Raw genomic sequence first — 288358 nt, 5'->3', positions numbered from 1 at the left:
GATAAAAACATTTCTATTGATTTTGTGATTGTATCTTTATTGTGAATTAATTTGTTCACGGTAACCGTGTAGTGACAATATTGCACTGCTGTTATGCCCTATACAGTACAAAAGAAAGTCCTTGAACCATCAGAAAATCTCTATAACTCCCACCAATCTCTGAACCTTAATATATAGTCATAGGTAATGGCCTATGTAATTTCCTTCAAAACCACCCTTCCCCTCTATTCTTATATATTCAATAATAAAATCTTAAGGAAATTCTACAGTTATATTACACAAATGACAAGAAATAAATCAATTCTATTCACATGTTTTAGGAAGGGTGTGGTGCATTGTTTACTGTTCAGGTCATTCATTTCCTAAATATTTTTCATCATTTGTTTAATCACAAGTTTTCATTCAGACTAGCTCTTATCAATATTTAAAACGTCAATAAATATTTAATTAAAAACAAACAAGCAAAAAACACTAACATCAGAGGATTTAAGAAGTCCTTATAAAGAGTTTTAATCATCACACGTATTGTTAATCATATTCAATAACAGAACTCCATAGTGTGAGACCTTCCTTCTATAATGTTGGCCTAAAAATAATTCCTGAAAAATGTCCTGAAATGCTAGGGTGTTAGATGACCTAAATAGCCTAGAGGAATTATTATAAATGCAGCATAACAACCAGGTCTAAATGTCACAAAAACAAATGCAAAATATATACGATTTATTTATGATATCTCTGCGTCCTTGTAAAATGAATACCAAACAGAGCGGACGTCAAAATACAATATGCGGCACTGTGTTGGTCATATGCTAAGACATATATCCTTCACGGATGTGAATTGCACACCGTCATAACTCTATACAAATTACTTCATGACCTCATGCACTGTCTGTTGCTAGGCAAACTTCAGCACATGGTATTATTTCATACCTATTTCCATTAGGATTCCAAACGGCTACAGCAAAGAGATTGATTTGAGCTATTTCCTATTAGCTGCTTAATACTTATATGATGTTTCAGAAAAGAGAGAGAGTGAAAGTGTGAAATTAGAAAGTGCTTTATTAGGGGGCTTGCGTGTGGCAGAACAAATAGCCGTGCCATGGCATGCATTCGCACGCCAGCTCTCTAAAGCAGGAAACAATGGGAGCAACAAAGCAGTTTCCTTGTAAATCTGGATTTGGGTTGCATCGGCACTGTCGTTTTAACCATTTTCAAAAGATTAAGACTTTGTATTCAGCGAGTATCACTGAATAGAGTAGGCATTAGATAAATAAAAACCTACCCAACAAATCATTACTGACAAAGTCAAAAAATTTACCTAAGCATGCACAATGGTGTACTCACGGCGAGGGATAGGCTAGGTATGTTGTTGGACACAAAGATGGGAGAACATGTTGTATCTTTTGTGCAAAGATGACAGAACACTACTGCTTAGTTGGGCAACTATAGAAACCTTGTAGTGTCTTTTTAGAGGCCTAATGCCACACCAACTGACTCTGCCTTTGATTATTATACTGAGCAAAAAAAGGTTCTGGATGCCAGAATCCTCCGTAACATCACATATAAGTTTGTCCTCTGTCTGAGAAATGGCACACAGGGTATACTCTGAAAATACTGGGTTTTTCTTTTCAACTCATGGTTGGGTAAAACATGCAAAAAAACAGTCGTTGGGTCACAATTGAACCTATGCTGGGTTGTTGTTATTTAACCATGGGTTTAAACAATATAGCATTTTGGGTTGAATCAGCCCAGACAGGATCATTTATGACCCAACGATTGGTGTTGTCTTTATTTAAGCTTACATGTGTTGAAAACGTCCAACATTTTTTTGGGTATGCTTGCCCACAACAGAAAAGTATACTTAATTTTTAGACAAATTAAAGTCAGCCCTATTTACAGTATGCACTTTAAAAATGCTGGGTTATTTTAAAGCCGTTGAGTTAAATGATCCCAAAAAATATTTACATTTGACCCATCAATGGGTTAAACCAACCCAGCATTTTCAGTTGAAACAACCCAGCAAAGGGTTAAATTACAACCCAACCGTAAGGTTCAACCCTTTTTGACCCGACACTGGGTTAGAAATATTTATTGTGTCAATTTATGTTTATTTCAGACTGATCCCACAAGAATTGTATCTATTTTACAATAAAAATTTTAACAATTTTACAATATGACAATTTTTTTATTTACAAAACGTACGCCTAAAGGAAAAAAACAACACTCACCGCTAAACCTAACCAATACTGGTGTGAAAGTATATTGTACTAAAATTTATGAATAAGATTTTATAGAGAATTTATAGGATTTAGCCACCTTGTGAAATAGTAACAAATTCCCATGAGATTGTGTTGTTTTTCTACAATATATATGACTGACTCAATTAAATCAATTCATTCTCCTTGATCTGCTTATTTAGGCTTTTCGGTGAGACACATTTTTGGCTTGTTTTATCAAAAAAAAGTTTTAATTATAGCAAGATCCAACAATACTTTTGTAGAGTACAAGTCTGCATTTGGTAACTACAGTAGACCCCATCTGGTATGAAGGGTAAATCAACAAGGATAGGATCAGCGAAACAAAGAAATGAGAAGTCAGTCCCAGTTTCAAATGCGTGGCTGTTATTGTACTTATTTCCCTACACTTTATAGCCAACAACCTTGACTTTCAGTTTCTAGCTGAGCACAACTTGCCACTGCCGTTATTGAATCATCATCGCATATACAGTAAGAGGGATTAAAGTCTGGAAAAATGACACGCTGGCATCTTCCGACCCCTTCGCTCGGGTGCTGGCAGGGTTAGCAGATTTTCTTAATGCGCATTTACACTCCCGCGCCTCGCTTAAGTGAATGTTCAGCCATACGCGAGGCTCTTTGCAAAATTAGATGGATGTGGAATAGCGAGGCCAGTGGAGAAGATATTTATCCATCATTGGCCGTGTGAAGCTTGAGAAGTGGTAATTAAAGCCGTAATGTTATACTGAGTATCAAATATGCATGAGAGACATGCAAAGGACAAGAACTTTCCACACTTGTGACTTTCTAGATGACACGCCAGCAACGATGGCTCCCAACGTTCCGCCCCTTACATGATCATCATTCCTCATGGGAATTTGGGGGCTCTCTTGATGAATAAATGCATGGGCTGTTGGAGGAGAATGGGTCTCCCACTGTGAGTGACACAGAATGATGCTGAGCCGGGTGTTGTGGGGACCATTCCTGTGACACGTGTTGAGATTACTCTATCCTTACCAAATCATGTGTCTCTTATAATTAATGGAAGGAAAAATTTTAATGCGTGTGTGCAGTGTGGAGACTTTCACGCCTAGCTGCTAACGACCATTTACATTTATTCATTTGGCAGACACTTTTATCCAAAGCGACTTATAAGTAGTATTTTTTCAGGGGCACATTACTGCAGAGCAATCAGGGGTAAGGTGCCTTGCTCAAGGGCCTTTTAGTCATGACCTGCTGGCACTGAGATTAGAACTGGCAACCTTCTGATCACAAGCCCAATGCTCTAACCATTAGGCCACCAGAAACAGGCAATTTCCTGAGCCGATTAAGAGCTGAATTGTGAAGATCAGTTCAAAATGTGAGAAACTGTTTTGCTTTTTGAGTTAATTAGCTATATGATTGTGTAATATAGAATTTGCATAACATAAATTGGCATTATTAAAGTGTGTTTTCCTTAAAAAAGAAAAACAAGATTATGCTGTGTTAATCTAGTTCCTTGTAAAACATTGAATAATGCTAAATATAATGAAATAATTTATGTCACACCAAACAAATGTAATCACTATGAATAATTGAGGAAGCTGCTGAAATACCTTGCAGAGGAGAAGAACTATCTTCATTCCCAAACAATGCTCATTTTGCTCATCTGCTTAATAAACACAATTACACCGTTCGCACGATGTGCTAATTCCAATTACCATCAGCGCAAAATATGCGTAAGAAGATTCCATCAACCCATTCGGTCCCAAATGAAAAGTCACAGATTTATTACATTCCCTTGACTAATGCTAATGATCTTAGAATCCAATAACACAAATAACACAAAAATGATAAACAAAAAACAAATGTATCCTGTGAATTAAAATGTATTTATTATGTAAGATGGTTGCATGAAAGACGGTTTATTTAAACACAATCTCGTGGCTATTCGTAACTTTTTCCAAGGAGACTAATTCATGTGATCTACTTTGTACATATTATTATGACCAGTATTTTGGGGTGGGGTTTCATTCTTGCTTTTTACAATTCAAATCATAGGTATTTATACAAAACCCCTAACTCGCAAAATCCAGGTTGATCAATTATACAATTTATCATACTACATAACACACAAAATTAGTTTATTGTTGTGTGAATGAGGCTGAACGGACCTGTTCCACAAGGTCAAACAGACTCTTCATATGTCAATGATAAATAGCGCCCGTACAGGGTAGTAATGCACCGTCCTCAATGGGCGGTTGGGGGGGGGGGATTAGATTTGAGAAGGAGGGGTGAAGCGGAAAGACAGAGGGGTCTCATGGGTGTAGTTAATCCACAGACGACAAGCAACGAGAGTATAATTACAGGGCAAAAACGTGAGAGGATTCATGTGGCTGTCGCATGAAATGACACATTTTGATGCATTCCATATGGCACCGCCTAGGCAATCTGGAGAGATCAATTAAGACGAAACTGGGAATCCGATTGGTCAGTTCCCTGTGGATTACGGCACTATATGTAGCTGTGCATGAAAGTAACGAGGGCAATTTAATTAATTAAGTGTGACCAAAACACCAAATTGATACCAGATTGATAAACAAGAGCCGCTATTATAATCACCTACAACAAATGAATGCGAGATGTACAAAAATAAAACTTCACACCAATAAAAACTATAACATAGCAACCAGCCCTTGCAAGAATCAGATGTGGCAGTACCATGGTACACTAATGGTATTAGAACAGGGCCGGTTGTAAAAATGGATTTTGGGTACCCCTCACAGCACCCCATCCCCCATTTAGTTTTTTATTACACTGTACAAATGTAACATTTTTAAATCTGTTTCAATTTGAAATTGCACTAAACAAAATATATTTTTTATTATTTTTTGGCAATAATTATCCATTAACACAACCATTCCAACCAAATCCATGAGTTTAGCCTACAGCATAGATTTAAAATGGAAAAATGGGTTTTGATTATAATCAGTCTGCAGCAGAAAAGTGTTTATTCTCTTTATACGTTTAGAGACTGGAACAATGGACTATAAATTCAGTTTTTTTATTGTGCCTGTCTTGGCTGGTGGACAAGTGTATAGGGATATTGTAGGTGTGTTCCACTTCAAAAGAAATGTAGAATGATTTAGGCAAAAGTAGGGGTTAACTTGATCTTATTTCACCCTTTGATTTTACCATCATTTTATATTGTAAAATACAAGATTATGTCGAAACCATGTGTCTTAAATGAAAGTAAACAGTCGGATCTAACACTATACAATATATCCGCTTCATGCCGTGTCCTGATCACACTGTGTATTCTCAGATAACAACTGGCTTCCTAACATTATTCCTTACGCATAGACAAAAAACTGCTGCTCTTTACACTTCAACAGTATGTTTGACAACTAACAGCATCCTTTTATGTAATTATTTAGTGTTTCCATTCAACACGTCCATTAGGTTCTTTAGAAACAGTTTTGATGTCGTCAAGGATTGGTACCAATATTAGAGCCCTGAATGTATGATGGTTTCCTACAATGTTTAAGCTTGAAAGAAGGCAGGAAGATGGGGGTCAGGCAGACTGACACACACATACAAACCTGTTAAAGCCGGAGTTGTACAAAAGACTGTACATGAAAAGAGAAAGACGGACAAGGCTGCAGTGAATATAAATGTGCATAACGTTGTGTTTCCGGTGTGTTTTTACTTAATTATACGAAAGGCATAAGAATATAAACCATTTAAACACCAGAGATTTTTATTCATACAGGGTTTTCCCATGATGCCTAAGAAAGACAAGTTTTGGGCCGGGCTGCGAGTGTCCAGGTGTTGCCGAGCATTTGCTAATGAGCAGCAGCCTGTGCGAAACCTGTTAAAGCAACAAAAGAAGAATGGCACATTCAAAATCCCGTTCATGACAAATCGCATTCACACACTTGTCCACACTGAACAGAAAGTGCCATTGTGTGGGTGGTATGCTTTCCTAACAGGGCTGATCTGGAATCAGCTGACAGCTGGCTCCTATATCATTTAAGAGTGCGGTCGTGTGAAGAAAGGCTGTTTTGAGATCAGATCGCACTGTTGAGCTATTTATGCAGCGAATGCTGGGTTTCTACAGGGAGGCATTTGACAGGTTGTGAAAAGACAACGGGAGATGCTTTTTAGTTTCCAAGGCTAGGTGCACATTATCGTCTGTGCTGTCATAATATTAATCCCACTCTTTCGTATTCGCTGACATGCATTAATATTGATGATGCGTACTGTATGAGAACAACATTGGCTGGTGATGATGTCACCTTTCTGCATGAGGTTCAATATGTAAGTATGCTCAGAGATGAGTTTGACGCTACCGAGCCAAGGAAAAACGTTTTGTTTATTTTTAATAGCAAGAAAATTAAAGTTCTAAGTTCTCTAAAGCAAGAGGGGAATTGAATTAACTTTGAACAGAATAGAAAACTACTTTGATTTTTTTATGAGTTTTAAAATGTATTTAGAGTAGTAAAATAGAGACCTTTTATAAGGGCTGTTCGATGAATGCATTTAAAACCCCCCAATGTTTTTTTTATTAATGTTAAAGCTTTCCAGTGGCACAAAATGTTCCATTTTAAAAGTAAATTCACTACTGAGGCACTTTTAAGTGCCCGCATTACAAATATTTCAATTCGGAAATTTGCTTAAAGGAGAGCAGTGTGTTCGATTTTTTTAATGTTATATTACTGTCAGCGTAATTCGCAGACAAACTAAGCAAGCAGACCAACCAATCAGATTATAGGGTTGAAGTTTTACACCCTTAAAAAGAAAAGTTCTTCACAGCAATGCAATACCATGAAACACATTTTGTGTTGGTTCCCCCAAAAAACATTGTGTCAAAGGTTCTTAAACTATTTCCTACTTACCTAGTCATATAATCTAAAGTAAAACTGAAAGGTTGTTCATGGCACCATACATCCAAAAATGGTTCATGTGTTAAGGGAGAAATTCTATAATTTACAGCACTCACCCTATTTGTTGTCTAAATTTTTTAACATTGTTTTTCACCTATGAAACGCTGAATGTTTTATCAATCCACGATTCCTTCCCTTCTCGAATACATGATTGATAAAGTGGGTTGTGGATTAGGTCACACATTCAGGATTTGATTTGCTATATGTTCCAGGACTAACAAAGAGGTTGATATCTGACTTGCTTAATTACTTTTTTTATTCATGTGTAAATTTGCAATATTCTTTATATATATATATATATATATATATATATATATATATACTTCACACTTTGATATCCACCATAGAGACTGAACAAATATATTAGTACAAATATATTAAAAAATAATTTAAAAACTTTTTACCTTCAGTGGGCCAAAAGAGTCCCTTAAAGTCCAGTTGACTACATCTAAGGTAAGACGTGCTTTCATTTTTCCATGAGTGTGACTTATGATATTAAGTCATGTCTAGACTTTGCCAGGAAATCCAGGCTTTAGCATAATGACCTAATTTAGTGAATGAGAGACGCCACAGCTGATTGGTCAGATTTTGTATGCATTAACCAGGAAAAAATGCAAAGCTACAGCCATATCTATTCATCCTATACAAGGGCTGAAAGGTATGATGCTTTACCATCTGGCATTAAAATGATGTCAACCGGTAGAAATTTTTCTGTACTGTTTAGGCCATGTTCAATACATTTGTGTGACTAGCGGACTGGTTTATATGAAGTAACGTAAATCTTTTTTTACAATGTCCAAGCAAAAGCACATACTACGTGCCCATTTAGTTTCTACAGGTGGGAAAAATCACTATACATTACCTCATGATTCGTCATTTATTCTTGGTTGTTACACCTTTAAATGAAGCAAAACATAACACTGTATGAGGATTTTCCATGTGAAGAGGCCTGCAGCGTGTTACTACACAGAAGGAGAAGTTAAACCTGTGTGATTGCCTTTTTAAACATAATATTATTATGTCCTCTGGAACTGAGACATCTAAATGAAGTGACTTGTGTTAAACACCTACTTAATATTGATATAATACATCTGTACTTCTAACTCATAGATCTGCTGACATCTTGGGGGGGGATGGAACCATGCACACAGTATGAGCTCATCTCCAAAAATAGAAGACTAACATCATCAGCAGTGTCCCGCAGGAGATGTGGAGTAGTGCAGGTGCTCTCTGATGACCCCAATAAAGACGATCTCTCTCTCCTAAGGGCATGTATGCTCATGCATATAAACACAGAGGAGCACACAAACCTAATGACAGTGGGCGGCAAGGAACCTTGATTAAAATCCATTTCAATAATGCATGCTTGCGTTGTAGTACACAGTTTACACAAAATGAAGCCATTTAAATTAGCATTAGTGTTTTCGCTGAATGTGTTTGGAAAGGACTTATCATTGCATCATGACATTTAGAAGACTGAGACTACACTGTCTACACTGAAAGCATTGAAGCTGCAACATGCTTCTAACATTAATAACAGGACGATTAGCTCTAAGCCTGATATATGAGTTTAGCAAAAACGGGTGTAAAAATATTTTGATATAAATGTTAACTTTATAATAAACCCTTACAAAAAATAACCATATTAAATATGAAATAGTAACAGTGAATATAAAATAGTAAAAGTGAAAAGTAATTCCCATGTAAATATTAATAGTAAATATAACCATATTTATTACCATTTATACATTACCATATACAGTATACAGTGCATCCGGAAAGTATGACTACGTGAAAGAAGTTTGTTTGAAATCTTTGCAAATTTATTAAAATAAAAAACAAGAAAAGCACATGTACATAAGTATTCAAAGCCTTTGCTCAACACTTTGTTGAAGCACCTTTGACACCAATTACAGCCTCAAGTCTTTTTGAGAATGATGTCACACCTAATTTTGGGCAGTTTCTCCCATTCGTCTTTGCAAGATCTCTCAATCTCCATCAGGTTGGATGGGGAGTGTTGGTGCACAGCCATTTTCAGATCTCTCCAGAGATGTTCCATCGGGTTCAAGTCTGGGCCGCTCAAAGACATTCACAGAGTTGTCCTGTAGGCACTCCTTTGTTATCTTGGCTGTGTGCTTAGGGTCATTTTCCTGTTGTAAGATCAACCTTCGCCCCAGTCTGAGGTCCAGAGCGCTCTGGAGCAGGTTATCATGGAGGATGTCTCTGTACATTACTGCATTCATCTTTCCCTTGATCCTGACTAGTCTCCCAGTTCCTGCCGTTGAAAAACATCCCCACAGCATGATGCTGCCACCACCATGCTTCACTGTAGGGATGGTATTGGCCAGGTGATGAGCGGTGCCTGGTTTCCTCCAGACAAAGACTACAATCATTGTTTCATCAGACCAGAGGATTTTGTTTCTCATTGTCTGCGAGTCCTTCAGATGCCTTTTGGCAAACTCAAAGCTGGCGATCATGTGCCTTTTACTGAGGAGTGGCTTCCGTCTGGCCACTCTGCCATACAGGCCTGATTGGTGGAGTGCAGCAGAGATGGTTGCAGAGATGGTTGTTCTTCTGGAAGGTTCTCCTCTCTCCACAAAGACATGCTGGAGCTCTGTCACAGTGACCGATTGGGTTCTTGGTCACCTCCCTGACAAAGGCCCTTCTCCACGATCGCTCAGTTTGGCCGGGCGGCCAGCTCTAGGAAGAGCCATGATGCTTCCAAACTTCTTCCATTTACAGATGGACCATTTTCCACAATGTGGAAAAAGTGAGGCGCTGTGAATTCTTTCCGGTTGCACTGCATGTGTGAGTGCGTGTACTTATGGGATATATATATATATATATATACTGTATATATGGTTGATTTTTCAAAAACTTTAAATCTGAATTAAATCAGACTGGCTTTGACTCTACATTTAAAATATAAAAATGAATCATGTAAGTAAATAATTTGGTTTCAAACAAATCAGACATATAGTATTCGGACTGGCTCTGGAGCACATTAACAGTAAAAAGGGCCGTCGATCAACTTAACGCAACTCACTTCCAGCATTAAAAGGTAAACAGTTTGCTTTGGCAGCTTTTCTACATGCCGCCGGCATCTTGTATTGCTAGACAGTGCCTGTTTTGATTAGTTAGCGTATTAGATGTTAGTTGCGGCTATGTAAGGTGGGGCTGAGTGTCACATGGGCTGTAGAGCAATCATTATCTCCTGCTGTAATGATCCAATTACATTGCCCCAGCATCTATTAACGTGGGCTAAATTACAGACCTGACCTTTGTATCAGAAATTAAACTATTCCATTAAAGGCACCACTGCGTAATTCAAAACAGTGAAATCAAAGCCACGTTGCACCACATAGCGATATATTGTCCTCTTTCTCACTGCATTGCACTACTATGCAGAACAGCACAGGAGGCTACGCATGCTTTTTCGGTAGCGTACAGTTACAGTATGCTGAATGCGATGTTACTGTTTGAACAGAAAACATGAATAACCTATACGGGTATGCAATAAAATAGATCATGCAGAATGGAGTACTGAATCCCACAATGCAATGCGCCCAAACTGACCTTTCATTTACAGTGTGAGGAATAAAGATCAATGAACAAGTATGGGGGATATAAGAATTGTGTTAATGATGGGATTAAAATGTTGGTCAAATTTGCTGAACCTTTTAAACATTGTGCCTTTTAAATTAAAATAGGTTTCAAATGGTTGTAAATGTTTTACCGTCTCTAAGCTGGAAAATCGTTGATCCCAATGAAAATTATCTTTATCACTATAGTTTAACTCCGCTATTCTCTTCAAACCTATTTTCAAAGCGTTATACTGTAGATATCGTTCTGTGTGAACAGCCTTAAGGGTGCAAATTCCGTGCAGGTCTTACAATAAGTGATGAAATCAGAGGTGTTAAACAGAAGGGTGCTTAACCAATAATAAGCCACCCTAGAGAAGATATGCGGATCTAAATCACACTTTTCTTCTGACAGCCCGGTTGGTGTAATACTACAACAATGTGTGAAGATGCTTTATTTCACGTTCCATTTCAAACACGGCCATTAATGAGATGGAATATTAACGTTCTGCTGACTAAGCTTTACTTTCAACTTTTCTCCATATCACACACTTACTCTCTTCGCACTGAAAGACCAGAACCAGCAAAGCACCGACATTAAGCTTAAAATTCTGTGTGACAGTCTAGTGCCTGAAGCTGTATACACTGTGCCCTCTGTAATGTTTGCCATTGTAATGTTTGACAATGCCATCCGCTAAAATCCCTGTAGTTCAACTGGTATGCCATTGCACCAGCCGAGCTTATGGATTTGCTTCCCAGGGAGCACATGAAAAAATGCATATAGCCTGAACCCGCTGTAAGACGCTTGGGATAAATGCATATCTGCCAAATGGATACATGTTAATCGTAAACGCAAATGTCCCCACACCGGTGTATATGTGCTTGTTTGGAACCAGCCAATCACTCATACTCTGCATCTACCATTAAATCTGCATGACACCAGCATATCTCAGACCTGCTTATTGGCTCCCATGTGGTTGTGTTTGAATTTTAACAGGCCTGAATACATATCAAATCTAAGATGGTAAAGACATCACTGGATTTTGCATGTATTCATGCAGCCATGAATTGCAAACCATTGTACATACGTATGTATGTATAAGAGCTTGAACTTTTTATAGCACAATGATATCTAATGTAATTCTATGTTATCAATATCAGCAGTATTAAGAATAACAGACGCAAATGAATAAATTGTGGACATACTGTACAGTATAACTACAAAGAAATGGGATGGCATTTTTAGGGAGTCATGTGTCTTGTAACTTTACGGGTTTACTAGATTATTTATTTCTCAGTGTTTAAGAAAATGTCTCCATTTGATCTCCATTTAAACACACTCCTTTCTTGAAAAAAGCAAGACTTTATTAGTATTTTAATAAAATTTTACTTTAATGCCCTGTGGTTTTATTACCCTATGCTGTAATCTAAGAGTTCAAACAGTGAATAATGTCTGAAGATTAATATATACACTGAAATGCCAGTACGAACATCATTGATGTCAGTCCACTTTCTATTTGAATTGTCCTTTTACGCACACAGAGACAAAAATCAATGTTTTCCCTCCAGTGTGGCTTTTGGTTTAATTGAATGGACAGGCGAGCAAGAGTAGATCAAGAGAAATTCACTGCTTGCTTTCTGGCACATCCTGTTACTATTAAATGGCTTTAAATGAAAAGTATTAAAAAGAGGTTTGCCAAAATTGTATTCAGCTTTAGTCTAATACAAAGTCGCCACATAAAGCCTTACTTTAATCCGTTAAAGAACAAGACACAAAGGCCTTGTGGATATTCAGTTGGTAACATTAATGTTGCACATATTACAATTATTATTAACAATAGAATATCCATAAATCAATAACCATGATTTGAAAGAAATTGGTAAGCTTGACTCTACACATCCATAAAAGACAGATGGAGGCATTGCCCAGAATCCAGATAGCACAATCAATTCCTCAGGTGGATGGTGGGCCGGGGATAAGGAGATATAAACAAAATCATTTATGATCATTTGACCGCCCTAGAAATAATGCATCTGTTGCTGCAAATGTGCGCAGCGGCGAGGTAATTCCACCTCACATGCATACTGATGACTCAATTTCCACATCTAGCCATATGTAAAAATCCCATGAAACTAAAACAGAACTGAGACACTTCACAATTCATGTAACGGTCATTACAGCTTGAGAGAACAGTATCAGGTACCAACGTGTTTACAACATTATCCAGATTAGATGTAATTACAATAACAATTAAAATACCATTTATTTTTTCCAATACAAAATTGGTGTTGTATATAAAGTAAACAGTACAGGGAAATTATCCTGAACCAATGTGCCTGTTGTGAAATGGTATCATACTCCGTCACTTTATAGACATACTGTACAACATAAATGCATACACTTATAAATCTTCTAAAAGTCTTCTACATAGCGAAACAACACATGTGTGTTTACATGTAAACAATAAACAAAATGATGGCCCTGTGTGGGGGTACGCATCGAAGGCCTTCATCATACTACAATACGAAATCATTCGATGTGTTATGGTCCTGTCCAATCTCATTTGTTAGAGACCTTATGTGACATCACCGGACAGACAGCTGGTCGATTCAGCGTGAGTTAAATTAGTTCGAAGGCAAGAAAGAAACTTGCGGGAATTAATCAAATTAATAGAATAGAAAAAAGTAAGTGGTAGTTTTGTATTAAAGTCAGTGAAATAAAAATATCTACGGTTACATTTTTTTATCAGACTGTATTGCCTTTGGAGATTCAACTCAATATCCGTAATGCTAGACCAGACCAGTCACAGATATTTAACATTAATTTTATAATAACAACTGTTTGAACAGTACCCAGATCATAAATTTAATTATGTCTGTTTGAACTGTCAAGTATAATATTGGGTTTTAAATATAAGTATAAGCATATGTTGATAGAGACTCTCAAAAGGTCACCTGATGTGTTGCATGTACTGGACTGACGCTCCCAGTGCAAATGATTGCATTCTCCATTACATCAATTCAAATTAAAGTCCATATTAGAGCTTTTATATGTATTTGCGGTGTGACAATAATCTAATCCAGTCACACTTGTTTGCATGTTTCCCCAGGGAAATCTCATTTCAACCAGTCGAGGGCAACACATTTACAAGAATCTTATTGCACATAAAGGGTGTCTATACTTATTATACTCTGAATTTTGTTACATAACAATCTACTCTGCCAGCTATCTGGTCTGACAAAACTCAGCGTTTGTGTTTTGCTTGATGGGAACTATCTTCTCTAGTTATCTGGTATTTCTGTTGCCTAGATTGGTTATGAAACATAAACACACCATATTTGAACACCAATGCAAATTAAATTTACCGGCTGTGTAATAGGACAAACAAGATGTAGAACATGGGTTTGCATTATAACAAAATACATTCTTTCTTTTTTGTGTGAGGGTGAATTTTTATTAATACTTAAAAAAGGAAAGCCGTAATTCCATTACTTAAATTGTATTGTCATTGTATTACGCTTTTTGTACAAAATTATCACCAGTGCAGAACATAAATGAAAAGACCAAACAGCCTTGAAAACATACCACATGATTTGACTCTTGATAGTCTGTACTGCATTAAAAGAAAGCTGAAATACCCACAAGGCCCTGTAAAGAATCATACTGAACATAAAAGCGAGGCCCAATCCAAGTAAAATACAGCTGAGAATGAAGAAGAGTGAACAATTTTGCAGGGTAAAGAAAGTCATTCCTGACACGACTTTCTTAAGCCTTTGTGGGACTGAAAGTAATTTACAGCCGCTTAACTGCACTATTCAATTTAAGGTCGTGCTGGGGAGGAACGGTCATAAGAAGCTCAAATAGAGAAAGAGAGGGAGAATGTGTAAATGCAAAGGCAGGTGAAAGAGAGGAAAACATAACGTTGACTACTTAATCTACTTTTGCATATGTGTGTAATGTGCATTTGTCTCAGAGCGACACGGATATGAGAAGTGAAATGAGATGAAGAGATGGATTTATAGAGAAACCAAGAGAGACGGTGAGAAAGAAAGAGCGACAATGAGAAAGAGAGAGAGACGTTCCTTGTGCCGTCTGCTCTTCTCTCTCCAGGGTAATGTACTGTGATTGAGGGTAAACGTGCGCAGGGTAAACATGATGATGTTCAAAGCCTTCCCTCTCTCTCAATCTGTTCACTGTCTCGCAGTGATATTTTTATTGAACGCCCTCTTTTAGTTCTTATCAAATTTGCTGATTTGCTATACCCGAAGCCTCTATTGTATTCATTTAAAGAAATACTGTACTCTACCTCTCTGAATTCTCAATAGGAATATCTCTCCAAACACAACAAAAAAAATCTATGATAACCGTCGATTACATCAAACTGTGGGTGGAAATATCTACTGCAAATGTTCAACCTCTGAACTCGGCATCGCAGAAGAAATCGATGGTAGCCTAGTTGCTGATAGATACCAGCTGGTGTAGTAAATCGAAATATGGCAAACAACTGCAGCTTTGGTGTTAAATACAGGACCTGTCAAACATGTTTATGCTTCTGAAACCAATAGTCAAACAGATCATTTCCCCGGACATACAAAACAATCTGCGCCAATCCCTCATACTCTGCATCTGCATAAAAAAGTCCAGTAGTTTTCTAAACTTTCGCTAGTAACACTTGGTAACTCAAGTAGATTTATACATATGGATAATTTTGTTGACCATTGTTTTGATTTGTCAGACTGATGGAGAGAATTATGTATTGTCTATAGGATAACAACCCTTTTAAAATCTAGAATGGCTAAAATAAACAACTAAAGATAAAAATAAGTGCACCAGTTCTAAACCAAAATGAGACATAGAAGTACTCCATGACTTTAATGAAGACGAAAGGAGTTCCGGAAAATACAGTGTCAACATCACCCCAGGCCATCTCTCCCTCCAGTGACCTTGGTTTCCACTATCACTATACATCTCTGTCATTCTCCCATATAGAGACACAAAGCCTACAGAGTTACAGCTTTATTGACAAGACAGACAGGGATGTAATTCAAACGTCCTTCAAACAATTACTTTTCATTACCCTTTAGTTTTTTGTGGCTCTTGGTGTAAACGCGTGCGTCGTGATTAATTCTGGATACTCCGAAAATAAACCTTGAAAGATTTTAGAGACCCGTGTAGTCCTATCGGCATAGTGCACAAAGGATTAACAATCCTAGCATTCAAAATCAATGCTTTCAATGGGAAGAATAATACTGGAGCACCTCTAACTTGATCATCAGTTTTGAAAAGAATGTAGTAAAAGTCAAGGCATGCCGTACTTTTGAGTAAAGTTGAGTTGCTTAATAATACCACATTAGAGATCAAATCACTTTTCAATTGGAGAGCTACAGAAACAGACTACGTATATTAAGTTGTTTCACTCCATTTAAATTTTGCAAGCCATTCTCCAGTGTGACCTAATGTATCCGTGTCCAATCAATGAATTAGACTCGGTTGCATATGCGAGCAGTTCAGTGGAGGTTTAACTCTCTCAAACAAAATGGCTGATCTGGGTGCCAGCAGCTTAATTTGGTGCAGTAGCAGGGGGGCTTCGTTTTTTGTCCAGCTATTTTAAGATTAAAGGCAAGCAGGGATGGGAGAGATGGGTAGATTGTTCCGCCTAATGCAATGTTACTGTATTGTGAGGCCAATTTGGTTAAAAAGTGACAACAGGCATTAGAAAGGACTGGAAACTGTGTCCTGAAAATTTTCAAAAAGTCAAAAAACTAATTCTGGCTAAACTATGAATGGTACAGTTTCCGCAACTTGAAAGTAAATATTGAATTACAACAGTAAACTCTACTCAAATACCTCACTTGGCATAAACCACAACATAAAGTATAATTTCATAAACTGAATTGAGTAATATTCTATATAATCAACCAAATCTCTAGCTTACTAGATGATAAAAAATGACAAATTGTTATTGGGTAGTACAACAAAGACTTGCTTTCACAGTACATGGTCAATTTTGTAAATAAGTAAAGCAATGTATGAATGGAATGATGTTTATTTATTAAAGTAAGCCTCAGACCTAGAACACACACAATATTAAAAACACTTCAGGAATTTCAAAGTCGGCATCTGATTCGTTGAATTCTACAGACTTTTCAAGAAAACTGCTTTTCTAACAGTCCACATAAAGAAAACAAAATGGTTGCTGTACATGTTACTCAGACAGCCACTTGGCCAATAAAAAACAGCCACGGATTCTAGACTTTTGCCATCAATTTCAAGGTCTGGCTACTTGAGACTAGTCCTCAACCTAAGCACAAGGTTTACTCTTAACAGCAACTCTTAACAACAAGAATCCTTAAACTAGATCTTTTCTCAACATGCTCAAACACATTAAATATCACTGGATGTAAATTCAATCCATCAAGGTCAAGGTCAAGTTTTTCTCAGTAGAAGAGAAAAGAACATCCGATAGAACCTCATTTACCTTCACACGTTGGGGCATAGCAGTTAAAAAATCTATCAGCCAGCAAATCAGCCCAGAGTCAATATTATGAATATTCTTAAGTCTCTCTGCTAGAATATGCAGCTGAATGCAATTAAAAGCTGAAGAAAAGTCGATAAAAACTAATAGTGCAAAGGTCTTTGGCCTCTCAAGATGTGTTAAAACCATATTTATTATTGCAAATTTATTGCATCCTCAACGCCCCTGGCTGGCCTATAAGCAAACTGGAACAATAATAGGTACAATAATAGATACCTTCCAAAGACGAGGGACCTTAAACAAAAAATATCTGCCAATTGATCTGCACAATTTTTAAGAATGCGACCCCTAATATCATCCAGAGCGTTTCCCCTCTTTTACACCCCGAAAGTGCTTTAAGACCAAAACCTTATCAACATTTACTCAATAGTTTCCTCATGAGCAACATTTTTTTAAAACAGCCAATTCCGGATTAAAATGATGAATATAAAACCGATTATAAAAATCATTCAAATCATGTGAAAGATCAAAATCAGTCATCCCATTAAGGGAGATGTGAAATCTTTTAGAAGATTAATCAATCCATTCACACGTAAAGCACGCTGGGATATAGATATCCTGTGCTTCATGCTTTTTCAATTCAAATGGATCACAAGACAATGGAATTACACTGTGACAAAACGTTTAATAACTGTGTCGAATTGGCTACTTTATATTACATAAATTAAAAAATGTATGACAGAAGGGTTGTTTAAGGTTAGAGAGATGTACTGTGGAAAGAAACTAGACAGCAAGATGAATCTCTACTCTGTGTTTCAGGGGCAGACCCAGGCTTGGAGAAGAGCCAACATGAAAGCCAACGTTAATGAGACAGTTTCATCCCCGTCATCCAGACAGTCGTCCATGCTCAAGGAAATGGGATGCAGTCCTGGAGATCGGAGGATTGGCCACACCCACAAAATCCAAACCTGAATAAGCGGAGCGCAAAGAGACGTAGCCATGGGACCTTCCAGGTTTTCTGCAGCCTGAGACAAAGCTGCGGGTTGACTTCTATAATTGGAATGCCACTGTGGTGAGATATGATTACAAGGGTGCTCCATTAATCAGCCAAAATCACCTCCATCTTGAGAAATGACTGCGGGTTCACTATGCTAAAACACTGCTGGGAGTTGAACATAGAGACGGAAGGTCAGTGTGGTGGCTATGACTTTAGGGAACTGCAGGATGATTTCATTGACTCTGCCAGTATGATTACAACCCATTGTCTTGTGTGTATATGCGTGTGTGCATGCACGGCCTTGATCGAGCATTTACGCTCTTTGAAGCAGGGGGAAGGGGATTCAGACCCACACACTCATGCTCGCATACACACTAGATGAGAGAAGGCTGGCTTTGACGTGCCGCCAGACACAGTCTGGTGGGCTCGACTCAAGCAGGGATGGGCAGCGCTTGTTGCCCAGGGTAACAGGAAGAGAGTGCTACATTAAGGCACAGGTTGGTGAGCATGGTGAAGGGCATGAGCACAAAAGCACCAGAGAGGTTGTGGCAATGCCAGAGAGTGAATGAGAGAAAGACGTTTATCTGTTTAGTCAAAATGGCCCCACCCTAAATATATTTTGGCTCAACTGCACTGCACCATCAGCAAAATGATGGCAAGGAACATTTTGTAATTTTTTTTTAAATACATCAGTTAGGGAATTTAACCTCTCCAGCTCTGGTGCATTTTTAGCTTTTTTAACCTGAATTTAAGTGCCCCGCCCACATACATGATTGATAAAAATTTTCTCATTTTACAGAAAACCCCACAATTTCCGTGCCCCACAATTACATTTGATTATGCAATATTGGAGCCCACCATGAACCTTTGAGTTTAAGAGGTTTTAACATGTTCATGCATGTGAATTTTCAATAACATATTAACATAAATACTGACATGTCAAGCTTTACAATGTCACTCAAACAAATTGCAAAGCCCAATATTAAGTGATACAATTTAACATTCATTATTGTCACTATAATAAAGTTCGTAGACTGGAAGGAAGGAGGCAGGAACCGGCGAACATTCAACAAACTTTAATAAAATAAAACAAACAATAAACACGTAAATGAAAGACCGGCAGCCACCTCACGGTCGACTGCCGGCCCCCAAACATAAACACTAATTAGGGCCCTGTCCTCTCTCATCGACAGTCCGATCGCTCGTCCATTTTATGCTCCACAATCTCCTTCGTGATACAAGACCCGAATCCCGGCTCTCGTCCCGCCTAACTCGCTACAGTCACATTTACTACAAAACAGTTTTAAGAATAATTGAGATTATACGTTTCAATCCAACAACAGCTATTTTACTTGTTTTAGTTTATTTATCATCCCAACCCCTAAAATACATTAACAAGCTAAATCTACGCCCTTCAGGGGTTTCTGCCTCCTCTTCACAAAATGGAATGATTCCTCGTGGGATGCAATGTGACATTTTCAACTGGCAGCACTGCACCAAGCCAAAACCCCAATCTCCAATCTTGGGCTGCATCTGGGCGCTTGCATCGGCCGTACAGACACTTATCATGACCACAGAGCTGGAAGATGACAAGCCCTGCTCAGTCCTCATGATTAAAAATGAATCTTCAGCTTCTTCATTTACAAAAGAGCAGACAGTTGGGGAAAGATAAGTTGCATGCTCATGCAACAACATATTGAGGTAAAAAAGTGAAGCAATCTATCAGTTCAATGTAAAACATTTAAACGATGGGTCTCAATTGATGGACTGTTTTATGTAAAGGGTCACAACGTTCTGTTGGTTTAAGCAAAGCAAGCAGCAGTAGACCACTTTCTAAAGAATTGGACTCAGGGTGGCATTCGAGTGCTGCCATTAGTCAGTGCTGCTTTTTGGCAGTGGAGTGAGTTCATTAACTGTTTTTGTCTGAAGTCTAATTTACTAGGATTGAATGCAGTATAAAAGCTTCATGAATAAATATGTCTTGTGCTTTCACATCATTTATGACTGGTGAAGGCCAGGCATCATTTTCATCTGGAGGAATGATTCATTATTCGGTTCGCTGTAAGATCAAGCATTTATGGACCAATACAATCCTGAAGAACAGGACAAAGAGAAGGCAGTGAAAGAATGACAGCGGCTCGCCTGTGGATCCGGGTCACGGCACCAGATCTCTCTAGAAGGTGCAACTTTGATGCATGAGGTGTTCCTTTGGGACCAGGCAGTCTATGACACCAGCAATGAATTCTGGGCCGTCTCCTGACATCTAAACTTGCTATTGCCCTTTGAACCTCTGGTACCAATTACATCAGCCCCGTTGTCGCTTATCAGAGCAATAGACACCGGGGAGTGTCTCAGCAACAGTCAACCAACTTGATATTAACGCTGCAGGCTGCAATCTCAGGGCAGTGATGTGATGCTGAGCTAATGCTTTGTTTGCACACAGTGTTGTACATGGTGCTTGCTAAACTAAGAAAATGATAGGGACTGGTAACAGGCAAAAATCAAATCAAGCTGGGATTAAAATAGTCTATTGGGAGGGGTGAGATAGCAATCTCATCTGTAGTTTGTGGAGAATGTTTACAGCCAAGGGTTTCAACATTATCATGGGGTGTTGATGTTATTTTTGTTTTTTTATTTTATTTTTCAATAAAGATTAATTTAACCTAACATGTGACCTAGTAGCACATTGAGCTATGGTGCTAATATAATTTTGGGGGAGATTAATAGTTTCAGAATGGGTTTTCAATTCGTAATAAGGGATTTGAATTCAATTAGATTTTTATATTAATTTTATTCCGTTCGGTTTCAATTCTGCTATTCCTTAAATTCAGCAACTTATGCACACGTGGGTGACGCGGGTTTAAATGTTGTATGATGTTCCCAGATCCATTTCTTTCTTCTTTTTCTCATTATTTTCTGTTCTTTCCCAACTATCTCTTGCTCACAAATCCCGGAAAATCGAGTGAAGTGTAAATGCAGCCACCACTGGGTTACACACAGATCAGCAGGAAAGGGATCAAACGTGACCTCTCATGCACCTTTAATGATAAGCTGTGGCAATATCCACCATCCTACCACCTGAGAAGAAACAGAGACGGGAAATGTTTCAATGTGATTTTCACTTGCTGTATGAGAAGTGTAGCTGGAGGATTGCCACAAGACCTGCATATGATCAATGATGTCCGCTGCAGTTGGTCATTTGTATTCAAAAATCTCTCTTCCTACCTGTCCAACACTCATGTATTTTTTATGTTTCCCCAAAAATGGTACACAAAAGAACAAAGAAACATCTTTATCTCCTGCCTGCATATCAGACTATCCTTATGCTGACTACAGCACAACATCTGGGCGGATCAAAATATGGGAAAATAAATTGTTACTAGCTGCCAATCAACGCAGGTGCTTCATTGTAATTCCCTTCTGGTGGACAAGGAAATAATATCCATCACCTCAATGCCCTGAAATACAGCAACAAGTGACTGGTGTCTGGCATGTCTGTGTTGAAAAACATGCACACTACAACAATACATATTATGAGATGAAAGGGAACTGTCATCGACTACAGAAGTAGTGACATTGCAATGAAAAAACAACAGGCTGACCATCACAACATCGATCAAATGAAAAAATATATCAAATTAAATCTTTGTATTAAATAATAATAAGTATATGCTGTTTCTCTTTTAGCTCAGATATGCAAAACTCAAAACAAATTCATTGAGCTTTTCTTGCAGTAAATCTACTCAGTGTATGTTAAGTGACTGAATTGTTTTTTATTTCTCCTGCAGACACACAATCTCAGACAAACGTCTAAGGACAAGATTGCAGAACAAACATCCTAGTTAACTTCTAGGTTGACCACTAAGAAAAGCGATGCAGAGGAAACAGAGAAGAAAGTTACAATCCACCCTAAAGCATCGCTACAATTGGAGAAATGCTTGTGCATCGGTACATGTACTGACAGACTGATTTTCTAATGTATCCTTTCACTGACATTGAATGTTGCCTCCTGGTCTGATATTTTGTGTGTGTTTGATCATTTAAATCCTCTTGCAACTCTTCAAAAGGCGTCCACATCAGGGCAGACAAACTTCATCAAATACGGAGTCATCCCATCTTGTTAGTACAAGGACGATCAATATAAAAGGTTTTCCGCACAGTGCTACTTAAAATCCATCACTGACAGCCTGCCACTTAGAGAGATCTGTTCGTTTTGGTTTTCTAGACATTTTTATATTCAAGGACATAAGTAACATTCACTATGGCTATTTCTTCAAAGATCTATGAATGCAGCGATGGGATTTTTTCTAAAACAGATAAATACCCACTAGACCGGCTTGAAAATCTTGGTTAATGTTAATCATTGTATGTACCATAATGTACAGTACATCATAAACGAACATCTTAAGTAGATCCGAACTGATTTTTTGCAAAATTAAATCCCTTCTACAAACTGACCCAGGTCTCTGATCCCTGCGGGGACATTTAGTTCAAAACAGCAGCAACTTCAAATACAGAGCACGAAAACATTGTGACCCATATACAAACTAGACAAAAGCAAACAAGAGACCCATATATACGCAGCAAGTACATGATGAATGACTGTAGTGTGTAGAGACAGGGCACATTCTAACAACATCCACAACAGGAAGAGAAAACACACAGAAATAAACATCCCCTGACAAAATGACACGCATGAAGAATGGATGGGACACAACAAGGACGAGAGTCTCGCCAGCCAGCTGCCCTTACAAACTTTGAACTGATTTTCTGGAAACTTTATTTGCTTGCCTAGAAACAACTAGGATTTTTCTAGCTTGATTCATCGCTTGTTTGCATTTATTTGACTTGTTTAACACACCATCTGAGCTTCACAGAAAGTGAAGCACGCTGATGCTAACAATAATACAATTAAGTAGAAAGCAGGTGAGTTTATTCCTTTTAATTGTTTTGTATAATCATTTAAATATATCTTTAACAATTATTCTAACTATTTTATACATTTATTGTAATTCATTACTGAATTTTCAAGCTATATATGAAGAGTTTGGTTCCAAATGAGATGACTGTTTTGCTAATCGAGAAAGCGTGTTCAGCTCTATTCAAGAAGGCGTGTTCAGCTCTATTCTGTTCACGCTAATCTTAAGCGTTGCCTTTGTGCTGGCTCGTAAACCGTCAGCGGTAGCGTCCTCCGTCGTGTGCAACCCTCCTCGTGCGAAAGACCTGCGACTCTACCTGCTACCTACCTACTCCAACGAGCAAAGGTCACCGGCAAGGCACTTTTGTATATTCAAGATACCTTTCCTTTTATTTCCTTGTATACTAACATAATGTGTTCCCAGTTTATTCCTATACTCCACCACAGACTGTGCTCTCGCCCAAGACGCAAGGCACGACGCGCACACTCTCACGCGCGTCCCATTCACACCTCCACTTCTTCACCTCTGATCTTTCTGTGGGTCTCTGGAACTGCCGGTCAACTGTGAACACGGTGGACTTCATCCATGCTTTTGCTAGCCAGTCTGACATTCACATTCTTACTGAGACATGGATTTGTCCTGAGGACTCAGGCACACCAGCTGATCTCTCCACAAACTACTCTTTCTCTCACTCTGTCCCGCCAAATTGGAAGAGTAGGAGGTACAGGTTTTCTTATCAACAATAATTCGAAATATGTCCCACTAACTTCATTATGCAACAACTATTCTTTTGAATACCACGCTGTTAATATCACTTCTCCTACTCAGCTCAGTGTTGTTGTAGTTTACCGCCCCCCACAGCCGGAACTCACAGATCAGGAAACCAGCTTGATCTCATCTACGCACGTAACTGCACCACAGATAACGTTAAAGGCACACCTCTTCACATTTCTGACCACTTCGTCATCACTTTCAACATGCTCCTTACTACATGCGCTATACCTACGCCACCACCAGTTTATTTGAGACCTAACCTTCGCTCTTTCTCCCCTAGTACCCTCTCTGCCAAAGTGACATCCTCTCTTCCCTCCAACTTTGCATCTCTAGATGTCGACACTGCCACCGACACCTTATGCTCAACATTTACATCCTGTCTAGATAATCTCTGTCCTCTGTCCTCCAGACTACCAGTCGCTATTCTCCTCTTTTTCTGCAAGTGTCTTTCTATACGACCAAAGTGAGCAATGCACCTAACACTCAAGACATTCAACTGTCTTCTTTGCCCCCCCCCCCCACTTCCTCTTTGACTGCTGATGACTATGCTGTATTTTTCACTGAAAAAAACATCAGCCATCAGCAAGCAATTCTCAGCACCTCAGACCTCGGTACACACTACCCTTACTTCAAACATTGATCTCTCCTCTTTCGCCCCACTGACTGAAACTGAAGTCACCAGACTTCTCTCCAGCCACCCCACCACATGTCCCCTTGACCCGATCCCCTCCCATCTCCTACAGGCCATATCCAGCACACTCTCACCTACAGTCACACACATCGTCAACACCAACACCTTTTCTATCCATATTCAACAGGCCCAGGTCACGCCCCTACTTAAGAAACCCACATTCGACCCCTCTAGTATCAACAGTTACAGACCTCTCCTCCCATTTATTGAAAAACACTTGACAGGGCAGTTTTCAACCAGGTATCTTCCTACCTATCCCAGAATAAACTACTGGATGAAAAGCAGTCCGGCTTCTACACGACATCCTTCGGACCCATCATGGGCACACTGCTTCTCCTATCACTGACGACACCCAGATTTACATCACTTTTCACCCTGACGATACCACAGTAGAAGCTGGCATTACAGCCATCCGAGAAAAGATCTCGGCTTGGATGAAAGACCATCATCTCCTGGTGAACCCTGCCAAGACCGAACTACTCTTGTTTTCTTCACAACGCACCCTGCAACACGATCTCACCATCCACCTTGGCAATACCACAATCACTCCCTCCAAAACAGTCAGGAACCTCAGGAGCATATTTGATGAAGAGCTGTCCTTCAATAATCAAATTGCAAAGACAACACGGTTATGCTGATATACCTTATTCAACATTCGAAAGGTTATACCCTACCTCACAGAGCATGCGGCACAACTCCTTGTCCAGGCCCTGGTGATCTCAAGGTTGGACTACTGCAATGATGTCCTTGCTGTTCTTCCTGAAAAGGCTATCAAACCCCTCCAGATGGTTCAGAATACAGCAGCACACCTCGTCTTCCAACAGCCCAAAAGGGCTCATGTGACATCGCTTTTCATCTCTCTCTTCACTGGCTACTGGTAGATACCGGCATCAGATTCAAGTCAGTAATGCTTTAATTATTTTGGGGCTGTCGCTGGGCAACACGGATTTTCAACTCCCTCCAAAGATTTTCTATGGGGTTGAGATCTGGAGACTGGCTAGGCCACTCCAGGAACTTGAAATGCTTCTTACGAAGCCACTCCTTCGTTGCCCGGGCAGTGTGTTTGGGATCATTGTCATGCTGAAAGACCCAGCCACGTTTCATCTTCAATGCTCTTGTTGACGGAAGGAGGTTTTTACTCGAAATCTTATGATACATGGCCCCATTCATTCTTTCCTTTACAAGGATCAGTCGTCCTGATCCATTTGCAGAGAAAAAAAAGCCCCAAAGCATGATGTTTCCACCCCCATTCTTCACAGCAGGTATGGTGTTCTTTGGATGCTACTCAGCATTCTTTCTCCTCCAAACACAACATGTTGAGTTTTTACCAAAACGTTATATATTGGCTTCATCTGACCATATGTCATTCTCCCAATCCTCTTCTGGATCATCCCAAATGCTCTCTAGCAAACTTCAGATGGGCCCGGACATGTCTGGCACTGCAGGATTTGAGTCCCTGGTGGCGTAATGTGGTACTGATGGTAGCCTTTGTTACTTTGGTCCCAGCTCTCTACAGGTCATTCACCAGGTCCCCCCGTGTGGTTCTGGGATTTGTGCTCACCGTTCTTGTGATAATTTTGACCCCATGGGTGAGATCTTGTGTGGAGCCCCAGATCGAGGGAGATTATCAGTGGTCTTGTATGTCTACCATGTTCTAATAATTGCTCTCACAGTGGATTTCTTCACACCAAGCTGCTTACTTATTGCATATTCAGTCTTTCCAGCCTGGTGCAGGTCTACAATTTTGTTTCTGGTGTCCTTTGACAGCTCTTTGGTCTTGGCCATAGTGGAGTTTGGAGTGTGACTGTTTGAGGTTGTGGACAGGTGTCTTTTATACTGGTAACGAGTCCAAACAGATGCCATTAATTCAGGAAAGGAATGGAGGACAGAGGAGCCTCTTAAAGAAGAAGTTACAGGTCTGTGAGAGCCAAAAATCTAGCTTTTTTGTAGGTGACCAAATACTTATTTTCCACCATAATTTGCAAATAAAATTCTTTAAAAATCAGACAATGTGATTTTCTGGATTTTTTTCTAATTCTGTCTCTCATAGTTGAAGTGTACCTACGATGAAAATTACAAGCCTCTCTCATCTTTTTAAGTGGGAGAAATTGCACAATTGGTGGCTGACTAAATACTTTTTTGCCCCACTGTACATGTTACATTTTTAGTCTTGAATTACACCTTAGCAAATACCAAGCCCTAAACATGAAATTTGCTTAGTGTGTCGTCTACATTTCATCATTCGTGTAATAGTGTCCCCCAGAGAGCAATCAAAATGACCATACAGAGCTGAGAGGAACTTTTAATCAGTTATATTGAACAATGAACGGCAATAATACGTGATATGATTTATTCGGGATATGTTAAAAACGATCTTGAATGACAGACTGCTTCTTTGCTGGGGAAGAAAGACAGAAAGAGAAAGGGTGAAGAATCTTCAAAGTATTCACACAAGAAATTACGTGTAACCCAGACCTCAAAGAGTCAACTAAAAAGAGCATCAAGGCATAAAACACACTGTGTTGGCTAAAATTTAATTAATAGCTGGACTAAAGTGAAATATTTAATGTAATGTACTTTTTTATGTAATGCTTGTCAGTTAGCAATTTCCCTGAGAGTAAAGACATAATTAACCTGATTAATTTCATTATATTTAATTATAAGTACTTTAAGATCATTAAATTGGCAAGGATATAATGTGAGGCTTTAAGATTCAATAATGATATTTTCACATCACCGGGGTAAAGTTAAAGGAATCATACATCATTATGACTGAAAGCTGTAGACAACGTGTTCCTCAATAAAGCTTCACAGCATAAACTGAATGAATATTTTTTTCTATCTCACTGTAATACATTTCCTACCTATAGAAACATAATTCATGTGGAAGTTTAGAGTTCTTCTGTAAATTATGCGAAGAACAACATTCTTGATGATCAGTAACAACATCTTCCATTGAACAATGTAACAAAGAGTCTACCATTAAACAAAGAGCAAAACAAAAATATTTATGAATTTTGAGTCTTAAATGTTTGTTATGTTCTCCTACTAAACCTTCTTCGTAATGACAGTACTTGCTTTAAGTCAAATAGAAAAGTTACACGAAAAGACGTCTCATTCACAGAACAGTTGGGGCATGAATTGGCTAAGCCAACTGATCGGGATCAAACCTGGACCTACAGAGCATGTGTACAGAGATGACGGAACCATCAATAACATTCAACCAACCCATCTCCACTCCTCTGTTCCTAGCTTTACTACTCCCTGAATCTATTTTAACATCCGTGGTGGCATACAATGTTCCTTTAAGATAACTTCTCGCAGCCATACAGTTTGCTTCAGGGCGCCATGACTACCAGATATCCCAGTCAGCCATTTTTTTGCAGCAGCTGCTTCTTATCATAGACTGGTTTGATGACGAAACTCCATAATAAGCTTCTGTGGGGCAAGGTTATTTTTATTTACTAAAATTAAAACTTTGAAAACATTCCTGTTCATTAGATTCAAATAAAATATTGACCTAAGAATTATTTGAAAAACATAAATCAAGGAAAGATTTAAAAGTTGCTTCAAAAATAAACTGAAGTTTAAAGCAGAACATTATAATAATAAACAAAAAATTTAATTTAATTAAAATGAATTTATTACTGTATTTACTTATATAGCAACATTAAAAATAAACCAAACATTATTAAATGACAAAACATATACCAACATTGCTAAATCTTTAACTAAAAGTAACGCAAACTAAAAATCTAAAATTCCATGGTGACTCCCAGTGCTAGCATCAGACTCCTTCTCCCTCATCTCAGAGATATTATAAAACACTCTGCTGTTGAACACTACTAAGAAGAGGATCAAGATTCGATGAAGGTTCAATGCCACAAAAACAGTCTTAAAGCCATCAAATAGACTCATATTTGACCCAGGTTCCATTCTGCCTAGGGTAGAAAACAACAGCAATTGGGTCATTTGGGTTCCATTAAATGTGTTAATGGACAACGCCTCTGAAAAGGGAAACATGACATGACCCTCTGATTGACATTAATGTGTCAAATAGGACTCAAAGCACCTATTAAAGAAGCGAAAAAAGACATAGCCCCAGCAGAAATGGTGGGGGTAGGGGAATGCAAGAGACTCACCTAGTGAGCATTGTATTGATCCAAAACAGTTGAGAGTCAACAGAGGGTTAACCTTTCATTTCATCCTCCATGGACAGGATTAGGAATAAGCCTCCACCAATCTGATGGAAAACACTTTGGCCAATTCGCCTGAAGGGGGTGTTATTAAAGGATGTTCAGATGCAGGGGTAGGGTGAGCCAAACAGGGTTGTCATGTGACATGTTAAAGCTTTCTCTCACCTGCCACGACAATTCCCAAACGTAAAGATGCGAAAATCCAATTAACACTCTATTTTAGCAATGACAGGCATGTTCATACTTTTTCCCGCTTGACTTGGGGCAAAAGGGAAGAGCACACTTAGAACTGGGTGTAAGCTCGGATCCTTGACCTATTTGAATTAACAATTCTTGTAGTATGCGTTTTGAAAGATCATAAGTCACAGAGCAGAATGTATGTGTTGGGGTTATACATCTAGTACACTAGACAGTCGGAAATGACTGTCCAGGCAGCAAGCGATTGATTCTCACTGAGGCCACCAATTATGGAATTTCTGTTAGAGCCTCGGTCAATATACCTACTGTCGGATGACCAATGGGTGCGAAGGCTGAAATTGCAGGACGGATAAAGCTGCTTGCACATGCTGATATAGATCGTAGTGGAGTCAGCTTGGAGAAAGATTGGGAATAATGATTAATAGAGCAAGCAATGCCGGAATGCATTGTGTTAGGGTATTGAATTGACCTAATATCTTGAAATATGCATTTACATTCGGCTGAAAATATAAGGTTGAAAGAGAACATGTGCCAAGAGATGGCTTTCCGTGGCAACAGCTCATCAGTGTTTCTTTTATTGACTCACCCTAAATATGATGTGTATCACTATCTAATTATTGGTGTAAATACAATAAATAACGAGAAACTAAAACCATCACTCTATTCCAGAACAAAGACAGAAGGAGGGATTGATCTGCACTAGTGTGTAAGCATCACATGACCGATGTGCAGATGGCATATGAACATAAAATGAATTTCACTGACTCCAATAAATACAAATTCAGCATTGAAAGAGCACAAACTGTTGTTGCTTAATAAAGACAGCTGACATAATTCTACATTTTTTTAGCTATGCTTGTATGTGCAGAACTGAACAAACTTTCCATCACCGTAACAACAATACAGATATAGATTCAAGGGCTTATTTAGTCTGTCTATTTACAGGAATTCCATTTTTGTTGTGTTTGCAAAGCAGATCGACCTTACTCAAAGGACCAAGAGCTGATCTCCTCCAAATCCCCAAATGGACAATTGATTCATGGAGTAGAAACTTAAAATAGGACATGACATTACTTTGCGCTGCCGTTTCCTTTTCTCTTTCTCCTAATCTTTCTCTGGTTGTCTTGCTCTCTCTCCTTCATCTCTACCTTCCAAATCCTACCAAACTCTTGCTTGTTTCTGCAGGTGATCTCAAGAATCTTGAGCATAACACACCTACTGATAACTGCAAATACGTCTTTATTTGCTAGTCACGTTTGCATTATATTAGCAATCGATTTACTAAAGGAAGTATGCAACTGCAAACAGGCTAAATACAATTTGTTCCAAAAGTTTATGAAGATGTTTGCGCTGGAGCTTAAAATACGCTACTGCGTTATCAGCACATTTAACACCTGGTTAAAATGGATCGCAGATGGTTAGTGAAGATGATTGCAAAAGTGGTGCAACTATATTTCCCTCTAAAGGTCTGTTATGTATTATACATAAAAGTTGCAAATGTGTACAAATCTGTGTTCGATACAGAAGCACACAAAAGTAGTAAACAAATTATAAAAAGCTTGTTTATCCATCAACAACATCAAGTGTTAGATTTGAGAATCTAATGCATCTAAAGAAATTGGTCCAGCAACATATTAAATTATACGAAAGACTGCAGTAGCAGTACACTAAAAAACAGCAGGTTACAAAAATAAAAGGTGTGTATCTTTACTAGGAAATTAAACATCTGTTATGGATCTGATAAGCTGAAATACTGACATGGCTGACTGACAGTCAGTAGCCTCACAAGAGATTCTTACTCAAGTCGGAGGAACATCCATCACTTCGGTAGAGTAACAGCATCAGCTTTTTGGAGGACACCGACAACACTCCACAATCATCTCAACTGCTGGCCTTGGAGGCGCCAGCATATGGCACCTTCAACATGATATGGGAGCAATCTGGGAGAGCCATTGATTCTCCGGAAAAATAATGTTCCTGAACCTAATCTCCCAGTCCTGCTACTGGCAACCTCCTAATGCTTCCCTGTCCAATCAAAGACAAAATCCAAGCGATCGATTCGAAGCACCAACCTGGGAATCATCAGCAGCTTTGAAACTCCACTGAACTCATCTTCTTTCATGCCCCCACACCAGCAGGAAACACCTGACGTGACATATGACACTCACGAGACCTCGCCCCCCAATCATCATGGCTATGTGTTGCACTTGGCAGTAATTTGCCTATCCATCTATGCCACTGTGTCACTGCATAAATCAGTAGCTACAGTAGATCCGCAGCCGATATCAGTAAGCCATCTTTGTTGTCGCCATGGCAATCAGCCTAGAACCTCGACTCTACCGAACATGTGACTCCCTTATTGTGATTAATTGCAAGACATACGTTGCATTTCACTTCCCGGTTCAAAATGTTAGGTCAGACCGAGGTATTTTGACTTCTAGGTCAAATGAAAGGGTGGTTGGAATTGTTCCAGCCGTAACCTTTGCCTACAGTTGTCATAATGCATTTAGTCTGAGGCCACTGAATCTTGAAGTTACTCAAAAAGGTCTTGCCCATTTTTTCTGACGTTAATAGCTGCAAGGTACAGCTTTTGTGATTGGTTTAATGATACAGGAAATAGAGGCTTTTCGGTTTTCTGTCATAAGACAATCTGCCGTATTTGAGGTTCTGAAATTTGATGGGTGTACCACATGGTAAATTGGTAAATTAAGGCCCCTTGTTTTTTTGTGTTTTGAGCTAAAAGCCAGAAATAACATGATTTGTGCCACAGCAAAATTGGGATCCTCTATATGCCTTTCAATCCCTGAAAGCACAGCTCAAATCTTGCTTGTACGGTTGACTGAATCTTTTAATGAATCGTGAGCAACATGGCCTTTTCAATGCATCAATATCCTTAAAAAATCTAAACCACAAGATAAACTACAGCTCCAATTTCACGGAGCATAGCAAAAAAAGGGCTTGAAGTCAAATAATGGCCTGCAGGAACAAAATAAGAGAACAAATATAAGAGCCATTGTTAGACTCACTTCGATAATTACAAACGTTTGTCCTATTTCCACTTTCAAACAGCCTCAGACAAGGTAAAAATAAATGTGCCGTTTTAAGGACAAATCCCAAAGGATAAACATTAGAACACAGAAAATATGTCAGATCCACAAATAGGAACCAGAAGTCACCAGAGGCATCAATTGGTGAGACATGTCTGCTGTCGTGGAGGATGGTGTACATACCAGACGTGAACAAATAAACCACAACACTTGACACATTACAGAGTGGATCATTCACACCTCTCATGAGTAAAAAACTTATACTCCAAAAATTCTCTCCTATTGTATCGACAAAACCAACTACAGCATATTTGCAGTTGAATTTGAGACCTGGAATGAAAGAATGGAGTTAAGAATCATATCAGACTAAACAAAGAGGGAAAATGAGACAAAAGATGTAATGCGTGTGGGTAGCTTAGGACAAATTGCCAAGGTTTTATCAGAGGATCTTGTGTCTGCTCCTGAAAGCCACAGACGATATGAAGCTATATGAAGCATCACATCAGAACCCCTCGCCTGGAGACACATTACACGGTGTCTATATGGCTAAGATGTCGTGCACATTGAATTAATGGAAAACACAAATGACTTTGGATGTCCTTTAGAAACTTGAAAAAAACACTAGAATCATCATGATGGAGGGGTCATAAAAACACAAATTATGCAAAAGTATCCAATCAAAAAATATGGATGCAATGTTCTGGTTACCAGATTTGTGCATGAATTTAGTTTATTTCCAACATAGGGCTTTATCGACTGGGCGCGTGAGCGAAACATTGTTTAAATGTTACTATCCTTCAGGCATCATAGACTGCACAGCGAAATGCTGGAAAACCAGGCCTGATGGGAAGCGGCAGGCAGGAGGATAAGGGAACCCATGAACCGTATGGATTTCGAATAGCTACAAGAACACCAGCAGTGATTAACTAGCATGTGCTGGTGAGAATCCCTTAAAGATGTATTTAGAGCCGCTGGACGCTGCTAATGGAAGAAGCATTACGCAGTGCAGCTTTAGGTGCCCTCGCCACCTTTCCTTATGCAAACATCCTAACCGTGGTTTTAATGTGCCTGTAAGTGTCAGCAGCAATATAAGATTAAATGGATTTAAGATTTCAACAACAATAAAGAAAACAAGAAATTACAATCATTTATCAATGTTTTTAAGGTAAAAATTTATGGCCTTAATTTAAATTCTTGATAAACTTATAACAAAAAAAATGGATAAGAACAGTCTGTTGCAGTTTACAGACTAGGGTTGTCACGATATCAGATTTTTACAACAAGTTGTAGCTTCTACATTGTGGCTTCTAGGGCACAAGTTTAAACGTGTACAAAATAATTTATGAAATAATCATGTGTGTAAAATTAAATCAATAATCATCGTTTTGTATATCACCGTTATTGTCAATACCGTTATATATAGTATTGAGATGTATTACAGACATTATTATTTTTGACAAATATCTTCACAATTTCAATGATGTTTTCTTTAAAAAAAACTATGATAAAAAAACTAAGAAAATGAACACCGGTGTAAGGTGATAAGGATTTCAAAAATATATTGAACATAAACAAACAATAATTTAAGGTTGATGGTAATGAATGATGTCCCGGAACTGAAAATTACTGACATTCTTCCAAATATCTTTCTCTGTGTTCATCGGAACAAAGTAATTTATACAGGTATGAAATTACATAAGGGTCATTAAATGATTACAGAATTTTTATTTTTGGGTGAACTGACCCTTTAAGTGACACGTTCAAACATTTAGAAAGCTTATGAGACGTAACACAAAATAATGTAAAAGACATTAGGCCTACAGCGGGAAGTCTACTTTAAGTCTAAGAAAAAAAAATGATTTCAATAACACTACGAATTAATTTACTCTCAGCACAGAACAAGAACAGTGAAATTAATCCAGTCAATGCTTTGTCTTTTAAAATCCGTTTATATAATCCTGCCAAGAGACTGTCTAGCTTGAAGCATTACAGAAAATAAAGTCTCTCTCCTATGAAACTCAACACAGCTCTCACCCCGATACGGCTGGGACACTTTAGACATTTTGTTTCATGTTATCTGTGGTCTTCTGTGAGCATCTCTCTCGGGAGCACCTTGATACCATTGGCCTACATTCCCCATGACGGAATCAAAGGCATTCTGAGCTCAACTTATGAAGACTGTCTTAAAGGCACAGTAGCATACCTACCTGTGCCACGCAACCAGAGGATCCAAGGACGTTGAGTCGAATGAGGGGAATGAGCAGTGGCGGCTGGTGAAAAATATTCTCGGTGGGGCTGTGCCATACTTTTTTGTTTCCGTAACCATCGCAATAAAATTTAACACAAACTGCAGGACAGCAGTGCTCAGTGAAATAGTCAGTAATTATTTAATGCCAATATTAAAAAGTTGAGGCATTCGTACACAAAAACATAAACATCATGATGCACAAACACAAGCCTTTTATTTGCATTTAAACTGAACTTGTAAACAATTGACTATTTCTACATATAAGTAACATCTTTTGGAAAGGCTGTTGGTGCCATTGGTAGTATATAGGCAACACAATATGCATGCTGTCAGAACAGAGTGGAAAGTGGACAATAACATTAAATTATTATAAAGTTTATAGGAATTCCTACACTGTATAAAGGATGTATAATATAGAAATGGATATCAAGTGGCTGAACTCAAACCTTTGACTGGAAGAATAGCATAAAGTATTTTATGATCAAACTAAATGTAACTAATTGTTAATGTGCTCCAGAACTGCAACAATTAATTGATACAAAACATATATACAGTAATATTAGCAAACACACTATTAACATTTTTTAGAGTACCATATATAACTGAATGATTTTTATGCTAAGGTCAACTATATACAAAGAAACGTGTGTGTGTGTGTGTGTGTGTGTGTGTGAAGCTACGGGAGAAGCCGCGCATATACTGCTTCCCTTTTTCGCTAGCCTGCTGTTTGATTGAGAGGTCAGGTTGATCTGGGCCCAGCTCTTTCACCCGAACTTTCTCCGACAAAGTTCTCCTCTCAAACGGATCTTGGAGGAGAGATTTCACCGAGTTAGGGTTGGGTCTTGGAGGAGTAACGTCCGCGCTCGCCATTGTCGTTTAGTAAAAATGGCGCCCCTAGAGCCCAGTCCTTATTTTATCAGGGCTTGGGGCGATAAAATGATCGCCCTTCTTGGATTCTATTTAAGAACGCTGATTGGCTAAATTTTATGTCATACATTCATATCTTAAATTAGCAATTGGCTTAACTGCTACATAGACCCGCCTCCTTGGGGCGCTTTCTCTATCGCCCCAGAGCTGATGAAGCGGTCAGACAGGCAGAGGAAAGGTTGCAAATATGATTTTGTATCATATTTTACATGTATTACTGGGTGCATTCCATATTTAAAACACACAAATATTGACATACTGATGTTTTTCTCATTATTATTACTATTTTTGTTTTAATTGTTTTAATTTTTTTTTTTTTGTAGCTTAAGGGGGGCGGCGCCCTAGCGCCCTCTATTGGCCGGCCGCCACTGGGAATGAGCTAGTTGGTAGGTGATGTAATTGACTGGAACGAATATGACATCAGAGCAACGGCATCAGAGATTTGCGGAGCCTCTCGAGGTCTTGCATCAGAGTGTGCGGGACCGGCAAATCATACATTACTCTCACAGAACGATGACAAGACCAAAGCGAATCTGCAGGCTTATGCCCCGTAGTCAGGTCATCCTCGGGGAGTCATTGTAATGCAACTGCCGCAGATGTTTTATAAAAGAAATCCAGATGAGCGAGATGACATGGGCAGGAGATAAATGGAAGTGCTGGAGAAGATAATAACACACCACGCGGTTTGGGCTTTACTGACGTTCCTTTTTCCGAGTCCTGACACGGGACTGTTTTTACGCCGCTGTAAAGCAGCAGTAGTTGGATTGATGGTCAAAGAAAATGTTATTCATTGGAAACTCATTGAAAGCCATGACCATTTCCCATTTTGATAACTTGACAGAAGATTATTCTCTTAAAACAGAGTGAGGAAACATATGGCTTGAGGTCTTGAGGGGACATGTGTGTATTATTAACATACGGCCTCTTTTTTTTATGAGGTCCAAAACTATAGGACCACATTCAAAATCTAAGGAGTTTTTATCTAAATAGAAAATGTAAAAACGTGAAACAAAGATAAATATTGCAACCAAAACTGACGATTTGTTAAATGTTTGATTCTTTATACTTATAATGTCTGATAAGTATACAAATGCAGTGCTGGATAAACTTCTCAAAGCAAATAGAATAAGCAATAAATAATTAAATAGCTCAAAGAAACCAACTGAACCAATACTAAAAAACACATGATGTTCAGATCAGATGTTCAGCCCTTTCATTCCCTCTAGACACCATAATTATTATTTATTATTAACACCAATAGCATTATGTACTACAAATAACATGTGAACTCAAATGAACTGAATTCCGCTATTTACGTTTGCATGTTACATAAAGAATATGTGTTATTTATCATAGATAATGTTAAAAAACAATCTTGTCTTGATGGATCACCTTTTTGACAACAGGCGCATGCTTTTGAAATGTTAATAAGGTCCATGCATTCTAAAACTGCCCGTGTATTGAAACACCTGACAGCTGCCTGTTGCAGCTCTGTGTCATCATTCTTGATCATCCGTACTTCTGAATCGCTTACTGCAGCAGGTGTATTCTAGAGAAGGCTAAGCTCAGTCTAAACAGCGCTATATATTTGATACTACAGGCCCACAGCACTATATTACCATCCATTACCATTAGGTTAAATGAATGCATAAAGAACATTTATACTGATATTTTACACACCCCCAAAAGAGCAAGATGCTCTAATGCAGGGGTGTCCAAAGTCGGTCCTGGAGGGCCGGTGTCCTGCAGAGTTTAGCTCTAACTTGTCAACAACCTGTCTTGAAGTTTCTAGTCTGCCTACCGAGACCTTGATTAACTGGTTCAGGTGTGTTTGATTAGGGTTGAAGCTAAACTTTGCAGGACACCGGCCCTCCAGGACCGACTTTGGACAGCCCTGCTCTAATGTTTCCAAAATCCCAGCGCAAGAACAAACTGCCCATTTTGCTTTACAAAGGACGATCCCGCAAAAATGAGACATTACTTTTGCTCCATCAATGTAACACAATGCTCTCAAATGCACACATCTAAATGACAACACGCTCCTTGCAACCAGATTGGGCCTGCCACCACACTGCCAACAGAAACTGTGGCTGGGCAAACATGGCAGAGGTCGTGACAAATTGGTTGGCTGGTTCTTTGCGCCAGATGAAGACTACGGATCACTCGCAAACACTCGGGGAGAAAAAACAGAATGCGGAAAGAGTGACAGGCGGCAGAAGAGGATTTTCCGAGTCATCGCTGCCTTTCTTCAGCGGGCAAATTGGACACAGAGGAAAACTTCGCCATTCCCGGAACGGGCTAATGAGAGATGTGTTGGATGATCTATGACTTGCGTGTCCTTCCTTTTTCTGGCAGCATCTCCAGGATAACAAAAGGTTGACGTTTCCCAGTCGTCCAATCGTGAACCATCATCCAAGTCATTCCCACTGTGACCTGCATGATGTATATTTTTAAATAGGGCTTGGCAAAATATAGATTCATAGTTTTCTTAAATGCAGTTGATTCAATATCGAATGTCAAAAGCCGCGAATTGAAAATTCATTAACGTGAAGCTTTAAGGTTTTTATTACATAATTTGCACCAACCGTCCACAATGCACTACATGAAACAAGGCAAGGACACTGAGTGTTCTAAACAATACCATCAGATTATGGCTGCCAAGCGATTAATCGTATCCAGAATAAAAGTCTGTGTTTACATAATATATGTCTGAGTACTGTGCATATTAATATTGTGTTTTTAAACACATAAACATACATGCATATATTTGAGAAAAATATAAAAGTGTATAGATATTTATTTATAAATAATTTTAATTAATAAAAATGAATTATTTATTTGATGAATAAATAAATTCATCAAAATATTTCCTATATATATATATATATATATATATATATATACTTGTATTTCTTTGTTCTGGTGTTTATAATAACAAAATGAATATGCACAGTGCACACAGGGCCGTCTTTTGGGGGGCCCGTGGCAATGGAAAATATAAAAAATTAAAATAATATTAATTTATAAAATCTAAACCTCATGAATTGATTTTAGTGCTTTAATTTATTCTGAATAAGTATCTGAGCTATGTAAGTTCTTTTTTTCAGGCTGCTTTGCACATGCTTGAGACGGCCCTGAGTAAACAGACATATTATTTGAATACAAACTTTTATTCTCGATGCGATTAATGTAGATTAATCATTTGACAGCCCTAATTTAGAGAATATTTCTAAAATATAGAATAAACATTACAGTTAAACACATATTTTTCCATTTGGTTGTCCTTATATGACTCTACCTGCAATACAATTCACATAGTGACACATACAGCACATACAGAAGCATTGTCGCAATGGGAAAAGGCCTTTACTCGCACGTTCTTCAAAATCACTGGCACCGAAACAACAAATGTTGATCCCACCTCACAAAAGCAAGCACGCTACAATTGTACACGCACATCCGAAACAGCACCTGAGCCATGTAGACACACATCCGTTGCGAAAGCGTTCCAACCCTTTTCCTCCGCCTGGCAGCGGGAATCACCAAAGTGAACTTATCTTGAATATTCAAGCTCTTGGCAGCACATGCCTCTCTGCCATCACATATTACTCGGTATACAGTACTACCACCATGAAAGACATACACCTGCTCTAACATGATCATTAGGGAATAACATAGAGGTCACAATAAACGTGAGAGTGTTAACCCTGTTAGTTCTGTGCTAGCTCGATGGTTGAACTTGTTCCAACCGTTGTGTGTGTTCCAAGAGCTCCAGGCCTGCAACAGGATGTTTGCTGTGCCTTCAGCAAATTCACGCTCTCACCTTTTTTCACACCCTTTCTAGTGATCCACACGTCTGCCATGCTGGCATAAATAAACGTCCTCTCATGAATTCTGCATGCCTGCAGCTAGGATGAAAGCTAATGACATTCATTACACCACACTTAATCTAGCAGGCTGTATGTGTGTATGTGTGTGTAGCAGGAAGATGTAAAACTGAGGTCTCTTGCTACCTTGTTTTATACGACCCCTTGTGTTACTAGTGTGTTCTTAAAATAGACACGCAAATCATTTTTCACTTTTCATTTCTTGCCTTTCTTGTTATCTAAATATCTCCAATTACTCTTGGTGCCACTTGTCTGCTTTGATTTTTTTGTATGTATCATATACATATTAAATACTACGAATGCTACTGTATGCACCACAACAGACTGTTCACCCGTATTCCAGCGCCCTCTCTTAGCGGTGGTTCTTTACCGCCTCTAACTAAAAGGGGGCAAAATCTGCAAAGCATCAAAACTCTGGCGTGGGGCTGTAATGGAAAGCATTGCTTTTAACCATTGCTTTTAAGTCAAATATATGTCATTCTTCACTGATGGTAGCAGGAAGCATCTTGTGAGCTGGGAGATGCGAAGCAAGGCCAGATCGACATGAAAGAAACAAGGGAGGTCCCCTATTATTTTTTCTTTCAGCGTAATTACCCAATAAATGCTCCAGCAAGTTGTAGCTTTGAGGCGTCTTGAAGGTTGGCACGCAACCATATTGGCAGAGACCCACCGAGCTGGAAAAAGATTTCTGTGTGTGGCATCTTACATCACGGCTTCCTTGCCTGCCTTGATCTGCGCGTGGTCTCCCTTGTGTTTTTAAGGCAAATAGTTCATAATAACTTCATTATGCTTTGTTACGGGTCATTATGGGAGATGAATCATTTTACAGCAAAGAAACCCCAGTATGAATTCTACTGCGGTGGAAAACAAATCTTGGACGAGCTTTTCGGGTTTACACAAGAAAAGGTCAGAAACCTGTAGTAATAAGACATGAGCTTTTTAATACCAGTACAAAATTAAATCTTATTTTCTCAAAAGTACGTATAGATGCCAACAAAATTCCGAACAACCATACTGTTTGTATTCTCTTTTGTACATCATTAAGAACATAAGAAAACCTCTGAACTGGAAACATACAGCATTATGAAGACTACCATCTTTTCAACACCGGTGGTTCTGAGTAATTTGCCAAAGAAAGACATAAAAAAATGAGTCACATTTTACATAACGTGTTTATGGCTCTGTTGTAATGGCTCTATGGGGATTTTGTGATTAAGGTGAGTTTCTGAGGGAAATTAGCATACAGTCTGTCTTGGCAGAGATGTTGTGCATTACTGTAAGTCTGATTAGGAGATGTTTAGTGTTACCAGCATATTTAAACCAATAATAATAATGACAAACAAATGTCCCTTTTCTAATGTAGCCATTTGATCTATTTGCCAACGCACCAAGGAATGGTGTATTACTTGGCCTAAATTATACACATTTAAATTGAAACCACACATCACGCCCGAATTTTATGGCATCGCTAGATATGAATTTGTGGAAATGACTCATTTCCCAAACTTTTCTCGATAAATGCCTGTTATATGAAATATCTCTCTAAATGTAATTGTGGGTTACTTTGTTAAACATGAAAAGAAAATGGAATTGTTAATAAAGACATTAGAACATAAAACAAATACAAAGCTACAACAAATGTAGACAGACATCAGGAGTGAGAGCCAGAAGGAAACAGATGCTCTTTCAAGCCTGCTGAGATAATCCACAATGTTATAATCCATTCACTGATTTATGTTTGATAAACTGCCATTGCCACTGATTCATTTTAAATGAATCAAGTTTATCCCATTAAACGAAGGATCCAAAACCTCTGCCATGACAACAATAAGAAGATTGTAAAACCATTTTATATGGTCTAATAACAGATGAACTGAGCCCAGAGACACTGAGTACCCTGCAAAAATGTCTAACCTCAAAACAACCATTATAAAAAACATATCCCGTACACAGAATTTATGATACAATGGATGCCATGCTGATTGTTGAAGGGAAGGGAAAAATCTTCTCCTTCAGCACATTTTCTAGACTCAGTCTACACCAATTCCCAATGACATAAACACACACACACAAGCAGAAATAACAATCAGTGGGTCCCTAGACTCAGCACTGTGAGGAACAGAAAGCCCAAGTCTAATTCTCTCTTAATAGCAGGTTGTGTTAAGAGAAACATGCATCCAAGCAGACGGCAAAAGCGAATAGATTGGATTCTGGCTGCAAGTGGAGGATAAGGGGGAAAACGGGAATTGTCCTGGTTACTGGGCATTGGTTGATTAAATAAGTTACCTTCACTTGCCCCGGCGCTAAACCAAACAGGACAGCGAGCCCTAATTGAAATGAAGATGGGTATTGAAGCTCTTTAAAGATAAACTTAAAAAAACATGTCAATTTCTCACTGACGGATTGGAAGAAAGGCCGTTCTGTGTCTGTACTATACACAGTGCTCTGTGTGTATCAAATGCTCAAGGTCTGTCAGCTTTGAGGTAGAGCCTTCATATTCATATCCAGGCCTGTCTTACAAGGGTGAAAAGCTGATGCAAGACATTTTCCAGATGAGGACCAAGGTGAAGTGTCTGACAATATAAAGGCATTAAAAAGCATAAATTGGATTTGAAAATGTTTGCCTGCCTGTCGTTTTTTCACTCTGCATTTCAAACATGCCTGCTTCAACCACAGCTTCATGAATTCATTAAAACAGAAAGAAATCTATGATGTTTAGCCTCCATTTCCCAGTTGACAGAATTTGAGGGAGAGAAATGGGATCAGACCAGGGCGTCTTCTTAATGTGTCTCCAAGCCGATTCACTGCTACTTTACATTCAGATGGGAGAGAATACCAGTAAATGGCATTGTAGTATATCAACACGCTGTTCTCTATGCTGTCATAAATGCAGTGTTCCCGCTATCTGTTCGAGATGCTGTGGTGTCCTTGGGCACACTTCACTCATACCCTGCTGGAATTTATGATTACTACGCTAAAGTGAGGACAATGTACTAGCATGGACCATTATGGTTTTTCACAGTTGGGTACTGCATTTGAATTGCCCACAATATGTTGAGCAGTGATGATTTTTAAGTAGACCCCTGGTTTAGCAATAAGCACATGGACACTAAAACATTGAATCATGAAATTTTCCTGCTCTTCTCTACATTATTGTATGTGCTGTATTCATACACATCTGAACAGAAAATGCTTCATTATATTATGTTAAATAGTTCGCCTGTGACCAATGTTTTTGAGGGCTCTTAAAAGCAAGAAATAGACTGTGTGACTTACTTTCTTTTTTTGAAAACAAAAGTAGATACTTTGAAGAATGTTGGTAACAAAACTTGGCCTCCAATTGACTTTCATCGTAACCTAACCCTAAACCACTGAGACATTTCTCAACATATCTTCTTTTGTGTTCCACAGAAGAAAGAGTCAAAATGTCCTTTCAAAACCTATTATGTCCGAATTCGCTTCAGGAAATGAAAAAAAAACATTGCACTTTTGAAATGATTGCATACTGTGTTGTCCAAGCTGACAAGCACTGTTTGCAAAACCCAGTGACGAACATAAAGGGTGACTACTACTTATAATACTGATTTATGGCCAAACATCACGAGATATGAGATTTTAGAAGGTCAGCAGCGATATACAGATATTGTTAACAACATGAAAGTTAATAAATGAAGACAGAATTTTTATTTTGGGGTAAAATATGCATTTATTTCCTATAGATGAGTAAAAATCGAATGATCCTAAATCCTGCAATTGTACAAATAGATGAAGATTGCACACTATAGCCTAGGTATTATTTCGTCTATTTCACCCACTCAGAGTCAGTGTTGGCCTCAGTCAAAGACAAGTGCAAGAAAGAAACGCCTATTTGTCATGACAACCTAATTCACAGGCATCTGAGAGGCGCTTCACAAGCCATCAGTGTCAGAATGTGCTGCCTTTAAATGATCTAAGTGACAAATCATCTCCCTCTTTCTCACATCTCTCTCTTGTTTTCTACATCCCCAGTATCTGATTTTGTATCTCTCTTTCTCAGCAAAGACACTTGCACCCCCTTCACCCCAGCAACCACTGAAAATCATCGTTTCTCAAACGCCTTAGTGCCTTACCATTATCTGTGGCATTGTTTGCCTCCTGCTGTTTCCTAAGTAGCATATTTTTCTAAATACTGAAAAGAAATACAAAGTGAAAGTGATTTAAACTAGACTACAGTTGAGTATAATAAGGACACAGATGCAAAAATTGTTTTGTTGATACTTCCAGCAGAAGCTTTTGTTAGACTTTGATAAACATTATGCATCACGAGATGACAAAAAGCGTGCAACTTTTATTTTCTTCATGAAACAGCTCTTATAACCATTCAATTTCATTTAAATGACAAAGAACAGTCATCGACAAAGGGCAGTTTGAAAAGCAGGGATTTCATAAATCCAAAATGTATAATTTCTTACAATATCAGTCTCAAAAGGTACCCAAACTATCAAGGTTATGTAGCCATACGACTGTCCTAAGACACTAAAAACAAAACAGCATTGGCCATTTTACCTTTTAGATGCAAGCCAAAATGAGAAACGGGAGGCAGGGCATCTGCAGATGGAGGTAGGAGGAGAAATGCTTGTGGAGATTGAGGGATGAACTGTGAATGGAAAAGAGGAGAACAGCGAAGTCCTTCAGGGTCCACTGCACCGCTACTGAAAGTGGCCACCAGTTCAAATTAGAAACCATGTGGTGACAAGTGTGAGAAAATCTCATTAACTCTCCATCCGCCCAGAGAACTGATTCATCTGTCTGTACATGGTTCCGTTTGGCAAAGCCAGAATACAGAATATAGCTTCTCCAATGTGCCATTCAACTCTAGTCAATTAATGTGAGCTGTATAGGAAGCTTTTTAAGAACCATTTTGGGTAAAGGCTGGATCAGAAGAACTGGATTTGGTCCAAATACTGTATGTGTGTGAACAAATGTTCATATGCAGGACAACATAATCATGTGGAGCAACATTGATGGCCGTGAAATTCAGGAGACTATCAGGAAATGCGCAGCAGCAATTAGTGCAAATGCGTGTAATTCAGCAACATTCACTGCATGTATGATATCTGTCAAAAAATAAGCTCCTTACTTGTAATCCATTCCATCCCTGCGAACTACAGATGGGATGACACGGATCATACATTATAATGCCCAGGGATATTTGATAGCTGCCAACACTGTGTGCCACACGCGTGGAGGGTAGGGTCACATTTCGAAACACTTCACAGTGTTTGACTTTGTAAAGCAAGGAAAGGAATCTTGCAACGTTACTATATTTAATCTAAAACTATTTAAAACATATTAACTTCTAATTATTATGCCGTTTTATGAATGGGATATGAAAAATGAACACGTCACACCAGGATAATTTACTTGTGCTGCAAAATTGTGGAGAGAAATTACGCCCAACAGTAGACATCATATAAAAACAGACTCTTATACATTACCGATACATTATGCATTTAATCTAAAATCTTGACGTTACAGAATTAACTTCACATTACCAAATTAAAATGATTAAATAATTCTAATTACAATATGTTTTTTTTCTATACAAAATGCACACATTGTAAGTGATATTCTAACAATATTGATAATTTAGGCACAGAATCCTATAACTGTGATTTAGTATCAGTGACTTGTGTGCATATATGGCTAGAGAGGTGTTTTGTGCACCTGTATCGGCTATACTTCTATCTTATCTGACAACCGACGTGACCAAACCCTCTTCGCTTGTTCTTTTGGAGCATCTTGTTCAGCGCGTGTTTTGTTGCATCCCTCAGCATCCTTTCCGCGTGCACACAACCGCCGACACTTTGTCATCAGTCACAACGCAATTTAGCGACGATTTCTGACAGGAAAAACACTCGTGTCCAGAAATAACCAACCGAATGACATTTACACTTCCGAAAGGCACTGCCCTGCATCTTGTTTTAATTGTAGTGCCGGATGAAGGTTCCTCATGTCATGCCTAAGATAAGCATCACTGATTCGGCAACAGTTGAGATAAGAAATGAGACAATAACGTTAAATTCACTTGATTTAAAACGCAGAGTTAAAGATAAAAAATAATACAAGCATTCCGTACCCTTTTTTGAGGTTTACAATCTGTGCCCAAGTAGGTGGCTCCCATTATTTCGCATCGCGCACCTTTCAAACACAAGCAGTGAATTCCACAAAAGCCCTACCTGTCAGCGGTTCCAGGCACCGGAGGAGATCGGTTAAAGAAAGCCGTGGCGCGAATAGGCGGCAACTCCCTCCAGGAGATGTTAGTGTAGTCCGGCCAGAGGTCCGAGAGCGGCTGTCACTCCTCTCCGTCCCTTTCGCGGACCTGTCAGCGCGAGCCACCCGCTCTCAGCGGCCAAACCCAACACCCGCGCCCGTGAATGCGCGCGTAACCACTGCGCGGCGCTGTTGTCGTGTTGTCCTGGAATGACATTGCGAGGTGAACTTGTTGACGTGAGTGGTATGTCATTATTTTATGTTTAAAGTAAATCAGTAATCGGTTACCGCTTAACATTTAATGAATCTTAACAAGGAGAACTGAGGAAAAGTCGCTTTTTTTACGGGTCGCATAGAAGAATTACCTCAGGTGGCAAGACATTTAAACTGTTTGCCAGCACACGTTGTCAGCCACAACACGAATGACATCGCGTCCTTCCGATAACAGGCTAATGTTTCTATACACATGACCACAACATGTTATTTTATGGCGAGACTTGATAGTTTTATAAAAAATAAGATTGAAGTGTGTGAAAAGGGGAAAAGAAGCGTGTAGGGCATCGTTTGGACGCCATGCAACGCAGTATACGTAATCGAACTTTATTTCCGCTCAAATCTTCGTTTGTGTTGGTGGTTTAGTATTTGTAAACATTTTCAGAAACATTTTTATGAACTTGGTTTTGACATTTATTTAATATTTATTTATTTTAAACATATACTTTTGTAACTAGTATCTTATTATCTTTATAAAATCTGTATTCATTCACTAATACATACATCTTTGGCACTTGCAGTAATAGATTAGATCATTATTATACTTGGATTATGATATAATCTCAAAATTTTGGATCGCATAACACCGCCAGGTTGCACTGTGCAGGTGCATGGTGCCGAATTCCTACCAAAACGTGTTGTATGCTAATAGTCTGCAAGGATTGATAGATGTTTCTTTCTTTGCAATTTCTCCTGTTGAATTGTTGTTTCCCCTTCATCTGGTTTGTATTGTAGTATCCTCCCTGGTCCCCGACTGGCAGAGCGTGGAACCAACAACGACAAGGTCATGGGTTATATACAATAGGTAATGCACTGTACGGTATGTTTATGAGTATGATTGTGTGTACAAAATGCACATCTCAATCTGGTACCGCACAAATTAAAATGGATCCCTATAACTCAGCTCAACCTTTGCCATTTCCAGCACTCCACATCATAAGCAAATACACGCACGGATTAACCTGTTATTACCTTCCCCACATAGATGATGAGCTGCCTCAGTACTGAGGGCTGCCTTTGCAGTCTGCATATACCAGTTTCTTCAAGTAATTAGCAACTTCCCACCTTCAGCATGTGTGTGTGTGTGTTACTGCCATGCATGTCTAACATAGGATGTGATCGCCTGGCAACTGTCTTTGTAATCTCCAGCTGCCTCACTCATCCAATCACAAAGCGTTATTTTTATTGGCATACAAAGAGCATGAAGCACTGCAGATTGCATGGTTTACTGCAGATTACATTTTATATATAATATGGGAAGTCAACAGTCTCCCCTAGAATTTACACCATGAATGGTTTAAGACCCTCATCCCCCTAATTAAGTTAACCAAATGATGTCAGCTAACATTTAGCACATTTCTTTAAATGCTGTATATGTGGGTTTCTCGGGAGTCAAACAATGACATTTTTGTAGCACACACCACTTGCCTATTTAATCATTTAAATAAATTGTACAATTTACAAGGTCTTCACATTTGGCAAAACTTAAAAGCTCCACAAGAGGGCGCTGTTGCCTATGAAACGCACCAATCAATCGATCAGCATCTACATTTAAGCATTTAACCTGAACAAATATTTGCAAGTAGAAAACGTATACAGTAGCTCATATAATAAATGTTTTGACAAAATCAGGTGGTCAAAGCAATGCATGAAGCTTTAATTTATACATTTATCACATTACAAAAAATGTTAAAATATTGAATACATGTTAAATAATGTTAAAAAGTTTAAATAAATTCATTATCATACTGAAACATTGCTGACAATCTAAACAGACGGATGTGAATTACATTATAAACATGTCAAAAATGAATAGTCAAACAAATTTATAGGCTGCTATTTACAGATATTACAGTAACTGTAAAACACAAGTCAAACATATCCTAAAGAATCAAAGTACTTGATGTTTAATGTGTGTGGAATATGTAGAATACAAGGAAGCTTTACATTTACGTTGGCCTAAAAACTTTACAGTATTTGCTTATCCTGAAGGTTTGTTACAGTGGGTTCTGTGATGATAACTAGGGTTTTCTAGGTGTTGCTAAAAACAAGTTTTTTTGTTTTAACCCACGCAATGAGTGCTATGGTCTGCAGAAAATGTACTTTTGCTGCCCACACATATACAAATTGTTACTTGCAGTATGATAGTTTTTCTTGTGAAAGAATACTTAAGTCTCCAGTACTCCATTGGTTTTAACGTTTAACTTGTGAATATATGTCTGCAAGTTCATCAGCTTCATCAGAGTTCTTTGACTTTATTTGTTTAGTAACCACATCTGCACTCACGACTGCAGAACACTTTGGCATTTTTTGCAGAAGACTGTTTGACAACAGCGTATTCGGTATCAAGTGAAGGGATAAGAGTGCTCTCTGCTGGCTCTGTTTTGTGTTTTGTGAAGGTGATGGAGGCATAATGGAGAGATTCGTCCTGATTTGGTGCATCCGCTCCAGCAGATGACAGAACGTCTCTGTTGACATAAACAGACTCTCCCTTATTCTCCTGTAAAGCAAATTGATAAGTTTTGATCAATAGTAAAAACGTGTAGCATACATTTCTATTCATTGATTATATATGGTTAACAATTTGTTTAGTAAGTGACTGTCTTGCATTTGAGAGTTTGTTTTTGGTGCCTCTTGTAACTCACATTAGTCGAAATGGCTCTTGTAGTTCCTTCTGGTCTGTTCTGGTGGGGTTTTCTTTTCTGAAACGCTCCTCCTCTTCTAAAAAAAAGTGTGTTTGTGTTAAACTTTTCTCACTTACAAAATGATTTCTAAGATATATCAGTTATAAAGTTCTTGCATTTGTAATACTTATTCGTTCACTTCGACAGTTACACAATTACAATTACACTATAAATTGTTTAAATGTACTTCCAATACATAAAAAACCAAACAAGGTGTTATCTGCAGACAAACAATGCCACAGCTTTTTCTGAACTAACATACATTACTTATTATTAGTCTCGTAATATTGAAGAATATCTGTTTAATATTAAATGTTTTTTATGCTTCTGTCTGACTTACCGTTTACAGATACATATAATGGCACACAGGATCACTATCATTAAAACACCAACAGCAACTTGAATTAGCACAAAGGAAAAGTTGAAACCTGAAGATGTTTAAGAAAATATTGCACAAGTTAATCAGTCAAGCATGTGCTGTTCTTTCAAATTATTCACACATCTACTCATTCTAATCCAATGCAAATGGATTTTGGGAACATTGGCTTCTGTTTTCACAATTAACTTAAAGTCCCAGTGAAATTAAACATTACAATGCCTTTCTTTCATGACATATTGCAGCGTTTATTCTAAATAGTTTACCAATGTGGGTAATTCTCTTTTAAAAAATAAATAAGTGTAAATTAGTTCAGTTGTTGTGGAATTTGTTGATACTCACGTGTCATCTGAGAACAAACCAGATCAATCCGATTACTGGTGTTCCCATACTTGTTGGTACAAACACACTCTAGAGTGTCTGTGAGTGTTGTATGTAGAGTGATGATGCTCCTCATGTGTGTGCTGCTCAATTTTTCCACACTGATGAATGTGTTTGTAGAGTTAGTAACAGGACGTCCGGGTAGATGCCACTCCAATTTAGGAGAAGGATTCCCATGAACCTCACACAAATACACCATTACATCTGCACTGTTACAGGAGGAGGAGGAGGAGAGAGAGATGTTGGGTGCATCTGAAAGACAGAAAATAAAATTGAAGTGCATGTGTTTCACAGGAGAAAATAATTGATGCCACTGAAATATAAAGATTATAAAACTCCATACAACCAATTTCTGTTCCTGCGATGTACTGTAACTGGTAGTAGTACATTAGATTAGTGAATGGAAACAACAGTGTTTCATAAATAAATAATAGTCAACTTTGAACATTGAAAAATAAATACTCTTAATGCATTGAGAGCACCAGCAAAAATGCATTTGCCTATTTCTAATGCCACCTTGCATGCAGGGAAAAAAACAAATTAAATTGTTTGTACTCACAATGAATGTCCAGCAACACTGATGTGTTTTGTGTACCATGTTGGTTTCTGGCTCGACAGTAATAGCGACCCGTGTGTGTCCGATCAGTCACATTAAAGGTTAGATTCTGTCCAGTCTGTAGCTGCTCGAGCTGTCCTCTATTCTCTCTGAACCAGGTGTAGTTCAGCACTGCTGGATTTGCATCACTTCTGCAGGTCAAAGTTACTGAAGTGCCCTCCAGTACATAGTTATGTGGAAACACAGATACTGATGTGTTTTTAGGAGCATCTGAGATGGGTAATTGGACAAAACCACTTGGAAAATCAAAAGAGAAGTAAAGTCCAAAACTCAAGTCTCTCTGTTTTGGAAATACAATTACTGGTCTTTTTTCAGACGTTAAGTCTTTTAAAAAAATGGTAAGACAGTTTTTTCTTTCAAGCACTGCATGATTTGAGGTTTCACACTTGTTTGTGACATGTGGTGTAAGACGTGTGTCCAAGTCCGGAACAAGAATATTTTGAGTGACATCTTGTTAAATTAATCACTAAAATATTCTCTTGTCTTTTAGATTACACTATAAATAGTTGAAGTTAATGTGAGTGAATAAGTAAACTAAACTGCTAATACTCACACTGAGTGTCCAGCAACACTGATGTGTTTTGTGTACCATGTTGATTTCCCGCTCGACAGTAATAGCGACCCGTGTGTGTTTGATCAGTCACATTAAAGGTTAGATTCTGTCCAGTCTGTAGCTGCTCCAGCTGTCCTCTATTCTCTCTGAACCAGGTGTAGTTCAGCACTGCTGGATTTGCATCACTTCTGCAGGTCAAAGTTACTGAAGTGCCCTCCAGTACATAGTTAGGTGGAAACACAGATACTGATGTGTTTTTAGGAGCATCTGAGATGGGTAAATGGACAAAACCACTTGGAAAATCAAAAGAGGAGTAAACTCCAAAACTCAAGTCTCTCTGTTTTGGAAATACAATTACTGGTCATTTTTCAGACGTTAAGTCTTTTTCAATGTTTATGTTCTGGGTAAGACAGTTTTTTCTTTCAAACACTGCATGATTTGAGGTTTCACACTTGTTTGTGACACATGTGATGTAAGACGTGTGTCCAAGTCCAATACAAGAATATTTTGAGTGACATCTTGTTAAATGAATCACTAAAATATTCTCCTGTATTTTAGATTACACTATAAATAGTTGAAGTTAATGTGAGTGAATAAGTAAACTAAACTGCTAATACTCACACTGAATGTCCAGCAACACTGATGTGTTTTGTGTACCATGTTGGTTTTTGGCTCGACAGTAATAGCGACCCGTGTGTGTTCGATCAGTCACATTAAAGGTTAGATTCTGTCCAGTCTGTAGCTGCTTCAGCTGTCCTCCATTCTCTCTGAACCAGGTGTAGTTCAGCACTGCTGGATTTGCATCACTTCTGCAGGTCAAAGTTACTGAAGTGCCCTCCAGTACATAGTTAGGTGGAAACACAGATACTGATGTGTTTTTAGGAGCATCTGAGATGGGTAAATGGACAAAACCACTTGGAAAATCAAAATAGGAGTAAACTCCAAAACTCAAGTCTCTCTGTTTTGGAAAAACAATTACTGGTCTTTTTTCAGAAGTTAAGTCTTTTTCAATGTTTATGTTCTGGGTAAGACAGTTTTTTCTTTCAAACACTGCATGATTTGAGGTTTCACACTTGTTTGTGACACATGTGGAGTAAGACGTGTGTCCAAGTCCAATACAAGAATATTTTGAGTGACATCTTGTTAAATGAATCACTAAAATATTCTCCTGTATTTTAGATTACACTATAAATAGTTGAAGTTAATGTGAGTGAATAAGTAAACTAAACTGCTAATACTCACACTGAATGTCCAGCAACACTGATGTGTTTTGTGTACCATGTTGGTTTTTGGCTCGACAGTAATAGCGACCCGTGTGTGTTCGATCAGTCACATTAAAGGTTAGATTCTGTCCAGTCTGTAGCTGCTTCAGCTGTCCTCCATTCTCTCTGAACCAGGTGTAGTTCAGCACTGCTGGATTTGCATCACTTCTGCAGGTCAAAGTTACTGAAGTGCCCTCCAGTACATAGTTAGGTGGAAACACAGATACTGATGTGTTTTTAGGAGCATCTGAGAGGAAAACAAATCGAAAGCATCATTATGTAATTTATAGTCATATGGTAAACAAGATCAATCTGATTTCCTCTTACACAGAACACGTAACGTGATGTTGCTCTGTGCTGTCGTGTTCCTGTTCTGTAGCTGGTAGGTTATATAGCAGATGAAAGTGACTCCATGTTGAAGATGAGAAGCAGTGAAGTTCAGATCAGAGACGATCTCAGTTTGATTCTGTTGTTTCTGTAGTCTGTTGTTTTCATTTTTGGGGAGTGTGTCAGTGGATCTCCATGTGAGAGTAGGTGGAGAAGAGGAGCAGAGAGAGATAGCAGAGCACCACAGTCTCACCGCGTTCCCCTCTAACACCTCCTGAACCTCCATCTGCCCCATAAACATCTTTACCGTCGGGTTGGAGGGAGAATCTGAAATTTGATTTATTGTATATCACATGTGGGATGCTTTGTAAACAGCATTAAAGGGGTGTGTTGCACAGCTGTTTGTGGCTTTCTCTTCATTAGTCAGTCTACTTAATGCATATATTTTCAAATGTTTTTAAAGCTTTCTACAGTTTACTGTTTTACAATAACTAGGAAAATATTACTCACCAATCACATGTATTGAAACATATTTATCTGAATAGGTCCATTTCAGTGGACCATTTCCTTCAATCCCGAAGTAAAATTTTGCACTGTAATTTGATCTAACGTTATAAAAGTCGGTGGTACAGTTCTTGTCTTTTAAAGTTCCTGTTATTTTTCCTGTTGTTGAGTTGTTACTGATACTGGAGTTATACACTATATGTTCAGACGCATCATGTTTATTTTTATACCATATTCCTACAGCAGTATGAGTTAGAAAAGAGTCATATGTCCTATTAATATTAAATTTGCAGTTTATGGTCACACAGGATCCATTCAAAGCTTCAATATTCTCTGGCAAACTGATGTTCCAATCTCCACACCAAACACCTACAATACAAACAAGAAGCATTACAAAACTATTCAACAATTGTTATTTAAACAATAGGTTCATACTTTTTAAACTTCCCAGTTTTAACAGATGAGCATATTAACACACAATATGTTTTCAGCAAACTTTTACAATAAATTTATATTTGTTAACATTATTTAACTATAAAATTAACTAACAATGATTCTACAGAATCTATTCAATCCATCTTCCCGCTACACTCGTTCTCAATCACTGGACTTTTAACCCCAGGACTACATTTCACATCATGCACTGCACCCCTCTGACATCATTGATCACCCTCATTACACTCCACCTGAACCCCATCCCAAACCCAATGTTTTGTCATGTTGATTGTCCAGTGTTGTTGTATTTTGATATTGTTCTCTGAACTACTCGTGGACTCGCTTTATGCCTAATCGCTGTGGATTATCGATTTTACCTGTTTTAGTCCCGTTGATGTTATTAGTTGGCATTCGTCGTTCCTTCTCAGACGAAGTGTTACACAGGGTGATCAGAAATTCTCACTCAAAAGAGTTTTATTTTGTGATTACAGCCAGCTAGATTATTTTACATTATTCAATTTATTACACAGCTATGTGACACATGAGTATATTAGATTAGATTAGATTCAACTTTATTGTCATTACACATATACAAGTACAGTGTTACGAAATGCAGTTTAGGTCTAACCAGAAGTGCAAATCTCAAGTGCAGCATATAGAGTGACTGATTCTTCAGAGAATTGACTAAACGATTATACATTATGCATAATTATAGATTTGAAATATTTTAGCTGTTTAGCAACTCATTTTGTTAAACCGTAATAATGAATATTGTAAAGAGTTACCATGTTTTCAGAGCTGATTTCGTTGATGTATAAGATGAACAAATTTAAGAACAAACCTTGTAATAACAATGTGATACAAATGATTTCATGGGATGTCTTCATCTCTTCCATAAAATGAGGTCACTCTTTCGGGGAAACCAACCGGCAAATATGCGTTAAGGACTAACAAGTCAACAAAACATGATTAACATGTTTAAAAGTATGTTTAAACTACTTAAACGTAAAGAAAAATACATTTTAACTTACCTCAAATGTATGAAGGTGTGGATCTTTGGATTCTATTCTAAAGCATCCACTGATGCTTTGAAACTACAGTTAGTGAAACTCGCTGTGTGAACACAATATACTGACTGACATGAGCTGTTTTAGTCCACTTCCTGTGACTGCATGAGCCTACTTTCTGCACACAGGAAATGTAATATTATAAATATAAAACATATTACAAAATACATTTCATTAATACTTGAGATTAGGCTACCTGATTTGATAGTGTATAATTTTTTGTACAATTTTAATTTTAACATGCTCATGCAAAAACTGTAAAATTGGCACACACACACAATGCAATAAAATCCAATAAAACTCTGGTAAATTTTTCTTTGACAGAGCTTAATGTGTTGCAATGTCTGTATTCATGTCAAAATGTGCTTCTTTTGTGACACTGTCTGCTGTGGTTTGATGGCTCTGCTGTGGTTTGTTCTGTTGTGGTTACTGTAGGTCTCTCCAGTATCAAAGCTCTTATTTTCATAGCATATTGAACTCTGCTTTTAAAAAAAAACATTCAGTCAACCGTTCTTTAAAGAAACGCCTCTTTCTTTCTTTTTTACCTTTGGTAAATCAGAAACGTCCCTCAGATGTTAAAAGTTCTAAAGGCATCGCAAAGCACCTTGGATTATTATTCATTTATGGAGTGTAATGTTACTACAGAAAAAATAAAAGGTAATTTACTGTAAGCATAGTGATGCTACTTCCCCTTTTTGTTTTGCAGATACTGTTCTAGGTCTCTTGGCAGTGTGAAATAGTGTGAAAAAAGGATGTCTCAACTTCACTAGTATTGTTTTAAAATTGCAGTTCACATTTGATAAAGTCAACTGGTTGCGTGTAGTATAAACAAAACACCAACCCTAACCAAAACAAGAACAATCGCAGTGAATCGAGACAAAACAAAAATGAACAAATTAAACACAGGGTTTTGCACTATACAGAAGTATAAGTGAATGAACAAAACAAGACCCAGAGATACTGATTGTTAACGGAGGAGGAACTACTTAACCTACAGTAGATAAAAACTGCAAATAGAAACTAATATTAAACAATGGAGAGAGATATTAGGAAAAAGAAACGCAATTAAAACCAAACAAGAGACATAATCCTGACCATGTGCTGTATATATAATATTAATAATTGTATCTTATTAAAAGATTCTTATTTGAAAAATCTGCAACTTACAGACGGGTAAATACACTAAAACAAAGACATTTACATTTTGATAACATGCATTTATCAAAAAGAGAACATAGGAGTGGACATACACTGAACAAAATTATAAATGCAATCGCAGATTTTATGGCCTTTTATAGGGTTTCCAGCCTAAGGCACACCTGTGCAGAAATCATGCTGTCTAATCAGCATCTTGATATGCCACACCTGAGAGGTGGATGGATCATCTCTGCAAAGGAGAAGTGCTCACTACCACAGATTTAGACAGATTTGTGAACAATATTTGACAGAAATAGTCCTCTTGTATACATAGATAGATCTTTGAGTTCAGCTCATGGAAAATGGGGGCATTTATCAATTTGTTCAAGTGTAGGTAATTTATAAAACATAATTGATTTATAAGAAAATAATTTAGCAAGTGAATTTAGGACTCTTGTAAAATGTATGAAAATGATCATCCTTTCATTTAGGAAAATGCATTTTGCAGCAGAATGATTAATATTCTGATTTTATGATGTCGGAAAATAATATAATACTAAAAATGTTTTATCAAAGATTATGTTCAAATACAGACTCTCTACACTCTCAACACAGGTTCATTAGAAATGCAGTCAAACACAGGTGCATATATTCTAGCTTCACCTTTTAACATAGGGACATGTGCCTTCAATTTACATGACTAATATTTAATGTAATGATAGCAATGTTCTGATGATTTTCTATGAGAAGTCATAACCAAAGTCTTATGTTTTTTACACAGGTGGATAAACACAATTGTGTGAATCACAAATAATAACCTGATGATCAGGTAATAGTTATGTCCCAATGTTGCCCTCTACCGGAAAGAGACGTCACAGTTCCAGAATGCAATTTTGTGAGTACCGCAATGGAGCATTCACATGGTATGTGGCAGTCGCATTGGTCCAGTTCATTTTCAAAGGGGTTTTTGATCTAGTTTTAGACAAATTTTTCTTTAAGGTAAGCGGCATCCAAAATCCTGCAAATTCCATGGGGACGCCTTGTTGAGGCAGGCGCAGTTTCCGTGCGGCAAGTACCGTGTGAATGGCCAATAAATAAGGGTCATATAGGTCTACATAATGTAATGGACAAATAATAATTGATAACAAAAACAAGTATAAAAAATAAACATTAAGCCATTTTAATCCAGTTATATCAAATATGTGGCCAGGTATGTAACATAATACAATGCTTGTATATTGTTCAATTCTATTTGTATTTCATTCAGTTTTAGTATGCTTATTTATTATGAATCCCCACTACCACAGTCACATGAATTGTTAAACTTGCACTGTTAAACTACAGAAAAAATGTCAAAATCAAAACCCACTTCCTGCTAAAATGTAAAAGTTGCGTGTGAAACTACATGAATGTTGCTTTCTCTGTAATTCTTTATTTATATAAAAATATATGGGCAGAAATAGGGGAAGGTTGGAAACTCCCTCTGACTGTGTGAACAACTCTGGGTACGTTTTTGTAGTAATGTCTGCGTTCATGCAAAATTGTTATTCTTTGCATTTCTCTTGCGCCGCTGTCTGCTTTCTCAGTTTTTGAAATGTTGCTGTTGGGTCATGTTAATAATGTCGGGCTAAACCATAGTTGCCACTGATCTCACTTGACTCTGGTCTGCCGTTTGTAAAGTCATTGGAGGAATAATAGGGAGATTGTGGGTAATTCAGCGTAGTGGCTCCAGAAGGTGACATTGCGCCATTGTTTGCATAAACAGGTGGCACATTCTCCTGTGGAGTGGCATAACAGATAAAAAAACAAAGATTCAATGATATAAGTCTGTGTCAAAGGGTTATATGTTCATTTATCAGCACAGGTGTTAGTTTGTCATATAATGTGTTTTTATTGGAACTCACCCTGTTAGTCAGATTAAATCCGGTAACATCTTCTACTCTTGTTATCGAGGAACCTCCTGACGTTTTTTTTCTGAAAATCGTTTTTCCATAATCAAAAACATAACAGACTTAGGATCCACATTTGATGATCATTAGATTTATACGCCTATCAAATGTGAATGTAAGGCAGATTTCTCATGATGTCTACATTGTCATGCTTACCTACTACAGAGATGTTTAATGACAAACAAGGCCAAACAAATCAAAACTCCTATAACAACCCCAATCATCACAGAGGGACCACTAGCACCTGATAATATAAATAATAAATGTATTAATATTTAAATAGTAATAAAATAACATTCATCATTATCATAAGAGAAGTTCATTTTCTCTATTGGTTCAAACAAAGAGCGTACTTGTAGTCTCCTGAATAGACGCAACAAGTTGAAACTTTGTACTGGCAGTGCCAAGAGTGTTGGTGCTGACACACTGCAGAATGTCGTCGAGTGTGGGGGATTGAAGTAGGGTGACATAGCTCTTCAAGTTTGTTTTGCCCAAACGCTCCTCACGGATAAATATGTTAGTAGAGTTAGTGATGGGACGTCCAGATAGAAACCACTCCACTTTAGAAGAGGGATTCCCATAAACCTCACACAAACATACAGTTTGTTGTGTTTTGTCACACTTGAAGGAAGATACCTCAGAGGCAACTGAAAGTGTTCAAATAAGAAAAACAGAATGTTGTCGTGTAATGCTGCTGGTGACGATGATGATAGAAAGAAGCTTAAAGACAAATTTCAATGATTTATCTCCGAAGACAAATAAAACATCTAATTGAACCGTTTACACAAATTCACAATTATTTTATTATTGACTTACCCATCATGCCATTCCAAACACGTTTGGTGTTACTTAATTTGTTTACCTACCTGTCTGGATTCAGAAGACTTGAAATATAGCGCAGGCCATGTGAACCACCATTTTGACAAAAATAGGTTTTGGGCAGGTTTTTTTTGGGCAATCCTTGTTTACTAAAACTGTCATTATGTTTAATGGTAAGAGCTGCCTAATGATTCTGCAAAATATTTCTATGTTAATCTAATACAGGTTTGGATTGACTTGAGGGTGAGACCGAATGTAAAAATATTTTAAAGAAATGGTTGCGCCATTTGTCTGAAATGAAAATGTAACAGGATTTACTCACACTGAATATCCAGCATAACTGACGTGTTTTGTTGGCCATGCTTGTTTTGAGCTACACAGTAGTACCATCCACTGTGTCCGCGATTTGTTACGCTGAGAGTGAGATTATATCCAGTCTGAAACTGTTGAAGCTGTCCTCTAGTTTCTCTGTACCAGGTGTAATTTACTAGTGCTGGATTTGCATTAGCGCTGCAGATCACAGAGACAGGATTGCCTTCCAACACAGTACTGGATGAAGATATGGTTGTGTCTTTAGGGGAAACTAATGAAAAACAAATAAGACAAAAGGATGATATATACTATGATTTAACAAAAGAATAGAATAGAATAGAATAGAATAGAATAGAATAGAATAGAATAGAATAGAATAGAATAGAATAGAATAGAATAGAATAGAATAGAATAGAACAACAAGATTTTCACCCACGTTTCTGTGTTTATCTATTAGCTGGTGGTTTTCTGACTGTTGCACAGTTTTAGGTTAGTTTAGATACTAGAAGTGACAGGATTCTGATAGAACACGATAAAATGTGGTGTAAGACTTGTAAATTGCATTGTGAAGGCAGATCTGAATAGAGTTTAAATAAATGTGGAAGTCAGTCATGTCACAGGACGAGTGAGAAGTTTGAATAGTTTGAGTGATAGAAATTTTTTCTATGAGTGACATGTAATAGAAAAAACAGACCTGCTATTGTACTTACACTGAATATCAAGTAAAACTGACGTGTTTTGTTCCCCATGTTTGTTTTGAGCTACACAGTAGTACCATCCATAGTGTGTGCGATTAGTTATGCTGAAAGTGAGATTATTTCCAGTCTGAAACTGATAAAACTGTCCGCTAATCTCTCTGTACCAGGTGTAGTTGACCAGTGCTGGATTTGCACTGGTGTTGCAGATCAGAGTCGCTGGATTGCCCTCTAAGACAGTTGTGGACGGAATCACTGAAGTTAATGTGTTTTTAGGGGGATCTGAGAACAAATGGTAAAAAATTGATTTAGGAAGGACTTGCTGATATTTTTTCAAAATACACAGTAGTGTCATGACAATTATATTAAATTGAATAATTAGACCAAACTAAAACAATTCTACTTTTATCTTGCACAGAAAAAATAACAGCATATACGTTTGTAATGACTTGAGGGTAAAACACAATGTTTGCTTTGGGTAGAACTATTCTCTTTAAAAACAACATTGGAGACTTCATGCCATTTATCTGAAATGAACATGTAAGAGGACTTCCTTTACACTCACACTGAATATCTAGAAAAACAGATGAATTTTGTTGGCCATGCTTGTTTTGAGCTACACAGTAGTACCACCCAGCGTGTGTGGTATTGGTTACACTAATGGTTAGATTATCTCCAGTCTGTAGCTGCTCCAGCTGTCCTTCAAACTCTTTGTACCAGGTGTGGTTGACCAGTGCTGGATTTGCATCACAACTGCATATCAGAGTCACTGGATTGCCCTCTAACACAGCACTGGATGGAATTGCTGATATTGATGTGTATTTAGGGGGATCTGAGAGAAAAAAACATTAAATGTTTGACCTAGGAAAGACTAGCTGAAGCAATAGACTCTATGCACGCGGGGTGGTGACGTGCATCTGCTAAAATCTCAGCCAGTGCAACTTCCACTCTCATAGGGCTGAAGTGATAAGGATATATTCAGTAAAAAATACTTGTTTTATATCATATTTGTGAATGTAGCTTGAAACAGATGCCTGAAGCCTTTCCCCTCTTTGGTGTTTGGATCATTTGACTCACGTCGTTGAACGTAATTCTATGTGCATCTTGGGTGAACATTGGACGCTACCCGCGCCGGATGTAACTGAATGGACTGCGACAAAACGGGGAAGCGATGGTGCGTAGAGTCTATTGGCAATGTGCTGTGATACAGTATATAGAGGGCTGCATTTGTACTCACACTGAATATCCAGTACAACTGATGAGTTTTGTTGGCCATGCTTGTTTTGAGCTATACAATAGTAATGGCCACTTTGTGTGGAGTTAGCAGAACTGAACGTGAGATTATATCCAGTCTGAAGCTGTTGAATCTGTCCTCCATTGTCTTTGTACCAGGTGTAGTTGACCAATGTTGGGTTTGCATTGGTGTTGCAGATCAGAGTCACTGGATTACCCTCTAACACAGTACTGGATGGAATCACTGATGCAGATGTGTTTTTAGGGGCAACTATTAAAAAAGACAAGGATTTGTATTAAGTTGGTAGAGAACACAAATACATTTTACTTTATACGAATTAAATAATTTGCCGAAGGAGATTACGAAATGGACTCTGTAGAGCAGTCTGTCCGTTTAGGCCGGGCTACTGTAGAAACAACATTGTGAAATTTACGTGGTGTATGTAGATAAAAATAGCTAATTTTAAGGAAATAAGCGTTTTTATTCTTTGGAATGAGTTCATCCAATCATGTTCAGGATAAAGATGTTGGGTGGTTTTGGTGGCATGTGGGGAGTGTGCTAAGAGGTACTGTAGAGCTGCTTTTGTACTCACACTGAATATCCAGTAAAACTGATGTATTTTGTTCCCCATGCTTGTTTCGAGCTATACAATAGTAATTCCCCCTTTGTGTGGAGTTAGTTATGCTGAAGGTGAGATTATATCCCGTCTGAAGCACTTGAAATTGTCCACTATTCTCTATGTACCAGATGTAATCTACCAGTGCTGGGTTTGCATTAGCGTTGCATATCAGAGTGACTGGATTGCCTTCTAACACAGTACTGAATGGAATCGCTGATATTGATGTGTTCTTGGGAGGATCTGGGAAGAAACAATAAAAAATGTATCTAACTGCCCCAATAAATAAAGTTAATTCATTCCACAGTGCATACTGGGAAATGTAGTGCAAATAAACTAGACCAGTAACACTCACACTGAATGTCCAGCAACACTGATGTGTTTTGTGTACCATGTTGGTTTCTGGCTCGACAGTAATAGCGACCCGTGTGTGTTCGATCAGTCACATTAAAGGTTAGATTCTGTCCAGTCTGTAGCTGCTCCAGCTGTCCTCTATTCTCTCTGAACCAGGTGTAGTTCAGCACTGCTGGATTTGCATCACTTCTGCAGGTCAAAGTTACTGAAGTGCCCTCCAGTACATAGTTAGGTGGAAACACAGATACTGATGTGTTTTTAGGAGCATCTGAGAGGAAAACAAATCGAAAGCATCATTATGTAATTTATAGTCATATGGTAAACAAGATCAATCTGATTTCCTCTTACACAGAACACGTAACGTGATGTTGCTCTGTGCTGTCGTGTTCCTGTTCTGTAGCTGGTAGGTTATATAGCAGATGAAAGTGACTCCATGTTGAAGATGAGAAGCAGTGAAGTTCAGATCAGAGACGATCTCAGTTTGATTCTGTTGTTCCTGTAGTCTGTTGTTTTCATTTTTGGGGAGTGTGTCAGTGGATCTCCATGTGAGAGTAGGTGGAGAAGAGGAGCAGAGAGTGATAGCAGAGCACCGCAGTCTCACCGCGTTCCCCTCTAACACCTCCTGAACCTCCATCTGCCCCATAAACATCTTTACCGTCGGGTTGGAGGGAGAATCTGATTGCACACAGATTTATTATATATAGGTAAAATGTAATTGCCCATTACTAGTTTACAATTTGGAATTTTAAATAATTTACACTCACTGATCACATCTATTGAAACAAATTGTTGTCCGAACACATATTTCAGTGGATTTTGACCTTCAATCCTAAAGTTATATGTGCCTCTGTGATTTGAAGTAGAATTAAAAAAGATTGTGGTACAGTCTTTGTATCCTAATTGTCCAGTTATATTCCCTTTAAATAGAGAGAGAGTAGGCCTGCTGGAGTTAAACACCAAAGTTTTTATGCCATTCAGAGTTTTATACCAAACTCCTCCAGCGGTGTTAGTGAGATAAATGTCAAATAATTCTGGAATATCAAATCTGCAGTTTATGGACACACATGATCCATTTAGAGCTTCAATCTTGTTTGGCAGACTGATGTTCCAAGTTCTACACCAAACACCTACAATACGTGCATGATGAGTGATAAAAAACAACATGTAGAGTGAGGTTCAGACACCAAAATAACAAACATTTATGTTTATTATCTAGGCAACACATAAAACACACATTTAGTTTTTTCTGAATTGTCTTGCAGCAATTAAAACAACACTTTTGTCACACCATATATTTTATATAGGAAATATATTTTTAGGAGGAAAATTAAGACAAACAAACCTTGTGGCAAGAAAATGAAAAGAATGATTTTCAATGTTTTGTCCATAGCTTTGCGTTGTTTAAAATAAGATGATTCCTTTGATAAAACATGAACACTCCTGTAAATATGCATAAATGACTTGAAGAAAACTAAATATTAAACCACAGAATTCCTTTATTGAAAGACACTGGTCAAAAGTGTGATGTCACTGAAATGTTTCTCATGATCTTCAAATCGTTTGGATCTGAAGTTTAAAATGAGTTTTCTAGCAATACATATAAATGTTCCAACAAATGAATCTGATTCGTTTGAAAGCTAACATTTTATTAAGCATATTGTTTTTAAAATAGATCAATTAGACCGGATAATAAAGAAAAGCAGACAGTAAGATGTATTTTTGAACAGCAACCCAGGGTGATATGATCACCAGTAAGTGCTAGTCTTACCTATAAAGGCAGCCTTGTGTCTTCTGTGCCAGTTTAGATAATGACTTTCATTGCTTTTTTGTATCAGGTTTTTCTTTTGCTGTTGGGATCTGGACCCCTGCCAGTCTTTTCCTTTATTGTTTTTGTTGTATTTTTATGTATATTTTTAATGTCATTGTGGTTTTTAGTAGTTGTTTTTTAAAACTACCTTAATTTTTAAATGAGTTATTTACCATAAACTTTTGACCAGTTATGGTGTATAATGAGCAAGCAAATATTTGATAACATAAATGTGATTTTACAAAATGGAAACAAATTTAAGGTTAACCAGTACTTTACTAAAAGTAACATCTAAAGATAAAGAAAGAGTTAAAGATCATCTTACCAGAAATCAGTTCAATATCTTTCCTGAAAGCTAATTTTAAGATGGATTGATCCTTTAGGGGTCTGCACTGAAGCACCTGCCAATGATAAAATGAGATTAAGTCAAACTGAGCTCTGTAAAGCGAACCATGCACACAAAATACCGACTGACCTTACATGTACCAGTCCAGTGCTTCCTGTGTTAGCATGAGTATTCCATTCTTTACACGAACAGAGGAAAGTTATGCAAAATTCTGTTTAAAGATTTTAAAGTCAAATTGACCAGAGCCTGCAGTTTTTTATCAACTACATGCCTTTAACAGGACATTACACTCCAATGCAAAATACTTAAGAGCTTGTACATTCTCTTTGACTTTATAATGTTATATTCGTAATTAAGACAGTACCTCACAGATGTGAGTATACCCCTCACATTTGAGTAAAAATTGTATTATATCTCTTCATTACACTTTGCTACAATGTTAAGTAGTGAGTGTACAGCTTTTATAATAGTGTACATTTGCTGTCCCCTCAAACTACCTCAACACTTAACTCAAGACTTAATTAATGTCTTAACCGTTGGCAACTGAAGGGAGTAGTATAACCCTAAGTGAAAATGTCCAAATTGGGCCCAAAGTATCAGTATTTTGTGTGGCTCCATTATTTTCCTGCATTGCCTTGACCCTTTTGGGCATAGAGTTTACCAGAGCTTCACATGTTGCCACTAGAGTCCTCTTCCACTCCTCCATGGCGACATCATGGAGCTGGTGGATGTTAAAGACCTTGCGCTCCTCCACCTTCCGTTTGAGGATGCCCCACAGATGCACAATAGGGTTTTAGTTCATTACTTTTACCCTTAGCTTCTTTAGCAAGACAGTGGTCGTTTTGGATGTGTGTTTGGGGTAGTTATCATGTTGGAATACTGCCCTGCGGCCCAGCCTCCAAAGGGGACTCCAATTTGATGCAGTGTGTGGCGTATGGTCTGAGCATTGACAGGCTGAACCCCCATCCCTTCAACCTCTGCAGCAATGCTGGCCCCACTCATACGTCAGTGGTTTATAGAAGTGCTGTTCTACCGTATTTGAAATGATACTTTTTATAAGTTTACATGTTATCATTACAACATAAAATAACGGTTCATTAATATGGGGTCATTCATACCCCTTCCGTTCCAAAACAGACAATAAAAAATGTCCTTATATCCCTACAATGGTTCTTGAATCAAGAGCGTGGTAATTCCACATTTAAACTCTTATCCTATCTTAAATGTAAGGAGGCCATTTTGCAGGTTGCTTTCCACAAACTAGTAAGCACTGTGGGCTTTATAACCATGATGCTATTGAAACATTCCTGTTGTTGTTTTAGCATCCTTTCAGTTCTGATATAACATCATTAGCTTAACAAAATGGTGTGACTGGAGCAGAGCTACAACATCTGTTTGCTCAGTCAATGCCAGTTAAAGGCGTGTTTGGGAGGAGCAGAAACAACACACTTTCAATAGCTTGGACTGTATTTTTAATATCAAATGAATAGTAGATGGTTAAAATATCACTCGTTTCATTTAAGACCTCTGCGTTTATTTTAAAGATGAGAATTATGTGTCTAAACAAGCCTAATAAATAAACGAAACTATGCTACTGTGTATTATTTTATGTAGTCACTCTTTGCATAGAATTTGCAAAGAATTTCTTTTTTTAGGTATCCCTGGGAAAATTTTCCAACAGGCTTGAAGGAGTTCCCTACTATCTTGACTTCTTATTGGTGTCTTTAGTATTATTTGTTCCACTTTTTTTAATAAAAATGTCAAGTAATTATGAGTGCTATTTATATTTTAACAATTCTTAACATATTAAATGGATCAAAAGGTTTTTAGGATCTTGAGAAAAATGGTACCCACACATTAGACCTGTAGTGTGTCTAATTTGTATTTAAATATATTGACAAAGTTGCTTGTTTCAGACAAATATTTTTTTGTACACGAAAAAAGGTAGTCCTAAAAGAAGCCATATAATTTAGCTCTTTCACAGTCTAGAACAGTGCGTGTGAGTTCAGTTGAGTGGAGTGACATCAGTCTTTCCTCCCCTTCTGAACATTATGGTACTATTCTGAGCAATACAATGTAATGAACCCAAATGGGATAGTTCTCACAACATTTTAAATTCTGTCACTCTTTATTTATGCTGATGTCGTTCAAAACCCTTATGATCTTTCTTGTTCTGAAATAATTGCATAACTTGGTTGGGTGGATTTAATACAATGACAAACACATCAAGTTATTGAAATACAACAGCTGTAGAAGGATATGATAACTGAAAAAAAACTAAAAGAATGAGACTCGTGACAAGTGTGCACACCGCACAGAGAAAACAGAAAAAATCCATAATCCGTCAAAATCAGGGATTCGGGTTTACACCTGGGTTGTGAAAAAAATGGATAACACTCATGAAACATCGACCCTTTTGGAAAAAACATTATAATCTAACCTGTAAATTCCCCATTAACGTTATCTTCATTATGGCACATTTAGAAAATAGTATGATATTTACTAATGTATTCCAAGATTGCACAGATTGAAGTGATTCTGGCCAGGTCAGCAATGTTTTACTTGCGTGCAGGCTTGCGCTTGGCTTTCTTGTTTTGTGACTTCACCTGCATGGCGTGACCAACTGAGGAACAAGCTTGGGATGGGTAGTATTTTCATATGTTGTGTTTTCTGATGTGTGGGAGGACAGTTTGACTCTATCAAAGCTGCTGTTGGACAGTGCTTTGTAGTTTTGTTACTTCAACATACAGTAGTTATTTTGGAATCGGAAAACAGCATATTCAGTGATAATTGATCAATTCCTCGTACTTCTCCAGGCGGATTTAGAGTTTAAGTGGATGTGAAAGAAACGAGGGATTCAGGTTGTGCAGCAGCTCCAGCAGGTGGCAGCAGGATTTTACTGTAAAAAATTCTACCCCATTCTCCTAAACAACACCCTAATGGATAAACAAGAACCGCATTAGTATTGTACTCTTGTACAGTATATGATGTATTCTAAAAATGTGCACAGTGTTTTGTGAGTTTAGGATATATAATGTATTTTTGTTGGAATGCAACTTGCTGGTCAGAATGAGTCCATTATGTCTCTTATAGTTACATTTGTGTTATTTTTAGTTTACTATCATTCCAAAATGTGTAAAAAAATTAATAATCATTAAATTACACTTTTGATGGGTATTTATCTAAAAACTCCAACTAAAAACTAAATGTCAGGTAAAAACAGAACTTTTTACACAAAAGTCCTTTTAGGGGTTTTCTTTTTTATAAACAAGACCTTAAAACAAGTAAGAAACCCTGTTAATACTAGACAATAATAAAAGCAAACAGACTTCCCTCTTGTAATGCAAAGTAACACAAAGAGAAACACTGAAAACAAATCAGGTTTTGTGGGTTCTGCTATATTTATATAGTACTATTTATCCTTTTAATATTATTTAGTATTATTTCATTATAGTTTGGTAGTCAAGTGCAATAACACGTTTTCCGATTGGTTTCTGTATGGACAGCTAGGACAGAGTTTATGAATATACAGAATATTTCCTCCACGTAAACCAGCAAAGATTATGTTGTTTGTATGTCCATAATGTAAATCAGAAATCAAGACGGCAACTCTTCCGTGTGAAATACTGTATGTAACATAACACTTTACTGCTATACGACATCATATACGTTGGTTTTAAAATATTTTACTGTTGAAAATTCCCCTCAGCCTCTCATTTCCAAGAAGTGCTTCCTTGCAAGCACTAAACTTTACGTAACCAAAGTGTTTTTTGACAGAATTCAGTGACAGATATATACAGTGGGTCCCCTAGAAACATTAAATCCATGAATTTAAATGTAGGTGTGCATAACTTTGAAGAATATTTGGATGTTAAAAATCAAATGTACACTTTTAACACATTTGTAGAGCATTTACTTACTATTTATTTGAAAATAATAGGAAACAATATTTTCCAACAATATGATGATTTATATCATAGATGTCTTACCTAAATAATATAAAACATAAAAGCTGATAAAACAATAATTTTGGAAATTACATGTAGATAAATGTGATCATTTTGTTTTTAAAACTAATATATTTGGTAAATAATGACATTTTAGAATTTAAACACTTTTTAAACGTACAGGAACATGCACAGTATTATAGTCTATTATGTGTATTAATGGGATAATTAACCCAAAAGTTAAATTGCTGTCATCATTAACTCACCGTTGTCATTTTAAACCTGTATGACTTTTCTTTCTTGCGTAACAGACAAAAGAAGATACTTTGAATTAAGTTGGTAACTGGACAGCGCACACCCATTCACTATATGGACACAAAATAAATGCAAGTGAATGGGGTGCTGGTTGACAACATTCTTCAAAAAATCATCTTCTGTGTTCTGCGGAAGTCAAAGCAGGTTTGAAATGTCAAGAGAGTAAATTAACTTCACATCCACTTCTCCCCTCAAGACATTTGACCAAAATGTTGGATCACAGCATAGTCTGTGGTAGGTGAGGAGACAAATCTGATCTCTCTGGACCTTGTTTGAGTGTTTGTGAAGTCAATGGTGGAATAATGAAGGGATTCTGGATCATTCAGTGTAGCGTCTCCAGCAGGTGCCAGCACGACTGGATTGCCATAAACATGTTTATCGCTCTCCTGTAGAACAGCCAAATGGATGATCAACAACGCAGATTCAACTTTTTCAGCTTGTAAAAACCAAAAGCATCTGGAAAGTTTGTTTGTATAAGTATGTATACACTGTCTCTGTGTACCTCATCATTTAGAACGAGTCCAGTTTTATCATCTTGTCTAGTCATGCAGAATCTACTGAAATGAAACGAGTAAAAATAGTTTTTCCTGTGCCTGTTCACAATCGTGCGAGAAAACATCTGTACTTGATACCTGTATTTCAGTATGCTCATTTGTTGCCATCACTTACTTGTATATGTGTGTTGCGACCCACAGGAACGCCATAACTAAAGCCCCGACAGCAAATCCAACCAGCAGGAAGCAAAAGTTAAAGCCTGTTAAATAAACAATGAACAGTTGCCTCACTGTATATTATACCAAAACACAGTCATGCCTATCTCATGCAAATACTGTATGTATACAAGTGAACAAATGTTGCCTGATAATGAAAAACTGGCATGCAATTTACATGCAGTCTCCCGAGGACGCATTTGAAACTGTTGACTGGTAGTTCCATGACTGTTTCTGCCGACACATTGCAAAGTGTCTGTTGGTGATGGATGGACAGTGATGATGCTTCTCAAGTATGTGCTGCTCAATCGTTCCTCGCTGATGAATGTGTTTGTGGAGTTCCAGACAGGTTGTCCAGATAGATGCCACTCCACTTTAGGAGAAGGATTCCCATGAGCCTCACATGAACACACTATTACATCCCCAAGAGTAAAACTGGAAGAATTTGAGATTGTGGGAGCATCTAAAACAGAACAGAGGAATATAAGTGCCTGTATATGTCAACTCATTTCTGTTTATTATTGCCTTTTTAGTGCTTTAAACATGTAGTAAGCCATTTGAGTTTGCAATATTCAGGCAAGCAAATAATGGCCAGGAAAAGAAGCATTCCTGAGCAAAACCCTTTTATTTTTTTGTTGGTCATTATACACCATACACACTGAGTACATTACTAAGAATAGAGTAGTTGATAAAAAGACAATATTCATCTTTCCTTTAAATAATTTAAATACTCACACTGAATGTCCAGCAACACTGATGTGTTTTGTGTACCATGTTGGTTTCTGGCTCGACAGTAATAGCGACCCGTGTGTGTTCGATCAGTCACATTAAAGGTTAGATTCTGTCCAGTCTGTAGCTGCTCCAGCTGTCCTCTATTCTCTCTGAACCAGGTGTAGTTCAGCACTGCTGGATTTGCATCACTGCTGCAGGTCAAAGTTACTAAAGTGCCCTCCAGTACATAGTTAGATGGAAACACAGATACTGATGTGTTTTTAGGAGCATCTGAGATGGGAAAATGGACAAAACCACTTGGAAAATCAAAAGAGAAGTAAACTCCAAAACTCAAGTCTCTCTGTTTTGGAAATACAATTACTGGTCATTGTTCAGACGTTAAGTCTTTTTCAATGTTTATGTTCTGGGTAAGACAGTTTTTTCTTTCAAACACTGCATGATTTGACGTTTCACACTTGTTTGTGACACATGTGGTGTAAGACGTGTCTCCAAGTCCAATACAAGAATATTTTGAGTGACATCTTGTTAAATGCATCACTAAAAGATTCTCTTGTATTTTAGATTACACTATAAATAGTTGAAGTTAATGTGAGTGAATAAGTAAACTAAACTGCTAATACTCACACTGAATGTCCAGCAACACTGATGTGTTTTGTGTACCATGTTGGTTTCTGGCTCGACAGTAATAGCGACCCGTGTGTGTTCGATCAGTCACATTAAAGGTTAGATTCTGTCCAGTCTGTAGCTGCTCGAGCTGTCCTCTATTCTCTCTGAACCAGGTGTAGTTCAGCACTGCTGGATTTGCATCACTTCTGCAGGTCAAAGTTACTGAAGTGCCCTCCAGTACATAGTTAGGTGGAAACACAGATACTGATGTGTTTTTAGGAGCATCTGAGATGGGTAAATAGACAAAACCACTTGGAAAATCAAAAGAGAAGTAAACTCCAAAACTCAAGTCTCTCTGTTTTGGAAATACAATTACTGGTCTTTTTTCAGACGTTAAGTCTTTTTCAATGTTTATGTTCTGGGTAAGACAGTTTTTTCTTTCAAACACTGCATGATTTGAGGTTTCACACTTGTTTGTGACACATGTGATGTAAGACGTGTGTCCAAGTCCAATACAAGAATATTTTGAGTGACATCTTGTTAAATGCATCACTAAAAGATTCTCTTGTATTTTAGATTACACTATAAATAGTTGAAGTTAATGTGAGTGAATAAGTAAACTAAACTGCTAATACTCACACTGAATGTCCAGCAACACTGGTGTGTTTTGTGTACCATGTTGGTTTCTGGCTCGACAGTAATAGCGACCCGTGTGTGTTCGATCAGTCACATTAAAGGTTAGATTCTGTCCAGTCTGTAGCTGCTCCAGCTGTCCTCTATTCTCTCTGAACCAGGTGTAGTTCAGCACTGCTGGATTTGCATCACTTCTGCAGGTCAAAGTTACTGAAGTGCCCTCCAGTACATAGTTAGATGGAAACACAGATACTGATGTGTTTTTAGGAGCATCTGAGATGGGTAAATGGACAAAACCACTTGGAAAATCAAAAGAGAAGTAAACTCCAAAACTCAAGTCTCTCTGTTTTGGAAATACAATTACTGGTCATTTTTCAGACGTTAAGTCTTTTTCAATGTTTATGTTCTGGGTAAGACAGTTTTTTCTTTCAAACACTGCATGATTTGAGGTTTCACACTTGTTTGTGACACATGTGATGTAAGACGTGTGTCCAAGTCCAATACAAGAATATTTTGAGTGACATCTTGTTAAATGCATCACTAAAAGATTCTCTTGTATTTTAGATTACACTATAAATAGTTGAAGTTAATGTGAGTGAATAAGTAAACTAAACTGCTAATACTCACACTGAATGTCCAGCAACACTGATGTGTTTTGTGTACCATGTTGGTTTCTGGCTCGACAGTAATAGCGACCCGTGTGTGTTCGATCAGTCACATTAAAGGTTAGATTCTGTCCAGTCTGTAGCTGCTCCAGCTGTCCTCTATTCTCTCTGAACCAGGTGTAGTTCAGCACTGCTGGATTTGCATCACTTCTGCAGGTCAAAGTTACTGAAGTGCCCTCCAGTAAATAGTTAGGTGGAAACACAGATACTGATGTGTTTTTAGGAGCATCTGAGAGGAAAACAAATCGAAAGCATCATTATGTAATTTATAGTCATATGGTAAACAAGATCCATCTCATTTCCTCTTACACAGAACACGTAACGTGATGTTGCTCTGTGCTGTTGTGTTCCTGTTCTGTAGCTGGTAGGTTATATAGCAGATGAAAGTGACTCCATGTTGAAGATGAGAAGCAGTGAAGTTCAGATCAGAGACGATCTCAGTTTGATTCTGTTGTTCCTGTAGTCTGTTGTTTTCATTTTTGGGGAGTGTGTCAGTGGATCTCCATGTGAGAGTAGGTGGAGAAGAGGAGCAGAGAGTGATAGCAGAGCACCGCAGTCTCACCGCGTTCCCCTCTAACACCTCCTGAACCTCCATCTGCCCCATAAACATCTTTACCGTCGGGTTGGAGGGAGAATCTGAAATATGATTTATTTGACTTGTTGTATATCACATGTGGGATGCTTTGTAAACACATTAAATTGATGTGTTGCAGCCACAGTAAGATAATCAAGATATTGATCAGAGAAACACACATTGTATAGGTACAATGTTGAAATTGTGTTTTATTTATTTATACTGTATATTTAATTTTTTGCACTGTTTTACAATTTCTCTAGAATAATATTACTCACCAATCACACGTATTGAAACATATTTTTTTGTATAGGTATATTTCAGTGTACCATTTCCCTCAATCCTGAAGTAAAATGTGCCTTTGTGATCTGAAGTAACATCATAAAAGACGGTGGTACAGTCTTTGTGTACTAATTTTCCAGTTATTTTCCCTTTAATCCTGCTGTTAGATTTGCTGGAATCAAATACATCCGTCCCGTCTTTACGCCACTTTCCCACAGCACTATCAGTAAGATCTTTATTATATTTGTCTTCTATATCAAATCTGCAGTTTATGGTCACACAGAATCCATTCAGAGCGTCAATACGGTCTGAAAAACTGACGCTCCAATCTCCACACCAAACACCTTTAAAACAATGTGAAGTAGCACACTTTATTTGGTGGCTATACGAACACACACTCTTTGTTGACTAGGTTTTTAATTAAGATATTGGACAGTTGAAAGCCTGAGCAGGACTTTCAGTGAATGTTACTGAATAGACAGTATGACATATTGATAAAGTATAAATTTGTAAAACATCGTACTTTAAAACTGATGGAGCATAATGACAAATTAGCATGTGAAAGGTTAGTGCTTGTTTTGAAATCAAATTCTTCCAAACAATACAATTTAACCAATGCCCACATTCCTATAAATAGAGAGCTCCAATTCTATCTATAGTCTAAACTTTATGTCATTTGTGTTTGAAATGTATTTAGTTTTACACAACAGGCTAAAACACTTTGATGGTTCACAACAAACAATATTGATGACAAGATAAAATCTCAACCTTGTAAGATAAAGACACAAAATAAGATTTCCTCAGCTACACCCATCTTGATATTTAATGAAGGCTGAACCTGGAACGGAGAACACACATACATAAAAAATTACAAACGCATGAAAACTTAAATTCATATTTTTGGTTTCTTCATAATACTGTATCAATAAAAATTCAAATTGGTAGCATGAAGCCAGTTCATTTTTAATCGTGTCCATCAGTTAACATATATTTACACAATTGTATAGACTTGTCTTTAGTTGTTATTGTCTTTATGATACAGGAACTAATTACTGTACTTCCTTTTACAATTTTTTAAAATATCATTACTCTGCTAACAAAGTATTTTACAGTATTTTTACTAGAATGAAAGTAAATGGACAGTCCCTAACACTGTGTTCTTCGTTTCTCAAAGGAAAGTCATATGAGTTTAGACATCATTTTTAAAAGCTTTCATGTAGCTCAACTGATAAAGTATGGTGTTAACAATGCCAAAACCATGGATTCGACCCCCAGGGACAGCACATAGAAAGACAATACAAATGCCTATTAATGCACTGTAAGTCGCTTAGGATAAGTCGCATGCCATGTATTAAAACAATTTACACAAAAAGATTAATTATTATAAAGTAAATTGCTGCTAAATTCCTGATAATATTAATAAAGCAATCTTAAATTCATAATAAATCTAATTGTCGCTTATAGATGTAGAACAACTTAACAGAGTAAATTAGCAAGAGCAGTTGTTTAACAGTAAATTAATAAAATGTAACCGTTTAAGCAAATTCTTAAAATTGTAATATTTTTTAATACATAAAGTATTGGGATATTCAAATACTTACCAGGGTAGTTTGAAAAAGCTGGATAATTTTTCTGAATATGCAGTGTTTAAACTTTGTTTTGGTCAAGAGTACAATGATCAGCTGTGTGAAGATGACATACAAGCTCATTGAATACGGTCACTGATATCCTTCCTATTTTAATCCGGAAGGGCTGAAACTACCTTTATTCATCAGTATGAATAATAAATGCAAATCATATGCAAACATAGCTGACAAAAAAATACCTTCATGCAAACTGCAAATGTTTGGTCTTTCCATGAAAGCAGAATTTGTTTAAGTTGAGTTCAACAGAATGTAATTCTGCTGCTTTCATAAACTGTAAATCGGAGACAGTTAACTAATGTTAACTAATATATATATATATATATATATATATATATATATATATATATATATATATCAATTGAAATACTTATATTTAGACTACTTTACCTGGAGTACATGAGATACATATATTCCTACATCAGCTATTATTACAGAGAAAATAGTATATTAGTAAATTTATATATAGTTATATATCTATGTATATTACATAATTTAAATGTTACATTTATTTAATAATAAAAAAAATAAAAGGGAACTTTGCTCCAGGAACGTTTCATGTAGTTCGCTGAGTGCACAGGGTGGGTTTTGACCAACGGACCTGAGCAACGACGTATTTTGTCCCCTGTGCTTTGCTTTGTTTTTTCTGTCTGCCTGGACTAACACATCTGTCCCGTTATTTTTATTTTAACCCTTTGTTATCCTGTACGTTTCTGTTATTTACTAACCAAAACAACATAGAAGGGTTTTTATGTAAGTCTCTTCGGTGCGTGCGCGCGCAGAACCGATGGAAAACTAGCGGGCGATGCTAGCATGCTAAAGCTACCTATTCTGTGAAACCCAGGTTTGTCAAATTATCATCTAAATGTTGTTACGTTATTATCTAAAACTTGATAGCTATTTTATTCATTCTTACTTTCATATTTTACGGTGCTTGAATGTTGTACATTGTGTTTATTGCACATTAAGTGTATTTTGGTGTTTGTTTACGATGGTGAAACGTTAATTCATTGGTGAAATGTAATTTCATCTTCATTACACTTACATTTAATCATTTATGATTGTTGTTTTTCATATAAGGTGATGGTCGGATATATTCACGTTTTTTGTTAGATTGATGAGGTGTTTTATTTACAAAATACAAACATTTATTGTAGTGTTGTAAGGCTGCATACACTTGCGACCCCACAGACTTAATTTCACGTTGAGGCAGATCTAACGTTTAATACATATAAACTTGTTATCAAAAAGCTGTATGGATTTTAAATATGTAATGGAATTGATGTTTGTTTATAGTTTTAATTACATGCCACAGTCATTGACATGTGAATGTTTTACACATCCCTGGTGCTGCAGGACTATAAAGATGAGGACGTTCGCAGTTTCACACAAGACAGCCTTTGTGGTGGATCACTGTCCGTACATGGCAGAGTCCAGTCGGCAACTGATCGAGGTTGACATGTTAACCAAAAGCCGTGCACAGGGTGTGATTCCTCTGGCTCCAGTTTCCAAGTCTCTCTGGACATGTGCCATTGAATGCTCTATGGAGTACTGCCGCATACTATATGACGTTTACCCCACCAAGAAACTGGTGAGTTTCTGGAAACCACGGCAGATTGACAATTCACTAAGAATTGAATTATGACGTTATTTTTGTGTTGTCGAAACTTGTGTCAAACAGCTGCACTGTCAAGTCTCAATTGAACAGAAGTGGATATATTTAGAATAATCTTTATACATTGGCAATACATGTTCACCTGCCAGAATGTGTAGTAGGACAGACCCAAATTTATGTTAACTGATGAGCATTTTTTAGGGTTTATTCGGTAGAAGTTGGCACGATTAACTGTCATTGATGGGAAAGAGTCACATGATAAATCTTTAAAAACTTTTACGTGAATCTGGTAAATAGTGATACTACTAATTTTTTCTGTGAACACCTAACACAATCGTGTATTGATAAATGTACAGGTGAACTACATTGTGAGTGATTCCGATGTTCATATCCTTAACAACTGGAAGCAGGAACACCAGAACACACATGAGGTAAAACACATCTGTCACTCTGCACATCCAGTTCGAGTTCCTTGCTTGTACCTGGGTAATCTGAGCATTGGGCAGAAGGGATGAACAAACAGTGAAATTATTGTGTTTTTCCAGCTCATGGCTGCTTTGGCAACTGTTGGTCCGCCGAACCCTCGCCAGGATCCTGAATGCTGTAGTGTCCTGCATGGGTTGGTTGCAGCTGTGGAATCATTGTGTAAGATCACAGAATATCAGCATGAGGCTCGTACATCTTTAATGGATATGGCTGACAGAGTAGCCAATAGGGGGCGTATTGTCTGTCTCACTAATGCCAAAAGGTAAACACCTTAATCTATAAAATGTGCTATTTAGATTTGTAGCAGTCAGTTTTAGTTAACATCTGACACACACTGTCCTTAATTCATCACAGAAAGTTGTAAACGGAGAAATGCAATAAAAATATTGTAGACATCTTCACATAATAAATACACATTTTGCTATAAAAATAAGCCTTGCTTATTTGTTTAAATTTTTACATGAACTGCTGTGTGACATATAATTTATGCAAATTATTTTAACAGAATATTCCTATGTATTTTGCCATTTACAAATAATGAGTTTTTATTAAATATAATCTGTTTAATAGGAATGTCTTTCTATTTTCACTTTTAGTGACACCCATGTCAGAATGCTAGAGGATTGTGTGTTGGAAACCATTCAGGAGCAGAACAAACTGGCAGCAGGATCTGATCGGTCAGTTTACAATGATAGACTTTAACACCGTTAACACGATAAAGAGCAATTTTCATTTCTTTCATACTGATGACCGGCTGTGTGATCTCTGTAGACTGATGCCTATTCAGCAGTGTGAGCTTGTGTTGGTTCACATCTGCCCCCAGGGCGATGACACGCTGGTCTCGGACCGTCAAAAGAAAGAGGTGAAAATCTAAAGTCTATTCTCTGTTTTGCAGCTGACAGTATAGAACGCATTTTGTCCTACTGTTCTCTACTGATCTAGTCTGAGTGTCTTTCTCTCTCCTGTATATTTGGCAGCTGTCATCAGTATTGAGCAGTGAAGTTCACAGCGTGCGTGCTGGAAGGTATCTGGCTTCTAAACTAAATGTGCTGGTTCAGCAGCACTTTGATTTGGCCTCCACTACCATCACCAACATCCCCATGAAGGTCAGTGACTGTCACACACTTCTTTTCTGACTGTCTCTCTCTTTCTTTCTTTTCATCACTTGTTTGCACTATATCAGTTTCTTTCACAGCTGCTGTTTTCATGGTTTATTGTTTGTTTTGCTAGCCTACATTAAATGTCTGTGAGCAGGTCAGTACTTCACAAGAGCAACTATTATTATTCCAGATCAAAACCCCCTCCCCTCCTCATCCAGCTTTTGCTAATCTCTGATTATAAATTGGAGCTTTAAAGAGCTTTATTTTAACTTTGCTGCCGTATTTCTAAAATACTTTCTTAGTGTGTTTGTTTTCATATACTTTTGATAAGACAAAGGTTACAGTCTGCATAGAAACGTAGGAGAGAAACAGCTGAAAAATTGGTTCCCATTGTATTTGTTTTTCAAATGTCAACATGCAAATTTAAATAAGCCTATTTACTTTATCTTACATACATCTACTATATTTGCATGATTCACCAGTGTGCTTTATTTAAAAAAAAAGTGTATAAATATACAGCTTTTTTCAAATTCACATCCATATCTGACTTAAAATTTTCTTAAAACTTGCTTTTAATCAAATATTCCATTACCATCAATAAAATGTGTAACATTATTATAGTAGAATCGACTGTGACTAGCAGTTATTGTTGACTTTAACAGAAATAAAATAGTGTTTATTACAGACACAGCACCTCTTTAAGATACAAAGATCAGTTTGATTAGCACCCAGCTGGATGAATAGTAGACCCTCTAGTGCCCCCTTCAGCTCCCAGAACTCCTCATCTGGTTGCTCTTTTTGCTTCGCCTTCTCCTTCATCTCTTCCGGGGTAATATTTCTTAGCCTGGCTGGGTGTGGCCAGATGTGACGTGTGTTTTACTGTTCTGGTTGCTTGCGATTCATCTTTTTGAAAGCTGCAGGGCCCTGCAGAAACATGCGGTAGCATTAGGGTGTGTGTTTGAGGCCATAATGGTGATCCCAGGGAGAAAACATTCTGCTCCTCTGAGTCCTACAGTCTCTGTTCTCCTCATTCTTCTCCTGTCTCTTCCTGTGTTTAATGTGTAGCCTCTGATCTCCACATATGGGAGACTCAGGTGTCTTTATGAAATGTTAACCCCTGAGGGAACGGTTATGTTGTAACATGAAAGCAGCAGTACATGGCGGTGCATTGTAGTGTAGATTCCTAGCTGCTGATATGTGTGTATGTTTGTGTTTATACATATATATGAGAAGGAGGAGCAGCATGCAAACACTTCAGCGAATTACGACGTTGAGCTGCTGCACCATCGAGATGCTCATATGGAATTTATTAAGAGTGGTGAGTGTTATTGAAGGATTATATAAAATAAAATAAACAACACTGGACTTCTTTAGACTTCTATTGAATGGATAAAAAACAATTTCATCATGACTGAAGGGCCCTTGAGCAAGGCACCTTACCCCTGATTGCTCTGCAGTAATGTGCCACTGTATAAAACTACTTGTAAGTCGCTTTGGATAAAAGCGTCTGCCAAATGAATAAATGTAAATGCATGTACTATGTGAAATATTCAAGTAGTATTGACAATAACTGTGATTATATTAAATAATCTGATATTGTGACAGCTCAAAGTTCACCCTTAACTCTTTCCCCGCCCGTTGATCATTTTCACAACACTTTGAAGGCCCCCAGTCGCATTGTGAGACGTTTAAATATGTAGAAGTGCAAATGAGGACACAAAAGTCAGGCAGTTTTTGCCATTTTTGGTGCCCTTAGAGCCAATGGCCACTGCTTTTCTTATGCAAAATGGCAGCATCAACATTCTGCTAAATCTCATTTGTTTCAGGAAGTAGTAAAATGAGGGTGAGTCAATAATAACACTTCAGTTTTGGGGCAAATGAGTCTTGCAATGGAATAACCCATTGATGTTTATTTGTGTTGTTTCTGTGTGTAGGTGATTTGCACATGGCTGGCAGCACCAGCAGAGACAGCGGCCTGAAAGAAACCGTCACGCTTAAATGGTGCACTCCACGCACCAACAGTGTAGGTGAGTGCTTGGAACTCTGGGAATTGCAGCGCCTGATGTGTCATGTGACGGACATGTTATGATTTTATTTTCTGATCGCAGAGCTGCATTACTGCACAGGGGCCTATCGCATTTCTCCTGTGGATGTCAATAGCCGGCCATCTTCCTGTCTAACTAACTTCCTGTTGAATGGTGTGTATGTGATCAATTTGACATATATATTTCATTTTTTCGTTTTGACATTTTTTCCAGTTACAGGAATGGGAATAAATCTTAATAATACAGTATGAGAATAAATACTGTATTATTGTCTTTTGTTTAACATCTTCCCAGGTCGCTCCGTGCTGCTAGAGCAGCCGCGCAAGTCAGGGTCAAAGGTCATCAGTCACATGTTGAGCAGCCATGGAGGCGAGATTTTTTTGCATGTTTTGAACAGCACACGCTCCACACTGGAGGACCCACCCTCCATCAGTGAAGGCTGTGGGGGGCGAGTGACTGATTACCGCATTACAGTAAGCACTGCATGTATCCTTATCAAAACTGACCTGCGGAACAGCTCACTTTTGGGGGGTTTTCCACTGGGTACAGTCCCTAGTACCTGATACTTTTTTTAGTGCCACCTCTATTGTTCCAAGCATACTGTTCCGATACCAAAATGTGACGTGTTTACACACATATCACTGTTTGGTCAGAGAGAATCATTACCAGCGTCATTGGATTTGCAACACATTAATACGCATTTTAATACGTAATATTGGCATTTCATCATATGCCTAGTTACAGTAATATACAGATTGAGACTCTTAACGCAATGTTAAATGCTACATAGCTTACCCCCTTGTGTGCTGTCGAGCAAACCAAATTATTGTTGTCTACTCTTTCCTGCAAGATTTGCCAAACTCTGGTATTTTTTAGCAGTATTTTCCGCCATCAATATACTCCATTAGTCATGTGTTGTGCTTGTCGTGTTCACAATGATGCTACGAGAGTATAGGCAGTTCAACTATGACAATAAATGTATAATCTTCACCCACTTTGAAGCGGTACTAAACTGCTGTTGAAAAGCAAACTGAACTGAAGGGAAGTGAGCTGTACCAAGCCGAGTCGTACTAAACCTGACGGTACCATACATTGGAAAAGCGCCATTAGTGATTCAAGAAATACATGAAACGGCTCTTTTAATTTATGCAAATAAATAATATAAAACTACATGAAGTACTATTATTAACTGACCAAAGTATTATAAAAGTGAGAATTATACAGTAAATCACAGATTTTAAAGGAAGACTTTGAATTTTGTTGTCAAGTCCACTATTGCACACACACATATATTACACAGTGTAGTTTAATTACATCAGAAGTAACTGTAATAAAATGATCATACTTTAATTTAATTACTTTCCCCTTGAAAAAGTATAGTAATGAATTACTTAGTAACTAGTTACACCCAACACTGTTTGGGACACATTTAGATCTTGCTATGTCTGGCAGCAGAGTAAATCTGCAGTTAATCCTGTTAATATCCGTCTGCAGGATTTTGGTGAATTTATGCGTGAGAATCGCCTAACTCCATTCCCAAATGAAATGGTCGACACATTGGGCAGAACACCAGTTGAAAGAGCCAAATTCCAGCTAGAAAGACACACAAGATACTGGCCGATGATCATTTCCCAGACCACCATCTTCAATATGCAGGCGGTGAGACACCATCTAGATGCTAAATTGACCTGCATTGAAATTTTCTGCAGTAAAATCGTTTTTGAAAGATTTTTCTTTCTGCTTGTTTTTGACTGGTCATGTGTGTTTCAGGTGGTGCCTTTAGCAAACCTCATTGTGAAGGACACTCTTACAGATGAGGATGTGCTGACCTGTCAGAAGACAGTCTATAATCTTGTTGATATGGAAAGGAAAAGTGACCCCCTGCCCATCTCAACTGTGGGCTCCAGAGGAAAAGGTCCCAAACGGTGAGCATGACACAGGCAGGTTAAACGCTGATCTGATTTTCTTTTTTGTGGCTCTTTTCCAGAACCAGAAAAGAACTGTTTCTTTGTCTACACAGGCTCCAACTTCTAAGGAACATTCCATTCTGAAATGGATGTTGCTAATTCCACACTGCTCAAATGAGCAATACAATACATAGAATAAACATATTTAATAAAATAAAGCAGTGAAAGTACACGGTTTGAGTTTTGTGCCCACAAAAGTTTTCTTTTATTTTGTATTTGTTTGCATCATGGGTCTATTATTTCCACTGAGCTCATCAGTATAATAAAACTGCCTACATGATTCCTTTGTTCCTATAATACCTTAAAATGCGGCCTAGGTAGGAAGGCGGGCACGCATGTTGATGTGTCTGTGTTTTAATGAATGCAGCGATGAGCAGTATCGAATCATGTGGAACGAGCTGGAGACACTGGTAAAGACTCACGTGGGCAACAGCGAGCGTCACCAGCGTGTTTTGGACTGCATTATTGCTTGTCGAAGCAAACCTCCTGAAGAGGAAGAGAAGAAGAAAAGAGGGAGGAAAAGGGAGGACAAGGAGGAAAAAGACAAGAATGGCAAGGATTTGGAGGAAAAGAGCTGGACCACTGAGTCCGAGAGGTTAGGCTGCTGAGTTTTTCTTCCAAACAACTCAAATGTCAGGCTGAAGTGTGTTACTCCGAAAAGCACTTTACAAGTACATTTATCAAGCCGCGGTTGCTTTTAGATTCATTAATCCCCCAGACTGTCTCTAAGGTTGTGATGTATGTGCTATTTCTCCTCTAGACTCAAGGGAGTAATGGAGCGTGAGAAGGATGAACAGACTGAATGTGAGATCATCAAAGATTCACCAGACTCTCCTGAGCCCCTGAACAAGAAACCACGTTTGGCCACAGAGGAGCAACAGCCTCCAGAAAAATCTAAAGGTTTTCAGTCATGTTTCATCGATGTTATTTTCATTTATGGTTTTCATTCGTGGATCAAGTTAATTTTGAAATGAGTTACATTTTTTTCATGCAACAACGCTAAACCCGGGTATAAGATGTTTTGTGACAGTCTTCGGATTAAAAAAAGCCTCTTGTGAGAACTTTAATAGGAGCATTGGCAGCGCAAACAAATCGCGTCGCCTACATCATTTTTTTTAGGTTTCAGCTGTTAGAATGCCATTTAAATGTTTCTAGTCAGAAAGATCTTTATCGACATCATCCACCTGATTGAATTTTGCATAGTGGCCAGTCAATATCTGGTATTTTGAGGTACGGTCAGTCTCAGTCAGTCAGATACATCAGTTACAGATTTGTGATTGTGAACGGACCTGTCAACCTGTGTTCCTTCTCTTTCAGGTCCTGTCTCTCTGCTCTCGCTTTGGACCAATAGAATCACCCAAGCCAACTCCAGGAAGCATCAAGAGTTTGCTGGAAGGCTGAATTCGGTGAATAACAAGGCAGAGCTTTATCAACATCTCAAAGAGGAAAATGGGTGAGCTGACTTCATCGTTTGTGTAATATACCCTGTGATCGCATTTTGCGGTAAGAAGTGGTGTTTACTCGCTTTGTTTTTCGCTTTAGGATGGATGCTCACGAGAATGGAAAAGCCACTAGATGATGTGTGGCTCACGCCATGTCTCATTGGGTCTCATCATTGAGTGGTTGATGGGATGTGATGGTGACACACAGCACAGAACAAGATGGTGTTTTATACGGATGTACTTTTATATGCTATTGTTTATATAGAGTCTGAATTAAAAACTGTAAATTGCGTGCTTGTTTTTTTGCATTGGTTCATTTTTGTCTGGAAATACATTTTTGATCATTTAGCAACTGTAAGCTTACCTAACATAAATGGGTTCCCAAGTTTACGTAAAGTCACAAACACAGACCACAGGTTAAATCTGTAAGTAAACAAAACCTTTTATACCCATACTAGTGTTGTGCTAATGCCCTGTACTTCATGGTGGTTGGCCTTAGAAAATAAGAGTAGGAGTAAAATTGGGTTTGGTTCGCATTAACTTCTTAAAGCAAACATTGTTTGAGGCTGTTGGGTAGCAAGTGACTATAGGTTTTGTACACTAGTTTATGATTTTATAGTTTGCGGAGTTATGTCAATAAACGAGGTTCTTGTAGAGGTGAAAATTGCTTGCAAAGTATAAACACAATCTCGGATCAATTGTTATGTGTTTTCTGTATAACCTTATGTGGAGATTGCACCATTAGTAAACAGAGGAACCACTTTGTTGAACGCCAGTCTATTATTGCGGTACTATTGATTTTCTCAAGCATATACATTACGTAAAAGCTTGATATCCCTAAAGGATTTTCTTATTAGATGTGTTTTTGCGCAGCAGTGAAAAGCAAATATCCATGCATCCTAATATTTGTCAGAATCTATGTGCAACTATGCAGTAAATGTGACAGTGATTGTTTCTGTGTTACTTTGATTCTTGGCACAGGATGGTTTTCTCAACAGGGCTCGTATTGCTCAGCCCCCTAAATCTCTGTAGTTTATTCAGCTCGTGCTTCAAGATTGTTCTGCTAGAAAGGATTCATTTTGGGAATTGAGGTGTTTGAACTTCGTCAGGTCTTAACCAGCTGCACACTCTTATTAAGCTGAGACTGCTGTTGTGATATTTTTAGGACAAGCTCTGCTGGTACCTTGTTACAGTTGCTAAGTGAATCTTACAAAGCTAGAATTTCCCTAACAAATGGAAATGACCATTTTTAATTTTTGAAGTCACATTATCAAATGACATCCTTTCGATCAAAGGTCCGCATGCCCCAGGGAGACCTAAAATGATAAATATGTATACGGCATAAGATCCATTGCGTTTCGCTACAGAGCACTCAGCACTGCTGTCCTACTGAAACCTCAAATCTCCATATTTCGTGATTAGTTTTTTGTTGTTGCCATAAATCATTATTATTAGTCACTCTTTGTGTTTTTCAATGGGTTTTGCAAATATATAACCCATAAAATGTATTAAAACATGCTTGGCAACTTTGACAACACAGTATGTAATCATTTTAAAAGCACAGTGTTTTCACAAGTTCCAAGTTGCCGACTGCAACAACTTGAAAAAGACACAACAAAACAAGTTGCACTATTCTAAATTTATTTCATATTTTACACTGCTCGATAAACATCTCAACATAGACATTTTTTATCCCAGGCATGTAACACTTCCCTAGACAAGGAAGTGTTTCAGCAAACATAATTCTTTCAAAATAGACTTGAGTAGAAGTCTCTTGCTTAAAGGAATTTTGGTACTGCATGAAAGGTCGAAACCAGTGATCCTGATAAATAAAACTATATAATGCCATCTGATCTGAACAACTTTCATCTGAGCTGAATGTTATTTTAGTGTGCGTAACAGCAGGTGATATAAACTCACACTGTTATTTACTAATACACACACACCAGTCCTGCACCTTGAACTTGTTACAGTTACACAGATATTAATACTGGCATTCAGTTACAATACACCTTTATAAAGTCTTAATAGCGCTCTGTTAGGTATTAAATGCCATAGGTGGAACTTCAGTCCTTCATGTATCTCACAGGCTCATAGAATGTCAGTGCATGCAGCCTAACAATACTAAAAATAAAGACGTTTACTTCGTTTCAGCTGTTTTAACAGCTTAACAAAGAGAGTGAGAGAGAGTTGTGCAACTTTTTTTCAAACAATGTTAAAAATAGTCTCCTTTGCTACTGATATGTTGTTATAGGCTATTTACACTTTTTTAGTAAGGCATGCTTCTCAACATTCCCCTCTTCATACAAACGACTGAGTTTCTAAGTGCCACCGAGATGCTCTTTTGCATACTGAGTACCAGTTCTGTGCAAGATCTGTGTTGTTCAGAATGTTTCGTTTTTATCAAAGAGACAATTTAAACGACTCACTTTAAAATCAAAACACTGTAAACGAAACCAGATCATTTGTTTACAAAAATATCAAAGCAAGTCAAAAAAGTACCACCCTAAATCTTAACAAGCCCTTTCTTAGATATGCTTCCAAGAGCTTCTTGCTTATTTCCTTAGTAAATGTTAAAACAAATGGAGCCACTCTGCATGTGTGTCTGTCTTTAAAGTGATAGTTCTGTGATAATTTACTCTTGTCATTTCAAACCTTTATGACTTTCTTTTTTCCGCAGAACACAAAAGATGATGTTTTGAAGAAAGTTGGTAACCGAACAACCGCACCGGCCCCAATGAACTTATATTGTATGGACACAAAACGAATGCAAGTGAACGGGTGCCAGTTAACAACATATCTTTTTTTTCCAGCAGAGGGAAGAAAGTCATACAGGTTTAGAATGACAAGGGGGTGAGTAAATGAAATCATCTTTACTTTAAGGGATGCATCCTTATATAGTGAAGCATTAAACAAAAATAATGTCATCAATATTTTAGAACTGCTTCCCTGCGCATACACACAATTACAAATCTCGACATTCATGCAAGAATTTATGGCTGTCCACAACACTTTGGTTCGATTAGAAATAATGTTTCTGCTGTCAAGGTAATTCCATCCCTCAGAAAAATGAACTGCGTGTTATTGTTAGTAAGTGAAAAATGACATCTCTAAATATGCTTTTCAGATAGATCCGCTAAATACAAAACTTAAGACAAAATGATATTCTGCGTCAGACATCATTTGCATTTATTGGCCAAAAAAGCCCCAGCAAAATCAGGACTTGTGCGTAACTACATACTGTACCTGCATAATTCATACAAATGCTTTTTTACATGAGCTGTTCAGCACAAAAAAACGTTTCCTTTGCATTATTTTAAGAAGGTAATAAAAATCGCTACAAGCTGTTTTCATGCAAAAACACCTTTCCTGTTTCTCTCTCGCAGCGTTTCGTTTTTGTATTTGCATATCACATGCACCTGTTCTCCTGGTTAGTTCTATCAAACACAGAAAATCATTCTTCAGCGTTTTAGATTTCAGTAAAATTCCACAGCAGATGTTTTGGCCAATAAAGTGCAAACGAAGGCGAAACTCCACCCCCTTCAAAGCTTTCATCACGACTGTAAGCCATAAAATATCAGCTGCATAATTCATCATCCTCGACGACCTTTCACCATCTCCCTGTATTCTCTACTGCTTGCATAATCACATTGAGAGTGAGGTTTATCTGGAGATTCATAAACATTCTTGAAAGAAAGACATCATAATGCTGTATTTTCGGACTTGCAACCACCAGTCGAAGGGTAGAACAGAGGCTGAGGCAGCGTGTTATGTCTTTTTTCTGTACGAGTATAGTAATGGCCATGTTCAAGGGCCTTACAGAGCTTTGGGTCCGGTGAAAGTTTAGCGTACATTCAGATGGAGTGGTCTGATTGGGTTTTATCCAGCCATCAAGGAATCTTCAATATTTTCTGTAGCACGAACAGATTCAGGAGGTATGATCACAAAAATAAACCTTCATGGTCTGGAAGAATAGGAAAAGCAGAATGCTTTTGGCCGAGATGTTGGAAATCAGACGTAGATTCCTTCTGGGTTAAAGGTTGTGTTTTGGGGACTTTGCAGAGCTCGTAGGTCAGCGGGAAGCTGTCGGGCTGATCCGAGCCGCTTCAGAGAACCAGGCGGAGTTTCTGACTCTGAATAGAGAAACAATACAAATTGAGAGTTTGTCATGGACAAAAAGGAAACAAATGTAATTTAGCTAAATAAATATACCACGATCAAAACTTCTGTAAAGGTGGCAAAATTAAACAATGGAGTTAGATTTTTGTATAAAAAAGCAAAATATCAAAGTGTTTACGTCAAACTAAATTTGATCACCACTGAGTCTAATGTGAAATCGTATTCCTAATGCAAAAAACCACTTCTTTAAAAACAAGGTTTCAAAGCCGTTTAAAGGGTCACTCCTCCGAAAAATATTCTGTCATGATTTACTCACTCTTAAGTCAGTGGACAACTCATAAGAATTTATATTATTAAGACTGAACCACTGGACTATTTCGACAATGTATTTACTCACATTCTTCGCTTTGAAAGTTGGTTGCGTTGCAGTCGATGGGGGATTCAGAAAGCTCCCTTACCTCAACAAAACTATCTTGATTTGTGTTTTGAAGATAAACGAAGGGTTGTCAAATGACTTGAGGGTGAGAAATTCATGACTGCATTTTCATTTTCGCAGGGTGACCCTTTAGGGGACGTTTTTAATGACTTGCATCATAGGTGCTCTATTTCTCAAATATGTCAAAGTATTTGTGTGTGTACCTGTGTTAACTTCCTCCTCAGCAGGGTCTGCTGGCAACACCGTTACTTTGGTGCCAGTCTGTTGAATAAACTGTTGGAGGTTGACCTGCCTCAGCTCCTTGGTTAACTGTTCCAGCTCCTGATCTCTCTCCTAAATCAAAGAAAGGCTCAATAAACCATAATCTAAAATAAAAAAACAGATACATTTCATTTACACCCACACTTCAGATCTCCAGAATCTCTTCCACGAAACATGTGCTTCATTGATGAGTTCGCCGTGCTATTAGGTTTTGTGTATCCCTGTTATGTAATGTTCACAGTGACTGCAAACTAAACTGGAACACATCCTTCTCCTTCTTCTATAAACTCTGGCAAACGTCTGGTCTTTTACGTAACATCTGCGACCCCTACCCTCCTCCCAGCTCCTTAACATGCTGCTAAGCCGATTAATCGCATTTTTGGAACTTAAGGCCTAAGAGTGCAAAACAAAAAAGCAGCTCTAGTTTAGCGTTTTAGCGAGGCGCTGCGCCTACTGCATTACTGCATGAAACACAGCACTAGGAACGTCTCTGCATTGCAGGGCTCAACAATAAGGATGTCCTGCTGGCTCTGCTGGCAAGTCCAGCTCAGCACGAGCATTTTCCAGCCGCGCTCGCACCTCCATCTCGTCCGCCAGCCGTGTCTCGATCAGCTCCTGCTGCAAGCGTTCTGCCTCAAGCCCCGCCTCCATGCACTGAATACGCGCAAGGTACTCTCCCAGCTGCTGCTCGCAGTCCTGCACACGGCTGCGCAGCTCCTGCAGCTGCTCGCGCAGTTGCCTCTCGTTCTCGTGCTCGATCTGCAGCTCGTTCTCCCAGAATTCCTGGTCGTTTATCTCGGCTTCATTTCTGCGGACCTGCTGCTCCAGTTGGACCAGCTCCTCCTCTTCCTCCTCGGTCAGTTGCTGCTGAAGCTCAGTCTCGCAGCGCTGAAGTTTCTGCTCCAAGACGTGCAGCTTTTCCTTCTGCAGCTGCACCAGGCGGGAGAGCTCCTGTGTAGGTGCTGGGGTGCTGCAACGATTTCCATTACCTGTTCGCTGCTTGGTTTCGCCTTCACGACTTTTTCCGAATATATCAAGCAGACCCTTGGCACCACCGCTGAAAGTAAGCGACTTGCGTTTCGGTTCACGCCGTTTAAGGGATCGGTCGTTGGGCGTAGGGCGGAGCTTTGCCATGGGAGGGAGACTTTGGCGGTATAGGCTGCGTTCAGGGGCCCTTGCAGAGGTGTCAGAGGTGGGGCGTTCGCTTAGAGATGGGCCTGTGCGCTGAAGTACCAACTGCACGTCACTAGCGTACTGGCCCCATTTATTGAGCGACACTACTGGATTTTCATGCGGTGCCAGATGTCTTTCTGTCTCGCGCCATTTTTCTATCAGTGTGTATCGTCCAGTGCGCCCTGCAACACAAAGATTCAAACGTTTTTTAGATATTAAATCTAGACAAAGATGTAAACATTTGATTGTTTCCGGCTACTTCTGGTTTGTGTTATACATAGGCATTCATATCAAAGAAACACAATTCCAAAAGTAGTAAATGCTTTCAAGTTCCCCAAAACATTCTTTCTTAAAAAAAGATGTGTAGTATTAAAGAGATAGTTCACTCAAAAATGAAAATTGAAGAGCGTTGGCAATCGAACAACGATGGTACCCATTCACTTCTATAGTATGCAAACAAAACCAATGCAAGTCAATGGGTACCACCGTTGTTCATGTTGAAAGTCGGTTATCAACTTCAAAATATCTTTCGTTGTGTTCATACAGGTTTGAAATGACAAGAGGGTGAATAAATGATGACAAAACTATCACTTTAACACAATACCGATAACCGTGTTTTTTAATACCATTGTTTTGGCTGTTATATTGTGACACCTCTAGTTGGGATACTCAAATGAAAGCAATGTTTTGATATTACATCAAATATTTACATTTGTCTTTGCAAATTAGTTTTGGTTAGGGAAACACATTTTTACATTGAAAAAATAAAACAAAACCACATGAAATGTTTCACATGAAATGCATCTGACATTTTCTCCAAAGACCAGGCACCTCAATCGCACAAAGACTGTGTTTTATTCCCTCATTTCATGAATAAGCCCGGTCTTATTATTCCAGCTAAAGGGGTAAAAAGGGTCAAAGTCTGAGACTGGAAGGGACAATACTGCATTTCACTGCTCCAATCTCTGATCTCCAAGATTGCTTGTTGTCAAGGAAACAAGCATACTGGGAGTAATGTTGTGTACAAAACAGAGGAAATGAGACACGGAGGATTAATGGGGATGAACATTCTATAGAAAGTATTACCAATACGGTACATTAGTTATACACCCATAAAACCGCTTTATGGACATTTATAATTGATTTACAAACATTCTTGAATCGTTGACATGACATGTATGACATGACAATTCAGGTCTTACCTATTGCTTGGGCCAAAGCGATCACAACCTCTTGACATGTGGTGACCTCTGTGACCCCACAGACGATGCGCTGCACTCCATCCACCCACACCTTCAGCTCCATGCCTCTCATCTGGATGATGCCATTCTTCACCTCTGCAGGCACCCGTTACCAGGTCTGCATTCTGCTCTTATCGCCGCCTGGACCAGTAAAACCACAGAACGGTACATAAGAAATCATTTCACCACACACAAACTGCACATCCTCTCTTTTTAATCTTAGCCCCGAACGACATGATTCTCTATTAGCATAAGTTTACCAGTGTTTATGATATATTGCAAGTATTCATGACACCGGCAGACTGGCAGATGGTGTCTTTTAGGTCCTTCTGTAATAAACAGGGAGGGTTTGGCCACTGCAGTGCTAAAGTTCTTCTCTCAGCTTGCTGCCACAGGCCACTGATCTGCACGCTCAGGCAATGAAACGCTCACATTCATAAGTAGCATATTAGTGAATGACCTTATAATAAGACATTCACCCGGCTGAGAACCGTTCGAGCTGAAGAATCGGTTCAAACAAGCCTTTGAGGACAGTATGGTGCCCACTCCCATGAGACTCACTCATAAAGAATAAGTGAGATGAGCTGTATAACCTGACAGGTAATAAGTCTTCCAGTATGTGTGGTGAGAGACAAAATGCTCTGTTTGTCTTTGTATTCTTGTTGGGCCATCTGAAAACTGAAGCCTCTTTTGATATGTAACCGTAGATTTACAGCTTTCCTGATATGCCATCTCACACACAGCTGATAACCTTGCTGTATTTTCATGCTCATATCTGAAGTACCAGACCGTTTTAGTGCTACTCAAGTGTGTAATGTTTCTTAGTATTGCACTAGTCATCTCAGCGTGGTTGTATGAAATCTTGTCTGTTTTGATAGTCAGGTTCTGATCTGGCAACCTCCTGTGGGTCACAAAGTAAAACCAAGAAGCTACATAATAATTCACACGTGCATCAGAAAACTCTCATGAGCTTGTTAATGCAATGTTCTGTTTCACTGGTTCAGCAATGTGGCACACAGTTGTGCCGTGTTGTTTCAACAGAAGTATTAAGGGCCCATGAACTGCATTTTTGTGTTGTTTTTTTGTCGCATTATGATGTCACACTAACATAAAGTGGTATGGCAACTTGGATTAAATAAAGGCAGTTTTCACCTAAAAAAGTAGCAAAAAGTTTTGACTTTGGAAATCCACAAGATGTTTTATAAGTCAAAAGATCAAGGAAAATGTATTTCTCAAATCAATTTTGTTTTTGTAACAAGCAATCAAAAAAATTATAATCCCAATAATAAATCCAACATATATAGTTGAATCTTCAAAATATTTATTTAACATTTTGATTTGTTTATAAATGTGTCGGTTGTATTTTGTTCAAACGTTTGTACAGAGTTAAAAAACGAAAACAGAAAGTTATATTGGATTGGCGTTGGACCAGCTTTGTTTACATTTTCCAAAGCGGTCTATATTTTGGTTTCCATCACTTCGTAAAAGCTCCACCCCTGAAAGTAATACTTGTCAGCTGAAGAATCTGCGTTTAACTGTATTTACATACAGGCATCTGCCCCAGACAAGCTTCGGCTCAACCTGGGGCTAAATTTAACAAACTCAAGGCTTTGGCTGCCTGTCGCTGTAAGGTAAAGCCGAGGCAGCTGCTAAAAGAGACGTAACGCGTATAAACTCGCATTCCAGTCGACTCGCATATCTGATGTCCATAAACATAGATGAGTGCAGTTTGTATGACTGGATCCCACATTAGTCCCAGCATGCTTTAATACTCGAACATGCTCTGTCAGGTCAATCACTGGCTACTGACTTTAACAATTAAAAAGTTGATCATATATTACAACAAATTCCAGGCCCAGAACATTTGTTCAGACTTTAATTCTCTGGCATAGTTCAGCTTCACTTTTTCCACATTGTGTCATGTTACAGCCTTATTCCAAAATGGATTCAATTCATTATTTTCCTCAACATTCTACAAACAATACCCCATAATGACAACGTGAAAGAAGTTTTAAATCTTTGCAAATGTATTAAAAATAAAAGCACATGTACATAAGTATTCACAGCCTTCTTTCACTTTGTCATTATGGGGTATTGTTTGTAGAATGTTGAGGAAATAATGAATTGAATCCATTTTGGAATGAGACAAAATGTGGAAAAAGTGAAGCTCTGTGAATAGTATCCGGGTGCGCTGTATTTCTTAATATCTACTTTGTGTTTTTAGTTGGGGTGTTATCACCTCAACCTCCTCAGGACTCTAACGGTGTGTCAGCTGTGGGGGGGTCCAGACCTAAAACAATGGTCTTCTTGAGAGACTCCCACCCCTGCAGCCCTCCCAGCATGACTGGACACAAACAATCCATCTCCATGGTGATAGTTTTGCAGCTTTGTGAATCTCTGCCATAGCCAGCTGTGACCGGCTTGGGAACCAACAAAAAGCAGCAATTAAGGAACAATCTCTATATTTTTTTACTTTTGTCAGGGTCCCACTGTATGACTTTGTCGTGTCAGGGGTTCACGCCGAAAAACGCACAGACGAGTCAGTTCGGGAAAACCCTGCTGAGCTTCACACACTGACGAGCCTTGTTTGTCAGTACAACCTCTGTGTTGAGCATGAGAAAACGTTTAGTCTGAGTTTAGTGTCTCTGGTAACTTTAGTCTAAAATCAATATTGTTTGCTTGATAGTAAGCATTTGCGTTGCAGCCATGTTTAAGCATGAAGCCTCTTTGTGAGAAGCAGCTTCTGCAACGCCAATTACAAACATCGTAATGGATGAAACATTATTTAAATAATACATCTTATTGTCATTTGTTAAGATGGCAGATAAGATTTGCTACGCAGCTGCAAATGTGTTCCGACTGCCTTTTTATGCACATTGCTATGTAGTTGCTAAGTTGTTCAGGATGATTGTTATTATATGCTTGTTGAAAAGCCCATCTCCCTAGAGATGACTAGGGTCGAAAATTGTCTCAACATATTTTAATGTACAGTATAACTCAATGAGTTACTTACTGTGCACATTTTAATACGTAATAGTTTTGCAATGACCAGTACTGCCTTAGTGAGGTCCACTACTAAAATGTATGAGAATAGGAAGTAGTAAGCACAGATCAAATTGTGATTTTCAAGGTTTCTATATGATTGTGTTCTTGCTTTGAACACAAATCCTTTCATTTCCTCGAATTGGAGGATTTGGGTTCCAAGGAGGGAAGCGAACTGTCTGTGACCTGCAAAAGTTGCACACTCTTATAAGGAGTCTGAATGTAGATACTTCATTATTAATTACATAAAGCTCCTGAGTTTTGTGACACTAAAATGTAAATTTAGTTTGTCCGGACAGATGGGTGTTGGGCCTGGACAAAACCAGACATTACAAACCAACATTTAGGCTGGTTTCACAGACACGGCTTAGTTTGAGCCAGAACTATTATGCTATAATAACTATGAATTAAGATATGTATGTCGCTTTTATAAAAATGACTTAGAAGAATACATCACCGGTGTGCATTTTGAGACAAAACAACACACGTGCATCTTATAAACAGACAGATAGCATCCCGGTTACATCTCAGTACCTCCACACTGTTGTCTACTCTCATCCTGCCCTTCTTTCTTCATCTTTCCTCTCTTCTCATTCGGTAGGTCCAGCACTGGATGTGTTTAACACATCGTATGTTTGCTGTCATTGTCTCTAAACAGCTATCCACCATGAGCGGATATGATTAGTAGGTGTTGAATGAGCCAGCTGCTATTGTGTAACACTACACTGTGAGTAATGAGAGAGTGAGGCATGTGTAAACAGTTCTGTCAGCGAGGAGCATGTAGACCGGCGAGTGGGACGTGGGATGGTTATCGGTGGGTCAGTTCTGTGAGTGAAGCATATGTACGAGACAGGCACACAGTCAGGGGTGAAGGTTTTCACAGTATAGTATAACTGAGCGAGACGGGGCGTTGCATTGAATGCTTTATATTTTCCTGAAGCTGAAGAACAAGAATACAAACATAAATGTAAACCAAAGACACCGTAGACGGAAAAGAAACAGTTTAGCTCCAATTGCACACAGGTCATCAGCAACATTTGTGGTACGATACTTTTGAGCATTTTTGTCTGTTAGTTTCAGAATGAATAGCACTATGACTATTCAGTCGTCGTCCGACAGTAAAGACAAACATGTCAAAGTAATTATTCTGCACTCCTGTAAATACAGATTGAATGTTTGACCCAAATGAACAACCAGTGTAATCCTGTGCACAACCGTGATGACTTCTTGACAACATAAGGCCAATATGATGGTTTTAAGAGAGTTTGAAAGACACGCGTGACACGTCAAACTAACTTTCATTAAATATTAGGTCACCAATCCACTTGAACCATTATACAATGTCATCCATATACACAGAAATGTTGTATTATCATTCAATAATTGTGAAGGTCATGCATGTTCATATTCACACTTAAATGCACATGCATAACTGTTCTATTAATGAGAGTTGTTTGAAACCGTGTGTATGAGTAAGTGATGGTGAATGCACTGCTGTAACGTTTATAAGTTTAGGAGGGGCTGCAGGCCTTCTGCTTGTCTGATGGAAAACACTGACCATCGTTCGGCTATTTTCACGCTTTTTTTAACACGCATGAGAAGATATGGGCTGCCGAAACCCCCTGACATTGACCGGACACTGTGGCCGCCGCGCGCCCGCACTCCCGCGTGTGTCGATTTAACGCATCGGCATCGCGTCCCGTACGCAACTACCTAACGGTCCCCCATGAAAACACATTGAATACACGCCGCGCTCCTTCGCGCTTCACGGCCGATGAAAAACACGCCGCAGAGACATCTATTTAAAACCACGTTCGTACCTGCGTGTGTCTGCGGTCCCCGGACCTTCACGATCCCCAGTCCGGGTCTACTCGAGTCCGCCCGAACAAAACCGAGATTTCTGTTGATGATCTGTTTGTATCCTCTCCGTGTTTCCTCAAAACTATTTTCATGTGACCGAATTGAATAAGGTCCGGGCAGAAGAGCTTCGCGCGTTGAAGTTGACCCGTTACATCAGCAGAGGATCTGCCCTGCGCTCTGACTCGAGTAAATACAGTGAGCGGGACCGGGACACCGCAAGGCATCATGGACCGAGCGCTTTAAAGCCGCACAGCCCACAAGTGGGCTCGCCGTACACAAACCCCATTTACTGGAGATGTTACATTTGTTTTGCAAACTCGATTTTATTACGACTACAGATTGGCAACAGCAGTGCCAAATATTAAGTCATTATTAAATGAACATGACAATAAGTACAATAATATGTATTCTTCAATGAACATGTATTTTATTACATGTATTATACTCACATTCATTATTATTATATTAAATTAATAAACAATAATAGTAATGGCAATAATATTGATGGGATATTTAATGCACTCATGCCATTTTTATTATTACTATGTTCACAGAAACACGATTGAGATCACATATTGACCTTAAAACCCTTTTTATTCATGTCTGTTAACACTATTGTAGAATTAAAAGGAACTTATAATATATATTAATGTTTAATATATTTCAAGTTGTTTGCTTGTGTTTTATACAATAATGTTTTTGATAAGGAAAACGTGGCAGAAGATTACGTGTAAGTGAAGAGTTTGGTTCGAAAAATGAAATCATAAATGATGTTTTTTATTAGTTAGGTGTTAGTTAGCAGTATTTATTTAGTTATTTACGTATATCAGTATATATGTATGTATAGGTCTATGTATATAGACTATATATTTAGTACATACTGAATGTGCCCTTAAGCACAGTACGCTTAAATGAACACTTAAAAGCCAATTGTTAAGGAGATTGTTGTTCAGTGGATTAGTCTGAGCAATAATTGCCTAGATGAGGGTTGTTTATCTGCTGTGCTATATATGAAATCTGTCCAGCCTATGATAGGATTATCCACCCAGAAATCTGTGATGTACCACTCTGAGTTATGTGGGATAACACAGTGTGCATCTGTTTCTCATAGACCTGCTGCTGGCCTGCCTGGGGACATGGGCTCCTCCCATTGTGCAAGAGTTCTTTGCGGTTATTACACAACATAACACTGAAATAAAGTTCAGTAAGTATCCGTGACTCGAAGATCTGTTACCCAGATTGCAAAATGCAACTGGAGGTCACCTCTGGGCAGTCACTGCAAGTTAAAGGTTTAGTCTTTTAAATGTGTTTTATAGTTTAAGTCTATATGTGCTCAAGATTTTAAGGAGAAATATTGAAATGCTGTAACTGTAAAATATTTGTAGTTAAACATGCTACAGTCTGCTATTCATCTAAATAATAAACCCATTAGAAGTGTCATGGGATTTGTAGAATTATTATTGGCATTTTGTATTGACAACCTTAAGTACTGTAGTTATGCGAAGTTAGGTGTAGTTGCAGTATTTGACCACAGGAGGGCAGTGTACGGTCGAAAGCAGCGCGTTTTGTACATACGTTATTTCTCAAATAAATGACAGCATTAATGTGCTTTTCAGCACAAATGCACCTTTGAATCAGGTTAATTTAATTTTCAGCTGAATTTGATTCCACGCGATAAACAAAATCACAGACATGCAATGCACGTGTGTCATGCGGAAGTGACGACCTACTCGACAGAGCGTTTGAACAACATGCTCATGCTGCGGTATGCTATCAATAAACTGACAGCTGCTTGTAAACCTTCAATAGATTTGCAGGATTGTGTTTACATCCTACTGGTGACCAGCAGAGGAAAACACAACGAAAGGTGACGTACACGCAAACATATTTACTGTGTGTAAAAAAACACACAACGTCCCTCTCCCTTCATCTGCTTTCTTGGTACAAATGCAATACACGTTCTGTTTGCAGATTACTCTTATCAGTGTTTCATTTCGTTGTGGTTGAGGTTTTTTTGTTTTTGTATAACTGTATTATGAAGTAAAGCCAAGCATCGTCACGTGATCCCCACCGTCTATTGCGCAACAGTAACTTGGAAGGGTCGTATAGTCTCGTGTTTATGTTTTACATGACTTAAGAATTATTTGGGACCATTTGTATTTAATTTGACCTTGACACATATTTTGAGTTGTATGTATTACAGTAGCAAGCATAGTGATATTTTGTAATGATATTTAGTTAGACAGGTTTGCCAGGTCTGATCCTGTCATGGCCCTAAGCCACGCCTACAACTTAAAATAAACAACTTTATTTGTATTGTTTACTAGCATCAGTCATGGAGAGATTTGCCTCTCTTTTACCATGAAAACGGAAACTGCTCACTACGCCTTTCATCTAGCAGTTTTATCACATGTAGAATATAAATTGTGTAGAGTGAAATATTTAAATACAAGTATTTCAGTTCACTTTGTCAAACAATTATTCAATCAGTTTATTTCCTATGTATAACCCAGCTATCATATCTGTGACATTCAGGCTCAAGTCTTATATGCGATTAGGAGTTGAATCGTTCATTTCAACGTGGTTTCACACTTTGATGTGATTTTATACTCATTTCGTATTTGAGACATCATTTGTACTGTATACTATTTGCAACATGAAGTATGTTTTAATGTAGGAAATAATTCATTTCTAAGAATGCCTTTGCTGGGGGTTTCTCACGGACGGGCTCGCCTTGCTTAAACTGTGGCACGGCTGACCATTCGGGGTATATGTGATGGGGTATATACAGGTGCTGGTCATATAATTATAATATCATCAAAAAGTTTATGGAGACAGCATGTGTCTTCAATATTTAACCTTTTCACAATATTCAAATTTTCTGAGATACCGAATTTGGGATTTTCCTTAGTGGTCAGTTATAATCATCAAAATTAAAAGAAATGTGAAATATATCAGTCTGTGTGTAATGAATGAATATAATATACAAGTTACACTTTCTGGATGGAATTAGTGAAAGAAATCGATTTGATGATATTCTAATTATATGACCAGCACCTCTACATCCTTATCCCCACGTGGATTGGTTTAGTAAGTGGAGTTTCAATATTATACCGCAGGATGCCAGTGTAGCTCCTACAATTCATTCATGTGCATAGTTATATATATAAATTATGCTTTAATGGGTCTTCAATAAAGTGACCATCGACGGCCCACTTGCGTCTTAAGTCCCACCTACTTGCGGTTGGCCCGCCCATCTGCACCGCCGCTTCAACAAGCGTAGTTCTGTAATTACACTACAACACCACTAGAGGGCAGTTTAAGGACGAACACGTACACCTCGCTTTATTTACATCTTCATTACTGCGAGACCCTACCAGCACAGATACAAGCTGCGTTTGCATCAAAGCCGTAGGTACGTAACCTTACATGTTAAAAACACGAGTTATGTATCTCTGTATGGCAAGACGCATCCGCAAATGTCAGCGCGTATTAATGACAACACGCGCGTAAAAGTCAGCGCGCCTTGCGTATGCGGTTACGCGTCAAGTACAGCAACCTCATTCTGTCGCGTTTGGTTGTGCATTCAGACTTCTGTCTAGTTCACATGACGTAACATAAATGTATGCAACACGTCGCTCTTCAAGGTTTTAAATGTGAAATGGTGTATACGACGGTGGGAAATTGAGTTTATCAGAATGAACAATAACGCAAAAGTAACGGAAGATAGCAGGCAGAAGTGCGATAACACACTGTAAGTGTATTTCATATTTCACTTCTCATACTATAATGTCTAAGATAAGTGAAAAGATCAAGTTGTGTACGTAATGGCAATGACAAACACTGTATGATCAGTTTTTATTGTGTAATGATGTGTGCAACAAATCTGCAACTCCACTTCCTGTCTGTGAGCATTGTTTTTTGCGTGTGGTTTTAACAGGTTTTCGTGCAGTGCAGCTGCAGGCAGGAAGCCCATGGCAGAGGGACCTTTAGTGTGTGAAGTCAGCAAGCCGGATGGAGGTCACACCATATCACCTGACCTCGAGACGAGTGACTCTAGTGAGATGAACGACCCGCTGGATTACAGACAAAAGGGAGATGTGACATGTTCCAAACGGGACTCTCAAGGGCGCTTTCTGAATCCGTGGACTACATGGCAGTTTCCGTCCTACAGCACCATCCTTCGCCTCTTTCTCATGGAGAAGAACAACAGCAACGTTCCCAGTGCCAAAGAGGTAACACTTTTTCAATATAAAAAATTATAATATAGGTCAACAAACAGACCGGAAGTTAACTTCGAGCAAGAAGTGTTTCTGATGAAATTGTCTGTAGTGAAGCGAGATCATCACTTTGAAATAACATTATATGAACCCAAGTTGCACTTCTGTGTAGAGCACATGACTCACACATATAAGTAAAGGGCTCTCATTTTAGTTTTTGGCGTAGGACATTTTGTGTAGAGCAATGTGTATGTCAATTGTTGCAAAGCAGTTTTCATGAAAAGTATGCATTCATTTAAACATAGACAAAGCAGTTAGGTGGACAGAAGGTGATGAAACTAAATTACCAGAATAAGTAAAACAGTGCATGTGTCTTAATATATGACAGTTAGGTCAACCAAGGAGGAAGCCATTTGTCATAGTGTCAAGGAACTAAAACTTGAATGGTGCAGAAGTGGTTTATTAAGAGACCATTGCCATCTAGGCCAAGAGTCATGTTGTTTTTAATTCAGGCTCAGTAGGACAGGTTTTATTTTGTGATCTTTATAGTTACATAAATGTATCCAAAATGAAGAACAGATTTACTGTAGTACATGCAAGTAATGTATATTATCATTACATAATTGTCTTCAAATGCAGCTCATGACTTTGACATTGCTAAGCATCATGAAGTGTTTAGTCTTAATTCTAAAGTGGAATGGTACTGTGGCACAAAGTCGGTTCTCAACATTATTGTATATTTGACAAGTTGTTTTGCCTGTTTTTTCTGTTCTTAGGTTCTGGACCGAGAACTTCCTGTTCACAAGCCATATTTTGTCCAGAACCCAGATCAGTGCAGGCAGACGGGCTCATCTGTGCACGTGACATGGCTGGGTCATGCCACTGTGCTGGTGGAGATGGATGGACTGGTGCTTTTGACCGATCCTGTGTTTAGCCTGAGAGCCTCACCGATTGCATTCATGGGCCCGAAGCGTTACCGTGACCCGCCTTGCACTGTTCAACAGCTTCCTCATGTGGACGCGGTGGTGATCAGTCATACACACTATGATCACCTTGACGCAGATTCGGTGACCGCTCTTAATGCTCGGTTCGGTTCAGAGCTGCACTGGTTCGTGCCACTCGGGCTGGCAGGATGGATGCAGAAGGCAGGCTGTGCGAACGTCAGCGAGCTGGACTGGTGGACGGGCAGTCGAATTCCCGGTCGTGACGACTTTACTGTGTTTTGCACGCCAGCGCAGCACTGGTGCAAACGCTCGCCTTTGGATGACAATAGAGCATTATGGGGAAGCTGGGCTGTTGTGGGCCCTCGTAACCGCTTCTTCTTTGCTGGAGATACAGGGTACTGCTCATCGTTTCAGGAGATAGGAAGACATTTTGGACCATTTGACCTGGCTGCTATCCCAATTGGAGCGTACCTGCCCAGGTACGGGTGTGCATAGGCAGAAAAGTGCATTAAATGAGGTGGATATTATTCATGATGTCATTTGTTTAGAGGGATCATGAAATCTCAGCATGTGGACCCAGAGGAGGCTGTGCAGATCCATGTAGACATCAAGGCGAAAAACTCACTGGCCATTCACTGGGGGACATTTGCTTTAGCCTATGAGGTAAGACACAGGCTATGTATGTATGTATGTATGTATGTATGTATGTATGTATGTATGTATGTATGTATGTATGTATGTATGTATGTATGTATGTATGTATTAGAGCCCGACCGATATATCGGCCGGCCGATATTATCGGCCGATATGAGCTAATGGCATTTAAATCGGCATCGGCGTTTATAACGGCCGATAAAACATGAGAAAAAGAGTCTCATGCTTCACTCATGTTATGAGTGTTGCATAGTTTGCCCACCAGAGGGCGGTCTGCAACTCCCCAGTTGACAACAGCGGCGTCGTTCGAACGGGACGGCCGAGACCTTTCCAACGAGCCCGGCCACGCATCGCTGCGACCTTCCCTCGCGGAGATACGGACCGAAACGTCGGCCGTTTTCAATCCGGAAATGGCGCCTCTTTCCCGGATCGGCCGGCCCGGCGAGCCGCTAGCTTGAAACTCGGCTTCTTCCGCCGGGTGCTGGCGGTCTCCGAGTCTGCCCAGGTCAGCCCGCTGCTCGGGCAGGTTCCCCGGGTGAATCGCGGGACTAGCTGGGACTCTCTTAAGGTAGAGCTGGCGAAAACAACTTTGTCGTTCGTCATGTGAAATGATTGTAGATTTAGTTCATACACTGCATATAAAAACGGTGTGATAGTTCTAGCTAACGGTCCTATCATTATCACTTCTAAATATTCTGTAACATCACTTACAGCCGCTAATGCATTGCTATATTAGATTAGCCACAAAGCTAACTAAAACCATGTTTATCAGTGGAAGAACGCGAACGTTAATAAGAGGTCAAACTATAACGTTAGCATTTAACTTATTCTAAATATATCTGCAGTGTTTCCCACATAATGACCGCGTATCTGTGGCAGGGGGCGCGTGTAGTAAATGACTAGAAGTTATGTACAGCGTGCCTCGAAAAAACAACTGTTACGTTATTCTAACGCTAATCAAGTTAAAGATTGCCTGTTCATTCATTCCTGCCAATATATAATAATTAATTCCTGCTCATGCACAGACAGTTGTGTAAGGTTACAACGTTAGGGGAACTTTATCTAAAGGTTACAACGTTTTGAGAACATTCTACATTGTTTTAATTATATTTTGGTATTATTTATTTATTTTATATTTATTTATTGTATATGTAGCTATACATTTAACTTATTTTAATTTTATTATGGTTTTGTGGAATATTGAATTTGTTTGGTATAGCTCTTTTACTTTAACTTTAACTTATAATTTATTTACAGTACACACTGTTAAAACCAGCTTCAACTGGAAGTAAATAAAAGTGTTAAATGTTTAAAACCAGACTGTTTTGTGATCATTGAAAAATATATACTTTAAATGTGCAATTGTTTAGTCATTGAGACTGTAATCTAAGGCTTTTTTTAACATCCCTTCTGGAAAATGGTTTATACAGCCCACATACCTAGAGCAGGCAGATATTTTGCTATTGAATGTTGTGTAAGTGCAGTTTATAGGAAATGGGTCTAATATGCAGTTTATTTTCAAAATCAAAATATCGGCTTATAAATCGGCTCTTTTCAAGTTAATATCGGCATCGGCATCGGCCCCCAAAAATCCATATCGGTCGGGCTCTAGTATGTATGTATGTATGTATGTATGTATGTATGTATGTATGTATGTATGTATGTATGTATGTATGTATGTATGTATGTATGTATGTATGTATGTATGTATGTATGTATGTATGTATGTATGTATGTATGTATGTATGTATGTATGTATGTATGTATGTATGTATGTATGTATGTATGTATGTATGTATGTATGTATGTATGTATGTATGTATGTATGTATGTATGTATGTATGTATGTATGTATGTATGTATGTATGTATGTATGTATGTATGTATGTATGTATGTATGTATGTATGTATGTATGTATGTATGTATGTATGTATGTATGTATGTATGTATGTATGTATGTATGTATGTATGTATGTATGTATGTATGTATGTATGTATGTATGTATGTATGTATGTATGTATGTATGTATGTATGTATGTATGTATGTATGTATGTATGTATGTATGTATGTATGTATGTATGTATGTATGTATGTATGTATGTATGTATGTATGTATGTATGTATGTATGTATGTATGTATGTATGTATGTATGTATGTATGTATGTATGTATGTATGTATGTATGTATGTATGTATGTATGTATGTATGTATGTATGTATGTATGTATGTATGTATGTATGTATGTATGTATGTATGTATGTATGTATGTATGTATGTATGTATGTATGTATGTATGTATGTATGTATGTATGTATGTATGTATGTATGTATGTATGTATGTATGTATGTATGTATGTATGTATGTATGTAATAAGTGGGTGTGAAAAGTTTCATAACCGCTGCTGGACATTGTCTCAACGTTCGGGGGGGGGCCAACGAACAGGGCCCCCCTCCTTTGGTCAGGTCAGGTCAGGTGTGTGCATCACGTCAGTACTCTTACCAGAGTTTGCAGGCTGGCTGCCCATGTATTTATTCTTTGAGATCTGGCTGGGTTTGAACCAGCAACCTCTGATACCGTGAGGCAAGGCTCATACCACTGAGCCACAGATCTCTTGGTTATGCATGTGTTGGAACTTATACTTCACCTGTGACTTGAATACAGAAAGCTGTTACAGAAGGAAAGAGTTGTACCTTGCTCTTCAACCTTCAACCCTGGAGATCTGGCTGGATTTGAACCAGCAACCTCTGATACCGTGAGGCAAGGCTCATACCACTGAGCCACAGATCTCTTGGTGATGCATGTGTTGGAACTTATACTTCACCTGTGACTCAAATACAGAAAGCTGTTACAGAAGGAAAGATATGATGGCTTATTAAACACGAACCAAGAGATCTGGATTCGAACCGGCGACTTCTGATGCCCTGAGGCAATATTTAGACCAATGAGACTAATCACCCAGCAGCACAAAAGGTTTCACTTTATTGTCTTTAGCCATCTTTTCTCAAGGCACTGTGTCTTACACTGGAGTGATTTTATGGCACGACTTGACAGCTTGGACTCAAACCTGGACCTGTTAAATATATGTGTACAGTATGTCCTTGTAAATAAAATTAACATATTGTGATTTAAAGCAGGTTTTGTGCAACACAATGCATGTCATTCAAAAGGTTTTCCAGCCATCCTTACTGCCGCCCAGTGGCCATCGGTACATATTGCACTGTGGTATGACTAAAGCTCTGTTTTGTTTATTATCTCTCTTCCATTAGCATTATCTTGAACCTCCTCGACGTTTGCGTGAAGCTATGGTGAATCATGAACTGAATCCGGCTCTGTTCTTCACACTTGGTCATGGAGAATCACGCCTGATCAACCAGGATGCAGACCCTTCCATCTAAATAAAAACCAGTAATACACATTCAAAACAAAAATGCTTAACTTGTAATGTGTAAATTTGCTGTTATAGATGGTCCAGTGGCCGCACTCTGGATTTCATATGTCATCAATATATGTTTATAAAATGATTTAAACTTTGGTAAATATCCCATCTATCCCCTGGCTATAAGAAAATAAAACTGCTACTGAATTGAATTTGTTTTGAAGATCTGCTAGCCATTAGAATAACATTTTAGTTTTTACTTGCACCATTGAAAGACAGACGCGGCTTAAATTACTTTGTTCCAGTAGCTCACTTGGTGGAGCATTGCCTAGTAACACAAAGGTCATGGGTTTGAACGTATACGCTAAATGCCCTGTAAAAGCAATTCTGGATAAAAGCAGTGTAGCAGTTGCTCAGCTGGGAACTTACCTTAGCAGGAAGCGGTTGCAGTAATTCCAAAATGCATCACATGAACGATCAAACCTTAGGAAATTCACTTTATTTGCAATTGTTTAATAACATCATTCCTCAGATAAAAATGCAATATTACAGGAATATACAGCAGAGATTAATTTAAAACTTCCTGTCGAGAACCATACAATCTAAAGATATTTTTTAGTTTTTATTTACTGGTAGCGTGCGTTATAAGCAAGACACACTCTGTCACCAAAGACAGACTGACAGATACAGATACAAACTGTACAATCACTTATTTACAAATCCAATTTTTTGTCGGTTTTTCGTTTCACTTTTTTTCGAAAATAGGAGTAGAAAAAGTGATTGAATCTTCTGATTTATGTGGCGTATTCTTTTTAAAATCTAAATGAACAAACGAAAGATCGATTAAATGAAACAAAAGCGTATCGGCGAAAATAGAGGAGGGAATGACAGACCATGCAGACATGTCACAGAGGTTTAATTACACCTGGGCTCTAAAGTCGGTGGTCCAAAATGCTAAATAAATGACCTCTGTGTTCCACGAGAGACCCGAATGACCAGCACTGATGCCTTCAACATCTACCAAAAGCACAATACGCAACTAATTTTAATTCAGATCAGAAATCTCAACGCTTCCCATCGCACCGCCAATTAAATAAACGAAAGCTGGTTGTGTGGTCATCGAAATAAAGTGACCGAGACGATCTGTTCCAAGACTGCCCCTGTTGTGAACCAATCCAGCAAGAAAAATTGCGTAACATGGTGGTGCTATTAGGGAATAGAATCCCTCAGTCCTTTCACCCATTAGAGAAAGAGAGAAACAACCAGGGCCAACAAATCAAACCCAGAGCTTCTTGCGCCCAACCAGACCGGATCAAACATTACGTCCTTCTCTGTGGAATGAATTCAGGATGTGATAATGAATAAGTTAAGAATATTAAGAATAACTACGTTCACTTCATTCATACATGGTCATTTGTGCAATTAATACTCTTTTGAGCTCCTCCTCCAAATCCTCCTCCGTTCCTCACTTTTTCTCCCTCTCGTGCTACATTCGCTGGTTGGAACTGGAGGCAGGGAAATGCTTTCGCATTCATTAGTCCCCAATTCAGTTTGCAGCGCCATCGGTGCACTAAAACGGCCTGAACCAACCTGCATGAAATTATAGTCCCACCTGCTGAAATGAAACTATGGCGAGATTGACATTTTGATTTTAGGGCGAAATTAATATTTACACGACAGCTAAAATCTATACTTACTTGGATTATGTGTATGACGTATCAAATTAAATGTGGTTTAAATGTGCAAATCGTGATTATTGCATCACCACCTTAGCTTTTATCATTAAAACTCGTTTACACACTACGTTAACTTATTATAATATCAAATTAACAGTCATATAAAGGAGGACATTGGAGATACGTGCTACACAAAGGTTAAACCAGAGGGCAAACATTGCACCTGTCCAGGCTTTCTCTGGGTCAATGGTCAACCACTCGGTAAGCACCTTCAGTCTTACATGCAAAAGTTCCATAAAAGCACACATGAACCCAGAAACCCATAGACAGGACTCCATAACCAAATACTTAAAACTAACTAACCCAAAAAATATTTGACAATGTAAAAAACCATCTGTGTTCCTTCATTACTGGGTTCATCCAAGTAAACCGATCACAAAGAGACACAAAGATGTAATGCGTTTCGACAACGTTCCACTGCGGCTCATTAACTAAGGATCGTTTCCAATAATAGAAGTAAACCAGGGGCTGTAACATTTCCAAAGGCTTTGAGCTTATAATCTATTCATGTATTTTTTACGTCATCTATTTTAATAATTCTCTTTTGTTTTTAGGAAATCTTGCTTATGCTGCTACAGAAGATGAACATAATGCACGTCACGACTGATTGCAGTCCATCACTGGACTGATTCAAACTCCTTATGAAATACCCACCACACATAGCATCACCGACTTTGGCTGCTCCCACCCAATTGCGAAACATCCAAGTTTCCATTTCATAAATATTTCTCACATATTAAAATATATAAAATAACTTCTGATTCTCTGAGAGGAAAAAAGCTACATTTAAATGATTTGAGCAGAAAAACACCACTGAGCAACTAATAAAATATTCAGTCAGATATTTGGTACAAGGCCTGAGCGTACACAGCACTCAGTGTTTCTGTTCATCTGCTGATTGGCATTTCATTCAACACAGGGGCTGATTTTGTAGACCTAAAGCTTGTGGCTTATCCAGACTGCTCAGTCGCTCATGGGGAACGTGAAGTGTCCGATTTGAAAACGGCAGCTCTGAACAAGCCCTCCATTAATCTCATTGCACTCCTCCCTCAATAAATGCCCAAACCATCCTGTCGTCGTACAACTGGAGTTTCAAAAGCAGCTACTGCAGTGAATACGAATGATTTACTCTATATTTCTCTATCGTAAATGTTATTTCTATCTATACAGATAAGTCACTACATACATTCTCAAACACTGTTGTGTGTAGCCATTCTAACCCTGACATTCAGCAGATATAGATGAGTTTATACGTTTTCTTTTAACTCTTTTCTATAGTCTATAAAAATATACAATCATTGGCTAATGAAGGGAGAGTCTTTAGACTCCAGCATTTCCATGCAAATGAAATCACGTGATAGAAAAAAACAAGCTTAGACTTAAACCTCTGATCAGTTCACTATCCATTCCAAATGCAGATTGTCCATAAGACTTGAGAAATGACACATAAATAAAAAAGCCTCGATCACAAAAAAGTGAATGTCAATGGCCAACAATCCACGCAGTCCAAAATCAAGTCTGTTAACCTGACATGGATGTGTCTGGGGGGAATGTAATAAGATTTAGCTTCACTGTGATGGCTGCTGCAGGAAGGAAAAGAACGGTGAGTGAATGAAAAGGTAAGAAGGAAAAGAGCGGAGAGCAAAAGAGAAAGTGAGGGCTGCTCTTGCGTATCATGCACCTTTCAGCTGGATGAGCACAAGATATGCAAAATCACTTTCGCACCAACGAGACGTTTCTCTCCACCTCTATTTACACCTTCACGTTTCGTCTGACCCGTCACCAGCATTTCCTCCATGTTTCATGAAAACGAAATTAAACGAAGTTACTGGAAAGCTTGGCACACCCAAAAAATCCTCATGCAGAAGAAATTGAAACCAACAGAAGAAAAAAACATCAAACCAAACTGACCCGCACAAGATTGTTAAAATATTCAATACTCAAATTCACCCCATTTCAAGTATGACAGGTTTTTTCAATTTAAAGTTCTGCAACTTAATACACAACAGTGAATATATTCTCTCTGGATCTTAGATTTTTGTACAGCTGTAGTTCTGAAAGAAACTGTTGTACAGTCAAAGTTATTGCATTGTTTTTGCATATCTTGTGGTATGCAAGCACATACGCATGCACGCACGCACGCACTCGTACTGCATATATACTAAACGGAAATACTAACACGCTCGACTATGCATTCGCACTCAGTTCTCCACTGTGCATATACTAAACACAGATACACTCGACGCACAAACGCACATACACAACCAAGGCCTCGAAATGTGTCTGGGGCAGCCTCACAATGACACATGGCACGTGTGTATAGGAAAAATGGGAGTGCGGTGGCGGCTTTGGAACAGAGCAGGTGGGTTCTGGCTACATTTTTTCCCCAATTGTCTTTTTCACACGCATTGCATTGCCCTCAGAGCAGAGATCTCCTCTAAGCATTCAAGAAACTCGCAACCGAAAGCACGTGACCAGTCAAAGAAAGATGTAAATCAGGATTTCAATGTCCAAGACCTGGAACAAAACGCCAGGAAACAGCAGGACGCTCCGTGTAGAAACAAGTCAAGCGGACGAAAATAGTTCGTTATCTATTCATCTATGTGAAGAGAAATTCATATAGTAATAATATTCTGAAACGGTAACAAAAACTTGTAACCCAGACATACACAGAAAGACGGCTGGAAGCGGATTGGGCAGGTTTCATTTCTCATTAATGGGTGTGTTTAGGGGATGACTTTGATCTCACGTAAGCAACATGAGTAACTGCTAACGCTTCAACACCTTATTTGCATAATCGATAAAAAAGTAGTTCTGCGTGCGAACTGCATGGATACAGTGATAAACCCAGCAGAAAAAAAATATCCTTAACAACAGTAATAATAATAATAATAACATTAATGGATGACGGCCATGACACTGCTGACGTTTGTACGTTCATAATGACTTAATCATGGTAGTATATTTAGCCCTGTGTGAACTACATTACTGTTTTTGAAATGATGCGCTACGCTTCCTGAATACACCACGCTTCCTCTGCTCAAAGTGCACCTTAGCTGACCTTCAGAAGCTTTGCTGTGCAGACTGTCTATCACTCTCACGATCGGCTGAATGTTTCTGGAGATCAGCAGTGAAGAAACGTCAGTAGTTTCAGAGCGTCCAATCCATCAGCAGCATTGGAACCGTGTGACCTATCAGTGCTACCTGCGTCCAGGTGAGTTAAACTACTCATTTACAGCTCGCGAGCTACCGATAAACAACATGAGAGAGAATGAGTCCCCTGAACACACTGCAACCTCTGACAGGAATAAATAAATAAATAGCTTTTTGTCTGTAAGAGGCATTAGAGTCACAACACCGCATCTGGCATAAACGTCCTTCAATAATAATAGTAATAATAATAATTTAAAACAAACAGCATCGACCTGTGTGCAATTCAAGATAAACGATAATAGAAATAGAAAATGCTGGGAAGAAGGGAAAAAAAACGCAGAACAGTGAGCGCCTCTGGGAGGCCACTGATGCAATGACCTTTACCTTTCCCAGCTAGCAGCTACCTGAAAGCTGTAATGGTACACAAAAGAGAGAAAGGGATTCAGAAATGCAGGGAGTTCTGTTCAGTCTTTCAAAGCCGTTTCAACAAAACAGCAGAAAATTATGGGAAGAACTCAAAATAAAAATCAGACCTGTAAAAGGTAAGGGGTGTTTGCAGTCGACGCTTCTCCTGACGTATGGATGATGGACAGCCCCGTGAAAAGTGAGACAGCTGTTATATCTGAGTGGGCATCATCTCTACAGTTTGTCCATTTAGTCTCTCTGAGCATCCCTTGAACCTGCAACCGCTCCTGGACGGCACAATTCCCGACACATACCGCTCAGCACCACACATCTGAACCGGATGGGGCCGAGGATTCGCACAGACGACTGCAACCCCACACAGGTCAGCGCAATCCTACTTTAACCCCCAGGCACCCACCGACGGACATACAGTATTCCATTCATTGGGTAACAGCGCATCTTTTCCCACGATTCCCTGTTTGGTCAGGGCTGTTTTTTCATTTCCTTCTTACTGCAATCAAGGTTGTGAGAACTGTGAGGCACTTTAGAAACACACACACAAACATATACACTCGCCTACTCGCTCGTGCTCTCGCAAACACACGGACGAACTAAAAACCGACTCGCTCTCAGCTAAGCAGAATGGCCTTATACCCCTACAGTAGGTACACGCAACGGTCAGACTGCGGGACGGCAGTGTCCTCGGCGAGAGTTGGGCTAAGACACAGGAAGTCCTCCGTGCTGACGTTCCCCCTATAAACTTGTCACACACTCCATGTCCTCGTCCTCAATCAGAGCGCTGTTCCGTAGCCCCGCCCCCTCAGAGAGGTCTAACTCCGGCCCCAGAAGCTCATCTGAACCTGCGGCGCTAGAGAGCCCCAACGCGTGGCCACATCGAGACTCCTGCGAACCAGTGTCTCTGCACTGAATGAAGGGTAACAGGTTCCCGTTGGCGTTGGGCGGAGTGTTGGCGTTGAGAATGTTATCGGCAGCGTTCTCCATCTCCTCCATGGTCATGTCGCAGGCGTCTGCTAGTTCCTGCTTTGCTACCTGGATGAAGGTTGGATCCTGTGCGTAGCGACCCAAACCTTCAGATATTAACACCTGAGGAGAAATACAAAAAAAATATTTTAGAAGATTCAACTTTTAGAGATTCATTTAGAGAAAGTGAGCAAAGCGCCCCTACCGCCTCCACGAGGCTGCCGGCACTCCCGTGTGCCAGAGATATGGATTCTCTGCGCGTGACCGGAGGAACCGTGAGTGACACGGGTCGTTGCGTCCTCTGCGCGCTCCCGCTGTGGTTGCCGTTGCTGTCGCTGTACCACGAGCTGCAGTTCACAGATGGCATGCTGCTGTTGAGTTTTTCGTAGGATCCGCTGCCCTCTAACCGGAGAAACGGAACAGGCTGGTAGCACGGACCTCCTCCACCGCGGCTGCTCGGACTCGCGGGGGGCGTAGAGCATAGACGCGAGAACAAAGTCGGAGAATGACTGCGTCTCAGCAAGGGACTCAAGCCTGCCACGGCCAAAGCCTTTGAATAGGAGCAGATAGATATTTTGAGTGTAAAAGACAAGGAGAAACTCAGCAGAAGAGCGTTTATGTGTGCGCCTACCTGATGATGCACGAGGTGCAGTGGTAGTGCAGTCTTCTGAGAAACATCAGGTCTGTTATGCTTTCTCAGACACTCCAAGTGAAAGGAAGACCGTCGACCTGTGTGCGCACATGTTTGCCGAGGAAGAACTTTTAAAGTATGCTTTTAAAGATGCAAAATAAATGATATTTTTTCCGCAGTGTTTCCTACACAATTTTGATTATGTAAACAATACTTGAAATTCTATTATGTCAACAGTTTTTCATGAAATTGTGTCTGCGTTTACGGGATAATGAATGTGTGCAGGTCTTTACCCAGTGCAGTGGGGCACAGAAAGGCCCGTCGCCGTGGAGACTGCCACGGCCTCCTCTCCTCCCCTACTTCCCCCTCCACCATGGGAGACAATTGCTTGCTCTCTTCATCCTGAAACTCCAGCCTGCCAGACAAACGTATGCACAAACACGTAACAATTTCACAGGTAACTTCTAGAAACCAGAAGAAAATAGCACGAGGCAAATATAAAGCTGTTGTAAAATAACCGACAACTCTGACCACACATCAGTTGAAATCGATTGGAATGCAACAAAGCTCACTGAACGATCTGTACAGGTAAAAAACTAAAATGAAGTATTACATCTCCATTGAAAGCATGGTCTGATCTCTCTCGTCTAGAAACGTCTCGTCATACGTCTCGTCGGTAGACGCTTCTTCTCGCCGGATGATGGGGAGACGACTGTCGCTGGAATCAGAGCTACACAAACACACAGGAGAACTATAAGGATATTGTGCTTGTTTATCTGCAACAAAACACCAGTAAAACAAGGAAATATAACCTAAACATACAGACAACAGCTGTTATTGTCTCCTCAATTATAATGTGCACGCAATCTTACAGTAGCAGATAAAGGTATGTTTGCCACGGCCTTCATCTATCATTTACTATGACATACTCTTTTGACATGGGAACCTTATGATACTTAATTTAACAGGGGAAGTAGTTTGAATAGAAGGGGCACTTCATAAAGACTACATGTCGATTTAAAAATCTAAAGAAGTTCTGTATTTCAGGTTGTGTTGTATGCATCAGCACTAAATCTGTATTTTCTGTTTACTGGCAGCATGTGATGTTTCTGTATTTTATTCTGAATGAAGAGCCCCTCCTGCACAGCCTGGAAATGACCAGCCAAAGCACAAACACCAACGCGAGTAAGTGTAGCTGCTGATGTTACGCTTAGCTTGCACATGCTCATACATTTGTCAGCCGATCAGAGAAGCCGTTCGCAAAGTGGATCTCTCAACACACACAGGAGTTTGTGTGTGTGTGTGCGACACGAAGTTCAGATCCACCCTAATTAGGAGACAGCATACAACAGCACTCCATAGTGATGATGTCTTTCTCTTTCGGATTGTGAACGTACCGCATAAACGTGTCATAGAAACAGGTCCTGGTCCACGAGATGATCAGAGGGGGAGACAGATGACAGTCAGGAGTGGGATTCTGACATGAACCACTCCAAACTAGAGTATGTGAACTGAGCGAAGTTTGTGCTCTTTAAAGCTTAACATCTGATGCTCTGAAAACCACATTCTTCAACAGACAGAATTGATCACACCATACCTCTTGTTTGGAAAGCACCATGTGGGTCGGGTCAGTGGGACGGTGGCTAAGGGGAGACCCGTGTGTCCGTCCACCGTATTGACGGTCGGTTTGGGGTACCGGTGTCCAATGGCCGTGTTGTTCGCGTTGTTGATGTTCGCGTTGGATCCTGAGGAAGAGTAACTGCTTGGAGTGAAGGTCGAGTCGACGAGCTTCTGATGCGAGGGAGATTCCGTCTCGCCGGGGCTGCCAGTTTTACTGATGTGCAACGGCCGCTGCGTTGTGAAGGATTGTGGGAAGGAGGCGTGGCCGTCACTTTGGTAGTAGTTGACGTGGTTACCGAAAAGGCCACCAGAACGCTGCAAAGACAGATAAAGAATTAACAAATGCACAACTCAAAGTCCCGGTTTACACCTGGTATTACAGTAGCATGCATCTCAAACGCATTTCCTGGGACCACTTTTTACAGATTTTATAACTTTTTACAGATTTCATCAACCTTTATTAATGGCCTCCAATTCACTCCGCATTCATATTCCTAGTTTTCAAAAGTGTTACCCTAACAATCTTTCAGAACAGTCTTCTCTATATGATGATGGCAAAGCGCTTTTACTAATGCTTTCGATATGAGCCCTTTGGAGGATCATGCCAAAGAGGAAACTTTACTTAATATGAACAGCATGAATATAATGACCATAATAAAATCAAATAAATGGCCCACGCTGCTAAAAACGAATCTAAACAAGCAGCTTTGCTTCAGCGACCCTTCGTCCTTGGAGAAGGGTGGCGCTCTTTAGATGTCTCCGCTCGGCAGGTTTGATCCATGCGGGTGGGCAGAAGCTCCGGCGGCAGAAGCGATGACGTGAGCGGAGTGTTGGAGAGCAAATAAGAGGCAATATCAGACCTTTACCCTGAAGATATCATCCTCGGAGGCGGAACACACGGTTTCTTTTATGGTTCTCTCTAGTTCCTCCTCCACGGTCAGGTCACCCGAAATCGCCCGTCTGATCTCAGGACCCATATCGTGTAGAGTACGCAGGCCAGCCTGAATCCAACAAGCACACATATTAAATTCATTTTTTTGTGCCATGGTGATATTGCTTCTGTGTGGACTTATGTAGTTTATGCCCACCTGCAATGAAAGAGCAGTCTTTGGGGGGATTTTGGACACCAGGCCCTGTTCCTTTCGTTTCTTGAATTTCCTGAAGTATTCCTGAATCAGAAATGTGGCATAGAACTTCCCCACTGTTACTTCATCATCTGTTGAACACAAAACCAAAACACACACTTAATCAAACCGCAAGGACAAGACATGGCATACACACTGCGGGGAACTTTAATACCCAGCCCCTCTTACCTCCAGCAGGGGGAACGACTTGATCCAGCAGCTTCATGCTCGTCCTTTTCCAGATTTTTTTCACTATTGCCCTGAGCTCTTCATTTGCTTGCTCCAAGTTACCTAGCACGAACACACACGGTGACTGTTTTGTAGTATTTACTGTAAGTGATTAAAGGGAAGATGATGTAAGCAACTTAATTAAACCAATAAAGTTGTGTGTTGCCTTATTTCCACACCTTCAGTTTTGATGCGCAGGGCCGTTCGCACTAGGGCAAAAAGGGTTGCATTGAACATCACAGTTCCGTCACTATTGAGGGGCATGTTCATGGACACAAGCCGCTAGACACACAAAGTAATAGATAGTCAGATGAGGTCACAAAAAACTAAAGTGTGTCAGTTTGTGTGTGTTTACGGCGTAAGCGATGTATCAACCTTATAAATAAAAATAATAAATAGTAAATATTTTGAGTTTTAAATTCTTAAAAATAAGTTTTTTTAGAGGTAGTGATTGGGTTACGGTCACTTACACTCTAGCACAATATATCATAATACAAAAAGGTGATATGTATTTTATAGCCATGATGTTATTTTGACATCTGTTTGATCCAATTGGTTGACATCTGTTTGATCCTACTTGTCACACGTGACAAGTCTATGGTATACGTTTTGTAAACATATACCAGTTTAATTTATATTATTATTAATTCATATTATTATTTTATTAATTATTAATTATATTTAATTAATTCAAAACTACTCAACAGTTACTGATTCTTTTTGTTTGTGGATGTCTACCAGAAGTTAAGTTTGGGCCACATAACGATTGTTTATGTCGTTGGCGTAGAAACAGTCTATAAACAAGCAATAAATAAATAAATGTTGTCAAATCTAAACCAAGTTGTACCACATGCCAAATGAACAACAAGAACTGTTATTGAAGGGTCTTCCAAATACATAAATGTAAGTGTTAATTCTAATGTTTAATGGATATAAATCTGTTATTTGAATTTCTTTTAAAGACATTGTGATACTATCATATTGTGAACCCAGCAACATGTATTGTATTGTATCTTGAGGCAAGTGTATCAATACTACCTTGCACGCCACTCTATGTGGACAGAGTTTTCCAAACCCGAGGGGTGGCTGAATCCTGCGCAGTAACGTCACCACATCCAGATGTTTGATCCGCCCCCTGCAATTACGCCACAATTCATCTCAGGTTATTAAATACAAGTGATGAATTGATCAAGGTTCAACAGCTGTGTAAGTGAACTGACTTGGCCTCGGGGTCATATTCCGCCCATATTCTCTTAAACTCATCCAGGTGATGCGGCCCCAGTATCGACCAATCACGTGTCAAATAGTCAAAGTTGTCCATGATGACAGCCACAAACAGGTTAATAATCTGTAGGAGACAATGGAAGAAAAAAAAGTGTAAATCGTTTCATGACAGGAAGCCTCTTGAGTCACACCGGTTGTCGCCGTTGCGTTGCTGGATTCGGTTAACATTGTTCGGAGGCTGTAACAGATGCCGGGGACACACTCGAATTTCACAGCTGTTGTAAAATAAACAGTTGTTTACCAGGAGGGAATATTAAAGTTCACTCACCAGGAAGGCGCAAAGCATGTAAAAACTAACAAAGTAGATGATGGCAAAGTGGCTGCCGCAGTCCTCGCTCGAATGGCCGTCCTCTGAGCCCTTCTCACACGGACGGTTGGGAGCACAGGCAAGCATGATTTCCTGCCACGCTTCCCCTGTAGCACACCTAAAAGCCCACATGTTGAAAAGTTAGAGAGGCAGCGATACAAAGAGAGAGAGAGAGAGAGAGAGAGAGATGGAGATATGAAGGGCAGAATTGACCTGAAGAGCAGCAAAACAGCCTGAGGAAACGTCTGAAAGTTGTTGTTTCGGTTGATCTGACTGTTGTCCCTCAGGGCGATCTTGCCAAACATCTGTAGGGTCAGACACATAATACCCATCATGCATCACAACATTGGACAACAACGGCAGACTGAAGAAAATTTACATTTAGTCATTTAGCAGACGCTTTTATCCAAAGTGACTTATAGATGAGGAAACACTGGAAGCAATTATAACAACATAGGCAACAAAATACATAAGTGCATCAAACTAGTCCTTTAAAGCCTAGCACAGTATACAAAGCTAAGAATAGTGAGGTTAGTATTTATTTATTATACAAGAAGCAAGATAAAGATCTGACCTGCATCCCAATGACGGCGTAGATAAAGAACAGCATTACGATAAGCAAAGCGACATAGGGAAGAGCCTGTGAAGAAAGAGTAAATAAAACAGTAAGTAACATAAAATGTCTCTGTCTATGCTGGAAGAGACCCACAATGCATTGCTGCTTGACTCTAACAATAAACCAGTGAAAGAAAAAACACGAATGCAAGTCTATTTTTATTGTGATTGCAGGTGTGTAATGACGTCGTGTATTCTCTGCACAGCCAGACCGTAAGTGTCAGCATAAGGTCTGTTCCACATTGCTGCTAATGTTGATCATCAATCACCCAAACAGACCAAAAAAGCAACCAAACGTCCTTTATCTCACCTGAAAGGATTTAATGAAGGTCCAGAGCAGCGTCCTAATGCCCTCTCCACGGGAAAGCAGCTTCACCAACCTCATGACGCGGAACAGCCGAAAGAACGTGATGGAAATCCTGGCGTTATCTTCTGTGTTTTGAAGGCCCTTTTTTTAGCACAGACACATATTCGTGTTCATGGAAAGGCACACAAACAAAAACAATTCAAACTGACACACACATTGACGGTTAATACGTATACAAAAGAATATTCAACATTTCCACTGATGAAAAACTACTGCGAGACGGATGTCTGGTGACTTTATGACAACATGATAATGAATGCAAAGCATTTAAAAATGCCCGGCGCAAAACGAAACATCACTGAAATAAAAATCGAATTGAATGTAATCCTCATTAATATTCTACTTTGTGGAAGTATGCTATGTTTAAAGATAATATGATTTATTTACTGTTAACAAAAATAGAAACCACAAACACACAATCTCACAAATGTGACTTTTCACCTTTTCCTAATAATATTTACTTAAACTTACGTAAATATATTCTTTCTAGTGTTGTAACGCTGCTATAAAGACCCCATGAAATCAAAATAAATGCTTTTTGGGGATAATTCACCCAAATTTTATCTCAAACCTGTATGACTTTCTTTCTTTTGCTGAACACAAAAGAAGATATTTTGAAGAATGTTGGTAACCAAACAACACCGACTTTCATTGTATAAATATATTTTTTGGGTGAACTGGCCCTTTAAGTCTATAACTTTGTTCAGGAGTGCATGAACAGCATACAGCCTTCATTGACAGAATTCACTTTCAACATATGAACACGGTTTAAAATGTATATCGGTTCCTATCTGAGAAAATGAAAATCAGAATCTTTGCCTAATACCAAAGTTGTTTATAGCTGTACCATTAATGAAACAATTTCGTGGGATCTTTAAAACACCACATTTCTAACTTGTACGGTCACACACACTGCACAAGCCTGCCAAAAACATCAATCCAAGCATAAATGGGAATAAGCTTCATGCAAGTGGACATCGCACAGAAAACCACACATCTATTCTCAAGCCTCCGGCTGATTCCAGAGCTTTACCAACTCTGATGATTAACACCAAAGTTCATCAGCCGGGGCGGCACTGCACCACACACACACAGGGCGATGACCATGTGACTACAGTGCACCAATGGCAGCCTAAGGGAGGGGAGAAGTCGAGAAGATAGACAAACCACCAGCATATACACGTGCCTGCCCAATGCCACAGTTATGAGAGAGAACACGTGTGCTCATGCTTAGGTCACATGACGAATGATGGTTGGTGATAGAGAAGTAGAAGAGATGGCAGGGTGGAATGAGAGGTGAGAGGGTGGCTTTCGGTTACCGTTGGTCCGTACCATTGGTCTTACCACAGAGGAGGGGGGAGAGGAGGAAGGGTCAGCTGGCTTTAAAGAAAGGCAGACAGATCAAAGCTATAGCAGCGCCAACCACCCACCATACACCTGCCAAAGTGTGTGTGTGTGTGTGTGTGTGTGTGTGTGTGTGCGTCTTTATGTTCAAGGCTTAACAATAAGAACGTTTCTGCTGGACCAGAGAATCATCATTACTGTTGAGCCCTGATATTTGTGAGAATGTGTCTGTAGGTGTGCTTGAAGTGTTTTTGTTGGGTTTCTTGCAGGGGAGACGCCTCATAGCACATCTGTCTTTCTGCCAGCTGAGGGCGCTACAACACATGGTCCGTGTAGGGAGGAGCCATATGCTGGTCTGCAGCCAGAAACTGGAGGATGAGTGACACACGCAGACACATGCACAGGATCGACATCTATGGTATACGTTGAGACTCTCACAAGTTGAGATTCTCCCAGCTCGGTCTTGTGTGTGTGTTAATGTGTGTGTATGACTGTGTGTGTAGGTGTGTGTTGAATTTCTACATGCAGAGAGACCGATTTCTAAATCCCCTGCAGTGTCTCGCTAGTTTGAAATATTTGGTTAATTTAAATGGTTTAAAATAGTGAACAAGATTCAGCAGAACTGCAGAGGATCTGGCAACCCCAACCATGCATGTAGCAAACAGATCTGGGTCAATGGTATAACTCACTACAAACGGGTGAATCTCACGGAACCGGTCAAGACAATATTTGTGAGCATATTTCAACCCAAAATCAAAAGAAAGAAATAGTAGATTTTGCTTTAAGGAAATTAAGCCCATTTTTAGGACCGGTTAAAATGTTTAATGCATTATGACCACTAGGCATATTTGCCGCCCAATTCTCAAAATCATAATCTTATAATCATTTTATCAGTTCAAAAAAGTATTGTTATTGTAGTTTCTGTTTTACTGACTAAAATGTATGCTACAGTTAAAAGTAAGTTTTATCTACACTATATAAAGTAAATATTTACATATGTATCAATAAATGATATTACTACTCTCTATTAAGAAATGAAGAATACATTTGGACACAGTCAGGTGGCAAATATGCATAATAGAGAAAAATACAAATGTCATTAAAATAGGCTTGAATTTGCTTCTCCGCAACATTTCATATATTTCAAATATTGAATTTAACTTTTAATTCTGAGGTGAAATGCGACCTGATCATTTTGTCGTGAGATTGACCCAAATGTGCATGTGTGAGACAGTTGTCATGATAAAAATCACTTTCAGGGGACTGTTCAGTATCACAGACATGATCTCACATTGCACGGAGATTCGGCACAAACTGGAAAACACTGCCCCCTGGAGGTTGGCCAACTGAGAGCAATAAATTCAATACTTTATCGTCTTAATTTGCTCATCTGGAATGGACCAGCCAATAGCTATCCCCACAGGGGGCAGGCCTTCCCAGAATGCCGTGCGGGCATACAAAGAGCACCAAAGAAAAGAGAGAAGAGACAGACAAGAACATTGATAAAGGAGAGTAATGCAGATCAGAGAGAAAGAAAAGAAGAAACATTCATAGAGAAGGATGCAATGTGGCATCGTCAGCAAGACGAGGCTGGCAAACACTCCCATCACTCCACCCCCCGCTGCTGTCCAATCAGACGGTGAGAATGACACAGCGCCTCCAACAGGCAGGGAGGATCAGACACTGAGAGGAGCAGAGCGGTCTCAGGAGGAGGAGGGGACACAATAACCCTTTTTCTAATGAAGAACAGAGTCGTGGGACTTCGCTCTATAATCTCCTTATGGCACTGAGAGGAGGAACTGGCTATCAGCACGGATTCATAACTATGATATGTCAGATGGCTAATCGGATTAGTTTAACGGGTTAATGAATCATGAAAAAGTGCTCAGAGTTTTCTCAAGGAAAAAAATAAGAGGGAAAAAAAACAATCGAAACACAATGCTGGGTTAAAGGTCATGCTTTCATTTCAAATCAGATGCTGGATGAAGAGAAAACTCCAACCAAACCAAACCCAGTCAGTGCTGAAATGGATGTGTATAGCGAACAGGGTGTTCATCTCTGAAACAACAGCTGTCAATCATAAATGACCTTCATACACATCGTATAATCAGAGAAGGTTAGATAAAACTTGTGTAGCTCAAAATGAACCCTCAGCTTTGTAAGTAAATAGCTTTATTAGACGAGCTTTAGAAATGCTTGATTCTGATTGGTCTAAAGCAGCACACTGCTAATATTACTGCAAAGTGCTAGACTGTGACTGCTAAAGTACGCCATTTATCTCATTGGTGGCACATGTATGGTTCAGCTAGGTAATAAATTCAGTGTAATGGTAAAACAATAATTTGAACATTCATTTCAATGTTAAATCAAAATAATTGTGGCAATGCAAGTTATAAAACTTATAACTCAAGTTATAATAGAAACAATTTATGTATGTATGTTAAATATGTGCTTTTGTTGTCTTAAAGACTTAAGAAATGTCTTTTTAAATGATTTTTTTAAGCGCCAGAAATGCAAATTAGCATATTGTTGCTGTCCTAATAGGATTTACAAATTTTTTGTGTTAATTTGCTTATTTTCACACAGTTTTTTAATACCAAAACAGTGTGTAAAAACTTGCCACAAAAATGTAAGCACATTTTAAATACTTTCAAAAACTGTGTGCACAAATTAAGTAAAATACAACACAAAACAATTAAGTAAATCCTACAATAAAAAAACGTACAAATACAATCCAGGTCCAAAATCAAAATCAGTAAAGAACTAACAGTATAAGTGATATCTAACAGAAATCAATATTTTACATTTGTGAAACTAGAAACAAAATACAGCAATTAATACCTGGATCAAAAATCCGATTTTTCTCCTCAAATATGGGCTCTTCTGTTAAAATGTGTTTAAAGGTTTATGGATTGACTCAACAGTAACAAAACCGTTATCATGTCACTGTTCAAGTTGTGAAACAATCTATCTTCCAAAACGCAATAAAGAACCAAATACTGTCCACATTGGTTCTGAAGTGAAGATATATCACCCTGAAGGCTATACAAGGTCATTCATGCCTATGTACTGTATGCGGGTGGAAAGTTAATGCAACTCCATCTTTGTTAGTCTGAGGGTTAGGACGGGTGGAGGCAGGCAGATTAAGAGAGAGAGATTACTTACGTTAACCTCTGTGATGGCTATATCAACAACACTACCCACTACAATAAGGGCATCAAACGTGTTCCATGCATCAACAAAATAATGCTGGACAGAAAAATGAAAAAGAAAAGGAGAGAGGAGAAAATAAGGGAGAAAACAGTTACACATGAACATTTAACTCACATGAGGAAAATCATAAAACCAAATGACGGGTGTGAGAAACCAAAGAACAAAAGAAAAGCACCAGGGACCCGTCATGCTCCACAGCGCTAGTGAAACATCCCCCAAAACCACCTTGAAAGGAACGGGCAGGGCATCTGGGTTAGTTCAGGTGTGAGTGTTAGTTACAACAAAAAACGTATAATCGCAGCCTGCAAGAAGAAAAAAAAACAAGTGCGCTCCCTCCCTTTCGCAGGTCTACCTTCCCGTACCCCTTCCCAGCACGTGTGCACTAAACCTCTCGCCACCAGAGGGCGATCTGCCACAGCAGCCATCTTGAATAGGGAACGAAGAGCCAAGAATGATAGAAAGCACAGGGGAATGAAAGACAGCAGAGATGGACAGAAGAGCAAGAGAGAGAAAGAGAGAGAGGGAGAGAGAAAGAGAGAGAGGGAGAGAGAGAGAGAGAGAGAGAGAGGGGTGGCGATGTACTTACGTTGATCTCACTCAGAATGACGTCTATAATGCTGCCAATAACGATGAGGAAGTCAAAAACATTCCAGGGGTCACTAAAGTAACCCTACACAGGACGAGGGGAGGGTGGGGGTGAGAGAGGGCAGTTAGAGATGCAGAATTGACCATCACACTAGCGCTGCTCATACCCATAATGCATGAGCACAATCAATATCTCAAACGCTTGTTCGACAGCAAAATCATCTGATCGATATTCCCACTCGGTTCAACTTTATTTTATGCTTTGCTGTTTAACGGTGAATCCATATGTTTGTATCTCCATGGGAAATGCTGTTTGATTCGTGTTTATGTTCTCATTTACTGGGGTACAAATGAAATAGTTTTTTAGAAGAAGCTCGGGACCGCCCTCTCAACTTGAGCGATTGCGAGCGCTCAAAAGAAAATGTGTGCCGTCTGTACTTACACAATATCTGATTTGTGCTTAGTAGGCCAGGAAAACCCTTTAATGGATTGGAAATTGCTGCCAAGTTATGCGAGACATAGAGCTATTTAAACAGCGACTATTGGAGCTGTCTAATATCTTGAGGCAGATGAGCTGTGACTTCGGAGTGTCTCTCTACTCTTATGTTTTCAGGAAAACGTGACGTCAATCCTCATTTGGGGCAAAGTTGGGATGCGATCGGGGTAAAACATTAGAGGTCAAAGGTATTATATGGTTAAATAAGCGAGGTCTGAGATTTCTGATGTTTAGCAGTATTTTATCTATGTACCGCTAAAGTGAAATGAAAAAAGCCCAGAGGACACCTGCAAAATTGGTAATAAAACAGCACACAGTAACTGAACACTGTGAAGACAAGAAACTTATTTCACTCAGTGCATGCTGGGTAACAGCCCTAATGACATTACAAACATATTTGATTTGTTAAACTAAATCAAATTGAGTAGGGCAGTCAAACGATTAATTGAGATTAATCACATCCAGAATAAAAGTTTCTGTTCTCCTGTATCTGCATCCTTTGCATTCATTTTTATAAAAGTTCAATAAACGGATTAAGCAAAAACAAGTTTGTGTTTAAATAATGTCTGTGTACTTTGAATATTACTTTTGTATTTATAAACACATACACTTACATGTATTTAGGAAATATTTAGATGTAATTATTTACAAATAAAAATAAACGTTTTTATATTTTTAAATAAATGCATGTATGTGTATGCGTTTTTTAAATACAAAATTAATATTCACAGTGACACATTTTGTAAACAAACTTTATTTATTGATGCGATTAATCGCGATCAATCGCTTGACAGCCCTAAAAATGTAAAGAAATCTTAAAAATAAGGAACTACTATTTGAATCTCATGAAACAATCGTTGTGAAACGATTTGCAAAATATATTTCCTGTGTGTAGAGACATTTCTGGACACGTTTTAAAAAAGAATAATCACGCATGTTAATCTATGGCTTTGAAATCAGAAGGGACGTGGCTTATTGAGGGTGTGTCTATAAAACAAGCTGTGTGAAGATCGTACCCTGGGTTTGAAGGCAATGAGTTTGAGGATCATTTCCACAGTGAAGAGGCCGGTGAACAACATATTAAGAATATTCATGGCTTTGTTGAACGACTGAGATTGACCATGATGCTGTAAACACAAACCAGCAAATACGTTTAAAAAAACTGAATTCAGTGCATATCTATTTATCGATAGATTAATAGAGCACACTGACCTGCATGGCCAGGCAGATGGTGTTAAGCAGGATAAGGGTGAACATCAGGTATTCGAAGTAGGTGGAGTTCACCACGTACCAAACTTTGTACTGATAAGGGTTTTTAGGGATGTATCTGCGCAGGGGGCGGGCCTTCAGGGCATATTCCACACACTGACGCTGTACACATACAAAATGTTTGAACATGTTTCTATAGACCAAAACGGATATTTCAAACATCACCAATAAGTATTATGTGGACATGGATACCTGATTCTTGTCCAGCTCACAGTTTTTGTACTCTTGTTCTCCCTGTTCCTGAAACGTCACGATGACGAAACCTACGAATATGTTCATCATGAAGAAGGCAATGATGATAATATAGATGATGAAGAATATAGAGATGACCACGCGGTAGTTGTAGATCGGACCGATATCCTCCGTGTGGGAGTCTATGGCTCTGTAGAGCAGCCTGTTGTGAAAAAACACATTTATATTTGACTATCACTTTTTTTTAATTGTATTATTTTTTCTTTATTTCAAATAACTGACTGTTTTAATATTTTAGATGTTGCCAAACTATCAAACTTAAAATGGTCCTAACTTGCTAGTATTAATATTGACTATTTAAACAGAACTCAAATGGGCTCCCTGTGTGAGTTTGTACCACACCAGTGTTTATGTGATGTGTTTATGTGTTTATGTCGCACCCTGGCCAGCCCTCGAAAGTGGATACAGCGAACAGTGCCATCATGCCCTGCAGAACATCATCAAAGTTGAAGTCACTGTTCTCCCATGAACGCGGAGCTTTCTCTGGCTTTCCAACATTCCCGTCTTTGTATAATATGTAAGACCCCCTAAAACACACACACACACATGATTATATTTTCTGTGGTTTATTTATGGAAATCTTACATTTGCATTCCCAAATAAAGTGATGTTACCTGCACTCTGACTGTGTCTGTTTGGAGGAGTCCGTGCAGTAGAAGAATTTGCCCTGGAAAACAAGCAAATATCAGGTAAATTAATTTATAATTATTAAAATTATAAATTATTAAAATTATAAATCAGTTAAATGCGTTTATTAAATATTTTAGCTAATAGGGGGAAAACTTCCGCTCTCTCGTGAAACCAACACGGAAGTGACAAACTGCAATTCATCGACTGGCCACTAGAGGCTGGCTCCAAAACAGAGCAGAATTTTATTGAGCCCCATGTTAATATGGCTAACTTTACAGTACAAAAACACATGTTCACAGCCTGGAACAAAAAATTTTGGTCTATATAGGTAATTCTGCCCTTCATGACAACTGTGAGGGAGTGACATTTTTTTATAACTATAAGCCTTAAAATTCAGCAAATTTGGTGCGTGGCCACTTTAGTGAAAAGTGGTTTCAGCAACCAGGCGCCTCGGCTCCGACCGCGTCCCGCCTCTCTGTCCATTTTCGATTATCTGGGAGTGATGCGCTGCTAAGATGGCGATGGCCGGCTCCGCCTACTTTAGGCTTCGTTTTTACTCCTCACAAACCTACGGGTGACGTCACTGACACTATGTCCATATTTTATACAGTCTATGATTGTGACATATGAGACCTCACCTTAAAAAGCTGCACACCAATGCAGGCGAACATGAACTGCAGCAGCGAGGTGACAATGACGATATTCCCGATGGTGCGGATGGCTACAAACACACACTGAACCACATGCTGTGGAAACAAAAACACACCAAATTTAAAATAAATGATACTCTGCATCTCCCTTATGCTATATAGAAATAACAATAAGTGTTTTTGTAATAAAAGTCTTGTAATGAAGAGAGAGACTCACTTTGAGACCCTTGGCCCTGTTGATCGCTCTCAGGGGCCTCAACACTCTCAGCACTCTGAGAATCTTCACCACATTAATGGCACTTGACCTGTGAATCACAGCACAGTCCGGCACCACCAATCAGAGCGGCTAATTACTGATCACATGACACACGCAACACTATCAGTAGTAACTGGTTGTCTTGATTATGAAATCGAAGTTGACTAATTTACACAACAATATAACTGCTATAAAAATGTCTGGGTTTAAAATATCACTACAATTAAAATAACTACTATATTCATTTTATTTGATAAATAATTGTATTTATTTAAATTATTTACATTTTATATTTAATGAGATATTTATGTATTATTTGTATCTAGTATTTATTTAGTATGTATATTAATTGCATTTTAATTTTTTTTTGCATTTTATTATTATTATTTATTTATTATAAAATTATAATTATTTTTCATGCCACAGTTTATATGACTAAACTATATATACTATTATTATTTTTTGTTTGCATATTGTAGTTTTCTTAAAATGAAGTTCCTCCACATTTATTACAGACCTGGGTTTAAATAAACCGTTTTTCATGTTAAACCCTGAATTTGAGCTTGTAAACCATGAAAAAAGTGTTTCATATCTTAATTCGAACATTATTCATGTTGCACACACTCCGGCTCAGAGAGGAAATTGAATACCGCTAACCTAAGGCTGTTATTTTGTCAGTGTCATTGTTTCAGAGCAACCTGATTGGCTGGTCATGAAACAATGTCATTGGATTGGCAAAAAGACGGATACGCTATTGGTCAGTTTGTTAGTAGCTGGGAAAATGATGCATGTACTCACTGAATTCCGGAGGAGATCAGAGACACACTGACCACCACCAGATCCAGAATATTAAAATAATTCCGACAAAATGAACCCTTATGTACGAACGCTCCGTACGCCGTCATCTGAGAGCAAGCATACACAAATGACAGTGAGAAGGTTATAGTATGAAACATATTATTAACATGCAATGTTTTAACTGATGCACCTTTAAGATGTAAATGTACCTTTAACATGATCTCTATGGTAAAGATCCCTGTAAAAACATAATCTGCATAGCCTAAAATCTACCGGAGAGAGATAGAGAGAGACACTTAGTAAAGCCTTAGAAGAGCAGCGCCATTAACACAATGTGTGTGTCGGTGTGTTTGTGTATACCCGATTCCTGAATGAGTCATTCTTCACTGGATCTTCTGCTGCCAGTGCAATACTGCTCAGCAGTATAAAAAACAGGATTAAATTGGTGAAAACGTTGTGGTTTACAATTTTATGACACAAAACCCTGAACCTACAAAGAGAGAGAGAGAGAGAAAAAGGGGTCTGAGTGGAATTTTGAACATGGGGTGCAAGTAAATACTACGTATTGTAATCCGCCAATGTGACAAATAAAGGTGTGTTTGGGTTTTTTATACTTGTTACTGGGGCTGAAAATAAAGAAAGCTCTGGCCTCTGGCATGGGAATGGCTTTCTCTTTCAGCTGATCGTCTGAGAGCGGCCTCGGACGAGGTCCTATTGGCATCTCAGGTTCCTCCTCCTCTCCTACAAAGAAATGAGACCCACACTAGCATTATCGTATGAGGAATATCAAAGACATTTACAATATATTTTTTAAAAACCAAGAAAATAATTTAACATCCTAAATTATCTGGGCTTTAAAAAACCTTTTCTATATTTTCCAGAAATGTAGAATGGCCACTCTTTACATAGTTGGTCACTTTTCAAACAAGATTGCGTGCCGTGTTTCAAAAACAACGATTCAAAATAGGCGTCTATAAAATAATAATATGTCTTTCGGGAAAGTGTTGAGTACTGTACTCTGACTTTCAAAGAACCTTCATACAGCATTTTTACAAACATGCACATTCCGAACACTATGTTCTTTTTTTCATCATTTTATTTTATTCTTTGTTCTTGATAATCAAGTGTAATTTTAACTCATGGGAACATGCTTTGCACAAGCCTCTATGGGCTACTGGTACTTTCCCAGAACTTCTGTCCGTTTCTAAAATGTACTGTACTTTATTTTCCTGCTTGCGTCTTGGACGTGAATAAATAAACAAACATGAATAGTACCAATGGACCGAAAAATGTGGTGAAGTTTGGTGAATAAGCAGAGTAAAGAGAAGGAATCTTTGCTCAACCGAAGAATGATTCACGATAATTGCTCCCCAAGCTGAATTGAACAGATTTTATCTCTTGTGTAGTTCTCGTCATTTCTCCATAAAAAGTTAAACACTTGCTCTTGACGCACCTGGGAGATCGTTCACAGGATATGGATTCTTCTCCTCGTTCCCTTCACCTGTGTACTCATCAATGTTGATCTAAAATCAAGCAAAAAACGAAATGACAACAAACATGTATCAAAGAAATTACAAAGTAACTGTTCACATTCATAAATGTCTGCATAACTTAATGTACAGTATTTAAATAAAAGATTATTAATTAATAAACACAGTTTTGGTTGCAAAATTGGTTATAAAAAACCTGTGATCGCACATTAATTGATTTTTGTATTAATATGCCAAGTTGCCAACATGAATAACATACAGTAAAGGCATAATAAACTACATAGCTTGGCAGAAGGAATGCTTTTGTCATAATTATTCATGATAAACCTTATATTTATTGCACATTAGAGTCTCTTAATAATTGTGTTATTTTCTCCATCTATTCGTATTTCCGTCGTAGTCTGTTTTATAGCATTTTTGCTAGTCACCTTGGTGGCAGTCTGCGTCTCTCCATCCGAGGTGATGGATTTCAGTTCAATCTTCTCCTCTTTCTTCTCAACCTCCAGTCGAGCTTTCTCCGAGTTTTGGCGCTTCTCTGGACTAGCCGTCCTGTGAGGCAAAGGCAGAAATCACACCATAAATGTGTGTATGAGCCAAACGCTTCTGTAATACAATATTTCATATTTTTTCAGTGTTAACCTAAAGGAGTAATAACTGATATTGTTTTAATGAGGTCATTAGGTTACAGACAAGAAATCATCAAAGGAAGATTTTATGGGTCCTGAGGACAATAAAAAAGAATTGCACTCATTTGAACCTGGCCAGCTTCTTTCTCTCTTTCTCCTCCTCTTCCTCTTTCTGCGCTGACGTCAAACTCTCGGCATCTGCCAGGTTGTCCACGGCAATGGCCAAGAAGACATTCAGGAGGATGTCTGGTTAGAGTTCAGGATCAGGTGCTAGAATCATGAAGACTTTTGAAGCTTATTGGGAATGTGTACTGTTCTGTTAAATGTGTTGTTTGGATCGTTCGATAGAACGGTTTGCCAAATGAAATGTAAATGTTTGGTATTATATTGCGTTACGTTAATTTGCGCTTGGTTCATGTCATGTTTTGCAAGCAGTTTTGTTGTGTATTTGATTACGTCTTGTATTTTATCCCCTATTTGGTGAACATAGTCTGTTAAAGGCCGCTGTTCAGCAACTTAATTAAAAGTTGATAATTAAAAATTAAAGTCTCATTGAGTTGTGCATTAAAAATTTACATCTTATCCTGGAGCAAATTCTTCCTCTAGAAGATAAATTCTTTGCACAGCGATACACACAGTCACAAGCTGAACCGGTGATTTGCATCCCATTTGTAGCCAGATGTGTATGTGTATTGACGAATCAGCATCCAGGAATAGAGTTTTGTGTCAGAAACAGGCCGCGAAGGATACAGTTTCCACAGATGAAGAGGATGATGAAGTAGATACAGACGAGCATTCCAGGGAAGGACGGTCCTCCGTACGCCATAATGCCATCATACATCACAGAGTTCCAATCCTCTCCCGTCAAAATCTACCATCACAGCATTAAAAAAACATTAACATCAACCAAACAGGTGTGTGAAGACGTTTTTAAAAAATGTCACGTGACTGCAGCAGAACCTGAAAGACGGTTAGGAGAGACTGGGGGAAGTTATCGAAGGTGCTGCGGCGTGTCTCGTCAAAGTTGAACTTTCCGCCGAAGAGCTGCATGCCGAGCAGACTGAAGATGATGATGAACAGGAAGAGCAGCAGGAGCAGGGAGGCGATCGAGCGCACCGAGTTCAGCAGAGACGCCACTAGATTACTGAGAGAGTTCCAGTACCTGAAAGAGGACAGTCAGTGTTAATACAGTAGTCCAGCATGCACACTTAACGTGATCCGTGTGTTTGTGTCACGCACCTGGTGATCTTGAATATGCGAAGCAGGCGTACGCAGCGCAGCACTGAGATGCCGAGGGGTGACATGATCTTTGTTTCTACCAGAATGGTCTCTAGAATCCCACCGCACACCACAAAACTGTCGAAGCGGTTGAAAAGAGAGACAAAATATGCCTGTAAACCCAGGCTGTACGTCTTCAGCAGCATCTCACCGGTGAAGAGAGCCAGCAGAACCTTATTGGCAATATCTGTAAACACATAAACAACCATTCGCTAACAAAAACTGATGAAAAGGGAAGAACCTCAATCTGAAAATCATGAGGCTATTTAAAATATTACTACATTTAAATATACTAAATCTACTTCACTACAACAATTAAACTATTTATTTTTAGTTAAGATTAAGAATGTACTGAACTTGTGTCTTTTAATACAGCATTGCAGTGTATTATTTAGAAAGTGAACAACTAAAAACTAACCAACTTTATGAATTGTTTCACTTGGCTCTAAGGCCTGGTTTCACAGACAAGGCTTAGTTTAATTTAGAAGATATTTATGTCGCTTTTATAAAAATGCATCACTGGTGTGCATCTCGAGACAAAACAATGGCACTAATATAATTTAAGATATTTCTGGGCAAGTTATATTGAGTTAAGACGGTCAAACATGAATTTTAGTCTTGGACTAGCCTTAAGCCTTGTCTATTAAACCGGGCCTATGTGTCTTAAATCAACAAAAATGGCCTGAATAGTTAATTTCTTCTGAACTGTAAAGTTGTCTAAATGGTCTTTTTATCTTTAGAAATACAATTCTAGGTGGATGGATTTATTTTTGCAACACATATGTTTGTTTTTTTCTTTATGTAAAAAAAATTGTAACTACAAACATTTGTACGCGTGTCATTTGTTAGGTTTCATCTGAGGAACGCACCTGGCTGTGTTTTCATAGAATTTATTTTATATGAATTTTTTTATTAATATTACTGTATATTATTATTTGATATACATAACTGCTCTTTATCAGCCTACTACTTAAACTGAGGCATTTATTGAAAACAATTAGGCTTAGACACATTTTATTTAGCCACCTGTTTGTCTAATAATGAATGACAGAATAATTCGGAAAAAGCTTCTGCAATTCTGTTTGGTGCCCCTAGAGGCACAAAAATCACACTCTGCATATTAAACTGTTACATATTTAAACAGCCAAGGTATTAGTCTTGCATTTAAAAACCTAGCGTATTATAGTGCCATTTCTTTATATAGCTGCAGTTAAGTGGTGTTTATTTATACAGCTAGAGTTATGTAGGACTGTTTATTTTAAAGTCTACAGTAATGCACTGTACCTTGTACATTGGTGAGCCACTCTGGTTGCTGATGGTGCTCAGAGGCAATGGTTAGCGTGTTCAGAAATACCAGGAAAATGACCAGCCAGTAAAACATGTTCGACTTCACGGCTGCGCGACACTTGCGGCGACACAACCGATTCCACCGTCGGGAATAACGACTATGAAGATACAGAGAGAGAAAGAGACAGAGAGCAAAAGGGATATAAGGCAATCCTTTATTAATGTAGGATTAGACGTGGCCATTCTTGCAAAGCAGAGATAATCTTTTTTTAGTATCCCATAGTTGTGATTTCTGCTATAATAACACTATTAATATTCCTAAGTATGTTTTAATGGCAGGGACAGAAATGCTCCAGCATCAAATTCTTCTACAAATGTAGATCTATAGCAAACAAATCTAATCTGAATAATAAAAGCAGTCTGAACCTGTTAATGTGTCAGAGGGCAACCGTGATGATCAAAACACAACACTGGCATCGAAATACGTACCAAACGGATGCACACAAACGCACAAATATACAATATGAGGAGCAATAATGAAGGCACGCTCGCCTTCAGACGGCATGTAATGTACTAACCTGAATTTGGATTTGGAGATCCTATTTCTGGAATGGAAAACAGAATGTATTATACATACAGAACAGACACGACATCATGAAGGACAGCGTTTCCACAGAGACAGCAGAACTGGGGTGGCAGGCAGGTGACCCCGCTCATACATCATCAGTGTGTTACAGCCTCTTTGCGAGGAACGAAAGATGAGCGGGAGCAACTGCGTGCCGATAGGATTAGATAGATAAGATAGATAAGAAAAATAAGAAAGATAGATAAGAAAGATAGATAGATAAGAAAGATAGATCTATATGAAGTCGAGTTTTACTTCATAGAGACTGTATGAATACAGTGTCTTCATGTCTGATATGAATAACAATTTAACTGACAGCAGCAGACAAAAACATTTGGCAGACAACACAGCGCACAGTGAAAGAACAACATTGAAGATCACGGGAGCGAGAGAAGACACTCATTGGGCCCTTTTGACCATGCGTACTTCTGTAGTAAGCATCAACTTATCTCAGATAGCATCTTGGGCCTCTTTCTGTAAAGGTCTGCCTATAGATCATATACTCAAAACACTTATATTTTTATTTGTAAATGTAACGAAGAAAAAGAGGAAAAAGAAGGAAACAGAAGATCAGGAAAGAAGGTGATGATGTGGAGACTTACGCCATGCGGGTGCAACAGGTTTCTCCCTCCATATCTCCGGCTGGAGCATTATCAGTGTTTACGGACTCATTTTCACTGGCCGGCATACTCACTGCGAGAGAGACAGAGAGGAAGGAGGGAAGAGAGATGAGTTACCAGTAGAGACAATACTCATCTTCTGCTCAGAACCCATCAAAAGGCTGGTTTTCAGCAAGTCTACTCCAAATCCCTGCTAACACACTGGGTCGACCTGTAAAAGAACTCTTACATTGACATATACATACACGGTATAGGTTTCATAGGTGTTAAACCCAAACAGTTAAGGTTTAGCTAACTAGCATTGGGCAGTTCGCACCATCCGGCTAACAGCCATCATTTGTCATTTATGGTCATTTAAATAGAAACTATGTATTTTTGTAAACAACATATAAAAAGGAAATACCTTAAGTTGATTTGCAAGACGTAAACAACACTGATGCAGAAGCACTATTTCAGTTATTTTTAACAAAACACAAACATTACAAAACAAACAACATCAAACAGAACATTTACAACTGAATCTAATGTTAGACAAATGTCTAAGACTTCATTATTGATATCAAAGAAAAAACAGGAAGTGCTTCTGGACCAGTGTTGTTTACGTCTTGGAAAATAGTGTATATTCCCAATATTACTGTAGATGTCATACCACCTTTCATTAGTATTTGGAAGATTCTTGTATTTGTACTTATGTCCTTTTTATTGTCTGCACATGTTTAACTCAGGGTAGTTGGTTGATGAAGGACTTGGTATGTGCACATTCTTGTGATGTCATGACAATGGCACACGTCTTGATTCAAAAACCGTGAAGTAGAACGGCATACAAACAAGCAAAGACCGCATTCTTCCTGGGGGTCCCGCTCAAACACCCCGCACTTTATGTTAAACTGTCAATGATATGTGGATGTGTTGTTCGGAGCACAGACTCTGAAAATAAATACAAAGGAACTTACCCCTCCATATATGTCATGTTAAAAAACGGTTTTAAACTCAAATCTAAATCTACCAATCAACATGCAGGCCCGGGATTTCAGCCTATAAACATGCATGGGGCGGGGGCAAGCGGGGTCTCTGAATTCCATGCTGCATTCTCATTTGCTCCAAACTTGATCCCTAATTCTCTTTCTTAGGTCTGTCAATCATGAACAAATTCACATCATTATCCAGACTACACCAACCCTGGAAATGGGATTATGGGATAACGGTTGATTGGATATTCTAAGAGAGGATTACAAATGTCAAACAGTGACGTTACATCATCTGCATGCATTGCATAACCATATGTATTTGGAAATTAACAAATTTAAGACAAACGTTTTTTTTATATTTTAGCGAAAATGCAACTTCTCTGTAAACAGATCCAAGCACGGACAAAAAGCAACATGCGTCACTGTCAAGAGACAAAATGCCCACGATCCCTTGCAAAAACACCTTATAATAGCTGTCAGAGAGAAATCAGAACCTCAAGAGTCTCAGAATCACCATCTAAACATGGTTTGCACAGCAGAACTGTTTCTGTCTGGACATCACATGCAGCTCGCGTCACTACACAAGCCTGATGTGTTTTAGAAATTTAACACAATAAAAATAACACTCTGATTAAAATACCTGGAGAAAAAATAAAACGACATGCTACAAGTCCAGATATTTCAAACAGACAGTCTCCTGCAACCCAAACAGAGCAATGAGTTCAAATTTCAAAACACAGATTTTCATGCCCGTCATAGTATTCTACTAGTGCTACCCGTCACCCTGCCGTACCCCTAATGCCCTGATAGAGGTATCGGAGGGTGGGCCAAGACACCAGTGTAAAAGGTTCAAGAGTGCCTGATGCACTTTTGCCATGCACGCTTAAAAGTAAACCGTGGTTGCTATGGAGACGCACACGCCTTACGAAGCAGAGCCGCTTTTTTCTTCACTGCCCCACGGATGTACTGTAAACGGTTCTTTCCTGGAAACAACAGAGCAAGACTAAAACAGTCATGGGCAGACAGTCACTTACACACAAAGAACAAAGAAAAGGATTGAGACGCCACGGTCTCTCACTCTCTATCTACCTATTTATTACCGAGTGAGGCGGTTACATCCAACAAAAGAAAAAAGACAAGCAAACAGACATGTCATGGGTAAGGTCTGCACATACACAATTACTGCGAGTATATTCCTGGCTTCGCTTTGCTCATATCTATAACTATTAAAACTGTAAATAACAGTAAATGTTTCATTGCTTTGGCTCAGTTCTGTTTTTCTCCCACTAGGGATGTGATTTAAGTTGAAGCTGCATGCGTGTTCCTATCTGATCTCCATTAATAAACTGGAGTGAGAATTCACAATCTCAAGCTCCGAAAGGGAAAAGTCCAAAATAAGTTCAATATATGAACACACACAAGCTTAAATATACAGTATAAGGATATATATATATAGGATGCATTGGGGACTTACCCACAACCACTATTTATTGTTCTTAACATAAACAACTTGGTACTTTTTAATAAGCTAACCAAGGCTAAAAATAAACCAAACTTCATGTTTGGCATTTTAAATACAGTGACATCACTTAAATCTCCACTTAACCTTCAGTCAAAGAACATTTGCTTTTAAAATAAAATTTTCTGAAATTTAACGCCTACATTAATGGTAAAACCTAACCACGTTCTATAAAAACACATCCCTAACTCCCTTGCTACATCAGTCTATCAATCAAAAATCTGTAAAATACAAACCACTCAATATTTTCAATTTAGGGATGTACAGTATGTGCCATCAATCAGCTGAATTTTATTTCACAAATACAGCCACGTTTCATAAAAAAATAGAGACCATCCCAAATTTTCATTTAATCAGCATTTCTAGATGTACAGTATTGTGGCCATTCCAGTCCAGAGTCTGTTTAATTTCAACAAAATCAAACCTCGGCAGTGACAAAGTCATTAAACATCAATGTCATGCTGTCAGAGTTTCACAAGACACAGAAAACGGTGATACAAATTGAGGTTCTCATATAAGACAAGTTTTTTAATGTAACTTGTTTTATTTGCAGTATTTGAGGTCTAACAATATTTCTATTTGAAATTTGGAAGAAAATTTTAAGAAATTCACAGAATGAAACAAATTTGAATTTAACCTAAACATACTTGTAAATAGTAAATTCTGAAAGACTGAAAATAAGCTTGAAATGGTCTCTTATTCGCGGCTGTATGTATGATGCAAAAGAGATTTGAACCTTAAGCATAGTTGCTGTTTTTTTCTCAAAAAGCAAGATAGAAACAGTTCGCATAACCACGATGAATATTATCAAATCCAAACTGTTGGCAAATACTGTATGTGCGTTCATACAAAGAAACTAAGTATTAAATAATATATAAGACATTTCAATAATATTATTTCATACAGATCATTACGAATTAGGAACAAACCTTTTTTAATATTTATTAACTTAAGATGAATCTATTAACTGAAACTTCAAGATAATTTATTTTCTAAATGTTCTGCAATACTGCATCTGCACTTAACGTTTTTTACAATAAGTGTACAAAAGCTGATGGAACTCGCAACACCAGTCTCTCACACCAAAACAATATCCTCACAGTAACAAACAGACGGACATACTCGTACTCACGATTTCTAGGCTTGTCGTCATCAAGTCCCTCGTCGTCATTCTCTGGGTCGATGTCCTCTGCCTGTGTGATCCAGTCCAGGTAACCCTTCAGATCCTCCTCCAGCTGCTGTTTCTCTCGAAGTTTCTGGAAATCACCACGTGCTTTTGCCTTTTCACGCTCTTTGGAGAACTCTCTGAGAAATTATAAGAGACTTTCTGTAAATACCCATCTAAGAACTACAGTACAGTACAGTAAAAAAACTATTCATGTCACATGCAAATGAAAACATTTGAACTAAAATCATAGTAGGGCATGGCAAACACACAAATTACACTACCAATCAGATTAAGAATCAAAAAGTCATCTTTTAAAAGGGTGAAATCTCTCTCATTCTCTTACTTTCTCAGAGCTATTTCTTTGATAAGACACTAGCCTTTGATATACAGTTGTTTAGGTCTTGGAATGACATGAGGATGATTAAATATCGACAGATGTTTCCTTTTTGGATAAACTACTCCTTTCCAATGCACATCAAGACAGAGAGGGAGAGAGAGAGAGAGAGAAAGAGAGAGAAATAGAGAGTCCCTTACCCGCTTAAAACCCCAAGAACCAAATTAAGAACAAAAAAGGAGCCAATGATGATTAAAGTGACAAAATAAAGCCACGGCCAGGAATTCCCTATAGCATCATTCACCTGGGAATGGAGGCAGGAGGGGAGGAGTGTGGGGAGAGAGGGATGAGGGGTATACAGAGTTAAAGAGGGATGAATGAATGATTAGTATGTGTCTAACGCTACAACAAACCCTCTCTGGGTTTCTCTCTCGGGTTCTCTGTCTTTCTCTATCTCGCCTATTCCAGAAGAACAGCGTTTGATGGTTCAATCCGAGATCAAACTGATTGTTTTGTACACAGAACACACACACGCACAGGCGTTCGGAACATAATGCTTACCCGCTCAACACACCCAGAACCAGATTTAGAACGAAAAAGGATCCAAAGATGACCAGACTGACAAAATAAACCCACGGAAGCTCATAACCCATGGCGTCCTGCATCTGAGATGAGGAAGGAATAGTTAGAGAAAGAAAAAAGACAAGGTGGAGAAGAGCGGGAAAACCACGAAAAAGTCGAGTGCAGTGAACAGCACATGCTTGTCCCTCAGAAACTCAGAACATCAAGCAAACCTATCAAGCGTAGAGCATCTTCAATAGAGAGCGAGAGACTCAGTCGAGTCTTTTTGACTGCATTAGGTGGTGAGCCATCAATCACAACAAGTGTCTGGAAGAGTGTAGGGGACGAGGATACCGTGAAGATGGAATGTAGAGCTAAGCAGTGACATAAATCACTCTCTCACTCTCTCTCTCTCTCTCACACACAAACACACAACCCTCGGAAACTATATTCTAAACCTAACCTTGAACTAAAACATGTTGACATAAGAAATAATAAAATGCAAAACAGGATTCAAATGATTAAAAATTCTTGATCTACAAATCAGTCGCAGGATGATTCACCATATTTATGAGGGCAAACCTCTACACAAACCTTCACACACATCTCTTGTCAAATGATCTCGAATTTCTGCTAGACATTCAGAATTTGGAAAAATAAATGATAGTCATAAAATCATCATTCATCTCTTTTCTCTTGATAAGACATTTCAAAAGACAACAAGAGATTTTACTGGAAAACATAAGAAAAATACCAAGTATGAAATTCATTTTTTGGAGTGTATTGAATTTGATGTAATTCTTACCAGAATAATGTCTAGCTAATGGTAATTGAATTTTTTTTTGTCTTATAGGGGTTCTTAATAATATTTGCGATCAAGATGTAATCTCTGTTGGAAACTACGTTCCAAAGTATATTTTGGGTTGAAATCTAAAAATAAATCAGTAAATGTGACTTCCCTTAAATCTAAATTCTAAAAAGAAAATTTCATAATAATGATATTCCCCATAATTGACATGTCTCTCTATCACTTTAACAGACTTCCATGTTTTTCTCTTCTGCTCTGTGTGTAGGCTGTTACTGGAGCAGACTCACCCAGTACAGGACATCAGTCCAGCCCTCCATTGTAATGCATTGAAACACAGTCAGCATGGCAAATGCAAAGTTATCAAAGTTTGTGATTCCATCATTAGGCCCCTCCCATCCCATCATGCATTGTGTTATATTGGGCGGCGAGCAGTGTCGTCCGTGGGCGGAGCTGGGGGCACATGGGGCCGGCTTCTCCTCAGATATAGAACCTAAATGAAACAAGCCCTTCAGTCTACATCGTCAGCAAATTAAATACAACAAGGGAAAACCAAACAATGCCGCTAAATTCTCAACCTTTGTGTCCATCTCTGAAGAAGAAGCAGGTTCTGTGCATCTTGCCCATGAAGAGCTCGAGGCCGATGATGGCGTAGATGATGATGACGAACAGAACGAGCAAAGCGATGTGCAGGAGGGGAACCATGGCTTTAATGATGGAGTTCAGCACCACCTGTAAACCTGCAGTAAAACATTCAGATTTCCATTTCAACACGAGTGCATTTACAAAGTGAGTCATCATTTAAGGGTCCGTGATTATAAAAGTGTTTATGCTTATAAAATTAAAGATCAATAAGAAGGTTATAATGTATATTGAAACAATCGTTTTTGTCAAATAAACCCATATTCCAAATTGGGAAACTAACTCTTATATGATGACCCGATAAACTATATATGACCACTCAATAATTGCAGTGCAGGCTTCCCAGAAACAAGTTAATAGTCTGTGATTACTGGTATTCAGTGAAAATCGAAAACGAATGGAAGTGATGTTTTATTTACAGTAAAGTCAAATTCTTCTTCTGTTCTTCAGCCATGACTTATGGATTATTTATTCAACAATACTCAGACGATAATGTGTGAATGTACTTACTAGGTACTCCAGACACGAGTCTCAGAGGTCTCAACACTCTAAAGGCTCGCAAAGCTTTTACATCAAAACCTGCAGCCTTCCCTCCTATTGAAGTCCCACCATCTTTAGTGGCCTGCTCTAATATTGCACTGAAGAGCCTGAGAGAGAGAGAGAGAGAGATTTGACTGTAATGTTTGTACTTATTGGATGTCTTTTGTCATATGTTCAATGCTTTGGCAATATTGTAAGAACACGCAATCATGATAAGTACCTTGAAATTGAAAAATTGAGTGAGAGAGAAAGCGAGAGAAAGCGAGAGAGATTGGTAACCTTATACATTTTGACACATTCCTCATAATAGTGTTTACATTTCAGATTAATGCAAATAATAGTTGCTTTTCATGATTTCAAGTAATTGCTATTCCCACCATAAACTTTCTGCTTAATCTATTTTTCCTTTTAACTCTTCTTCTATTCTATATTACTGTAATTCTATCATTTAAAACACATATCAGAGAACACCGATGTACAGTTAAAACAAAGCTATGATATCAGTGTGGTCAAGAGGTCATGGGTTACACCGGAATGCTGCACTCACCCCACCACCACGATAATGAAATCCAACAGGTTCCAGCCATTCCGCAGGTATGCGTTAGGATGACACAGCAGCCCGTACGCAAACACTTTCAGAAATGCTTCCACCGTGAAAATAATGAGAAAGAGATACTCCACCCGTTCCTAGAAAGACAAAAAAAGAGAGAGAAAAATATATTTCTTCTCAAATTGCATAAGTCACAATATCTTTAAACCAAAATGAGTAATTTCTCAAGTGCAAGCTTTTCCCGCATCACAAAATCACAGAGTCGTTTGTCTGAATGATAACATTTTATTACAGATCAGGCCTATCGGAATAGAGCAGATGTCACACGCAAACGCACGGAACGTTGTGCTCAAGTGGATTACAGAGCAGAAAAGCCTGTTAATGCCAGTTTCAAAGTCTGCTGACTGCCGTACAATATTTCTATTATAGGATGGAAATACAGACATCGATCTCTGAGGAGAATCAAGAAAATGGATTCAGATTAAATGCGTTTCCAAACAATTTGGAACGGAAACTCTACCAACAAAAATGTACCCGCAGGATTATTTGCAAGACTATCTAGTGGAATTTTAAATAAATAAACAAATAACACTGTCCGTCTTATTTTTTTATTTTTATATTTTGTTTCTCGTATTTTGGGTGTGATTCATTGGCCAAAACACAAGTGAAGAAAGGTCAAATCTTTGTAACCATTGTGTCTCTTAAAGAGACAGTTAAAAAAAACATCATTTACTCACCCTCAAGTTGTTCCAAAGCTGTGTACATTTCTTTTGTACCGATGAACAGAGAGAAAGATGTTTGGAAGAATGCTTGTAAACGAACAGTTCTTGGCCACCATTCGGTAGCATAGTATGAAAAATAACAATGGGAGTCAAGTGTCCTAGAAATGTTTGCTTTTCTACAATCTTCAAACTATCTGAACATACAGAACAAAAAATTGATATGCTACTCAATGGTGGCCAAGATCCAAATATCTTTCTCTGTGTTCACCAGATCAAACACCTTCATACAAATTTGGAACAACTCGAGTTTATAGCAAAATAAGGCAAACTTTTAAACAGGTGCTGATTTATTTACAATATCATTATCATATGCACACTCAAAACAAAAATTAGCTTAGAATTTCCATTCTGAAAAGGATATTTAACAGAGGCTGTGAAAAGCTTTCTTTTTAAGGATCTTTTCATCTAAGCCTCATGTAGATGATCCAGAATCCACTGAAAAGCAGAGAAGCCAAGAGATGTGTTATTCCAATCAGAGAAAGACGTTTACAGAAACACTTTTACACAGAGCCAAATGTTGCTTGCGGTCTATTTAAACCGCATTAGTCACGTCGGTGTTATTTTAGTGCTAAATAACACATTCTTAAGCAAATGCGCCTAATGAAGTTAAATGAAGGATCCAGTCCAGTCTACTTAGTTTGTCACTATATGCAAATGAAATCCATTCGATCTGTTTGACTGGAGGCAGGTTGGTACGGGTGCAAAACAATCAATTTGTCATTGAAATCTACTTGCAAAACACATTACAAGGTCAATCTACCTGCCTGGAGTTACAGGGGTTGTTAAGGAATAATCGTGATGTTAATGGATTGCTCTTTAGAAACAATGATGTGAACCAAACTTATTCTAAATATCACTTTGGACAAGGTCTGGTATAAAGCTGCATAAGAATACAGCAAAAAATGAATTTGCGTTTGCTCCGTTTAGAAGGCAAGTTTATGTGAGATTGCATTATAATTTCCCTCTCAAATCGTGTTAAATGATGTTGAAGCTGTTATCACCTACTTTACTATAGACTAAACTCTTGAGATCTGGAATCAATCCAAGGCTCTTAAACGAATTAAGCTCAATTACTGACAAGAGCACTCGGTCATCAGCATAATCAACACCGGCACAATTCACATACACACACATACAAGGAAACAGTCTTACGCATTAGTAATCGCATTCAGACAAATATAATACAAAATAATACAAAATATAAACTAGAGTAAAACGTAGTATAATTTTGATGACCCGTCCTCTATTATGCAATTGTTCTGCATTGTGGTTGAATAAGAGGAACAGTAAGACGAATACCTCGGTATTTCAACTCTAGAACAGAACTCACAAATCCTGAATAACAGTGTGATATAGCCATTTAATGTTTTTCCCACTTGTTAGTAACCTTAATAATAATAATTTCCCGTTTGTTTCATGCAATGGTCAGAATGGGATGAACCCATGACCATTGTTTGTAAACACCAAGCAGACTTTTTTCCAAAATTGTTTTCAAGACAACAGCAGCACATTTTATCTGTGTCTGAGGCACACTTTTGAAATGAAAACAAAACTAAAAATAATCCCTAAAATTGCTTTAAAGAACCATGTTCCTATTTGATTGCTGAATTGCTGAACAAAATCATTTTCTAAGGTTAACACATTTCCAATTTGACAAAATAATAAATCTGACCTCTGTGTCTCTATAAAAAACTATTTTAAGAGGACAACATGCATGGCTCAATAAAACAGACACCGTCCAGCTTGGCTCTTCCCCTTTCCCCTGATTAGCTGTGTGTGGGGATGTGGCGTGAGGTCAGAGGTCGTGGGAGTTGCTCTGAGACCGCCTGATCCCCCGAGAGCCATTTGGGTTTACAAAACAAAATAAGAGCCTCGGCCATGAGCTCTGAGAGAGATGGAAATATTCCCATGGCTCGGTCTGCGATACAGATTTAGCGGGTCAACTAAAAAAAGGGACTTCGTTTGCAAGGACTGTCTCCAGCTCAAGGCTGCATGTTTGACAGGGGATTCTAAATATGAAATTCATGGGCCACACCGAAAGTGCAGTACCTGGATTTCGCCCAGTAAGGTTCTGTGGGACAGATTTATACATGTTCCAGCACAGGTGGAATTTTTCATACGAGTATTTACAAACAGGGCAAATAAATGAGGTGGTTTGAGGGTCAGCACAAAGCTTGACAGTCCAAAAACACTTATCAATACTAAACTGCAAGTAGCATACAGTCAGATAACGCACAAGTCACATTTACATGTCAACAATGGCAAACTTGGCTCGGTAGAAGCAGGTTACTACTGTTCCTAAACAGTTGCAGGAACAGCTAATCCTGGAGCCATGTTTTAACACTGAAAATAGCTTTTGATAATCTCACATGCAAAACAGATGTCTTAAAGGCATAGCAGTGGAAGAAAGTCATGCAGACAACAATATGATGGTTCGTTTGATTATGATTGTTCCCTGCTTAACCAAGTTACAATAAATTAAAACCGATACAACTATTCCATAAAAGCTCAAAGATCACACAGAATCAGTTCTTTACCAGTAGCCGCCTTAAATGCATTGAGTACATTCGTTTGACCTCACAAGGGCATGTCACTCACTTTACATACTGATTTTTTCTTTCATAGTAATCTATACAGTCAGCTAAGATTAAGTGTTATGTGATGAGTGCTTTCAGACTTGATCATAATTATGAGTTAACACTTGCATTCCATTCAACAAGACTTATGAGAGAGAGAGGGGAACCGTGTTTAAGCGAGAGAAAGATTAACAGGGCTACTCACTCATGCCCATAATTGCAGCGATAGCACATTTTAAAAGGTCAATTTAAGCCTGGAGTAGCGCAAGATATTTGTTTGAGAGAATGTATTATTAAGACCCTTAGAAGACTAGACGTGTTGGTTTTTCTTTGAACCGGCTGGCACAGCGACAGAAACGCACACACACAAGATTCAAGACCTGCTGACTCTCTCTGTTCTGCCCTGGACACACACCAACTCGTATCAAAGTACGGGATAATCGTAGATCAGACACGACTTCAAACCTATTATTTAGTTCAGGGGCCCGTTTCAATAAGCAGGTTCAACCAACACAGAGTTAAAATGTGAACTCAGAATAGCTGATTTCAATAAGTTCAATCCACTCTGAGTGAGTTCACCATAGGTTACGCACGTACACCGCCATCATCAATTGAGCAAAGATAGCACGATTCACCATGGCAACGGCACGTGACAAAAAGTGCTCCGTTTATTTCTCGGCAGTCGAATTGGAGGTACTATTACAAGCGTATAGCGAATATGAGCAAATTTTTAGAAAGAGCAACACAGCCGCAGCAGCGAAAGATTCGGCGTGGGAGAAAAGGGGTATATGGGTGCCATCAATACACCCAATCACATTGGGAAATCCTAAAGGGTATTTTAATTATTAGCTCACTTCCAGAGGTCGCAGCAAGACTACATTTATTTGATCAGCCTAATTTAGAAAGACGTACAGCATTCACCTGCAATCCTGTGAAACTCCTCTTTGATGGCTCTCACAGGTTTGTGGCCAGGAAACGAAACAAAATTAAGGATGCGATTAAGGAAAACGAATGAAAAAACAAACGGCGTAGGGAATCTCAACACAGCTCGCTCTTCGAAAAGAGGCCGGAGATTGTAACTAACTCTTGTGACATACCACGCGTTCTGAAACGGCCCCTGTTCTCCAAGGCGAGCATCAAGCAATCCAAGTCTTACATTTTAATGCATAAACCATCTTTGAGTTTGCTCTCGAGTATGAATGATTCTTAAATCATGCGGTTGATTGAATGCAGAGGGACGTTCTGTTATTGTTCTAAGGAATCAGATGTAGATGACGGATGTTGATAAAGAAACCCACCATATAGACCAATATAAATGCTTTTTATGTTTTGGACAGCTCTTATACTGCAGCAGAAACACAAAAAGATAAAAAAAACACACAAAAGAAACAAACATTGGCCATTACAAGGAATCAGGAAAGAAGGAAGGAACAGAGGAGAATAAAATGAGGAGTAAATGAGAGGAGGAGTGGAGAGATAGAGGAATGGAGACAGGAGAGGTGAGCTGGATGACAGTCACGATAATTCAATTTTCTATGATGGGTGCACAAACGGGGCTGGGAGCCAATCAAATTACAGAGAGCTGCCCAGGGGACAAAACCTCTCGCTCTCTGTGACCTTACCTTTATGCCCAGTCTGTCTGTAGCCAAGGTAACAGGATTTGCGGTCAAGAGATGCCATGTCAGACACACCTACCAGCTTACGAGTCATTTTTGATGGACGCATGATGTCAGGAGGCACCAAAACGTATTTCACATTTGCATTTGGCAGACGCATTTATTTAAGATATATTTAATGTTTGTGTGTTCCCTGGAGGTCCATGGGAGTTTATATAAATTAGTTTTTAGCTTCATTGTTGTTTTATTCATATTTTAAATTAGCTTTTTCTTTTTTTGTTATAGGTTTATTTTTATGTTGCTAAAGTGGAATTTATAAAATCCTGCCTTTACTTTAGTTATCGATTTATGTTCAGACCATTGTTTTATTTCATTTCAATTATCAAAATGTTTTAATGGTTTCAGTTTATACTAGAACAACACACACACACAATATAAACAGCTTTTATCCAATAATATTTTTTTAATATCTTTAGTAAGAGCATGGACAGTAAAAGGCATTTTTAGTATGTTCGAACACATTTGTTAACCGCAAAGCCACAGATGCAACGACATTTTAATATGTGCCTGCTGCGCTTGTGTAACTGCATGTGCATTTGGTTACATGACTTATGACTTTTATTTTGAGCTTTTACTCCCAGGCGACAGATTGTATCAAGACAAAAGAACGAGCAGAATGCAACGCAGTAAATTTAAGATTTTATTTCATGTCCTGACTCAGTTTAAACACTTACTGTACAGAGAGAGTTAAATACTGCTCTCAGGAGCTGTACACGTTGCAAAACCCACAGCATGCTGCTGTCAGTTTCCATGACAACCAGAGCCCATCTTGGTCTCCATGGAGACAGCTGGTGAGCAGCATCAGCATGGCTGCGCCGGGACGCAGCGGCCTGCTGCTACTCCTGCGTGTGAGTGTCTGTGTTTGCACGTGTGTTGCACGGCTCATTTCACTCTGCACCATTCTCTGACACCTCACGCCTCGCCGCAAGTTTTCCGGGCCACAGGCACGCTTAATACACCTGTAGCCGAGGATCTCTACGTGCGCTCTCACATTGGTTGACGACTTTGAAGATACATTTACGCATTTGGCATTTGTTTCTAAGTATGTGCAATGCCCTGGAATCAAACCCACGACCTTGGCGTTGTTAACGTCATGCTCTTACCACTGAGCCAATGCAGAGGTTGAAATCGCTGCAGTAGAAAATACCAAGTATTTTGACCTTTTTTAGTCTAATTTTTGCTAAATAAGTAATGCAAAAAGGCTGTGTAAGCCTATCCCAAATGATTGCATAGGCGTTGCGCAAACATTAAGCAGAAATCCTACTACCAATAGCACTGTTTTCCAACAACTGCCATTTACTAAATTGGTTAGGACTACTATGTAAATGTCACATCATATAATAAATATTCATAAGCTGAACTGATACAATTTAAAAACGCAACCTCTCCCACTTTTGACCGCTCCTGGATTACACCCAAACAAACCTAGATGTTAAAACTAAATCTAACCAAACCTGCACTAATACCAGGTATAAAGGGGTTCTTGCTGCGTCGTATTTTTCCAAAAATAACATCAGTGGGTCTATTCATCATCGCGCTGCACCGCCAGCAACAGCTCAGAGCGTGTGTGAGAAAGTCTTCGTGTGTGTGTTGGAGAAAAAAATTACGTATGGTGCAGTGCTTAAACGCTATCTGAAAGCGAGTGCCAAATTCCACCCACTCACCCTCTACTAATATAATAATAATAATCGACAAGGGGAGGGGATCCTATTTTCCCAGAGCATGTGCATATTTAAAGACGGGCTCTGATGGGTCTCTTACTCTCAAATACCCCATGACGATACTTCTCATTGGCCAAAAGGCATCACTGCGCAAAGCTGGACCCATCAGAGGTGAGTGTCGGAGAAAAGAGGAGGATCGTTGTGTTCCGCTGCATTTTTCACACCGCTTCTAAAATTACCCACATACTCATCTGTACGCCCTCCCTTTCTCTCTCTCTCTCTCTCTCTCTCTCTTTGTCTCTCTATCTGTCTCAGCAGGTACCAAAAATATTCCGTCCCAAAGGAACAAAATTTACCGCAGCTTCTAGTTTTTTAACACGAGTGTGTAGGTCTGTATGCTGGGTGGCCGTCTCGAAACCTCAGGTAGAATCAGACTAGAACGAGTACACACGCCGGGGGACTAAACCTTCTTAAGCTTTACCTCAAGCCATGCTTACATGAGCAAACACGGTTTACAATTTGACCGTGAAATTGATTTCCTTTAATGTTAGCTCATCTTTGATGTTCTCTATGGGCAGGAGAGGTTTTTAGGTAGGTGGAATATCAACAGGGTCTATTTTGATTTACTTTATAAAATTGTAGACGAGAGATAACGTAATAACATCTTACACTTTTCTTAGAAATGATGCAAGGAAGTTCTAGGTGGATGCCAGGGAAGTGCTAAGGTGTTCTGAGTGGGTGTCAGTCTGTTGCTATGCAGTTGCTAAGGTGTTCTGAGCTGTTGTTAACGTGTTACTATGCAGTTCCTAAGATGTTATGGGTGGTTGGTGATTGAGTTAGGTCTAAAGAGACCACAAGGAAATGTCTATCATTTCTTTTATGAGATATCAGTTTGAATATATAGAACAAACAATGCAGGATGATGCAAGTATTGTAGTTTAAGACCAAGCACTGCAGGTTTGAAAAAGAATCAATGGTAATAGCACTACTAAATCAGCGATGAATAAATGTGTTCAAGTCTGTATAATGCATTGACGTCTCACACTTTGCTGTTTTCTATCATTGTATGGAACATTCTGGAAGACTGAAAGCATCACATCTCTTGTTCACGAAAACCTGTATATGTGACAGTAAAAGTTGATCCCAGCGGGAAGACAGCGCATCTGAAAACAGCATTAAGGATGGACGAGGCGGTGATGCTTTTCTCGAAGAAGAAAAACCTTGTAAGTCACCTAATTGGCAGTGGAGGTTGAGTGGGCGGAGTAAACTTTTCTGCTGCTGCCCAGTTAAAAACAAAGAACCCAACTAAGACGTTTCCTTCAGAGATGAAAAAGAAGCAGGTTGATTGCTTTGTTTTGAATGTTTCCGTTTTTCACTGTGTGACTCCGAAAAACTGAGATAACAGCTTATGACTTACGGAACAGCAAAACAAATAAGCTAAATAAAGTCAGGAGCTAAAAAAATTGCCTGGGACTCATTCATTTATCCTTTCTTTTCCTTTTCTCTCTATCCATCTGCCGGACAGCTTCTCTACAACATGATTAAAGCAATATGACTCACTCTCTGCCGTTCCAGTGACTCACAGACAGAGAAACACGGGGGGTTTAAAGGAAGCTTGAAACTGCTGGGAAATATTACATGTCAACAGACCCATGAAGATTAGATACACACACACCGACGTATACCCATGAGAACACAGATGTTTGGTGCACTTGTATAAAGCGTAATCACATGTGTGCACAAGCGCACTCACCTAGTCACACACACAACCAGGCATGTAAAGAATCATTAGTTTCACATTAGCATGTTCACAATATGAGATAAGATACGGCCTGTCAGTTGTCCAACGGAAAGCAGTTAAGAGTGCCCATTTATCCCCGATGCCCCTCCTCCCTTATTAGATGAACAAGGGCCTATGCAGCAGAATTATTGATCAAGAAAGTCATGAGCACGCAAACACACGCTACCTCGAAAAGGACACACAAGCCTGCAAACATATGTCTATACACTGAAAAAAGGCATTTTGCTACTAGTCCAATTTACTTCATTTAAACAGGTTCTTTCAACACAACCTTGCAGGTAAAGTCTATAAAAACATTCCCAGGTCAAACATATATATATAATAACTAATAACAATATACTGTAATACAACTATAACTAAATAGAAGCAAAAGCCTCCCTAAGTGCCAATTGAAATGTTCTTCTAAATTTATCAGACTTTCACTTTAATGGCAATTAATGCATCGTCTTCACCGTTTAAGTGAAATAACTTTTAATATAAACATCAGAGCCTGGTAAAAATGACAATTTTAGAAGGGAAATGTCATATGGCACTCTTGTTTTATATATATTTGACTGCTTTATGTTTATATAAACATTGAATATTGCATACACAGTCGCAAAAATAAAGAACCCGTTCCAAATTTTCATTTCAAATCAGCATTTCTAGATTTATTGTAGCCATTCCAGTCTAGTGTGAATTTCAACAATCAAACCTCAGGAGTGACAAAGTCATCCAATAGCAATGTGAAAGACTGACAGCATGACACGTGAAAACTAGGATATCACATAAAAGAATCATATTCTTGGCAGTAATTTCTTTTTTTGACCAGTTTCTCCAGTTTTCAATTTCTGCAAATACGTGCAAATTAAAACAATATTTATATTTTAAATTTGGTAGAAATATTGTTAGACGTTCACAGAATGAAATGAAAAATTATCTTAACCTGAACACATACCAAGAAAAATTCAATTTAAAACGCTCTCTGAAATGTTCTCTTATTTTTTGCATGGATGCATGCAACCCCTTTATTTACAGTAATACTAATATAGTATAGTAATATGAGTTGTTTTGCAATTTTCTTTAGGTCAAATGTGACCTGGACATGTTCTTGACAGACTTACTGTTCTGTCATTTATAATATAGAACATTAAACATCACATAAAATATTACAGATCACCATAACCTTGTCACAATACTACTGTAGTACATTAAAACAAACTAGTAATAATACACACAGAACACACAAACATATTGAAAGGCATCAGCCCTTTTGTGCATTGTTGGCCGTGAGGATTAATCGCAACGAAACAAAAGCTTTCAGAGAGAGAGAGCTGGTCCACTTTTCTCAGTGGAATGTAAATAATGTTGATGAGACCGGTGTGGCATCCTAGTACAGGACTCGGGCCAAATATTTCAGATGTCTCATCCAAGCAGGCTGCCCAGCTCAAACTGACCTTTTACAAGCACCACACAGCATGAAAACACATGCTGTTACAGCTCCATTTACCTGTCTAACGTCTCTATTTCAGCTCATGAGAGATCAATCAATTCCCTAGCACAATCTCATCTTACCTCTCTTGTCATGACTTTAAAGCGCTCTAAACACAACTATCATTTACTGTATGTCTATGGTTACCGTGGCAACACACTCACACAGAGACTAAAGATGAAAAAAGTTTAACAAGATGTGAAAAATAAGAAAACAGTGGGAGATGAGCATTAATGAGAGAGAAAAAGACTGCTGTATCTGAACTATGTAATTATCTTCTTATTCGGATTTGTTTTAAAAACAGCACTGTACTGCAGCTGTAGCACACCGTCAGGCAAGGCAAGGCAAATTATATATAGAGCACATTTCATACGCAAGGTAATTCAAAGTGCTTTACATAAAATGATTGATTTAAAAGGTGTGTATATATAAAAAGAAACTAGAAATAAAAGTGCAGTTGATGTAAACCAGCAAAGTGCTCAGGTTGTAAATGAACTACTGATCGGATCTGGGGACAGCTGAGGGTTTCAACACATCTATTAAACCCATAGACTTCCTTCAATCAGTTACACACTTCTAAGTAAACTTGAACTGAATAGGGAAAAGTTTACTGGTGCTCCCGCAACCTTTGAAAGCGAATACACGCTACAGTACAGGCGTAGAAAAATCACCATGTAATGTTTACATTAAAAAAGCATCTTAAAACAAATATACTCTTCAGTGTGAATCATCAATGACATTAAAAGTCATTGACAAACTGAGTGAGTCAGTACACAAACAGTGCACTGAACACCCTTCAATTATTGAACTCTGTTACAGAACAGAAAGGATGAAAATACAGAATAGAACTGGCTGAACTACAGGAAAGAAACTGAATGGCACTTGTAACTGAAGACTATAAAAAAGCTCTGGACTGCAGACTAAACATTATGTTTAATAAAGCAGCCTCTAAACTACAGGGTAGACAATACAGACGATATTGTAAATTACATTACAAATTTTAAACTACAGGACAGGACCACTCAGACTCCAGAACCTAAATCTAAACTATGGTAAATCTAAGACCAGTATTATGTCTTTCATGACCTGCCACCTCTGTGATGCACAAAAATCAAGACCTGTGCGAATTTCTCCCTTTAATCACCTCTCCCACTCCGGCTCTATCACCACGGCAACATGCACAGGATCAGGAATGTTAGGAATCTGAGCGAGATGGCTAAAGAGCATCGCCATGACGACAGTACAGAGAGGGACGAGTTTAAAGAACGACCATGTAAGGAGGAGTTGATGTCACCAGCAAACAGGGAAGAGACGCTGAAACTAAACAGAGCGTTAAGCGAGGAGAAAGAAGGCGAGCGAATTCTTCTGAGATGTCTTTACGTAAACAACACTGAAGCATGAGTTCATCATTCCCAAGAATTTGTTCGCCATGGCAACGGTGCCACATTGTGAGATTGGGGACTGGTGACAGATTGATTCAAGAATGGGGCTTGTGTGACCATAGCTTCAATCACTCCCGTCTGTTCTGAGCGCAGCCATGATGCTTTTTGACTGTGTACACAGAGATATGAAAGATGGGAAATGGGATCTATGATGATTGACTGTTCCTAAAGACTATTTTAGTAACGCTTTGTACATAATCGTGCTTATTTCACGGCCACTTAGGAAATGAATAAATCAATGGACATGAAATATTGATGTGAGGTGAAATTATTGTATTAAGTGAGAAAAAGAGACTCTAGAGCTATGAAGAAGACATTAAACTATCGGAGATTCCCAGATGCAGTTATCGAATATACAGTACACTTCAGTGATCATAATACTAAATAACCATCCAATTTTTAAGAGATTCTGACTTAAAACACATTTCAAGGTCAACATTTATGGGTATCATTGTCTGTGTCTTTGTGGGGACACGTGGGTTTGCAAAATTACATAAAAAAAACCAATATATAACCACAGGTAGTGGTTCTTCTGTACAGAAAATCATTGTACTACCATGTCCAAAAAACATGTAAAACATATCAGATTTACAAAACAGATTCTTAAGTAAACATGTCTGACAACACTGTTATAGATCTGGTGTTATCAGAGGACTCTTGTACAGGAGATCTCCTGCAGAAATGAAGCTCAAATAAACAAATGTATAAACAGCTGAATTTGGGCAGAATGCTGAAAGTCTACGGTAACTATGACACTGGTTGTCATGGAGACGGTGTACTCTGTAGAGCATTGTTTTGATTGGTGATGATGCCAAAGTGAGGCTCCATCAAACGTCATGTACAGCCAAAACCACAATCCTCCCACACTGCGTGTGTGTGTGGGCAAGAACATGACATTCTTCTCTGTTAAAGACGGTTTCAAAGACTGTTTAGAAGTTAAAGGAACATACAGTGTGCAACAGCTGTTAATCCTCGCCATAATTCGCAAAGCACACAAAACGACACACAATTGATTATTAAGTTACTGTGCGAAAGTTGCTAAGGTTGACCCTCATCTAAAGACATTTGTAGCAGAATGCAGTATGATCAAGATGCTCAGTTCACAGGATCATACATGCACTGGGGACTTTTTGTGGATGCTTTTTGCCATGTTCATTCAAAATATCAAATTGTTTGTTTCTTGTTGAATAGATGGTATCCCATATGCCTTTAGCTTAAAATCTGTGCAGACATCAAATGCACAACAGAGTTTATGAGACATGACTTTAAATCACTAAAGAAGTTGATGGAACTACACTTTCTAATGCAACTGAAAAGTAAACAGATGACAGACATTATGAAGAGATGAGTAGGAGGTGCGAAAAAACAGAGGACATAATGAGTGTCCCAAAAAAAAGTGTCCTCTGGCCCAAGGTCATCTGCAAGGAAATCTGGCTATATTTATTGAAGATAAACAGATACAGCAGCCGCTGACTGTAACATATCATTCCATATAACTGATGTGAGAGCAGTCTTAAGTTTTCTGGAGGTCATTTTAACGCAGTGAAGATTTGACTAGGTCAGTTTACTGCCACGGCATCTTTTCAAATGAACAGTGCAACGAAACAAACAGTCCATCCTGTTTGGGATCTGAGAGACAGTACTGCGTACTAAAATAACTTTAGGAGGAAAAGTATGGAAAAGAACTGCCAAGAAACCAAGAGGCATACTAGCATTTCCAGCATGCTACATTTGGGATGCACTCATCACATTTACAAAAAGCATCAGATTTAATTCATTTGTTTTATGTAACAAGGCAAATATTTGCCTACAACAACCAAATCTAAATCTTCCGTTTTAATGAACCTAAGCCCTTGCCTAAAGACCCACAATGCACCTGTCACAAACATCTGTAAGGGAGCCTCTGTGCAGCTCTCTATGCCATTACATCCATATATTCAAGGAGCACACCACTGCATGAAGGCCTGTTAAAATTTGAACCACAGGACAGACTTAGAATGACAATGAGTGTATGCATACGCACATGCAATGCACAAGGAGCATGCGGCAAGTAAGAAGTGTGTAATGTCTGCTCCGTCAAGTATTTTAACATAACAAATTTACACAAATCATCAAAAACTCATGTTTTGAACAGCTAGTCTGCACATTGAATCCCACAGGCCTACAGATCGAATAAATACATTTTATCGTGATCAATTCCATCTAATACAGCATCAACATGCAACTTCACAAACCGTATTACAGAACCAGCAAACTTGTTTAGCAAATCAACTCGCTTGACATTCTGATTCTCTGTTGTCATAGCAACATGCCATGTTAGATGCATTTGCTGGCATACAGAAATCTGGGGGCTGCGGGAACTACATTACCCAGCAGCCCTAGTGCCCCAGAAGAACAGCAAAATTGAAGTGATGGTGTGTTTGTGTGTGCATATAGGGGGTTCTGCAAAATTAGTTTCAGGTTTTTTGAAGCCCAGGGGTCACATTCAATGAAACTGAACATACAAACACATTTTAACCCATAGAAAGTAAATGTGTGGGACCCTTGATTTATGCAGAAGCACTCCAGTGATGCAATTTAATGCTCTGTGAATAAGATCATTTGTACACGGATGAAGCGAAAAGAACAGTAGTGCAAAGGTAACACGAACACAAATTTATTCACAAACACGCTGGAGGTACAATGACATGCATGTGGTCGTCTACCTGGACTGATTTAGGCACATTCACTAGGCGCCGCATCGGAGCATGCGTCACCCTTGCACTGAAATCTCTTATTCAACTACCACACACCCCCATATCTCTTCCTTCACACGCTTACTCTCTGAGGTGTGTGTTACCAGAATCCAGCCCCTTAAAGTAGGTCAGCCTCTCTAGCTCTTTTCCTACTTCACCTCTCCACCATGTGCGTTGTCCTATTCAATGCCACAGTGCAGAAATAGCCATAAATAGTCGATCGCCTGAACATGTAATTGGTGGCGCATACAATAATGCATCCGCATATTGTGTGTGCCTGTGGTGTCTGAATGATGTGTGAGGGCCTGCATTAGCTAATAAAAAACAGAGATGATGTACTTTCCAAACAAATAATTAACGTTTACATAAACACATGAATGCATATGTACACACAAGAGGAGAGAGAATGAGAGAGAGAGTGAGTGAGAGAGAGTGAGTGAGAGTGAGAGAGAGAGAGAGAGAGAGAGAGGAGAAATCTGGGCCTTTGAAGTGTCATGGCAAAATTAGCCCTTCTAATTGTGGCAGTTCATTTCCGGACTTTTCCCAAACGTTCGAGATTCAGAGGTCACATACACCAACAGCATACTTACTAGAAAGACATCCATTTGAGCGCACACACATATGCACACTTTCTTTCTTAGTTGACTCTACAGAGAAATATAATCCTGAAATTAATATTTACATAGGAGGAATGATTAATTCTCAAAAATCTTACAATTATACTTTCATTACAAGAAAATATGCATGTTCGCAATGTTTACCCCAAGCACACACAATTTGCCAATTCAGAATCAGAACGGCATCAATAGCTAAAACAATCAACTTTAGTGAAAATAGTCAAACGGAGGATGTAAAAAGGGGAGCAGCTCATTTAAATATACATTGGAGTTCACGTTAAGGGTCTAGAAATAATAATACATTAAAAAATTATAATTATCGGACCATATTGACTTCAGGTCAAATTTCCCTGCTTCCATTATATCACACAAGATGCTCTTTGCTGATTCTCAAATCATGCTGGGATAACATAGATCATCATCAAACTTGCCAGCTTAAGTGTCTGCTCTCATCAGAACAATAGGGGGTAAAACAAACCCCAAGAAAATCTCAAATTCATCAATTTAAATTGTTATGCTTTCCAAAATTTGCATAATTCGTACACTGAATGTTTCCTCCGTAGAAATTACAGTCATCGTTGTGTTTAATCTGAATACTGTTAAACGGCAAAATTTGGTACCAATACGAAGTTTATAACCTGACGAACAGCTAGTAAAATGACAACTCGACATGTTTGTTTCCGTGTTGGCTAAGCCTATTCTAACAGGAGGAACAGCAATAAAACAGTTTGTGAACTCCATAACAGATGGCTGAAAACCAGAGCCATGCTTTAACTACACACATTTAGACAACCTCATATACACACATAGATACGCACCAGTTGCAGGTTATGATGAACTAAAACTGTAGGTAGTGGGTGGTGTCGTGAGAGAGAGTGAAATTCACAGCATAGTTACCAAGGGAATTGAGAAAAGATTGTTTTGGGAGTCCAAGCAGCATGTGAATGTTGTGTAGCACTCTGAAACAGACACAAACCTTACCCTGAAAGTATATTCGCATTGACAGTGATTCATGTCAATTAGCAATAACAGAGCGTTGAGAGATGGCCACATGAACATTAGCTGCTCTTGTTGGACGTGACAAAATTGAACAGAGTTCAGCTTTAGACAAACATCCAACACACAGATATAAACTATATCAGCGTTTTGATCTCTCAAGTGTATACACTTTTTCCTGGGAAAAAACTGAGATTTTAAATCAAAACTTAATGTTATAACAAAAGCTGTTTTAATGACAATTCCCTGTATTATTACTGAAGTGATGCTGTTTGAGAGAAATCTAAATAATCAATCGTCACTGTGGTGTTCCCAAAATCCTATTGCATGACATGACTTTCTGTCATGCTTGTCCTGATGTCAACAACAATACTTACCTATTTACTTTAACACAAGTTTGTGGTCTTGCTGTTCACAATTTACCAGTGCAATTTATTTCAGAGACACAATAACTTGATCTCTTGTTAAAACAAGATGACTTGTTTGAGATTGAAATGACTTTTCTTTTCGGATGACATCAAGCACTCTTAACACCTTCCATCCAACCACCTGTCAGACAGAGACGCATATCCTCTCAGCATTTCATTAAACAGACAGTTGCCTTCCGAAGTACTGTACTAGGGACTGTTCAATGTGTTTTGATTTTTACCCAACGACTCACACAGACTCTCAAAGGCACTCAGTGACATTGCCTGCAGTGAACCCAGCAGCCCAGCATAAGGGTTACCAGGTGGCATTCTCTCTCTCTTTTAATGTGCTTTACTGGCACAACAAATTATAATTTCACATATACATTGCCAAAGCTCTACCGACCAAGAAACAGTTATCCTTCACTGATGCAAAATAAATAAGTAAAATATAATGCAAATCATCCTCTCTCTCTCTCTCTGAAGGATGTGCACTCATTCAATCTGCTTTATTTACTGATATTGAGGGATGAGGACATGAGTGATTCATCTGTCTGAGAGAGGAAGGGAGAGAAAGAAAGAAGGAGAGAAAGAAATAGGGAGAGAGAGAGAGAGAGAGAGAGAGAGAGAGAAAGAGAGAGAGAGAAGTGTCTAATGGCATCAATAACACAAAACATGGAGCAATGTGTGTGTGTGTGTGTGTGTGTCTCTAGCATGAGTAATAACGTTGAAGATCTTGACTTTACCATTGAAAATATTAATGCAACCTTCTTGGAAACGCTAGACATAGTTGCTCCTCTGCGCTTAAAGAAGATTAAAAATGACAGACCGACACCGTGGAATAATGAACTCACTCAGGCTCTAAAGAAAGCGGCACGAAAAATGGAGCGCAACTTTAAGAAAACTAAATTAGAGGTATTTCGTACTGCCTGGAAGGATAGCATTAAAAAATACAGGAAAGCCCTAAAAACGTCGAGATCTGCCTACCTTTCATCTCTAATAGAAGAAAACCAGCATAACCCTAGGTTTTTATTTGATACAGTGGCTAAATTAATCAAAAATAAATCGTCAGCGACTTCTGATTCTGTATACCAGCATAGCAGTGATGATTTTATGAACTATTTCACAAATAAAATCCAAGATATTAGAGAAAAAATAACTATGCAACCAGAAGTGAATCCCGCTGAACAAACGACTAACTACAGCGCCTCCAAGGAGAAATTACGTTTATTTTCTACTATAGATCACGATGAACTCTCTAAAATCATTAGATCATCTAAATCAACTTCATGCATGTTAGACCCTCTACCTACAAATCTACTGAAAGAGATGCTCCCAGAAATTATAGATCCTCTACTTAGCATTATTAACTCATCTCTGACATTAGGACATGTGCCTAAAGCATATAAGGTGGCTGTTATAAGGCCCCTTGTCAAAAAAACCCATCTGGACGCTGGAGAACTAGTTAACTACAGACCTATTTCGAATCTACCTTTCTTATCTAAAGTTCTGGAAAAAGTAGTCTCAACTCAAATATGCTCCTTCCTCCAAAGGAATGAGATTAATGAAGATTTCCAGTCTGGAGTTAGAGCACATCACAGTACAGAGACTGCTCTGATCAGAGTTACAAATGATCTGCTTATGGCGTCAGACCGAGGTTGTATCTCCTTATTGGTGCTGCTAGATCTTAGTGCTGCATTCGACACCATTGACCACAGCATGCTCCTACATAGACTTGAAAATGATGTAGGTATTAAGTAAATAGCTTTGAAATGGCTTAGATCTCATTTATGCGACCGTTTTCAATATGTAGCAATAAACAATGAGGCATCACGCAAATCGCAAGTCCAGTACGGTGTACCACAGGGCTCAGTCTTAGGGCCTATGCTCTTCGCATTATACATGCTACCTCTAGGAGATATAATAAAGCGACACGGAGTAAGCTTTCACTGTTATGCTGATGATACGCAACTCTATATTTCCTCGAAGCCTCATGAAACACAGCAATTCCATCGAATAGTGGAATGCATAGTCGATATAAAAAAGTGGATGAGTAGCAATTTTTTATTACTGAACTTGGACGAAGTGTTACTTAACCGCCCTACGTAACAACCAAGAATACTGCTTAACTATTGATGGATCTTCCATAAAACCCTCATCTTCAGCTAAGAATCTTGGCTTTATATTTGATAGTACTCTGTCATTTGACAACCAGGTCGCCAACACCTGTAAAATTGCGTTTTTCCATCTTAAAATTATATCTAAACTACGTCATATGCTGTCACCATCAGATGCAGAGAAGCTTATACATACCTTTATGACATCAAGACTAGATTACTGTAATGCACTATTAGGTGGTTGCCCTGCAGGCCTATTACAAAAACTCCAACTGGTCCAAAATGCGGCAGCTCGAGTTCTTACGCGTACAAAAAAGTATGAGCATATTAGCCCGGTTCTGTCAACCTTGCACTGGTTACCTATAAAGCATCGCATAAACTTTAAAATCTTGCTTATTACCTATAAAGCCTTGCATGGTTTAGCTCCTCACTACTTGAGAACTTCTAACGTATTATAGTCCATCACGTGCACTACGCTCTCAGGTGTCAGGTCAGTTGGTAATACCTAGAATTTCAAAATCAAGTGCAGGCGGCACTTTTTCCTATCTAGCGCCTAAACTTTGGAACAGTCTTCCCTACACTGTCCGGGAGGCAGTGACACTCTGTCAGTTTAAATCTAGACTAAAGACGCATCTTTTTAATCTTGCATACACTACACTATCATAATATTTATATATTTCAAAGATCTAGGCTGCACTAGTTAGATCAACCGGAACCAGGGACACTTCCAATAACAACTGATGCATCAAAGAGTGCAGAACAGTACTCTACTCTCAGCCAGTCTTTTCTTATTGTTCCAAGGTTACCGGAGCTGGCAGGGCGCATTCCAAGGTTACCGGAGCGGGCAGGGCGCAATCCATTCCCAGACCTGACAAATGCTGGACGAAGGACGTGGCGACTATACAAAACTTCAGTCGCTATTAGATTATTAATGATAATTTTAAATCTAACTTTTTTTATTTTGCCTTGTTGTGCAAGCACTGTCGAGCTTGTGCAGAGGCTGCAGTTTTTGCCAGAGGGGATCCCCTGGTTAGGCCTGGTTTCCCTCTGAGGTTTTTTTCTCCTCCAATGAGTTTTGGGTTCCTCGCCACCGTTTGCATACTGTTTTGCACTGTTTGCCTGGCCGGGGGGGGGGGGGGGGGGGGTTGCTGCTAGAATTTGATAGTCTTATTTAATTAACACTGCATTTAGGAATTTATTGTGTGTCTGATATTTGACCTGTGTTTTGACTACCATAACCTTTTATGTTTTACTTATAGTCAATGTTTTCTTGTACAGCTGCTTTGTAACAATGAAAATTGTAAAAAGTGCTATATAAATAAAGCTGACTTGACTTGACTTGTGTGTGTGTGTGTGTAAGTTTGTGAGGGTAATATATGAAGGTCTGTGGGCATCTATGTGGATCTGTGTGTACAACTGACTCAGCTACACACAGACACAACCTCTCCTCTCATTTTTCACCAAACTCTCCGAATCCATATCACATATTTATCACTGCCACCTTCCTGTCAATACACACCTGAAATAATGCAAAGCAGGGTCACAATTTATTGCACCTCGATGCCACACAATCACAGACATGTACAACCAAAACAGCCTAAATATGACGACACAGCATCCGTGACGACAGATGCAGGATTAGTAGCACGACCAAGTAAAGTACTGCACCTCAGCACATAACTCATCCCATACCGTTTCGAGCTACAGAGATGAATGATGCCTTGTTGGAAAGTGGCGTGTCATTATGTTTCCAAGCAAATCCAGATTCCGTGGATTATCAGACTTGCAGACATCAAAATATCCCACTAGAACCAAGGGGTTCGGGCACTTTTGGTTTGCGCCTTATTATATAATGTTATTGTTATAATTGTTGATAATATTTTTACTTAATTCATTATTATTGTTGTTGTTGTTATAATGACTTTGTTATGATTATATACAATAAATATTGTTTTTGAATATATATATATATATATATATAAATACAGCTCAGAATAAATGTCAGAGGTTTGAGTCAACAGTGCTGATCTGAGAGGAAATTACAGAGTGCCAAATACAACTTCCACCCAATTTCCTCTTTCTCAGAGTGATGAAGAAATGATTGTAGAACATAGAGAGATAGCGGGATTGAGAGGTGACAGGAAAAGTCGGTTTGTGTCCAAATCTTAAACTGCGTACACACCACCATCGTCTGTGTGTGGCTATTTTCTAGTAAAATTGAGCAAATCTCAACGCCCACTTCCTGTCGCTAACGGTCACTGTTGTGGGATCTCCTGAATGACATCGCCTCACTTTGTCACTGGCGGTCTGAACTGGGCATTAAGAGTTCATCTGTCAGAAAACACCAATCAATCAGGCTTTATCCAGCTTAAACACACGCATCACTTTCTGTTTCCCTGTGCTCTCATTCAAACACTTGTTTGCTGATGTCAGTAAGGTGTCACGTGTGTGTGTTTATATGCGCGTGTGTGTTTATATGCGCGTGTGTGTAATTAAAGACAGTTGACGTGCAGCACAGATTATCATCATCGCAAATCACAGTTTAATCTTAATCTGAACACCAATCTGCACTCACTCCCATCTTTCGTATACAGACTAAAGCTGTTCCCATGCAAACTACAGTATACAACTGCTACAGTACATTGGCCTAAAATGCGTTTAATATACACCCCAAAGCATAATTCTGACCTTTGAACTTTGACCCGGCTGCCTGTTCAGGGAAAGACAGTGAAAGGTAAAACAAAATTTATATGTATAGATGATTTCATCGGACGTCCGGTCTGGCTAGTGGCTAGTTCTAATCTAAATCTATAAAACACATAATATTACAAACTATAAACAAAAGCAAAAGAGAGAAAATTACATTCAATGTTCTGGACTCCCGGTCTGTTCAAGGTATGTATTTACAGTATAAACAAAGAACCCCCCCCAAAAAACGTATTCATTATGTAAATACAGTTAGCCATAGGAAACTAGTGGCTCTGCACTGACTGTGTGTATGCATTATTTTTTTTTATTATTATTATTATTTTTCTATTAAGATTATACACAGACTATTATTAAGATTTATTGAGAAGAGAAACGTCTACAAACCATAACAAAATAACTTGCAAATGAAAACTAGACTGGACAGCAGAGAGAAGACTGAAAATGAGAAAACCACACAGACATTAACACACACACACACATCAACATCCACGTCATCCATCTTCTTCAACCCCATCACCTACACCTTGAAGAATGACAGAGACACACAGACAGAGAGAGAAAGAGCACGCTGGTACCTCATTAGTATACATATCCATATGAATACAATCTCATCTTGTCATATGTCAAGAATGGCATCAATCTATGGATGAGATGATGTGTACCCGTGTGTGCGCACTATATCTCATGCACTGAAGAGTACAGGTTAACGTCTCAGCTGTGTCATAGCAGTCAAACTCTTCTTAGCCCATGACACAAATCAGCATGCAGTTTAGCATTGACGGTAGGGACCACACAAGCCAATCACATCACAGCACTACTTTCCTCTGCAGTTTCTCCAGCTATTGCTCCTCAAAACAACTCACAAACACACCAAACTAAAATAATACCGAAAAAGGGATATAGAAAAAGCACAGAACTGGGCTGATCATTCGGGATTGGATGCGGTTGCTAGGCAGCACAAAGGCAGCTAACTATAGTTCGGGCCGCAGGGCAAAGGTGGTGTTTGTGTGTAAGTGTGTCTGTTGGGGGCGGCCCCCTGGCAGGCTGAGAGGATGCAGCTGTTCCCCAAATACCCCCCTCCACAAACACAGAGTATCTCTCTCGTCCTATCTCTCTTCCTACTCTTTAACAGTCTCTTTATCATATACTATTAAAAGCTCATTTTTCTAAAGATCCTCAAGAAGACACAAAGTGTTGATCATGTTGCCAAGCAACGTCAACTTTTTTCACAGTTCCAAACACGCACACTGATGCTTTCTGCATCTTAGCGGGAGTCACGTGGAGATCTGATCCAGAACATTCTACAGGTGCAGATGATCGCTTAGTAAGTAAACGCCTCTTCAGAAGTCATTTGGGTTCTGTTCAGAAAGAAATAATGGTTAACTGATTACGACATGATGCACATGTGCGGTACATGTAGCAGGGCAAAGCATTGGTGATACTCTGTGGGATTTAGCAACATTGAGTGCTTGACAGCAATTACGACACAAAACTAGCCAAATTATTTTTATTTTTATTAGCTTTCCTGTGGCTCAGTGGTTAGAGCATGGTGCTATCCATGCCAAGGTCAGAAATAAATGTATCGTATAATGCAATGTAAGTCGCTTTGGATAATGTAAACGGTCATTACTTCTGGAGAACACAAAAGAAGATATTTTGAAAAATGTTGGTAACCATAAACCAAGGGTCCCCACTGACTTTCATTGTATGGACACAAAACTAATGCAATGGGAACCAAGTCAATGGGAACCAACGGTATTCTGTTACCAACATTTTTCATAATATCTTCTTTTGTGTTTTGCAGAAGAAAGAAAATCATACAGGTTTGAAATGACAAGAGGACGTATAAACAATGATAGACTTTTCATTTTAAAGGTGAACTATTTCGATTTCGACTTGCATACTGCTACAATATTAAAAGCCGTATTGCAGTATCAGGTTTGAAAACATAACCACAGGCTGTGGTCTTTAGGGACAAGAGAATAACGTCTGCAATTTAATGTAATCATTTAGCAGATGCTTTTAACGTTAAGGTTAAAGTGTCTTGTTCAAAGGCTCAATAGAGACGGATTATGGAGTCGCTGCATTGTGCATCCCCTTCATTACTCTGCTCACCACTTATTCCACACTACACTACGGTTCTCATCGGGCAACACTGTGGGGCACTTTAACCGTTTGAACTTGAGACACTATAAAAGGGTTTAAAGGTTACGTAAACGTACCTTACCTTATTTTCAATAAACACACATCACAACAGATACACGGAAGTATTCACAGCACTCCGCTAAATACACAACAAGGAAAAAACTCCACCAGACGCCATGGGATGGAGACGGCTGCTTGATCAAATCAAAAGCACACCTGCGGTGGTATAGTTAGTGGTAAGCAAAATCCCACAAGGAATAATCCCCATTGTGCCCTTGTGCATTGAGCAGGGTACTTAACCTCGGTGTACTGAAAGTCGCTTTCAATAAGAGTCGACCAAATGACTAATTAAGAAAATTAATAAGTAATTAGGCAAGACAACACGTTCAGAGGTTGCATCATCAAGTTAATCTACAAATCTACTTTTCATCTAAAGCTTTTATGAAAAACTTCAGAATCGACCACGTGTAGATGGCATTATATTGTTTTCTTTTCAAATAAACACAACTAACTAAACCCCTGTCTTAAAGGGACAGTTCACCCAAAAATCATAATTTACTCACCCTCAGATTGTTACAAACCTTTATACATTTCTTTGCTCTGCTAAACAAAAATGGAAGTTATTTGGAAGAATGTCATTAACTAAACAGACCTCATTCTGCATCAACTTCCATAATAGGGAGAATAAATACTATGGGAGACAATGGGGGATTAGATCTGTTTGTCATTCTTCCTAATATCTTCCTTTGTGTTTAAATCTGAGGGTGGGTACAAGATGACAGAAATTTCCTTTCGGGTGAACTATCCCTTTAAACTCCAGAATGTATTCAAACATCACCATCTCCTCCTCAATGTGACCTGTATAAGCTCACAGAATCTAAACTCTCCCTCTACGCAAGCACTTCAGGGTTACAGTGGAACATGGCCAGCCACAGGTTTGTGTGGCCTCCGCCGGCGGTCATTACCGACCTAATGCATTGATTCAAGACCAGACATCAACGGCCGAGATTAAAATTCAACCGTCCGGTGACAATGACAGACTTGTCCTTCCCTCCCGGCCACCGCTGGAGGAAGCAAGACAGCGCAAGGTCATGAGCTCATTCTTATTAGTGTGTGAGATGGAAACTGCAAGAGAGAGAGAGAGAGAGAGAGAGAGGGGAGCTTAAGAGTGGGAGCTGATTCATTATTCATAGTTCAGCCACCGTTTGTATTAGAACATCAGCTTGCAGCCACCGGCCGCAAAAACTGGGTTACCTCCCCCGAGCCCTAACAACAGGAGAGAGGAAGAGGAGAAGAGGAGGAAGGGACAGCGGTGTAAAAAGGTAATAGGCATGAGGAGCGATATGTCAGTAATTCGCAGAATTACCACCCTACAACTACACAAGTGTCCTTCACAAAGTGTGGTCAAGGTAAGGAGAGTGAGGGATCATAAATGATGTGGGAAAGAGAGAGAGTGAAAGAGACTCTTCTCACTCGTCCTCAATCTGAAATCCCAGAGCAAGGTGAGTTAGTGTAGGACACGCTTGTGTTCTCTGGCGCCGGTCGCTTCCTTCGTTCGTTTCTCGGGGACACACTGTACCAGGTTGCGTGCCGATAAATCTCAGGCACACGGGCAATGATGTAGCTGTACCGTTGGCCGCAGGACAAGTCGTTTAAATCAGTCAATATGATTTCTTATGATCTGAATGTTTAATAAACAGCAGTCTGACGCAGGTGGGCGTTTAGTCACATGCTGTTACGATACTGTGTTCAGGCTGATAAAACCACACATGGCTCCCACTGCTCCCATAATGCACTGTGTCTTTGTGCCTGGCATTAAATATGCATCCGAAGAGGAAACTCGGACACAAAGTACATTTATGATTCACTATACAAATCTTCTCATTTCAGGGTCATGGCTGTTAAGGAGTAAATAAGGGTCTGGGATAGGGGGTTGTAAACTGCATTTACACCTACTCCTAACTTCAATCTCATGTGATCCAATCACAAGTAGACGGCACTAAATAGTAGCGCAAGCAGGCTCCAAACGTCTTTGCATGTTGATGTTAGTGTTAAGCAGTGACACAAAGGTTGTGTGTGAGTATGCTGTATATATAATGTATGAAGTCACAAAATCACGGACACCGCGCACAATAAAATCCATTCAAAAGTGCTCACAGGAGAGGCCTGTTAATATCAGGTGTAAACAGCAGTCCGTCCCAGCTGACCCCTTGTGATCTGTTGATCTAATACTGATGTTAATAATAGGTGTAAACAGGGCTTTTGCTAACTGCACTACAAACACACGGTCGCAGGATCAGGGTACAAACTGCTTTGGATTACACCTGGATAAAGTCAGTCTTTATTATCAAACTACATGTTTTAATACATTATTTTAAATATCAAACAACCACATTGCAACATGCTCACATTGTAATGCGAGCCCAACACCAGATGTACCCCCCCAACAATGTACACTACCGCCAGTGCCGCTGCTAGCCATTTTGGTGCCCTAAGCATAATTCCATTACGATGTTCCCCCCACCCTGATTTTATTGTTTATTTTTGCCAGTTTAACTTTTTATTACCAAACATATGTTTGGCCGTTTTTTTTTACATATACATGGCTAAAATGTGCCTGCCTAATAATATTTCTATAGCCTAATGAATTATTAATTAATTTTTTTCATTAGGCTATTTTTGGTGCCCCCTCAGCACTTGGTGCACTAAGCACAGCAAGTGATGCACATGGTGGGAGCGGCGGCGCTGACTACCGCCACGGAAGCAACAAGATTAAAGGTTTATCATTAAAGTAATTCAGCCGGCATCCATACACACATAAATTCACCTTCGCCTCACACATGCACACTTTCTATGCGGCATGTATCAAACATCTGTTGCATTCGCCATGCACAGCCACAGTGTAACAACAATACACATACAACACTCCACATACTAGAACCTCACTGCTGAATTTTTAGGAAGGACCTTCTAAACATTCTCTGTGATCAAAAGAATTTCAGATCCTCTTAAATTGAGAAATGCTTGAGATGCTGGAGAAATCAGCAGTAATCATTTAGAAATGAACAGGACAAAGTCAGACCGATTTTATTTGCTCAATATCAGAGAATTATACGACAAGGCACAAACTAAACAAGTAATTACTTCAAGACCTTGCTGGAGACAAAAAAAGACAGGAGGGATTTTGGAACAGCACAAACCAAATGAACAGTATAACATTGCACAGAACCGTTATCTTCCTGTTAATATACACAAAAAAATATTCAGTAGCTTAGTAATTATCACAAAAATAAACAGCTATAAAAATGATTAAAACATGTAATAAGTTAAGTGATTTTTTTGTGGGACATATTAAATATATCTAAAATGTGCATAGCCTATATTATTTAATTAAAAAAAAAATTGTTATTTACACTAATATTTTTGGGTGAACTAATAGAAATATTTTAGTTACTCAGATTTCCTTTTTTTTAAACTTACATTTACTCAATTTAAACAGCTTATTTCAAAGCTTTAACATTTTACACAGTTTTTTTTTTGGGTAAATCGTTTCACCCTAAAATCACAGTTACACTTTTTAGGGTGTATATAGCATATCTACATTTGGTTCTTCACAAACTATGTATTTTAAAACTGTGTGATATCAGTGCAAGGAAAAACACAGGAGATAGATTTATGTGGAGCCTTAAATGTCAGCAAATATCACGGCTCTCCATATACGAGTAAAAAAACGAAAGAAAATAAGAAGAATATGCATTGCATCTTGACAACCACGTGACATTGCCATGGTTAACCCAACAAAAAAGTTAAAACATGTGCTTAGATAAACAAATACTGTAGATGGGTTACTACGGGTAAGATGGATAGACAGAATGATTATTTTTCACTTCCTCAGCAGGAGAATCAAGGAACGAAAGAAAAAGAGAGGAATAGTTGTTAGCTCTTTAACAATGACCTCATCTAACGGAGTGGAAATTTCCTGGTAGGCATGGTGACAGCAGCGGAGAACATTCAGCGAGAGCAGACACCATCTCACTACACCACATCACAGTGAAGGAAAGATCGTTCTCCTCTCTCTCTCACACACACCACATCCTCATCGGATATAGAGCACAAAACTTGATGCATTGAAGTGTTTAGCTGGTCAGGTTTAAGCTCTACTTGGTTGCAGTACACAATGGAGCACTAGAGTGCGCTGTTCAAAGAAGAGAGAGAGAGAGAGAGACAGTGTGTGTATGTGGGTCACTCCGTGCACTGGTGATGTTTTTAAGCTGCCTTAAAATACTGCACCATCCCCACAGAGCTCCGACCCTTTCCCACTCTCTTCCAACACACCTTCATCACACATACATACATCTTTCACACACCCCCATCACACCCTACACACTAACCATGGCACATCTTTAACCAGACCCGCTCACACACTCCTGCAGGCTGAAGAGGGATGCACATGTGTTGTGTAGGTTGTGTATTGCAGTGAAGGGAGAATGGATCTTGTCTAAATATGATGCCTTTGTGTATAAAACGGGCAGAATGTGAACTGGCCTGTCGCCAGAGTCTCAGCGACAGCAGTTTTCTCACAGCGCTCTAAAAATAAAAACGCCTTTATTTCAGATCTGACCAATCAGACAAATCCTGCACTATAAAATCACAAACACTCAACACAGGCACATATACAGTACTTAACATGTATACATACAGCCTGCGGAATATACAGACACATACGAATATATTCATAACATATACCTACTCAAGACATACATCGCGTGATTATCGTCCCGGTGTGGACAAGTCTTAAGACATATTGGTGTGAAGTTCCCTCTTATTTTACTATTTCCTGATGTCCAGGCGTTTCTGTCACACACTGCTATGCAGGTGTCACATTCTGCTAACAGGTACCACGTACCGACGGAGCTCACAAAGTCCTTGTTTGACAAAGTCAAATCCCTTGTATCCTTTGGAAGTGCCCTGACAAGTAACCTTGATGCTCAGAGTCTTTTTCTGGACCGAGCTCGCTCAAGCATAAACACACTGTTAGATGTCGCTGTAGATTAGCAGCACATTACTGTAAAAATCCACAGTACAATACTGCATCTGTATATTACAGTAAAATACTGCAGCTCATAATGCATTCTGGTTAATTTTCATTGAGCGGGAAACTTTTACAGTAAATTTTGGTCTCGCTGTAACCTCGCTGTAGCTTTGCTGTAACGTGTAACGAAAGTGTGCCACAACGTCATCACGTCAAATCACACAGAGCCCATCCTGGCTGCAGCTGGAGGAGGATAATCGATTTCTGGCTGTTTGGTAAGTTTTTAGTTTGGTTTATTTTATGTGTTTCATACAAAAAAATTATTTTGTTTTTGTATTTTGCACAACAGTTTGTCACAGTGTTGTTTTAAACGTGGAATGAGAGAGATATGGTCGCCAACAAACGACCATATCTCTCTCATTCCACGTTCCTCAGAAATTAAACTAAGTCAGCCCACTGCTTAAACCCGTTTTACACATCTCACTTAATGAATATAGGATTATTTCAACCATTTATGAGGGTTTTGGTGAGTTTATTTTCTGTCGAATAGTTGAAGTTCGTTTATAATGGCGAGCTAGGTAAACCGACTTGTATTTGGTAATAGAAAAACTCGCGTTTGTGTTCAGATAAAATAATCTTTGACCAATTCAACTAAGATTCCTCCTAAATAAATCTCATACGAAATAACAAAGTCACTGTAAAGTAGCCCACACAGCTACCATACTGCTTTACACAAAATGAAACCTCATATTTAACTGTGATGAGTGCGATCCATACAGATTTCATTACTAACAGATTTATAAATGTGTTTGCGGCGCTTATTTCTGTATTTACGGTATATCCGCAGAAGCAGATATGATGTTCTTTAGAGTGTTTTACATTCAGTTGGCCAAAAAGTTTTGTATGACAATATATTTGTAGCGATATTGCTTCAAACATCTCAAATCAATGCTCGTACTTTGCCAGAGAGCGCTGCTGACTCCGCCTTTACGTAATGACGCTGTACGGAAAGAGGAGCGCGATCAGCTTTAAATGCATTTCCAAAAACACATTGACTTTCGCTACACCAACGGTATAGAAAATGCAATCCCAAATATTTGAACTCTTAATGTTAATGTATACAGGGGAAAACATTTAAATGATCATTTTGCTACATTTTTGATTGACTATCTTAAGCGTATATAATAAACAGAATGGTTTCTAAATTTCAGCAAGTAACATATCATTATATATTTTTTCTTACAGCTCTAACGTCACAGTTTGGTCCACTTTTGCACCCTGGGCTTATGAGTTTCTGTAAGTATTCACCATGTATATATAATACAACTTTTATTCAAATCTGTTTCTGGTTTTACTTCTGACTTTTTAGTAACACTTACAATAAGGTTATATTTGTTAACATAGGATGTTAATACATTTTAACATTTGGCAATACATTTTTAAATCAATCAATTTATCGCTGTTCACATTAGTTAATTCATAATGAATTCTCAAATATTATTAATGTTGAAAAATATATTGTTCATTGTTAGTTCATATTATCTAAACCATTAATAAATGTTATGGAATAAAACCTTATAGTAAAGTGTTAATGAATTTTCTTTCACCATTTACTTCACAATTTGTAATTATTTCTATGGCTAACAGATTTTGTTATTTTTGGCTTTTTGTGTTACAGTCTCACCATTGATATTTTGGCTGGATTTGGTCATTTTTAAACCAAGCAAGTCATCCCAGGATGTCCAGTTACAACTGCAAGTCATGTAGTTTCTCGACAAAAATACCCACACCCACACAACACTCTCACACACAACACTCTCACACAGCCACACACAACACTCTCACACACAACACTCTCACACAGCCACACACAACACTCTCACACACAACACTCTTACACACGACACTCAGTTTGAATGGAACATTTTAACTACAGACCAGTGTTTTCTTTGCCAGTGTTAGATGAATCCTGTCACTTTGTTGCTATTGTTTGTTTTGATATGTAATGTATGAATATTTTTGCTCACTTAAATGTTGTAATATATATAGTAGTCAACATTTGAAGTGGGTCAAAAAAGTTACAAGAATAGGTATTGTTCTCGCCTTTTTGATCCACTTTAAATGTTGACTACTGTACATAGTCATTATATGTTGTTAATGTAATACATCATTCTTCAATACTGTTTTAAATGTTTTAATACTTTTTGTTTCAATGAAATGATTCAATAAAAAATTTGCCTGGATTGCCTTTTGATTCATAATGTCAAGTATAGCAGTTTTATAATATTAATAACTACAGATTTATATCCAAACTAGCTAAAATATATAATAATATTTGTAATTATTGCCAATACAAATTAAATAGTAATTTGTCAATATAGGTATTACAGTAAATTGCAGTAAAAATATAGTAAAAATACAGTAAAGTACTGTGTTGTATCTATACAGCAATATTTTTTTGTACTGTAGTAATCTATTACAGTACAGCACTGTAAATCAAAATACAGTAACTTACTGGCAACCGTGCTGCCAGTAAGTTACTGTAAAAATACAAGCAAATCGTTAACAGTGCACTTATTGACTTCATAGTTGTTCCAATGTACTGTAAACACACACACGCTCACCCTAACCGTGTGAGGTACCGCTAACAGTGTCGAGATAGCGACAAGTTCTTTGTCTCAAACTGATATCGCCTTCTCCTCTCCAGGTTGGCTGTATAATCGGTTACCACGGTAGCTGTGCATTTTACCATCTCCAGGGATACCATAGCCATGACAACCTCATCAAATGAATCCATTCATAGCCCATACTGATAAGCATAAGGGTGCATCTATCAAATGAAGGAAGCTGTATTTGTGTTGTTATGATGGGCCATTAAGCCACAGGCTGTGCGCCGTGGTAAAAGCACAGACATTTGCTGGTTACAGGTTTCCACTTTGTTGACTTCAATGGAGAAAATGCATAATGTAGCGTTAGATCTCAGAGCGGATAGCTGGATGGATTATAGTAACTACGGCTACGGCATGAATCTCCGAGAGATCTGTAAAGTTGTTTATGGAGCGTGACATCCAGATTACCCACGCACACGTTCTGCATTCATCCATCCTAAATGTACTGTACACAGAGCAGGAGCACACAGACTGTTCTCCAGTTTCACTGCATTCTGCACTTCAGATTCAAAATGTAATAAGAAAAATTTTAAAAAATTGAGTGCAATTGCATCATTCAACCAACAGATCCTACCATCCATCATCGTGACCATAAATCATCAAAACCATCACAATAACCCCATATCTATTACGACAACAACTACTGTACCCTCCTCACCACCCCAAATCATCATAACCATTAAATTTCTACCACCACCATATCACCATCACCAGATCAAAAATCATCATAAACTTAAGGTTGTGAATCGAAAATGTATTCCAATTACCAAATCAGACCCTTTGTGTAAAAATGTTCTCAACTCCGCTTATCGATTCCAAAATGTGAAGTTTCATATACACAGATTTCCAGCAAAAACCGGGGATGCAATCTGCCAGGCCCTCCCAGTGTTGCGAAGTCGTTTTTTCTTTACCCTTTTGAAAAAAGTTAGCTTAAATGGTTTACCAAATAGTATTTTTAGAGGAAAATCAAGGGGTTGATTTTTTTACGCAGATCTGGCAACCGTGGAACCTTCCCGACAAACACAATGTACATGTCTGCGCTACTAAACAGCAGAAAGTGCTCTAAAAGGATAAAAGACGAAATGTCTGATCATCAGTGACAATTGTTATGACAAAATATCAGCAGAGCATCTGAACAATAAATAAACATCACAAGCACCTTGAGCCACATAAGAAAATGTTGTTTTTATTCGGTGTAAACTAACATAGTCAGAGTTAAAGGGATGTTTACCCAAAACTGAAAATTCTGTCATCTTATACTCACCCTCAGGGTGTTCCAACCCGAATACATTTCTTTGTTCTGCTAAACACAAAGGAAGATATTATGAAGAATGTTTGTAACCAAACAGATCTCATCCCCCATTTACTGACATAGTAAGGAAAATAAATACTATGGGAATCAGTGGTTGATGAGATCTGCTCGGTTACTGACATTCTTCCAAATATCTTCCCTTGTGTTTAGCAGAACAAAGAAATTTAAACAGGCTGGATACAATCTGAGGGTGAGTATATGATTTCATTTTTGGGTGAACTATCCCTTTAAAGGAATGTGCATGTGAAAACTTGTGACCTGCTGATATCTAATTTAAAGCTCTTAGGAAAATTAACCATGTTTTACTATAGTAATCATGGTTTAACAATTGCATCTGTAGTAAAACCACAGTAACCATACATTTAGCATAGTTTTATTATAATAACTACGAAAATTTTACTTTTATTAAACTTAAGCTCTGGCAAAAGGGTAGTAAATACGACAATATGGTTGCTGCACTTACTGCTTACTTGCCAGTAAGACATATTGACATTTTAATCGGAAATATTACTCTATTGTCAAAACACTGCACATAAATACATATATTTTTGCAAATAAATCAATAAGTAGGCTAAATGACCACACGGGTTTTACTTATATTTTTTCTAAACTGGGAATCGATAAGCAGAATCAGAATACCCAACCCTAAACCATCACACCATTAATATCACCACTATTATAATATTATCAAAACTATATTCACAGTCATCCCATCACCACTACAGTATAACTACAATCCCATCAATACCATTATCACCATCATATTCACAATCACAAATAAATGAATCATCATATTGCTCGTGTATGAGTGAGTGTTGTGGGGCAGAGTGTCGCTTACCAGGTTGGAGTTGGTTGCGTTGGAGTCGTCCTCAGGGAAAGGGATGTAGACAGCTAAGGCCACACAGTTTGCAAAAATAGTCATCAAAATTATGATTTCAAACGGTCTGCGTAGTCAGCGTTAAAGAAAATGACATCAAAGCTGGTTTACAAGCACCACAAGATACGCACATAATATACATGTGAACTCATAAGAGCAAACAAAAATCATTTGAGCTTTTTTGTTCCTGTCCAATTTGTTCCCTTGTTAATAATGCAGGACTTGTCAAAAGCCTGGCCTCCATCAAAACAACAATCGTAACCCCCTCCTTATTTCCCCCTGACCCCCCCCCCCCTCTCTCACTGGTAGGATTGTTTGTTTGGCTTTCAGTTCTGCTGGAAATGCAATCAAACTGTGTCATCATTTGTTACAGAAATGGATTTCTCCGAGATGGGTGTTGAGTCGCATGGCACGTGTGCTGAGGAGAAACAGATGTGGTCTTGTTTTTCTGGATGTTTCTCTTGTATCTGCTGTCTGGGCCTTGAGTTACGACTCTCTGGGGTTAGTCCAGAATTACAGAGCCCCAGACCCCGTAACCCGTTTACATAAACATGCTTGTAGATCAGTAGTTCTAGGTCCCGGAGGAAGCAAAAACAGACCACTGCTTACTGAATTTTATCTTTAAGGGTCACGGAAGGTTAACATTTCTATATATGAAATTTGCTTGACTATTCGACTGTACTGTATGTATTGTAGGAGGGGTCAACGTGCATGTGCGTTTGTGCGCGTGTGTGGGAGGGGTGAATATTTCAGTGTTTATTTGTGCGCGTGTGAACCTGTTCAGCCTGTTGAGAGAAGCCGTTGGCATGGCAACGCAACCAAAGCAGGAAAGATGGGCTCTGGAGTCTCTGGAGAACCAGATCCAGTCGAGTGGGCGCGAGAGTGAAGACACATGGACGGAGTGAGCAGAAGAGAAACGTTTTAGAAAATATCCTACAGAAATTAATGATGGAAATCTGTTTCAGTCTACCCGGTTCAGTCGTTTCCTTCACAACGCTTGTGGATTTACGAGATGGTATGATCAGTTCTTGGCAGAAGCTGTGAATGGGTTAGCTGGAGCTCCCATTTTCGGATGAATGAAGCATTTTTCTACCTAAATCAATCCTCAATAAGTGACTGGTCAGGGGTTTGAAAGAGTCTCTCGTGGGTGAAAATATGACATAAAACCACAATAGAGAGAGAGAATGTAAGGAGGGAAACATTATTGAGGAACACACTGTCCTAACAGTCCTCTTTGTCCACTTTGGGATTAATCTCGATTCATTTTGGAATTATATGCAATACAGACTCATAGATACACATGCCAGATGCATTAATCCAAAGCGATTTTTACATTTGTGGGTTTACTTAATCAGTATGTCTCCTGGGTATCAAACCTATTTAGTCGGTGTTGCTAATAGTGACCTTGTCTGTCAAGCTCTAAGAATGACCGATATAAGTAATAATTTCAACATTGATTTCCTAGTCGCCTTAAACTATATATTTACTTACAATTTTCCACTTCAGTGAGCTGTCACGTGGCTTGAAAAGACCTGGCAGAAGTTAATTTAACCACTTCAATCAATTCTAAATGTTTGTATGTGTAGGAGGTTTACAGATTTGGCGACTATGAAATGTTGTAGAATAGAAGGTCAAAATTCCTGCTCCTCTTGTCTGTGTTTCAATAACAGTTTATGTGTTTGGAAGACACGTGTGAGTAAAAAATGTAAATGCATTTGAAAAGAACAACGTGAATTCGCGGTTACGTATTTTCCGCAAATGTATGAATTACAGCTAAAAATGATTTAATCGTTGATGTTAGTTTTGGCCCCACAGTACACCAGTGCACTGGTTTTAACCTTTACAGCATTACACTTCCATTCAAAAGTCTAGGGTCACTTGACTGAAATGATCCTTAAAACATGTGTCCGAATGTTTGATATGTTGAATGAAAAATGAATGTTACTAAAACTTACATTGTAATTTATTTAATTACTAAAGCAAGACCAAATAATGAAAAAGCAGCCAAATAAACCCCAGAATAGATGGAAAGTCCATCAATACACTTTAAAAGCATCACGGGGTAAGAAGCTGGCTGATGAAGGGGTTACTACAACATAGTAGTCAGAGTGAAAAAAGTGTTTAATTATTTAGCATGCTTAATAGTTAAAGTTGATGTAAGGCTATAGTTTTGATGAGTTCACAATTGAAATGTGGAAATAATATTTAAAAAAGAATGAGTAAGTGACCCTTAACTTTTGCACGGTATAGTGTATGTGCTCTTTCATGTAGCACATTTATACATGTAAAGGATACTTCCATTCCACAATATTGATGCACGCCCTGCGGATGGGGTTTTTAAGAGTGAGGCAGAGAAGGGCTCGGGGTGGACGTGTGGAGGCAGTGCTGGCCTGTTTCTTGGGTTTGGTGTAGTGCTGGCGTTTACGCTGCGTGGAGGTCACGGTGGAGATCGGGGCTGTGGTGGTGCCCATGAGCTTGGCCTGCCGTGCCGCGTCGATGGCCGCCTGCCAGCTGAGGGGGGCGCCAGGGGTGGGAATGTGTTCAGGTGCAAGTCCCAGCACCCCGCCCCCACCTCCCACCCGCTCGTCCTCATTCAGACTGGCAACCGGAGCCAACGACGGACTGGAATAGTTGGAGCCTGTAGAGGAGAGAAAAATACATTGAATAAGAAATGCAAAAGAGAAATGCAAGATTTAAACTTTGCGAAAAATGCACCGCGCCATTTTGTTCTGTTTAAATGAAGACACTGAAAATGGTTAAAACACCGAAAAGAGTTTTTCATGCCATCAATAGCTTTTTTTTGGTGATGCACAACATATGCATGTTTTACGTGCTTTTACATTTGTATGTCCCCTAAGCAAACCAATTTCAACTTTTTCTTTTAAGGTTGTATAAAGGACTCAATAACGTTGTCCCTATTTGTTTTTATTAGATTACAAATGTGTATTAGAGTAATTATTTGGTATGCTGTGGTTTAAATTTTTTTCCATCCATCCATCCATCCATCCATCCATCCATCCATCCATCCATCCATCATATAGAAAGGATTTAAACAGCAAAACTGTATAAAAAACATTCTTTGTAGTCAGTATTTTGTCTTTTAGAAATATCTTCGACATTGTTAACATTGTGAGACAAGCCAAAATACACTGGTTAAAGGATATTTGGGCAAGGCGTTTTTTTCTAAAAATCTGAGAGTCAAAGGTGCCCTTAACTGAACAAACACTAATGTACCTTGGGTTTACAATATCAGATGAGAATAACCTATAAACTTGTAATTTAAAGGGATGGTTCACCCAAAAATTTCTCTCATCATTCTTTAAAATATATTATTTTGTGTTCTGCAGAAGAAAGAAAGCCATACAGGTTTGAAATTACATGGTGACTAAATTATGACCATTTACATTTTGGGGTAAACTACCCCTTTAACTGGTTTACCATCAGTTAATACTGGTATTTAATCTGTTCATTTAATCATTTAAATCAAACAATTGCATCTGATATCGACCGTTTGAACTAGCCAATAGCAACCGAGAATTCCTATGACATCACACTAAACATCACACATGGCAGTGGACAGTGTCATCTCCATCTGCAGTCTAAGCGTGTCGAATCCAAAGTGAGCCAGCATCAACCAACACACTGCAATGTGTTGTGTCATGAGTCTGTGAGGAATGAGAGACGGAGTGCACAGAACTGACAATTTTTTATCTCTACCCTTTCCCCTCTCCCTCTCTTTTATAGCCCATTAAACAAGCCAAAGCCTGAATTGAAGCATCATGTAAAAATGACTTCAGTGAAAGCTCTGTCTCTCCAAAGTTAAAATCCTAAACCTGAATTTAATTCAAGCCTAAAGTCTGAACTTTTTTTAATGTATACATTCTCTAGCTCATCCCAGGCTATAACACAGAGGCCCGGTTTCACAGACAAAGCTTAGCTTAAGCCAGGCCTTTGTGAAATTAGAATATTTAAGTCGCTTTTAATGATATGCCTCAGAGAAAATTATTACTGGTGTGCATCTTGAGACAAAACAATGGCACTGGCATATTTAAAGATATGGCAGGGCGATTTATTTTCAGTTAAAATAGCTCAAACTTTCATTTTAGTCAGGACAAGTCTCAAGCCTTGTCTGTGAGAACAGGCATAAGCTGTTAGCAAGCCCTTCCTAGGCTGATTTTCGAGAAATGTAGACGGTATATGCTTGAATGGGACACATTGGGTCAACCAATGACAAGTTCAGGGCAGATCTGTTTGTCCAACTAATGGAAGATACAGGTAGACAAGTGATTACATATGTTTTCTTTAAGTGTTCTATACACATTAATAGAAAGTGCTGAAAGTAAGGTTTCAATGGTGTATGTTTAAGAGTACAACCACTACTCGACAGTTGTTGCCCTTGTTATCCATTATAAATGAGCACTTCGCAATAGCATTTGAAAATGTTGTCTCTAACTACCGTAGCAACATCATGCTCTGTATAAGGGACTTTCAAAAGGAGGACACTCAGTTACTCATCCTAAAGTGCCCACAGTGGATTTACTCTTGAGGGATGCACTCTCTCTATCCTTATTTCGGCTCCTTATCGCGAGACACACACGGACGTGCTTGCATTAAAACAGAGAAGGACAAAAACCGCTACACACACACTTGCCACATAACATTTGTAATGCCACATTTACACATGAACACAAAAAGGTATTTGGACTCAAAAACATCCTCCTGATGGATAAACAGATTCATATTATGCGGAACAAAGAACAGCAAGCACACCACAGGCACCAGGAGTTGCCTCCTCTCACGGATCTGGGATTAGCACGAAGTTTCTTTCAAGCTCTTAACTAAAGGGTCATAAAACAATAAAATAGACAATGTACATAAACAAAATGTTAAAAACAAAGGGGTGGGTAATGCTTGTGAACACGATACAATATGAATTGCCTTCCAAGACGGCTTATATAAGATCAAAACACCACTGAACACAGTAACCGTCGAAACGCTACCATGACAAACTTATCGATTTTCTCTGCAGACATGTCAAGTAATCACACATGCTGTCACTCTCTCTCACACGTCCTGTCCCTTTGTTAATCCAGCAATTTCTCTGAAACAGCACAAGCCGTCATTGCTAGTTCTAACACAAAGTGTTTTCGAAACACTTCCTTTTTCTTTAATTATTTAAATATTTCCCAATGACCATATAACGAAACAATATTACATTCATCATTTTGCCATTATGACCGTATATAAGCACATTGTGATAACACACACATCTGGTTTATTATATCCGTGGGGAGAGTCCATATATGCGTTATGATTGTTATACTTCACAAACTGTATACTTTATCCCCAACCCCTAGACCTAAAGATCAACGAAAACTTTTAATGATTTAGATTTTTTTTAAAGATTGTTTAAAAAAAGAAAAGGCCCCCCACACACACACTCTTCAGTGTTAATCTAGTGTAGTGCGTGTACGAATGTATTACATACAATTTGAGAGAGAGTTAAGGTTATGGTATTGGATGGAGGCGTAGTATTTGAGGGAAGTCTTTCTGTCCCCAAGAACCAATGAAGATCATTAATCGACAGAATATTCTAACTACAGTAAAAATAAAATGAAGTAAAAGAAATAAAAAGTTGTGTCTGGAGGACACTTTTACAGCATGATGACAGCAAAAAGATCCAAGGACCGGATGAGACAAGGACTTTGTAAAATTGACACACACAGACGACTGGTTTAACCATCCCATTAAAATGCACCTGCACACAGACAAAAGGCCAGAATAACCCACATTTACAGAAAGGAACAGAGGTACAGGGTAACAGCAAGAGAGAAAAGACCTTGCTTTGTCACATCCCAGCATACATCCTGAACGAAGTTTGTTCAGCTGAGAGACTCTTCAAGCTCTAAACACCCTTATGTATATTTATGAAGGTCTGTTGGAGCAAGGTCAAGTTTCAGCATCAGTCAAGGGGTCAGAATTTCGCCAGCATGGTCCAGTTAGACTCTGCAGGCTAATGCTGTTACAACATCTGTCATTTCCACATGATTTAATTGGAAAATAAATTTGACAAAGATTTCTGAAAGCAAACTTTTATCAAAAGCAAAAATGTCGCAATGGAAATGGTTTACTTACAATGTCAATAGCTTATATAATCACTATTATTTCATCAGCATTGACTGGCGCCAGATTTTTTTTATTAAAATAATATAATTCAATGTGTAGTCTAGTACGAAATAATGTAATTTTTTCCACATCACGAACACTTTCAGGAGATTAAGTGTCAGCCGAGACTCTACGAGTATACATCTTTGGGTCCAGTAAAATGTAAAAAAAAAGACTTTTGTAATTATCAGAACATTTTAATGTGAGATAAAGCCCTTTGGAGCAAGGTTGAGCTTTGTGTAATTAAAGTGTCATCGTGATTTCATGCGTGTGGGGTCAATGTGGCACAGAGTCATCGCTGGATGATATCATACCTGCAGCAGTGAGCTCTAAACCACAAAATATCTGTTCATGACTCAGCGGGGAATTCTGGGAAATGGAGTTTGATGACTCTGACGCTTTACAGCCAAAAAGCTCAAATAAATAACTCAGAGACCCAATGACATGAGAATAATAAGCAATGACATCACAATGATGGTGAGATACAAAGAGGAATTTAGCGTCTCTGTTTTTCTATTACACCACACAACTTAAAAAGAGAAAGTCAGTAACGCAGCGTGTGTGTAGCGAGAGAAGCAGAGATACAGTACAAGGGCAATGCTTTAGGATGCACATTCATCGCCCAACTCTGCCATAATGCTGTGTGTGAGTGCAGGGTGAGTGGGCGGAGCACACTGAAGGTGTCACCATAACCATCTGTTCAATTACATCATTGCTATCAAAGCCAGCCAATCAGATCGAGCAGCTCGGTCATGCTTCAAAGGTCTTTCGCCAGAGCGCGCGCGCACACACACACACACACACACACACACAAACAAACATGAGCAAAACTATAAAGCACAGAGCCAACAGCAACATTATGTTTGCATGCCCCAGGATGTGTTCTCACATAATGAGCCGTCATTGGCCATTAACACATACAAGCACACCTGAGGCATACAAACGCTTTCAGTCACACCTGAGATTTCCACACACACCTGACACATACTGTATACACACATGCACACCCGAGACATACGCATGCACATTTCTGACACATACCCATACACATGCGCACACATCCCTGAGACAGCCAAACAGAAGAGCACATCTTGCCGAAATGATATAGATTTAGAAATATTTCACACCTTGTATTTGATAATTACTTATTTGACGATTAATAGGAGAAATGTCTCAGAGAAAACTTGAACATATTTCAAATTAAAATTCAATGTGCTTTTACTATCCATCAGAAAATTGACAGGACCCAAAAAGTGGGCATAACATAGGAGACTACAGCTAGTGAGTAAAAATAAGAGTGATGTGTGATATCAGCTAAAAAGCAAAGTAACTTCAAAAGTGATGACTGTTTTTTCTGTTGAAGAAAGATTGTGAAGAAATAAAACAACGTGAATTGAAGAATCACAATAAAAGATGAATTTCATGAGGTGCTCGTTTTATCTCAACTTTCATACTTAGCAAATTTTTATCTGCATTTGTTCCCAGTGAAATGCGTCTGTCTTTTCTAAACCTTCCCATTCCATAAATGTAATAAGGCATAAAATATGTTCTTTGTGTCTGTGATTGTATCTCCACACGCAGAATTTTTACTTTCTGCATGGACTAACAAATTACAAGAAACTAATTTCACCTAACTGCAACATCATTGGTCATGTTGTAAGTGAACAATTGCCTGAGGCCTTTGCTAAAAACTGTAACAAGTATAACCTTGAAAATTAATTCATCTGTTAATTCTATTCAGTAGAAATGTTTTACTTATGAGGTGAAAGGTATCAGGGTCATAATGAGTGTGCCGTGATGCGTTTCCATAAGCAAACATTTAACTCCCCTTTCACTTGCTTCCATGGTATTATGTTTTTTATGTCCTGCAATAGATTTCTCACAAAATTGTGACTACAGGACCATGAGATAAGGTCACAGTCCAGATATTTTAAGAAACAGACATCAGTCAATGTGGAGTTCAAAGCGTGTCTGTTTAATATTGGTTTAATAAACGCACATGGATGGTAGAGAAAAAGGATTCCAGAGAGATGGCCCTGAGATTGTGGCTCTGATTGAAACAGATGTACCCTGGGATTCAAATACAAATTTTCATATATGCAATAATCTACACATCCAAAATGTATTTTTACAGTCACAAACACGTTCAAAATTTTTACACAATGTTCGCAAAAAATCAGGGTTTTTTCTCTATTTTTGTTTCATGTCAGGTCTACAAAAGTACAAGTTGGGTGTAAAATAACATGAAATTTTTTTTTCCCAACTGCTGGACTACACAACACTTCACAGCTATGCCATAGAAGAACATTTTTTTGGTTTCACAAAGAACCATTCAGTAAAAGGTTCTTTAAAGAACCATCTCTTTCTTTTTTGTAATCTGAAGAACCATTTTGTGATACAGAAAGGTTCTTTAAATGTTAAAGGTTCTTTATGGAACCAAAAGGTTCTTCTATGACATCGAAAAACCTTTTGAAACCCCTTTTTTTAAGAGTGTATCACTGTTGGATTTCTATCTGAACTATATTAAAACTTGTTAGAAACTGCATAACCAAGCATAAACAAATACCTTTGTATCTGTTAGCTGTAATTTGTTGTCATTGCTTATGTCAGCATTGATCGACTACCGTTCTTACTGTATACTGCAACGTAAACAATTCTTCCGAAACTTACCGGCCAGCTGCCCAGTAACTTTGTTGTATTTATTCCAAATAAATTTTTACCCAGTCAGCGCCTGGCAAGTATTAATTCTGTACCCTATACTTGATACCCATTTTCTTTTTTTGATGCTACAGCACGCGTATTAACACAACCCTACAACCTACTGCCTTCACTTTTCACAACAAGATCCAAAACTGGGAATGGCAACTGGAAAATTGGCACCTTCACGCTGATCGCAAAATTAACTTGATTCCAACCCAAACCACAAATCTGAATTTGCAGACGTCCGAATGACTGCTTCATATATACTGGACGCAAATGCCTATGCGTCATACGAGTAAAATGTTCCATCGTAATGCAGTTTGGATGGCCTATTTAAACCCAACCGAGGTGCAGATGGTTTTTATGGAATTTGATGCTACGAGAAGGAAAAGTCAAGACGTGAATGAGAGTCCTGGAATTCTGAACTGGAATTCGGCCCAGGCAGTGCGGAGGGATTCGGTAATCTCCGGCAGAAAAAGCGCCTCGCAGCACAAACCCTGCTGGTCCAAATTATCGCTGCGTTTAACTCAAAAATGTGGCTGTACAGATCAGCATTAAAGCTCTATCATAAACCCAAACAAACACACACACATTCAGTCACATTTTCCCCATCTTTCAATTTTTTCTCTTAATTTATGCCTGTGTGTAACCGCTAAATATGGAATCGCATTAATAATGCATAGCTTACTGAATAATACATAACTCATCAGACCATCTTCTGGTCTCTCTTTCCCTTTCCACCGTGTTCCTCCACTGCCAATATCACTCCATTTCTCCTCTATCCTGTCTGTCTCCCAAAAACCACTCGTCTCCTCTCATAAGGATAAAGACATAAATTTGATCAATTTTAATCATGTGTTGCTTAACTCAGGCACCTGTTGTTGCCCTTCCATAGATCCTATGTTCAGAGCAGCAGGATAGGGTTGTGAATCATGGCTGTTTTGCCATATACAGTTTCGATATAAAAGAGTGTAACAACCACATCTTAACTGAAGTGTCTACCCTTAATTTTAAGGTGTCACAACCTAATTTTAAGAGCTACATAAAAACGTGGTTTCCTTACCTTCCTCACAATGGTAATATTATAATAATGATTTTGGTAACTTGTCCGTCAGGTCCGATTTCATGGGAAATGTCAGTTTGCCATCAGTTGACTGCAGTTGACTTCAACACGCATGAAGAAAACGATGCAAAGGATCCAGCAATTTTAAGCTTCATACATAGTCTGAGCTTTTTGGTCATACGGTGTTGCATATCAATGGACATTTTCGTACACAGGGTATGATTCATTTGGTAGGTCAGCAGTCACCACACATGCACGCACATTGGACTGTAACAGGAACTAGGTTGAGCTGACCTAAACTCAGCTCTGAGATGTTTTTAGCCAGTTTAACAGTCATCTTCACGCGCTCAAACACACACACACACACACACACACACACAGCACTCTGGAGGGCTAAAATATGGAGAGAAGCAAAAAAGAGAGAGAAAGGATGTAATTGGGTTCACATCTTTTCTTCAGGAGTGCATGAGTAGCTTTAATCTTCCTCAACTGCCCTAAACCAAGATTAGACAGACTCCAGAGACCACCATCTTCTCTTCTCCTCGCTCTTCATTCCACAGTGCCGTTCTTCACCCATTATGAAATAATTAACTGCTATAAGTGAAATTAATTACGTTAATTAGAACGGCAGAGTTATTTCGGGTCCAGGAAGATGAAGAGGAAGGTGTGTGACCGCAATGACCCTTCAACACTGTATGAGTGTGTGTGCGGGTTGGGAGGGAAAGGTCACGTATGAAATGGTGGGTCGGTGGGGGTAAAATGAGCCGGTGGAAAAGATTTGTGTAATTTTTGCTCGTAAAAAGGGTGATTCAAGCTTTGCGAAGAAACCAGCAGCCTGTTCCCTGATACAAGTCTCGGAAGCAGTACTTCCAGGATTTCTTTCAGTGGAGGGGTCAGATGGTTCTTTTGAAAAAGTACTTAGGGGAAGTTTCATCTATAAAATAGCAACCTACTGCCAGACTCTGAGACGTCGTCATTGACATCTGTTTCGCAAACAAACCGCAGACAGGCAGAGTCCAAAGCAACAGCGAGAAGAAAATCACAACACAGAATGACAGTTTGGATGACAAAAACTCCATTCTCATCTCTCCTTCTCTGCCAGTCCTGAGATGACCCCTCTCCGGACCTTGAAGAATCTAAACTCATTCCTTTAAGCTAGAAAATAAGATGAAAGCCGAAGCCTGCTTAAGGCTGGAACTACAGGAAGTGCAAAGCAATCGTAAAGTCAAGCTATGGGCCGAAGTCTTGCGTGTGATGCTGCTTCACACACACACCGTCCGAAATGAAACTTAAAGGCCTTAAAGATATAAAACGTTAACTTCCGTAATTATTATTACTGAGAGAAACAGAATATTTAGCTGGAAATAAAAAGTGGTAGACCTACATTAATAAAAATAAAGCAGCAATAGACAGCAAGAAAATGCTGCCGAATGATGAATGAAGAATAAGACGCTGTGATTTGATAGAACGGCACTCTTGCTCATTTGATATTGCAGAAATACGAAATAACATTTTGTTTACATAATCTAAGCAAAACATGGCATGTTATTTTGATTGATACAATAAAACAGTCCAATACAAAACAATAACAATATAAAACGTTACAAAACGCTTAGCACTTTTTAGTGAAATTAACTACATAATATTTAACCACCAAAACTACATCTAACGCTTACATTATCTTAAACAAGATGTTTACAAAATTGCAGAAAGTAAAAAAGTTGTTAAAATGAACTTTTAATTCACTAAGGCTGTTGGTGGAAGTAAGATGCAAGATTTTCTTTCAAGTAATACTTCACAAACAAATCATGTTTCAAATTGATGATAGTTCAAACAATTAACTCTTTTTTGATGATAGTTCAAACAATTAACTCCTTTAGGTCAACAATTGCTTTTTATGGCCAAATGTGAAGTAAAAAAAAAAATTTATAATTCTATCACTCGTAAAATTACTTGAAAAGCCATGTTTGCTGGATTTTATAAAGTTAAACTATTATATGCAGGGAAAACAATTGTTCCACAGGGGAAGATTTCATTACAGTTTGATCAAAGATCATAAAAACATTTTTGTAACAATACCGTATAGTAATGAACCATGCATGAAAGGCAGTCAATTTGATTTGATGTTGATATTAATTAAAAACTCAAGAGATCAACCTTAACTGCCAAACAAAATCAGGACGAGAATAAGCTATGCAGGTGGAAATTTACATTTAACCCCTGACAGCACAAATGTGTTCACGGCACAGACAAAGGGGGCACAAAGACCCTTTTAACCCCTGACAGCACAAATGTGCTATCCATCTTCCTGAGACTTCAGCCACTATGAGGTCATAACCTACATCTCCCGTATCATATTTTACAACACTGCTACTGAGATTAAGGGATAAAAGATAACCCCCCAAAACTAACAAATACATCCCTGAGAGACAGCAGAAAGCTTTACCATGAGATTACACACACAAAGCTGCTTGGCATCCTCAAAAAGGTGAGCAGGATAGCAATAGAGAGAAAGCTGAAGCTGACAAAAATCGAATCTCCCTCTAGCTCTCTTATTCATATTCCTGTTTTGTGCTCTCTCTCACCCTCTCTATCTCTCGCTCTCTTCCACTCTGTGCTCATAGTGAGTCTGAAGCAGGCCGATCCTCCATCTCTCTCATGCTGGCACTGAGACAGGAGAGCCCAGTGTATCTGTAATGAATACATATCCCAATACATCACTTCTGGCTACAGCCCCAGCACTCAACCACTTCCTGTTCCCAAGTGATCGAACTGCAGACTGTATTAATCAGAGGTGTTAAACTGAGGTTTGTATCCTGCTGGAATGTGCAACTGGATACCTCAACAGACCACAGAGATCCAATATGGCTCGAATACAAAGGCACAAGTTATTCATCCGCTCTGGATGGTGGGCCGGGATTCCGGGTTTGGTTCTGATTTAAAAGGGGATTGCGCCAACCAGACAGTTATAACATGGTCTTGGTATTCTGTCTGAAATATGATGGCAATTATAATGCAACTCAAAAATGGAAAGAGAGAGTTAAGGACTTTCAGACTTTCATTTGCTTTTAGAATTTACATTCATTTCAAAACAACAATGATAATGCATACAAAAGACGTGCATTAAAACCAAAATTAATAAAATACATTTATTCTAAAATCTTCAATGAGGAAAGTGCTCATTCGCCTACTTTAAAATTTGTAGATGAACGGTTCCTTTCATCAACCTCACGTCATTCGTGTGCGCCTTATTCCGTGGAGCAAACGGTCCAACAAACTGGCTTACAGTGGCAGTGACGGCAGTTTTGAAAAGAGAACAACATTTTGCAATTTTATTTATTATTTAGGAGGAAATGTTATGACCTGCCACAAAGAAAATGTGCAGTTAAGTGTTACAAAAGGAAAAGGAGCTTTTACTCCCCCTCATTCATCTTCTGGAGAACAACAACTTCCTCCAGGGAATTTCGGCATGAATCCTGGATTCAGCAAAAAATCCTCAGGTCTTCATCAGACATAAATGCACCCACACTCACTCCTGGACCAAACTTCCACTACACCTAAAGGACACCTTGAGGAGATTAAGACATTTCATTAGCAGGACACGTATGTCTTCTACATCTAATTAGAACACGGCAAATTGTGCTCTGGGATAATGCCTTTCCGCTCAATGTGCATTCAAATAATTCATCGATTAATCACCTGCCTACCAACAGGCTCAGCACACATGGCAACTACCTACGGTACATATAGAACCCTTCCGTCTATAATCAGATAAGAGGCACACATGTATGATCAGCTGCATAAACAGAACCACTGAAAGACCAACCTGCCACCAATAGAAAGAGAAAGCAGCTAAATTTTTTATTATTTCATGGCAACCAAATACTAGAAATCTAAGCCATAAGAAAGGGTTGATAATTTATACTTTTCCATCCTCTATGTTCCTAAACACAGTCTTTCTGACACAATATTGTCAGAAATCTAACCAAAATTGTACAAAGATCAATGAAGGCCTATCCGGATTATCATATTTCTGAGAAACCCAAGATTTGCTTTCTATGCTTTTATAAACAGCTTAGCTGAACGTCCTATTACTACCCTGCACAAAAGTTGCCAAACCATCATTTACTTTACTTTTTATTCTGTAGAACACAATGGGGTATATTTAAGGGTGCTTTCTCAGCTTTAGTCCGGGTCATTTGGTCCAGACCAATGGTAAAAAAGCATACATTTTAGCATTTTTCAGCTGGTTCCTTTTCACACCACACTGATTGGTTTGGCCGGAACCAGTTGAAATGGTTGTTTGCTCAATAATTAAAATACCGTCAGGTTCAGGTCTGCACATTTTGCACCAACACTTATTGCATTCAACCATTGGTGTAGTCTAGTTTTATGTAGTGAGTATACTCCGATCCCCCCCCAGCCTACTCACTCCTCCCATATCGACAACCCATGAACACCACCATACTCAAGAATGCATAGAGCCTCTATATGTAATCAAGAGCATCATTTTGTGATATACTATTTCTACATAAACCCTCCCTGCTAAAAAAATATATTACATAAATTCTATTGGTTTACTATTATGATCCACAAATCTTTTACAAAACTAAAAAAATGTCTTTGGCATTAATGGGTGTTCTTTTAATCCCTATCTGCATCTCTAGCGTTTTGGGCAGGCTTCTATTAGTTTTTCAGCAGGGCAACCAACATAATGTAAAATATATCCTGTGAAAGTATAATCTTTAGATTTTAATTTAGTTTGATTCTGATTGACTAAGGCCATGTCAAAGACTTACAGCAAATCATAATGAAATAAATGTTTATAATCAAACTCGGATTCTCGTCACTAATAACTAGATTTTTAGCCTAGTTTTGACACATTGGGTCACACTTCACACTTATGAGTTGCGCCTATTATTGACATTGATAGTTAACTATAATAATTAACAATGAACATTTGTGCCTTGTGCTTTGGATGAAGGATCATCACCTGCAGCTAAACCTTGCAAAAACGGAACTGCTTGTGATCCCAGCCAACCCAAAGATTCACCACAACCTCTGCATTCAACTAGGCTCATCAACGATTACACCGTCCAGCACAGCCAGAAACCTGAGAGTGGTAATCGATGATCGGCTTAACCTCACAAGTCATGTTGCCAGCACCACCCGGTCCTGTAGATTCATCCTCTACAACATTAGGAAAATCAGACCGTTCCTATCGGAGCACTCTAAGCAAGTCCTAGTCCAGGCTCTTGTCCTGTCCAAACTGGATTATTGCAATGCGCTTCTGGCTGGACTTCCTGCTTGCACAATCAAACCTCTCCAGATGGTCCAGAATGCGGCGGCAAGAGTGGTCTTCAATGAAACGAAGAGAGTGCATGTAACTCCGCTCTTCATCAGGTTACACTGGCTCCCTGTTGCCGCCTGCATAAAGTTCAAAGCTATGCTCCTGGCCTACAAGACCAACACTGGGTCTGCACCATCGTATCTCCACCATCGTATCTCCACTCGCTTATGCAGATCTATGTTCCTGCCAGATCACTGCGGTCTGCAAAGGAACAACAACTAGTGGTACCATCCCAAAAAGGAAAAAAGTCACTCTCCCGTACCTTCTCTGGATCTGTTCCACATTGGTGGAATGATCTACCAGCTGTTACAAGATCAGCAGACTCGGTTGCCATCTTTAAATAACGCGTAAATACGCATCTCTTCCGTCAACACGTCGCTGATTGAATTTTCCTAATTCTCTTCCCTAAAAAAAAATCACTTACTAACCTCACTATTCTTAGCTTTGTATACTGTGCTAGGCTTTAAAGGACTAGTTTGATGCACTTATGTATTTTGTTGCCTATGTTGTTGTAATTGCTTCCAATGTTTCCTCATCTGTAAGTCGCTTTGGATAAAAGCGTCTGCTAAATGACTAAATGTAAATGTAAATGTGCCGTTTTATCAAGCACCCGTTTCACTTATAGATTGCTGGAGTGTCTCTTGCCTGACTTTCACAGGGCTTGCCAGGAGTTCTCATCTCTTATCATTTAAAACAATTATATAGACAATAGTATCCCCCTCAACCAGTCATGTTGAAGTAACTTGTTTATATCAAGTAAACTCAACAATTGGTCTAATACTCAACAAATTTTAAGGTGACCAGTCAAACACTTGTTAAGTAAAGCTGACAGATCTACATTTTTAGTATAAATAACATATTTAAACTTGCGTTAATTCAGTTAATTGCATTATCTTTGTACTGTCAACAAGGATGGGTTAAGTAAAACTAACAGCAACCCAGTTCATTGTGTTCATAGTGTAGCTTCAGGTTCAGCTTACGAAAACACTGAAATGGGTTAAATTCTTGCCTTTCATGATCTCCTCTTGTTTCATATCTCCCGGGTGCAACAATGGTCCAAAATAAATTTGGCGTATACCTGCCTATGTGAACTTTTCCTTTAAAGTGATGTCATTATCTCTGGCCAGCACCAGTGCTCTTTGGCCCTACCCTTGTTTGCACTAATCAATTTATGTTAGAAAAATCCATCCCGTTTTATGATATGCTGAAAACATTTTAACAATGCAATGAAATCCTTTAACTATTTAAAACACAAACAGACCTTTAACCATAGTGCTCAGGCTTCAGCTGTCAATTTTGATGCAATCTTTGGCCTCAAATCTGCAGCTGTGAACGTTCTGTTACTGCTGCCGTACTTAATGCAGACACCACACATAACCTGTTGCCAGTTGCCGAAAATTCAAATCCATTTTTGTAGAGATGGAACGAATGTGTCCTCGCTGCTTTAATACCTGCCCATGTCCTTCGCAGAGGACACCGCTCTCAGCTCTCTTATATACCACCGGAGACCATGCGAGACACTCCCTGAATAATTCGTGTTGAAGTCAGAAATAACTGGCAAGACGCCGGACTATAAAATTAAAGTTTCCCGCAGCCTAATGCAGCGAATAATATTTTATGTGAAAGGAATTGCAAGCTTTAAACCAGAGCCAGTGCAGTATAATATTTGACTCGGCATGCCTAATGCATCTGACAGAATAACTAAGGGGTTCTTAACTCCGGGGTATTCACACTACATTTAATCCAGAGTCAATGTGTTTATAGTCCACTACTGCAGGCTACTTTTGACACTGGGTTAAGTAACATTTCACGCCTGAATTTATTTAAAGGGTTAGCGCCACTTTTAGCCCTGGGTTATGAAACCCTGCTCGAGAGCTCTGGTGTAGGAAACACTAGAAGTCGTTTAGAAATAGATAACTATAAACCGCCTCAGTGTCTACCTGATGCGTTGTACTGTTCTCACAAATACAACTGCCTGCTTCTCATTTTTTAACTTAGATTTTAAACCAAGAAAAAAAAACGACTGTGACATTTACACCGAGGGATGAGCAGCTTTAAAATGCTTCACTTGATAATCTCTGCGATTAACTTTATTTGTTCATAAAATATGAATATAGACGGTTTCATTCAAACAACATAAACAAACGTTACTGCGTATGCGCACTTTTGTAACCCCAACTGAACTACCGGTACATATTGACAAACAATAGAATGCCTGTAGATTATTTCTTATAGCAGTCAAAAGAAACCAAGAAAAACCGCTACTTTGCTAAACTTGTCTCTTCAATATTATGAATTTAGACTCGGATACCAAACTCAACCGCTAGATGTCAATGTACCATACGGTTTGTTTAAATGCAACCAAACACATGACCCATTCAACAAATTGATTATTTAATAAAATGAACATACAACTAAATTCAACAAATCGTTTATGCAATACAATTATTACACAATAATATAATCATTAATTAACAAATAAAAAATATATAAATAGTTACACTAGCCAAACAAAAACCGAAAGTTAATGAGTCAGTTCAGTCATCCCCCAAGGGATAATTCAGCATGCATATTAGGCAAATGATTGTACGCCTAATATTTAGAGGGCTAGGGGTTTGAGTCCCTAGGGTTTAATGTACTGGAGGATAGCTGCAGTATGCCATGCTGATGTGGCTGGAACAGCAGGTGTGTGTCTGCTTTTGTCACGGAGTGCCAGAGTGAGTAAACTGTTAGATAGAGTCCATCTGTGCCCGGTACTGCAGAGAACTCGTAGAGTCCAGTCAGCAGCTTTAGCACGATCACGAACAAAGCTGCCATCATATGGATAAAGAATGAATCATAGTAAGGAGGCATGGTGGAAGATGTATAATAGACATGGCCTTTAAAACTGCCTGCTATGCCTCTTTGCTCATCCAAGGAGCCGGGCTCAGTTTGTGTCATATCGGTTCTGCTCACCACTTCAGACTGGAGTGGTTCAAACCCAAAGAATGTTTACGTCCCCTGTCTGGCATACACTAGTACTCTCTAATCAATGCCATGCTTGTGCATATACAAATCAGTCTCACTCACCACGTGCAGATTTATTACCGCCGGAATACGCGTGTGCCACTATGCACTTGTAAATGCGCCATGAGTAATCGCCCAAAGGCCGCGATAAAAGTCATGACACGCTTTTTTTCCCCAGGTTTCATTCATCCCTCCAGGTCAGGAGAGTTTCAGAAAGAGAAAACGTGAACGGGCCTCGGGTCTGCTTCCTGGGCTGCTCAACGTCACGGCCGGTGTTGTTTTTTCCACCGGCAGCCTATGTTTGTGTGTAGTTATGTGCCATCACAGGGAATTATGGGAGTCTTGGGTGATTAGCACTGATGAGAAGCAGATGGCAGCAGAGGTACAGTAAGATAACACAGCGCTAGCAGTTAGCATGCTTGCCCGGGTAACGCTGCTTGTGACGCAGCGACGTCCTAAACACTAATAAAATTAGGACAATTACATAGCACACGCACATATGCACTCATAACCGATCTATTTGGTGTTCTGTATGTAAATCTACAGAAGGCGATTTGGCTAAAAAGTCATTTGCTCGCATGTAGAGGTGCCTCTGATCGCTGTGCCAGAACATAATTGGGCCTGAACCCAAACGATCCATCACGATAAGTTGTCACGAGAGACTTGATTGCAGCAACATGGCTGAAGGACCTTGTTCCTGCTGCTGCCTGCGTAAACATGGTGTCAGTTATATAGAGGAAGTAAAGCCAGAACATGAAGGTCCAGCTAATTCATGAAAACACTCTTAACCTTTTAGTATTGGTTTAGGATGAAGTATTAAATGCAGGGCTGGGTGAAATGACAGAAGGAAAGACAGAGAGAGGGAGACAGAGAGAGAAGATCGCAACAAAACAGATGAGGAAATCTTCTTAGCTTAATGCAATTACTCCAGAACTCAAAGCTTAATCAAATAAGGCCTGAAAAGACCATTTAGATCATTCGCAACAAAACACTTTCGTAAGAGACCTTTAGAGCCTAAAAAGATTGAATAACATGTTACATAAAAAAAGTCTCCAAACACTATAAATCAATTGTTTGGCTACACACGGTTCACAGTGAGTCAGTCTTGAAACCGTCTGATTAGACACAGTAGTAAAACACACATCGTTCAGGCCTAATCAGAAACATTAGCGTGTTTGTGTTCGGAGGAAAGAGCACCTGTCAGGGCAGCGATTTAACAGCACTCCCTCCGTAAAACACACATAACATATCCTGTGGAAAGTCTGGTGTCAATCTTTGACAGAAGGTCAATATAAAAGCCTTTAAAAAGGGCACATATATGCATTACCTGGGATTCAAAGGCAGGACCTAGAAACTGCTAGAGCAAAGTTCAACTAGTACTACGGTTTTCCTATTACAAACAAAATCTGTGAAATACATGCTAAAATAAATATACATGCAAACCACTCTAGTGGCTAAATATATATATATTTATTTCACAGAATTATGCTACAGTACTGTGAGCACTTGGTGGAAAGGTTAAATGTTTGCTTATTTAGGGAGTTACACCTAAAGGTCCAGTGTAATTTTTTGGAAGATCTTTTGACAGAAATGCAATATAATATAAAAACAGTAACTATGTCTTCAGAGGTGTATAAAGACCTGACATAATGAAGCATTATGTCTTCATTTTAGAATGAGCTATTTCTTTCTACATACACTGCGGGTCCCTTACATGGAATTCACCATGTTGTTTCTACAGTAGCCTTAAACGTACAAACAGCTCTACAGTGCGTGCTTGTTAAATACGTTATCTCCTTCGGCAAAGAATGTAAGTTACCTTCCTCTCTAACTCTAGACCTTGTTACATCACTTTATATTTCTAACTTAGATGTCAACAACATATTGCTTGCGTTTAAAGATTAGCTTCTCCGTTTTCAGACTAAATGGAAAAACTTCTTGACATGCTTCGTCTGTGAGTCAGCGTTACATGAAACTTTCCCTTTATAAGAAATCACAAACAAATAATGCTGGGGAAATGAATGAGATGTATCAAACTCTAATGTCACTAAATGTCACATTGCTCAGTGATGTACTCAGCGCTTTCTAGAGGTCATATTATGACAAAATCCATTCGTACCAAAATCCCTAATCATTTTACTACGATCATAGGGAATTGTTTTGTGATACTGTCACAATATAATGGAGACTTTGCAAAGAGAAGTTGTGCATACTACAGAATTGGACATGACAACAAACCCACAGACTATTAAAAAGACTCATTCCACACCTCAAGTAGAGGTTAGCCATTAATAACATAGGGCAGGCCATTTACATGTATGTTTTAAACAGTAACTATTACAATGTCCTTAAAGAGATATCTCACCCAAAAATCTACGTTTTGTGATTTTTTACTCACCCACATAATGTTACACATGTTTAGAGAAGTTCTGCCATCTTTGGAGCACAAATAAAGATATTTAGGTGACATCCGAGAGATTTCCATGCCACCTCATTGTTTAGTTGAATTTTCTGAAGCCACGAGAAGGGTTTGTGTGTGAAAAACATAGAAACGATATATTCTCCTCTGTGTTGTCAGTGCTTGGTGCACGTTCACAAGAGCACTTCAACCCATGCGCATTTGGTTTGTGCGCCGAATGTCGCATGGCGCTTGCCCCATTGGATGCCGGGTTGTCAGTCAGAAAGCCGGCATCCAATTGAGAAAAATTCAAATGAGCCACTATGTGCCACCTACGTTCCATTTGCGACGATGTACGTGGTAGACCAATCACAGCAGACTAGACCATCTGACCAATCAGATCAGTGTAGGCTGGGATTAGACAGATGAATCGACAAACAAATCATTTGAGAGGCAGTCAAGAAGTAAGGTGACAATAACTGCTGTTTTAACTGAAGTATTACGTAAACTTGTTGTTGGACACTCCATAAACCAAAGTAGGTCATTAAGATTAAAAACAAAATACTAAAACTAAAGCAGTGGAAAGAGCCATTTAATACTAGCGGTCAAAATGAGGTTGGGAAATCACTTGTGAAATGAGGTAATGATTGTTTGCCAAACTAAAATGACATTTTGCATTAAATCATTTAAGTAAAGCATTTCTCCATCAACTGTTCCACAATACCATATTATATTGTGATTTATACTTTTGTTATTATGTCACTCATTGATAGAGCGATGGTAAGCCACATTGTGTATGTATACACATGAAACTGGCATGTTTAAAATGAAAAACAAGGAAATATGGAACATGTGTAAAGGGTGCGTTTGGCATCCAATCGGTCTGGCAACAAATGTTAGAGCCTTCAAAATCTATCAAAAGTATAATACGCTATACATAACTACAGTTTGTAAAAATCTTTCAAAAGCAACGCATCCACCATTTCTTGCAAATTCTATCAGTTGCCATGGTGATGACGACTTGCTGGGACACAACTGCTAGACACCTGTCTACTCATCTCCTGCGTGAGTGTCCGTGTGACTATGTGAGCAAGTGTGTGATGGAGACTGCGAGTGTGTTTATATGAGTCCGTGTGAGATACACACAGAGGCGCAGCGTGTAAGAGATTTGATGTTTGTTAACCAGCCAAATAAACCCTTAAGGAGAAACTTAACATACTATCAACACAGAGATGGAGAACGATAGAGACAGACAGAAATTCAAAACGAAGAGTAAGAGACGGTAGAGGACAGGCAGGGAGCGACGGACAGCGGGTAGAGGGCAGACAAACCTTGAATCACGTTCGTTTCAGAGAAGCAGAGAGCTGGATCTTACTTAATGTTTCTTTAAAAACAGTTCCATCTTAAGTTGTGTATCTCCAGAGCACCGTTTTGTATCCATCATCAGTTCAGACCAGTTATTTACAAAGCAGCTGGCCGGGTTGGGTTGAGTGGATTTTGATGGAGACACAAGAGCGGCAGTCGTTTCACACTGCGTGCGTCGCTGCCATGACTGATGTGCAACATAAATCACTCCCTCTAATATGCCCCTGCCATCCTGGGAGGGAGACCCAAACCATTTTCTAAACAAATACACACATCAATCACTTCTCATTCAATATCACCCAACAATATACTACCAATGTGGAATTAATCAATAATGCATGCACTTGGATTTTGTTAATTGGGAGGTCTGATCTTTTTAAAAGCGATTTCGAAGGTGGGGAAGCTTTTTCAAGTCAACATTTTACTGATGTAGGAGAGATAGGAAAGGATGATGAACATCTAGGTCCAACATACGGTAGGTAGGGCCGTACAATAGTGGTCAACCTACAGGGCAATATAATGTGAAAGGTAGGTTTGAGAAATTTTAACCCTGAATCTGCAATGCTTAACTGGCCCCTCTATCGCTACCTGTTCAAAGAGAAGGTCTGATGGAGCTTACCTTCTTTACATTTAGTTTGTTTGTATTATACCCGTTTAAGCATGTATAAATGTATATTATCATGCTATAAAATTCGCTTTGGATAAAAGCGTCTGTCAAATGCATAAATATAAATGTTGATGTAAGCAAAAGAACACTCGCTCAAGTTCACATGAAGGACGATATTTTCTTTTCTGGGTTAGTGACATCACGAATGGAAAAATTTACATTGACCTGCACCCTGGAACACCGATCCACGAGACATCACACACGTTCAAAGCATTATTTAAAAAATATACAAAATTCCAACATTAAATTCAAGTAAAACAATTTGAAATGGGTGGAATATCACATTGTGAAAAGGAAATTTCTCTAATACACCCTTGCCACAATTATTGGCATCCCTAGAACTTCTTTATGTATAATATTAAGTAACACAAAGCCCAAACCCCCTTAATCATTCATCACAATGGGTAAAACCAAAGAATATAGTTCTGTTGTGCAGCAAAAGATTGTCGAGCTACACAAAATAGAAAGTGGATTTAAACCGAAATGGTTGAAACAAAAATTCCCATATCCAACATCAGGGCAATAATTAAGAAGTTTTAATGGACTGTAGATGTTGCAAATCTGCCTGAAATAAATGAAATGTGTCTATATATTGTCTTAATGCACAAACATTACAGATGGAAACATGAACACCTATTGATTAGCACATCTTAAAGTCCCTGTGAACCGATCATTCATACTTCCGCATTTTGAAGAGAAAATTAGTGGGCGTGTATTCGTCTGTTAATATTATTTGATTGGATGTATAAAAACAGACTCCGGGTTGAAAACAGACAGGAGTCTGTAGGGAGCTGATCTGATATTCACTCGGAGCAAACGCATCAGGCATGGCCCACAAACACAACCATACTCACACTTTCAATACTGTCCTATTAAAATTTGAATTTGCAATATTTAATTATTTTTAAAACATAACAATAAGAATTAGTGACGTAAGCTTTAACAATAGTTATAAACAATATAATTTCTCCCATCCCAACCTGTCTGACTCGACCATAATCTGGGGCACTCAGAGACCGGATTTCAGGCCATTTCCATTTTTTGGGACCTGGAATACTACAGTTTAAACAAACAGTGCAATGTTCCGATAGTGCTACAGAAAAACAATCTGAACAATGAAAAATGACACACTTAAGCTTTACAAAGGACTCAGAAACACCGTTTTGCTTCTGGTGATAAAATAATTAAACAAGGAGTTGTTCATCGCATGAACTGAGTGGAAAAGATCAGTGCGTGTTATTAACAGAGTATGACTAAGCAGAGTCAAACAAACCACAGACTTACTCTTACTGAACAAACATGTCAAAAACAAAGGACGTGACGCAAATAAATGATTTCCAGAAATCGCTGTTTCTAATATGGAAACTGTTACAAATGAAATATTACGATGACGAACTGACATTATAGTGATAATAGTGATAATTATGACCAGTCACAACTCATTTAATTCAGTCCAGACCTGTTCACGCGCAGATCGCCTACGCGCACTCGTGCAGTCTTTGCTGGGGGGACGTTGGTTCGGAGGAGCGAGGGATGGTTATTAGACTCCTGTGTCGTGACCCGTTGCTGTCTCACATGTTAACGGGGGGCTTTGGTTCTTTCCCATAATGCAGACGGTGCCTGCGGTGCCAATGTGTCACAAGCAGCTGTTTTATGCTTTATTAACATATACACATTTATTCATGCAGTCTGTCATCCTTCTACTTATCTACTTCTCCATCCATTCATGTGTCCTTCTTGCTCTGGATGTGACATTGAGCGCAGGGAATTCTGAATAACACACACAGACATACGCAAGGCTTACTGCAGGCCTGCTGCGGGCCGTTCTGAACGCTGTACGTGTGCAGTTATGAGCTGGGTGGAGCATACACACGTCAAACGTATAATGAAGCATGTTTGAGTTTGCTAAATACACAGACGGAAAGTTTTTTACCAAATTAAACAGGTTAAATGCCATAAACAGGATTTCATAGTCAGTTATAATAGGATTTAATTGAAGAGAGATGTCAATTTACTTGAATAATTCATAATTAAGTTCATATGCAGTGGTGATAGAGACTCAAGACATATAGCCTTACCCGTATTACTGATTGGGTTGGTATAGCAACCATCACTATTATTATGGCTCATACTCATGGTTAGAGATTTGGACATATTCCTAACCTTAAGTATATTTAGAATATGAGGTGTGCTTCCCTTTTTGTGCCTACAGTATAAAAAACATAAATGATAAATAATGCTAGAGATGCACAGATACTAGATTTCTCCACCGATACTGATATCCGATTATTCAGAGTGATGTCTGCTGATACCGATAGTTTGGTGGTTATATTAACTCATATTTGCTGAATTATGCAGGTTAAATGAACATTTCTTAACTTTCTGAACGTTATTAATTCAGATGATGACGATTGATATTGAACAGCAAATTGGTGATGTTTCTAAACATTTTCTATTAAAAGAGCATAAATGAATTGCATTTTCCTGTCCTCTTTTAATCGATATGATATATTGGCCCTGATCATATGCTGATTTATCGCTTTTATCGACCGCTACTAATTATTGGCCGATATTATCTGTGCAACACTTAATAAAACATTGTCTTGCTGAAGAGGCTTTTGCTACTACGGTACTCCTAAGAAACCTGATAATAAAACAGAAGAAAACCCAACAGATTTATGTTAAAGGAACCATATCAAGGGGCCAAAACAACACATACTAAAACACCATAGCGTCGTAGCTTCAAAAAAGCGAAGGTAAAGAGGCATCTTGTGGCTAGAAGCAAGCCATCACCACTGTGCCCTTGAGCAAGTAGTATAACCTTAGGTTGCTTCAGGAGGGCTATCCATGCAACAGGTGGATTGCAAGTCACTTCACTTGAGGTAAAAGCATGTGCTAAGTGACTGGTTTGGCTAGGGATTACTTACAGTACATAATAAAAGTAACATGTTACAATTCTTTCAATAAAGCATATCAATAGAGTAAATCTATAACAATTCACAATGTCTAGAAACATATGTTGAGGTTCTGTTGTACATCAGAGCATATGCAGTGAATCAATGCGTATGGGACAGCTGATAATTGCTGTACTTCCTTGAGTGCTCGGAGGCCAAATGAGCGGCTGTTATTGTTCTGATACAACATCTGACAAGTCTCACAATTCCACCGTGACAAGAACCAACTTCTCTGCACAGCCAGGAAGACTTCTCAATCTGTTTTCTCGCTAACTGAGCGTTCAAATGCATTTGACAATAAACATCCTCAGTTTCAGAAGTGAGTGTCTGAATAAACAGAAAAAGATCAGGATCAATCAGGACATATAAAGATCTAGATCTTTGTGATTATGTTCCAAAGCATAAAACCGGAGACTATTAACATTTAATGGCACATTCTCTAAGCCACAGCAACAAACAAACCGCTAACTTCCTCTACTCCGCTGCATTAAGCAGTCTATGTTGGGCTGCATTAAATATCTGTTACATAAACATTAAACAACGCTACGAACAAAAAACATTAGCAATAAAAATACCAAACAGATTCCAGCGATCTAGCAACCTGGAAACACTTGCAAGGAGAGACTCTGGTGACCTGGGGCCTGTTTCAGAAAGGAGGTTTAGTGAAAACTGAGTATATTGACCCTGAAATGAGGGAAACTCTGGGTTTTCCGTTTCAGAATATGAGGTATGTCAAACCCTAGAAAGCAGGGTAACTCAAGCACGTTTCTAAAGGAGAGGTAACTTATACTCAGAGTCAGTAACCATAGTCACTTATTCTGTGAACCTAACCTGGTCGGGAGCAGGTTTTCTTTAATAAATTCTCTCTTCGATCTCCTCCACCTTTTTAAGCGTAAGTGGAGTAACTAATTCATTAATACAGTCATTCGTGGCACATGATATGATCTCACAAAGACACCAAGACGTTAGAATAGCGTAACTAGCGCAGTAATGGCGAGTGTGAACAAACAATGTTTTTTATTATTTCTGTGGTTTCATTCATTTAATAATTAATTTATTTGTTTATTGGTGCATTTATCTATTTATTAATTTAAACTTAAGTCATTTTCAGCACATCAGTAAATCCACTGTACGCAGGGGGGAAAGTGTGCCCCGCTTCCAAGTGCTTTCTGCTGCCATGTTGCTTTTTTGGTGCCGTTTCCATGGTGAATCATAAAATCGGAGCTCCATTGATGATGGCTTTTTTATTTTCCAAGTAAACCAAATATGAGTTCAAGGTTTATCCTAAAGAGTTGATTGAACCTCCTTTTTGAAAAGGGCCCCTGGATGTGTTTGACAGCAACAAAGCAGGAAGAAATGCTTGATTATTCTATGTTGCCCACAGGAAGAAGAAAAGTCAAGGACAAGGCTCCGAGATGACGTCCTGGAGCCTCGTCAGACATTTTGAGATCTATCATAAACATATTAATTCAGCTAATGACCTGATTTACCCGTCATATGAAGCTGGCACAAATCCCAAGAACGAAAAAGCCAGAAAATGCTGCCCTCATTACCAATGAGCATCTTAATCAATGAGCGTCAAGGGAAACCAACAACCTTCAAAAAAGTATGAAAGGCAGAGAGATGAATACATATACAAAGTGTACACAATCTTTATGAATTAATGTATTAAATAATGTCATTCACACCTTATTAATTATTAGACTTACATATCTGGTGACATCACGTTAAGAATTATTCAGTAATTTCATATTCTGAAGGTCTGTTTACAACAAAAACAAGTCTACGCCACAAACACAACTTTACAATGAACAATGTATTTTTATGGGTTTTATTTCAGCTGAGAAATGCTAATTGTGTATGTATGTACTGGCAAACAGCAACAGCATGTTTATGAACAGATATTTAACATTCCAGAATCTATTGGTGTATCACAGCGAACAAAACATCCTTTCCATCTTCCAGTCAGTTGAGTGTTTTCCTAGCAGAAGAGGTTCATGTTTAGCTCTGACACGTCTCTGTCCCCTGGTCCTGTGATTGAACGAGGCTATGTTTACCTGAAAGCCAGCCCTCGTCAGCAGCTACAATACAACACAAACATGAACATCTGCTGAGCTACGGGCCACCACGGAGATCCTGCTCTGTTAGGACACCAACGTGCAGGCTGCAAATGGCTGTACGTGTCCCTTAGTTTGATTGTGAGCACTGTCAAGGGACTGGTAAGTGAATAGAAATTGTTTTGAGCAGTGATAGGCAGACATATCGACCTTACCATTCATAAATACAGTATCTTATCTTTACGAAGTTTCTCTGCGTTTTCAATAATGACTTGTTTTTAGTTTACAAAAATTTTAAGTAAACTTTTAGTAATAGTAAATAATAGGCTACATATAGTAAAAAGTTTGTTTAAAATCACGTGCATCTACAGTATATCTTACTGGTTAAATTATGAAGGATGTATGCGTAATGGCCAAAATCCATAATAAGAACAAATGAACTATCATCTCATCACAGGAACCAACGTTTATCCATGATATTTGTAGTAAGACGATGGTAACCAAAGTGTAAAAAAGTGGCAAGATGAAAATCAAGACTAAAAAAAATTCCTTAAAAAAGCTACTGAATCCAAAAACGAATCATCTAAAATTAGACTCTCGTAAACCCTTCTTCATCGTTGTCATTCAGAGTCTATTTTAAACCCGCGAAGAGTTCAAGACGGTTTAATTCTGTCCATCAAAATGGCATATCAAAGCGCATTCCTGTCCCTCGCAGACAGCGCGCAAACATCATTGTTTCGTTGCCATAATGAACTGTAGAGCTTTCCGCATGACAGATGTGCGGCAGGCCTGAGGGGGCGGGGCTACATTATTGACAGCAATTTACAGGCTTCGCTCGGTTGCGTTTGTTCAGTCAGGTGCGGCAGGTGCGCGCGCGGGGAGCGGGCTTATCGCGAGCCGCGCTGTTGCTATGGGTCGGCAACTCCGTTGCCACGGCGCCAAGAGGCGGCCGCCGGAGGCCCTGGATGGAGGGGGACCTCAGGAAAGGGAAATACTGAGACGCAAGGTTTTCTGCAGGCTTTAAGTCAGCTAAGCTACAACCTGTGGAGACCTGGGGAAATAACGTCTGCTGCGCCACAGCCGTTAATGCTATCTGATAAGAAGGGGAAATCAACAGATGCACGCTAGAATGAGGGGGCATGGGGTGCTCTGATCAGAATATGCCTGTTACATGTCAATCACCCAGAACTAGTGGCCTGATGACATAACCCCGAGTTCATTTTAGCTGTCGGACTATTTCATCGGTGATGAATCAATGCAGGCATGGCCCCTTAACCAATGTGTGCACGCCGCATGAAATGATTAAGACGCCATTTATCTCTGAAGGAGCTGACAGGATAATCGATTGACATCTGCGCGCATTTGGGGCCGCATAATGTAGATACACGATCGTGTCCATCACTCAAAGTTCATCAACTATATATGCGCATTTACCGATCATAACGTATAATACAAAAGAACTGTCGGGCATGAGTTTTTAGGTTTCGTGACATGTGTTGAACGTCCTCCAAATGCGATCGCACTGTTCAGAGAGGTTTTAAGCATCGCTTATCACTGCGCAGAATGTGTCCGGGTATTAAACACGGAACGGTTCGGGTACACCCCCGCGTCATGCCCATGATAGCGCCAGCGACACTTATCGTACCCCCTAACATCACATCCATATGGCATATACACCGTTTCCAAACAGAGGGAATGCAAAAAGAGAAATTACCTTGATGGTTTTCAAGGGTGTCCTCCGGTATGTACATGTTTTTGCTTTCATTTACCATATATGTAGTCCGGCTTTATCCGAAGGTGAATGAAGAAAAATGTTGTTAAAAAGAGGGGGTAGTTAAAAAACAACCCGGGGGAAAGAAATCAAAGAAAAAAGGGGGGAAGAAAAATGAAAAACGCAAGGCGTAAGATATTCCTTCTTTTGCGCCTTAGTTAATATTACCTGATCCCCATTATAGAGCTAAAGATCAGGAAAGGATATTCGCAGGAACCACCTAAGAAAACGAACCAGTGCATCTTTGGAACATCCGGGCCCTAAGAAACATGATACCAGCACCGCGTGCCGATAATCGATAATCAAACCGGATCGGAGACGGCTCGAATAGGATGCTGCAACAGCCAGAAGAAACGCAGGGAACGCGGGCGCTGCCGTAGTTTCAGAGACCGTTCAAAGCGCATCAAAAGGTAAACGGTGCGTATATTCCAGATCTCACGGGGTTAAATCTTCAGATATGATCGATTCCATCTATGATGCTCCAGAACGGGCGTAGTTTGTGTCGCGCCTCGTTAGAAAAGAGAGTGCGGAATCGGCCGTGTCCAGTCCATATTGGAGAGAAAGGGGAGTAGTCAAGACTGTGGCCCTGCGGAGAGAGAGCGCTCACCACCACCGCCAGCCTCTCTGCAATGATCTGACGACCAAACCCCCTCCCCTGTAGACTCCCTGACTGCTTCCAGATGTGACTGCGCTAGACAGGAGAATAAATCCTCCATGCTTTTCCAGACGTGCTCTATCTCTTAAGGGAAACCAAACTTGGGAAGATCGAGTCTAGATCACCTCAAATTCAGCAAGGTGTACCAAAATTATGGCCAGGTATTTTCTTCAGCAGTTTGCATGAATTCTGAATCATTACAGAAAATAAATTGTCCTATATTCCACAGCTGGACCACAACAAGCAAAATAGGCCATAACTCTTACCGAACTAAGTTTGAAAATGTCCATTAGACATCTTCCTAATATGACAAAATGGAACAAAAATCTGGGGTGAATGTTTGGTTTGTCAGCAGCAGGTGTAGGGTTGATTTTACTGGTCTGATTTTATCTTTTTCTGTCCTTTACCAGTCTGATCTCTACATAGAAAGACGTTTCCTGATCTTTTTCAGGATTGTCGGGCTCTGATAAAGGGGATGATGGGGCCTGGGAATTTCACCAATATGACTGAGAATCTTTCATCAGCAAATAGGCTAGTATGATTTTAGCAGGCCCTTCCCTGGTTATGCCCCTCCTTCTGGTCATGAGAAAACTTCATTTGTCCCTGGAGACATCTCCTGCCCCCCCCCAGATTATTCTATCACTCTCTGTCTCTCTCTATCTATCTCTCTCTCCATATGCATTTGAATAAGAGGTTTTCAAAATTGAATTAATCAGAACAGTAAAAGAAGAGACACACAGTAGAACTTCAACATTTCAGACGTTCCCATGAATAAATAAAAAGCTCTCCAAGCATTCACTCAACAGCCAAGACCTCTATTCACAAAAGTTCATGATGGAGGTCAGCACATACTCTTCAGCATCATCAAATAAGCGATTAACATTAGTTTATGTAATGCACAGAGGACATGTTCGGAATGTGCTTAGCAGTGTCATCATTGAATAGTACATTTTGAGAATACAGATCATAAATTTTGAGAATACAGATCATCAAATTAAAATTTCAAGACAAATTTGTCTCTGTGGTCATGCATGATTGTTTAAATGGCACTGTAATAATGAAAACTAGTTAACTAACTAAACATGCTGTAGCTGAAGCATCACAACCTTCCCTATGTGCTGACTCAATTTACATCTCCATGACATATTATGGGAATTAACACACTTTGCTAAACGTTTAAAGAGGAAGGGCATTACTGAACACACAAGTGGCTTTTTATTTGTTGTAAATGCCTGTATGTAAAAACAGGCATGTTTGTATTCATTTAGAATTGGGAAACGCAAAGGCAACTGCTGGGAGAATGGGGATACATTACGAGTAATTGTGTAGTGCTTCCCTCTAGTGGCAAACAATTAACGTGCAGAACGCCAATCGGAGTTGACTTAGATGCAACACGACCAGAGTTGTGCAATTTCGCTTACGGATGGCCGCTGTCTTTTTTTTTATTGCTGTTCATAAAAAAATACAGGAAAATTTGTGTTTAAAGGGGTTGAAGCTTAACTCCCCACTTGCAGGACTTGTCAACGTTAGAAAAACTTATAAGTGTTTCATTTAATGGCACGTTTTGTTCCTTTGTTCCACGTTTTCCTACACCATAATGAGTCATTCGCTGGAACTCTTAATACTGTCTATACAACAAAACCTTTAAAGGCCAATAGGGCCTCTGGCTTGCAAAGTATGTTTTAGACAGATTGTGTCAATATTTTGTAGTATATTTACAAACATTTAACATTTCAACCATTAACGATGCCTACCAGAGCGCAGCAATGCGAGTAAAATCCTCGACGGCTTCTCATGTGCAAACTATCTCACTGCATAACTACCCATGCATTTTCTGATGCAAAATCAAAGTCATAGTGAACTCAGGTGAGCTCATGCAAGTTGCAGGGGCGTGGCTAGAGGATCGGTACGCTGACTCGATTGTTCTTCCTGTGAGTGCGCTCGCTCGGAGATCAGCTGCTTCTGTCTGGTCTCGACGCAAATATGGCGATAGAGTGAGCGGGTTAGGAGCTAGAAATGTAACCAAAAGCGTTTTTACTAGTTTGACTGTTTTAAAGAGTTTGAGAACACACACCAGCCGCAAGTAGAGTGAAATCAAGTTTTTGAATGCTGCTTTGTTGAGTTGGCTAGTGCTTATATCTCCGATTGGGATTTCTGCCATTTTTTCGGAGTAGCGTAAGGTAAGTTTCACTCTTTTAAGTTTCACATTATACAGCAGAAACTCACGAATGCCTGATTTGTTTAGTTTATATACTATTTGCATGCTTTATTTATTCAAGGAATACATATTATTCTTTTTAGTGGCACTTGTAAAGAAAAACAACACATTTTGAGATTTGAGCACATTCTTTACTGTTTTAAGTGTTCATGTAGTCTACGGTGAGTAACTCGTCCTGCACTGGTTATGCTACAGATATGTATACAGTATATCAAATCGCTATTTAAAGGTTATTAAGCGTTAAGAAATGTCAATGTGTTGCACGAAGGCTAGCCAACTACGCACAAGAACAGTATAGCAATAACGCGTTGTTTACCATTAGGAACATCTAGTAGTCTATTTATAATAATAATTGAAATGCATTTGCTTCACTCTATATTAATGTTTGTTTACAAACATGTCTAACTTGGTTAATAATTTAATATAATTTCTTATTCTGGGCTGTATTCCAAGGGTGGTGAATTCCATCATCACATCACATTTTATTTTATTAAAGCATTAACGATAAGGTTATATGCCTGTTATATTGCGTGTTTTAATGCTTTCATATATTTGATATTTGCATTTATTTAGGTTCAAAAGACAGTGCTGGAATCATGACCGCAAGTATAGGAGGTGGGAGCTGTTTAGCCATGAGTCTGTCTGCTCTAAAGAGACTTGACCCCTATATCAACAGCATCACAGACCTGGCCAGCCAAGTAGCGCTTTATACATTCAACAACATTACAAATGAATGGGTAAACAGTGATATTAAAATCCTTAATGTCAGCCATAATGGATGTGTAAATTAATTACCACTGTTAAAAAAGGTTTAAATATTAACAAAGGCATTTAGTAATATAAGAATACTTGTAATATTTCTATATACCTTTTTTGCTTGACAGGAGAAGACAGATGTGGAGGGAACTCTTTTTGTCTATAACAGGTTTGGGAGTGCTTTTGCTGATGGTTTGCTTAGTCTGGTCAACCAAAAACCATTTAGCTCAGATTTCAACCAATACTATACACCCTAACATTGTCTTCATAGATATTACAGGAGTGGTTAATTTGTTGAATGAGATCTGAACATTTGTCCATATAGTTGTTTAGATACTTTACCCCTCCTTAGCTTTACCCTCCTTAGTCAGTTTTTAACGTAAGTTCTGTGTTTCAGGCTCGCTTCCCCCAGGCATGGCTTCACCATCCTGAATCGCTTGAGCATGGAAAACCTGACAGAACCCATCACTAAGGAATTAGATTTTCAGCTGCAGCATCCTTTTCTCCTCTACAGGAATGCCCGCTGTGAGTCTCTCTACCCAGATTTATTTATAAATAATCCTACTAAAGCCTGATTGGTCATATGATCAGTCATATTTATCTCTTAAACAACTACTTTCACGTGTGGTTAGTTTCTGCATTATATATACCTGTGTTAAAACCTAACAGGCTCAGAAATCAAAACTTCGGGCTGGCGGATTGGTTAGTTAAACAAGAAAATGTCATCTGATGGTCACTTCTCTAACATGAACGTATGGTGTATTTGTGAGCGTGCGAAAGCACAGGGTGAGCATCAATCCAAAACTGAACAAGTTAACGGCAGTAAAAGTGTGTCTGGATTGAGAGAGTTGTCAGACTGGCGTCTGTGTGTTGGTGTGTAAGAGAGAGCGAGATCAGAGATTGCTGGCAGACGTGCCTGTATGAGAGACCTCATAGCCACAGTGCCTTATATGGTGTGTGTGTTTCTCTCCCAGTTTCCTGCCAGCATCACAGACCCAGCCACCCAATCCTGATTAGATAACAACTCTCTTACACATTTCCAAGGAAACTCTTGATAAAAACGTACTGATAGCATGTATACGGAAAGGTCTTGGATACTTTTGAATGAGGCAGAGATCTTGTTTCAGCTGGACTACAAGTGATTAGCGTTGCAGAAGCGTTTTTAGAGTGTTGCAAAAACAACTGCATGAAAACTGACCAACTGAATGGAATGTTACGCAGCATGAAACTACAAAACAAGTCTGTATCCATATCGGCATGCAGGTGAGATTTTACAGGTCGAGCGTCCAACCAAATAATGTTTTACCAAATAAGATTTGTTAGATAACATTGTATTGTGAAAACAGAGAAAAAAATGTATAAAGTAAAATTACGCTCTCTCTCTCTCAAGTTCCAAGTGTACTGGATTCTGTCACCTCATCTCCTAAATAAATGCCCTTTTGCCTGTGATTTGTGATGGTGTAGCAGGAAGTTTTAAGCAGGACTCTGGAGTATGTAGAGCTCTTACCGCCTGGCCGTACGTATGAGTAGCCCAGCTCATTCTCAGACACAAGTTTCCCTTTGAATCGCACCTCTACCTCCTCCTCAAGTCGCTCGTGTTTCAGCCGGCGCCGACTGAACAGCCCCTGCAGCATCTTCTCTCTCTGAGGTTTGAATCCTTTGCAGATAAAAGCTTTAGTCAGTTTGAAGCAGGTCAGAAGTTCAGTCTCCTCGAGCTCTTGTGTAAATTCAACTCCATTCAGTAAAACGTGAAGCTAACGCTCCCGAACTATGATTCCACACGAGGAAGGACACAAAGTTCAGCTCTTTCGCTTTGTTTTTCTAAATGTGACTTTAAAAGGTCTTGCAGTCTGCTCTCATCTTCTTGGTCTCTCTCTGTGTCTCTTCACCCTTCACCGTGTTCTTCTCCCCTTGCTCTCTCTCTTGGTCTCAGTTGCGCGTGTACTCCGGTTCCCAGGCAGTATTTTGTTTGGGTTTATTCCCATGCAATGACCCCCCTGGTGCTCTTTGAGAGCGTTCTGAGAATGGACGATGTGGATACAGCACCAACCCTCACTCTCTCTCTCTCTCTTACTGCTCTGGGTTCGGCTATCTCTATTGTCTAGTTGTGGAGGTGAATGGAACAGGTCCTGATGCAGCTGTCAGCACCAGACTCTAAGTTTAGTCCTCAAACCTCACTGCCTACTTCACTGGCATCTTGATAGTACTACAGTCTGCACCCTTCAAAGAAATCTCTGCTGTTAGTCCTATGTAGTTGTTCTTTAAAGTGACCAATAACTGATGCCAAAACACTGAAATATAGTCAGGTTGTTTCTTGTATGATCCTGAAAGAAAATATTTGGTGACTTATGAGCCTTCAGAGGCAGATGACTCCTCTAGTAGGTTGGTATAGCGGTTGGCACTGGTTCTGCTTGGGGACTTGGGAGTTTGGACTCTGGGAAAGGAATGTCTACTTGAGTATGGCGCCATTATGATTGTGTGGTCATTAACAAAATTCATGTCAGTTTCCTTGGTACTTACAGCGAACTGCGTTACAGCTTATTCTATTCTTGATTTGTTAGTATTATCTTGTTATTTGATTGGTTTATATTGTTTTTGATATAGTTTGTTTGCTCTTTTTGGCAGTGTCCATCTACGGAATTTGGTTTTATGATAAAGAAGACTGTCAACGCATTGCAGAAGTCATGAAAACGTGAGTTTTTCCTCCATTTGCAGCATCTTTCTGCTCTCATAAGGGATGCGAGTTGTAAGAAACGTGACTTATTCTGGGTCCATTTTGACATCACCTCGAATTTATGGAGACCGGGGGACTGTGTACTAATCCTAATTAAAATTCCTTTCCTCATTACAAAACGAATTATGAGCGCTGCAAAGCCTCACTTTAATCCACATTTGTACGCGCAATGAACTATAAACTTAAAGTGATAGTTTACCTAAAAAATTAAAATGCTGTCATCATTTACTCATCCTCTTGTGTTTTTACTTTTTCTTCCACGGAACATAAGTAGATATTTTGAAGAATGTTGGTAATCGAACAGCACTGGCACCCATTCACTTCTATTGTATGGACACAAAACAAATGCGAGTGAATGGGTGCTGTTTAACAACATTCTTCAAAATATCTTCTTTTATGTTCTATGAAAGAAAGAAAGTCAAACCACAAGAGGGTGAGTAAATGATGACAGAATATATTTGGCGGGCGAACTATCCCTTTAAGAAACACAACAAGTGTTTACCACTCATTACATTTTGCAAAACTATCAAAAGAATTTAAATGCCATAACTTTTCATACTGCAAACACAATTTCTTGATGTATTAGTAGGGAATTCAACACATTCATACAGTGTTTTAGCACAGTGTCTGGCATACATTCAAGAATCAGTTAAATAACCTGGTGTCATAAAACATTCAGGTCCAATTTTGTTTATTTTAAGGATCAAAACTGGCTTTAAATTCCCTGCCCTTGCTCTTTTTCACACTCTTTTTTTTTTGTATCTATCAGTTTGGCAGGACAAGAACAACAGCTACGGGCGCAGGTGGAGAGCAGCTGCATATCTCCACGATCAGCGGAGCCGGGGGTGGATATACTGCAGATGCTCACTAAAGCACGAGATGACTATGACAAGGTGACACACAACTATTTTCAATTTCTAGCATACAAGTTTTCTGTGCACTAGAGGTCCCCAGTGCTCATCTAAATAGATTTCACTCACTTTGTTTCTTCTTTATAGGGAAAAGTCACTTCTGAACCAAAAGAGATTGGCAGTGGTGGTGTCATCTATGGAAACCCACATCTTATTAAACCTATTCCTCTTAAACCAGCACAAGACCAGCACATACAGGGACAAACCCAGCAGGTACAATATGATCTCTTTTTATATGTTTTTTATGATCCAGTGCAAATGTAACATAAACGCAACCTGCAAACGCATTAAATCTAAAAACTATGCTTTCCGCTTTTTCAGGATAGGAAAATGGACCCCAAACCCCTCTCTGTCACCGCTTTGTTTGGTGCTCAGCCAAAGCCAGACTCTCTCTCCCTACAACCCAGCTCAAGTGTCAACAGAACAGGCCCAGCTCGATCTACAGTAGCCCGTTCTTTGTCTTACGATGACCCGTCCCCACCAGGTGGTCATGTGCTTTCCAACCCCCCTATGCAACACTGTCCAGCCATCCACAAGCTCATGTCTGGGTCACTCCTGCAGCCCCTGTCTGAGTCCCCAAAGAGCCGTCTCTGTGAAAATGGTGCTGTCCAGAACCAGCCTGACCCAATACAAAGACTGTTAATGAACCCTCCTCATGTGACAGGGGTCTCGCCAAGCCTTCAGGGAGAATGTGGGGTGGGGCTCCAAATCCACCCTAAGCCTAAAGTATCAGGATCGACCCAGGCACAGCACTTGCTGTATCTCCCTGCCAACAAAGCGCCCCCTGCTGGACTGGGAAGCGGTGTAGTGTCACCCAATGAGCTTCTGCAGAGGCTCACCTTGGTGCAGAAGGAGCAGGAACTGAACCCCCGTCAGGAGCTCTTACAATCCAACCTGACCACCGGCAACTCCAGTCTCAGCAAAACCAATCCAGCACAGGTAAATAAAATCATCCTCTGCATAAAATTTATAACATAAAGTGGTTTTAACTGTCCTATCATGCTGAAGCGGTATATCCGATTTATTGTGTGAGTGTGTGTTTGCAGGTGATCTCACCACAACGTATCCCAGCAACAGTAGCCCCAACCCTCCTCCTCTCACCCAGCGTGTTTGCTAAGACTAAAACCACAACCACCAAAACAGAATTACAACCTGACCCAGCAGAACCCAAGGCACTTACCAAAACTCAGCTACAGGCCACACTGCTCCATCTCATTACGGTTAGAACCAAACCCATTGCTTGGCTATCTTACATGATATTTGTTTGCTATCAGAACTTTGCAATACAGGAAAAGCAGTGTGCATGTGACATGATCAAGGTTCAGTCATATTTAAAACAAACATTGGATGATATCTTGATAGAGATAGAGCTTTTTCTACACGCACTGACATGCCCACCCGCGTTATATGATATGGAAAACAATATGTCATTAATAGACACATGGGATTGATCATTGCTCTGACTCTAATGGTTTGTTTTTCTCCATATGTTTCAGAACGATGTCTCATTTCTAGACACCATCTATGAAGCATATGTCTCCCGTCTAGCAACAGAGTCCAACTCAAAACCTTTCTGAAGAAGGAACACCATCTGCATTACAAACGCAAAGTTTTCACAGTCTGTACACATGCTGTCATCCCATCTCAGGACTCCCCCTGCTGTCGTGAGTGTAGAGCTTGTAGCCTTCAGTAAGTTGACACCAGATTCGTGTCAGGTTGTGGCTAAATTGGATGTTCTTAATGTCATATCAACCTGCGATTTTAGATGTCTGAATCTTAATAAGTATTTTAACATTCTTGGGAGGAACATTTTATTATGGATTTTACATGCAGCTTTCAGATAACAGGTCAAGAAATGTGATTTCTGTAATCTGAAGTAAAAGGTGAATGATTGGAATGACATTATCCTTTTTAATGAAAGCATAATTTTTATGTAGCATATCTTAGCAGAGACAAGAAATAAAAAAGGAGTTTGTAGACTGCACCATGGACTCTTATATAATATAAAAGACACATATTTTGACGGAAATCAGGATAAGATCAGACATAAATGTCTTGGTTTCCTGCATATCATAGGTAAACCATACAGAGTTCTCATCCCTGCCCAAACCAGTACGAAACAAATAGTATTCTTTAGGTTATTAATTTAAACATCTTATCTCACAGAGGAAACAGAAATGGATTTTGTTGAAATGGTGTACAAAAATTGTACATATAAATATATTATATTTTTCTATGGTGTGTTTCCTTTGTTTTGATCAACATGCTGGATTTTTCTAGGTGACCCTTTTTTCATAAACTCTGTTAATTCCATCAAGTGTTTAACAGTTTTGTAGACATGCTGATCATTTTTCTCACATTGTTTTGCTTATTAAAAAAACATCCCACCACCCCATACGCTGTACTGTTTTACATTTGTTACTGTCTATTTTTATGTTTATTTTTTTTCTATGATTACAGGGGTATAACATTGAAGTAAACACCAGGCTGTGCAGACTGGTGGCTGATGTTAAATGAAGTCTTTTAAAAACCAGACAGTGACAATAGCAAGAGCGCTATCTTTGCCCTAGGGAAATTCTGTAACTCTATTAGTGTGTCTGACTGAATTATTACCAAAATGTAAAAACCTCATTAAAAACAACATTTTCAATAAGGAGAGGTGTTATTCCCCAGGCTCTTCAGTTAATAATTTATTGTGTGGGTTTATGGCTATCATAAGCATTAGAGCCAATGAACTCTCAAGCAATTTCAAATCTAAATAGTACCTGCAAAACTGCTGCTGGGAATGTGTGTGCTGCGGGGTGAGTAAACACTGAAGTGCGGTTGAAGGGTACTCATTGGGTTCAGCTGATAGAGTGAACGTTGTTAGCATTAATCTCCAGTATCTCCATGCGCTGTCCCATTATGAGTCATCTGTTTAACACAGGAAGCAATCCTGGATAGCTGTGTGGGTCACAAAATGCAGAATCATAATCATAACTTTGTTACTTCTTATTAAGTTATTCATGTTCACTATTCATTAAACACGTATTAACATTACTAGCACACTCGCTGTAAATTAGTATTTATCATTTCATTTTTAACCAAGATGCACTACTGCACATTAGAACTAAAATGCACTATTGTGTATTCTGAATGTATACCCTCAGATCACATCTATTAGCATAAACACGCACTCACTGCAGGTATCTGTCTGGAGGATGTGCGCTGTTATTTACACTAACTGGGTCAGCAGCAGAAATCCAGAGCATGACATCTGGACACTAGCAAATCGAGTGTGTGTGTTAGTGAAACGTTTACTCTGGACGGTAGTTTTAATAGTCCTCTGAATCTAAATTATGAGTGATATAATTAAATATAATACTGTGGTTTTCAATGAGATTTCATTAGGGGACAGATTATTTGATAGGACTCTGCAGAAAAAAAGAAGTGTTATGTTACAAATAATAAATATGCTTGTCAAAATTAAGACAATATATATGTGGAAATATATATGGAATTTTGTTGTGAGTGTAAATACATTGATAATATAAGGATTGAGGAACTAGAATTTACATGAAGAGGAAGTAACCTCATATCAACAGTGAATACATTTGACCAAAATAAATGCAACACAATACCATGATAATAACATATATAAAGAGTTTATTTGCAAAAACAGAACATTTGTTTAGATTTTTTAACATAAAACACAATTAAATCATGATAACACAACAAAAACATGTTTTTGCAAATACACTCTTCATATTGTGATAAAAATATTATAAAATAGCATTCATACGTTTAACAATAAGAGTGCCTTCACATCTCCATTATTTTGTTGGATATGTGGTACGAGTTTGTCTGTCCTCATGACCGACAAACTAGGTCTGTCTTCAGAAGCATTAATAATCCTCTTTTACTACAAAACCTTTTCTTTCTCACTCTTGATTCCAATACATCTGCCCCTCACCCACACTACATCTTTTCTCTCTCTCTTTCTCTCAAAGAGGGAGGTGAGTGTAATCCATGTGGATTATCGTAGTGGGGAGGGCAGATTGAGTGTATGTGTGTGTGTGTCTCATTCTGTTTTAGCCTAAACATTTCCTATTGCGCTGAACTCAGGATGAGGGACAGAGAGAAAGAGAATTGGAACTGCAGAAGTTACTGGTCAGACGGGGTGAAGACGTCATAAGTGGAACTCCTAAAGCCTCCAGAGAAGCAAGAACAACTTTTTTCAGTTTTTTGATGAAGAAAACTTGTTAAAAAGAGGAAGGATGAGATTTAAATGCAATGGTTGGATGATCAAGAGAAAATAGAACCGGATGAAACTATTTAAGGAGAAGATTCAGAAAACTGTGTCACCCAAAAACACACTTCCGAATCTTCCAGAGTGCCTTCTGTGCTAAACGCATCAACTGTGTGATCTAAAAATCTGACATCATCCCTGAGATTACTGCACGAGGTCTCAGGAACTGACAGTTGGACTGCTGTTTTATGCATGTGGTTGGTGGGTAGAATGAGAAGCGTTGGCGTCACGCTACTCTGGGTGCTGTTTTCAAGCTGGACCATCCAAACGCACGCTCAGATGAGGATATCGCCAGAAATGTGAGTGCATCTCAACCCAAGTTAACCTTCTTGACTCAATACACATCATCAACCCCACAAATATAAAATCTGTCCAGTAGCCCCAAAAGGAAATACTTGCTTTTAACGCCCCGCTGCCACAAATTCAATGTTTTTTATAGGTATTTGATATATAGTTATGTTACATTCTCACTGTTCTACCTTTACACAAAAAACAACGTAATAATTGACCTCTTACACCACTCCACAATACATCCAGTACCACCTTTCAACCCCAACTTTACTTTTATTTCGTTATAACTCAATTTAAATACTTTACAAAGTCATTCTCATAGTCTATACTGAAGTTTACAGTACCTTTACTTAATATTAGGAGAATGGTAAACATGACCTTGTAAACCACTTTTAAAGAGATATGCACCACTTAAAACTCTCCCCTGAATTCTTGCGCAGTATTAAATCTCATCTTAATGCTCGCAGGTCCTGACCTACACACCTCCTGCCACCCTTTAAATTCATCCAAAAGACTACAAGCCAAAGCTTAACCTCAACATGGCAACACACACGCACACACAAGACGCAAAAGACACCATAAGACGCTTAATCAATAAATGCTCAAATCAAAGTTGAATTTTTCACAATTGACCAGATCCAGTGGAATTTGCCATTTTCAAGAAATGTGACCCTAGAATTGCACCACGACAGTTGTACAAAATCTCCTTGGCTCGAGGACACAAATGTGATTCTTTATACTGTAGTGGGAAATGACCTTGAAACTTTATAATTATAGTATACAGTACACTAATAAACTGCAAGCTTTATAAACGTAAGAGAAAGATGGAAAACTGTCTATGTCTGTTATCATTGTTCAGGAAATTGAAAAAAAACACTGAATTTTTTCAATGTTTTTCAAGCACTTTTTAATACTTTTATCAGTTAGATATTTACAAAACCCAGTAACAAACAAAGGGTGACTAATTATAATGATATATGGCATTAAATAAAAATCACAAAATATGGAGATAAAAGGTTTCATAAGGACAGCTGTGATATGCTTCTTGACATGCTGATTGCTTGGACAAAATTCAACAGTGAAAGCATTCTTAATGTGTAATGCATTTTGTTTGTGTATTTAACAGAGTTCAACAGTGGGCCAATGCGTTTGGAAAACAACTTTCCGCCTTGTCGAACAGATACTCGGGTGCTCAACTCTTACAGAAGGTTTGTCCATTAAGACACTCGAGGATTGATGGAGTAATTGTCACCCATTGCGAGGTGTTTAGCAATTTAGCAATTTTCTCACCTGTAAACATATGATTACTGTGACTTTGCCCCCACATTTCAATCCTAACACCGAAGCCAGCAGGGACATTTCTGATATTGCTTGATAATCTGCAGCCGCTGCAGGCTTCATCGGAAAATCCCTACATTAGCAATGTGTCTAACTGCTGGTGAATGTTAGCTACAGCTGTGTCCAGTTATCCGGCATCTGCTTGAATTCGCATAACACTCTAATTAACGTTCTTTCTTACTGTTAACATCTGAGACGGTACCAGCCTACGAGCATCCCATCTGCCTACAACAACAAGAGAAATAATGACCAGTTTATATCTGACCTCAATATGTGGGCGGTCTTTCACCTTAAGGCCCTTTATTAGTGCAGTAACAGAGCAGAATGTGCCTGAACAGTGAGGCAGAAGAGGATTAACCTTCCCAGACCACTGCATTTCCTCCTCTCTCTCTCTCTCTCTCTCTCTCTCTCTCTCTGTCTTTGTCTCTTTTTTGTGTTTGTGCGTCTAATCTAAGTTTAGAATAAAGCCTGGTACTCTTACAGCGTTGTGTGGAGGTGGATTATCCCCAGCCGACCTCCTGTTCCAACACAATGGCCTATAGGTGGAGAGCAGGACTTTGTCATCTTTGATTTAGGATCTGGTATCTTTATTCAGATTGCAATAGGGATTCAATAGAGAGGAATTGGAACGTAATGCTTTGAGTAAATTGGATTAAGAGCGGTTTGTCTGCAGTTTGTTGAGTTTTCTGTAAATAAAGTGATTTGTGCACTGTTCATCCTTTTGAGAATTTGGACTCCATTAAAGTTTTAAAAGGCCATTTAAAGCTTTGGTGAATAAACAATTGCGACGTTTATACTGTTTGTGCTGTAGTCGGAAATCATTTTTAATGTCTTATCATTTGTGTGTGTATAGAAGTATAAAGATGTGGAGTCCATAGTAAAGATGGAGGAGGTGGATGGTTTTAAAATGGTGAAGGAATTTGCTGAAGAAATGGAGAACATGCTGGGCAGGAAGATGAAATCAGTCAAGGTATAAGATTGACTTATCAGTCTATCAGCAAATGTTATATTATAATTTAATTATAATAGTATTATAGTATAGTATGATAAAATGCATAGTTGTAAAAAGTTTTATTTTATTTTATACCACTTTTTATTTGATACAACAAAATTCTCTAAATTAATTAAAACCTTATCTTCTGAAATCTATTTATGTGTGTTTAAATAGAGAATGGCAGAGACAGCAGAGGATGCTGATTTATATCACGAGTTTAACGAAACATTGCAGGTGGGCCACTAATCCATCCATTAATATGCTTGTATTTCTAACTTGTATGCTATGCTGTATTTGTAATCTATATGCTATTTTCTGTCTGATGTTTGCACAGTTTGACTACTACAATTCAATGTTGATTAACACGCTGGATGAGGAAGGAAACTATGTGTCGCTGGGTGGTGAATTTGCTCTGGAGGAGAATGAACACTTTAACAAACTGCCAGTTAACACCCAGCAGAGTGTCATACAAGTGCCCACCAATGTCTATAACAAAGGTACATTAAGAAAGACAAACGCATATAAAACAGTGACCTGATTAAAAACTAAAGATCAAGCTCTCTTTCTCAATGTCTCTCCAGACCCTGATATTCTGAACGGGGTGTTTATGTCAGAAGCTCTAAACGAAGTGTTTGTCAGTAACTTTGAAAAGGACCCGACTCTTACGTGGCAGTATTTCGGCAGTTCAACGGGATTCTTCAGACTTTACCCCGGTAAACCTTACAGGGTTACTGAGTGCAACACTGTGATTGGAGTTATTATTCTTACAAAGGCACAAAACACACACACACATACACAATGGGAAATAATTAAATATTCAGACACAGGATGACAGACAGCTGAGGATGTCAGATTGACTCAAAATGACTGGTGTAATTAATGGTCACAATGACTCAGCCTCTTGTCCCTGCCTCTCTCATTTATCATCATGTCATCACGGTATTGACACAGTAACCAAGCAGCTAAAGTTAGACTTCCTACAGTTCTTGAGATCTTACAAACAAATGCACGTAACAATCTTTTTCTCTCTAAACATTGCATGAGAAAACAAATAGTGAACAAAATCTATATTTTTAAGGTATCCAGTGGACACCTGATGAAAATGGAGTTGTCACATTTGAAGGCAGGAATCGCAACTGGTGAGTCTTTGAATATGAGTATGCGTCTGTCTGTGATGTGTGCATGCCTAATGATAATACTAATGCTAAATCAATTAGATCCGGGCATGTACATCCCCTCTGGTTGCAAAATAAACGTTTGCAAGAATTATTATATTAATAATTTCTCCTGAATGTCTAACCGGATTTGTGAGCAGGTCGCAGATCTTAGTGAACGATTCGTCTTCATTCCTTTCCATGACTCACATCTACGTCTGTCTATGTTTCTCTGCCCAGTTTCCTCAAACACCTTCTGCCAGGACTAACGCTTATACTACTAATACACAAAATCTCTTTAGTCACAACGAGCGGAAAGCACAATGGCTTGGTTCTTGTCGCTGAGCTCAAATAATGTTGCCATGCTAAGTGGTCTATTAAACAAGTTAAATAATCAAACTGAAGTTAGGTGAATAAAATGATATAAACGTGACTTCTGCTGTTACAGTACAATCCGTCCGGTCTCTCTCTCTTATCTTCTTATGGCGATCCTATTACTTCCTTCTCTGAGAACATTATGCACATGAGACTTCCCACACCATTATCCGTTCAAGGAATTATTCATGTGAAAGGTCCTGACTGTTTGTCAAGGCCCATAAGAGCTTTAACTTAAGTAGACAAGCATATTTTTGTCAAATATGTAGACTATATGTTTGATCTTCAACAAGAAATGCTTTTTCTCTCTCAGGTATATCCAGGCTGCGACGTCCCCCAAAGATATCATCATCGCTGTGGACATAAGCGGCAGTATGAAGGGTTTAAGGCTTACCATCGCAAAACACACCATAAACACCATACTAGATACACTCAGCGAAAATGACTTTGTCAACGTCATCGCAGTAAGAACAGTATGGCTTTGTGACTACTCCTTTATTAGAATAATAGTCAAATGGTTATCAGAGATATAACACTTCTCTCTCTCCAGTATAGTGATTATGTCCGATATGTAGAGCCCTGTTTTAAAGGTACACTGGTACAGGCCGACCTGGACAACCGGGAGGTAATGTATTTTTACTTGCACAAGTAGTGAACTAAGTTGCTGATGAAGATCTTAATAGGTGTTGCTTTTTTGTGCCATCCTTTCATTCTTTTCTGTAGCACTTTAAACTGCTGGTGGAGGAGTTGCAGGTGAAGGGTGAAGGCAAAGTAAAGAAAGCCATGAAAGAGTCCTTCAAGATTCTGAATGAGGCATGTATGTGTTTGACACCGTGTGTATGTATCTGTATAGATGTTCTTATATTTAAAGGTATCTTGTGTGTGTAGGCAGCAGCAGAGGGCAGGGGTAGTTTATGTAACCAGGCGATAATGCTGATCACTGATGGGGCCATGGAAGATTTTCAGCAGGTGTTTGAGGAGTTCAACTGGCCAGACCGCAAGGTACCAAAAATACAGACACAGTCACCATAAATAAATAAAAATTCTGTATGGAAAATTCTGCTAACATGATATTTTCCAAAACAGGTGCGTGTGTTCACTTATCTGATTGGACGAGAGCTGACATTTGCAAACAATGTCAAATGGATTGCCTGCAACAATAAAGGTGAGATCTAATGCAGTTAAGGCATAGCGGGAATATATTTGAGCTAATGAGTACTAATAGCCAGTACTATTAACAAACACATTTTTATTGAAATATAATTAAATATTGTGACAGTGATGCCCTCTGCTGGTTACATACCACAGTTTCATTCTCATTGTACTTCTTTGCATGTGTTTTTAGGTTACTACACCCACATCTCAACTTTGGCGGATGTACAGGAGAATGTGATGGAATATCTTCATGTGCTCAGCAGGCCAATGGTCATCAACCATGATCATGACATCATTTGGACGGAGGCTTACATGGACAGTGTGGTGAGCCGAGTCCTTTTATATGCAGAAAGTTGTATTATTGTCCCAAACCTTCATTATTCTGTTTGTGTTACCTCATTACATCAATCATTCTTCCATGTCATCCATCTCATCTCATCCCAGCTACCCAATACAGCTGAGGTACAGTCTTTTGCTTTTTATAGTAGTGCAAAATAAATCCAGTACACCTTAATTCTGCAGTGCTATAGGTCGTGTTCTTGCAGTTTAGATCTAGTAACAATTCCCTCATCCCCCTGGTAACACAATGTAGTTAAATACAACATTAAGTAAGTCGATGTTATATTGGTACTAATGTAAAAGCTGTGTATTATGTTTTTTTACTTTTTATTATATTGCTAGACTCGGAATCTCTAAATAAGGTCCACATCGTATCTACACAACTTTTTATGTCCCTGCATTGTAGGAGGAAATCTGGGCGATGAATTAACATATGGTCAATGTGTAGAGGCACATTTTTGGTAGATGGAAGCATTGTCGTGTTTCTTTTGTTCAGAAAGTCTGTGGCCATACCAACTACCAGAGAAGCACCTGCACTTAATATGAGTATCAGTGTTGACTCCAGATCTCACTCAGGTTATCTGAAATACCTTTGGTTCGGTCAGTGTCATCCCTCTTCCTCTCTGTCTCTCAGCTTTTTAACACGCAGGCCGAGAGCTTGCTGCTGATGACCTCTGTGGCCATGCCTGTCTTCAGCAAGAAAGAAGAAACAGTGAGTTCTTATCTGCCATACATAAAAGCGATGCTCCTCAGAAATAAGTGATACAATAAAATATGTCTTTAAGTTACTTTATTATAGTAAACTCTTTGTTTTTGTATTTTTATTTGCCATTTGTAAAACTATAGTTAAACTAAGCTTTCCATAGTGAGAAAGCTTCATCGGTAAAGTCGGCCTCGCGACGAAAGAAAAAGGCGGGAGCTAGCTGTGGATGAGACAGTACTGTGCTTTTATTATAGTAAATAATCATTTAAGTAAACATTATTTGCCGGATCGATAGAAATGTGTCTTGCCCTTATTTAACACAAACGTCATGGTTAAAGTATCGCAAGACAAATTTGGACAAACTTAATTTTCGTGAGGAATTGGCATGAACATACAAAATTGATTATAGGCTACTATTGTTACGTATGGGTTTTATGACCTTGATATATTAAATCGCTAAAATGAAAAAGATTGTTTATGCAGAGCGTTGTATGTTTTAAATGAGTTAAATCCTGCTCCCAAAACACAACGTTAAAATAAATGGCATCTACTGTTTCTTGTTGAACACAATGAATAAATTGTTTTTAATTCAAATGCATTTGTCTATAAAGGGAATCGTTTAGTGCGCTGTAGCGGTTTTGATAGATTTCCTGGTTATATGAGATAAAGTAAATTAATGACTTCTGTGTGTAGACTGCTGAGATTTCCACTGTTCACAGGCTCCTTCAAGCAGCTGTTCCGGTTCTGTTCCCTATGGTGTCCTAACACGCACATATGGTTGGAAATCATAAACGGAAGAGAGGAATATTTAATTCCTGTTTGAATTAATTCGTGATTCTTTACAACGCTTACACATTACAAAGAGCACACATTCATGATAGCCCAACTTTGTTATTGTATTCACGAAACTGAGCAATCACGGGGAACTATACTTAAAGGGACAGTTCACCCAAAAAAAGATTCTGTCATCAGGTTGTTTCATAACCTGTATACATTTCTTAGTTCTGCTGAACACAAAGTGAGATATTGTTAAGAATTTCGGAACACAAACAGATTTTGGGGCACCTATTAATAACATTACATTTTTCGATGATGTCACAGAATTGAAAATTGCTAACATTCTTCCAAATGTCTCTCTGTGTCTCTGTTCTCTCTCTGTCTCTCTCTCTGTTCTCTGTTCTCTGTCTCTCTCTTTATCTCTCTCTTTATCTCTGTCTGTCTGTCTGTCTGTCTGTCTGTCTGTCTGTCTCTCTCTCTCTCTCTCTCTCTCTCTCTCTCTCTCTCTCTCTCTCTCTCTCTCTCTCTCTCTCTCTCTCTCTCTCTCTCTCTCTCTCTCTCTCTCTCTCTCTGTCTGTCTGTCTGTCTGTCTGTCTCTCTCTCTCTCTCTGTCTGTCTCTCTGTCTCTCTCTGTCTCTCTCTCAAGCTGTCGCATGGCATCCTCCTTGGTGTGGTTGGCACCGATGTGCCTTTGAAAGAGCTCATGAGATTGGCTCCTCGGTACAAGGTGCCTACAAAACATCATCAGGTCCCAGATCTCAATTTGTAATATAACTGATCCCACCCACAGACAGACTGTATCCATAGAAATGATTCCACACTTCTAAACGGCTATAGTTTTTTTAATCTTCAGTCTAAGTAATACTTCATAATGATTTTGACTTTCTGTCTCAGCTCGGGGTTCACGGCTATGCGTTCCTGAACACCAACAATGGTTATATCCTCTCCCATCCCGACCTTCGACCTCTCGTAAGCATCACACTGGTCCCTTTCAAAAAGCATGTTGTTTTTAAGTGCATTAAAATCGATGTCTTCTACATTTAATGTATGTGGGTGTGAATGTGTCAGTATAAAGAGGGAAAGAAGCTCAAGCCAAAGCCAAACTATAACAGCGTGGATCTCTCAGAGGTGGAGTGGGAGGATACAGAAGACGCAGTGAGTGGAACGAAACACACATACTGTGCACAGATTTCTGTTCTTCATGCTCGGGACTTTCCTTTAACTGCTGTTTTTTATACAGAGCTATTCATGTTGTCTGTCTTTTGACCGCACTCTTACCTTTTAACCACATTTTTACACAAACATTATTTTAATGACATAATTTGGTGTGTGTATGAAGCCTTTTCCTTCTGGAAACTACTGGATGGTCATATTTGCAAACATAATATATAAGTAAACACCATTATTTCTAGATCAATTACTAAAAGGTGCATTTCTTTAGTTGAGAACAGCAATGGTAAAAGGGGAAACTGGCACACTCTCTCTGGATGTCAGAGCGACGGTAGACAAAGGAGTGAGTGAATTTTGTCCTTTTACATTCTTCTGATCCATTTACTTTAGTTTGATTCATTCATTTCCATTCTGTAATAACCTAGTTGTGTCATACTGAAGTACACGAATGTCCTCCTTTCTTAGAGAACAGTTGTTTTCCTGAAAAATGAATATTATTACACTACCATCAATGAAACTCCTTTCAGGTGAGCAGTGTTCATTGATATCCATTGTCAAAACATGTTTATATGATTAATGGCGTTTAGCTGTATATTGTACGCTGTTTTCTTTTTTTCAGCCTTGGAATTGTACTTACCAAAGGTTACGGAAAAAATGTTTTCATTGGAAATGTGTCAGTGGAAGAAGGTTAAGATCATTGACATTATTAGCTACAAAGTAAAGGTCATTGCATGTCTGTATTAACAGTTCTTCACGGCGTTATTGCTTTTCTGTCTACAGGCCTGCACGACCTGACTGCATCTGATGTCACTATAGCTAACGAATGGTGGGTTAAAGTGAATGTGAGGTTGTCGTTTTGTAGTTTATTTGGAATCACAAATGATTTTATGTTTCAGGACGTACTGCGAGACTGACATTGATCCACATCACCGGAAGCTCACGCAGTTTCAGGCAGTGGTTCGATACCTGACGGGGAAAGAACCAGACCTGGAGTGTGAGTTCTTTAAAATATGAAATCGATTAAATATGTATTGGTCAAAACACATGGTTGTGATGCACATATAAGCATAACCATCAAACAACTCTTTGCATAACCTTTATCCTGTGTTAGGGACAATGTACAGAGAGGTACATTTTACAGGTGTGTGTTTGCTCAACAGGTGATGAAAAGCTCCTGCAGCAGACTCTCTTTGACGCAGTGGTCACGGCTCCTATGGAAGCCTACTGGACCGCACTGCTGCTCAACGCCTCCGGGTACGATCTCCCACCCACACGCAGTGTCACAGCCCACTTTCATTAGTGTAATGTGCACTTCAGTCTGACCTTTCTCATTTCTCTGCACGCCTCCGTCATTCAGAATCGATGGGGGTGTAGAGACGGCATTCCTGGGCACACGTTCCGGTCTTATGAGGATGATCCGATATGCTGGCGTAGAGAAGCGTGTGGCCAAGTGAGTGACTTTAATCAAGATCTCTCTGTGTCTGGATCACGTGCCTTGAACAGCATGGGAAACAACTACTGTCATAGGATTTCCTACCGTCACTCAAGATCAATTCCCAAAATACATTGTGTTTGTTACGGCATTCGAAGATAAAAAAGTATGAAGAATAATAATAATGATTTAAATTATATAAATTATATAATTAAAGTCAGTAATTGTGGTTGTACATAGCAGCATCCCTTATGGTCAAAACATACCGTACACGTAAAAAGCATGTCTAAGATACACATGATGTGTGTTTTTTTGCAGTAAATTCTTATTACCATCGGATAAGGATAATCTTTTCACTATGGACCATTTCCCTGTTTGGTACCGACGGGCAGCAGAGTATCCAGCTGGACGATTTCTGTACTACGTCCCTGCAGGCGACAACACACGAGGTAGACTGCATTCTGCATACCACGTCATAAAGGTTCCAAATTGCCATACTTTCAAAGTATGTACTGAATTCAGCGATGCTCTCTATTTACTAATTAACCAACACATCTTATAATATTTAGATTATGCCACATTCTTTATTTTCATATCAGGGGTCCTACTAATATGTAAACTGCTTTTTACAGTAGGTACTCTCCAGCATGCAAGTTTGCATATGTGGACACTGGACAAAGATTATGAGTATTACTTTACAGCTTATTGTGTGCTCATTTATTATTTTTTTCCCTTTAGCGGACGGCAAATTTGTGATTGGTGTCACATCTGTTACGCTCAACGCGAACAAAAAGACAGCAGTTGCTGGAGGTAGGACATTTCTTTGTTTTCTTTATCGACTATCTTTGTTGTGTTTTATTGGTTTATGTGGAAATAAAACCACCCATTGAGTTGAGCTTTTATCTTTATCTGTTTTGAGAATGCTAACATACTGTATATGGATATGTTACCATTTAAGGAGTTCACCTCCTTATGAACATCTTTGTACACTAGGAAAATACTTCAGTATGGAGTTTTGACTGCTATTTGCTTCCAAAAACAAGTTTATAGTTTGTGCTGAACTAATGTATTCGCCCCTCGGACCCATTCCTACCTGGACTGTAAATACCATGTGACTTATCACTCTGGAGCATCAGGGAAAAGGACATCATCATGTCAATGCTGACTGGCATCATGAAATGTCCAACGCATTTCACTAGTTACTATCCTGAGCAGTGATGTCATAATCTGCCGACACAAAAAATATTAAATCAGAGTCAGTCTCTGTACTACAATATAATTTATTGTTTTAAAATGATCATTAATAGACTAAGATGCTTTATGCTATCAGAGGCTGACTGGACTGGTATAAAAGGCCAAACCTCGACCCTTTGGTCATTCATGTAAGGGTGGGGATTTCTCTCCAGTTTGTGTCTTTGTTTTTTTTTCCTCTGAGCAAACTTTCAATGTATGTGTGCGCGCTGAATCTCACACTTGAACCTTTACAGAAATACATTCTTTATTCATTTTTGAACACAGAATAATATCACAGCTCACACATGATAATTTCAAATATAAAGAAGGATCTCATATCAGTCTTAGAAAAAAGGTCAAGTGAAAAAAAGGGTCACATTAATAAGCTATAAGATACTAATCCAGAACTTCATGAAGATTAAGATGCTTCCAGTTCAATCAGATGGGCAAATCCTTTCCTTATATCCGTCCAACATGAAAGCCTTTTTTTAGCGAGGGGGTCTAGTGTAGTGTGTGATGTTGTGCCCCTGCCCTCATATGTAAGCCTGGGACAGAGCTCAAGCAATGCAGAGTAAACACACACACACACCATCTGAGTCATTGCTCATTTATAAACCGCCCTTCATATTCACTGACATATTACATCACAAACTGCTCTGTCTGCTTATATTCAGATAAAGCGCATTGCTGACATAAACAAGCATGTGCTTACTTCTGAGAAGATTCGCAATAAGTGCAATTTGACAGGAAAAGTATTAGTCCACCAGTGGGAAAAGTGCTTTTTTTAAAAAAGGAAGATACAGGGTCTGTGTTTGTCGCCCCGTGCAGAGCACAGGCTTATGACACATGCTGTATAAAATAAACGCTATATGAACAGCAATGGCAAAAGCATTCATTTGACCAAACCTCTCTTATTGATAATTATCCAAATTCGCAGTTTTGAGCTTGGAGTTCCTCTACAAAAAAGAAATTTGCACAAGTTATTTTCCATAAATAAACAGTAAGACACAGATTAAAATATATACATGTATTCAACATACTTTTGAATAAATGTATATCCTTATGTGTATATATATACTCAGCATATGGCTGCAGATATCACTGAACACAGAGACACATAGTCCTAGACTCTCAAATGCTGGTGTGGGTCATAGCACACACATGTGTTGCACTTTCTTGAACAACTTTATGCCAGTAATTTGCATTGGTAATGAATCAAGTGTGGGAGAATTGTTGCTATAGTTACAGCGAAAGAGCATCTCCATATCCGATGAGGTGGTGTGATGTTTACTTCACAACCTGGTGCCTACTGCACATCCTGCCTATAGATGGCAGCATTAATACTTGATGATGACCTTACTGTTTATATTAAGAGCAATTATAATATGAATTAAAATTTATATTATGGAAAAATACATTGTTTAAATTTAAGAATGTTTTCCTTGCCTCTCCAAAGGAGTTTTTTGTCCAGAGCTTGACTGCGTCAGAAAAGCTTATATCGATAATATCTGTGGGTTTCTGAATGCCCAAATCCAACGTATCTGAATTATTAAATAATCTAAACAGCGTCTCCCTTCAAAGAAAAGCGGATTATGCAAATTGGTCCACAAGCCGAAAATTGATCACACGGAGGCGATCAATTCTCCTCCGCCGCAAGCCTTAAGAAAAAAACCTCACTAAATCAGCTATGACACCCTAGACCAGAACTTAACAGTAATCTTAACTGGACTTAAGAGATCAAAAAAGACATTGATTTCTATTGCACAAAAAAATCTATCTTAATAAAGATAACGTTTATATGCTTATCTCAACTATTGCCTTTCTGTTTTCGGTTAGAGGGCAGCTTTACTGCATATTACTGTGCTTTTTAATTACCCGCCGAGATGTAATTAACAGTTAGCCAATAGCCATTTCTAATAGACACAATCTGCCGCCCTTCACTAACATAACAGAAGCTTTAGCCTCCTCTATATTAGCACTTCACAATACTTCAAAACACTTCACACAGTACAGGGCTGGATTCTTCTAGCCTCACAAAATAACCTCTAGAGATGGACATGGAAAAACAGCGAACCGTAAACGAAACCGTAAGCATAAATGATTTAGCACACGATACAAAGGGACAAACCTCACACCTAAAAACATGAAAGGGGTCACAACATCGCATAGAATATATTATAAATATCTGATAAATAATGTGGGAATATTTTGGATATGATCGGTTCACACGGGGTTAAGGGTTAAAGGTTACGATTAGGGTCGGAAATGAGAGTTAAGGAGGAGGCTAAGGATTGGTTTCAGAGTTTGGAATTAGGGTTGGGGTTGATGGTCAGGCTGCTACAGAGGCTAATGCTAATGATAGCACATGATCCTCTAGAAACATCAGGATTCAGAAATGTGAACAATAGCATCAACGCCTCCTCTGCTGAGATCCCCTCAACTTTGGGGAGGATGAGGGGTTCTAAAGTGCTGAGTGGTCCCTCTTGTCCTGGGGTCATAGGTCATAAAGTTTAGAGACAGTAAAGTATAAGTCTGAGAGTCAGAGAGGGTCTCAAGAAGGACAGAGAAACAAGAAACAGGTATGATGCATCCTCAACTTGGCAGCTAAATGATCATCGAATGTGCAGCTTAACCAGTTAAGGGTTCTTAAGATTTACGGCCGACCTCTGAACTTTTCTCGACCCCTCACCGCTCCCCTATGCAACGGATGAGATCTGTTTCTCCTCTGCGTCGGCTTCTGCCTCCACGTCACCCATCAACGGTTGCCTTTTCTTGAGCTCTCGCTGGTATTTAGCCATCAGAGAGGCGTAAATGCAGCCGTACGCTGCTGCCGCCACCATCATAATACACACGATCCCGCAGACCACACCGGCGATCACCACCGTACCGATTGCCCTGCGAACACTGACCGGCCGATACCTCTGCTTTACACAGTCTGGTAGCTCCACTACCGCACCTTCCGACGAAGCGGCCGTCGCTCGAACGCACGGTGGGGATCCACCCTTCGTGCCCCCGTTCTCGTCATCCAATTGCAGACAGTAGTTGAACATCTCCACAGGAACGCCCCTGATGTCCCTGCCCCTCAAGTCCTTCGGAAGTGTACACTCGACCGCATCGACATAGCCACCTACGATATAAAAATCCAAATTTTACAGCAGTCACCTCTAATGTATTTAAATAACTGTTTCAACGGCACCGCACAGCTAGGAGGGTCACCAGCCCTCTTCAGTTTGGATGTGCTTGTTTGTATAAAAGGAAGAGCGGTAGCTGGTGTATAATTAATAAGCTTGACATGCATACAGAGAGTCGGAGCCCACCATGACTGTGGTACACATTCACGCGCACACTAAGAGCTTTGTGACTCAGCTTCTCATGTCTGTTTCAAATCCCCCTCTCTCAAAGCTGCTTTGAAATAGAATGAAATGAGTTTCTCTGATTTAAAGTGGAGGGATTGAGACAGAAGGAGAAACAGTGAAAGAGAGAGGGTATAAGAGGCTGCAGGTTTCCAGTTCAGCGCTTCATTATAATTATATTATTTTATTTACAAAGACAGTAGGAGCAGCAATACTGCTATATTACTCATTGTACTGAATGGAATAGTTCACCTTAAAAAGAAAATGTTTTCTGAATTAATTCACTCTCATGTCGTTTAAAACCTGTATGTGACTCTTTCTACTGCGGAACATAAAAGAAGATATATTGAGAAATGTCTCAGGGGTTTTGTGTCCAAAATCAGGTGGGGTCAATGTTGTTTGGTTACTAACATTCTTCAAATAATCTTCTTTTGCACTCTGCAGAAAAAAGAAAGTCATACAGCTTTGAAATGTCACGATGGTTACTAACCGATGAAAAAGGGTGAAGCATCCCTTTAATGCCAAGGTAATATGTTGCTTGGCTGTTATACAAGTAGATTCACCTCACCTCGATATATCAGCCACTCCATCCAATGTTTGAAGTCCCTCAGGTTGCAGTCACACTCCCAGGGATTCATGCCCAGCTCCAGGTGCTGAAGGTTGATGAGGGGCTCAAATGTGGCTCTCTCCAGTGCGTGAAATCTGTTCCCAGCCAAGGAGAGCCAGGTCAGCCCTTGCAGCTCATCCAGCAGCCCCAGCGGCACCACGGCTAGGCCGTTCAGAGACAGATCCAGCCTTCGCAGCTGGGTCAGGCCACGAAACAGTTCGCGATCTAGAACCGTCAAGCTGTTGTTGCGCAAACTCAAATCGCTGATGTTACTCAGCTCGCGGAAAAGTCTGGAAGGCAGGTTGTCCAGATAGTTGTTGGACAGGTCGAGTGTCTCCAGGGTGCTCAGGTTGGCGAACGTAGACACGGGCAGGGAGGAGAGACGGTTATTGGTTAGATTGAGGGTGTGCGTGCCCTCCGGGAGAGAGGTCAGACCGGGCACAGATACCAGGCTCCGCCCACTGCAGTTTACATCCAATGAGTTACACACACACGCTGAAGGACAGCCAGCGCATAACTGCAGTAATGTAGCACACACACTCAGCACACCTAACAGCCCTGCATGAGAAAAGAAAAAAGGGTACAGATATAAACAGGGTATAGATATAAATATATAATGTCGCTTGAAAGAGCTGTGATAAGCCACTTTCACCCTTGATTGACATGAAAGAGGTGACAGGTGTTGATTTGGTGCCATTTTAAATCACTTGTACTGTATATAATGAAGGAGATTGATGTCTGACAGCTCTGAATCAGCAGCAGCAGGATAGAAAACCTATGACGACTGTACCTGCTGTACTATTTTAAACTGGAACTAATGTGAATGCTCAGATAGACCTCTAGATAAGCCAGTGCTTGTGTGACACTTGCTGTCTTATCCAGACACATTTAGTTTTCTATATAGGGTTCTTGAGGCGGCTATATGGTCTTCTTGTTGGTTTTAAGGTTCTTAAGATGAGTGTATTGGTTGTGGGGTTCTTTTATGAACCAGTAGGCTACTACAGGTGTTTGTAAATAAAAAGTTTTTTTCAGCAAAGGTACAAAATTTAAAGGTCTTGTCTGACAGGGTTACAGACAGCAGAGGAAAAACATAATATTATAATAATTATATATATATATATATATATATCGATATATATATATATCGATATATATATACATATATATATATATATATATATATATACACAATACGAAGCAAACAATTTACCATATGGTAGTATCAATGTTTTGAAAAGAACTAGGGCTGTCAAACAATTAATCACAATACACAAACAGTTTACACAATATCTGTCTGTGTACTGTGCATATTTTATTTATAAATACAAAAACATACACATACATGTATAGGAAATATTTAGATGTATTTATTTATTTTTACCAATAATTATAATATTTCGCTCATATGCTCAGCTTTGCTGTAGCTCAGTGGTAAGAGCATTGTGTTGGATCCCAGAGGATTGCAGATACCTATGTATAAATGTATAGTACAATGCTATGTTAGTCGCTTTGGATAAAAGCGTCTGCCAAATGCCTATATGTAAATGTAATTTCATTATAATAATTATGTATAACATAATTCAATATTTTGATATTTATTTATTTTTCTTAAATACATGCATGTATGTGTTTATAAATACAAAATAAATATGCACAGTGCACAGACCAATACATGGTCCAAACCTATACATGTCTTTGTTCTGTTAAACAAAAAAAAGAAAATATATTGAAGAATGTGGTAAATCAGACAGTTCTGGGGCACAACTGACTATCATACTATAGTAGTTCTATTGTCCTACTAAAGTAGTCAAACGTGCCCCAGAACTGTTTGCTTACTGAGATTCTTCCAAATATATTTTAACGTGACAGCAGAACAATGTAAACATGTTTGTAAAAATTATGACAGAGTTTTATTTTTGGTCTTTTGCCTTTACAAATTAACAACAACAAATGTTCTTTGTGTGTGTATGTGTGTGTGTGCTTGATGATGACATGATCACATGTTATCAGTGGGCACAGCGGTTCAAACATGGAGTTCCCAGTTGTCTCAGTCAATGTTAAACGCGTGTGTGCGAGTGTTTGGCAGTGTGCGTGTAGACAGATGCAGTTACAACACTCAGATATCTGATCCTGACCAACCTCAACACTCTGATCCGTCTGTATTCAGAGGCACATTCAACCATCCCAAACACACACTCACACAATTCTATGTAATCTCAATAATTAATCCCCACGTCTAAACTATGTAGTTAATGATTGTGGAATTGCTATTTTGTCTCCTTTACTATCTACAGTCTCTTTAGTGCCGAACATTCAGTCTCTTTCAACCCTGTGGCTGGAAATAAATACTCTACGTGACAGGCACATGATGGCCGCTATGAAAACAGTGTTCTCTTTCTGTTATGTACCATATGTGAACAACTATGCTGAAAACGTGATTGAAAAAGTGATTGCGTGCTCGATAAACTGCAATACATACATATAGTGTCTGATGTTAAACCAGCAGGTCAGTATAATGACTATTGTATATGTGGACAATGCAGCAAAACTATGCATGCTATTGCATCTGCTTTGCTACACGCAAATCTTTAATCAGATGCATATTAACTAAAGCCGATCTAATCCATCTGTTGCTGGGGCAGCTGGTGATGTTTGCTCTATACTAATCTTTACATACACGCAAACACATACAATCGATGCATCAGCTCGGTTTGTAGCAACGTTGACAAGAGGCTTGAAAAAACCTGCAAAGCTACTTTAAAAATGTAATATATGTGAAGAGTACGTTCCAAAATGAGATAACTGTTCTTTTTTTTACTTGTTTTTTATTTTGGATTCCAATTAATATCAATCAAACTGCAGTTTGAAACATAATACTAAAAAACAGTTAACTAAAACAATAAAAACATGATAACATTATAAAAAACATGAAAAAGATTTTCTCATTTTGGCACCATACTCTTCACAAACTGTATACAGTATATATATATATTATCTTGCCATAATACTGCAAGTTGAATTGAACTGGCGCCCATTTCCTAGGAACATGTTAATTCCCATGTAAAAAACATAGAGCAGACTTAACCATACATTATAGCTGCCAAAGATGATTGATTACACATTCACGCAAAGTCAGAACCTCTAATACCTCAGCTTACCTGCTGCCCTGCAAGCACGGGTATTTCCTTGTAGAGGAGAAAGCCTAGTTTTACTTTAGCGATGTGTGTGTAGTAAGTGTGTGTGCTGGGCTCACCTTGGCTGTCCGGGTTTCCTCTCCTCCTGCGACTCACTGCAGGTGCAGTGCTGAGCTGCATGTCTCTGCTTCTACAACTGTAGCTGCCTCAGATCTGCTGTGGCATCAGCTGGCCCTGATGCCAGCCTCCACGTGCAGCGATACGGGGTCAGACAGTGAAGACACTGGACAGAGAGCGTGAGGGATAGTCAGGTTTAAAAGCTGTCTGTTTTAGTGTGAATGAGTTTAGTAGCTGTGCTTTAACTCAAATTAACATGGAAAATTGATAGGAGTAGCATCCCGTCGTGTCATGACTTTCAATCAACTCACTCTATCCCTAAAGCGCATCACTCGCATCCCTAAAGCGTATGTATGCAGTGTAATCAAACTCTTCAACATATTCCAGTTCTGTGCAGTGATGGAAATGACTATAATACTGTTTATTACCCACAGGAATGATAAAACACAAATTAAATCTTTTAAAAAAAATGCAAATGTTTTGTGGCTTCTCGTCAAAATTGAGTATAGACATGCTAGTTTAACCCAATCAAACATACACACTTATACAACATACACAGTTTCTTTCTGCTAAGAAAACAACCTAAAACATGAATGACTCATCTTGCACCACAAATTTCCGTCCAATCAAATGCTTTCTAAAATGAGAATCTCGTTAGCAAGTAGCAATGGTTCATGGTCCGGGCCACTGATAACTCTATAGTAAAATAGCCTTTAAGCTTTAAAGGATGAGCCTTTTTATCTCCCACCTTAACATCCTCAATAGAAAATATTTCAATCACTTCGTAAGAAAGAAACGTCATAAACAATTAAATCAAACATTACAGCGATCTCCATTAAATCTCTTGAGCTAGAAAAGCCCGGTCTCTGAGCAATTACATTTTCCTCTGGGCACACAGCAATCTGCTATAGAACGGTACTTACTGTAATACATGTCTCCAGTGCACCAAACAGCAGTAAAACAGTAGATTCTGTTCATTACGGTACAGTAACATGACACTTACATTAACACTTCCAGCACATGACAGAGGCGGGAATATTATTATTATAATGACGTAACATTATGTAACGTCGGTAATGCAATGCTGTGAATGTGCCCCTCTGTGTTGTCTTTCGGGTTGTATCGGGCACAAGTTTACAAGTTGCTTCTGTTTACGGCAGAATGATGGCTGTAAAATGGCCGCTTCTGTCTTAGACTTGCTCTCTGTGACACCTCGGCCTTGTCACCTGCCACATCCATCAGTGTGTGTGTGTTTGTGTGTGTGTGTGTGCGTTTGCGCAACGCAACACCAATTCACCAGGCTGTCATCTGAAACGGCACAGTGGAAAAATGTGCAGACATTTAGAGGTTATATTGCTTGTGTGCGAGAGAGAGGGAGTTTATGTGTCTGTGTGTGTGGGTCAGGTTTTGCCTACATTATAGGGATCAAATGTTCCCACAAGGATAGTAAAACTAGAAATCATCTACAATGTGGGGCCTGGCCAACATAACCCACAAGGAAAATGGCTCGATAAAAACACTTTATAATGTCTTAATGGCGATCTACCGATGCAGAAAGTTTTCGGTGATGGTTAGGTGTATGTGTCAGCTATGGAATATATCATTGGCACAGTATATATGAGTCAATGAAAGTCACTGTGTGTGTGTGTACGTGTGTTTGTAAAGGTGTGTCTGTGCAGTTGCTCAACATACAAACATGTTCCCCACATTACGTTTCTTAGAACATAAGAGTATGATAATAAGAGTGTGTGTCTGTTTGTGTGTGTGTGAAGAGAGGATAATTAGTTAGAGGAATGGTGTCATTTGACTCTGAAGCATGCACACTACACACACACACACACACACACACACACGTCATGTAACAGTCTCTCACTTTAGCAGCATCTCTCTCCACATTCAGTCCCGCACATATTTCACACATTCTCACCACACGTCTTACTAACTTCCTGTGAATGCACAAGGTCAGCTGTGTGCATGTGTGTGTGAGCATGCCTGTCGGTTCCCTGTGACTTACAACACATAAGTAAATAGAAACGCCCTTTCAGTGTTCACCCCTGAACTAGTCCACCTGGTTAATTTTCTCTTTACTTTGAGGCAGTCTGAGTCAACAGAGGCAAGAAGAAACGGCAGAAACAAAGAAGCGGAGACCACGGCCATCAATTATTAAAAGCAGAATTACACGCTCACAAACAAAAAAGGGGCAAACATGCCCAATAAAGGCATACTGTATATGTGGACATACAAAGATATATTATCTTTTGTCCTAGCATTCACACGCATCTGTATATGTGAATAGATGGATGTGACCAAATGAATTTCCATATTGTAGACAATCTCACACCTATATGCACATACACCTAATAACAGCATTCCAGTACATCACCTGCAGTAATACACACACACCCTCTCATACCCTTTGTGTCTAAACAAAAACTGGACAACAACGTTAGATCAATAACCCAAAACAGAATCAGTCCACGTGCCCATCACATCAAATCATCCATCTTCTCAACCAAATGGTCTTGCATATCGCGTATTAACCATCAAAACATTTGGATGTGTGGTGCTGGTGTGTTATAGGTTAACGGTATTTTACTCACCGTCTTTAGATGCTGTCCTTCCCAGCGTCCCCCCCGAGCTCACACACGCTCACATGCACGCGCGCTCACGCACGGCTGTTGGAGAAACGAGAGAATGGCAGCTCTCGTAAAGCTCCGATGTGGAAATGAAAATATCTTCCTGCTGCCAAGAGCGACGGCTGCCACTGGAGAAAAGACGGAATTAAAAAAAAGAAATTATGAAAATAAATAAGAGGGGAGTAAAATCCTGCGCAATGCCTTGCTGTTATGCTCAGAGAGAGAGAGAGGGAGAGAAGGACGGAGAGAAAGAGAGAGAGAGGGGAGGAGGGGAGGGGGGGCTTGCTCTAGTCTTTATTCTCTGGTTTCCAGCAGAACGATTCGCCACTGTGTTGGTGTATTCGGTCCACAGAACGCACTTGAGTGAGTGAGTGTGTGTGTGTGTGTCAGGAGGTTGTCTCTCAAGCGCGTGCTGTACTCGGGCTAGATTTCGGTGCGCATGTGTGTCTGTGTGTGAGTAAATGTGTGTGTTGCTTTCTCCATATGTGCATGTGGTGAGGCGTTCAGTCTAAGCGTGTGCCAGTCTCGTCAAAGATAGTAACATTAGTGAGGGATGAGGGGAGAGAGGAGGGGGGTCGAGAAAACAGCTGATTCTTTCTCACGCTTTATGGATGAATGGGTAGAATAGATAGAAGATAGATAGATAGACAGACATATAGATAGATAAATATGATATCCATGTATACAAACATTCTAGCCATTGCCTGACGTGTTGAATTATGCATCAAAAGGCCACGCTGCAGAGCCAGCGCTTCAAAAAAGAGAAATGCATCCATTGCGGCTATTTATAAGAAAAAGTGTTCTGCGACATCAGAAGCGTTTAACTCCTGTGAGTCGTGGGCTGTTGCAACACACCGTGTACTTCAGAAGGACCTCATTGCCGCCCACATGCTTTCACATGCCAGACATTGACAAGTAAAGCACTACAGTTCCATTAAAACCTTACCATGCCAGTTCTCTGGCCATCAAAACCTCTGTGCGTCAAGACGTGTACACGTGAGCGCGGGCATCGATGAGCCCGTGAGAGCTGCGCACGTTGAGGACAGCATCATATTTTGGTGATGACTCTCCAAGGTGTCGGCAGGGGATGCGCTGACATCATGTTACCTAAGCAACAGAGGGAAAGAACAGAGAACGAGATGTGGAGGGACTTGAGGGGTGTTTTTCGACTTGCTGTTAAGCATATGATTCTTGAGCTTTTGTGGATAAACTGTGACGTACAAACGTCACTGCTGTGTTTGCGATAACATGCGGCCTGCAGTTTAATTCTGTCATATTCATAATAAAAAAGGCACGTAAGAATTGTAAAATACTGACTGTTTTCAAACAGGTCTCCCAAAAACTCCCGTCTTCTTCCATTGGTTGGCCAAACAAATTGCTCCGGCCCAAACTCACGTTGCTGTCAAGCTGTTCGGGATCTTTAAGCAAACAGAATAACATATTTCGAAAAGGTATATTCTTCAATCAATCCAATAGTTTTCTCCATCCACTTGGCCCTAATAAACAAAAAAATATATATTTTTCAACATTTTGGCCTTCCGTCCACACTGTGGCGTTTATACTACATTATAAATGCACACGTTCGCATGAATATGTTCACACATTACATCATATTCATAGATTATTATTTACGTGCAGACATACTGAACATAATCTCTTTTTCTTTCCCACATTTAATTAAAGGTTTTAACTACCGAATCGTTCTCTATAGCTGCGAGGGTTTGGGGATTGCTTCATGCTGTATAACATCATTGTGTTTGTTTTTGTGTGTGGGAAGTTTGTGTGCAAGGAAAATGACAGAAGCTCAGAATCGGAGTATTTACTGAATTATCTGCTCTGCTGGAGTCACATGTCTTCCGTCATTCACACTTCTATCTGCTCGTCACTATTTTGGCCAATCTTCATTGAAGTGCTGTCCAAATCTTTAGGATGCTAGAAAGGACGTGGTGACTGTAATCTTCAGATGTTGCAACAGTGTACGCATCTCTTCATTTAAGAAACTGTCTCCCCTCTGCAAGCCGTCTTTCTCACCCGGAGCAGTTTATTACTAAGAGTGTCTTCCACACTTTTCCTCTTTAATATCCAACTCTATTAATTAGCTTCAGTGTGATAGATGGTTCTCTCTATCGAACAATTTACTGTAGTTTAATCAGACTTGACAGTGTACTGCAAAGTGTAAGTGTCCCCCTAACAACACATAGGATTTAACAATACCCTAGGATGATGCTTAAAGTGTGCAACTTCTATATGATTCTGCTGAATAAGGCAGGTGTTAAGTGTAAAATAGGCTGACAAGAAAAGTGCATGGACCTCTAACCAAGTTCTATACTTGAACTGAACATTAGCATTAATCTTAACTGTGACTGTCTGTCAGGAATGTAACATTACAAAGCATGTTTACCCAGGATTATGCAGATTATTTTCATTATTTAATAATCAGTCAACATAAATTTACTGCTTTGAGGAAATAGTCCAGGCCAAACACACATGGCTGGTTGGGACACCTAGACAAACAGAACAATGTGTAATAGCACTACAGAAACACGGGAATCAACATACATGTATGTCTCATAGTCCACATACTTGGACAGGAGAATAAATGAAATTTCATAGTAAAACGTCATAATCTGTCTTCAGTACAAACTGTATTATGTTGTGTATTATGTTTTCGTTGTTATGAAGGATCGGGTTTGATATATGAGGTACTGAGTTCGAGGTAATCCGTTTGAAATATGAGATATCTGGGATGACAGATGATATATCAGGTTTAATATGCGAGGTGTTGAAGTTGAGGAGTGAAATATTAGCACATTTTGTATGTTTAGGCTTGTGAGAATGGGTAGCCACTGATGCATGCTGAAACAATATGTCTAATACCCACAGAGTAAAATGATTTGAAAATGTTTTCACGATTTAAAGGCTCATAAATCAACCAAACCACGCTTGACTTAAATGTAAGCATGTTAAGATGATTCTGTTGAAGGTTAAGTTTATTATCTGATGAAAAAAGTTATTTTTTGCTGGTTCTTATTGGCTTCTAAGGTCTGTTTGTGTGTTTACTTGTCTAAATCACTTTGTTAATGTCTGTGTACTTTAAACCCATAGCCATCGGGGTTCAGATGTCTCTGGAGATGTTATCAAAAAGGTTCTGGTCCATAGCCACTCAGGTACTGCCATCATGTCATCTACTGCAAAACATTGCTCACAATTGCTCACTGTCTGTGTTTGTTTGCTTTTGTGCATACAAATGTGTGTAAATGTTTGCTTACCTTGGGGACAACAAGGTACATATATCCAGAAGAACAGGGAACCTGACAGAAAGAAGAACTTGCTCATAAATAGGCCAAATAATTTCCCAATTAAATTATTGAAATGCCAGAATGTCAATGTACCTTTTAACTTAAGTTATATATTGACCTTAAATTACAATCAAATGATGCTAATAAGGAAGTCCCAACAAGGATATGCAAACACGCTTTACTGTAAGTGTGACTGTATGGGTCTCATCAATTCAAACATTATGCATTCTGTGGAGGGAAGTGAAGACAGACGCGGTGGTGTTAGCTTTGTCGATCGCGCAGGCTTTTGTTTGATGTTTATCGTGCAAACAGAAGATTAAAAAGTGTTGAGGGCGATAAGGGAGAGTTCAGGGGAGGTTTAAAAAAACAGGGAGAGGAGTCGATATCGCTCCCGACAGAGTCTCAAGGGAGGACGCTTGTTATATTTTTCGAATTTTTCTTGTTACCTATGGGATTACAGCTAAACACTTTCCGCCTCAGATGGCACATCACCAATGTGTCCATCTTGCCTCCTGCTGTGATAATAACTAATGCCGTATTCAGTCATGTCAAAGCTATAGAGGACCGAGAACGCTGCCGCAATGCTAACTCTTATTGTTTCATTGTTTAACAATTTAAAAAACAAATCCATTAAGCAAATCCTACAGGATGCGCTTCAAAAACATCAAGTGACCTATTATATTAAACATGCAGGTGATGCAAAACAAACAGTACATGTTTATATGCAGAAACACTTAAATATACTGTATGTTCATCCTGTTAACAAAAAATGTTTCTCTGGCAAATATAATTTTCTTGTTTTAAGGATGCTTTTACTAGATAATTTGTATTTCAATAAAATTGTGGATTCCTAATCCCTAATCATTCCTTAAATCCAAACAAATGCTGGAAAAACGGTTCAATGTGCTTCCTGTGGCAATTTCTTTCTGTAATAGCATACATGTTGCCTCTCTTATATATTACCGACATTTCTCTATGGAATTAAAGTTCTTTGACAGTTGCTGTACTAAATACTCACAGTACAGGTCCCTACGGCAAGAATTGTTTCTGCTTTTCCTTTCCCTGCTCATATCTGATACATGGCTGGAGTGAAGCACACAGGAGCCTGCACAGATCATGTGATGGCTCAAATACGGAGTAATGTTGCAATATAAGCAGGACTTGAATTTAAAGCTGACATGTCAATTCAAGTTTTCCTTTTTTCACTGCTTCTTCATGTTGCATGGATGGACATCAGGCTAATGACACAGATGTATGTACTTATTACAAATAACACATGATACGATTGACCCTAAATTCTTAATCCACATCAATGCTATTTTTCTGTCTCTCTCTGACCAAGTGTTCAGCAGTAGAGGGACTTTGTCCATTGAGCTGTATTGATAATGCGGTAGGTATCTGGCCAGTGGAGACCGTTTGTGTAGATATCTATGAGAAATATACATCACTACCTCTCTCTTCCTTTTTTCAAACAGGATATTAACTGCTTTGTCACTGACAGTAATGGCTTCATCATCATTTCTGAAGACAGGACAGATGTAAGAGCACTTGTGGGTGTGAAACAGCATTTACAACCCATTTTATGTCTGGAATGGGAAATGGAAAATCAATGAGTAAATCTCTATGTTATGTCATTTATGATGGGATATTGAAGTCAGGTGGGTGCTATTTACTGTACCTGAATGGAGTGAGTTTGCTAAAACTAAATAGCTCCTTGGTTAATATTATCCAATAGTATGTGTGCCCTCTGTGACATCATCGGAAATAGACAGTAGCTTCAGATGTGCATTTATAATTTTGATATGAGATTTTGAAAATAATGCACGCTGAAAACTTTATCCAGAGTCGGTTTAAAACGTTTAACTAAAGCAGATCTCGTGAAATAGAGGTTCTTAAAAAATAGTCTGTACTCTGTATAACACAGAATAAAAAACGTCTGTACAACCGTGGCCCAGCATAGGACAGTTCCTGTGGAAATGAATGAATAAATAAATAAATATATGAGGTGTTTTCCATTATTAGTGAAGTTGAATGGGTGAGAGAGGGAGAACAGTGCATCATCAGTGTAAATATAGAGGAGTGGAGGAATAACAGGGGCTAGCTGAATAATTTAGCGTGCTGGGTAAAGTAAATGCTTACTCTGATGTGGGCCAGCAGCCTTACAGAATTCTTTAAAATGCGATTTTAGGGGTCTGAACAACTTTAAAATGACTATAAAATCATTCCATATGAACAGTCCGTTCCATCATAACCAAGAACTTGATCCTAGTAAATACATAACTGTAAATTGTCAGCTACACATGCTCTCTGTATCTGTAGGTTGGCAGGTTTCTGGGGGAAGTTGATGGCTCGGTGATGTCACAGCTCTTGAGAATGGGCATGTTTAAAAGGTCTGAGAACTTTCGTTGTCTTACGAACTTTTACATAACCCCTTTAGACAGAATGTGTAATGTGTATGTGTGTTTCCACAGAGTTTCTCTCTATGACTATCAGGCCATGTGTAAAGTGCATTCCCACTCTGCAAGCAGCGCTCGACCCCTGCTCAGCGTAAGCCCTCTTCTGCCTGTTTTAAAAACACGCCCACCAGAACGCCACAGTCAGATATGATCAGGATTACATAAAGAAACGCACTTCCTTTTTCTCCGGTTTATTTAGGGTCTGCTTTTGTCTGCTAAAATGTCACTCTATTGGTTGTGAAGGTATTTAGAGGGAGGCAAATTCTATTAAAATCACCCAATTATATCACACCTGTCTCTTTTCTGTTTGGAAGGACCAAATTGTTGTAGGTCAAAGGTCAGGGCTGATCTAGCTATAGACAAGATCCTTCAGAACTGGTGTTTGTTTTCTGTCCATTCGTAGGCTTTGGAGCATAAATTCTCAATGTAATTGAATGGACTGTACGATTTGAAATGCATGATCCTTCTTATTCCTCTTTCTGCTTTTCTCGCACTCTCAGCCATTTTATAACCTGCTGGCAACACTGAGATGGTTCCTCTCAAACGGTCTGTTGTAAGTGCGGACATTTCTGCTGTTTAACACATTAATGACTCAGTCGAGCCCTTATAAAATCTAACTTTTTCTCTGCCAGGTTTTTACTGGACTTCAACATCTACAGTCTGTGGGAGTCAGATCGCTTTGTAGAAGGTATGTATGAGCTCATTAGTTCTTAACTTTCTTATTTCGGTTACCTTTCTGTTTGTATAACTGTTCTCATGTCATCTTTCATCATCTTCATCACATGCTTTTTCATTTCTGTAATTTCCTTCATCTTGATGTGTCAGCAAAGAGCTCATTCCATGCATGTAAGTCTGTCTTGACATCCCATGACCACATGTGTGTTGCTTGTAGTATATGAATGAGAGAGATAATGAAATGTTACACATGCAGTCTCAAAAAGACAATGTATTCTACATTTACTCATTTAATTTACCTGTTTCTTGTCTCTGTAGCCAGTAAGAAGTCAAAGGGAGGCCTTTTGCAACCATGTGATACTGAGTATCCAAGCTTCATCTATGAGCCCTCAATCAAAGAAACAAATAGCATCATCAAGTGTGGGAGATGTCAAAAGTATGAATACACAGTTTTTAAAGCAAAGACAACATACTCAGATTTGACACTGATTTAGTTTGATGTTTTGACGCCCTCTAGTGGTAATCACAATATACTGGGAAAACACCTAAAACAGAATTTGAAGATATTAAGAAAACGGCTTGTGAAAAAGCTTAGTTCTTACTTACATTTTTACTTACCAAGGATGTCTGAACGTTTTATAGTTCATGCCGCAAAGTTGTCCTTACAGTATTATTTTGTAACTATGGAAAATATTTTGTCTCACAGTACTTTATGCACCAGTTATCTAAACATCTTAATCAGAATTTTTTTTTAATTTTCTCGTCATAACTTGGTGATATATATAAATCTATTTTGAAGTTAATAAAAATAGACAATGCTTATCTTTTGTCGACACTATCCTAACGAAAAGGGCTCGAGCAGCCTGTTGCTATGGTTACACTTGCTTATAAGCGCGACATCATTTCGCGAGCATCAGGTGTGGCGAGAAATGCAAACTTGTTGATTAGAAAATTTCGTTTTTTGTGCCACTACAAGATTGTAGATGATTTATTTATTTTGCTCTTTATTTATTATGACTTCTTTACCTGTAATGAAAAAGTCACCATATATATTTATTTATTTAATAATTGTCATGCTTTGTCTCTCTTGCTTTTTTGCATGGCATGTAGGATGTTTGTGATTCACCAGGTTCCTGACAGTAACCTTTTGTTGTTGGTGATTCAGGCAGACTGTGACTGTTCTCGACAGTATTTACCTTTAACTTTGGAGCCCAAAGAGGTCAAATATATCCTTACCACCCTGCCAATTATATCAATTTAACCACAAATCAAATGAAATTTAAAAAAATTATTAAATCACTGAGGTTGACTTGGTATTATGTAATGGTGGTTGTTATTTTTGGAGTTATTTCTTAACCTCTGAGCACACAACGCCTCAGTAAAATGTGATCGAATGAGATCTCTGAAAATACGAAGACGGCCTGAATCTTGCCATGCCTACCATCCTCATGTAAATATACACACATGCTACAGATGGATTTTCAGACCAAAATATTCATATCACACTTTGTATCTGTCTACTCACAAAATAAGTCAAATTAATTTGTAAATACAACGTGTCTTTTCAGAGACCTCAAATAAAATGTTGTGTCTTTGATCTGTTTCAGGAAAATGCCAAGGACTGCGGTGGAGCCGTGTCAATTCGTCTATCTATTATACTCTTCTTAGCCTGTTTATTGATTTCTGAGCTCATCCGTCGATGACAATCTACTGAACTCTCGAAAAGAAATCACACAATTCAGCATGCTGTTTATATTAGCAGTATATGCGTTAAACTAGAACAGAAGATCTTACATTCTCTACACTGAAAATTCTGTTCAATCAAGTGTATGTAGCTTTCCTTGTTACATTTTAAAAGTGTGGATTTCTTAAGGAGTTCTGGAATTGTGTAAACTTTGTTTTGACACTTTGTCTAAACAATACGCAAAAACAGACAGTAAAATGTGTCCAAGTTCTGGATGAAGATGTAGCTAAAGCTTTGTTTGTAAATTGTGATATCAGAAAAGAACTGGTCGGTTAGTATGTACAGTGACCTCTTAAGGTGCTTCTCTGTGAGGCATGAGAACATTGTGCAAAATAGATGGTCACATTAAGTTTAAGATATTGCTGTGTGTATGTGTGTTTTTACCGCATGTGTTAAAACAGAGGTGACTGTTGTATTAGTGACACTGAACACTGAATCTTTCTTTCACTTCATTTGGGAATTTAAAGATGTCTATTTATTTTTACCCATGTGAGCGAAATAAATAGTTTTTTGACAATACGCTTAATTAATTTAGGACATGCGTCGCATCATTACTATTTCGAGAGCTGTCTCATAAAAATGTTTATTTTGTTGCATGTTTTGAGGTGTGTTATAGACTAGCGTGAATGAGATTGTTCACTGTCACTGCATTGCTGAAGTTCATGTTCAAAACCTGTACATGACTGGATTCTGTGGATCACAAAAGAAGATATTTTGAGAAATGTCTCAGTGGTTTCGTGTCCATGCAATGGAAGTCAATTGAGGCCCATGTTGTTTGGATACCTTCTTCGAAAAGTCACACAGGTTTGGAATGACACGAGGGTGAGTAAATGATCAAATAATACACATCTCTTAAACATTTAAGGGTACTGGTTAAAGGAGTGTCATGTCCTATTGTGCACCCAAAACCTAATGTTGTGCCTTTATTTAAAAGGGGAACATGAATTGCTCACCCTTTGCAAAAACGCAAATGAAGTTAGTTTTGGAAGCTTTCTGGCTCCTCCTTAAATCCCCTTTATGTGGTAGTAATCACAAGACTAACGTTATGCGTTAATACAATATCTTCTTCGATTTATTGTTTTCACTCACTTTTAATTTGGAAAACTCTCATCAGCTGCTCGGTACTTTTATTTTGTCAGCGGGTGTATTGGGAGGTGAGTCGCAGCGCTCTGTCCTGAATAGAGGAATAAACATGAGCGATTACTGAGCGCGTCTCTTTCAGTCTTTGGGTCAAGCGTTCAAAGCCATTCAGTTGGCTTTCTTTTTTATCCTCGTTTCGATCCTCGGGTGTCCACCAAACTGTCTAATCTGGAGGAGGACGGGGAGGTAAGAATTTAGAAATGCGATCGTGGAAATAAATCTCAGCGGTGCTGCAGTAAATCACCAGCTTTATACAGACTGACAGTCACAATATGATACAAGAGCAGATGAGCGACGAGTATTGCGGTGCTGGTTGGACATTCATCGACTGTCGATCACTGTGTTGTTTATTTTCCATAAACCAGGGGGTTCCGTATTTATTCAATGCGATCATTGTTTGTCCGACGTAATGCATTTGTTTTATAAACCTGTCCTACTGCTTGCGTGTTGACGCTGGCAAGGTCACGCACGCGACGCGACGCGATCTCGCTTAAGTCGGTCTGCGCGTTTTGGGGTTTAAAATCAATGGCCGCGAGACTGAGCAGGTGCAATGAGATTTCCCAATAAGATTGCACCCTTACACAAAATGATAGTACACTTTAAAATTATAGTTATTGTTATTAATACTTTTTGATTGAGTAAGCATAAATGATTTAAACGTAAATATAAAGATGATATTGTTGATCTTAATGGTGGTGCTGTTATACGATGATGAAGAATATAATACTTTCATTTAAAATGAAATATGATAATATTGCGATTCATATTATAATAGTTTTTTAGGGGAGGTGTTGCTGTGATTTTCAAAAAGTATATATTCATTAAAAATGTATTGATAAAACGCTTAAGCAATACAAACATACGTTATGAATCGTAGTGTTACTCGGTTAACACATGTTGTGGTTTGTTCCTCTCCCACATACTGTCATTTCAAGTAGGCTTCCTCGATGAAGGTGCGTTCATTTGTTTTTAGAGATCTCTGTTTTGCAAATGATTTTCCTGTCACAGACTAGCATGGCCATGACGGGAGGCATGGAAGCGCCACTCCCAATGAGCAACCACACGCGAGAGCGGGTCACAGTGGCCAAGCTCACCCTGGAGCACTTCTACAGCACCCTGCTCACCCAGCATGAGGAGAGGGAGATGAGGTAACCATGGCAACACCCACCCACCACGCCAGCTGCTTCTAACCGTGACACGTTATGTATAATTTGAATCAAGCGTTTGTTGATCACATTCGGTTAGAATAAAGCTCCTTTGTTCTGGCGGGGTCATGTAGCAGATGTTCTGTGTGTACGTTTGTTCAGGCAGAAGAAGCTGGAGAAGGTGATGGATGAGGAGGGTTTACCTGACGAAGAGGTGAGAACTTCCGCACGTGCACAATAAAAAAAATGACCGAAGAACGTCTTTACTCTCAACATTCTGGAGTTTTTTCTGCTACTTTTACAGTATAATGTATAGCTGAATGGGTTAAAGTTTTACAATGTTTTTCTTCTTAAAGTTAACTATAACAGTGTAAGTGGAGTCTCTTATAGACCAATTTGCAAGATGTTAACAACACCAGAAGCCTTTCCTGTTACGTTTTTTACTTCCTAAATATATTTACGTTGTAAAAATTTTAACAAATTAGATTCAGTTTTTACAACGTTCTTGTATTTTGTTTTACATCTACATTTAGTCATTTAGCAGATGCTTTTATCCAAAGCGACTTACAAAGAGTTTGGGGAGCAATAAGCGATGTGTCATAAAAGAGATATATTACAATAGGTGCTAATACAAAGTTACAACGTTTTAATGTGTGGCACTTCAGGACCTGTTGTTTGCATCTTGCAAAACTGTTTAAAGATATAACATAAACTATCAGAGAATTGATGGTTGTGATTGGAGATAAAGTTTTGTCTGTGTCTGTTGTAGAAGAGTATGAGGCGCTCTCTGCATGCCCGTAAGGAGACCGAGTTTCTGAGGCTCAAAAGGACCCGTCTGGGCCTAGATGATTTTGAGTCTCTCAAAGTGATCGGTAGAGGAGCATTTGGAGAGGTAAGTACTTGAACGTATGTATAAACAAACAAACAAAAAATGCAGCAACATTTTGGGGTAATGTATTAAGCTGTTTCCATCTTGCATGCGTTTTTGCATTTCCAATTTATTCACTGAGCACTGATGAAAATAAAACCTTGTTTTAAAAATAATCTTTTGTGCTGTATTCAGGTGCGCCTGGTTCAGAAAAAGGACACGGGTCACATTTATGCCATGAAGATCCTCCGGAAAGCAGATATGTTGGAAAAAGAGCAAGTAGGCACCCTCTTTCCTTCTAGTTAATCCCAAAGTTGTTTCATACAAAAAATGACACTTGTCTTGTTATACTTGTCCCCATCTCACCTCTGTTCTTCCCTGGGGCAGGTGGCACATATCCGGGCTGAGAGAGATATCCTGGTAGAGGCTGATGGGGCCTGGGTAGTAAAGATGTTCTACAGTTTCCAGGATAAACGCAATCTTTATCTCATCATGGAGTTTCTGCCTGGAGGTGAGGACAGATGCACATTGTTTTTTTGTTTATGAAATGTCACGTTTACTTTACTAAAGGAACACAATGCAAAGTTCTTTCAACTTTAATGCAGAAAGTTTTATATCTGCAAAAGTACTAACCGGTTTACTCACAGCAGCACTATGGAAAGTCCTATTTTTAGTGCAGCTGTCCAGAGGCCGTAACTCTTGTGTGTGTTCAGGAGATATGATGACTCTGCTGATGAAGAAAGACACTCTATCTGAAGAGGCGACACAGTTTTACATTGCAGAAACCATCCTGGCCATCGACTCCATTCATCAGCTGGGCTTCATTCACAGAGACATCAAACCTGACAACCTGCTCCTTGATTCACGGGTGGGAATCCATCCTCTTTATCTCTCTTTCAGTTTTATTCCCTTTGTCACTCAGGCATAGAGAAAAGAGTTAAACCGAGATGAAAAGACTGTTCTGTGAAACCATATATTTTGTAACACACTTTATATTTATGATTTGTAGGGCCATGTCAAACTATCTGACTTCGGCCTCTGCACTGGCTTGAAAAAGGCCCATCGGACCGAGTTTTACCGGAACCTCACGCACAATCCTCCTAGTGACTTTTGTGAGTAACTACAAACACCTTATTCTGTTGGTTTTACTATACTGAATTTTAAATGATATTAGATTAGGAATAATTTATAACAACATTTATAACAACAATTAATGTGTATATATATATAACAAACGCTTATATTACTCTTTTGCTGCTTCAGCATTTCAGAACATGAACTCAAAACGGAAGGCAGAAACATGGAAGAAGAACCGAAGGCAGCTGGTAGGAGTGTTTATGTCATTGTTATATAAGGCTAAAACAGAAAAACCTGGTCGTATCAGTGACGTTATTTATTTTACATACAGGCTTATTCAACCGTGGGGACGCCGGACTACATCGCCCCTGAAGTCTTCCTGCAGACAGGCTACAACAAGCTGTGTGATTGGTGGTCTCTTGGAGTGATAATGTACGAGATGCTAATAGGTTAGAAACGTCTCAACATGAATTGAACTGCCTCAAGTATGGGAAAAGTTTGGTCCCTGCAAAGACTCCTAGACTTTGTCTCTTTTTGTAAAAGCCTTTCACTGCAAGTATTTCCTGCTCTGACAGGTGCTTGTTGTGTTTTCCCGTTCCAGGCTACCCACCCTTCTGTTCCGAGACCCCACAGGAAACCTACAGGAAAGTCATGAACTGGCGAGAAACGCTGATCTTCCCTCCCGAAGTTCCCATTTCGGAGAGATCCAAAGACCTAATTCTTAGGTCAGAGATATTTCTTGATCTGTAACACAAAAGAAAGTAAATCGATAAAAAAACAAGACTTGGGATTTAAGGTGTTAAAGTAGTTTTTTTTCACTCATGTATGAAATGCCCTGCTTTTCACATTGTGAGATCATTTGACGTCCAGAATAATCACAGATTGCAAAGACAGACGTGACACATTGCCTGTGCAATTCAGAAGTGTGGCAGGTTGTGTCGAAAATAAGCGTTTCATTGAAAGGCATTACATGGTTTCTATTTCAGGTTCTCTACAGATGCTGAAAACAGGATTGGATCGGGAAGTGTGGATGAAATAAAATCTCACCTTTTCTTTGAGTCTGTGGACTGGGAGCACATTAGGTGGATGCATGTTCCTTACAGTGCACTTCATCACAATTTTCTTTCAGTATGTACATGTTTGTTTTGATGTTGAAATTGTTATTTTCTTAACATAGAGAACGACCTGCTGCTATTTCCATTGACATCAAGAGCATTGATGATACGTCTAACTTTGATGAATTTCCAGAGTCAGACATTCTACAGCCAGGTGGAGACACTGCAAAATACAAAACACATCATTATACAAAACATGACTACAATTCCAACACTAACATGGGTATAAAATAAATAATCATACATACTTTTATTTTTTTACATTTAATGATTATTGTTCAAACTAGTTGCATCCTAATTCCAAAAATCAATCGATCTTTGTGGATCTAAAGCATTTTGAAGTGCATCGTTGTTTTGGCTCACCTGTTCAAATCTCATTTCAGTGACAAATGTAACCGAACCAGACTTCAAGTCCAAGGATTGGGTTTTCCTCAACTACACCTACAAGCGGTTTGAGGGACTGACTCAGCGTGGAACCATCCCAACCTACATGAAGGCGGGCAAGGCATGAAACAGGCAGTGGCATTAGCCTTCGAAACCCTGGAATAAAAACAGGATTCGAATGTAAACGACAACTGAAAGGCAGATGTCGGCTAACAGAGTTTTTCTGTTGCCACAAGCTCTTCTGCACGGAAGCTTGCGCACTGCCGCTTTGAGCTACATAGTAGACCTGTTCTCAGAGGAGTCCCTGGTGACAATAGAATGAAAAATTAATCGTTAAAAGTTAAGCATAATATTTATATGGCCAAACATATGGAGAGATTCCTCCTGTCCAGCTGCTCAGCTATAAGGAAACAAAGGTTTTCTAAATGCTTTTCAACACTGGATCGAAACAGGGTCGCAACTATAAACAAAAGGGACATGGATACATCACTGAAGCCTTATGGTTAGAATACATAGGTCCTCAAACCTCTTGAGAAAGCTGCAATAATGTGGATATCCCTTAGCTACTTATATCTTCTTTTCAATATCAATCTGTATAATGCCAAATGGAAGATTACATTGTTAGCACATACTTCGTAGTTAACTACCTGATGCTAAATATATCCTACAAGTGTATTTTGTGGTTTTGCGCACTCGTTTTCTTGTATGATCGCAGCACCTACCTAAAAAGAAACTTGAATGAAGATATTTTTGGGGTTCACATGGATTATAAATCCTTTAAATGCCAGTGAGCAGCCGACCCGTCCCTGTGCCGTCCCCCCACATTATTATCACACACACGCACAAAGTCATATACTGTAGTTTTTTTTTTGTTACTTTGTTTTTGTGAGTGTTGTTCACCTATGCAACCATTTTTGTAGTCATTTTGTTACAAATGCCAGATGTAGCTTCAATCAGTGGTTTTAGAGACAATGTAATACAGTTAATTTTATTTATGTCCTATCCATCCATAAAGGTGTTATACAAATGTATGCGCAAATACAGGGTTAAAAACAAGCAATTTGCAACTTTAACAACATAAGCTTGTACAAAATAATGTACAATATGCTGATAAACATATCAGAAAACAAAGTTGGCATTATTGTGAATGAAAGATAATGCGTCCCAACCACTGACAATTTTATAATACATAAAGAAAACAAAGTCCTCACACAAGCCGTCTTAACTGTTTAAGATATTTAGTGACTGAACATCTGCATGACTACACTTTTACTGACCAGATTAAAATATTGAGAAGAGAGCAAATGCTGTAGCTGTGGTGGATTTGTCTGTAATGTAAACGACCGGTGCTGGAGTTTCACTCAATAATATATTGACTTTCGTTGTTTTGTTATCTGCTGACTTGATGGAAGTATAAACATGTCAAATAAATAAATGTCAAAACATGAGATGAAAATTATTTGCATAGCTGTTTTTCCTGGTGGGGTCTATTCTGTGAGTGAAAATATACCACAAAGGATGTTAAACGCCCCGTCTAGTGGGGATTATAGCACACTACAACAAGATATATCAGATCAACTCTGTGCATCAAAAATAACTTTTGTCAAATTCACGGACGGCATGCTTATGGAGAATTCAATGACGTGTTTTACTTCTCTTGGTATTTGATGTAGTTATTTTATACTCGAGTTAAGCGCACACGCTTGGTTTCGCTTGCGCTCTGTTTCGCGCAGGCGCACTGTGCCTCTCTCGCGAACGCGCTCTCTCGGACTATAGATTTGTAAACACTACAAGTCATCTGGAACATGTTTATGGACTTTCGCCTGATTTTGAATCGAGTATGATCGATCCTGATGTTTTTGGACAACGCAGTCAAACCTTGACCATCATATCATCTGTTTATTCCGAAATTCATAACTTTTCGTGCGGTTCGAGCATGATTTATTTGCGTTTATGGACACTTGAGCGACTTTGACTCACTTCAAATGTTGACATTTCACGGTGTTAAGTGCGAAAGTTTGTGTGCTTTTATCACCGAGGCGTAAAATCAGGTCATTTCCTCAATCTCAGGACTGGTGTGCAGCCACTGCATGCTTTCTGCTAAATCTCTGCACGCATGTTGAGATTAAATCCCACTTTCGACGCTCAAAAAGATGTGGTGTCAAGCGTCTTGGCGAAGGAGGAAACTGTCAGGGGGAATATAGGTAAATCGTATTATTGTTGTTGTTTTGTCATTTGTCTTTGTTGTTAAACTCTTGTTCTTGTTTGTTATTTGTGCAGGTGTTCTTGAACCTCGCATTCTTAACGTGGAAAGAGATGGAGGTGTGGTGTACTCGTGGAGAGTGAGTTTGCCATTAGTTTCGTTGATAAGTCATGACTCTTGTGTGCGACGTTACGTTCAGGGATATTCTGCCATCAGACTATACAGAATGAACACCGCATGCCACACATACCACAGGCCATAGAGTAAATGAACAGTAAATTGTATATATGCTAAAATGAATAGATGTTAGTGTGGTAACGTCCGATTTATATAACAATATTTCTGTTAAGGGGGCATCAGGGACTACAAGAATTGGGAAATATGATCCGCACAGGACAGAAAATAAGGTACTGAATTGATGTATTTATTCACCGATTATAATATACCGCACACAGCGCAATAAGAAAATACGAAGTGTTGTGACACTACTACAAATATGTTCCAGCAAGGAACGTTGAACTCATGTGCATCATGTGTTCACAGCTTCTCTACACATTTGACAAGCAGGTGTGTGTCAGCAGTTGCTCTTTAAACAAAGAAGAAACACTTCTGGGTAAGACTGGTCACTGTGATGCAATATTTATCTGAAGTCGTAATACTCTTTCTTTTAAAGATTTTAAAGATCAGTCCAAACTAAAAGCCGTTGTTTTTGTGCAACAGCTGTCAGTCTGTCACAAACCACACAGGACGGAGGTCGACTTAAACCAGGTACAGGACATGATTTAACATACGTATTGGATATACACTCATTGACAGTAAAATGTGCCTCTTGTATTGGAGTTGTCTGTTTAATATAATGATGAAGTGATTCTTGGGCTTCTCATTTATTAATCAGCACATTTGCCTTCATGCGGTTCCTGATTTTAAAATATTTTATGCTTATGACCATTTGAACTAAAACACAAAGGAAGAGTCTCCATTGCACTTTACCACTGACATAATTTCATTTCCCTTATTTGTTGCTGTGGTAACATCATAGTAATAATGATGACACACGGGTGAATTTAGGATTTCCCTTTTGTGTTTTGGGGTTTTCAAATCAATAGACACTGTTTAATTGTAATGGTTGTTTTACATTTAAAAGGCCAATTTGCTCATTTATTAGCAATATGGTCATGTTATAGTGCAGCTGGATGGAAATAAATGTACAGCAGTTTAACAGCATTTAGAGGAACAACATTATGTACTCTTCTCTAATGCAGATTGTAGATGTATATAAAGGAATAGATTGCTATCAGAGTAAAAATTATTGGAATTATAGAGCATCCTGACCCCATTAAGTCACATTTTTTATTGATGTACTGTGTTTTCTATCAAAGACATAATGTTTTGGTGGGACATATATAGGGGGTCCCTGTAATGATTTGCTACTTACTGGATGGTTACAAAGGGAGTGATTTTCTCATTCCATACAGCTTTTAATTGGATAAAAATCTGTATGGTGTACCATTAGTCATCAATCTTTTGGTCCATTTCCCTGAAAGAAAAACACGAAAAATAAAGTGCATTTATGTGCTTAAATGAGTCATATGACACGGCTAAAACAAATATTTGTTTACATCATTACATCTATTTGTTTTAGATGTAATGCAATGTGTATATGCGATTTTAGGTTAAAAAAAAATGCTATATTTTCCACATACTGTGCATGTTTGTATCTCCTCTTTGCCCCGCCTCTCTGAAATGCGTAGATTTCTTACAAAGCGAATTGCTCTGAAAAGCGAAGTGTGCTGTGATTGGTCAGTTAATCAGTAATTGCCTAGTGATTAGTTGAATACTGCAAGCATGTGACAGAAATGTAACGCCTCTTACCATATTTGTAACATCATGTTCCAAAGCAATTATACTGACAGGTACGCCCACCTTACTTGCGTATACATTTGGGTGGTCTTAGTCAAATCATACCACGAACTGACGTAGATTTGTGGGGGTGTGGTTACACGAGGTGTTTCAGGCAGGTCTGGGTGACCAGTCGCTTTTAGATAGAATACATCTTTTCTTCCTTTACTTTAATTTCTGCAATTTTACTTGTCTAATACATGCATGGGCAACTTATAACACACCAAAGACACAGAAAAACACGTATTCGTGCCATATGACCCCCTTAAAGAAAATGTTGTCAAACATCTAAAGTACAGTAGTGTACTCTACGTAGACTAACAGTCACACAGTTTTATTTTAGGAAGTGTTTAAGCGAAATGAGCACTTAAAGCCAAATCGCAGTGAAATCAGCTCATATAAGTCTAAACCCACAATGTCAAGGTTATTGTTTAACATATTTTTATGTTTTCTTTCTGCTTCAGTGTCAAAATGTTTAACGCTTCTCATAGAGATACACCCAATAAACAACACAAAAGTCCTGAAAGCAGTGGACTGCAGAGTCAAAGTGCAGGTAATTCACAGTTGTCATGTGAAGTAAAAAGCTATTTAGTTAACCAATCTAGCCCAATTAAATGGATTGTGCTTCCACACATAAAATCTCATGTAGGCCCGGTTTCAGACACAGCTTAGCCCAAGCCAGGACTGTGCCTCAGTTGAATTAAGATATTTAAGTCGCTTTTATAAAAATAACTTCGAATAATACATTACTGGTGTGCATATCGATACAAACCAATGACACGTATATTTTAAGATATTTCTAGGCAAGTTATATCCAGTAAAGACAGGGCAAACATTCATTTATGTCTGGGAATAGCCCTAAGCCTCGTCTGTGAAACCAGGCCGTAGTGTTTAACTATAAGGGAATTATGTTTTTAACACAGTAGGCAAAATGTAAATCAATCTCTTCTATTCCTCCCTTTTAGTTTCTTTATCCCAAGACATCCACTACTGTGATGGAGAGTCATTTACTGCTGGTGGCAGAGGATGGCTGTGTGTAAAATGCCATTAGCATGTTTTAAATTAAGCATTGCAATGTTCAAGACATTTTATTTGATTTGTTTTTAATTGATCATGATTTGTTTGTTTCTACAGATGCTGATCAGTATCACATAACTCTGACAAGGCAGGAGGGCTACAGAGTGGTGAGGGCTGTCACATCATGTGATATACTGTGGAAATTATATCCAATTCATCTTATGATGGCAAGCTACTGATATGAATACATTTAAAGCAAAAATATGGTGGCGGTAACAAACTTACTGGTTCAAACAGGTGATGTGGAACCCTGAGCGTCTGGGCAGAGACCGAGTGGCAGAGGAATTTAACTGGGTCCAGTGGGATTCAGACAAACAAAGACTGTTCTACCTCACTTCACGGGTAAGACTCGCAGTTTGCCTCAGGACTCTCTCATGGTTTTTAGCTATTGTGAATGCAGCCCGCTCGACCAATCATTTTGCTGATCGTTTTGTGGAATGATTTGGACTATCATCATAGACTGACTTAAAAACAATTGTCGTCCACCCTATAGGAGAAACACACTCTGAAGTGCGTGCAGTTTTACCCAGAGCACAACTTTGAGACTGTGGTAATCTTCTTTTCACACATTTCATGCCTTATTATATTATGTTTAGAAGACTTTGACTAATCAGAAAACCCTCATGCAACAGTTTGAGCTTCCACTGGAGATGCCCAACCTTTCTTCTGTCACTTCTGTGAGGTCAGTGAGTTCATTCATTTAAACAGGTTCCTAAAACAAACTATATAACAAACATCAGTGGAACTGATGAAAACGCTATTTAGAAAGATTAGTCTTAATGGAATGGTGTATTGTTTGTACAGGTTTGTTAACTTCGGGTACGATCATTATGAGGAGTTGAATGGAGAGGATGGTCTGAGGTTAGAGGTGTTTACTGACCCAGTAGGTAAGTTATTTAGCAATACAAAATATTGTTCAGATGATGTTTAAAAACACAGAAACACTTGTTTACTAATATGTTTTTTTACTTTATAACGTATCATGGGAAAGAGAGTAAGTTTGTTTTTTCAGCTTTTACTGAACTTTTAATGAAACAATTTCATCCAATCAAACCGATGCTTTAAGAAATCACCAGCCGATGATTTCAGAAACGTCTTTTGTTTAACTGTGCATGCCCACATGATTCTGTGATTTATATCTTCCTGCTCTAATTTTGTGTGTATTAAGTCTGATTCCTTTCATGTAAGTTAGTGTTTTGATTCACTGAATGTCTTGAACAGGAACCATGTGTGTGTGCTACAGCCACCCGGTGCGCTGGAATAATGACGCCACGTACACAATCGCATTTGTGCACAGAGGTACAAAACATCCCGCTGCGGTAACACGTGCACAAATCATTCAATTAATTTGATTCGAGTCTGATGTAGTAATGCTTCCTACAGTATTGACCAAAGCCATGTGTACCTACCTAGCATAGATATGAAACAAGTTCAAACGTAAATCTCTCTCTTTGATTTGGTAGGCTGCAGTAAGACGTTCACAGCATCTCTAGAGAAAGGCTCTACACCTGCAAATGAGCCAAAGGTCCATCCCATCTTCATTCATCTGGGTCAGTACAGCCATCATCTCTGACTGAACCTATACATTCGAACATGAAAAGCCTTAAAATTACGTTTATCTGGCAGATGCTTTAATTTGCATTTTATTCAAGAGCTACGTATCTTCTCACTACTATGTTGTATGTCTTTCAGGTTATTATATAGTGGTATACCTGGCAGGTCATTTCCTTCATCTGATCAACTGCAGACAGCAAGATCTTCTCTGCTACAGTCTGTTCCTGTCAGGTGAGCTTTCATATTATTGTACTTCCTATATTGCGTATACTGCATTTCATGTAATGTGTGTATGCGTATTACCGGGCTCTTTTTTCTCTCTCCCAGGGACTGATGGAGATATTGAAGCTCTGGGTCCGGGCTGTGAGGTTATAAGCGTATCGGGCAGGAGACTGCTTGATGTCAGGTCTGGCAGGATGTACACCATGGAGCTGAACCCCGACTTTGTGCTCTGGCTTCTCAGCTCAGACAGGCCTGAAGCCCAGCGGCTCGCTGCCCTGCACTGCTTGCTGGTCTACCTCCAGCCAAATCCTGTAATAGAGCTGAAGGTGTGTGAGAGAAATACTGACAACCTAGCTGTGCTATTGTAGTACTGCCTCCATACTTCCTTCTGTAAAATAATTTCCCTATCTAGATTATAAACTGGATCAGTGAAAATGTCATGAGCTTTGATGCGTTCGATCAGATTCAGGAATTCATTCTAGGTGAGTGTTTGTGTGTTCAACGTGACCCAGTTTTAGCATGCATACTGTCATACTCACGTTCAGTCTTGCATTGCAGCTTCCCTGTACAGAATGAGCTACCAGCAGTGTGTGAGCCTAGACAAAGTGTTGCCGTACTCCTGCGTGTTTGAGAAAAAGGTAAACACTCTTGCTTTTTATTTTACATAAAGACTTGTCCTTTTCAAGGGTGATTTGCTCTATTTATAGTAAACAATTCATATAGCGAGTCATTAAGAAGCTCACTGCCTAACATTTGGGGATTGTTTTTAGGAGCTGCCCGTGGCTCTGACTGCCATCCCTGGAGTAAAATGTACTCCTGAATTGCTCTATCACCCACTAATCAAAGGGAAGGTACGATAAAGATTAGTCTCTATATGAATGTCTGTTTTAGGTTATATTCTTTGAATTACAGAGTACAATTGCACATTTAGGTCTGGTACTGCTTTTTCGCAATGCAGTTAACACCTTTACTATATTCTTACTTTTTACATACAGTATTACATTCGTAATGAAAAATGTCACATTGTGCAAATAAAATGGCTTGTAAATGCCACTTTGTTTCTATAACCCGATCATAGACTGTTGCAGTTTGCTTCTGAAACACTAGATGGCAGGACAGGCCTAAATTTAGTTCTGGTGATTGACACAGACATATTAAAACCATATCTTATTAATACCATCTGGGAGTGGTGTTAGTAGGAAACTCAATAACAAAAGATCTGGAACCTAAACAACAATATTGTGAAAAGCCCCTGTGACATTTGCCAGGGCTTCAGTTCAAGTTGAGATATTTTTTTTTGTGTCAGTTATAACATTGCCGTACTTTTGGCTTCTCTGGGCTGAAGGCTAAGAGCTTGCATGGTTACTGGGAAGAGCTACATCACATTCTGGACAGGATGCGATATTTCGAGGCTGTGCCGGGCCCACGTTTCAGAACCGCTTTAATTAAAGAGGACTGGACCAAATATCAGGCAGCAATGGTGAGAAACAGGAACACATATCAGTCTGAATGCAATTTTATGTAATATATGTAAAATATTTACAATTAATTTATAATAAATAGCTTTATGCTTCACAGAGATCTTCGTGAACAAGTGTTTGTTGTTATTACGTCTTTGTATGGTTGGAACGGTGCATCCACTAATCAGAATTGATGGTGGGAATTAACCATTTAAAGGGGTCATACGACACGGTTAAAACGAATATTATCGTTTGTTTTAAGATGTAATGCATTGTGTATACATGATTTAAGGTTCAAAAACGCTGTATTTTCTACATACAGTAGAGGTTTCAAAGCAATTGTACTGACAGGTACGCCCACTTTACTTGCGTATACATTTGGGCGGTCTTAGTCAAATCATACCACGAACTGACGTAGATTTGTGGGGGTGTGGTTACACAAGGTGTTTCAGGCAGGTCTGGGTGAGCAGTCGTTTTTAGATAGAATGCTTCTTTTTTCAGACACCTTTAATTTGTGCAATTATATGTGTCTAAAACATGCATGTGCAACCCAGAAAAACACTTATTCACACCATATGACCCCGTTACAGAAAATCCTGTTTTGTTTTTGCAGCAGAACTCAGAAAAAAAGGAATCCCCCCGCTATAATCGGAACATCGAGGAGAACACCAAAAAGTGGGTGGAGAATGATATGTAGCTGTTGTCTGTGTGTGTGTCCGTGGGAAAACTAGGAAACAGAATGTCATCATGTAATAGATTAACCACACGGATAAAATGACTAACTATGAGTAAAACAAGTCAACAATCTCTTTTCTAATTTTCTGTCCAAACTATGCGTGTTTGCTGTTGACATTTAATGAGATTCATGGGTGAAAGAAACCACGAAACTGAAACGCTTGATTTGAATGTTTTTTTTTTCTGGTTTGCATCTTATCTCCAGAGTTCTATCCGTGGTGGACACCTGGCGTTTGGGTAAGTGAGACATGATTTAGTAGTGTCAATGAGAGAACATTATTGAAAGAAGGTCCAGGAAATGTTCCATACTTACATGGAAAACAAATCCCAGTGAGTTTCAGGGTCACATTCTCTAGTTTGGATGTAATCGCTTTTCAGGTTTATCTGTAGTTTCATTTTTCATTTGAGGGAAAGGGAGGAAGAATTTCATAAAGTTATATAAGACTATAAAAGCCTCCTCCCTACTCACAAAACACATACAGAAGATTGATCTTCTGTGTTATCTTGTTTATCTGAAGGCCTTTTCATTCCGGATATTTATTTAATTTCAATCTGGTATGTTTCTAAAATGTTAGATATTATTACAGCTATGTTACAAACAAAAGACAAGAATAATATAACATGAATTAGATTATTCGTATTAATTCATTATATATATTTTTTTATATTTGATACATACAGTTGTGGATTATGGCGGGTATTATTCTGTATATATATTTTATTACATATTGTTTATTACAAAGCATAACAAGTTGCTACAAATAAAAAAAAATCTTTACTCTGCTTTTTGGGGATGCCTGGAGCTGAAATTGAATTGTTTGATTGTATGGAAAAGAACAGCAAAATTATTTTAAGTCCTTTGTGTTTCATGGAAGAAATCAAGCAATACATTTTTGGAAGTAAATAAACAGTAAGTAAATAAGGATTTCATCCAGGTATCCTAACTTTCAGTCTTTTACTCATCTTTGCTTCCAGACAGGCGTGTGGTTCCACTGTTTCAGGAGGAAGACCATCAGCAGAGGGCACTGGTGGGCCTGGTGAGCTGAGGGACTTTCAGGGGTCCAGCATCTAACTAATCTGCTATGCACACTCCAAAGAAATCAAGAGTCATGTCCTAGATCAAAAAAGCTGAAAACAACATTAATAGACGACAAATGCACAGAATTATAGATCATAAATAATGCCAGACAATGACAGAAACAGAGGACCTGACTCTACCCTCACATATTCTGGATCATAATTGTGCTTAAGTTATATTGTTCTTCTATATACCTCACGTGTTTAAAGACTATTATTGGTTTTATATTTATGTTGCCTTTTTCAGATGGTTGACAAGCTCCGAGAACACTTGAACAGGCACTTGCCACGACTGGGGAAGAAAAAGATCGATTTGCTGGTGGTGAACTATGCTGCTAAACTGGTGTGTGTTTGTTCTAATATCATTGTCACAATTCTCTTTAAGCACATGTTACTGGCAACTCTGAATCTTCACATAAAGATATAACGGCAGTTCTACATCTTGCTGTGGTCGATAAACACTCAAACTCATCCCAAAACAGTTATCACACTCCTGCCGGGAAAATGACAACAAACCCCCATAATGCCCTTCTCTATTATGTAAGGGAGGCTAAAGTACAAGATATGCATTTATATCTGGCTCCACCACGTTAACAGTAGATAGAGCCTTTTTGAGAGACCGGAGTGGAAGCAGATGGACGTGTGGTTGCACTTCCTGTTTTTATAGACCGTGAGGATGTGAGAATGAATGTCAGTGTAAGCGTGTGCAGAGAACAGTAAAGTTGGGAGGTGCTCGTGTTCTCTTCAAAAACAGGAAGGGAAAGTGAGTGAGATTAGCCCCTTGGTGAAGTGCAGCACACTCTCTGAAAGCTGTCATTTGAGGACAGCGTGGGTTTATTTTCACTTTATATCCTAATAGCTTCTTTAGTAGTTTTAGACTATGGGTGTCGTCCTGAATTTGCCATTCTAACCTTTTAGACACAAAGAGCTATTTGGGGGTCAGATTATAATTTTTCAAGTTCAAAAATCACTTGTGTGCCAATGTGTTTTGTTTTGCATGAAAACATGAGAACATTACCACGCCGTAATGTGTTTTTGTAATATATGTATTTTTTTTCTTTTTAGCTGGAACTAGTCTGGCACTTGTTGGAATTGATGTGGCAGAAGCTCGAGTTGGGTCCCTGGGTGCTTTGTCTGTATGTAATTCCTGTCTTTTGTGGGATTGTATTGTACTATATCCATTATAAGGAGTCAGCGGTAATGCATGACTGCTTGAATCTAACTCTGTCATCTTTGTTCCTGGATGCTTTTTCTGCTCTAGAAAACAACAGGGCAGTTCAGAGGAGTGGGCGATGTTCCATGTGATGTTTCGCATTCTGGAAGCCACTAAAGGGCTCTGTTTCCCCCTCCCTCCAGGTAAGAGGAACCATGACTACTCTCTCATGCATACCATCTGAGGGCATTTATCTCTTTTCCAGAACTGAGCTGCCTGGCTGTCTACTGCCTGCATACTGAAAGGGGCCTCATAAGAAAGTGCTTTGAAACTCAAATACAGAGAACATGCAAAATGCCACACGGAATTGCAATATAGTCTAGAACGGTTGTTCTCAAACTGGGGCCCGAGATTTTGTGGCATTTTAGGAAATATAGAAATTTATCGTAAATGTTATGCAATCAAACCTCAGAAAAATAAGCCCCCAACCAAAATAATAGAAGTTCCAGCATTGTAGAATTGTAAATGTTTTTGGTTGAATTAAAATTGTAAGTTACAGATTATACGTCTTTGTTTGGGGGGCAAAGCTATGCACCCCACACAAGGTGGCCTTTCATTGTAAAAAGTTTGAGAACCACTGGTTTAGAATGTAGAATGAGCATGTGAACTGCAAATAAATGTGATTTTGCCTTAGATTTTGATCACAATGAGGTACCTTGAAGATGACACCTTTTGCTTTGCGAGCTTGTCTGTCAAGCTGTCTAGAAAGGCAGCTCGCAAGGTTTGAAACAGCCAATGTTCTTACGATTCCAAGCTAGTATGTTTTTCTTTCCGAGTTTACACATTTTTATGCCAAATGGAGGGAATCTGTAGTTCTTCCATTACTGACCACAATCTCTCTAAACACTTATCAGCTAAACCTCTCTCCAAATGGATCCCACATAGAGTAGACGTTGGGTGTGTCAGATGTTTGTGCAGACTGTGTACGACCCAGTAAAGTAAAATAGCTGTTTTGGAAATCTCAAGCATGCCAGATTTGTCTGGGTGGAGGCGCACTTTTGACACAAACTGTTTGGCACAGGATTAGAGTTGGCTGGAAGAATATTAGTACAGATGAATCACTGACGTTGGGGTTCAGCCTTGTATACTCAATAATGCTTTTTTGTTCAGAATGAATAAATCAACTTGAGTGACGTTTAAGTGTGAGGATCTGTGTGTAGGTTATTCTACTCTGTTGAGTGTGCTTGGAGTCCGCTGTCTCCCACGGCACACTTTTCTCCAGTATGTGGATCATGGCCTTCTGCAGCTCACTGAACCGTTTGTTTTACGCCTCATGACGGGTACAGTACTAATATAAGCACATTCATACATTCTAATATATGGTGTTCCTAAAGCTGCTGATTTAATTTAAATGAAGTATATAAATAACAACCCTTAAAACCCTTTTTAATTCACCCGTTTTTATAGACAAGCCTCTTCCGGTCCTCTAATACAAATGTTTTATATTACATAGCTTACATTATTTTTATATATATATTGTCGCTGTCCTTCTAAAACCCTGTATTTCCAAATATATAAAACATAAAAACAATTATATTATTTAATTCTGTGTTGACAAGCACTTTTTAATACATTTTATAGGTTAGATATTTGCAAAACCCAGCGACAAACATAAAGGGTGACTAATAATAATGAGTAATGGCAAAAAATAAACAAAATTATGTAATATGGAGAAACAAGGTTTCAAAATGAACAGCAGTGATATTATAATTAATATTATTTAGGCAAGTATAATATAATCGGTTTGCCACCCAATAGCCAAATACATTTAAACTAAGACGTAATGCGTATTTTTTCAAGCATATAATTAGAACTTGGGGTTGGGGGAAAAAGTTATGCCAGCACGGCCAACAGCAAGAGTGCATTTGCACTTTCAAATTACCTTTGGATCAAAACACACTTTTGGAATCACATAAATCGAATCAGTTGGCTGTCATTCTCACTAAGCTAAATTTTCTTAATAAACAAGGTAATTTAAGAGCCAGTGCTCCCAGGGGTGCATATTTTAACAATAGTTTTATGCCCGTTTAAAGAATAACTTTCCACCCCCCCACTGATCTTTGTATTTCTGGGCAGAAATGGATAACAGCGATGCCAACGAGCAGCTGAAGTTCAGCATTCTAAAGAGACTTCCTGAGGTAACGTTCCTTTTTCACAGTCTTCTCTGTCATACAGAAATCTTTGTCATACAGAATGTGGTACTTCCCGTAGTTTCTCAACACTTTTCACTCAGACCTCTGGGCTGTTTTGAAGATGTCTGGAATTGTCCTTTTGTAGATTTAAATGGAATGTGACTCACAGCATGTTTTTGGGCTCCAGTCTTTGTTTTGTAGTTCTACTGTGGCCAAGTGAGGAGGCGACAAAAAAAAAACCCTTGCTAAATGATTCAGCTGGTCTCCATAGCAAAGCAGTCATCCGATCAAACTCATGTGTTGAAGATTATGCATTTCCAAGCGTTATTGAAGATTGCTGTGATGTTTTTAGTGTTTGGAGCAGAAAGTGAGACAGCAGTGGGATCACCCCATCACCTCCGCGTGCATCTCCAGAGCTTACGTCAGAACGCTACTGGAAAAGTATCCAGAGAACAGGGTAAATATGAGGGGGTGTCTTCTGTCTTGCTTTAGAAAAACACATCAACACATCACTTGTGAAACAAGTTTGAAAGCCTGCCAAACATCTGAAACTTATTCTCAAATGAGAGAGCGAATATTACACTAGACGTAATACTCTTGGTTTTAAGATCAGAGCAACGCGCATGTTTCCATGTTTACCAGCTCAGCGTGTGATTGTTTTTAGGACCCTATATCGCTGGACCGTGGCAAGAGGTGCTTCCATCCTGAGTTTCTGCCCCTGAACTACCTCTCCAAAATTCTCTCGGACAGAGAAGAACAAGGTACGCTGATCGAATGAAGCGTGAAATGTGTTCTGGAGCAATAAATCATGTATTTACTGTAATGTTATTTTGTCTGTTGTGTTCTAGCTCTGAACCCTTTTGAAGAACAGGATAATGTGGATGCCCGGTTTGTGGAAGAGACGGCCTTGAAGCAGACACTGATCAAGCTTGGCTTAGAAGTGAAATAAAAACAGCTCAGCACAAAGAAAACAAACATTTTATGATAATATATAAGAAAAGGGAAACAATTAGACTCATAATGTCTTAAATATTTAATCTCAGGGACATAGTACTACTGTTAACACTAAAGCGCCCAAAGTCAGCTTGTTGACCAAATATTATTTCTAGCTGATGGTCTTCTCTTTGAAATCATCACATTTTGCACCCAGATGAAAGCATACATACTCTCATGTTAGATATGCCAGTGCATGTGGGTAAAATTATTATTTTTGAAACACAGATGCCATTCCATGGAAGATTTTATACTAGATTTGTTCTGGGGGTAGGGGGGCAATCTGGGCAAATCTGTATATATTGTACTATATTAACAAGAAATACATTTTATAAAAATATGATAAAAATATTTTTGTAAACTGTAATGAGAATGGTCAATAACCGTTTCTCTTAAGATTATTTGGATTGCAATAGTTGTATGTTAACAATTTGGCAACACTTTAAACTACGCATATGCCTGTATGAAAATCGCTTAATAAATGTTGACCGTGGTATTACGCTGTGTAAAAAATGATCTGTATGCTCTTTAGATACACAAGTTTTCTTCCCACTGTTACAGAATTCCCTCAAGCTAACATCCCAGGGCTGCTGGACATGTGCTCAGTGAGGAAATTAGAACCATACGACAAACAAGTGTAGTGTTCACATCGCTAGTCCTGAGGAAATGAACAAGATTCCTCAGGAATAGGAGCACATGTGGCATTTTTATTTCATATGTGGGTCATCAATCTGGTGGTGATGGAGGGACTCACTCTCAGCAGGTTTGCAGGAGGGACTTCCTCTAAATCTCAATAGGTTTGGCTTTCGGTTTGCGGATGTGACGAATGTTGGCACCAGGCTCGGTGGGTTTGAAGGGGGCTAGGGCTCCATAGTGTTTGGGCACAGGTAAAGGATCGTCAGTGGGGATGTAAGCGTTGGGTCGAAGCTCAGCCGTGGTATAAACACCGCTTGGAAGCTGCTTCCACTCATCTTCTTCAGCCAGCTAACAGACCGAAACAAAGAAGAATATCAGTATAGCACAAGCAAAGGCGTTTATAGCACTAACGTTACGTTGTAGTACTAAATGCATTTTACGATATTCAGAGGCTGAAACTTGCTTTTCTCGAGGCGTCAGAGTGGCGTGTGTGCTGATCTCTGAGATATCGCAACCACTCCTGCTCTATGGCGTCTGAGGGGGGCAGGCCCTGCTCTAGACGCCTCTGACACGAGTGCAGATGTGTTTCCTTTTCCTTTATTTCCTGCTGAAGGGTCATAGACTCCACCTGGCACATGGACAGCTCCGCCACCACGGCCATCATTTTATGAGTGCGCACCCTGATCTGAGCTTGTAGTTCGTTCACCTGAAACACACATGCTTTACTGTAAATGCACCTGATGACTATGTGTTTACAGTAATAAACACTTCAGTTTAGAGGTTTAGAGAGGGTCAGAGAGAGACATTTTTTTATTTAATAATGTGAATCAGCTTATGTATTGTAACTTTAAACATAGGGCATCTTGTTTTATAAAATATGTTTTGTATGTTATCGTGGCTTAGTTTTAACTCACATGGTATACTATGTAAAACTGTTAAGTACTGATCCCAAAGATAATTCTAAAGATGAATCATAACGAAAAATCATGTTTTGGAAAGAGTCCATCAAGTTCGCAATCATTTTTTTTTTTAGATCAAACGTTCATTTTTAAAAGAAATTCAGATATTTAATAATTTAAAAATAAGCAATATCACAAGTTATGCAATGTGCAAAACACTGGGGAATTAGTGACTAATATAACTGCGTGTTGAAACTGGGCTAAAATGGGATTATGTTTTCTAAAGCATTTTGCTGTGAAGTGTAAAAGAGTGAATGTAATGTCTGCATTCTTACTTTTTTAGCCAGATGGAGTGAATCTTCTTTACCATTCTCAGCTTTGGTTCTGATCCGCTGGGACAGGTGGTTGACCTGCTCATACACAAGTTCCATCTCCAAGAGCTGAGCTTCTTTCTCTGTCAGCTGAACCTCTAACTAAACACAGACACATGTACATCATGACCATTCAAAATATTATTTTGGGTAATTGTATTTCACAGAGTGAGATTTTTCAGACATACCTCTTGGATCTTCTTGAGGAGGTCCTCAGGTGATGGATCTTCTCCACTTAGCTCCTGTGCTCTGTTGACATCCCCTACAGCCTTGTCTAGCTCTTTCACTTTGTCTTGGCTCTCAGACAGCTATGGCACAGAGAAAACAGCCAGTCCATCAGGATTGCAGGAAGTGACAATTACAAAGATAGTATTTAATCTAAATGGATTCTCTTATATATACTTCTTTACAGAGATCCTCAGTATGAACTTGGCCACCCCAGAGTACATATTTCATGTAGTGTATGCACTGCCTTCATAGAGGCAGATATGAAGTACAGTAATGTACATGTGTGTGAGTTTGTGCTCCATCTATGAATGATTTGGTTAGTTAGATGGTGTCAGGCAGTTGCAGGTATGTCACTGTCACCGTAAGAATTTACAGCAGGGCTTCCAGCGACAGTATCACAACAGAGAAATTGACCACAGTCAACTTGAGTGCACTTGCTGACCCCAAGAAGCATGCATGTGAATATGAATTCAAACAAAAAAAACTGATTCTTAAGGATTTTCTCAACTCATGGTTTTAAAAAAAGGCTGAGTGAAAAAAAACAAGAATCTACACTGAGCTTAATGTTTATGTGAACTTTAAACGGACCTATGAGATAACTAAAGCAAACGACACGTAAACCAGCAAGGATACACAAACCCACACAGTCAAACGCATGAGCATGATGTGCCAACAATTGGAGAAAAAGGTCATTCTTTAGGTCTCCAGGAGTCAATGAATCGAGGCCTCCTCATGCATCCCAATAAATTACAGTAATAAAAGCTGGCACGGTGAACAATGTTTGGGGTCTCCCTACTAATCCTTTGTTTTTCCTTGGCAGTTTTCCTGACATTCCATGAACAGTGAGTTGGTTCTCTTGGCTTGCTAAGCATCTTAAGCATTGGTACAGAGTGTACTGTGACACCCAGAAAGGTCAAGTAGACAGCACAGCTGTGGCTACACACACAAAAATGCCTACACTGTTTTGTACAGGTGGAAATTATCTGGAACAAATATGTCTTCAGGACCTTGATGACATTTCCTCCATCTACACACCACGCAGTCTTGAACCAGTAACATGATCTAACATTAAAGTGTTTATTTTATCTGCTCTAATGCAGTTAATGTTGATTAAAAGGGACTCTGTTGATGAAACATTCAGATCTTATTGAGAGTTTAGTTTACCTTTATCTTTTAGATGGAACTGAAAATGCTTAAAGGTTACATCTGTGAGTATGCGTACCACCCTAAAAAGCAACAAATATTTTAAACAATGTGACCTTCATTTACATTTTATTCTATTGAGTATGACATGCAGCCATTGAAGATCGTTTACATATGCAATCATCATGGTCTTGATTTTATTGTTATAAGATCCACATGGGTTTCAAATGGTATTTAATGTCTTTAAACGATTATGCCAGTTATATGGTTTAAAAGTGTAACATTTTAGAGATTACGATTATTTAAAGTCAAGGTTTGGACACACTTGACAAAATTAATCTTCTTCACAATGTTCTTAAAGCATTTGTTGTAAAAGCTTATGCCTAGATGCCTAAAATTGTTCTGTACCAAAAACCAGGACTTAACTCAAGTACGAGAGCATGTCCAAATGTGGAGCGCTAAGCAAAAGATGGTTATTTTAATGTTAAAACACACAACCATTTTGACTTGATTTATCTTTTTGGTCACTCTATAATTGCTATAATTCCATTTCTGTATGCTTTTGAGTTGAGATTGTGTTGTGCTATAGTGTACTGGAATTGTTACCTGTATCTGTATTAGAGTGCTCTCCTCCTGCAGGGCCCGAATGCAGGACAGCTGTTGTCTCTGCAGATTGATCTGTCTGTCCTGATCTTTCTGTAAAATCTTCAGCTTTTTTATCTCCTTCTCCATGACCTGGATCTTCTTGTTGTCTTCTTGCATGGCATCATTCAGCTTATTTAGCCTCTCGTAAAAAACACACAGCTCCTGATCTCTTTCCACAAGCTGCACAACCCTGCCAGCACAAACACAGTGGTAACCGTGCACATGCAATACCTGGAATGTGATCTACTATCCCAGTTTTTTCTCTCACCATTTGTTGCGACCCTGTGTTGCAGCCTCGTAGCTCTTTCGCAGATGCAACAGGTTTTGCTCCTGTGTGGTGATTGTGACCACAAGTTTTCTGACATTCAGCTTCTGCTCCTCTCGATTCTGGTGCATTTCCTGCAGAACCTGGGAGATCCTGGAGATCTCGTTTTTCATATGGTCTCTGAGCTTGTAGCTTTGAGAGTGTTGCAGACGGAACATCTGAAGTATCCTGAAGTACATATAATGCAAAAATTCTACAAAGGTATATTTCATCATGGATGAGACACAACCAGAAAATTGGTGGAACAACCAGGAAATTAAAAAGGTAACTGCCATATGGGCATACAACAGAAACTTTCTCAAACTTTTAATAGCAACACTTAGCATCCATATGAAAATGTATATGGGGAGTTTTGTATAGAAATTCTTACAGGATATATCCTAGTTTAAGACATCTTTTGAATATGTTCTTATATAATTTCAGTGTTTAATAAGTAGCATATGATCTTAACTTACTTGTCCTTGTTTATAGCAATCGGCTGCATAATCTGAAGGTCTTCCTCTAGTTTAATAAGCTTCTCTTTTACTTCTTCCAGGTTCTGGTTTGAGATTTGGATCAGGCTCATATATTTGTTTCGTTCTCCTTTGGTGACTTCATAAAGCTTAGCAAATACATTCAGCCTGGTGATAGAAACTGAATAGATTACAGACTAACAAAGCAAATTAATTTTATAAAAGTACACGATAAAATATGAAAGCGGTTATTTTTTATAAAGTTCACCAATGTGTACCTTGACTGGGTCTCCTGGCTAAGTTTGTTGTGTTCTTGAAGAACCAGACCTTTACCCTGTAGATCCTGCTTGGATCGCTTATATTTTAGCTGTAATGACATTGACATCCATCAGAAAACAACATGCAAAACGGTCAGTCCTTTTCTTTCTTGAGATCAAAACAACAACATAATAGGTCAATAATGACACCGTGATGTAGTTGAGGGAAACTAAATAAAAGTCTTAACCTGTGCTTTGAGGAGTTCTCTGCTCTTGTACTCCCTCTCGTCTGCTTTGATGAGTATGAGACGATGGAGGTGATGCAGCTCGTCCCTGCGGCGATGAGACTCTCCAATGAGAGCTTGCTCTTGCTCCAAATACTCTTCAACTTGCTCGACCTTCAACCCTGCCATTGACTGCTACTCCCACACACATGCACAGACACATTTCAATCTTGCAAAATGAGTTAAAACATTAAGTAAACTTAATGTCAATGGCCTGTAAGTATAAACCTTGATAATCAAACTGCGTTTTAGGTCCTCGACTTCTTTTTCAAGATCTCTTCTTCTCTGCAAGAAGCAATCACCATCTGGGACTTCATCCCTCTGCACGAAAGAAAAACACTTTCTAAAATGCTTACATGAAAAAATAGTTAGTGTGTCTTAGTGTGACATGGGAAACTAAACATTTATAAACTGCCAAAAGGATTACAGTATCCCGTAGTGCTTGAGGACAAATTCATTACATTAAGCAATTTTGAAGAAGCCTGTTAAAAGGTTCTAAAATTAAGAAACATTGCATTTAAGAATCTGTTTCAGGAATGTTATGAGCAACCTGAGCCTGGGTCCTGGCATGCTGCTGTTGAGTGTGAATGAGAGCATCGCTGGCCTGTATCAACTGCAGTTCATTTCTCTTCAGGACTCGAACGAGTCTGTCTTTCAGTCTCGTGTCTCGGGCCTGTTTATCACGCAGAGACTTGCAGTGGACCGCAATCTGCTCCATGTTAATTTCCAGTAGACCCCTGTAATCCAAAACCATTTCTAACAATCACAGCATTACTTGTAATCATTACATTTTACACAAAATGTTTGTCCTTTTTGAGTGTGTCCATTTGACCTTTGATCCATGAAGATGGCCTCTTTTTCCTTGGTCATCTGCAGCTCCTTAAGAAGTCTCTCTTGTTTACTCTGCGCGGCCATTAATTGAGCTTTATAGCCATCCAGTTCTCTGAGAACTTCCCTTTGGGCCTCCTTTACCTTCTCGCTCTTTGCCACTATCATCTGTTGGTGCTCCATGTGCTTAAAACGCTGTTTGTCCATCATAGCCACCTGGTTCTCTAACTCCCTATGGCACATAGAAAGACGTTTTACACACTAACATGAATATGCACTCGATTTGTGTTATTTTGATGAAGTCAAGCCTCTTTCACTGTACATACGATTCCCTGTGGACAACCCTGTTGACCTCCTTACGCAGCTGAACGGGTATGAGGCACACCTGAGCCAGCTCAGCCTGGTAAAACAAAAATGTAATGTAAGACATTTACGCAGCATAATGCTCTTGACAGATGCTCAGTGATTGAAATATTTTGCTCGCCTCGCTGATCTCAACATGGATTTTTAACTCATCGAGCTCACAACGTTCTTTATCTGTGTGTTTCTGTTGTGTCTCCACATTTTCAACTGAAGTCTTCACTTCCTGTCTCAGTTGGATGGTCTCTTTTCTCATGTCCTCACAGCTCTCCTTCAGAGTCATGTACCTCCTTTCAAGCTCCTGAAGGTTTTCACACACAAACATAAATACAGTGCATACACTTGACCGGAAACACACCAACTTAACGTAATGAATAAAGAGTGTTGTAATGTTACATTTTCCAAACTGTCACTATTTTGCGTTTGATGTTTTTAAATCCCCACCCCCTAAGGTGAAACATCACGATTCGGAAAAACCAGTGATGTGTTAATGCAGAAGCGGCATAATCCCAGCCAATACTCACAGCTGGTTTAGGCTGGTTTTGGAACTCTTTCTGAAGATAAAGCTTCTCTTCTTTAAGACTGAAAAGGAGAAGTAAAGTTCTGTGAAACAAAATTCATCAGTTTTACAGAAATCAGGATGTGATCAATTTGTACAATCGTAGGATTGTGTTATATAAAATAAATCATGCTTTTAATAATTTCATGTTGGTCATGAGAAATGTATTTGGGTGCGCAAACTCTTCTCTTGACCAACTGAGTCGGATATTCTACAGAGGGCCTTTATACCCCACCCTCTTCATAGTGCCCAGAGCCACTTCACTTGTTACCACAACTTATTCATTCAAAATAAATCACAAATTTAGTTCACAAACACATCTAAATTAAATCACATAAGTGGTCAATAAATTGCCATTTCACTTTCATAACATTATTACATATTAGTGCTATGGTTAGTAATTAAACATATTTTACAATATGCCTAGCAATAACTTAAGATACAACTGCTCTAGATCTGTGTTAAAACTACTGTCGGTGTGAACTGGACCACAGCGAGTAATGGCTTGATTACACAACAAGAGTCTTAAAATCTTAAAATCTTTTTTTTAACTAGACATCATACACTGGCAAACTTTTAGAACGTTTCAGATAGAAACAAACTGACTGATCAACTCAGCAGACGTCCAGACTGAAAATCTGGGCAAGAGTCTTGTATTTTAGCCTTTAGTGATTCAAGGTGAATTCCTTCACGTAAGTTGGCTGAAGATGAAGGATCTATTGAGGACAGAACAGAAACTACATCTGGCTGTAATATGCTTGCTCCTTCATGCAGTATTTTACGATCACATTTGGATTTACAAACTATATCTAATAAAATACATGATTACTTTTTACATGTTATTCTATAATGACTGAATGTGTTGCCTCCCTTGCACATAAAAATATCAGTAGCTTTTGCATTATTCACATAATTTTGTTGCACCAGTAACAAAAGGTCAACAAATGCTTCCTGGCAGCAGTGTGGGCCGTGACTCAGCATGCAGTCCCTTTTTCAAACATTTTCGGAGAAAGACCTTTCGGACACAAGGAAGTGAGTGTTAGGAGGAAGGAGTTGAACCTTTTGGTCTGCAAAGGGGGCCAAATACACCAAAGACAATTTTCAACATCCTCATAGCATTGATCTTTGTGTGTTCACGCTTCATGCTCTTTCAAATGTAATTGAAGGTCATTAAGTGTCATTTTACCACTCAAGCTGGAACTGCGTGTGGTAATCTCTCTCCTCATACTCTTTCAGCTCATTGTAGGACTGCAAAAGCTTCTGTTTCAGGCCGCTGACCTCTGTGTCCTGTCCTTCAGGAAACAGCTCTGCTTTCTCCAGCTCATGGTTCTGCTGCTCCAGCTTAGTGCGGAAGGCCTTTGCCTCCTGCAACAACTGCATTTCTGAATCCTGAGAACTGAAGACACACTTTATAAGACTTATCTAATGCATACAGTACTGTAAGGTGCAATGTGGACTACATTAATACATGTCCTGAAAAGATGTGATCGGCACCACAAGGGTTACTACCAAAATCTAAAAATGTGAGTTGCTTTTCTCGTCCCTGGGTGACTTGACATGAAATATTTGTACAATAACTAATGTAATCATGTTTCTTAGTGGCTTTAGTTATTTATTAGGCGTATTTATATATAATTGGTCTGTGAGATAGACATGTGATGAAGGTCTGATGATGATCTACATCATGATCTCAAATCTTACCTATTCAGAGCTTGATGTAAGAGGTTGAAGCTGGCCCTAAGATAAGCCACCTTTGCTCCACTGATCTTTCCCTCTGAGAAAAGCTGAAAACAAAGATGAAAAAGAACACATCGCTTATAAACAGACAAAAGAAGATTGGCCTTAATGCATCTGAAAGCTAAATGGGTTCATGAATTTGCCTGAATGTATATCAGGTGTATGAGAGCAGATCCAGGTGTGTCACACATCAGTTGCTTTTGAACTCCAGCATGGAAGGCTCTAAGCTTTGAGTACCGTTTATCCGACTATTGAAGAACAGTCTTTTAGATAAGCATTTAAGGTTATTGTGACCAAAGAGAACAAACGTGCAAAATCCTGATAAACTTTGGAGAACAAATTGAGCTTATCTGCTACAAACAGCATTATTTCCTGATTATGTCTCATGAAACTAAAAGTCTAATTATATTTACTGAGCAATCTTTAAAATACAAGTAGCACCAGCTTGACACATCTTGTGGAGGAGCTTGTAGGTTATCTGTTTATAAATTATTGTATTATATCTTGAAACTTCCTGCACTGAGCCAAAGGCATGAATCTACAGTTGGTTACAGTAAAGTTTATAAGAAATCATAAGGCACGCATGTGGAAGAACAGCTTTGAAGTGAAACACTGGAACCCATCATGAGCTCCTTGAATAACATTTCAATGTGCTGATATAGTAAGAAAAGCAAAATAATTTCTGGAACATTCTTCAGAATGTTGCATTACCTCGCAGCACCAATTCAAAATCAAACTTCCACAGAACAAGAATAAATTGCAAAGCTATTTCTGGCAGACTTCTGAAAACATCTGCATACAGTAACAAAACTGCAGTTTCTGTACTAAGACAAAGCTTGTTTGTATCATAGCCAGTAAAATACAGCTTTGTGACAACACTTAATAATAAGACAGTAGGAACACTTAAGAAAATACATTTGCAAACACATGGCTGCAATAAAAGGATGTTGACGAACAATGTTTTGCAGAATTCCTCAGGATCCGCAGGAATGTATGATGCGAAATATGAGCACGTGAGCAATGCAATTTTGACTTGATGAAAAACAGCAAGCGCATACAGGACTGATTCACTCATCTTGGGAGATTTTGGTTACTCATCAATTATTAAATAAAGACCCATGGTTAAAAATGTGCATAATTTCTTAACACAGGTCATTTACGAGAAAGATGAGAGGTAGAGTATTCCACAGATTTTCTTCTGTATTGATGTTAAAGAGAAAGTTCACTCCAAAATAACAATTCTAATATAATTTACACACCCTCAAGTTATTACAAATCTCAATGACTTTCTTTCTTTTTCCAGAACACTGGTAAAAAAAACACTGGACCCCAATGACTGAACAAAACACTCAAAACTAAATCTCAAAATATCTTATTTTATGATGTGGAGAAAAAGAGTAGTGTTTGAATGACATTGGGTGAAAAACATTATGACAGAATTTTTACTTTAGGTGAATTATCTCTTTAGTGCAAACCTGATTGTTACCCTTGTCCAATACGCAGATCATTTAAACAAAGAACATTTCTGTTGAGTTTCATTTTCAATCAAGGTAAAATGTTGTTATAAGAAAAATATCATAATATATAAGATACATATTGTTATAATACATAAATATAAGTTAACTGTAATATAAGATAACTTTAGGACAAATACAGTAAAATGGAAAGGTTTAGAAAAATGACAAAAGAGACCTGTACTGCATGAATACACATTGCTGAATATTTTTAGCTAAGAAAATAAATATATCTAGTGAGAATGTGAAAACTGAGAGAAAAAACTCTAAGTCCACAAAGCCAAATTAAAGAAACACCCAATTATGCAATACACTGCTATTCCCACCCACATTCCCCCCTCTCTCGCCCTCTCTCTACTCTGGTATTAATGGCAACGTTGCTGAACTTTCGAGCAGTTCTCTTCTTTTTCTCTCAAACATTGGATCCGTCCTGCATCTAAGACCATGAAACTAGTGTACGTGTGCTGTTCAATGCTGATAGCCATCAGACAGGGTCTAGAGGGCACTGGCAGTGGTCCTTCTGGGGTTCTGGACAGGGCGTCTGAAGCTTCCAGCTGCCCCCAGGTGAGACTGAAGCCAGCTGGGCAATGTGAAGATGAGACAGAGTGCCCGTACCAGCTCACCCTGCCACCTCTGACCATCCAGCTTCCTAAACAATTCAGACTACTAGAAAAGACTATGAAGGAACTGCAAAGTTTAAAGGAGACCGTAAAAAGGATGAAGATCTCCTGCCGGGAATGCAGCTCGCAGCAGGTGGATGTTCAGAAAGACAGCGGAGACCCTCCGGCTGACAGCGCTGAGAGCAGAGGGGACATCGGCATGAGAATCTACAATAATGGGAATGTGAGCAGTAATGATATTGTGCAGGACATGCAGGTGAAAATGAACCGCATGTCTAACAGCCTCAAGAACGCACGTGGGCAGATAAACTCTCTTCAGGGTCGTCTGGAGGAGCTTAACCTCCTTAACATGGAAAACGTTGAGGAAATAGTGGACAGGAAGGTTGAAAACATCACGGGGATGGTCAACAGAATCAGCAGAACTTGCACTTCGCAATGCCCCGATCAAGATGCCCATGAACTTCAAAGTAAGTACTGATTTATGCAATAATCTTGCAGAATTTTATATAGAAAGAGAAAATTGTTCATGGTATTGTGAAACAAAAATAATATGATGGATAGAATATGGACATACATGCTCTTGCATAGTTTATAATGTATAGATAATAATGAAATGTTTAGATAACACATGTTGATATTTAAAACATTTGCCTACTATCTAACTTTGAACTAATTCAGAACAGAGGTAAACCACAGAACTGTTTAGACCATTTACAAACAAGAGCCCAAGGGAAAGCTTTTAAGCTAATGAATAAAGGTTTCTTTTGTCTTATAATTGGTCGTCTGCCAAAGAGGACTCTAGTTGTGGACTCAACTAGAAGGTTTTTTTAAAGATCTACAGTGAAAACAAATTCAGATGTGGAATGCAAACTAGTTTAAGCAATGTTAGCATTTCAGAAAACCTGCTGTGGGGAAGAGTTATGTAAACTGAAAATCACATGATGTTGAAATCATTGTTTTAATCAATAAGATTTTTATATAAAGTAATATACTGAATCAAAAAAACATATTTCCTCAGGCACAAACCCATTAACTACATTTTTAACATATTGGCTTTGGCGTGATACCGGGTTTCAGTATTAGACTGTGTGTTCAAACTGTCCATTTTGATATCCCCTCTCTACAGACATGAAAAACGTAAGAGACTGCGCTGACATCAGCATGCTGCAGCTAAGAACAAACAGGGTGTACAAGGTGACCCCTGACCCCAGGAACAGGAGCTTTCCTGTATACTGCGACATGGAGTCATTTGGAGGTGGTTGGAGTGTTATACAGCACCGCATCAATGGCAGTGTGAGCTTCAACCGCACCTGGATCGATTACAAAAATGGCTTTGGTGACCTGAATGCAGATTTCTGGCTGGGTAATGACAAAATCCACCTGCTCACCAAGGCCAAGGACATGGTCCTGCGTATTGAGCTTGAGGATTTTGACGGCACGCGTGGATATGCCAAGTACGAACAGTTCTACGTGTCAAATGAGTTCCTCAATTATCGGCTGTCTTTGAGCGGTTACTCTGGGACTGCTGGGAACGCTATGCAGTTTAGCAAACACTTCAACCACGACCAGAAATTCTTCTCAACACCCGACAGAGACAATGACATGTACCCTTCAGGGAATTGTGGGGCATATTACGGATCGGGTTGGTGGTTCGATGCCTGCATGTCGGCAAATCTCAACGGCAAATACCACAAAACCAAGTATAAAGGGAAACGGGATGGAATCTTCTGGGGCACGTGGCACAACCTGACCAGCGAGTACTATCCGACAAACTACAGACAAGCCTTTAAAACAGTCAAAATGATGATACGGCCGAAGAATTATGCGCCCTAAACTAACTCATGTACAAAACAAGTATTTCTGGTGCCATTATGCACTCTCCAAAAATGTGCTATTATACTTGCAGCTACCGTTTTGGGTGCGTATTTGGTCGAGATGTAATACCATAGCACTTCTCTGAAAACTTAAGTGAGAAAATCGGCGAGGTATTTCTTTGTGTGTGTGCTACTGCCCTCTTGTGTTCAACTGATATAGAGATATTATGCAGATGTGAGGTTCAACTAAGAAATGTCACTATTTTTGAAAGTACAGGCTCATACTGCATTTTACTGCAGCAAATTTTACTGAGAATAAGCATAGGTTTAAGAAAAATTTTGGCACTTTCTTCTTATGAAATGAAAAATACTTTATTTTGTTTAAATGTTTGTATATTGGACTGGATAATTACCTTTATGTATGGAAAAGTTACATTAACCTTTTGTATGAATTAAATAAATTCTTTCACACAAACAAAAACCTACCTGCTCCAGGCACTGTAAAGCTGGATTTGATGATATCACAGTGGGTTGTTTATAATGATCATCAGCCTCTGGAGCTATTGCAGAAAGGAGTGCGTCTCTCTCATCCGATCCCTCCTCTTCATTCTCTGATAGAGATTGGCTCCGCCCCTCAGGTTGACTCATGACCTAAACGCACATGTTTACTTTTAAGCACACTTTTATTTATAAACAGCCGAATAACAACTTCTGAACATTGCCTTTATTATGTGATACATTAAACTAAATACTAAACAAACTAAATAATGTTGATATTAGTCCATTCAAGTTCACTTCTGATCTCCAAACAACGCAACTGCGCATGACTGTACGTCATAGCAAATTTAGAGCGGACTTTATACAGCTGTATACAATTAGCCTCGCCACGATAATTAAACTCGTGTAATTTATATATTAGAAAACATGTTCCGAATGAACTTTTGCTGCCTTTTGTCTTTATTAACAGACAACGCTTGTCATGGCTCACAACGCTACAGAAACAGAAGTTGCGCAAACTAATTCAGGTGGTTAACAATTATAGTTGTTGTCATTTATATAGCCAGGTAACGTTAGTTAAATAAATGTCATAGCAAGATGACGGAAAAAAGGACGTAACGTAATTGTCAAGCTCTTAGGTTAACGTTTCCGCAGATATTTCTTTAGAATTACATAATACAAAACGTCTTACGTACAACTTTATTTACTAAAATAGTAATTTTTATATCGAATCAATCTTAACCGTGTTCTTGTACCTTAAATTGTTTCCCGTTATGCTGTTAAATCGTTAATCCGATGAAAGCCGTTAAATCTGTGCGATTCAATGTTGTGTCGCGCGCGTGGAGCTATCGCCATAGAAACCGCTCCGGCAGGAGGAGCCAGTGCGCGCGCACAGTTCATGTAGATTTTACTTACATTGTTGGAAATTTATATAATTGTTTGTTTGTAAACATGAAATCTCCCGCGTTGTAACTGCGCAAATAATGCAAAACTACTTGACATGAATGTGTATAACATTTGCCTATATATGTCCAAAATCCGTTTAAACTAAAACGATAAAAAATGACTTTAAAACGCCTTGTACAGCAGGCCTTTATGAAAATTCCTAATTTGTGCAACAGTTTTACTCACAATTATTATTATTTAGCTATTTATGTATATTGAACGTTACAACTTACGGTTTGCAGGTCAGAAAACCACCACAAGTGCATTTAGACGCAGAGAGCCACTATACTTCTCACCTAAGAGACAGTATGCTGTGGCGGTCATCTCCCCTATGCAAAAGAATGACAGTAGTGAACCCGGTAAGGAGGTATTTAAAGTGATATTTCTGTAATGCTGACATTGACATGGTTCACATTTATTTTACCATATGAGAACTTCTCATCCAAATCTTGTATGTCTGTAGTCTTTGTAGATGGTAGATCTGTGGAAACATCGACCGCTCAGTCTAGCTTCACATCTGAAGAAACAACCTTTGGCAGGTACAGAGGAGAAAACCGACATGTGCACGCGAGGCAGAGGCGTACTACCCGGTTTAAGCCTTTTTCTTTTGATGGATTTGATACCGCTCGGAGAGTTCAGCGTGAAATGAGACTGCAAGAGATGCGTCAGATGCAAGATCAATGGGTGACTATTTTAGTTATGTTTTAGGACGTTGTCATTTTGCACATGAAGTGTATTTAAATGATTTATCTTTTAGTGTGTCACGTTTAAAGCTCATCCTGTGAGAAGATACAAACCTCTTGTTCAGCCTCCAACACCAAGCTCTGAACCATCAAAATAACATGCAAAAGATATCTGTGTCGTCTTGTCAATTTTAAGTGTTTGTGTGAAATAAACTGTTTATTTTTATCGTCACTGTGTTTTGCATTTTTTTAATCAACAAGATGAATGGATTGTAATTTCTTCAAAAAACCCTGGAACGGCTCAGAAGCTTTTAATCTTTTTTTGGCGCAGTCTGCAAACACATGCAGTGCTTCATGCATGTATTTCAAATCTCTTTTCCCCGTTTGTAATTATTTTCTCAAACAAAAACTTGGTCGTTGTAACGTGTACAAAAAGATATTGGATCATCGTTTAAATTAAAGCGATAGTTCACCCAAAAATGAAAATCTGTCATGAGTTACTCAACCTCTAGTTGTTTCAAACCTGTATAAATACATGAAAATATTTTGACGAACGCTTTTAACCAAACAGTTCTTGGACCCCACTACCATGATGTTGAAAAATGACAATGGTAGTCAAAAGTGCCCCAGACCTGTTATTCAAAATGTATTTTGTGTTCAACAGAACAAACTAATAAAGTAAAATGTCCTATGGTAGTCAGTGGGGTTCAATAACTGTTTGGTATTAAGCCTGCTTAAATATCTGTGTTAACGACATTTGAAGAGATTTGAAACCACTCGATGGTGAGTAAATGATGACACAAATTTTATAACTATTGCTTTAAGTTTAGCGTTTTTGTGCCTTTGCTTTCCTGTTAGCTACATGTGATGTCCCTTACATGAATAACAAGCCTGTCTGCTTTGTTTTAGCTAAATTGTATCATTTAGTATTTTCAACACTAAAAAATTCTGATCGACAGCTTTGTGCAATATATCTTTATCCCGCAAGTATGTTAAGCGTTGTTCTGTTTACTTGTGGCATTTATATTTAAGTAACAGGGCTTGGCCAACTATGCCGGTCTGGGTATATCCAAACTTTGTCAGTTCCACGAGAGGGCGCTATATCATTTAAACTGCACAAACAGTCGTTCGCTTCAGCTAGGACACGGACCACGCTCTTAAAAACCCTCGATCAATGTTATGTAACTGCTCAATCAAAGGGGTTAATAGATGTCATAGACAGGTAGGATCTGTCAAGATACACTTTACATATTTTATGGTGCGAAAAATGTCTTTATGCTCTTGTTACAGTAACAGAGCATCACTGATATAAAGTGCATTGTATTACTGTGAACCATAATGAATGATGTCATAACCTCTCTATGCAGGAGGTCAGACAAAAAATAGAAAGGGTTTGGTGAGGGATTAGAAGGAAAAAGGAGGAAGTGGACAGTGGAACAGAGTGGACGCAGGATAGATTTTACTGGACATTGCTTCTGTTGAGAAATATGGAAGCAATTACCATATCTGTCTGCCAGAGACCATGGCCGGAACAATTTTGGGTAGGAAGCAAAAAGGCAACAGTCTAAAATTGACGGATACAAAGAAGCCTCGAATGACACTGGTCTTCCGCAATGAAGCAGTTCTTTCACATTCGGTCACATCCTGTTGTACACTCCTGGAAGCACAATATGTGGTAACTGCATCAAACAGACATCTGTTAAATCCATACCGATAACATACAGACATACTTTTCTCAGGGAGTCAACACAGAGTCAAATCCCAGACATGGTGACATATGTGGTTTTTAATTTAGTTAATTTAGAACACTAAGCAGGAACTTACATAAAATAAATGCTAGTTTGAGCTTTCATACATGAATATTAAGGAACGTGTTTCTGCTATCGAAGGATCTTCTAAAATGGTTGTCATTCAGTTATTTCTCAAGTCGAATACCGCAATCAAATGTCTCGAAGTACATAAAGCAATACAGCGTTTGCGGTTTCTCTGGTGAAAAAGTGAATGGAAAAAAAATGTCTGAACCTTTTGCGTAACGTGAAGAATACTCTGTCATTATCCTCAAACCAAAATTATAACCTTGGAGATGTGGAGCCTGGAGAAACATTCTAAAACTTAACTGAAAGTTGACACTTGGTAAACATGTACAGACAATGACAGAAAATATCAATGACAGGCTCAAAAGCCTTGTAAAATACAGCCGGAGGGAGAAAAGACGAACACAGCTATGCATTCCAGCATATATTACACAAGTGAAGAACGCAGAATAGTCCTTTGTTAAGGTTTATTGCACCATGTTAAGGATAAAAGACTCTGTGTTTGGGAATATGATGAGTTTAAAGCGTGACCAGTGAAGGAACAAGGCAGAGTTAACCAACACAAGCCTTTAATTTCAACCCAAATAAGGATCAAACCTGACGATGCTGCTTTTAAAGGCCCATTAAGCAAAGAAATAAAAGCTTTTCCTAATAAAAGTAGGTTATTAATGTCAGATTGACTCAGGCAGTCTTCAGTCTACATGATAGCTTTTCCAGGATGCTCGTCCAGGCGCATCGGGTCGACGTGGACAGATCCGACAGTGGAAGACAGTCAGCGATTTCTCCTAGGTGAAAGCATTTATGCTGATGTTGTATAAGGCTTTCTTCCCACTCGCTGTCTTCAACTTTGACCCATAGGTCAGACATCTGTGAAGTAAGAGCTGTGGGAAACGGTTTCAGAGAGTCAAGTCTCCACCTCTTACCCCAGAATGATGAAAATGATGTCATTCAAGAACAGAAAACCAGATAACATCATTTCGTCCTTAAGGTGCACCCGTTCTGTCCAAAATGAACAAGTTGGTCTTTGCATGGAGCATCTCAAGAGACCTCTGGATGGAATGATTTCAAGAGCTGGGATGTGTAAGAAAACCATATACAGTTCAGATGTTCAGAGATGATGGATTGTAAATCTGTTAAAGTTGTTGAGGAGTCTGAACCATACTTGAATCAGCCCTGACAAACAAAAGACAGCTTTGGGAGATGTCTGTGATAGACATCTGTGTCTGTCAGATCAATTAAGAGAAAGTGTCTAGAGTATGTTAAAAGTGGGTCTGAATGCATACAAAATCTGGCATTCGAGATCTGTAGCAAACTTCTCAGACACAAAAGATGTAACACAAACATTTTATTAATCTTGCAAATGCAAGACAAATATGCAAATGTGTCACATTAATACGTTAACTCCTTGTTCAGATATCCTTTCCGCTCATTCATATGTAGCCAGTGATCATAAGAACAGATCTTGGCTAACATTTAATCTTCCTCCTCTCCTGTCGAGCCACCTGCAGACACTGAACACTAGGAAACCAGGGAAACCGTCCAATTCTTGCTGCCGTGTTTCGCATTATTCCCACACTCTATTCATCACTCACTCTCTCTCTCTCTCTCTCTCTCTCTCTCTCTCTCCAGGTTTTTCTGTCAAGCTTACTTTGATACGCTCAATGCCACATGGTTAAAATGAGCAAAATTCCAAATCGATTTTTGTGTGCTTGACTGAGATTTCACAGCTTTTCTGACTTCAAAAAATATTTTCAATCTTAACGGAGTGGATAACAGGCGCAAAATCTGTATTCCGATACCCATTTGTCATTTAAACTGTGGAAACGGAAAACCGGTTATCTATGCATCTAATACATGTATCAGTAAAACACAAACCATCACCGCAATGGCTCTAATGACTTGCTTTTTGCTAATTTAATCCCGGTAACAGGGAAAGCTCACAGAAATGTCAGATAACATGTAAGTAATGTTTTGAAATGCCTAGTATTAGCAAGTAGATTTCTTTGCCACTTTCAAAACAAAAAAATTGCCAAGACAGACAGAATAACTGTTCTGTTTAAATCTAGATTAAAAACACATATTTTCAGCCAAGCATTCGCTTAATGCAAAATATACTAAATAAACCACCGGGAGACTGCATTTATTAGATATTATTTAATGAATAATCTTGCTTGTTCTATAAACACCATGCACTCTGCTATGTTTGACCCTTTTTGTGTTTTTCAGTTTTTCTTATTTTCTCCTGTAAAGCTGCTTTGGAACAATGAACATTTTGAAAAGCGCTATATAAATAAAATTGAATTGATTTGAACTGTTGATAATATGATGCTGTAAATACTGTTTAAAGAGACACCTCAAAACATTTTTGAAAAAAGAGTGTAAAAGTGGACTGATGATGTATTTGAGACAGGTCTAGATGACCCAAGACCTAAGAAAATATTTGAGATAATGTGCATGCTCAAAAAATGAGTTTTGTAAGCGAACATCTGAGAAAATTATTATAAGGGAGTCTTTACATGCTAGGTTGCAACATAAGAAGCATTGGATGGAAAATAAGCCAGAGATGAGACTAGAGGAGAGGGAGAGAGGGAGATGAGGTTCGGACGAGAAGAGGTCTTGTAGTAACTGGCACCCAGCCAAGAGAAGAGGGAGTCAAAAGAGGAAGTCACAACGGGAGGAGATTGATTTAAGGACGACAAAGCTGTTTATCACTGGTTTCACTAAGATAACAAAACTGTTTTGAGCTCAAGCAAGGACACGGTCCAGAGGTCAGTGCTGTTGGTCATGGCATATGTTTTGACTAGGTTTTGCAAGCGCCGTAGTTTTAGAGGTATGTTATAAGCTGCCAATGTTGAAAAAAAACACACAATCAGCAACCGATAATGAACTGAATATTTTCTCCATTTGAGGCAATGAGAATTTTTAGTGGTGACTAATTTATATACAACTTTATATTACATATACGAGGCTGCATCTTCTTAAAAGTACTTTATTGCATTTGGCATGCAGACAGTTTTATCCAACACGATGTACAGGTTAGGGGAATTAAACCCAAAACCTTTGTGGTGCTAATGCAATGCGATGCTCCACCAACTGCTACAGAATCATTTGTGTCCTAGCAATTTTAAAAATACATTTCTTTTGTAACCACCTGACCTCTGACCTTTGTCTAGCTGAATTACTGTCCACAGAGGTTGTCCAGACATTTTCTTCTTTAGCAGATATAGGCCTTTTTTACATCTGGAACATATCCCTCACAGCCTCTAATGCAATAACTTCTTCTTGAATGCAATAATGAATTCAAAAAATGGGCTGACTGTGGTCTCACAAATGCTTCTCGTCACACTAAACATGGTAAAGGTCATTGACTCTACCTTATCATTCTACTCAACAATTAACAGTATTATCAAGTACTGCATGGTCAACCATGATAACTGTAAATGTAATTTTCAATCATCTTAGTAAACTGATTTGTTGTGATAAACTTGGACTGGAAAACTGTTTACTATGCAGCTAAACCCATTATGTGAATAGAAGTCACATGCAACAGTATAAGATGCAATGGTCCATTTTCTGAAGTTCAACACAGTGTAGAACACAAATTCCATGATTACAGAAGAAAAGGTTGAAGGACACCAAATTCGGATCTCTACACGCTGACCAATATGGTAACCATTCTGGAACAAAGCCAAATCTGATCAGAGCGGAACTTTACACATTGATTTTCTTAAATATTAAGTATATATTTCACACTCAGTTTTGAATGTGGTGCATAAAGTGAGTAAAACTATTAGCTTTTTTTCCGTCAAATGGCAAGGGTTGCTTTTTAATAGATGTTTACAACTGCTTATGGTTAAATTCAGTCGACATAACGGTGCCAATATGTCAAATTTAAATGGAAAAACCACAGAGCTTTCAAAAGATTGAGCAGAAGTAACAGTAAAACTAGTTTTATAGATTTGCTATGGAGAGATCTGTAGTTGAAAACTTGAAGAATTATGGCAAGCAAAGAGACCACAAGCACAAAATCCATTTCCCCCAAATATTCAGTTTTTTATAGCCACTATGATTCCCTTTTTTCTCATCTTTTTATATACACAATTGTAAAGAATTATTAAAAATAAAGAAATGCTTTGTTTCTTAATCCATCTCTCTCTGTCTTTTCTTCTTCTTTTGGAAAGTCTAAGGACCTGATAGACATATTCAGTCTGACAACCTGAAATGTGTCCAAATATTTTTCGGGCCGCTTCAGCTTCAGTCTGACAACCTGAAAAGTGTCCAAATGTTTTTCGGGCTGCTTCAGCTAAATAAACGGACTAGCCTACAAGCTCTTCCCTGAACCTTCCCAAACCTTTGATCTTCATGCCGTCAGCTACTCTGCACAAAATCTCACATGTTTCAGTTTTGCTCAGTTAGTGGAATACTTGCATCACTCCAGGGACACGGTGACAGGGTCTTTAATCATAACCTCACTCAGCACACCTCTTTTTTCTCTCTTATCTTCCGGGCATACTTGTTCTGGGCTTTGTGGGAGATTTATAGATGGGTGTAGCTAAACAATGAAATCTGAAGGTACTAAGGTTTTGACAAAAAGCATGGGATGATGGCCCTGGGAGAGAGAGCTACCCATGCAAGTGCTTAACCAGAACCCCAGTTCATTTTTGAGGATTTCCCTGACTTTCTTTCTTCTGCAGAGCACAAAAGATGATATTTTAAAGAATGTTAGTAACAAACGAACAATGGACCCCATTGATTTCCATTGTATGGACATTTCGAAAAATATCTTATTTTGTGTTGCACATAACAAACCACATGAGGGTGAATACAAGATGACAGAACTTTTATTTATAGATTATAAACATTTCCTGCTTGTTACTGGCCCTAGTTTGCAGGTCAAAAATCAAAGTGTATCTGTTCAGGTCTGCAGAGTTGCTTTATTGACTGTGCAATGGGTCATTCACGCAATTATATTTTAATAAAGACGGAAAAGTACAACACTGACGCAACATCAGAGCTATAACATTGAACAGGATAGAACATACTCAGAGACATGCGGCACCAAAGCTGCTCTACAGATGTGTGTGAGCAACCCCCTGCCTCTTCCCTTGCATACACACATCATGCCGCAGGTATGCATCATTTCAGGAAGAAAAGCATAGCAGGGAAACATTAATAAAATGAGTATATTCCGTCCCTCTATCTACAAACAAAAGCCAGGTCTCCCTTCATCCAAAAGAGGACACCAAAAATGAGTATAGTAAAGCAGGAAACTAATCAGTGTTTGTATTTTCAAGCATGTGAACAATTCTTCGAGTCCATACTGTAGGTCCACGGCACAGGCCCCCAAAACCCAGAATTCCCAGCTCTAACTGTAAGCAGCTGATGTCTGTAGAAACATTGCTTGCCAACATTCTTAAACAGCCCTTCAGATCCCCTCTTTTAGCAATGACTTCTAGGTGAACCTATGAGAGCTTGCCAGGGCTCTTAAGCTCTTAGCAAATTGTGCCTTCATTTCTCTTTTCTCATCTGTGCCCCCCACACCAGGCGAGTGGAGGGAAACAGGCAGGCCCTACCACGTGTGATACATTTGAGATCATATTGGGTGATGATTCTTCGCTATTTTCCAGCAGAACTACAGTATATTATTCAAATTCCTACTAGAGATAAAAAACACAGGCAGTAAGATAAATCAGAATGAAGGAGTTTATTTAAAGGGGAAGTGTATGATATTCTGAACTCTGGTTTCAGGTTAACATGCAAAGAAACTGCACATAATCAGTTCTTTCCGAAAAGTGTAAACACTGTGGCAATGAGGTGCTATAAAAACATTGCTCTGTTTGTTTGAGCAGTCTAACAACTCAACTTCTGACTCACCCAGTGGGATTTGGGGAGGTACAGTACTACCTGTCTGTCAGAATGAAAGCATCATTTTAGAAAAACAAGTTGTGTGCAGAATTGATCTGTGATGCTGATCCCCGGCAACCCTTGCAGAAAATATAAGTATACATTTTTCTTTTACCTTTATTTTATTAAGTATACTTAAGTCAGAGTATACTGTATTTTGAAGTGTACTTTATGTACAGTAGTGAGAATACTAATATCAATGTACCAGTATATCCAGCACTTAATTTAACCGGCCCCCTTAGTGACATGTGAACATTAGTTTGACTAACTTTGAGTACACTACTAGTTTACAAAACATTTCTACTGCAGTTTACTACAAGTAAATGTATAGGTTTCCTGAAAGTTTACTAGTTCAATTCTCAGCACGTTTTTCAGTTTATGAAAGTATGCTTTGAGGCGTACTCTCAGTAAACTACTAGTTTTGGAGGTTTTATAATGCAAGTACACTTACTTTTACATAAGTAAGTTAGAAGTATATTCCTATTATCACTGTTTACAAAGATCAGAGAGAAAGAGACTGTTATTTCCTTACATTTGTACATTTTATTTACAGATTCTTCGCGTTATTGTTCACATAATAATTTGAAATGATTTTACGGTATATTTCTGGAACCTCATTTGCATGTATTGATGCAGCAGAAATAGCAAGATCCAATCCTCTGTGTGGCAGACCTTTAAAAAACTGATAAAAGAATACTTTGTTATTCAACAAAGTATTATTTTGTCCGTCTGCCTAGAATGAGAATAAAGTGACTTGCTGGTAAACCTCTGTCATCCGGACATTTAAGGCTGGAGGTGACCACACATCTGTGAAAACAAAGTGTGTGTACTGCAGAATATGCAGTTACATAAATCATCCTCTGAAAATAAATCAAACAATTATTCCTAAAGCATTACACTGTTTATATCCAGCAGGGTGATGTCACACATATTGTACAAAAGGAATCAGGTTGTTATTTTAAATGAGTCCAATTTCTTTGCTTTTCTTTGACTGTAATGTCTCTTCAGAATAGACTGACGTGTTTCAATGTGAAACTGTCTGGATAAAAACAAAAAAGGAAAGGTAGTGTGTTGGGTTGTTAACTCCCCCACACACACACATCCTTGTATATACACTGTACATTCACACGCTTCCATTTCCACCCTTGGCTGTCCTCCCTATATAAAAAATAAAGCATGTACGGGGTTTATCGCACTAATACTGGCAACATAAAGGGAGATGAGTTTTTCCCATGCTGGAATGTGCAGAAATCTTCCTGGTGCTGGAGGATTCCTTACAGAAAACTACAGGATGAAGTTTTAAGGTTCACCAGGCTGGTTTAGTGCTGGTCTAGTAGCACTATTACATTGCTGATCAACAAAGTGTGAAGCTGATTGACACGCATTGTCTTTCTGAACAAAGTAGTCTTGATGGTGAAGAAGCCTGGTGAGATCACCAGATCAGAACGTACACTACATGACACACTGAAACCAATTGGCACTAAATTGAAAGTTTTTCACTAATCTGAGACCCACGCTGTGGTTTCTCTTGAATTCATTTAGGTTCTGAGAGAAGCTAAATCTGGTTCAGCTTTGAAGAACGTCAACACGGCTCTGGTTGGAATCTATGACAAATAAAGGTTCCATGCTGGGTGCTACAGCTGTCTTGTTGTGGTCTCATGGGTCTTGTTTTAAAAGGCTGTAATGAGGAACAGATTGGTCCAACAATTAGCACATGTTGGCATGACACAGGTCCCTGGCTTCCTTTAGCCACAAACTGCGGCTAGGAATGAGGTCTTTTTCCGGATTTGCGTAACGGGAATGGCACAACATTTCTTGATCTTGATACGGATTGCAAGCATTATCAGTAACCAGATGTACCAGCATGCTACTCAACCAACTTTAGAAGTATTATCACATAAAAGAGTGCAAATATCCGGAAGTTTTGCTGACCCTTTTTGTTGACGCTGTTGTCCATTGATATTTTCCATCCTTAAGAAACTGACAAGCTGAAACAAGTTTGGCAGAATTATTAGTCATGAAACACTAATCCATGCAGACATGTAGGCACGTGTTCTGAAGACTACATATTGTCGCTTTTCCCTGAGGTTAAATGCATGCTTTTTTCTGGATGATTAAACACGCAAAGATACAGTGTAGTTCTGGGTGTTCCCAAACCATTCCAGGAACCACCTAGACAAGTTTAATCTTTCTAAAGACCATCAACATCATAGAATGTAAATACATTATGTATGACCTGATAAGTATGAAGTGTAATTCAATTAAAGAGAGAGTTTACCCCAAAATTTAAAGAAAACATTTGAGAAATATGTCTCTGGGTATGTCAATGGGGTTAAATGTTGTTTGGTTACCAAGATACTTAAAATTATCTTCTTGTGTGAAATAATTTGTATTTACATCTACATCTTTTTCAAGCATACAGTTGCAGTGATTAACAGCTTACTAAAGGGCAAGATTATTAGTGAATATCAATTCACAAACATCACAACTAGCTTTTGGATAATTTTAGTTAATATGGAATATAACAAGTAAACTGTCTTTTTAAAAAAACTTTAATGGACCTTTTTTGTAGCTTGATAGACTCAGTCCCCATTCACTTTCATTATATGGACAAGAGTGAACTTTCTTTAAAAACTTATTTTAATTTGACCTTGCAGTATTAAAAGGCTTCAACGTAAGAAAAAATATTTTCTTACTATGATTTCCAACTCAACAAACTATGAGAATATGAGACAAGTTGAGCTTGGTGATACATTCACACAGACACACTCACAGCTGCCAATAAAAAAGTGCCATTTTATAAGTTGCTAAGATATGATCTCTAACAGCTGCACAAACACTGTTATATATTGTAACATACAAATCAATGGAAAGCTTAAATTGAGCATTGATCTAATAAATCATATCTTCCTGCTCTCTATATACTGTACATATATAATTTGGCATCAAAGCTACAGTCTCAAGAACCTCAATGGAAATTATTTTGCAATGGTAAGGTTGAATAATGTAAGATGAAAACAAGTTGGCTCCATTTTTGCTGAGTTATGGAAACAGGCGTAGATGATCTGATCTTATTGGATTGCTATAGCTTCAAGCAAACTGGCACTATGGTTACTCTGCATAGTATCAAGACAAAAACTTCATCACTCTTTCTCTTTCAAACACACACAGGGACACACTGAAAAAACATATCCCACAATCCTCTCTGTCTAGGTCATGCCCACAGCTGTATCACTTCAATCAACGGGTGATCAGTACTTCAGTTTACATTGCTTTTAGTTCACATAAAATTGTTTTGTCTGAGCAAGAAGATAAAATGTCTTACTGTAATTCCCATGAAAGATTCATACAGTTTGCCTGGGAAAAGAAAATGTATGGATTACTTACTTCACATGTTCCAACCATAAATTAAGAAAGACTATGTACAATAAGAAATATAAAAGATCTATAATACATCAACTGATATTTATTATGGACAAAACCGAGACAATTTATGACCTGAAATCAAACAAACAAATCTTTTAACACGAGAAAGGAGGAGTAACCATGACTGTCTTCTGTGTTTAAATATCAACTTAAAACAAACGGTCACAAATTCAATGCTAATTTAAAGCAAACTCCACATGTTACATTAAAGTTTCTCTCATTCAAGAATGATGTGGCAAGACGTTATTACAGATGCCAAAGACTATGACGCGTGGGCAAAGAAATCATTCATCACCTCCGTAAGACCACCCTATTTAAAGTGTAAACAAATACATTTGGTTTTTTTAAATCCAATATATATTGAGTGATGCTAAGTGTTCATACTGTCATACTTGTTTGTATTGGTTTCAATAGTAATGACGTAAATGTCAGCACGCCTACCAAAGAAAGCTATCCAACAATTGAGAGCTGTCGGCGTGGAAAGAAACTAGAAAAGGAAATTTGGCACATGCTCGTGTTTATCGAGGCATCTTAGAAAGCAAAAATGTCAGAAGCAGTTTTCAATAATGGATGTCCTCACTATTCACTAACATGGCGAATGTCACAAAGTTGGCTAAAGTACGAGTAATATTTGGACCCAGCTATAGAAAATATTTTGCACTTTGGTACGACACCAAACATGTAAAATCTGCTCTTATTGTTCACACTAAAATGTATGAAAAATGTAGTTTTATCAAATGTGCAGTTGGATTGAGCTTTAAACATCAGATTTCATGCCGTTCATACAACAAAAAGTCTGACACATAAAAACTTTTTGCTGCCACACAATCCAAAGAAAATAGTCCCAAAAGCACCAAGAAACAATATATGTTGTTAAATGAACGTTCAAGTACCTCCATGACATTATT

General features: G+C 38.8%; 12 protein-coding genes across 41 annotated transcripts; 7 read left to right on the top strand and 5 right to left on the bottom strand.

The window, feature by feature from the left end:
• Window positions 1–49681: 49681 nt before the first annotated feature.
• LOC306892972 (sialoadhesin-like) lies at window positions 49682–73298 on the bottom strand. Its single transcript, XM_079454395.1, has 24 exons — window positions 73165–73298; window positions 72332–72401; window positions 71560–71907; window positions 71017–71343; window positions 70670–70936; window positions 70049–70315; window positions 69428–69694; window positions 68807–69073; window positions 68250–68534; window positions 68031–68115; window positions 67864–67918; window positions 67583–67747; window positions 63761–63853; window positions 63079–63154; window positions 61295–61621; window positions 60984–61214; window positions 59980–60246; window positions 59373–59574; window positions 52335–52726; window positions 51825–52151; window positions 51478–51744; window positions 50857–51123; window positions 50236–50502; window positions 49682–49918 (listed from the first exon to the last, which is right to left on the bottom strand). The coding sequence occupies exons 1-24, from the start codon at window positions 73270–73272 to the stop codon at window positions 49827–49829; spliced, it is 5319 nt and encodes a 1772-aa protein (XP_079310521.1). The 5' UTR covers window positions 73273–73298; the 3' UTR covers window positions 49682–49826.
• Window positions 55151–82153, top strand: ints13 (integrator complex subunit 13; the record flags this gene model as incomplete). 4 transcript variants are annotated; one of them, XM_079454706.1, is made up of 19 exons in its annotated part: window positions 55217–55357; window positions 55583–55609; window positions 55749–55862; window positions 74563–74797; window positions 75178–75252; window positions 75367–75569; window positions 75904–75984; window positions 76079–76169; window positions 76285–76413; window positions 77641–77725; window positions 78342–78434; window positions 78516–78605; window positions 78747–78925; window positions 79947–80111; window positions 80223–80377; window positions 80787–81014; window positions 81180–81319; window positions 81737–81872; window positions 81962–82153. In XM_079454706.1, the coding sequence occupies exons 4-19, from the start codon at window positions 74573–74575 to the stop codon at window positions 81996–81998; spliced, it is 2112 nt and encodes a 703-aa protein (XP_079310832.1). In that variant the 5' UTR covers window positions 55217–55357; window positions 55583–55609; window positions 55749–55862; window positions 74563–74572. The 4 variants fall into 4 exon arrangements, with proteins under 4 accessions (XP_079310831.1, XP_079310832.1, XP_079310830.1 ...); XM_079454705.1 differs by lacking the exon at window positions 55583–55609 and having other exon boundaries at window positions 55151–55357; XM_079454704.1 differs by lacking the exons at window positions 55217–55357; window positions 55583–55609; window positions 55749–55862 and adding an exon at window positions 73763–74050.
• A 1330-nt stretch (window positions 82154–83483) lies between these two features.
• Window positions 83484–94226, bottom strand: rassf8b (Ras association domain family member 8b). 3 transcript variants are annotated; one of them, XR_013786501.1, is made up of 5 exons: window positions 93954–94210; window positions 89053–89232; window positions 87157–88032; window positions 86620–86749; window positions 83484–85994 (listed from the first exon to the last, which is right to left on the bottom strand). XR_013786501.1 is itself a non-coding variant. In XM_079454113.1 (5 exons), exons 2-5 carry the CDS (start codon window positions 89162–89164, stop codon window positions 85873–85875), a joined length of 1140 nt encoding a protein of 379 aa, XP_079310239.1. In that variant the 5' UTR covers window positions 89165–89232; window positions 93954–94197; the 3' UTR covers window positions 83488–85872. The 3 variants fall into 3 exon arrangements, 1 of the variants encoding a protein (XP_079310239.1); XR_013786500.1 differs by having other exon boundaries at window positions 83488–85994; window positions 86820–88032; window positions 93954–94226; XM_079454113.1 differs by having other exon boundaries at window positions 83488–85994; window positions 87257–88032; window positions 93954–94197.
• A 1299-nt stretch (window positions 94227–95525) lies between these two features.
• Window positions 95526–106419, top strand: napepld (N-acyl phosphatidylethanolamine phospholipase D). 6 transcript variants are annotated; one of them, XM_079454684.1, is made up of 6 exons: window positions 95703–95860; window positions 97934–98228; window positions 98990–99636; window positions 99706–99820; window positions 103083–103221; window positions 105483–106419. In XM_079454684.1, the coding sequence occupies exons 1-5, from the start codon at window positions 95745–95747 to the stop codon at window positions 103209–103211; spliced, it is 1302 nt and encodes a 433-aa protein (XP_079310810.1). In that variant the 5' UTR covers window positions 95703–95744; the 3' UTR covers window positions 103212–103221; window positions 105483–106419. The 6 variants fall into 6 exon arrangements, with proteins under 6 accessions (XP_079310809.1, XP_079310810.1, XP_079310814.1 ...); XM_079454688.1 differs by lacking the exon at window positions 95703–95860 and adding an exon at window positions 97300–97408; XM_079454686.1 differs by lacking the exon at window positions 95703–95860 and adding an exon at window positions 97463–97747.
• A 2808-nt stretch (window positions 106420–109227) lies between these two features.
• cacna1c (calcium channel, voltage-dependent, L type, alpha 1C subunit) lies at window positions 109228–201186 on the bottom strand. Of its 9 annotated transcripts, none has more exons than XM_079454675.1 (46): window positions 200614–201186; window positions 173470–173812; window positions 171136–171241; window positions 138147–138286; window positions 137570–137706; window positions 136996–137157; window positions 136708–136910; window positions 135613–135716; window positions 134682–134854; window positions 131045–131135; window positions 130396–130422; window positions 129815–129975; window positions 128492–128717; window positions 128213–128414; window positions 128003–128123; window positions 127384–127498; window positions 127055–127175; window positions 126590–126659; window positions 125751–125877; window positions 125497–125626; window positions 125346–125405; window positions 125137–125243; window positions 124300–124387; window positions 124071–124178; window positions 123417–123469; window positions 123183–123329; window positions 122743–122944; window positions 122494–122652; window positions 122298–122408; window positions 120787–120870; window positions 115587–115724; window positions 115236–115301; window positions 114875–114966; window positions 114623–114779; window positions 114291–114418; window positions 114109–114205; window positions 113250–113352; window positions 113032–113172; window positions 112807–112934; window positions 112585–112719; window positions 111696–112033; window positions 110712–110828; window positions 110392–110513; window positions 110099–110196; window positions 109673–110017; window positions 109228–109590 (listed from the first exon to the last, which is right to left on the bottom strand). In XM_079454675.1, the coding sequence occupies exons 1-46, from the start codon at window positions 200669–200671 to the stop codon at window positions 109240–109242; spliced, it is 6492 nt and encodes a 2163-aa protein (XP_079310801.1). In that variant the 5' UTR covers window positions 200672–201186; the 3' UTR covers window positions 109228–109239. The 9 variants fall into 9 exon arrangements, with proteins under 9 accessions (XP_079310801.1, XP_079310802.1, XP_079310806.1 ...); XM_079454676.1 differs by having other exon boundaries at window positions 113032–113133; XM_079454680.1 differs by lacking the exon at window positions 135613–135716 and adding an exon at window positions 135252–135355 and having other exon boundaries at window positions 113032–113133; window positions 200614–201185.
• A 1477-nt stretch (window positions 201187–202663) lies between these two features.
• On the top strand, window positions 202664–210369 carry dcp1b (decapping mRNA 1B). The gene is made up of 10 exons (XM_079454682.1): window positions 202664–203505; window positions 204117–204280; window positions 204428–204468; window positions 204697–204824; window positions 206925–206991; window positions 207803–207926; window positions 208032–208157; window positions 208266–208883; window positions 208991–209164; window positions 209441–210369. Exons 2-10 carry the CDS (start codon window positions 204140–204142, stop codon window positions 209519–209521), a joined length of 1500 nt encoding a protein of 499 aa, XP_079310808.1. The 5' UTR covers window positions 202664–203505; window positions 204117–204139; the 3' UTR covers window positions 209522–210369.
• A 1637-nt stretch (window positions 210370–212006) lies between these two features.
• cacna2d4a (calcium channel, voltage-dependent, alpha 2/delta subunit 4a) lies at window positions 212007–241749 on the top strand. 6 transcript variants are annotated; one of them, XM_079454591.1, is made up of 40 exons: window positions 212007–212531; window positions 213650–213731; window positions 214715–214831; window positions 215030–215089; window positions 215190–215352; window positions 215437–215568; window positions 215934–215994; window positions 216698–216848; window positions 216935–217009; window positions 217108–217201; window positions 217277–217386; window positions 217471–217549; window positions 217730–217863; window positions 217984–218001; window positions 218513–218590; window positions 220005–220085; window positions 220253–220327; window positions 220427–220513; window positions 220800–220871; window positions 220994–221055; window positions 221148–221215; window positions 221309–221354; window positions 221425–221522; window positions 221689–221782; window positions 221886–221978; window positions 222279–222409; window positions 222699–222770; window positions 236146–236207; window positions 237577–237591; window positions 237682–237729; window positions 237815–237877; window positions 238659–238729; window positions 238811–238886; window positions 239296–239348; window positions 239428–239483; window positions 239621–239641; window positions 239789–239906; window positions 240581–240696; window positions 240838–240920; window positions 241078–241749. In XM_079454591.1, exons 1-40 carry the CDS (start codon window positions 212425–212427, stop codon window positions 241171–241173), a joined length of 3318 nt encoding a protein of 1105 aa, XP_079310717.1. In that variant the 5' UTR covers window positions 212007–212424; the 3' UTR covers window positions 241174–241749. The 6 variants fall into 6 exon arrangements, with proteins under 6 accessions (XP_079310717.1, XP_079310720.1, XP_079310718.1 ...); XM_079454590.1 differs by having other exon boundaries at window positions 212033–212531; window positions 216698–216857; XM_079454592.1 differs by lacking the exon at window positions 217984–218001 and having other exon boundaries at window positions 212017–212531; window positions 241078–241747.
• Window positions 223444–233428, bottom strand: lrtm2a (leucine-rich repeats and transmembrane domains 2a). The gene is made up of 4 exons (XM_079454596.1): window positions 233005–233428; window positions 230407–230570; window positions 227115–227711; window positions 223444–226320 (listed from the first exon to the last, which is right to left on the bottom strand). The coding sequence occupies exons 2-4, from the start codon at window positions 230465–230467 to the stop codon at window positions 225890–225892; spliced, it is 1089 nt and encodes a 362-aa protein (XP_079310722.1). The 5' UTR covers window positions 230468–230570; window positions 233005–233428; the 3' UTR covers window positions 223444–225889.
• Window positions 241750–242275: 526 nt separating the features above from the next.
• On the top strand, window positions 242276–248438 carry stk38l (serine/threonine kinase 38 like). 6 transcript variants are annotated; one of them, XM_079454671.1, is made up of 14 exons: window positions 242276–242368; window positions 243363–243502; window positions 243662–243713; window positions 244269–244391; window positions 244563–244646; window positions 244755–244878; window positions 245081–245235; window positions 245377–245479; window positions 245631–245692; window positions 245776–245893; window positions 246046–246169; window positions 246431–246526; window positions 246622–246713; window positions 246943–248395. In XM_079454671.1, exons 2-14 carry the CDS (start codon window positions 243369–243371, stop codon window positions 247068–247070), a joined length of 1395 nt encoding a protein of 464 aa, XP_079310797.1. In that variant the 5' UTR covers window positions 242276–242368; window positions 243363–243368; the 3' UTR covers window positions 247071–248395. The 6 variants fall into 6 exon arrangements, with proteins under 6 accessions (XP_079310797.1, XP_079310794.1, XP_079310796.1 ...); XM_079454668.1 differs by having other exon boundaries at window positions 246622–246782; window positions 246943–248389; XM_079454670.1 differs by having other exon boundaries at window positions 242333–242540; window positions 246943–248438.
• Window positions 248439–248644: 206 nt separating this feature from the next.
• On the top strand, window positions 248645–262015 carry gsap (gamma-secretase activating protein). Its single transcript, XM_079455009.1, has 31 exons — window positions 248645–249147; window positions 249224–249285; window positions 249497–249553; window positions 249690–249759; window positions 249867–249914; window positions 251510–251598; window positions 252011–252077; window positions 252180–252229; window positions 252360–252464; window positions 252616–252672; window positions 252755–252804; window positions 252927–253009; window positions 253344–253421; window positions 253586–253672; window positions 253815–253907; window positions 254004–254224; window positions 254311–254380; window positions 254457–254536; window positions 254669–254749; window positions 255244–255378; window positions 255972–256033; window positions 256299–256330; window positions 257069–257130; window positions 257418–257513; window positions 258236–258306; window positions 258432–258526; window positions 259544–259663; window positions 260460–260521; window positions 260868–260972; window positions 261180–261276; window positions 261364–262015. The coding sequence occupies exons 1-31, from the start codon at window positions 249060–249062 to the stop codon at window positions 261462–261464; spliced, it is 2574 nt and encodes an 857-aa protein (XP_079311135.1). The 5' UTR covers window positions 248645–249059; the 3' UTR covers window positions 261465–262015.
• ccdc146 (coiled-coil domain containing 146) lies at window positions 261535–275550 on the bottom strand. Of its 2 annotated transcripts, XM_079455007.1 has the most exons (19): window positions 275434–275550; window positions 274667–274831; window positions 270197–270279; window positions 269682–269891; window positions 268461–268518; window positions 268061–268237; window positions 267903–267976; window positions 267581–267808; window positions 267299–267485; window positions 266977–267069; window positions 266713–266883; window positions 266486–266574; window positions 266211–266375; window positions 265699–265923; window positions 265392–265620; window positions 263603–263722; window positions 263379–263516; window positions 262608–262850; window positions 261535–262492 (listed from the first exon to the last, which is right to left on the bottom strand). In XM_079455007.1, exons 2-19 carry the CDS (start codon window positions 274826–274828, stop codon window positions 262292–262294), a joined length of 2853 nt encoding a protein of 950 aa, XP_079311133.1. In that variant the 5' UTR covers window positions 274829–274831; window positions 275434–275550; the 3' UTR covers window positions 261535–262291. The 2 variants fall into 2 exon arrangements, with proteins under 2 accessions (XP_079311133.1, XP_079311134.1); XM_079455008.1 differs by lacking the exon at window positions 275434–275550 and having other exon boundaries at window positions 274667–275011.
• On the top strand, window positions 272097–274692 carry fgl2a (fibrinogen-like 2a). The gene is made up of 2 exons (XM_079455010.1): window positions 272097–272833; window positions 273493–274692. Exons 1-2 carry the CDS (start codon window positions 272191–272193, stop codon window positions 274197–274199), a joined length of 1350 nt encoding a protein of 449 aa, XP_079311136.1. The 5' UTR covers window positions 272097–272190; the 3' UTR covers window positions 274200–274692.
• Window positions 275551–288358: the final 12808 nt, after the last annotated feature.

Source organism: Barbatula barbatula (assembly GCF_947034865.1).
Source record: "Barbatula barbatula genome assembly, chromosome: 4".
Classification (NCBI taxonomy): Eukaryota; Metazoa; Chordata; class Actinopteri; order Cypriniformes; family Nemacheilidae; genus Barbatula; species Barbatula barbatula.
The sequence above is the reverse complement of the archived record's forward strand: the minus strand, read 5'-3'. Positions and strand labels throughout refer to the sequence as shown.

Bases quoted from the DNA above. Each gene is read 5' to 3' on its own strand.
- stk38l (XM_079454666.1), top strand. From the start codon at position 243,345: ATGATTTTCCTGTCACAGACTAGCATGGCCATGACGGGAGGCATGGAA. The intron at 245,480-245,630 runs GTGAGTAACTAC...TTGCTGCTTCAG, and splicing joins CAATCCTCCTAGTGACTTTT to CATTTCAGAACATGAACTCA. The intron at 245,894-246,045 runs GTTAGAAACGTC...TTCCCGTTCCAG, and splicing joins AATGTACGAGATGCTAATAG to GCTACCCACCCTTCTGTTCC.
- rassf8b (XM_079454113.1), bottom strand. From the start codon at position 89,164: ATGAGAGGCATGGAGCTGAAGGTGTGGGTGGATGGAGTGCAGCGCATC. The intron at 86,750-87,256 runs GTGCGAGCGCGG...TCTTTGATTTAG, and splicing joins GGCTGGCGGACGAGATGGAG to GAGAGAGATCAGGAGCTGGA. The intron at 85,995-86,619 runs GTACACACACAA...TTCTCTATTCAG, and splicing joins TGAGGAGGAAGTTAACACAG to AGTCAGAAACTCCGCCTGGT.
- fgl2a (XM_079455010.1), top strand. From the start codon at position 272,191: ATGAAACTAGTGTACGTGTGCTGTTCAATGCTGATAGCCATCAGACAG. The intron at 272,834-273,492 runs GTAAGTACTGAT...CCCTCTCTACAG, and splicing joins AGATGCCCATGAACTTCAAA to ACATGAAAAACGTAAGAGAC.
- ccdc146 (XM_079455007.1), bottom strand. From the start codon at position 274,828: ATGAGTCAACCTGAGGGGCGGAGCCAATCTCTATCAGAGAATGAAGAG. The intron at 268,238-268,460 runs GTGAGTATTGGC...GAAAACCTTCAG, and splicing joins AAAACCAGCCTAAACCAGCT to GAGCTTGAAAGGAGGTACAT. The intron at 267,070-267,298 runs GTTGCTCATAAC...TCTTTCGTGCAG, and splicing joins ATGCCAGGACCCAGGCTCAG to AGGGATGAAGTCCCAGATGG.
- cacna1c (XM_079454672.1), bottom strand. From the start codon at position 200,671: ATGGTAAATGAAAGCAAAAACATGTACATACCGGAGGACACCCTTGAA. The intron at 128,124-128,212 runs GTTCTGCTGCAG...CTGTGATGGTAG, and splicing joins CTCTCCTAACCGTCTTTCAG to ATTTTGACGGGAGAGGATTG. The intron at 127,176-127,383 runs GTTCAAATGAGT...TTTGCCTCACAG, and splicing joins GAGAGAAAGAAGCTGGCCAG to GACGGCTAGTCCAGAGAAGC.
- lrtm2a (XM_079454596.1), bottom strand. From the start codon at position 230,467: ATGCAGCTCAGCACTGCACCTGCAGTGAGTCGCAGGAGGAGAGGAAAC. The intron at 227,712-230,406 runs GTGAGCCCAGCA...TTTCTCATGCAG, and splicing joins AGGAAACCCGGACAGCCAAG to GGCTGTTAGGTGTGCTGAGT. The intron at 226,321-227,114 runs GTGAGGTGAATC...TTTATATCGTAG, and splicing joins GGAGTGGCTGATATATCGAG to GTGGCTATGTCGATGCGGTC.
- napepld (XM_079454683.1), top strand. From the start codon at position 95,691: ATGCACGTGTGTCATGCGGAAGTGACGACCTACTCGACAGAGCGTTTG. The intron at 98,229-98,989 runs GTAACACTTTTT...TTCTGTTCTTAG, and splicing joins ACGTTCCCAGTGCCAAAGAG to GTTCTGGACCGAGAACTTCC. The intron at 99,637-99,705 runs GTACGGGTGTGC...TCATTTGTTTAG, and splicing joins ATTGGAGCGTACCTGCCCAG to AGGGATCATGAAATCTCAGC.
- dcp1b (XM_079454682.1), top strand. From the start codon at position 204,140: ATGACCGCAAGTATAGGAGGTGGGAGCTGTTTAGCCATGAGTCTGTCT. The intron at 206,992-207,802 runs GTGAGTTTTTCC...TGTATCTATCAG, and splicing joins ATTGCAGAAGTCATGAAAAC to TTTGGCAGGACAAGAACAAC. The intron at 209,165-209,440 runs GTTAGAACCAAA...CATATGTTTCAG, and splicing joins CACTGCTCCATCTCATTACG to AACGATGTCTCATTTCTAGA.
- cacna2d4a (XM_079454590.1), top strand. From the start codon at position 212,425: ATGTGGTTGGTGGGTAGAATGAGAAGCGTTGGCGTCACGCTACTCTGG. The intron at 237,730-237,814 runs GTAGGTATCTGG...TTTTTCAAACAG, and splicing joins TGAGCTGTATTGATAATGCG to GATATTAACTGCTTTGTCAC. The intron at 238,730-238,810 runs GTCTGAGAACTT...GTGTTTCCACAG, and splicing joins AGAATGGGCATGTTTAAAAG to AGTTTCTCTCTATGACTATC.
- gsap (XM_079455009.1), top strand. From the start codon at position 249,060: ATGTTGAGATTAAATCCCACTTTCGACGCTCAAAAAGATGTGGTGTCA. The intron at 254,537-254,668 runs GTAAACACTCTT...GATTGTTTTTAG, and splicing joins CCTGCGTGTTTGAGAAAAAG to GAGCTGCCCGTGGCTCTGAC. The intron at 257,131-257,417 runs GTGAGCTGAGGG...TGCCTTTTTCAG, and splicing joins AGAGGGCACTGGTGGGCCTG to ATGGTTGACAAGCTCCGAGA.
- LOC306892972 (XM_079454395.1), bottom strand. From the start codon at position 73,272: ATGAGCTTGTATGTCATCTTCACACAGCTGATCATTGTACTCTTGACC. The intron at 60,247-60,983 runs GTACACAAAACA...CTTTTTTAATAG, and splicing joins TCGAGCCAGAAACCAACATG to TTGCCCCTAAAAACACATCT. The intron at 52,152-52,334 runs GTGAGTAATATT...ATCAAATTTCAG, and splicing joins TGTTTCAATACATGTGATTG to ATTCTCCCTCCAACCCGACG.